Source organism: Agelaius tricolor, unplaced genomic scaffold, assembly GCF_023055355.1.
Source record: "Agelaius tricolor isolate 1412-34295 unplaced genomic scaffold, bAgeTri1.0.p SCAF_18, whole genome shotgun sequence".
Taxonomy (NCBI): Eukaryota; Metazoa; Chordata; class Aves; order Passeriformes; family Icteridae; genus Agelaius; species Agelaius tricolor.
Window position 1 is genome coordinate 2,646,760 of NW_027269278.1, and position 264,754 is coordinate 2,911,513.

At 53.4% G+C, this 264,754-nt stretch overlaps 14 protein-coding genes across 14 annotated transcripts; 3 read left to right on the forward strand and 11 right to left on the reverse strand.

Annotated features, from left to right (window-relative positions):
* Nucleotides 1-5,081: 5,081 nt before the first annotated feature.
* LOC139597947 (protocadherin gamma-A12-like) lies at nt 5,082-160,291 on the reverse strand. Its single transcript, XM_071443772.1, has 6 exons — nt 157,603-160,291; nt 155,750-155,870; nt 153,145-155,654; nt 27,457-27,515; nt 12,305-12,393; nt 5,082-7,480 (listed from the first exon to the last, which is right to left on the reverse strand). The coding sequence occupies exons 1-6, from the start codon at nt 160,069-160,071 to the stop codon at nt 7,254-7,256; spliced, it is 5,475 nt and encodes a 1,824-aa protein (XP_071299873.1). The 5' UTR covers nt 160,072-160,291; the 3' UTR covers nt 5,082-7,253.
* Nucleotides 49,014-52,447, forward strand: LOC139597902 (uncharacterized). Its single transcript, XM_071443724.1, has 3 exons — nt 49,014-49,025; nt 49,061-51,345; nt 51,419-52,447. Exons 1-2 carry the CDS (start codon nt 49,014-49,016, stop codon nt 50,381-50,383), a joined length of 1,335 nt encoding a protein of 444 aa, XP_071299825.1. The 3' UTR covers nt 50,384-51,345; nt 51,419-52,447.
* On the forward strand, nt 53,504-54,897 carry LOC139597938 (uncharacterized). The gene is made up of 3 exons (XM_071443763.1): nt 53,504-53,645; nt 53,677-54,718; nt 54,792-54,897. The coding sequence occupies exons 1-3, from the start codon at nt 53,504-53,506 to the stop codon at nt 54,895-54,897; spliced, it is 1,290 nt and encodes a 429-aa protein (XP_071299864.1).
* Nucleotides 84,118-97,038, reverse strand: LOC139597939 (uncharacterized). The gene is made up of 4 exons (XM_071443764.1): nt 94,314-97,038; nt 92,612-92,711; nt 89,819-92,526; nt 84,118-84,399 (listed from the first exon to the last, which is right to left on the reverse strand). Exons 1-4 carry the CDS (start codon nt 96,801-96,803, stop codon nt 84,118-84,120), a joined length of 5,580 nt encoding a protein of 1,859 aa, XP_071299865.1. The 5' UTR covers nt 96,804-97,038.
* On the reverse strand, nt 103,210-106,240 carry LOC139597576 (protocadherin gamma-A10-like). The gene has a single exon (XM_071443021.1). It carries the CDS (start codon nt 105,802-105,804, stop codon nt 103,225-103,227), a length of 2,580 nt encoding a protein of 859 aa, XP_071299122.1. The 5' UTR covers nt 105,805-106,240; the 3' UTR covers nt 103,210-103,224.
* A 6,187-nt stretch (nt 160,292-166,478) lies between the features above and the next one.
* LOC139597577 (protocadherin gamma-A12-like) lies at nt 166,479-169,270 on the reverse strand. The gene has a single exon (XM_071443023.1). It carries the CDS (start codon nt 169,035-169,037, stop codon nt 166,494-166,496), a length of 2,544 nt encoding a protein of 847 aa, XP_071299124.1. The 5' UTR covers nt 169,038-169,270; the 3' UTR covers nt 166,479-166,493.
* A 1,615-nt stretch (nt 169,271-170,885) lies between these two features.
* Nucleotides 170,886-173,390, reverse strand: LOC139597948 (protocadherin gamma-B5-like). The gene has a single exon (XM_071443773.1). It carries the CDS (start codon nt 173,388-173,390, stop codon nt 170,886-170,888), a length of 2,505 nt encoding a protein of 834 aa, XP_071299874.1.
* An 89-nt stretch (nt 173,391-173,479) lies between these two features.
* Nucleotides 173,480-182,521, reverse strand: LOC139597949 (protocadherin gamma-A10-like). The gene is made up of 2 exons (XM_071443774.1): nt 179,185-182,521; nt 173,480-173,764 (listed from the first exon to the last, which is right to left on the reverse strand). Exons 1-2 carry the CDS (start codon nt 181,639-181,641, stop codon nt 173,480-173,482), a joined length of 2,742 nt encoding a protein of 913 aa, XP_071299875.1. The 5' UTR covers nt 181,642-182,521.
* A 1,096-nt stretch (nt 182,522-183,617) lies between these two features.
* On the reverse strand, nt 183,618-186,375 carry LOC139597950 (protocadherin gamma-B5-like). Its single transcript, XM_071443775.1, has one exon. It carries the CDS (start codon nt 186,120-186,122, stop codon nt 183,618-183,620), a length of 2,505 nt encoding a protein of 834 aa, XP_071299876.1. The 5' UTR covers nt 186,123-186,375.
* An 80-nt stretch (nt 186,376-186,455) lies between these two features.
* On the reverse strand, nt 186,456-193,644 carry LOC139597952 (protocadherin gamma-A10-like). Its single transcript, XM_071443776.1, has 2 exons — nt 190,981-193,644; nt 186,456-186,518 (listed from the first exon to the last, which is right to left on the reverse strand). The coding sequence occupies exons 1-2, from the start codon at nt 193,435-193,437 to the stop codon at nt 186,456-186,458; spliced, it is 2,520 nt and encodes an 839-aa protein (XP_071299877.1). The 5' UTR covers nt 193,438-193,644.
* A 1,327-nt stretch (nt 193,645-194,971) lies between these two features.
* Nucleotides 194,972-196,880, forward strand: LOC139597953 (uncharacterized). The gene is made up of 3 exons (XM_071443777.1): nt 194,972-195,150; nt 195,901-196,681; nt 196,782-196,880. Exons 1-3 carry the CDS (start codon nt 194,972-194,974, stop codon nt 196,878-196,880), a joined length of 1,059 nt encoding a protein of 352 aa, XP_071299878.1.
* Nucleotides 196,881-205,940: 9,060 nt separating this feature from the next.
* LOC139597578 (protocadherin beta-15-like) lies at nt 205,941-210,244 on the reverse strand. Its single transcript, XM_071443024.1, has one exon. It carries the CDS (start codon nt 209,647-209,649, stop codon nt 207,205-207,207), a length of 2,445 nt encoding a protein of 814 aa, XP_071299125.1. The 5' UTR covers nt 209,650-210,244; the 3' UTR covers nt 205,941-207,204.
* Nucleotides 210,245-210,400: 156 nt separating this feature from the next.
* Nucleotides 210,401-223,722, reverse strand: LOC139597954 (uncharacterized). Its single transcript, XM_071443778.1, has 2 exons — nt 220,943-223,722; nt 210,401-214,838 (listed from the first exon to the last, which is right to left on the reverse strand). The coding sequence occupies exons 1-2, from the start codon at nt 223,376-223,378 to the stop codon at nt 211,656-211,658; spliced, it is 5,619 nt and encodes a 1,872-aa protein (XP_071299879.1). The 5' UTR covers nt 223,379-223,722; the 3' UTR covers nt 210,401-211,655.
* LOC139597579 (protocadherin beta-16-like) lies at nt 214,828-219,113 on the reverse strand. The gene has a single exon (XM_071443025.1). The coding sequence runs from the start codon at nt 217,415-217,417 to the stop codon at nt 214,961-214,963; it is 2,457 nt and encodes an 818-aa protein (XP_071299126.1). The 5' UTR covers nt 217,418-219,113; the 3' UTR covers nt 214,828-214,960.
* Nucleotides 223,723-264,754: the final 41,032 nt, after the last annotated feature.

A 264,754-nucleotide genomic window follows, 5' to 3' on the forward strand; every position in this document is an offset into this window, starting at 1 on the left:
GCGCCTGTCCCATCTCTCACCCTGCAGCACAAGGACCTTCCTCCTCCTCCTCCTCCTCCCTTTATGTGGGGGAGTCCCAGCCCCACAGTGCAGCTCACAGAGCCCCTCCAGTCTGGAGGGGATGGGGAGGGTGGCAGGGTCCCCCCTCCCATTGTCCCTGGCAGCTCTCAGGGTGATGGGGAGGGTGGCAGGGTCCCACCCCAGCCCTGGCAGCACCCACATGCTGGGGCCAGGGGTGCAGGTGGCACTGAGTGAGGGTGGGCACTGCTCCCCAAAGCCCCCTGTGCTGGGGTGCCTTTGGGGGCTCTTTTCCTCCTGCATCCCTTGGTTTAAGTGGCTGCTCTCCCTCCCCTGTGGAGCTCACCCAGGAGGGCTCCTCTCAAATCCCAAATCCCAAACCCAGCCCCACTGTCTGAGCCCTGTGGGATCCCAGGATGTGTCTCTGCTCCCCAGCCCCAAACTGGCAGTGGCTCCCAAAGCTTGGCCAGCAGGGTGTGCTGGGCTCTGTGTCACCAAATCCCTGTGCCCACGGAGGAACACACCCCAGCACAGCTGCATCTGCTCCCTTTCCTGCTCCCAGAGGCCCCAGAAAAGCTTGGGGTGGTTTGGTTCAGCATTGCTGCCTGTTCATAGGGAGAGGGGCCCAAAACCCCCTCCCCAAACCGGGCCTGGCTGCTTTTGTCATGTGCCAAAGGGAGAAGGGGCAGGCAGGCAGCACTGGGCACGGGCAGCCCCTGCACCTTCCCAGAGCAGCATTTGGGCTTTTCTTGACTTTTTTGGGTGGGGATTTGCAAGGCTCTGCCTTTGCAAAGCTCCCTGTGGTTAATGGGGGCTGCAGGAATGCCCGAGGGAATTAACACAGCCCGGTTTGGGGGGCAGCCCTGGGCTCGGGGGGAGCAGAGGGATGTTCCTGCCTGCAGGGGCAGCAGCAGACCCTGGGACCAGGCACAAGGGCTGGCTCGGTGACAGTGACCTTGGCAAGTGCCACCCACAGCCCTGCAGGGGCCACAGCGAGTTCCAGCAGGGTGTGGGGGCTCGGGAGAGGGGAAACCCGCAGGGGCATCCCCTTGGAGCTGAGCCCTGCCAGCCGCTCTGTGCCCGAACAGCAGTGCCCAGAATCCTTGTCTGCTTTGCCCTCATCCCTCCTGGCACTGCCCTCATCCCTCCTGGCGCTGCTCTCCTGCCCTCCTCTCTCCCAGCCCCATGGCCTCAGGCTCTGGCTGCTTCCCTAGCACTGATCTCCTCGGGCACCCGGCCACCAGCACGGCGGGGACAAGGGCTCTGTCCCACAGGGAGGACAGACAGACAGACAGAGTGTTCTCGCAGCAGCTCACGGGGAGGCCACCAGCAGGTGACACAGGCTGCAAAAGGGCAAAATCCCACCACATCCCATTTTCCCCGGAGAGCGGCCGAGGGCTGCTCCTGCCCCTTGCCGTGATGGATGAGCCTTTGGCAGCCCCGAGTCCCAAAGGGGGCGGCCAAGGGCCAGCAGGGCCCTCCCTCCCCCCTCTCCTTCCCCGCGGTCACGAGGTCTCAGTCAGCAAAAGGAAAATTTTATTCCATCTACGCACGCTTTATTATTGTTAAAAATAATAATAAATCCCAGCGGCAGGAAGTGAATTTAGGAAGCAGAAAGGGATGTGGAGGATGGTGAAACTCCTCTCGCTTCCCCCTCGGGGGGGATGTGAGGTGTGAGAGGAGCCGGCTGTGTCAGGGGCAATAAAACCCCAGGGCAGTCATGGGCAGGGGGGCTGGGGGGCATTTCCCACCACACCCCCTGCTATGGATATCCCCTCTCCTCACCCGGCCTTTTGCACCTACTGCCCCCATGGATCCCTTCTGGACGTCTTTTATCCCAAATACTTGGATTTCCAAGTGCTTTTGGATGGCATTGGCTGCCCTCCCTTCTGAGGTGTTTATGGCAGGAGAAGCCCCAGGGGTGTCTTCTGCTCTGAGCAGCCTCCAGCTCCCAGTGTCTGTGTCACACCCAGGGTGACCTCCCCAGTGCCTTTTGGGACCCCAAAGGAAGGGGTGAGGGAGACCTGCATGAAAACTCAGCTTTTTGGGTGATTTCCACCCCCCTGCTTTGCTGGGTGAAGTCATGACTGGAGGAGCTGCTGATGGGACTCAGCCCATGACCACAGCCTGATGGAGATTCCAGCTCCCCACCCAGCCCTCCCTGGGGCCCAGTGACAGGTCAGCTCAGCTCACATCCAATGGAAAACTGGCTTGGCTCTATTATTTTCTTCTTTTTTTTTTTTTTTTTTTTTTTAATTTTAATTTTCTGTTGTGTTTCGGTTTCAAGGTCAGCTGGAAAAAAACCCACAAAACAAAACAAAACTGCTGCAAACAAGGGCTCCACTGGTTGGTGACATGGGACCAGCACTACCTGTGGCACCTGGATGCTCCAGCTCTGCCAGGAGCAGGGAGTGAGCTGGGGACAATCCCCAGAGGGGGAACAAAGGGGGCTCCAGCACTGTGTGAGCTGTTCCTGCACCACCGAGAGCCTCCAGCCCTGCTGCCTGTGGGGTGTGGAGGCTCCCTGGTCCCACACCAGGGCTGTACCTGGGAGGGGGGGAGAGTGCTGAGCTAATCCCAGTGGTGGGGAAAGGAGATGGAGAAGGGGGAGAAACAGCAGCAGGAGGGCTGGAAGGAAGGTGGGGGTGCCTTCACCAGGGTGGAGGAAGATCTGAGCCCCTCCTGGCAGTGGAAGGATACTCAGAGAACCCAGCATGGACACCCTGACCAGGCACAGGACCCCATCTGGAACTGGCTGGGCACCTCAGAGTTTGCTCTCACCCCCACACAGCCCCTCACCCCCACAGCCAGCAGCAGGCACAGAGGCTGGGACCCCCAGCCCCAGCCCAGCAGAGCCCCTGGGTCCCCAGCAGGGCTGCAGTGAAACACCTCCCGCAGCCAGGAGCTCCTTCCCGGGAGCAATGGCAGCACCCCCGCCGTGTCCCAGCAATGCCAGCACCCCTGCCATGTCCCAGCAATGCCAGCATCCCCACGATGTCCCAGCAATGCCAGCATCCCCTCAATGCCCGAGCAATGCCACCATCCCCTCAATGCCCGAGCAATGCCAGCATCCCCACCATGTCCCAGCAATGCCACCATACCCATGATGCCCGAGCAATGCCACCATCCCCGCCATGTCCCTCACATCCAATGGAAAACTAGCTTGGCTCTATTATTTTCTTTTTTAATCACTAATCACTCATCACCCCCCGCCTCCGGGGGCTCTGTCCTGCCTCTCTCTTTGTGTCCCTTTTGTCATGACCGTGACTCCAGCTCTGTTCCCGTTGTCTCCCCCGTGTCACCCCCGAGCTCGGGAATTCCCACAGCTCCCCACGCTGCTCTGAGCACGTTCCCGCTCCCGCCTGTCCCCGCTAATTAGCGCGGCTGACCGAGTTTCCTTCATCAGCGCTAATTGGCCAGGCCTGTGTTCACGGCTTCCCCTTCCTGGCTCTCGCCGTGCCCTGCGGTGATTTCAGCTAGAGAGAAGGGAAATGAAATGGAACTCGAGGTGCCCCCTCAGTGCACACACCAACACCCGCAGCTGGGACACGGGGACCCCGCGGGGCTCGGGGCACCGGGAGCCTCCTCAAGCCAAACCCAGCCCTGAAGCTCTGCAAAGCCTCTTTGTTCCCTGCCAGTGGTGGCTGTCACCCCCCTGGGGACCCACTCGTGTGACCATCCCCGGTTCCTTCACCACCAGCCCTCAGACACCCGGTGGCATCACCAGCCAAGCGGGCAGTGGTACCCGGTGCCCTGGGATGAAGCCACCCAGCTGTGCCAGGTGCTGGGGACAGCCCGTGGGTGGCACCTGGGAGTGCTCAGCCCTGCTCCCCATTAGCTGCAGCTCGATGGGATTGATCCCCCTGGAGCTGTCCCTGATGCAGCCCAGGTGACCCAGCATGGGAGGGAGCGCAGCTCGGCGCTGGGGACAGAGGACACGGTGACACCGGGGCCCCAGAGCAGCAAATCCCTGCCCTGGCACTGCCCTGACTCCCACGGCCTCCCCTGTGGTCTGGGACCACCTGTCCCAAAGGAGGCCACCCCTCATGTGTGTGTGTGTGTGACCAGGGCTGTCCTCGTGGGCACAGGGGAGGCAGGAGAGCTGGGTCTGTGGGGTGCAAGGGAATTTGGGGTGAGGGATGTCCCTCTGAGAGGTGCATGGGGATTCTCAGGGGTCTGTGTGCAGCTGGAGGGGGGTTTGGTGTCTCTATGGGGCACTGGGGGATTTGGGGAGTGTCTGTCAGTCTGCCAGGGGGGCTCAGGGGGTGCTCGCTGTGGGAAAGGGCAGAACTGGGGAGGTTTGGGGGGCAGAGCGTGGAGGGCACAGAGCTGCACCTGGACAGAGACACTGGGTGGGGATGGATGGGATCCAGGAACGGGGAATACACCCTGCACACCTCCTGTGCTCTGCTAACAGAGGGGAGCAGCCCCAATCCCCAATCCTGCGCTCTGTCTGTCTCCTGGGACTGCTCTGCCCCCGCCTCCTCCACCCTCCCCCTCACATCTGGCCAGCAGCAGCTTATTTTTTCCTCCAGGGTTGCGACATCCTGAGCCACGGGATGTTTTTCCTGAGCCTGTGTTGGACCCCTGGAAGGGGAGGGTGGGAGGATTGTCTTGGCCAGGGAGCTCCAGTGACAATATCTGAGTGCCCTCCCACCCACTGTCCCCAAGGGCAGAGAGGGGGAAAAGCAAATCAGACCAGGGCTGGAGAAAGGAGAGTGGATTCCTGCTGGTGATGGGGAAGGGTGATGGAATTCCAGCTGGGTCTGGTTCTCCAGATCCTCCAGGACTGGGCAACAGTGACCAGATCCCTGCAGTGATGGAGAGGGGCAGCTGGAGCCTCTGGGGGCTGCAGCTACCGACCCCATCATGTCCTCAGTCATGATCCACAGCCAGGCCACCCTCCACTCAAAGGCCTGGGTGACCAGAGGATGGGGGTGCCACCAAGACTGGGGGTGGCCCTAGAGCATCCCCACTGCTGGAGCCAGGCAGGGGCTGAACCACCCCCTGTCAGCCAGACCCCACCTGTACCTCCCTTTTCCCACCAGAATAAACTCCATTCATTCAGAAGAAACCATTTTATTATTTTTTTTTCCCAAAGAAAAAAAGCAATATAAATATTAGAGTATAAAACTTGCGTGTAACACATCGACATTGGTCTATATGGGTATAAGAAGGATATAAGCATATATATAATATATAAGTATAATTCAATATTAGACACATTGAAAGGGCAAACGTGTTTCATTTCACACACACTCGGAGCACAGACCACATGGAAAGAAGATACAGAGAAAATTGAAAATACTGATGTCCACAAGTTAGTTACTGCAATTAAAAATAACACGCCACTAAATACACGACACTCACTACGCTACCTCAGATTGCAGATTAAAAAGAAAATATAAAGACTACGATTCAGCTACAGCATTTCTAGAGGGGGGCAGGTGGCAGCTGCAGGGGACAGGGTGGGAACCGCTCCCAGTGCAGCCAGCGCCGGAGGAGGCTGGATCTGGATGGAACATGGAGGATGCTCCTGCTGCCCTGGTTTGGGGAGGGGGCAGGGGTGGGGAGAGCCTGGCTGAAAGGGCTGGGTCTGCTTGGGTGAGTTACGTGTTAGTGATTAAAAAAGGAAAAAAACAACACAAACCCCCCTGGGAAACTCGGTGTGGCCCCTTCCGGGCCACCCCACAGCTCCTCCCCTGGCTCTGGCTACACAAAGCCCCCATCTGCCTCTCCTGGGGGCTCAGAGCTGCTTTGCTACGGGAAGCTGGCCTGGTGCTTTGGTGATGGGCACATGGAGAAACTCTAATCCTCATCCTTCCATTCTCCTTGCAGGATACGAAGCCCAAAGCCAGCGGGAGCATCACCTCCTCCTCTGGGCTGGCCCCGCGTGCCACTCCCCAGTCACTGCCCCCGTTTTGCAGCATCACCCCCTGCTCTTGGGTCCCTTGTCTGGATCTGGTCCCCAAACACCACCAAAACAACCATCACTTACTCAGCCACCAACTCTGCACCAAAGCCATGCACCGGCAGCTCCGCGGATCCCACCCTTTGGGCGAGACCCCAAGAACCGCCCGACCACCCCAAAGAACCTTTGGGGCCCGAACTAGAAGCAATATTGAGTTTCCCCACCCCGCCTGAGCCATCCCACCCCCTCCCACCCCTTCCCCAGGGCAGCCCGGGCGGCTGCCGGCGCGTTCACACCACGTGGGCATGCGAGGACTGTGCGGGTCCGTGGAGCTACGGCGCTAGTGCAGGTGTGAGGAGAGGGACGTGCATGCAGACACCGTGTGCAGACAGTGAAACCTCGTCCCCGTGTCCCTGGGGGACCTGGCCAGGCCTGGCCGCGGGGGAGCGAGGCTCTCTTAGCCTTAATTCCATAAGAACATCGACTGTACATATAAATATTTACTGCAAAGAAGGTTTGAGATGTGTCTGCTCTTCGGAGACCCCTAGAACCGCCGGGGCAGCTGCCGCACACCTCGGCATGCTCCTCATGAATTCCCTGACTCTCACACAGCTGGAGGGCTTTTTCCTTATCATATTTCAGGCCATTAGTGGTTACACTTTAAAAAAAAAAAAAATTAAAAAATGCTTAGGATGCAGCTTTGCCATATTCCCTTTGACTCATGCAATATAAACACTTTTTTTTTTTTTTTTTCAGATGACAGGTAAGCAGGAACTGAAGCACTCCCTACCAACTTCCAAATTCCAAAAGCCATCGCTATTCATTGACTGGGGGTGAATTTTACAAATGGAAAATTTAACAGCAAAGAACTGGAGCGTGGGCTCTAAGCTAAGAACTTCTTTTTCCTTTCCAAAAAATAGCTGAAGGGCTATAAATTAAAAGATCCACATTAAAATTATTTACACTGGGCAAAGCCGAGCACAAGCCTTGTGCCTTTCTTGGACTACCTGGGAGCAAATTGGATCCAAAGACATGGCAAAAGACCTTCCGCCCTTGCATATTCTAATACCCGAGGGATTGTACAAAACATTATTCACAGGGCACTTGTTTGTGTTGGGTTTAGATTCCGGATTGGTTTTCATCATGAGACCTGAGAGCAGCGAGCCCCTGCTTTCAGCCCTGATGATGACGAGATACATTCGCAGCATTTCCTACTTTTGCACCACAAAAAAAATTCACATTCGTCCTCCGGCCTGGGCTGTGGTTTTGGGGGAGTGCTGGAGCCGGCTGCCCTGTAGCTCTAAGGTCTCCTTTTTCTTCTTCACTACTTCTTCTCCTTCTTCCCGGATTTCTTCTTGTTGCCTCCGGCGGGGGCGGCGTTCTTGGCGTCGCGCTTGCCGGCGGCGTTGGTGAGGGTGGCGTTGCTGCCCGGGATGTACACGTTCTGCCGGTAGTCGGGGACGTGCTGCAGGGTGAACTGCGGGCCGTAGCGGGCGCTCAGCCCCATCGTGCCATTGCCGCCGCCCAGGGTCGAGTTACCGTCAGCAGCTTCTGTAGGGAACGCCGGGCAAGGGGGGAAAGACAAGGGCAGGATGTTAAAGGCAGCTGGAGACCCCCAACCCAAACCCCAACAGCCCCACAGGGTGTCAAACCCAAAGCAACATCACCTTTCAGCTCCCCACGGGGCAGCCTGGCACAGACCCCCAACCCAAACCCCAACAGCCCTACAGGGTGTCAAACCCAAAGCAACATCACCTTTCAGCTCCCCACGGGGCAGCCTGGCACAGACCCCCAACCCAAACCCCAACAGCCCTACAGGGTGTCAAACCCAAAGCAACATCACCTTTCAGCTCCCCACGGGGCAGCCTGGCACAGACCCCCAACCCAAACCCCAACAGCCCCACAGGGTGTCAAACCCAAAGCAACATCACCTTGCAGCTCCCCACGGGGCATCTGGCACAGAACCCCCCCCCGAAACTGCCCATTACAAACATATTGTGCAGTCACACCATTAGTGATGCATTAAAGGAAATCCAATATTTATTTATTTTTCCGCCGCATTTAAAACCCTGCCCGAGGTATTTTTCTGCACACAGGTTTATTCAGGGAGCAGGACACGGGAGAGGAGAAAGAGAAAACCCCTCCCCTGCAATACCACAAAATGGCTCTAGGAAGCCGAGCACGGAGGAAATCAATGCCAGAGCGTGTCTGATGGTCCAGATCGGGGAGCAGGGGGAGGGGAAGGCGAGTTCATTCCTGTCGCTATGCAAAGCTCCAGCACGGAGCGAGCAGCGGGGAGGGGCACAGGGCCCCCCGGGATGCTGGAGAGCAGATGGAGACGGGGGATGCACGGGGGCAGGGGGAGAAGGAGCACGGGGGGATGGCAGGAATGAGCGATGCTGTTGCCATGAGCTGCTGCACGATCTGCTCCAGGGCAGCTGCCTGTGCACGGCTCAGGGTGGGATCCTTCTGAAACGCTTTGCTGAAATTCAGCCTTTGACTGAGACTGTGGCTCCCAACTCAGCCTTTGACTGCCTCGTGCTCATGGCTGGGGCCAGGCTCTCCTGAAGGATGGGGACACCCAGCCAGGGCACCCAAAGGGTCCAAGGCAGAGCCCAGGGGTGCTGCTCCCTCCTTCCAGAGGCAGAGGGATTGTGAGAACAAAGAAAAACAACGAGCAGAGGGGTGGGCTGGGTCCCCTTGCATTTCTCCTCACTCCAGACCAGCTCTGTGTGCTGCCTCTGCTTTCCCCTAAGCAGATGGAGGCAGATGAGCCAGCCAGAAAGCTGGACAAAAAGCTGGAGCACATCCCACCATCCCTGAAATATGGCTGTGTACACATTCCCTTTGCAGGGGTCGGAAGGATGAAGCAACTGCAGTTTGAGAAGCTGCAGCTGCTCTGTTGGAGCAGGCAGGGAGGAAAACACAGCGAGGCTGAAAACAAGAGGGATATTGTGCACTGGGGCAGGGCTGTGGGGTGCAAACAGGGAAATGCCTTTCACTTCCTGCTCTGGAAGCATTCCCCACAGCAGAATTCTTCCACAGTCCCCATGAAATGTGTTCCAGACCCTACAGGGCTTGCAGGACATTGTGCTGGGGAGATGTGTCTGTAATTAGTGACATTTATTGCTAATCCTCCCTCACCTTAGCAGCACAATATTTCATTAGCAACCACCTCAAGCCCACACCCATGGAGGTGTTAGAAATGACCCCCGTGGGGTGGGATAACTGGAGATGTGCAGGGACCATCTCACAGGTGGACGGCTGTGAAGAGGTTTTACAACAACTTCTGTGACCCAGAGAGAAGTTTGACAAGAGGATCCACGTTTACCCCTGAAAGAATTTCCTACCAAGGTCATTGTCACAGAAACCAAGAAAGAAGGAAGGAGAAATAAGAGAAACCTGCAACTGCCTGTTCCAGTGAGCACTTTGTCTCTTGTGACCAATGAGTAAAGTGCAAACTTAGGAGTTTTGTAAGAATGTATAAAAAGAAAAAGCATGCAGGCTAGAATAAAAACAGGGCTGAAGGCTTCTGAAAATGGAGTGTGTTGCTTTGCATTGTCTCCATCTCAACTCTGACAGACTACAGCCTCCAGCCATGGAAGAATTGTTTTTTCTGGGCTGTCCCAGCTGGAGCCAGCCCAGCCAGAGGCTGGGTGCACTCGGGCACCTTCTCCTCCCTGGGGATTCCTGCCCTGTGTCCCTCCGGGCCACCCCAGGGCTCTGAGCAGTGAAGGGCTGGGGGTGCCAGCACCACCCAAGTCCCCATGAATTAATTTGCAGTCTCAACACAGCTTCCAGCAGGGAGAAAAAGGCACTGGTGAAGTTGCCAGCCTGCCATGGGTCCCGGGTAAGGACGACCGGCTGTTTCTAGGTAACCCTGACATTAAGGCTGAAAAGAAGAGAGAACAGGAACAATGGAAGGTTATAAATGGGCACCGAGGTGCTCTTGCCAAGCAAAGCACTTGAGCTCTTGTTGCTGGAAAGGTCATGCTCAGCCTCTACCAGCAGCCTGTCATTATCCCAAACGGTCCTGAGGAGGAAAACAAGAATTTGGGCTCTGGCAAAAATAACCAGGAGTGGCTCCATCGCCCCCGGGGCAGCCCCGGAGCAGGTGTTGCTGCAGCTGCTGGTGGGGCTTTCAGGGCACCCAATATAGGGTGTCTGCCCCTGCCTGGGGGCACAAGGACCTCCCCTTTCTGCTCTCCCACCATCCCATGGCACCTCTCTAAATTCTCCCTGGTGCCAGAGTATTTTAAGGACAGGATGTCTGTCCTTGAGAGTCTGGGGTCCTGGAGCATCTGTGCTCCTTGGGCTGTCCCAGCAGCTGCCTCTGCCCATTCAGATCACTCCAAACGCTGTTTTTTCATTCTGTTCCTGGCTGCAAGGCAGGAAGGTCCAGAGGAAGGAGAGAGACAGAGCCCTACAGCAAGGTCACAGCCCTGGGGGGAAAATCAGGTCCCCAGCTACTCTGTCATGGCAATTTAACCATTGGGGAAGGGATTTAATCCTCAAAGGACTGGATGGTGCAGGCCTGGCCTGGCAGGCCAGCAATGCCCCCCTGCTGAAGCCAAGGAAAACACCTGGGCCAGGGTGAGGATGCATCCAAGGCATCGCTGTGACCCACGTGTCACCCCGGAGCTCAAACTGAGCTCAGTGGGTGACAGTGAAACATAAGGATTATTTAAATGGCCAGGAAATCACACCCAGGGATGGGTAGCACAAAGCTTAATGGGCAATTAGCGCTGCCCCTAATCAAAGCCTGCTCCAATCAACACTATTGGCTCAAAGAGAGAGCAGAAAGGGGACAGAGAGCAAGGGTGACACGAAAACGCTGTGCTGGAGGGAAAACTGCTGCTGGGTGCCCATGCACACATCCAGCACAGAAAGGGCCCGAGCAGGATGGATGAGGCACAGCCATTATCTGCAGGAGGGATTTGATTTCCATCAGCCTCTGGGCAGACCCGAGCCGTGGGACAGGCTGGGACAGTGGATTGGGGAGATTTGCTGCAAATGGGCCCGGGGCTCCATCAAAGTCGGTGCTTAACCTGGAAGGGACCCGCTTAGCTCTGATCCTGGGGATTGCTGGAGCAGCAGCCAGAAAAACAGCTTTATTTACCAGCAAGGAAACCGGATCTGGAGCCACTGGGTGATGATAACCACATGCAAGCCCAAGGGCTGTTTTTCCATGGTCGTTTTGCAGAGCAAAGACACATTTTCACATTGTTCCTTTCTCTGGAGTGTAAACAACTGCCTTGCCCCAGACCTTGTCCCCCTCCCCAGCCACGGCAGCTGTGTCCTGGTGTCTGCAGAGCAGCAAAGCTCAGCTGCAGCAGCTTTCCAAGAAAGCAACACCAAAACCATTCCTCCTCCCTCAGATTCCTTCCCTCCCAACAGCTCAAAGGAAACATCCTAAGCATTTTGCACAGGGTTTTATGGCTGTGCTTCTATTTTTAAATCAAGGGGGGGAAAGACTTGAAGGTATTTATAAATAAAGGCTCTATGAAAAGCAGGCTCTTTATCCATAGTGCTGCACAGAATGATAATTGTCCTGGTTTCACACAAAGCCATGGAGGCTGTGGCTGCGTGGGAACATCCCTCCCTGCCCAAGGCTTCTGCACAGCCATAAACCAGAACAAACCAACCCCAAACGACCCCAAACCACCCTCCTGTGAATACAACTGCAAGGAGGAAGCAGCAGCCAGGGGAGGAAACCTTGGTGAGCCCATGGCTGAGCAGAGGGGTTCAGGGAGCTCCTCTGCACACAAGGTTTGTTGGGAATACTGAGTCAGGCACTCCCTGTTTCCCTTGGTCCAGCCACACACAAACTTCCAGCCTTCCCTCCTCCTCACCTCACAGAAAGTTTAATTTATTGTGACTTTCTGGAACCAAGCAGTCCATAAAACATCATCTCCAGGCTGGTTCTTCCATGTAACACAACCCCAGCACAGCCAGGTGGTGTTGTTTCAGTACAAAGCAAACAGAGTTTGGGTGGAAGAAGTGTCCCTGTGTACAGGAACCAGGTGTCTCCTCTGCCTGGATCCCTCCTGACCCCTCTCTCTGCAGGGATATCAGTGCTTTTCCTTCTGGATCCCTCCTGACCCCTCTCTCTGCAGGGACATCAGTGCTTTTCCACCTAGATCTTTCCTGACCCCTCTCTCTGCAGGGACATCAGTGCTTTTCCCCTTTCATCCCTCCTGACCCCTCTCTCTGCAGGGATATCAGTGCTTTTCCACCAGCTTTGGGATCTGTTGCAGCAGAACCTTTGCAGGCTAACCCAGATCAATCAGTCCCACGGCATCTCCTCTATCAGTGTGACCCCAGGTGCCCCCCAGAGCAGGAGTCAGGGTTTTCCCAGGAGTGATGGACACCAACCATTGGCTGAAGCCAGGATCATGGCTTGGAGCATCTCTGTGTCAAACTGGTTGTTGGGCCAGGCTCCAGCTTCCTCTCCATTCTGGGAGCTGTGGGAAAAGAAAACAAACAGCAAGTTACTCCAGTTCAGTCAGGAGGAGTGGGCTGGACCAGTGCAGGCTTTAAATCCTCCCATAAACAGCACTCAGGGTCCATCCAGGGCCCACTTTCAGAGTGTCCATCCCTCACCAGGCTCTTGAAGAATAACCACCAAAAGCACTTGGGGACTCCATGGTGCATCCAGCAACACCTTCCTAACTCCTGCGGCCTTCAGAGGCCACAGCCAAGCATCTCATCTCCTCCAAACCCCCCCAGTGTGGAATCACAGAATGGTTTGGGTCAGAAACATGAAGATGATCTATTTCCACCCCCCTGCCATGGGATATAATGTCATCCATTGCCAAAATTACAGTGTCATATCACAAAAACTGCAGTCCCAAAGCCCCATAAGTGCATATCCACCCCTGTTTGCCCAGGTCCTCTGCCCTTCTGCAGGCTGTGAGTGGATGCACCTCTCTGTGACCACGTTCACAGGGGTTTTGGCTGAGGGAAGAGATGAGGATCTGACTCCATGTTTCAGAAGGCTTGATTTATTATTTTATGATATATATATATTATATTAAAACTGTACTAAAAGAATAGAAGAAAGGATTTCATCAGAAGGCTGGCTAAGAATAGAAAAAGAAGGAATGAATAACAAAGGCTTGTGGCTCAGGCAGAAACTCTGAGCCAGCTGACTGTGATTGGCCATTAATTAGAAACAACCACATGGGCCAATCCCAGATGCACCTGTTGCATTCCACAGCAGCAGATAACCATTGGTTACATTTTGTTCCTGAGGCCTCTCAGCTTCTCAGGAAGAAAAATCCTAAAGAAAGGATTTTCCATAAAAGATGTCCATGACACCTCTCAAGCTCTTTCAGGTTACAACTCCATTCATGTGATGGAGGGTGAGAAAACCCCACAGTGTGGTGGGAATTTGGGTCATCACAGAGCAGCTGCCTGGCACCACAGAACCTGCTCTGAACAGAGTCCAAGCTCAGTGCTGGGGAGGCTGGAGCAGCAGGGAGAGGAGAGCAGGGAGCATCTGAGCATCTGCCTTGGCTCTCCTTGGCTGCTGGGGGTGCTGAGCACCACAGATCAGCCTGGGAGAGCTCAGGGGATGCTGAGAGACTTTGGCTGAGGAGGTTTTGTGGCTGAGGCTACAATCAGCACTCTGTGCAGGCTAACAAGCCTGGCTTTCATGTCTGCCAGGTGTCAGCTGTGCTCAGCCACTGCTCACTGCTCAGGGCTGTGCTCCCAGAGCCCCTCCAGAGCCCCCACACTTCCTCAGCATCTCACCAGCTTCCTGGGGTCCCCTCTGCTCTGTCCCTGAATGACCCCACCACTCAGATCAGCATTGTCTCCTCTCCCAGCCCCTGCTCTGACCACCCACAGCCCTTCCATCCATTGGAATGCCAGGATTTACCCCTTGGAATGCCAGGATTTACCCCTTGGCTGTGTACTGGCTTCCTTGGGATGAGGGCTGCCCTGGGAGCTCTCCTGAAGTGAGGTAGGGGAGGATGTGGGGTTGGAAAGCCCTTCCCATGAAAGGACCTTACCCCATTGCCCAGGAAAGTGTTCAAACCACCAGGATACAAGGCATGGAGGTGCCTCCTCCACCCCTGTGGTCCCAGCCCTTATACCCAGGGCTGCCAGACCCCAATGCCCTGCTCAGACCCCAATGCCCTGCTCAGACCCCAACACTGCTCAGACCCCAATGCCCTGCTCAGACCCCAATGCCCTGCTCAGACCCCAACGCCCTGTTCAGACCCCAATGCCCTGCTCAGACCCCAATGCCCTGCTCAGACCCCAATGCACTGCTCAGACCCCAATGCCCTGTTCAGACCCCAACACTGATCAGACCCCAATACCCTGCTCAGACCCCAATGCCCTGTTCAGACCCCAAAACCCTGCTCAGACCCCAGTGCACTGCTCAGACCCCAAAACCCTGCTCAGACCCCAATGCACTGCTCAGACCCCAATGCCCTGTTCAGACCCCAACACTGATCAGACCCCAATACCCTGCTCAGACCCCAATGCCCTGTTCAGACCCCAAAACCCTGCTCAGACCCCAGTGCACTGCTCAGACCCCAAAACCCTGCTCAGACCCCAAAACCCTGATCAGACCCCAACACTGATCAGACCCCAAAACCCTGCTCAGACCCCAATGCCCTGCTCAGACCCCAATGCCCTGTTCAGACCCCAAATCCCTCCTGAGACCCCAACACTGCTGAGATCCTGAAGCCCTGCTGAGATCTCAGCATCCTGTTCAGCCCCAGATCCCTGCTCAGCCCCTGAATCTCTGCCCAGCCCTGCCCTGGGGTGTCCCTGTGCCCGAGCTCTCAGCTCCCTGCACGCTGCCCCTGCCAGCGCGGGCACGGCCGGTGCCAGCTCAGTGCCAGTGCTGGGCACCAGATGGGCTCCTCACGCCCTGCTGAGCATCCCCTGCCTGAGTGCCCCCTCCACCTGTGCCCTCACACACGGAACAGCCTCAATATGGGCATTTTGGAATGGGGATGGACCCGCAGGCGCTGTTCTTGAAGGTTGTTCCTGCCACAGTGACCTTGGAGCTGCACCAAAGCCCTGCAAGGAGAGAAGCCTTGAATGCTCATGAGCTTTCAGCATCCCTGTGAAATCCTGCCCCATGCACAGGGTGCCCAGAGCAGCTGGGGCTGCCCCTGGGTCCCTGGCAGTGTCCAAGGCCAGGCTGGATGGGGCTTGGAGCAGCCTGGGATGGTGGGAGGTGTTCCTGCCATGGCAGGGGTAGAATGAGATGGGCTGTGAGGTCCTTTCCAACCCAAACCATTCTGGAATTCTGAATGTAAGTTCAAACTGCCTTTGAAACACAATATCTGACTGTAAGGATGCTGTGCAGACACTCCCAGGTGCTCTGCACCAAATCTGGTCTTAAGCAACTCATCCAAAGATGTGCAGGACCCGAGCCAGGACCACAGGACCGTCCCTCCTGTAGGAGCATTGGGGGGTAGCACGGTCAGGAGAGATGGGGACGAGAGATCTCTGCAGCCAGGTCAGGAACTTGGGGTTTATTGCAAAGGGCCTGGGGGCAGGGCCCTGCTGGGAGCTGCCAGGCACAGCTCAGAGCAGGCCTGAGAGAAGAGAGGGGCAGAGAGGATGAGAGGGTGAGAGAGTAAAAGGGTAAGAGAGTAAAAGGGGGTAGGAGAATAAATGGGGTAAGAGCTAAGAGGCAAGAGGGGCAAGAGCTAAGAGAGCAAAGTTCCCATTACAATACAATAAATCTTCTTCTGTGTTGAATATTCTGATTCTCACTAACCAATCTAGTACAAGATACAAATCCTATAACATTTCCATACAGCCTATAAGAATCATTACATTACCACACCGTGTTACATTTTAAACCCTAAAAACTCCTCTTTGGGCCCCTCTGCCAAGCTGTAGGGTCTGCTCTGCCCCTTGGAGCTGTCTGCAAGCAGAGGGTGTTGTTCCATCCAAAGGAGATCACCTTCAGTGGCCACACCATTGTTTTCCAGCTGTTCAGTAACTGAGGGATCTCAAATCTTGCTTTTATTTCAATCTCGCTTATAGTTTCTATATTCTCAAAATCTTTTGCCAGACAATCACATTTTTAAGGCTTCCCTGTTTCACCTTCCCCAACACCTCCCCTTCTGGATCCCGTGCCTGAGCCGTCCCCAGCCGGGCACAGGGCGCTGCTCTCACACCAGTTCATCTTTAGGGGATGCAAATGAGCACTAATGGAGCAGAGGCTGCCCCGGCAGGACCCTGCAGGCAGCATCCTGAAATCCCTGCACATCCCGGGGCACCCCGGGCACCATTTCCAGCCCTCCTGCACACCAGGGGCGGTGGCACAGTTTGAAAACACCAGAAGTGAGGCGTGCTCCCCTCCCAGATTGATTCCTCCGTGCTGGGTGTGCAGCCATCACCCCCCCATGCCAGGACAAGGTGGGGACAGCCCTGGGGCTGCAGTGACCTGTTAATGGCACAAACAGGCTGGGAATAGAGCCCCGGGCTAGATCCAATAAAGGACTTGGGAACCTGAACTCCACTGCAAACCAGAGCCCATTCAGGCTCCCGTTAACCCCAGCAGCTCCTGCCCCTCACCCAGATGCAAGATGAGGTTGCCAGGTTTTTCAGGGCTTCAGGAAAGCTGCTCAGAAACATCCCTGAGCCTCCCAGCCGCTGATCCTGCCTCTGGGAGCTGCCCTGATGTGTGGGTGGTACCCAGAGATGGGGGGAGAGAAAGCACAATAAATATCAAATACATTTTGGGTTTTTTTTTTTTTAAGTGTAGTATTCCAGTTTGAACTCTGCTGTGAAATCAGAGGCTCAGGTTCAACTCCTTCTTTGATGTGGCAGTGCCAGCATCACATTTCCCACCTCCCAAAATACTCTCCCCTCCTCTTGCACCCCTCCTTCAGGCTCCCCTGTACAGACATTCCTCCAGTCAAAGCCTCTGTGTCCTACAGCACTGGGAATGCAGGGAGGAAAGGCTCACCCCGAGGTCAGGAGATTCCCCTGCACCAGGACCCCCTGAGCTCCCCAGCCCTTGGCCCCAGGGCTGCAGGAAGGCACAGGCAGCAGAGCTGGCACCCCTGGGCACCAGACCCGGCCAGGAATGGCTTGGAAAGGGAGGCCTGAGGGGTCGGGGTGGTCCCTGCAGGCTGGGAGGGGTCTGAGTGGCACAGCCCAACCCTCCCGAGGGGGGTGGCTGCACCAGGAGCTGTGGATCTTGCTCAGCTGTTCTAAGCTCCTGGTTTGGAGCTGAGTGTCCCAGGAAGGAGGGCTGTGCATCACCAGCCAGCTCAGCATGGGCAGCACTTCAGACCCTTCTCCTTCCTTGTGGCCTCACTGGGGGATGAGCATGTGAACTCCTGCCATGAGCCTCACCAGCCCCTCCACTTTGGGGGGCACCCAAAGCCCTACCTGCCCTTAATTCCCTGTGGGATCACAAAATCAGACTGGAAGAGGGGCACAAATCATAGAATCCTGCAGTGGTGTGGGTTGGCAGGGTCCTTAAGGGTGCTGCAGTGCTCCTAGGTGCCGCCTTCCAGGCACAAGGAGCTCCCCCAGCCTCTCCCACCCTGCCCTGGGCTCCAGTGCTCAGATCATTTTGGTGGCCCTGCTTTTGTTGCAGTGAGGAGCCCAGAATTGGGCACGGTGCTCCAGGTGTGGATCTGTGGGTGCTACGGGGGAATTGAGAGCAACTTCTTGTCCTGCTGGCTACAACCTGACCAGTAAAAGCAGTAAAAGCAGTCAGTCTCCACCACAGCAAGGGTGCACTGGTGATTCATGTTCAACCTGGCACCCTATGTCCCTTTTTTCACCCTTACTGCAGCCAGTGTTCCCAAATTTTGCACGAAGAGCCCCAAAGCTGTGTGCCTGCTCCTCATGACGCCACGTAGAAAAGCTATTTTAGAAATGCCTTAGCATTGCAAAAAGAAAAAAAAAAAAAAGGAAAAAACAAAAAAGGGCATTGAACTCACTTCTCTAAGCAGGAAATTCAAGTGTCTCAATTACTTGCAGCGCAATCATCCAGAATTCAGAGGCACAGAAAAAAAAAACCCAAGGGCTGTAATCTAAAAACACCCAAAAATAACTTCTCACAGTGGAGAATGCACACAGCTGATGGCCAGACCTGGCTGCCTTCCACGGCTATAGGATGGGGCTGTGAGTCACAGCTGTGAATCACTGACTCCACAATGAGCAGCCCTCCCTGCCCTGCTGCCCTGCCCGGGTGGGCACACCCAGAGCCCCCCTGGCACTGCCACCACCCCTCCACAGCCTGGGATGCTGCTGCAGGGAGCCTGCCCAGACTGGGAGGGCTGGTTCCTATGGAAATACTCCAGGGACTGGCTGGTTTTAATACAAATGCTGTTGATTCAATAGGGTGTTTTTCTAAAAACCCATCCCCCATAGGATAGATTTTTCCTTTTTTCTTCTCTGTTCAGTTCTACTCCACACTTCAAAGCTCAGAAAAGAGCTGGCTTTCATTTTCAGGAATGCTTCCAGCATAGCTAGAACTGAGAGAAGGAATCAAAGCCACATTTGAGACAAAGCCAGGGTGCAGCCTCTGCAGGGGCTCAGGGTGTGGTGGACACGGAGCACAGGCCAGGTGCTGTGTCAGGAGAGGCAGGCACAGCCTCTGCACCACCGGGGGCTGCCTTCAATAAACCTGGATACACGGAAACCAGGGAATAACCACACAAAGGGCTTTCCATTTTCATGGAATAACCAGACAAAAGGCTTTCCATTTTCATGGAATAACCAAACAAAAGGCTTTCCATTTTCATGGAATAACCAGACAAAAGGCTTTCCATTTTCATGGAATAACCACACAAAAGGCTTTCCATTTTCATGGAATAACAGACAAAAGGCTTTCCATTTTCATGGAATAACAGACAAAAGGCTTTTTTGGCAGCCCTGCCACAGCCCCACTGCATCCCAGCACTGCCCCACTACCGAGAGCTTCCACAAGCACCCACACCAGGGGGGCACTTGGGTGCTTTGCTCATCAGCTAATTTGCAGCACCCTCAGCCATCAGGTCCCTTTTTATCTTCCACTTCCAGCACAAAATTATTCCATTTCGAGCACAGAATTATTCATTTCCTTGCGGGGTTGCCATGGAGCTCATCACTATGGCAGCCAAAGGCCTGGCAAACATTTATTTGCACAATCGCCCGATGGATTCCTGAAAAATTGTTTTCCTTGCTCTGCAGCTGGAAACACGAGTCACAGCAGCGCCACAACAAACTGGGAGAGTTTATTCGTGCCAGAGCAGTGCTGTCAGAGCCCCGGGGGATGGAGAGGGCAGCTCAGTGCCCCAGGGCACTGCGAGGTGCCTGGCAGGGCTGTGGGCAGGGCTGTGGGCAGTGCTCAGGCTGGGGATTTTCCCGGGACACCTTCAGCATCCTCTCTCCTCTCTTTCTGGGGCTTTCTGGCTCCTATGGCCGTGCCCTCTCCCAGCCAGGACCTCTCCCAGCCCATGCTCCTGGCTATTCCCAGGCCAGGGGCTGTGACTGGGATTTGCTTCTCCTCCCGGCCTCTTCTCCTTTCATTCCCATTTACACGCCAGCCCCGGATGCTGCTCCCCCTTCCCCTGGGGCAGCATCCAGCCCTCCCCTCCCCACACAGCTCCCAGAGCTCCCAGGGGTACCTCCAAGCCCATTCCTCCAGCCCCATGCCAGAGGAGACTCTGCTCGCTGCAGGCTGTCCCCCTGCCCCATCCCCCTGTGCTTCTCTTCCTCTATCCCAGCTTCCTCCCCATCCCCCTGTGCTCCTCTTCCTCTATCCCAGCTTCCTCCCCATCCCCCTGTGCTCCTCTTCCTCTATCCCAGCTTCCTCCCCATCCCCCTGTGCTTCTCTTCCTCCTCCCCATCCCCCTCTGCCTCCCACACGCGGCTCCAGCCGGAGGCAGCAGCGGCAGGAAAATCTCAGCCTGAACATTCCCCGGCTGGCAAAGTGACAAGTGACAGGGAGCAGAGCCGGTGCTGAGCCTCCGCTGTGCTCCAGGCGTGTGGGGACACAGCCCCGAGCATGGGGACACTGCCCTGAGCCTGGGGACACTCCCTGTGCCTGGGGACACTGCCTGAGCATGGGGACACTGCCCCAAGCATGGGGACACAGCCCCGAGCATGGGGACACAGCCCCAAGTATGGGGACACTGCCCCATGCCTGGGGACACTGCCCCATCCTGGGGACACTGCCCCATCCTGGGGACACTCCCTGTGCCTGGGGACACTGCCCCATGCCTGGGGACACAGCCCCGAGCATGGGGACACAGCCCCGAGCATGGGGACACTGCCTGAGCCTGGGGACACTCCCTGTGCCTGGGGACACTGCCCTGAGCCTGGGGACACTGCCCAAGCCTGGGGACACTCCCTGTGCCTGGGGACACTCCCTGAGCTTGGGGACACAGCCCCGAGCCTGGGGACACTGCCCAAGCCTGGGGACACAGCCCCGAGCATGGGGACACTGCCCAAGCCTGGGGACACTGCCCCGAGCATGGGGACACAGCTCAGGGCGAGCATCCCTCTGTCCCACTCCCCACGCCCGTATCCCACAGCCCCCCACCCTCCCCAGCCCCAAAAGCGGGATCAGCTCCAGAAGTGCCACCATTCCCTGTCCCCTGTCCCTGCTGGCCCTTCCTCCCCAGCCCCTTGGCTCATCCCAGCAGCTCCAGGGCCTGAGGGAGCCTGGGTGAAGCCCAGCTTTAGGATCATGACTTTGCAAAGATGCCACTGAAAATGTTAGCGAGGAACTGTGAGTGGGGGGAGCATTTCCAGCCCCCCAAAGCTGGGGAGCCTCTACATCCCAACCTGTGGAGCTGCTGGGATGCTGCTCTGCTGGATGAAGGCAGAACAAAAGCCAAAAATGTTCCTAAAATGGGGCCAAGGCATCGATCCCTCTCCCTGGAACTCCTGTAACCCTCCTGAAGGAGACAGAGCCCAGACCAGTAATTATTTCCCCCAGGCCATCCTGCCACCATCCATGTCCCAGACATGCCAGGAAGGATATTTTGGGAAATTCTTTGGAAAGGTTGCTGTCCCTGTTTTTCAGCCATCTCTGCAGCCCGCCATGGCATGTGCTCAGCTGTGCAGGAAGCAGATGGAGGGAGAAAAATTAAACTAATACACATAGCACCTGTTAAATCACCTAAAATAGCTTTTCTATACATAAAACTGGTGATGAAACCCCTGATATTCTGGGGGCTCTCCACAGTGTGAACCACATCCCATCACCTGGATATTTCCTTTTCTCTACAAAAGACTTTACTTTTGTCCCACTTGGCAGGATCTGGAGGGTTCAGACTTTGCCATGACAAATGCAGATAAAGGGATTATTGGCCCAGAATGGTGCATAAGGGAAGGAAATACTCAGTTTAAAAGGGCTGTGTGATGTTGAAAGAAGCCCAAATACTGAATCTGCTGAGATTTGGGTTGTTTGTAGCCAAAAGGGTGGCCCCTGCAAGCAGGAGTGCTCACAGGTGGCAGAGAGGACAGCTCTGTGGTCTCCTGATTGTGGAAGGGGAGGTGGGGTGGGACAGGACACATCTACAAAAACCTTCAGCTTCCAATCCCAAAATCACATCAGCTCTGCAGGAAGAGGGGCAGGGAGAGGAGGAGTTATCCAGAGAAAAGTCCTGGTCCCAGCATCAAAACAGCTCCTGCCTGCCCTGCAACCCAAATCCACTCCAAACTTGCACCCCAAGTCTGCAGCCCATGCACAGAGCAAAGCCAGGCTCTGAGCAGCCTCACAGTCATTTAAAAGCAGTGCTTTGTCTGTAGGGTTGATAGGAAACCCCAGTAGTTAAATCACAGCATTGCTAGGATGGAAAAGTGCTCTGAGATCATCGGGTCCAGCCATGAACCCAGCACTGACAACTCCAGCACTAACCCAGGCCCCAGGTGCTGCATCTGCACAACTTTCACATCCCCTCAGGGACAGAGACTCCAGCACTGCCCTGGTATCTGTTCCTACTCCTGACCACCCTTTCAGAGAAGAAATTTTCCCAATATCCAATCTTAACCTTCCCTGGTGCAAATTGAGACCTTTTCCTGCCCCTGTCCCTGTTCCCTGGAGCACAGCCCGGCCCCCCCGGCTGTGCCCTCCTGGCAGGAGCTGGGCAGAGCCACAAGGGCCCCCTGAGCCTCCTTTGCTCCAGGCTGAGCCCCTGCCCAGCTCCCTCAGCCTCTCCTGGGGCTCCAGCCCCTTCCCAGCTCCGTTCCCTGCCCTGGACATGCTCCAGCCCCTCCAAGCCATGAAGTTCTCAGTTGTCTTCAATCTTTTCTGTTCCACAACCCACCAGGTCAAACCTAGCAGATAAAACAGTCTGGTCCTTCCTGGGCTTCTGTGGTTCCCTTCAAGGTGTTTGCTGAGCAAAAGCCACAGGAGCAGGCTGGGGACTGGTGTGGGCTTCATCACTGGACACAAACAACCACCCCAAATACTCCCCAGAAAGACTTCACTCCCAGGCTCCCCAGGATGTGGCAGAAGTTGGGTGATTTGAGCTGTTCAGCCCCAAGGATTTGTTTGACAGGGGGGAATCCCCTTCAGAGCAGAGCTCCTTCACTGGCACAGCTCCTCCTGCACTCAGAGTCACAGCCCACATTAAACACAGCAGCTCTCACTCTTAGGAGAACACTGTCACTTAGATTAGGGCTGTTCCTTCAAAGCAATGCCCTCAAATAGAATTCCAGAGGCTGCTGTGATTTTTCAGGCTGCAGGGCTTCACTCACACCTTCCCCATGCCTTGGGGAGGCAGCTGACAGCAGCTCCACACTGCACATGCTGCAGGAGTTGTGGAGGAATCACTACTCAACACTGAACAGGCAAACAAACACAACCCAGTCAGAAAAAGCTGGAATTTTAGCCCAGAGACTGTTACAACTTTATAATTCACCCAGAATGTGAATGGGTGAATTGCAGAATGTGTGGAACCACACCTGGCAAAGCAAATACCACTGCTGGCTTAACCCTGGGGTGTGTTTGGGATGGCAATGTGAGGATTGTAATTATTTCCTAAACTTCTCACAGGGGCACTTCCTTCTGCTGCTCCTCTTGCTGCTGTCAGTGAGAAGCTGCAGCCTGTCCAGCAGCCCTGCCTGTGCCCATTTCCACGTTTTCCATCAATGAGCAGAAGGCAAATCCACCAGTGTTTATCTGCACAGCCCCACTGGTGCCCTGTGCTTGTAGCACCTGCTGTTGCATCCACTACAACACCACACAAACTCCCAGAGTAAATTCCTCAGTGTTTACAACACCCCCAGACACCCCTGGGGCTCCTGGGTCTGCCTTGATTTATTTTTAGGAAGGATGTGGGCAAAGCCTGCAGCTGTGGCCGGTTGTCCTTCAGCTGGGTAAGCCCAGGAATGTCCATGGTTCCCTCTCTGGCCCCAGCTGCTCTGGGATGTCCCCCCCAGGCACACATGTGGGGTCAGTGTCCTGCTACACTGTCATGCACCCCAAAAACACACCCCAAGCCCCCCCTTGGCTACACCTGCATGCTTTGAGCTACAAGAACACCCCTGAGAGCTTAAAGGACTTTTCTTCATTCCTCTCCCCAGCCCCAGCACACACAGGCAGCCTGTTGATAGTCCTGCAAGCCCAACTCTTGAAGTTCTTGCACGAAAACAAAACAAAGAATGAAAAAAAAAATAAATCCCTCTTTTCCTTCCTGGCTCTCTGTTGCTGCAGCATCTCCATGTGAGCCCCAAGCCCCTGGTTTGTGGTGGGGGATGATGGCTGGGGGCAGCCAGGGCAGCTGTGGTGCTGCTTGATAAACAAGGGAAGGCAAGTGAACACCACCATTGGCTGTGCTCAGCCAGGGAGGGGAAGCCTGGCTAGCAACAGCTTTGGGAAGCATTAACAAAGGGGGATTTAGGATTGGAGCAGACACATGGAAGGGGGCTGTGAAATGGCAACTCTGCATCTCCTCCACACGCTCTGCTCCTCCCTCCCCTGGAGTTGCCATGGATTCTCACACTGCTCCCACCTCCCTGTGAGTCCCTGCCGCTGTCTCTGGGGTGGCTCCTGCCTGCCATCTCCTCCCAGCCTGCCCACACAGCCCAGAATTGTCCTCAGCCCTGCCACAGGATGCCAGACCTGCTCATGTCCACCTGTGAGAAACACAGAGCCCTCCCCATCCTCCAGGCAGGAAATCCTGCCTCCAGCCCGGTGTTTTCCTGAACAAATCATCACACACAGCCCCAAACAAAGAGCAGCCAGGGGCAGGCAGCACCATGAATGTACAGGGCACAACAATGAAAACAAACCACAACAACAGGATGGGTCCTTTGTAGCAGCCCCAGTCCCTGCACTAACCACCAGCCTCCTCCCACAGGGAAACCCCACAGTGATGATCCCACAGGGATCTCCTGAGATGCTGCTGGACCATTCATTTACTGCACTTTGGCCAATTCATCACTGTAATCTCTGCTAGAGCCACTGATCTGATTTACTCAGGAATGGCATCTGCTGCTTGGAATCAGTCTGGATTCGTTTCCATTTGCCCAGCGACAGCATGGGTGTGGTTTTTTTAAGAAAAACAAACCACAAACATCATTCAATTAATCATCCTATCCTCCTATTTCTGCCAAACAAGATTAATTCTGTTGTGCTCAGGTCTGCCTCACTACCACATTTTCAGAGCATATTGTCTGAGCTCCTCTCTCCTGAGCATGTGCACCAGAGCTCTCCCGTGCTTCAGAACAAAGAGCAGATTCCCTTTGTTGTCCTGGAGTAGCAGCAATGTAGGAGATCAAGAGCTGGTCCCTGCCTCCTTGAGCTTCCCCTGTTCTGCCTGGTTCCAGGTGCCCAGAGACAAGGGGGATTTGCTGTGATGGGCAGGGCTATGTGGACAAGGGACAGGATTGTTTCTTCCCCAGCTCCCATGGAGACAGCAAGGCAGAAATCCCAACACGGGTTTGAGCTCGTTTCTGGCTTAGGGTCAGTGCCAGGCTCCCCCCAAACCCCTGGCCTAAGCTGCTGTGTCTTTATTGTTATTAAATGTGGGTCAAATAGAGTTAAGAGCACATCCCTTTTTTTGATTTTCAGCTGAAGGTCGAGCTGTGCTCCCCTAGCACCAGGCAGAGCCCTGCACTTCAGAGAGCTCGTGGTGCTACAGAGCTTCACCTGTCAGCAGGAGACACATTTGTACAGGGTTTAACAGCAGAGAGAGAGAACAGCAAGCCAGGCTCAGGCAGCTGCTCTTGCCCCCTCTTTAATGCCTGTACTACCAAGCAGTGCCTGGGGAATTCACACACAGGCATCAAAACTCTGGGAAGAGCACGGGAACAGCACAATGGGGAGTGGGCTGCTTTCCAGGATCTGCCTGTTTGATCACCAGGGAGATGTCAGGGCTGGGCACTGAACAGATGAGAGCACTTTCTGTTTCCATCCTTTAACAGTGTCACACAGGTTTGGATTAAAAACATCCCCCTTCCTTTAACCTAAAATAGGATGAAAGAAACAGGGGGGAAAAAATCTGCAAGAGCAGTTTTGTTGCAAATATGGGCACAGGCAAATGGGGAAAATGAGCAGGAATTAAAATGCACTGAGTTTTCCCAGTTATTTCAACAGCAGCCTGTGCTTCAACAAAATCTCTTCCCAAAGTCAGGGTTCAGCCCATGCTGTGGGACCCCCCTGCCACAACATGGGGCTCAGTGCAACCTGGTCCAGAGGAAAGTGTCCCTACCCATGGCAGGGGGTGGAAAAGGACGAGCTTGAAGGTCCCTTCCAACCCAAACCATTCTGTGATTGAACAGCAGCTGTTCAGGGGCTGTCCTGGACACCCAGGTCACAGATCCTCAGCAGTGACATCGTGGCTCGTGCACCAGAATTGACATGTCCCACTCCTTCAGCTCCCCACACACCCTCTGAGGCTGCCTTTCCTCTTGCCCTCTCTCTTCCCACACCACAGCTTGTGAAGAGACCCAGGCAGGGGCTGGGAGCTGGGCTGAGTGTCACTGTCCCATGACCTGAGGGAAGTCCCTGTCACTGAGCTGAGGGGGTCTGGGCTGCATCAGCTCTGCCCTGAAGAGCCCAGCATGGTGCTGGAAGAGGAGCAGCAGAGCCTGCTCTGATGGGGCTCATTTACTGCCTCCTCACAGCAGAACAATTACAGCAGCTGTGGTGCACTTCTGCATTAGCAGGGCTTTGTTAATTGTCATTTCAACTGGAGCGGAAATGCTAAGGAAGATTTTCCTTGATTAAAATGTTGTCAGTGATAGGGAGCTCAACAGACCCCTGAGAAAACCATTCCAGCTATAGCTTTGCATTAAAGTCCAAGGCCAGCTTCTACTATGAACACTTAATCTAATTACATCAAACCCTCACTCCATTTCAGCTTTATCAGCTGGAATAGCAAAGTTTAATCACTTCAACAAGTTGGCTCTAGCAATCTCCTAATTTTCTGATAAGATAAATTATTGAGCCAGACCCAGGGAAAGAGTCAGGCACAAGCAGCTGCTGCAGATGTTTAACTGCAAGCTCTGACACCAAAATCCATCCAGCACCCACTACTCCCATGTCACCATTTTAAACCTCCACAGGAGCTGCCCAAGTGGCCAAGGAATGGCAAAACACAGAGATACAGTGCCTGAGCCAGCCAGATGAGCAAGGACATCACCCACATTTACTCCTGATTATTCAGAGTATAACCCTCAGCTATGTCCCAAAAGATATAACCCTTTCACATATAAATTATCCTGGAGCCAGTCTCCTCAAACACAGTAACCTCTGGTTGGGTATTCACAGAGAAAGGTGCAATTCAGTTAAAGCTCTCTCTTTCAAGGGAGTTCACCCTCTGAGGAGGATCCCTGTTCATGAACCAGGAGAAAAGATGGGAGAGGCAAAGAACAACATTTTGTTGTCAGTGGTCTCTCACTGTGCACCAAGACAAGCCAAACATTGGTGGGTCAGAGGCAAGAGAGCCCCAGTCAGGAGCAGGGCACTCACCCAGGAGGTCTCTGCTCTGCTGCTGGGGCCCCTCTGCTGACCCCACACACAGAGAGAGGTGCTGGAATCTCCCTCACTGGGGATATTCCAGAAGTGTCTGGACACAATCCTGTGCTGAGAGCCCTGGGATGAGCCTGCTGAGCAGGGAGGTGGGAGCAGGTGAAGCTCTGATGCTCCTGACCCATCCTGTGGCTCTGTGAGCACCTCAGCAGCACAGAGCTCAAGGCTCCATGGCTGGTACAGGGAGTGATTTCCAGTGGCCTCCATGAAGGGAGAGGCATTAAGATTTTTGACTCAGGAAGGAATTTACATGCTCAGAAGCTGCTTTAGCAAAGAGCCCTTTCTCTGTGAAACCCATTGTCCAGTCCTCCAGCCATCTCCCAACTTCACCTGGAGCTCCTTCCAGTTTCTGAGGAGCAGACACCAAACCCAGACACACCACTGCCAACAGCAGCTATCAACAAACACAGCTGACACAGAAGTAACCCTATTTCTGACTCCATCAATGACAGGGACAGCCTCTCTCAGAGCTGCCACTCATGGACTGCCCAGCATTGAAAGTGGCACACCAAGAAAAGAAATCTTCATCCCACAGAAAAATGAAGAAAGAGCCACTTACCCACTTGTTCCAGGTCTCTGGGTCTGAGAGAAGCGCCAGTCTGTGTTAGGCTGAGCTTGCTGCAAAGAAAAAGAAGAGTTTTAATACCTCCATTCTTGCCTTTGAAAATGAAAGTGAACTGATCCTGGATTATTTCAGTCTGGAATATCAGCATATTCTGTCCAAGTGAAGCAAATCAATTAGAACAAAGAGAAAGCTCCCCCTCCCCTTTTTCTTGAGTATTTCTGAAGCAGCATGAATACCAAAAAGCATGACAAAAACTGTTCAGAGAATAATCTTCCAAAGCAGCTCAGGAAACCAGGCTGTGAAAGAAATGAAGCATGAAATAAACTGATAAGGGCATGAATTCAGCAGGAGCAGTGGTACCACAGCTTGGAGGAGCTTGGAGGAGAAAGGGGGTGTGAGGGGGTGGCAGAGTTAATTGATACTGAGAAAGATGCTCTTAATACTCTAAGGTGAAATGGTAACAGACCCTCCTAATCTCTCCTTCTTCTGTCCTTAAAAAGGCCTGCCTGAGATCTTGTTTTTATGCATGGTATTTGAATGACTTTTCCTAGCTGTTGTGGCCTTGGAGCACTACAATATTTTTCTGTCCACAGAAAAAAGAATAAACTTCCGACAGCAAGAGGAAAAAGCATTATTTGTTTAGGAGACACAATAACCTTCAGACACAGCAGCACACTTTGTAACCTCATTAATAAACCCCCATATCACTCTCTGCCCGTGTTATTTTACAACCAGACAATGAACATTTTGTAAATAAGGAAGGACATGGAGCAAGCTTGTATATTCCTGTTTGAATCATGCCTTTGTGGAAAGCACTAAATAGCACAACTGTTTCTGTCAGGAAAACACACACACTTCCGAAAATCATGATCATCTTAATGAACTCCAGAGTGATGACACACTACCTGGAAAGGACAATGCTTCCCTCAGCTATTTTAGGAAGGAGCAGTTCATAGTCCATACATAGTGGAACATCAGTTTTATAGGATTATTCTGCTTGTACATGCAATTACTAAGGAAAAGTGAAGACGAGTAGAGCTGACCTAGATTTTTATTTAGGAGATGTGCTCTCACTAATTTCTCTGCAGCTTTGATGATACTCATGAAAGAAGATATTAGAATAAATTACTCCCCTAAAATAGATGCCCCACTGGTCCCCATGCTGCATGCAAATGAAGCTGTTGAAAGACTTGCCCTCCAGTTTTCAGATACACATTTTTGCACACGCTGGCACACAATACTGCACTAGATAAGCCCTTCCCACTATTTTGAGTAGCCCTTCCATATTTTGAATTCCTGTTGTAATTACCATTTTCAAATTTAGGGCAGGCATTTGTGACACAAAATTACTTTACTTTTTATATCCCAAAGTTATAAAAGCTCCAGCTAAACACAGTCACCTACATCTATATTTAGGCATCTGAGTACAAACAGCTCAAGTTTTCAAAGCTTGCCGCTCCTCAGCCTCTGCAAGCCAAGGGCACATAAGGTCACCAGGATCTTTGTGAATAATGTCACTCCTGACATTTCAGTATTTTAGTGCTGAATGCTGAATTCAGCTCCTCACTCAACATGACCAAGCTGGAAAATGATCCCTGGCTGAGGCACAGTCAGTAATTAATAACACTTGGGGTTTGAGAAATGAGAAATTTCCACAAGGCACTCTCTAAAACTGAGCAAAAGAAATACAGGCAGACTTTCCTTTCAGATAACCGCCTCCGCACCACAGCTCATGTGCCATATAGGAAAAATGGGTTAAACAGAACCAAGAAGTTAAACCCCCAGAAAACCTGTTCCTGACCACACTAAGAATCACTTCAAATAGAAACAACTACAAGCAGAGCTAAGGGGAAACTCTCCACTGCTACAAACACGGAGTCTTTGATTCTATAACGCTGCTCAGCCCCTTCCCCCACCTCCACCAAGCCGAGCCAAAACTTTCACCTGTCCCCTCCCAGGAGATGACAGTGACACGTGTTCCCTGAGGCCACCATCTCAGGAGGAAGGACAGACCGAGAAGAGCCGAGTGGCCTGGATATGACAAACTGTTGCACTGAGCAGAGAGGACAGTAAGGAACAGCCATCTCTTACCCCGTCGCAGGGACTCGCTAAGGTGCTGGTCACCTGCTCATAGGCAGCCATGGTCTCCGCAGTGCTAGAATGGCTGAAGGGCTTTACAAAGAGGAAATCGCTCTGCTCGGACATGGGTGAGAAACAAGAGGTGTAATTCTGTGCCTGGGAGGTCAAGCCCGCTCCTCCCACGTCCAGGTACTTGATGAAGCCATCTGGCTTCATCTGCCCTCGGAAATGGGAGGCGGGCTTGCGGCCAGTCCCTCGGCAGCAACCCGCAAAGGTCCAGCTGGCACTGCCAGCTTTGAGACACCGGGCAGCCACCAGCCCAAACATCACACAGGACACGAGGGAGATGGACACCAAGGAGATGATGAGGTAAAGAGTTAGGTTGGTATCCTCGGAAGAAGGCTGGGGGAGGTCCAAGGACTTGGAGAAGTCCTGCACACTGTTTTCCTCCGGAGAAATGACTATTACCACGGAGGCTGAGAGGGACGGTGTGCCATTGTCCCTCACTTCAACCACCAGCCTGTGGGAATCTTCTGACTCCCTGAGAGCCTGTGCAACCCTTATCTCTCCAGAGCGGCGTTCCACTTGGAAAGGCAAAGCCTCAGCAGACTCCTGCAGCTGGTAGGACAGCCAGGCATTATGGCCACTGTCAGCATCAACTGCTACAATTTTAGTTACCAGATAGCCGGGCTCTGCCAAGGCAGGGATGGCTTGGTGGAAGGCAGAGCCCTTGGGGACAGACGGGTAGACAATGTTGGGAGCATTGTCATTCTCATCCAGGACAAACACATGGACCACAGCAGTGCTACTCAGAGCAGGAGACCCAGCATCCTTCACCTCCACAGGCACCTGGAACACCTTGTCCTGCTCGTAATCCAGAGCTCGCACGGTGTAGATGGTGCCATTGTCCTGATCGATTCGGAAGTAGGTTGAGATAGGTGCATCCTGCATCCCATTGTCCAGGATGGAGTAAGACAGCTTGGCATTGCTACCCTCATCAGGATCTGATGCTGACACTGAAAAGACAGAAGTTCCAGGGAGGGAGTTTTCCTGAACGTGAGCTGTATCAAAAGGGCTGGAGAAATTCGGTGCGTTATCATTCACGTCAGCAATGCGGAGATAAAAGGTTTTTTGTGTGGCCCTCTGGGGGGACCCTGAATCCACAGCCCTCACTGTGATGTTGTATCCACTGGCCTTCTCCCGATCAAGGGGACCACTGGTGACCAGCGAGAAATGCTCTTTAAAAGATGACACCAGTTTAAACGGGAGCTCTTTTGCTATCTGCAGACGGACCTGCCCGTTGTCACCTGAATCGCTGTCCTTCACACCAATGAGGGCGATCACCGTGCCTGGGGCTGCATCCTCCTGCACTGGGCTGGAGACAGAGGTCAGCACGATCTCTGGGCTGTTATCATTGATATCAATTAATTCCACTCGCAGGTGACAGTGGCCTTCCATGGCTGGGGATCCCTTGTCCCTGGCTCGAATCGCAATCTCGTAAGCACTGGATTCCTCATAATCCAGAGGGGCTTTGGTTCTGATCTCCCCTGTACGGGCATCTAAGGAGAACAGTTTGGTGAATTTACCAGGTGCATTATTGCTGGTTTTAAAAGAATATTCCACATCCCCGTTGGGACCTTCATCCAGGTCGGTGACATTCAGCTTGGTGACCAGAGTGCCCACAGGCACATTCTCCTCCAGAAGTACCTTGGATATGGGTGGGTCACAGACAGGAGGGTTGTCATTTGCATCCAAAACATGGATGGTAACCCTGGCAGTGCCAGATTTCACAGGATTCCCTCCATCCAGGGCTGTCAGTGTTAGATGATGAACAGGCACTTTCTCTCTATCCAGTGCTTTTTCAAGTACGATCTCGGGCATTTTAACACCATCTCCTCTCACGTTGATGCTCAGGGCAAAATGCTTGCTGGGGCTGAGCTCGTAGGTGGAGATGGAGTTGGAGCCCATATCTGGGTCTTCTGCTACTTCCAAGGGCAGCCGAGTCCCAGGGTTGGCTACCTCAGTGATCTCCAGCACCACCTCTGGCTTGGGGAACTGGGGCGCGTTGTCGTTCACGTCGAGGACATCCACCTCAACACGGTGGAGCTGGAGGGGATTCTCCATGACGAGTTGGAGGTGCAGAGAGCACGTGGGGCTCTGCCCACACAGTGCCTCCCGGTCCAGCCTGCTGTCCAGGAGAAGCACACCTGCCGCCAGGTCCACCTGGAAGTGCCGCTGCCCACCCTCGCTCACCAGGCGCAAGTTGCGGGCGGCCAGGCTCCGCACCTCCACCCCCAAGTCCTTGGCCAGGTCGCCCACAGAGAAGCCCGGCTCGCGATCCTCGGGCACGGAGTAGTGGAGCTGGGCGCAGCTGGGAGCCGGCAGGCAGGAGAGGGCTGCGAGCAGCAGCGGGAGCTGCCATGGCAAACTCTGTCCCGCGAGCATCCCGGGCCGGCTGTGCGAACGGAGCAGCGCGGAGAGGAGCGGCGGTGGCTCCGCGCAGCCTCCCCCTCCTCCCCGCCCCCGCAGCCGGCCCCGGCAGCCGGAACCCCTGCGCCCCGAGGGGGTCCGAGCCGCTTGTGCAGGGAGGAAGCCGCCGCCGGAGCCGCCGGAGCCGGACAGGGAGGGATGGAGGAGGCGGGGGAGGGGGCGAGCGCAGCCCGGCCGGCTGAACCGCTTCTCGACACGCAAAGACACACAAAGTCGGAGAGCGGAGGGGATGGACCGAGTGACAGTTTTACGTCTCTCCACAGCCCCCTCCTCCTCCGCCTCCTCCTTTTTCTCTCCCTCCTCCTCCCCTTCTCCATCTCACCGCCTTCCCCAAAATACGCACGGCGTAGCCCTCCCCTTCCCCCGCTGCCGCCACTCCGCCCCCGCAGCGCCGGGAGGGCGCCGGGGACTCCCGGCAGCGGGGGGGAACCCGCTCCGCCCCGCCCGGCTGCTGGCACCGGGCATCGGCGGACACCCCCTCCCCAAAGCCGGCCGGGCTCGGTGCCGAGCCCCGCCAACACCGGGCTTGTGTTCAGGCTGGAGACCACACCCCCGAGCTCACCTCGCTGCACAGGGTGGGATCCGCGGAGGGTTTCACAAACATGAACTCGCTGATATCCGAGACCGGCGAAAAGCAGGAGCGGTAACGAGGGGCGGGGGGTGCCGTGGCTGTCACCGGCACGCCCATCACAGTGTCCCCTTTCTTAGGCTCATAGTGCAAGTGCCCAAAGATGTGGCTGGGAGGAGGCTGAAGCGTGTTCACGCTCTCCACGCAGCCGCCCTGGCTGGCAGGTGCAGAGCCCCGCCGGAGGCACCGAGTGCCCAGCGCTGCCAGTGCCACCAGCGAGACGGTGGAGATGAGCACCAGGGACACAATCAGATAAAGCGTAATACTGGGCAAGCCCCCACCATCAGCGGCCTGAGCCTCGGAGCCCTGCAGGGCCTCCGGACCCTTCTCCTCCACCAGCACCACCAGTGTGACAGCTGTGGAGAGCGGGGGCTCCCCGGCATCCCGCACCACCACCAACAGTTCGTGCTCAGAGGCGTCCGTCTCCTGCAGAGCCCGCATGATCCGGACCTCCCCGGAACGCAGGGCCACGCTGAAAAGCCCCAGGTCTGTGGCTTCCACGAGGTGGTAGGACAGCCAGGCATTGCGTCCCGAGTCCGCATCTATTGCCACCACCTTGGTGATGAGGGCAGGAGGGACGATGGAGGGGGAAATTCGGAGCTGAGTAGCAGAGTCCTCCCCAGCCCTGGGGAAATGCACCCGTGGGGCGTTGTCGTTCTGGTCCACTACAAAAACATGAACCAGTGTTCTGTTCCTCAGGGCCGGGGAGCCACCATCAGAGACCTCCACGTGGAACTGGAGATAGGTGGTTTGCTCATAGTCAAAAGGGAATTTGGCGGTGACCTGCCCATTCGTGGGATGTATCGAGAGGTAGCGAGCAGGATCCAGGCCTGGATCTGTCCCACCAGCTCGCAGGATGGAGTAGGACAGGCGGGAATTCTGCTCCGAGTCGGGGTCGGCAGCAGAGACTGTAACCAGCACGCTGCCCACTGGATTGTTCTCTGCCACCAGCACTTCATAGGACGCTTGCTCAAACTGGGGAGCGTTGTCATTGACATCTATCAGGGTGATTGGCAAGATGGTGTGGCGGGAGAGGGGCGGATTGCCCAGGTCCGAGGCAGAGACGGTGACGTTGTAGTAGGCAACATGCTCCCGGTCCAGACGGGTGCTGGTGAGCAGCGAGTACTGGTGCTCGTAGTCCTTGCGCAGCTGGAAGGGAAGGTCTGGAGACACGTGACACAGGACCTTGCCCTGCTCGCCAGAGTCCCTGTCTCTGACGTGTATCACGGCCACCACTGTGCCCGGCAGAGCATCCTCGCTCAGGGTGCTTGAGAAGGAGGTGAGAATGACCTCAGGGGCGTTGTCATTGACATCAGTGATTTCCACCACCACGCTGCAGTGCTCCTCCATCGTGGGCGAGCCCATGTCCTTGGCCTCCACTTCGATCTCATACACTGTCGCCTCCTCAAAGTCCAGGTTGCCCTGGACACGAATCTCCCCAGTTTGCTCATCGATGGCAAAGATCTGGCGTAAGGCAGCTGAGTTGTGGCTACTGAGGGAGTAGCGGATGTCTCCGTTGGGTCCTTCATCCACATCCGTGGCATTTAACTTCACCACGAGGGTGCCCAGCGGCGAGTTCTCCACCAAGCGTGCTCCATACGATGGTCTGTCAAAGACCGGGTGGTTGTCATTGGCATCCAGGACCTGAATAGTGATGCGTATCTTGCTGGACTGTGGGGGAGAGCCCCCATCTTCAGCAGTCAGGACCAGGTAGTGGAAAGCTCTGAATTCCCGGTCTAGGGCCCGCTCCAGCACCAGCTCAGGGAACTTCCCACCATCAGTGCGGGCCTTCACGTTGAGGTTGAAGTTGTCATTGGCACTCAGGTGATAGGTCTGCAAGGTGTTGGTGCCCACGTCGGGGTCCTGGGCTGGCTGGATGGGGAAGCGGGCACCCAGAGACGCCAGCTCGTAGATGCGCAAGGACACCTCATCGCTGGGGAACTCCGGGGGGTTGTCATTGATGTCCAGGATCTCCACCTCGATACGGTAAAACTCCACCGGGTTCTCGATGGCAAGTTTCAAGTGGAGGAAGCAGCGTGGGTTCTGCCCGCAGAGCTGCTCCCTGTCTATCCTCTCGCTGACCATAATAACACCGGTGTTCACATTGACAGAGAAGTACTGGGAATCCGAATCCGACAGTACCTGCAGATTAGCTGCCGCCAGTTTAGCCACATCGGTGCCCAGGTCCTTGGCGATATTGCCCACAAAGGCACCCCGTGTGAGCTCCTCCGGGATGCTGTATCGGATCTGAGCAGATGAGCTGTGCAAGAACAAACAGAAGGAGAATACACGCGGCAGCCCCAGGGACCGGCGCGCCTGCCCTGCCCTCGGCATCCTTGCCGGGTGGCCGGCCGGGGAGCGATGCCCTCGGCGCCGGGGGCCGCGCTCAGCGCTCGCCGCTCCCATTCATTGTTTGGGGCGGACGCGGCTCGACGGGGCGGGGGGAGCGCGGCCGCGCAGCCGCCCCGCCATTGGCTGCGGGCGCGGCGGCGCCGCTCCAATCGCCGCGCTCCTTCCCCAGGACAGCAACACCGGCGCCAATCACGGCCCGCGCGCCGCCGCCGCGCGCCGCGAACCGGCGCGGCCGCTCCGCGCCCCCCGCGGGGACCGCGCCGTCGGAGCGCCCGGCAGCGCCGGACCCGCCCCGGCATCGCCGCTCACCTGGCCGCGGTCCCGCAGCGTGCCGGCGGCGGGCAGGAAAGCCCCGCTTGCCCTCGGCAGGGTGGCGGGGGTTGGGCAGGGCCGCAGGAAGGTGAAGTCGCTCCGCTCGGAGCCGGGGGAGAAGCAGGTGCTGTAGCACTGCGATGGGGAGTCGGTGGGTCGCAGCGTGACCTCCATGTACTTAAGGGTGCCGTCGGAGCTGAGCTGGAGCTTGGGGCTGGAGTGCTTGCAGAAGTCCCGGGAGGGCGACTCGCTGAGCCAGCAGCAGCAGTAGGGTGAGACGGCGGCACGGCCCCTGCGCCGGAGGCACCGGGCGGCCAGGAGGGTGACGGTGGCCAGTGCCACCGTGCTAATGGCTCCCAGAGCGATGATCAGGTAGAAGGTCAGGTCCGGCTTCTCCTTGGCACCAGCCAGGAAATCCTGAGGCTTGAAGCTCTCCTCCAGGGCTGCCTCCTCCAGGGCCACAGTGATGGTGGCAGTGGTGGAGAGCGGAGGGTCACCGTTGTCCGTCACCAGGACCAGGAGCTGCTGCACTGCCATGTCGCTGTCCTGGAAGGCACGCGCGGTCCGCACCTCCCCCGTGTACAGCGACACGTGGAACAAGGAGGGGTCGGTGGACTGTGGCAACAGTCGGTACGAGAGCCAGGCATTGTGCCCAGCATCTGCATCCACTGCTGTCACCTTGGCCACCAGGTAGCCCGGTGGGGCAGACAGTGGGACTCTCTGGGGTGCCGGCACATCGCTGTCACTGGCAGGGTACAGGATGGTGGGGGGATGGTCGTTCTGGTCCAGCACAAAGATGTAGACGGTAACATTGGCATAGAGAGGGGGGGACCCCGAGTCCCTCACAACCACAGACACTGGCAGAACCTGCAGCAGCTCGAAGTCGAAGGTGCGCTGAGCATAGAGATTACCATTGTCAGGGTTGATGTGGACAAAGGAAGAGATGGGGGCATCCTGCACTTGGCCGCTCTCTATGGAGTAAACAAGCCGGGAATTATCCCCGTCGTCAGGATCTGAGGCAGAGACGGTGCACAGCAGGAAGCCAGGCGGGTTGTTCTCCTGGAGAAAGGCATCGTAGGAGGGCTGCGAGAAGCGTGGGGGGTTGTCATTTACATCAGATATATTGAGGAGCAGCGTGAGTGTGGTGGTGAGGGCAGGAGAGCCACCATCCTGGGCGATCAGCTCCACTGCGTACTGTGAGGTAGATTCCCGGTCCAGGCTCTTCTGGGTGACCAAGGAGAAGTGGTTCTGAAGGGACCTGATGGCAAAAGGCACATTGGGGGAGATCTCCAAACTCACATCCCCGTTGGCCCCCGAGTCTCGGTCCCGTACATTGAAGAGCCCCACGACAGTCTCTGGTGGGGTGTCTTCTGGCACCGGATTCAACAAGGAAGTGAGCAGCACCTCCGGGGGGTTGTCATTGGCATCCTCCACTTGTACCTGCAGCACACAATTGCCCTCCATCTCCGGGACCCCTCCATCATGGGCTCGCACATAGATCTCATAGAAACGGGATTCCTCAAAGTCCAGGGCCCCGCTCACCCGGACCTCACCGGAGTGGGGATCCAGGGTAAAGAGCCTCCGCACCGAGTCGGAGGTGTGAACCCCGAAGGAGTACTGTGTCTCCCCATTGGGACCCTCATCGGGGTCAGACGCATTGACCCGGAGGAGCACAGCCCCCACAGGTGTGTTCTCCGGGACCTTCACCTTGTACGTGGTGTGGTCAAAGGTGGGAGCGTTGTCATTGACATCCAGGACCTGGACCGTTATCTGCGCCGTGCCCGAGCGCGCTGGGCTTCCCCCATCCACAGCCGTCAGCACCAGCTGCACCTCGGGCTGCTCCTCCCGGTCCAGAGCATGCTCCAGCACCAGCTCCGGGAAGAGTTTGCCATCCGGCTGCTGCTTGACGTCCAGGGAGAAGTGGGAGTTGGGGCTCAGCCGGTAGGAGCTCACAGCATTGGTGCCCACGTCGGGGTCCTGCGCGCTCTCCAGGGGGAAGCGCGCGGCCACTGTGGCAGACTCGGCGATGCGCAGGGTGCGGTGAGCGGTGGGGAAGCTCGGGGAGTTGTCATTCAGATCCAGGATCTCCACTTCCAGGCGGAAGAGCTGCAGGGGGTTCTCTGTCACCACCTGCACCGACAGCACGCAGCTGGCAGCTGCTCCACACAGCCGCTCGCGGTCCAGCCGCTGGCTCACCACCAGCGCGCCGCTGTCCAGGCGCACGGCGAAGTAGCGCAAGCTCTCCTCTGAGCCCAGGCGCAGCCTGCGACCCGGCAGCTCCTCCACCTTCAAGCCCAGGTCCCGGGCCACGTTCCCCACCACGGTTCCCAACTCTGACTCCTCAACCACCGAGTAGTGGATCTGCCCGGAGCCCCAGCCCCAGCCGCAGAGCAAAAACAAACTCAGTACTTGCCATTTCCAGGCGGGTCGCTGGAGGCTGGCACTCTCCATGTCCGTGCGCATCCGGCCCGGGACACGGCAGGCACTGAGGAACTGCGAATAAATCCCTGGGTCTCTCTTGCACGGCTTAGAAAACAGCTCCGGGGCTCCGGCAGGCTGCGGCTCCAACTGTCAGCCTCCAAGCAGAGGGGGTGGGCTGGGGGAGGGGAACTGAATCACAGCCCCAGCGCGGAGGTGGGAGGGGGGGTGGGGGAGAAGCAGATTTTCCCCCCCTCGCTTCAGATCAGCGCCCAATTGGCCGAGAGCTCCATCCCCTCTCGGCCAGCAGTGGCTCCGGAGGTGCGGGAAGCAGGGGCCTGAGCCGGCAACAGCGGGGCTGCCACCCCCGGCCTCCCCTCTGCCAGCCTGACTCACTTGCTCCGACAGCTCGCTCTGCGTTCACAGGGAAACTGCACGTCCTGGCAGCCTGGAAGCAAGGTACAAGCCCTCCCTGTGTGCTCCCCCTCCACAATGGTGGCTTCACATCATGCCCACAGACAAAGGGCAGCTGTCATGAACGCAGGCCAAAGGACTTTTCATGCCCGATGAAAAGGTGCTTGTTAGAGCCCCGAGGTGCCAGGGGCTCTTCTCTCACCCCTCTTCTCCCCCTCAGCTACTGCTTTGGCTGCTGCCTGCACCCCATGATTGCCTCTCTGAGTGAGGCATCGCTGCCACCAGTATCACCACCGGCCAGGAGACCTTGCACTGGGAGTGGGACGCCCACCCCTGCCAGCCCACCGTGGGAGTGGCTGGCTGAAGGTGCAAAAGCAAAGGCAGGTGAGCCATTCAAAGCCAAAATACAATTGCTCCAAATGCATATCTGACTGCAAACCACTTCCTCACCCTGGGGCAAGGAAGGGGTCAGTCTTCACAGTACCCAAATCACTGCCAACACACAGAGCCAGACAATAAGGCCACTAGATCACCACAGGATCACACCACCAGGTCAGGATCTCAGACTGGGAAGGAAGCCCAAGCCTCCCACCTGCACTGATACTCTGTGGCAGGTACATGCAGCCAGTCTCCTGAGGGCAGAAGCAGGGGTCATAGCCTCCCCAGGGGGGAGCGCAGTAATTTCCTTCTCTCCTTGTCACAGATGATATTGGCAAGCTGCATACTTTTAGCTCCATTCACATCCCTGCAGAAGCCTTGTGCAGTCAGAGTCACAGAATAGCCTGGGTTGGGAGGGACCTTACAAATCATCTCATTCTGACCTCCTGCCGTGGGCAGGGACACTTTCCCCTAGACCAGGGTGCTCAGAGTTCAATCCAACCCAGCCTTGAACACCTCCAGGGATGCGGCAGCCACAGCTTCTCTGGGCAGCCTGTACCAGTGCCTCACCACCCTCACAGGGAGGAATTTTTATACCTGTTATCTAATCTAAACCTTCTGTCAGTTTAAAACCATTCCCTCTTATCCTGTCACTGCATGCTTTTGTAAGAAGTCCCTGTCCGTCTTCCATCCTTGGTGCACTGAAGGCCACCCTGCCCCTCCCCTGGGTGCACACAGACCCTGGGGGCTGCAGTGCTGTGGCAGAGAGGGGACCCAGCACCTGCCTGGGATCCTGCCTGTCCCCACCACCTGGGCACCAGAGGGACCTGGGGAACAGCTGGGAGAGGCTGAAGGCTGCCGTGCCCAGCACAGGGGACAGCGACGGGGACAGCTACAGGGACAGCATCCTTCTGCCGACAGCAGGGACCGTGAAGGTGCTGCAGTCCAGGGTCCTCCCTCCTGTCTGCAGCACCTCCCTGCCTATTCTGAGCCGTGAGGCGGGACCGCCCTGCTGCCAGTCAGGAGAGACACCGGGAGGAACCTTAGGAATGGTGAGAACACTGCCCAGGTCCCACCTACCGCCGGCTCCGGAGGAGGGGGGGAAGGCGTCCTTAAAGAGACAATGCAGAAAAACACCGGACAAGGGATTCCCCAGCACACAGAGACCAATTCCTTCTGGTACACATTCATTCCCCCAGGGCGGTACCACCAGCAGGAAGCTGTCACGGTAACCTTGGCTCTGGAATATGCCCTGTCCCCATCCCAGGCTGAGCCCCAGACTGTACAGCTGGGTGACAGAGCTTTCCATGGCAATACAGGGTCTGCACCCCTGGGAATGGGTTTGGTGCTGCTGCAATGCCTCAGCAGAAGCCCCTGCAAAGCCCACATAGCCTGGGAGAAACCCCTCAGTGCCCTGAGATGGCTCCAAGGACCTGGAGCAAGGGCTTTACACGGGGATCCTGCTGCTGTTTGGGCCTGTCAAAGCTTAGGATGGGGACAGTGGGACAAGGCAGGAAGGGTATGGGGTGTCTGGGATGGAGAAGGAGATTCCACAGAGTCAGAGCTCACTCTGTGGAAAGGCACCAAAAGCCAGACAACCCAGGGATCACTGGAGATCCTGCAGGTAGGATCCCTCATGGTAGAACACACCACCTGCTAGAGACAGGGCCAGCACCCTTCCCCCTGCATCCCTTTTGGGGGCTGCCTGTGCCCTGCAGAGCAAGGAGGTGTAAAGCCTTTGCAGGCTTGACACAGTCTGTTGTCACCACAAAGACTGAAAATCCAGGGCCCAGAGCCAGCCCAGCTGATTTCTCACTGCCAGTGCCCTTCCAGTGCAGTACTGGGGGGTAGGAGGGAGTAATGGCTGGGGCTTGCTGCCCTCCTTCCACCCCCAATCTCAAATCATTTATTGCCCTCACCCCCAAAGGCATCTTGTCAGGACATTTAGGTGGAGGGGACATCCTTGTCCCCAGCCATAGCACAGCCCACACAATGCAGAGGAACACTTGCTCCTGCAGCTGCTGCAGCCATTCTCACCTGCCACAAATCAGAAGTGCTGAGTCTGAGCAGTGACGCAAGCAGGGGAAAAAAATAAAAAGGCATAAAATAATTCTGAGAGGTTTCTGCCTCCGTCTGTGATTTGGCCACACTGAGCAGGCAGCACACGCAGCCTCACCCCCATGAACAGCTTCCGCTGCACCTCACTTCCTTCTGCTCTGAGGAACCAGTCACTCCTACCCACTGCCTCCCAGGAAGGACAAATTACCAGCACCAACGACCTTGGAAGTCCACCAGATCCACACTCCCCCTCCACTGGATCCACTACCTGGCCTCACCTCTGAAGACTGAAGCATTCCTGTAATTGAAAGCTTTCAAATTAAGCAGCACAATTCTCAACGGGGGAGAAGCACAGAAGCTGCTGCCATGCGCAAATTCCTTCCAGCCTGCAGTCAGGACACCAGACATCACCCAGAGACAGCATATTAAGAATCATGCAGAGCTCATAATAGGGCATTTGAACAACATCTCAGTGGAGGACTCAGCACCCTGCTCAGAGCCAAAGTCCAGCTCAGCAGAACCCTGCAAGCAATGGGGGGCAGTCTGCAATCCCACCCCCTCCCCCAGAGTGAACATCAGCACAGAACTTCCATGGAAATAAAACCGGAACCATTCAGGAGACAAACGTGAGGAACGGCACAGATGGAAGGACTGCTCTATGACCACAGTCAGAGGAGCCAGCATCACCCTTCAGTTCTGCATGCTGCTCTCTGAGAGGCGACACGCCGATCCCCAGCTCCCAGCCCCCACCAAGTCACGACACACAGAGATTAAAATGTTCCCCCGCAGTGCAAGTGCTCCCCTTGGCTCTCCTTTTGCAAAGGGAAGGAAATACCATTAACAGCAAACTTTGTGCCAAGGATTAACCAGCGGTTTCAAGCTGACCTCAGCCTCCACTGCTTACTCATGCAGGGTGCACCCAAAACTGCCTCCAAAAGACGTATGATTGCCAACATGAGGAAACTGACTCACTTGATCCTGCTCATCACAGTGCAAAAGTCATCAGCCCTCAGGATGGCTCATTTGACTCCAAAGAACACCTGCTCAGCTGTAGCTGAACTCTTTAGGGGCGTGGCACGACTGGATGTCCCTCCCAACCCCAACACGCAACCACAAGCGTATGGCACAAAGGAACCGTGGCTCTGCCCAGCGCTGGGGCACGCCAAGGAAGGAGCTACGTTACCTCAGCAGGTGTGGGGAGCCGGCTGGCAGTGCCCACAATCTGGTGGTACAGCCCTGGCTCACCATTCCTTATGGTGCCCTGGCGGCTCCCCAAGGGGCTGGAAGTGAAGGGCTTTTTACACAGGAGATCACTCTGGCGAGAGTCTGTGGTGAGATAGACCTGGTGGTAGAAGCTGGGTGGCGTGAAGCCACCCCTCACAGCATCAATGTGGTTGAAGGGCCCTGGTGTCCTGTACGTGGTGCTCCTGGAGCTGTTGTACAGCTCCCTTGACTGCCTCCACTTGTAGCACTTGAAGATGCCCACGGACAACATGGTGATGAAGAAGGCTGCTGACACCAAAATCACAGCCAGGATGAGATAGAAAGTCACATGTCTCCTGGGATCACTGGCAGGTGCCACATCAGTGAGGTCAGTGAGCACCTCCTTGACCGTCTCGGCCACAGAGATGGAGATGGTGGCACTGGTGGACAGCACGGGCTCCCCATGGTCTTTCAGCAGGATGACTAAGGTGTGCTCGGGAGGATCATCCTCGCGGAGCTGGCGGGCCGTGAAGATCTCCCCGTTGTGCAGCCCAACCGAGAAGAGGCTGGGGTCAGTGGCCTGCAGCAGGGTATAGGAGATCCAGGCATTGTACCCTGCATCCGCATCCACCGCCACCACCTTGGTGACCATGTGGCCGGCGGGAGTGCCTGGTGCCACCACATCGGTGTAGGTGGCGGTGGTGTTGGGTTGAGGGTACAGCACCGTTGGGGCATTGTCATTGAGGTCAGTGACAAACACACTGACTGAGACATTAGTGGCCAGAGGCGAAAAGCCACCATCCTGGACCTGCACCATCATGTTGAACTCCACCTGGTCCTCATGGTCCAGGGAGGTGAGCAGGTAGAGGGTGCCATTATCCCGGTTGATGGAGAAGAGATGGCCAAAAGTGGTGTCACCCAAAAGGGTATAGGAGAGGTGGGCATTGTGCCCGAGGTCCGGATCCGTGGCACTCACATTAAGGATGGGGATGCCAGGCATGTTGTTCTCAGGAACATAGACATCATAGGAGTCCTGGGACGACCTGGGAGCATTGTCATTGACATCTGACACCTGCACCAGGATGTGTTTTACTGCAGACAAGGGTGGTGAGCCTGAATCCTTGGCTGTGATAGTGATGTTATACTCTGCTGCCTTTTCCCGATCCAGAGCTCCTTCTGTTTTCAATGTGTAGTAATTTTTAAGGGAGGAGCTGAGCATGAACGGGATCCCAGGGGAAATAAAACAGTTCACCAGGCCATTGTCATGGGAGTCCAAGTCTGTTACACTCAGCAGAGCTACGACCGTCCCTGGGGCTGCATCTTCAGGCACAGGGCTGTAGACAGAAGTCACTGTCACCTCTGGAGCATTGTCATTCACATCCACGACTTCCACCAGCACTTTGCAATGAGCCACACCAGGAACGGCTCCCTTGTCTTTAGCCTGTAAGTAAATCTCGTACAACTTTGTTTCCTCATAGTCCAGCTGTCCCTTGACCCTCAACTCCCCTGTGGCTGAGTCCAGAGCAAAGAGTTCTCGTACCTTGGCGGGGGTGTGGCTGCTGAAGGAGTAGATGATGTCTCCATTGGCCCCATCATCCAGGTCGTACGCACTGATCCTGGCGACCAGGGTACCGCTGGGCGTGTTCTCCCTCACACTCGCCTTATAGGTGGACTGGTTGAAGACGGGGGCATTATCGTTGGCATCTACAACGTCAATGTGGATCTGCACGTGGGCCGAGCGTGGCGGGGTGCCTCCATCCAGCGCAGTCAAGACCAAATTCAGCTCCCTTTGCTCCTCCCTGTCCAGCTCCTTCTCTAACACCAGTTCCGCATACTTGCTGCCATCCACCCTCGTCTGCACGTCGAGCGCAAAGTTCGGGTTGGCGCTGAGCTGGTAGGTCTGCAAAGAGTTAATTCCCACATCGGGATCTTGCGCGCTCTCTAGCGGGAAGCGCGCTCCGGCAGCCACCGACTCACTGATTTCCAGCCTCGCCTGGCTGCTGGGAAAAACCGGGTCGTTGTCATTGATGTCCTGGATCTCTACGGTGCCGCTGTACAGCTCGAGCGGGTTTTCCACCACGATCTCAAAGCTGAGGGAGCAGGGAGAGAGCGCGCCGCAAAGCTCCTCCCGATCTATCCTCTCGTTCACCAGCAGCGCCCCGCTCGTCAGATCCACCCCGAAGTACTTCTTGTTGCCGCCGGACACCACCCGCAATCGGCGCCCCGGCAGCCGCCCGAGGTCCAGCGCCAGGTCGGCTACCACGTTCCCCACCGCGGAGCCTCTCCGCGCCTCCTCGGGGATCGCATAGCGAATCGCGGCGGAAACCCAGTCGGAAGCGCCGAACAAAAGCAAGAGGCTCAGTACCTGCCCCGTCGTCACCCCGCGGCTTCTCACAGCAACGCCGTTCATCGCACAGGACGGCCGCGCTCTCCGCTTCGCCCCCCGCCCCGGCTAGAAACTCTCAGCTCGCCGCCTCATGCCGCTGCCCAGCGGCCCCGGGAAGCGGCGGCGGGGAGCCGGGCATTGCTCGGCGGGCTCGGCGGTGACTCACTCGCAGAGTCTCTCTGAGACCGTCTGCGCCTCATCCCGGCTCGGAGCGGGGCCGGGCCGCCAGTTCCCCCCCGCTCCATCATTGGCCGACAGCGGCACACAGAGTCCCGGCCAATAACTGCACAGAGCGCGGCGCGCCCGAGCCGCCCCGAGCGCCGCCGGAGCGAGCGCGGCGACCCCGGCCCTGGGACAGGAGCGGGCAGGAGCTGAAGGGAGGGCACAGCCCTGCGAGAAATCCCCTACGGAAACAGCCAGGCGGGGGGAGCGCTGGCAGAGGCAGGGTAGATGGGGCACGGGGACTGCGTGTGTGGGCAAGAAGCTGTACAAGTCGGCAGAGTGACGCCAAAAAGGGCGATACGGACACGTGGGGTGTTTGGGGTGTGTGCGTCCCGGGAACACCTCCCTGGAATGAGGCATTAGGAGTAAGAAAGGGAGGTGGAGAGGGCGGGAGGATGAGTGAGGAGGGTTCTCCCGGGTACGCAGGGTGCCAGGGAGAGCCAGCACGGGCACGACGCGCCAGCTCCCAGTTTTTCTCAGGACCTTCCCACCCAAATGCCGGTCCTCCCACCCAAATGCCTGGCCAGCCCCTTCCAGGGAGGAAGCCCCTTTCGAGGCGTCGGGACGTCGCTGCTCAGTATGCCACCAAAGCGGCGTGGCCGGCAAAGCGACAGTGATTTCGTGCTGCCGTGTTTATGAGCAGCTCCTCCGGCCGCAACACCGAGCCTCGCCGCAGGGCGGCTCCCGCCGCTGGATTTTCAGGAGCATCACCCCTCCTGCGGGATCCTCACTGCCACCGCTATCCCAGCAGGCGTCTTCCCCGACAAACCGCAGAAATCTCGGTTTAATATGCCCTCCTACTCTCGCAATCTCCCAGGTTGCTCCCCGGTATTTTTTTGCACCAGCCAGACTCAGGGCAATCACGCTGTGTGACCTGCGGTGCGGGTCCCGTTCCCGCGCAGCAGCAGCAGCCTGGCAGCTCACAGCGCCGGCAGTGCCTGGTCAAAAACCTGCCTTAGGGCTGTTGTTGCTGTCATCAACAACTCGTGCTACGTGGGCTTTTCCGACTTTTCCCAATTTTTACGCACACATAAGGATAAAATAACCGGAATTCCGGCATTCGTCATCTGTCACCCGCAGAACCGCTCAGCTCTCACGGGGTAATGAAAACGGACGAGGATGCTTGATAAGGGAGCGTCAGGCACCCTGTGAAAACCCAGCTGTGACACAGCGCCCAAGTGTCATCCCACAAACGACACTGATAAGGCAAAAACCGGACTGGAAACCAGCCCCGCGTTCATTCGCTTATGGAGGCTCCCAAAGCCTTGCAGAAGTGGCTCGGAAACTTGCAGCGGGTTTTTTGTTACCCCGCTAATTGTGGGGGCTGAGCGCGTAGGGGCTGCAAGCCACCTGCACCAGCGCTGACAGCGACATTCGACAGAGCGAGAGGGATCTCAGCTCTGCCTGCGTGTCCTCGCCCCGCACAATCCCAAAAGCGGCCGTGAGCACAGGGGATCCACCCAGAGACGCAGCAGTTCGGCGCTTACATGAAGAGTCGGCAGTATCGAAAGAGTCGGCACAATCTGTCCTATCTACATGCTCAGCTATTTCCTTTTCTCCTGATTAATCGTTGTCAAAAGATAAAGTTTATCAGCAATGTTTATCATTCTTATCACCTGACCTCAGAATGTGATAAAAGTTCACATAGCGTTCACATGTGATAGGTTTTCACGCAAATAAAATCCAATGTGAATCATCTAACGTTCCCAAAGCACTTCTTTTCTCATAGAAAACCAAATCCCAATTGTCTTTGTTTCTTACATATAATCTAAAACCAAGAAAATCCACAACTCTCTTTGACCCAAATCTTGAAATAGTCTTCAGCAACTTTTTTCTCTGAAATAAACTCTGAATCTTTTTCCCAACCACTGTAAGTTGTGAATCATTTTTCCAATCACTGCCCATTTTAGGTTTTTCCTACACACGATTTCTCAGCGTGGGGACCACATTCTGGAGCAATTTCCCTCCCTATGTATGAGTGCACACACCACCCGTACCAGAGAACCTTCTCCGTTTAATCCCAGCAGCAGTGGGATGGCCAAGCAGTGAAGAGATGAGTAGAAAAGAGATTTTAGGAAAGGCATGAAAGACAGAACATTTCCATCTACTGTATTTCAATTAATCTGCAGACATTACATCTCCTCCACCTTGATGGGAAGCCTGAATATTGCAGACAACGCTTCAGAGCACCTGAAAGCGCCATTTTGAAGGAGAGAAGTGAAAAAGTACAACAGCAAAGGGGGAAGACGCCTTCCCCTGCACCAGGAATTCCTCCGGGGACTGGTTCAGGCCAAATCCCTCCCTGAACCGCTCGGCATTTTCCTTGACTCCACTCCAGGGAAGCCGATGGCAGCGGGCAACAAAAAGCTCCTTCTGCTCGATGCCAGTCTTGGAGCTACACTGAAGCACCAGCTCCGACTCTACAGATGGAGGGGAAAAGTTGAGTTACGGGTGTACACAACACGTTCTGTTAAAGGGGTTCAGAGCGCTAAAGAACCGAGCTTGACAGAAAAGGAGAGAACTCCAGCGTAGCTGCCCCACTGGGTAAACACTCCGGGATAGATCACACATCATTATCACATGAAAGAGCCCAAATGTGGCTGAGACAATTAGTGGTCACTAGACCCAGGCGAAAGGGTTGTCTCAGCTTCAGTCTCTGCTACACTTTTGTTCCTGCTCCACCCCGAGTCCACCTCACCACTCCAGTTCGGTGAAACTCGAAGCTGTCTGTCGTTCTCCAGGACAGACAGAAATACTGACAACATTTGCGTCGCTCCTTAGAGAAAATGGGCAATTTGCGGATAAGACTTGGCAGGTCAAAAGGATGAGTCAAGACCTGAAGTACACCCCCCCTCACTCACACCCCCAGGTCCCTGAGCTAGTGAGCAGGGTCCCGGCACGTTCAGATCTGTCGGTTCCCCGCTGATCACCCACAGCAGAACAGAGGGAAAAAAGATTCACAAAAACTCATTGAGAGGGAGCGTAGGACAGAAGCTCACCTGTGCCGAGCTCCCAGGGGCAGGAGGGTCCTTCCCAGAATGAGTGCCTGAGCCGGGACCAGCGGACAGGAGATCGGCAGACAAGGCTGCCGCCCCTGGTCTCAGGAACGTGAAGTCCTTCTGCCCCGACTCGGAGGCTAAACACACCTCGTAGGAATAGGGCAAGGGCAGCGTGCTGCTGCAGTAGTTGTACGGTGCTTTTGAGCCCAAGGTGGAATACAGTTCCCTATCAGAAGTTATAAAAATGGGAGGGCTCCTCGACTGTCGACATTTAAAGAAAAAAACAAAAATGACCGTGGAAAAGAATAATAAGGACACGACGGAGAGCGACACAACAAGAATGAGGTTCAGATCCGACGTCAGGAGAGATACAGCGTCTCTATCGCTCAGCTCCGGCAGCGCCTCCTGCAAGCTCTCGGCCAGCACCACGTGCAGCGTGGCCGTGGCCGACAGCGCCGGCTGCCCGTGGTCCTTCACCACGGCCACCAGCCGCTGCTTGGCCGCGTCCCGCTCGCCCACGGCGCGCGCCGTGCGCACCTCGCCGCTGTGCAGCCCCACGCGGAACAGCGCCGGCTCCGACGCCTGCACCAGCTCGTAGGACAGCCACGCGTTGCGCCCCGCGTCCGCGTCCACCGCCACCACCTTGGCCACCAGGTAGCCGGCCTCGGCCGAGCGCGGAACCACCTCGAAAGGCGCCGCCGCCGCCGCCCCTCCCGGACCCTCTCCCGCCGCCGCCGCCGCCGCCGCGGGCCAGAGCACCCTGGGCGCGTTGTCGTTGCGGTCCAGCACGAAGACGCGCACCGTGGCCGTGGAGCTGCGCGCCGGCGAGCCGCCGTCCTGCGCCCGCACGGCCACCGTGAACTCGCGGCACTGCTCGTAGTCCAAGGAGCGCTGCGCGTACAGCGCGCCGCTCCGCGCCTCCACCGACACCAGCGGCGCCGCGCCCGCCGCGCCCGCGCTGCCGCCCGCCAGCCAGTAGCTCACGCGCCCGTTGGCGCCCGCGTCCGCGTCCCGCGCCTGCACGCGCAGCACCAGCGCGCCCGCCGCGTTGTTCTCCGCCACGTACGCGCTGTACGCCGCCTCCTCGAACACCGGCGCGTTGTCGTTCACGTCCGACACCTCCAGCACCAGCTCCCTGCTGCTCCACAGCGCCGGCCTGCCCCGGTCCCGGGCCACCACCGTCACGCGCTGCTCCGACGCCTGCTCGCGGTCCAGCGCGCCCGATGTCACCACCTTGTACGAGCCGCCCGACGACGCCACGATCGACAGCGGCGCTTCTCCCGACAGCGAGCACGTCACCTGACCGTTCTCCCCCGAATCCGGGTCCTTTACGTTCAAGAGAGCCACCACGGTGCCGGCAGGCACGTCCTCAGGCACCGGGCTCGAGAGCGACAGAATGGTGATCTCAGGGGGGTTGTCATTCACATCCAGCACCTCCACCTGCACCTTGCAGTGAGCCACCAAACCCCCTCCATCCGTCGCCTCCACCAGCAACATGTAACCTCGCGTGTCCTCAAAATCCAGCCCCTCCTGCAGACTTATCGTCCCGCTCTCTGCATCCACCACAAACTTCTGAAGCACCCTGGCCGGCATTTTCCCGAAGCCGTAGGTGATGCGAGCATTGGTGCCGGCATCGGCATCAGAGGCTGTCACATTCAGCACCGTCGTTCCCGGGGGCGTGTTCTCGCGCAGGCTGACGCGGTACCGGTCCTGCGCGAACATGGGTGGGTTGTCATTGGCGTCGGTGACGTTGATCCACAGCTGGGCGGTGCCAGTCCGGGGCGGGTCTCCGCCATCCAGCGCAGTCAGCAGCAGACGCAGGCTCGGCTCGCTCTCTCGATCCAGTGCACGGCGCAGCACCAGCTCCGCGAGCCTGCTGCCGTCCTGGCTCTCCTTCACCTCCACTGCGAAGAACCCGTTGGCCTCCAGCTCATAGCCCTGCAGCGAGTTACTGCCCACGTCCGCGTCCTCGGCAACACCCACAGCAAATCGGGCACCAGGCGGTGTAGACTCAATGATTTCGTAGTGGATATTTTCCTTAAGAAAGCCCGGCGCGTTGTCGTTCACGTCTTGGATATCCACTTCCACGTGGAAAATGTTCAGCGGGTTGTGCACCAGCACCTCGAAGCTGACAGAGCAGGTCGCCGACTCGCCGCACATCTCCTCCCGGTCCAGCCTCTCGTTCACGTACAGGTTCCCGTTCTCCTCATTCACCGTGAAGTATTGCTTCTCCTCGCTCAGCCGCAGCTTGCGCGCCGGCAGCTCGTCCGCGCTGAGCCCCAGGTCCCGCGCCAGCGGCCCCACGAGCGAGCCTCTGCCCAGCTCCTCGGGGATGGCGTAGCGGAGCCGCTCGCCCGCCGCCCGGCACCACACGCACAGCAGCAGCAGCAGCAGCGCGGCCAGCAGCGCTCGCCCGCCGCCCGGCCCGCGCCTCTGCCTCACCGCCATTCTCTGCCCACTGCGCTCGCCGCGCTCCTGCCGACTGCCGCTGCCCTGCCTCCCTTCCAGCCGCTCTCGCCGCCCAAAACAGACACCGCTCAAACACACCCAGCTCGCCGCGCCGCCTCTCGCCGCCTCTCGCTGCTGCTGCTGCTGGCGGTGCCGCTGCCGCTGTGGCCGGCGCCGGCCGAGCGAGCAGCCTGCGGGGGCAGGACGCTGCGGCGGCGGCGGCGGCGGCGGCTCCAGCGCCGCTCGGCGCCGGACAACAGCGACACCCGGAGGCGCCGCCGCGACACTGCAGCCGCCGCATGCCCGCGCTCAGCGGGGCCTCGGCCCGGGCCGCACCGTTCGCTGCTCACCTCCATCAGCTACCCAAAAACGCGAGTCGAAGTTCAGTTTGGAGAATTTTTTAATACCCGCGGAAAGGGGAATCGAGGAGCTCTGTTCGGAAGCAAAACTGCAGAGCCTGGCTGGGGAACGTGTAGTGGCGGAGTGGAGGATCACGCAGACTTCGTACAAGGGGGCACAGGTGAGTACAGGTAAGTACAAGCGGGTGCACTGTGCATCAAATGTCTCGCAGATTCCTATCCCTTCTGTTACTGCTGTGGGCTCTCTTTACCCAGCTCTTTTATTTCATTTCTACCATCTCTGTGAAGCAACGTCAACAAAATACTTGGGAAGAGAAGCCCTTGTATAAAAGAAGCGCCAGGAGCAACATCTTCTTTCTGGAGATTCTTGTTTATATTCCTTTTATTTTATATCCCTCTCACAGTAACTGTGACTGGGAGGAAATGGCAAGTCTTATTCTCTATTACAGCATTATCCTTACATGTTCCCAGTTTTACAAATCATGGAGATTACCACATCTTCTTGTCCTAGAACTGGGAAGAATGACCTGTTAAAGCACTTCTTCAAAAAGCTTTTATCAGTGAACGGCTTAATTAAGTAGATCTAAGAATGGGGACAGACTGAAAAAGGTATCCATGCTCCCAGGATACTTCTGTTAGCAGCGTGCTGAATTTTTTACTCTGAGAATTGTAAAAATGAGGGTTAATACTCCTCTGTGGTGATGCCTGAGGCATACATGACATGTCAGCTACCTTCCCCAGGACAGAGACTTCGAGATAAAAAGACAACAAAAAAAATTCAGAAAAATTAATCTTAGAAGGCCACAACTAGAGAAGGCAATTTGCCCACGGCTCAAACACCCTGACCTGTCTTTTGCCACAATAAAATGATGAAACACTGAATGCTCCTGGCGTGGGATGGTCTGAAAACAGAAATGATAGAACATTCTTCAGAGTACACCTGTGAAAAAACACTTGCTCCACCTCAGTGCCTGTTTGTGCTGACTCCACCTCTCTGCAACAACCAAAGGAAATCACGAAATACAAACTCTCCACAAACCAACAGCTCTTGTTTCATGACCTTATAGAGACCAGGGCATGTTATGATCAGCTGAACCATTCCAAGCACTACCCAAACCAGGCTTTGGGAAATTACAGGTACAGCAGGTTTTACCAGCACTCCCATTGCTGAACAAAAACCTCCATTAATTCTTACTGTGCTCATTCACAGGGTCCTGGTCATAACTCAGTTCCCACTTAAGCCACTCTTGCCACTGTCTCGAAAAAAACAAAGACAGAAACTACAAGGCTCCGTTTTTATCTCTTCTTCTGCTGCAGCAGTTATTAGGAAATGATTGCTCAGCCTCAACATTGCTGTGAGAACAGGCTTTTCCTCCACAACAAGAAGCAGCCACACTCTGGCTTCAGAGAGAGAATGCTGAGAAAGTAGTAAAGTAAAATCTCACCCTTCCTTACCCTTTGTTGTATTTAATAAATTCGACACTGCTTTCAAATACTCAACATTAATTGAACACTCTGTGTTGTACAACAACTGTGATAAATACAAAAACAGATGACTGACTTTTGGAAAAACCTTCAACCAATAAACAGTTCATGATAAAAATACCTGTGTATGTCTAAGAGTCCAAACCTGTAAGCAGTACTGTGATCAAGAAATGAGCATTGGTAAATGAACTTTGGCACATTAGGACCTACTGTCACTCCACCCTCGGCTACAGCACCATCTCTCTGATAAAGGCACAATGGAGAAGAGTAAAATAGACAAAAATTGCCCATAGAACAGCAACAATCCTTTGGAAATCTACTTTTGTTTGGCACAACAGGCTTCTCGTGGACAATCACGTTATTCTCACAAAATCCCTCCAGGTGCAGTGACTCTGGATTCTGCTCACTGGCTGCTAAGGAGCACAGAAGGAAAAAACAACATTTCTAACCAGTGATGCATTAACAATGTACATAACACTCTTCCTCCTACATTGCATTGATTTTAAACTCTCAGCATGGAAAGATTGAGCTCTGCTACACGAGAGAACAACACAAAACAAGATTTAAGGCGCTGTAAAAAGCACAGACAAACAACCCTTACACGAGCATATCTCATACCTCAACATTTTTTGCAGTGCCCAGCCACCTGTAACGCATCTCAGCAGAAATCTCAACAATGCATTCTAATTTCTAGATATTCACCCATAATTTGAAGGCATAAAAAGAGGCCTATGGTCTCTAATCTGAACCTTCTGTCTGGGAACATCCAGTTCTTCAACTCCATCTTTGCAGGAGAACAGTGATGATGCATCACCAAGGTGACAAACCAGTGCTAACATATATAATTTAGATTTAACAACATTAGCAAAAAGCAATTCTGCTACTCTTCCACCATCTCTACTCACTCCCGAGTGTGAAGCTCACTTTTTACTCCACCACAGAAATTCCCAGAAGCAAACTCAAAAAATGCCTGGGAAGGGTCTCCTGGAAAAAAGAGACTGCTACAAAAAGTTGACAGTGCTGCAACTACTGGATGGGGAACACTCAATGAGACCCTTTCAAAAGTCAGAAATGCAACAAACCCAAAACAAAGCAGTCAAACACGGGTCCACGTTCAATTTCAAACAACGGCTTACATTTATCCTAAATACTATTTACTGAAAAGGAATACAGGGAGAGTGATAATTAAGTATACCAAAGACAGACTTGAGAAGTATGCCGCTGTTAAAAATGCATACTACAGTGTAGTTCACACTCTGTTTTAAACGGAAATACAAATAAAAAAATATAAGGCGAGGGGCTACTATATCCACGAGCAAATAATGATGCAGGGGGGCAGGGAAAAAAGGAAAAAAAAAGCCATAAGATTCCATACAACACTAAAAATACTATCGCGAACTTAACATTTCTAGACGGGAACAAAAAGTTCTCTCACGCTACCTCAAGCACATGTGCTGTCGGGAAAACAGCTGATACTGACAACAACAAACTTCCACTTCTTTACCATGCAATACAGTACAATAGCAGACTGAATACTGGCGAGACGACCAGAATTAAACAACCTGCACTCACAAAAACAAAAGGGCTCAATCACAGATTCTCCAGCAGAGAGGGGCTCGAATTCTCCTAAAAAGCTCACCAACCATAACACAGAGATCCGACTCTTACGTCCACCACCCCGCAGCAAGAGGCACCAGCGCATCTCTCACCGACGCTATGCCTAACATGTCAGAGTATTGCCCTACTCAGGACAGAGACACCAGGGGGATAAGAGGACAGGGAAGCACCAGGAGGAAGCGTCATAGCCAGAATGCGATCCGAGAAACTCACCGAGGGAGGGGCGGGGTCCGAGGGGAGGGCGCCGGCCGGGTCCCCGTCCCCGAGCAGCGGCGCGGGCTCGTCGGGCGGCGGCCGGGCCGGGAGGGTGTCGCAGCAGCTGGCGGCCGAGAAGCGCAGGTGGCTCTTGCGCGAGTCGGCCGTGAGCGACACGTCGTGCGAGTAGGACTGCAGGAAGGCGCGCACGCCGTCGATGCCCACGAAGTGCGAGACGGGCACGCCGCGCAAGGCGCCGCTGTCCGGCGGCAGCAGCTGCTGGCGGTGGCAGCGGCGCAGGCGCAGCGCCAGCAGCAGCAGCAGGAAGGCCACGAAGAGGCACGAGACGGCGGCCACGGCCAGCACGAGCCAGCGCGTCAGGCTGGCGGCCGGCTCGCCCGGCGCCGCCGCCTCGTGGGCCGCGCTGCCCAGCTCGGCCAGCAGCTCGGCCACGCTCTCGGCCAGCACCACGCTCAGCGTGGCCGTGGCCGACAGCGCCGGCCGCCCGTGGTCCCGCACCAGCACCAGCAGCACGTGGCGCGCCGCGTCGCGGGCCAGCGGCGAGCGCGCCGTGCGCACCTCGCCGCTGTGCAGCCCCACGCGGAACAGCCCCGGCTCCGTGGCCTTGGCCAGCTCGTAGGACAGCCACGCGTTCTGCCCCGCGTCCGCGTCCACCGCCACCACCTTGGCCACCAGCGCGCCGGCCTCGGCCCAGCGCGGCGCCAGCTCCACGCCCGACCACGCCGCAGCAGCGCCCGAGCCCGCCGCTGCGGCCGGCGCCGGGTACAGCACCTGCGGCGCGTTGTCGTTCTCGTCCACGATCAGCAGCCGCACCGACACGTTGCTGCTCAGCGCCGGCGCGCCGCCGTCCTCCGCCCGCACGCACAGCTGCAGCTCGCGCAGCTGCTCGTAGTCCAAGGAGCGCAGCGCGTACAGCGCGCCCGTCTCCGCCTGCACCGACACGTACGACGACAGCGGCGCGCCCCGCACCCGCCCCTCCGCCAGCCGGTAGCGCACGCGCGCGTTCTGCCCCCAGTCCGCGTCCGTGGCGCGCACCGTCAGCACCAGCGCGCCCGCCGCGTTGTTCTCCGCCAGCCGCGCGCTGTAGCGCTCCTCCAAGAACACCGGCGCGTTGTCGTTCACGTCCAGCACCCGCAGCGCCAGCACCGCGCTGCTCTGCAGCGCCGGCGACCCGCCGTCGGCCGCTCGCACCGTCACGTTGTACTCCGACACCTGCTCCCGGTCCAGCTCCTTCGCTGTCACCACACGGTAATATTCGTCAAAAGACTTGTCCAGCCGGAACGGGACGCTCCCTTCGAGCGAACAGCGCACCTCGCCGTTGGCCCCCGAGTCCCGGTCCTGCACGTGGAGCAGGGCGACCACCGTCCCTGACGGAGCGTCCTCGGAAATCTCACTTAGTGCCGATCTCACCGAAATCACCGGCGCATTATCGTTTATGTCTCTGACAGCGATCGTTACTTTGGCAGTGTCGAAATTGTCTCCTCCATCCCGTGCCTGCACCTCCAGTTCGTAAGAGTCGCCTTCCTCAAAGTCCAGGCTTCTCACCAGAGTGATCGCTCCACTCTGAGTGTCAAGATGGAAAATATTCGATGCCAAGTCGGACACTTTTTTCAACGAGTATTTCACGTGACCATTCGGCCCCTCGTCGGCATCCGTAGCCGTGACAGTGACAAGGGTGGAGCCCACGGGCACGTCCTCGGGCACACGCACCGTGTACTCCGCCTGGCTGAACACGGGCGCGTTGTCGTTCGCGTCCACCACGGTCACACGGATCCGAGCCGTGCCCGTCCGTGCCGGATCGCCGCCGTCGCTCGCCCTCAGCACCAGCTCGTGAAACGCCGCCTCCTCCCGGTCCAGCGCCTTGGCCAGCACCAGCTCGGGACGCTGATCGCCGCCGGGGCCCGCCTGCACGGCCAGCGAGAAGTGCTCGTCACCGCTCAGCTCGTAGCTCTGCAGCGAATTCAGGCCCGAGTCCGGGTCGTGAGCCTCGGGTAAGGGAAATCGCGACCCCGGGGATGTCGTCTCACCTATTCTCTCTTCCAGCTCAACTTCCTTGAAGGTGGGGGCGTTGTCGTTAATGTCCGTGATTTCCACTTCGATTCGGTAAACCTGCATTTCCCCCTCCACTATCAGCTCACAGCGCAGCACGCATTTCTCCACCAGCCGGCACAGCTGCTCTCTGTCGATCCTCTCGGCCGTCACTAAATGTCCCGTCTTCCCGTGCAAAGCGAAATACTGCGTCCTACCTTCGGAGACCACTTGGACGCCGCTGTCTCGGATCTCCGTCAGCTGCAGCCCCAGGTCCTTGGCCACGTCGCCCACGAACGAGCCCTTGGGCATCTCCTCGGGCACCGAGTAGCGCAGCTGCCCCCACGCCGCCTCCCACGCCGCCAGCAGCACGGCCCAGAGCAGAGCTCGCTGCCGCCGGCCCCAGCGCCTCCCCGCCGCGCACATCTCGCCCGCGGCACCGCTCCTTCGCTTGCAGCTCCTCGCCGCCCACCCAGACAGCTCCGGCTCCGACTCTGCTCCAAGCTTCTGCACGGTATTTCAGCCACCAGCTCCTCCGTCTTGCTATAGAATGGCTCCGCACCGCGGACACGCTCGCAGACCCGCCCGCCGCCGAGCCGGACCCCGAGCGAGCGAGCGATCGAGCGGGTCCGCAGCGGGCGGGGCTGCCGGTAGCGCTCCGAGCTTCCTCTCGCTCCTCTCGGTCAACAGCGGCGCCCGCAGCCTCCTCCCGGCACTGCAGGCACCGAGCGCTGCCCAGCGCTGCCCGCCCTGCCTCGCCCACCGAGAAGCTCGTGCGGGTGGGACATGAGCGCTAAGAACACGGCGCTTTTCGTCCAGCGCGGAATTCCAGCTTGGGCTTTTGATCCTGGTTTCATCCTCCTCCCCAGAAGACGTGACAAAAGTAACACGCCTCCTGTGATTATGCGATTCCTACCGCCCGGGAAAATGTCTTTGTATAACATGGATGAAACTATCTCTGAATGTGATGTCTGGGCTATCACGAGTTTTACTGCATACGATCAAAAGCGCCAACTCCCACACCAATTCCTGGTTTTATATGAGTCGTGCTTAAAGAACAGCCTTTTAGCGATACACATAGTGTTAAGGAATAGGAGAGCAACGCGTGAACAGTCACTGTGTTCACAATGGTCACCGAATCCAGCACTGCAGGGAAGGTCGTTGCTATTTTGCGCCTGCACATCACACACTACTCCTAATAAATCTGCGTTACTCCCCCTTCTTCAGTCACAACCTCGTAATTTTTCATTACAATTTTTCTCAATATAGACAATGCTCACTCTGATGACTTAATACTTGGGCATTAAGTCAAGTATCGGCATCATCTAGATGATAATGGCACTAAGGTCAGGGACAGAGTTCGGCTACTTAGCAGGTAATAAATACAAAGTTGGCCCCACCCACAGAGAGCTTTTTTGAAATCCTAAATTAACCTGACTGTGTAAGCATTCCTACAGCAGCCTTCCCTCAAAATAAGGGGTTTGTTCCACGTATCAGAAGGTCCAAATACATAGCTTTGACAAAAAGCTGTCGGGAAGGAAAACTCTCCAAGCCAAGCCCGTCATGTACATCTCATTCTACACAATAAAGATGCACCTTCCTCCTTAATACAAGTAGCAATTAGGAAAACAGAATTTTCCTAAATAAAATCCTTCAGCTGAATCAGAATGTGTCACGAATTAAAATGCGATTCAAAACTCCTGAACGGTAAGAACCTCCCACTGACGCGACCAAGCTTGCAGCAGATGAGGGAGCAGTTGCCCGTTCGCAACACTTGATGCAAAAAGAAACACGAGAATGGATTATTTCACGGCATCGATGAATAAAATAGAACCACTAAGAGACTCAAGGAAGAAAAAAACCAGAAGACCTCGCTGCCACCAGTACGCCGTTCTTTAAACGCGCAGAAGGAAGGAATTCGCTTTACAGACCTGAGGTGCCTCCGGTAAGGCCGGCGGCTCTCCCGTCACGGCGGTGCTGCTCGGGCTCGGTTTGTTGCAGGAATCGCCGCCCAGAAGCTCCTCCGCCGACAGGATGGGCACCGGCGGCGGCGGCGGCGGCCAAGCGGCCTCGGGCAAGGCGCGGGCGGGCGGCGGCACGCACAGGTTGTAGGAGTAGGGCAAGGTGCCCTCGCAGAAGTCGGCCGGGAAGGCGGCGCCGGCCAGCGAGAAGCGCTGCGCGCCCAGGCAGCGCAGCACGGCGGGCGGCCCGGCCCGGCGCAGCCGCGCCAGCACGGCCAGCGCCACGCTCAGCACCAAGAGCGCCGAGAGCAGCGCCAGCGCCAGCACCAGGTAGAACTGCAGCTCGGCCGCCGCCGCCGCCGCCTCGGCGCCCGCCGGCCGCTCGCTCAGCTCCGGCAGCGCCTCCTGCAAGCTCTCGGCCAGCACCACGTGCAGCGTGGCCGTGGCCGACAGCGCCGGCTGCCCGTGGTCCTTCACCACGGCCACCAGCCGCTGCTTGGCCGCGTCCCGCTCGCCCACGGCGCGCGCCGTGCGCACCTCGCCGCTGTGCAGCCCCACGCGGAACAGCGCCGGCTCCGACGCCTGCACCAGCTCGTAGGACAGCCACGCGTTGCGCCCCGCGTCCGCGTCCACCGCCACCACCTTGGCCACCAGGTAGCCGGCCTCGGCCGAGCGCGGAACCACCTCGAAAGGCGCCGCCGCCGCCGCCCCTCCCGGACCCTCTCCCGCCGCCGCCGCCGCGGGCCAGAGCACCCTGGGCGCGTTGTCGTTGCGGTCCAACACGAAGACGCGCACCGTGGCCGTGGAGCTGCGCGCCGGCGAGCCGCCGTCCTGCGCCCGCACGGCCACCGTGAACTCGCGGCACTGCTCGTAGTCCAAGGAGCGCTGCGCGTACAGCGCGCCGCTCCGCGCCTCCACCGACACCAGCGGCGCCGCGCCCGCCGCGCCCGCGCTGCCGCCCGCCAGCCAGTAGCTCACGCGCCCGTTGGCGCCCGCGTCCGCGTCCCGCGCCTGCACGCGCAGCACCAGCGCGCCCGCCGCGTTGTTCTCCGCCACGTACGCGCTGTACGCCGCCTCCTCGAACACCGGCGCGTTGTCGTTCACGTCCGACACCTCCAGCACCAGCTCCCTGCTGCTCCACAGCGCCGGCCTGCCCCGGTCCCGGGCCACCACCGTCACGCGCTGCTCCGACGCCTGCTCGCGGTCCAGCGCGCCCGATGTCACCACCTTGTACGAGCCGCCCGACGACGCCACGATCGACAGCGGCGCCTCTCCCGACAGCGAGCACGACACCTCACCATTCTCGCCCGAATCAGGATCGTTCACGTTCAGCACGGCCACCACGGTACCGGCCGGTGCGTCCTCGGGCACTGGGTTCGAGAGGGACAGAATGGTGATCTCGGGCGCGTTGTCGTTCTCGTCCGTGATGTCGATCTGCACTTCGCAGTGATCAGTGAGCCCCCCGCCGTCCGTCGCCTCCAAGCCAAAAACATATTTATTTTTCTCCTCGAAATCGAGTGGACCTACCGTCCTGATCTCTCCACTCTCGCTATCGATAGCGAACAATGAGAGCACGTCGTCTGGGACGTTGCCAAGGGAGTAGGAGACTTGCCCATTTGAGCCAGCGTCTGCATCCGTGGCCTGCACCCGCAGCACCAGAGACCCCGCGGGCAAATTCTCCGCCACTCGTGCTTCGTAGACGCTTTTGCTGAACATGGGCGGGTTGTCATTTGCGTCTGTCACGTTGATCAGAACCAGAACAGTCCCAGACCTTGCAGGTTCCCCGCCGTCCACTGCTGTCAGCACCAACTCAAAGGAATTCTGCTTCTCCCGGTCCAGCGGTCTCTCTAGTACTAATTCCGGCTGCTTCTTTCCACCCGTCTTTTCTTTCAGTGTTAGGGAGAAGGACGGGTGGCTTGTGAGGTGGTAAGTCACCAACGAGTTTCTACCCACATCCGCATCCAGGGCCATTTCCAACGGAAAACGAGCACCCGGAAGCGTCCATTCACCAATCTCGAGATCCAGAGCAGCCTTCCTGAAGGCCGGGGAGTTGTCATTCACGTCTTCAATGGATACCTCCACATGGAAAACGTTCAGCGGGTTGTGCACCAGCACCTCGAAGCTGACAGAACACGTCACAGATGCGCCGCACATCTCCTCCCGGTCCAACCTCTCATTCACGTACAGGTTCCCGTTCTCCTCATTCACCGTGAAATATTTCAGCTGCTTCTTGCCGGCAGACGCCACCTGCAGCTTGCGCGCCGGCAGCTCGTCCGCGCTGAGCCCCAGGTCCCGCGCCAGCGGCCCCACGAGCGAGCCTCTGCCCAGCTCCTCGGGGATGGCGTAGCGGAGCCGCTCGCCCGCCGCCCGGCACCACACGCACAGCAGCAGCAGCAGCAGCGCGGCCAGCAGCGCTCGCCCGCCGCCCGGCCCGCGCCTCTGCCGCCTCTGCCTCACCGCCATTCTCTGCCCACTGCGCTCGCCGCGCTCCTGCCGACTGCCGCTGCCCTGCCTCCCTTCCAGCCGCTCTCGCCGCCCAAAACAGACACCGCTCAAACACACCCAGCTCGCCGCGCCGCCTCTCGCCGCCTCTCGCCGCCGCTGCTGCTGCTGGCGGTGCCGCTGCCGCTGTGGCCGGCGCCGGCCGAGCGAGCAGCCTGCGGGGGCAGGACGCTGCGGCGGCGGCGGCGGCTCCAGCGCCGCTCGGCGCCGGACAACAGCGACACCCGGAGGCGCCGCCGCGACACTGCAGCCGCCGCATGCCCGCGCTCAACGGGGCCCGGCTTTGGCCGGGGCTCAGCGCCTGCACCGGCCCCGGGGGCTCTCCCCGACTGCAAACACCCACAGCAGCAGCTCTGGCTCGGTGTGACTCCAGAGGCGGCTTTTTGTCAGATGCGCTTTTTTGCATTCTTTCAGTTCATGCTATTTAGTCCCATTGAAACCTCAGATGGAAGGAAGTATTCATGGCAGAGCAATACAGAAAGGAACTAAGCTGCTCTTAAAAAATTCGTAGTTAACCTATAAGAGCAAGGAATGATATTATAGTAAGGGATGACATTGGGAACCTTTCAACTCTCCCTCATGCATCTTGAATTCTACTTCCCTTTCATGGGACACATTAACTTGAGAAACAGATCAGCCTAAAACAAAGTGTAGAGCTCTATGATAAGAACGAACAACCCTAATTATTTTTTTCTGAATCGTGAAATATCTTCTTTTGTGTTTCCATACTCGAGAACTTCAGAGTGAATAAGTGCAAAGCCATTCCTGAGTCTTTCATAGAACCAAATAAAAGATGTTTTACATCGGAATTATAAGCCATTCCATCCAAGCAACATGGTTCCTTATTGCTGGATGCCTGTCATTCACTTTCAGCAAGGGGATCACAGGGAAAAAATTACACAGGCCTAGACCCCAGAGATGAAACCTAACTATTTTCCAAAATAAAACCCCTTTGGCACAACAGTTTCCTCGATCAAAACCACCCACTCAGCCTACTCGAACTGCATTCCAAGTCTTCAGACACAACCAACATGGCTCTGGCTATTTAGACAACACTCGTGAAACCACCACAATGTAGAAATTCATATTTCTTCTTTTGTCATTTGTGTTAGCTACACAACACAAATGCTTGTCTTGTACCAAGCACACAGGACCTCAAACCACACAGCCTAGTCACAGTTATTTCCTTGGACCATGAAAAAAGAAAAAGAACTTGGAACAACAGGTGAAGGCCTCATCAAACTACAAGGACAAATGGAACTTTACACATTTCTTTTATCCATTTCAAACCATACCACAGTAAACTCCTACACTGGCCCTGTCTCTGGACAGACAGACTTTTCTCTGCCATCACACAAAACAAATCAAGTTTTGAGGACAGACACTATTAAAAGTCGCTCTCACATCTTTTCAAATCCCAAGAATCACAACACCAATGCATGCACAGCAGTTTTTCTGCTCATCGCAATAATTTCGACAATTCTGAAATGTTGTAAAGGCTATAAGACATCAGCATCTCAATTTGTGATCCAGTCATCAAAGTATCACTCAAAGGTAACACCTTCTTTGTCCAGCACATGGGTTTTCTGGAGGATGGCTGACTCTCCTACTCTGAATGCAAGGTTTCCCTCTGCACCCAAAAATTACCATTCCCAGAAAACACTACGAAACTGAAAATTGAAATGGTGAACACACAACCTGGCCCTTTAAGTACAAATGATGGAGTATCAAAAAATGAAGACACCTTTAGACAATTTTCAGAAAGTCGTGAATAGATACACGAATCAAAAATACACATGCCTTGTCTCCAAAATTACATTCTCACAAACAAATCTCTCCTCAACCCCTTTTGATGGAGAGGCGCCATCAAAAGAAAAGTTCCTCCCATTGCTTCTCATTGCGGTGGATAAAATTTCACTTCTCAACCTGAGTACGAGACAAGCATGACTATTTATTTCTTCCAGTAAATCTTTAAGAAAACACCTCTATTAAAACAAGCAAGGCAAGTGGTTTACATCTGCAGAAAGAAGGGGATCAAGAAAGACTCTCGGTGATGATGGCACCAAGGTCAGGCAGGGAGTTCAGGTACTTAGCAGGTAATGAATACAGAGTTGGCTCCACACAAAATTCCCTTTATAGCACTTGCCATAAGAACCTAATTAAACCGTTTATTAAAAAACCATTACAACCTGTGAACACAGAGGAAGAACCTCCCAAGGCTCCCCACACAGCTGAAGTAAGATCTGTTCGGGCAAATTTACCAGGGAAGAAGAAAATCACATTGCACAAAAGTAGGGCTGAACACTGAACAAGGACAAGAGCAAACGATGTCTCTCCTGTTTAAAGGATCTCCACACTCAGGTCACAGAACTCTCGTCTCCAGCCCTGACCAACATCCAGGGTATTCTCTGACCCTCATAATCTGCAATATTATGTAATCAAACCCCAGCTAAAACATCTTTAACATCCACCACCATCAGACCATCCCCATTTACCAGGAAGGGCAGTTGGATTTCTCTGCAAGGTTCAATAGCCTGACATTTCAGATTATCTCAACAGTAGTAGGTACAGGAGAAGAGTGTCTAGGAAATGAAACATCCAAAAAAACATTCACACAGGAGCTCACACCAAAGGCCATGCCCACAGGTCCTCAATGTCATTTTTGTACAGTAAAAAAAGGAAAAATGCAAGGAACCAAACAGCAGGTCTCCTATAAAAACTAGGACAAATTGAATTTCTACACATTTTACACCTTTAAGAATTCAGAAAAAAAAAAAAAAAACCACCCAAAAAAAAAAAAAAAAAAAACCAACCCAATCACAGCAAACTTTTAATCTGCCCTGTACCTACAAAAAGAGATTTTTTCACCCTGGCCTAACATTATGCCACAGGGCAGCTACAAACGCAGTCAGCCTCCTTTGAAAGAAAAGTGGTGGTACACAAAACCTCTCACTGTCTGAGAATAATCCCAGATACCCAAAGAAAATGTGCGCTACTAACTAAAATTAAATACTCTCAAGAACATAAACGATACTCAGCTCTAACAAGCACCCAGTCATCACAACAACTGCTCATCCTCCTTCAGCACAGGGCTAACTTGGAAGGCACACGATTCTCCAAGTTTAAAGTGATGTTACACAATGAGCGACTAAGTGTTGTTCCAAAACAATGTCTATCTCCTCAGGAACCTGTGTCATCGAGAAAACACCTGAACCTCCAAACAATGTAAATTCCACTTGCGTTTGATGCAACACATCCACTGAGAATATAGAATGCTGAGAGGAATTACACTTGTCGGGAGAAGAAATGAAGAAATAAACGCAACTCTGTAAAAACACAAAGAACAAACTTCCAGCCAAGAGCAACCTCCCTTTTCCGATCGTGCCCACCAAATTTAAGTCTAAACACCGACTCCACGTCAACCTGCTCGCGGCAAAAAGCACCAGGCAGGCCTCAGAGTGCCGATGAAAGGGGCCTTGCCTTCCTTCTCTGCAAATCTTCCTACACCGTACACAGTACACGGGAAGAAAGGAGAAGGGAGCAGTGCAGGGAAGCGTCGCACAAAGAATTTGGTTCCAGAAACTCACCGAGGGAGGGGTGGGATCCGTGGGGAGGGCGCCGGCCGGGTCCCCGTCCCCGAGCAGCGGCGCGGGCTCGTCGGGCGGCGGCCGGGCCGGGAGGGTGTCGCAGCAGCTGGCGGCCGAGAAGCGCAGGTGGCTCTTGCGCGAGTCGGCCGTGAGCGACACGTCGTGCGAGTAGGACTGCAGGAAGGCGCGCACGCCGTCGATGCCCACGAAGTGCGAGACGGGCACGCCGCGCAAGGCGCCGCTGTCCGGCGGCAGCAGCTGCTGGCGGTGGCAGCGGCGCAGGCGCAGCGCCAGCAGCAGCAGCAGGAAGGCCACGAAGAGGCACGAGACGGCGGCCACGGCCAGCACGAGCCAGCGCGTCAGGCTGGCGGCCGGCTCGCCCGGCGCCGCCGCCTCGTGGGCCGCGCTGCCCAGCTCGGCCAGCAGCTCGGCCACGCTCTCGGCCAGCACCACGCTCAGCGTGGCCGTGGCCGACAGCGCCGGCCGCCCGTGGTCCCGCACCAGCACCAGCAGCACGTGGCGCGCCGCGTCGCGGGCCAGCGGCGAGCGCGCCGTGCGCACCTCGCCGCTGTGCAGCCCCACGCGGAACAGCCCCGGCTCCGTGGCCTTGGCCAGCTCGTAGGACAGCCACGCGTTCTGCCCCGCGTCCGCGTCCACCGCCACCACCTTGGCCACCAGCGCGCCGGCCTCGGCCCAGCGCGGCGCCAGCTCCACGCCCGACCACGCCGCAGCAGCGCCCGAGCCCGCCGCTGCGGCCGGCGCCGGGTACAGCACCTGCGGCGCGTTGTCGTTCTCGTCCACGATCAGCAGCCGCACCGACACGTTGCTGCTCAGCGCCGGCGCGCCGCCGTCCTCCGCCCGCACGCACAGCTGCAGCTCGCGCAGCTGCTCGTAGTCCAAGGAGCGCAGCGCGTACAGCGCGCCCGTCTCCGCCTGCACCGACACGTACGACGACAGCGGCGCGCCCCGCACCCGCCCCTCCGCCAGCCGGTAGCGCACGCGCGCGTTCTGCCCCCAGTCCGCGTCCGTGGCGCGCACCGTCAGCACCAGCGCGCCCGCCGCGTTGTTCTCCGCCAGCCGCGCGCTGTAGCGCTCCTCCAAGAACACCGGCGCGTTGTCGTTCACGTCCAGCACCCGCAGCGCCAGCACCGCGCTGCTCTGCAGCGCCGGCGACCCGCCGTCGGCCGCCCGCACCGTCACGTTGTACTCCGACACCTGCTCCCGGTCCAGCTCTCTCGCCGTCACCACGCTGTAGTAGCTGCCGTGAGAGCTCTGCAGCCGGAACGGGACATCCCCGTCGAGCGAACAGCGCACCTCGCCATTAGCCCCGGAGTCCCGGTCCTGCACGTGCAGCAGGGCGACCACCGTCCCCGAAGGGGCGTCCTCAGAAATCTCACTTAGCGCTGACCGCACGGAAATCACTGGAGTGTTATCATTTATGTCTGTGACGGTAATCGCGACTTTGGCAGTGTCGAAAAGCTGTCCTTCGTCCCGTGCCTGCACCTCCAGTTCATAAAAGTCGCCTTCCTCAAAGTCCAGGCTTCTCAGCAGAGTGATCCCACCCGTCTCAGAGTCCAGATGGAATATCTTCGAGGCTTTTTCTGTGATTTTCTTTAACGAGTATTTCACGTGTCCATTCAGCCCGTCGTCGGCGTCCGTGGCCATGACAGTGACGAGAAGAGAGCCCACGGGCACGTCCTCGGGCACACGCACCGTGTACTCCGCCTGGCTGAACACGGGCGCGTTGTCGTTCGCGTCCAGCACCATCACGCGGATCCGAGCCGTGCCCGTCCGTGCCGGATCGCCGCCGTCGCTCGCCCTCAGCACCAGCTCGTGAAACGCCGCCTCCTCCCGGTCCAGCGCCTTGGCCAGCACCAGCTCGGGACGCTGATCGCCGCCGGGGCCCGCCTGCACGGCCAGCGAGAAGTGCTCGTCACCGCTCAGCTCGTAGCTCTGCAGGGAATTCCGGCCAGAGTCCGGGTCATGAGCGTCTGGTAGGGGAAACCGCGACCCCGGGGCCGTTGTCTCGCTCATTCTCTCTTCCAGCTCAACTTCCTTGAAGGTGGGGGCATTGTCGTTAATGTCCGTGATCTCCACTTCTATTTCATAAAGCTTCATTTCCCCTTCCACTATCAGCTCACAGCGCAGCACGCATTGCTGCACACGCTCGCACAGCTGCTCTCTGTCGATCCTCTCCGCCGTCACTAAATGTCCCGTCTTCCCGTGCAGAGCGAAATACTGCGTCCTACCTTCCGAGACAATTTGAAACCCGCGGTCGCTCTGCTCCGTTAGCTGCAGCCCCAGGTCCTTGGCCACGTCGCCCACGAAGGAGCCCTTGGGCATCTCCTCGGGCACCGAGTAGCGCAGCTGCCCCCACGCCGCCTCCCACGCCGCCAGCAGCACGGCCCAGAGCAGAGCTCGCTGCCGCCGGCCCCAGCGCCTCCCCGCCGCGCACATCTCCGCCGGCATCGCAGCACAGCGTACCACTCACGCTCCGACTCGCCGCTCCCGGGTGCTGGTGCCAGCTTTTCTGCCTCCCTGCAGAACGGCTCTGCACCACAGGGACGATCGCAGGCCGCCCGCCGCCGAGCCTAATACCGAGCGAGTGATGGAGTTGGTCCGCAGCGGGCGGGGCTGCCGGTAGCGCTCCGAGCTTCCTCTCGCTCCTCTCGGTCAACAGCGGCGCCCGCAGCCTCCTCCCGGCACTGCAGGCACCGAGCGCTGCCCAGCGCTGCCCGCCCTGCCTTGCTCCATACAGGCCACGGTCGCCACCGAGATGGCGCTTTTCGTCCAGCGCCGATCTCCTGCCCCCGCATTTCTCCAGCCCATCTCTGCTTTCATCCTCCAGGGTATCACCATCGGGAGGAAGGCAGAGGCATTCCGTGGGCGGGGTTATTAAACCGCAGGGGAAACCCATCATTTATTCATGTCATTATGGAAATAATGTCCATATGTAAATTAAAAATAAGTTTTCGTCTTTCACCCTGTAGCTTATTCTTAAGATTATCCTTTTTGTTCAAAAACATCTTCAACAACAGCCTCGCAGAGAGAAAACGGGAAGATACCACATCCCGAAGAAACAGCTAACAGGTTCTTTAACACAAGTGGGACGAGAGCAATTCCATACTCTTGAAGTCAGGGAGCCTATTGTTACAGGATTCAATTAAAAGTACAAATAAACATGCAGCTGAAAATATCAGGGGAATCTTTCAGGACTGGAAATACTTGATTTTCATAAGATATGCCCAGTGTTTCCTTAGTTTATACAGGTTTACAGTTATTCAAGTCATTCTAGCTTTCCTTTTTTTTTTTCTAAATCAATGTGTGAAGCACTGAAGCTCGTTAGTAAACTAATCATCAAAATATTTCCTAATGACGTTTTCTTGATGTGCTCAAGAAAACAATCATGGAACCGTAGAACAAAAGTACAAGTCTTGAAACTGCTGACCACTAATCAAATGGGCTTGATTCAAGTGCCTAAACCCTCCTCTGGCCAATCTCCCTCATATGGGATCCCTTAATATCTCAGATGTTTATCCTAATAAACAGAATTGCAAAGTTTTGCTGTTCTCGAGATATTTGAGACCTGCTAACACCCCCAACATCGTTGTGAGATAGAAAAATAACATTCTCTGAAACAGAAATCTTTCAGCACTCTCACCAGTGTATGAAATAAAGATCAGGAAGAGCAAAACAGAGCGAACTGCCAGCCAGGACGCATGAACGAAGCCATCAAGCCTCTCTACTGCATTCCTGCCAAAACGAGCGTCAGTCTCTACCTTCACTCAGAAAAAAGAGTGAAAGGAACTTTCCACGTTCCTTTCCTTTCTAAATCTAACCGGGAAAAAAAAAATAACGAACGGGTTTGGGTCAAGCTATACACGAGTTCCAAGCACCCCTTTTGTGAACAAATGAGTCAGGAAAGAAATATCTCCAGCACCAGATATCGGTGCTCTCTTTTTTTTACCCTCAACCCCGTCATGCAGAATCAGCCATTCTCGTTCCATAGAATACGAATCTGCTTTCAATGTTGCTAATAGATTCTAATTTATGGAGCACGAGTGTTGAAGACAAAACCTCGAGCCTAAAGCTGAACCTGTGACCAAGGAAGAACCAAGTGCTACCTGCTCGCCATGAACGGGGGACAGCCAATTCCTTCACTCAGTCCGTCACGGAGACAGGACTGTGCAAATCACATAAACACAACTCCGAGAAACAAGGAGAAACACAGAGAAACGCTGCTACTAGCCGAAAGGAGAGCTATCAGCAAAGCCTGTCAGCTGAAGCTGTTACAGAGAAAAAAGGAAAAACTACCGACGTTCCATGGAGATACAGATGACGAATACCCACTGACACCACGCAGAGAACACTCGGGAAACAACGATGACATTTCGGGAACTTTTAGAAACAGAAGAAGTTCACGCTTTACGGACCTGTGGTGCATCGGGATTGGCGGGCTGCTCTCCCACGACGAGGTCAGTGCTCGGGCTCGGCTTGTCGCAGGAATCGCCGCCCAGAAGTTCCTCCGCCGACAGGATGGGCACCGGCGGCGGCGGCGGCCAAGCGGCCTCGGGCAGGGCGCGGGCGGGCGGCGGCACGCACAGGTTGTAGGAGTAGGGCAAGGTGCCCTCGCAGAAGTCGGCCGGGAAGGCGGCGCCGGCCAGCGAGAAGCGCTGCGCGCCCAGGCAGCGCAGCACGGCGGGCGGCCCGGCCCGGCGCAGCCGCGCCAGCACGGCCAGCGCCACGCTCAGCACCAAGAGCGCCGAGAGCAGCGCCAGCGCCAGCACCAGGTAGAACTGCAGCTCGGCCGCCGCCGCCGCCGCCGCCTCGGCGCCCGCCGGCCGCTCGCTCAGCTCCGGCAGCGCCTCCTGCAAGCTCTCGGCCAGCACCACGTGCAGCGTGGCCGTGGCCGACAGCGCCGGCTGCCCGTGGTCCTTCACCACGGCCACCAGCCGCTGCTTGGCCGCGTCCCGCTCGCCCACGGCGCGCGCCGTGCGCACCTCGCCGCTGTGCAGCCCCACGCGGAACAGCGCCGGCTCCGACGCCTGCACCAGCTCGTACGACAGCCACGCGTTGCGCCCCGCGTCCGCGTCCACCGCCACCACCTTGGCCACCAGGTAGCCGGCCTCGGCCGAGCGCGGAACCACCTCGAAAGGCGCCGCCGCCGCCGCCCCTCCCGGACCCTCTCCCGCCGCCGCCGCCGCGGGCCAGAGCACCCTGGGCGCGTTGTCGTTGCGGTCCAGCACGAAGACGCGCACCGTGGCCGTGGAGCTGCGCGCCGGCGAGCCGCCGTCCTGCGCCCGCACGGCCACCGTGAACTCGCGGCACTGCTCGTAGTCCAAGGAGCGCTGCGCGTACAGCGCGCCGCTCCGCGCCTCCACCGACACCAGCGGCGCCGCGCCCGCCGCGCCCGCGCTGCCGCCCGCCAGCCAGTAGCTCACGCGCCCGTTGGCGCCCGCGTCCGCGTCCCGCGCCTGCACGCGCAGCACCAGCGCGCCCGCCGCGTTGTTCTCCGCCACGTACGCGCTGTACGCCGCCTCCTCGAACACCGGCGCGTTGTCGTTCACGTCCGACACCTCCAGCACCAGCTCCCTGCTGCTCCACAGCGCCGGCCTGCCCCGGTCCCGGGCCACCACCGTCACGCGCTGCTCCGACGCCTGCTCGCGGTCCAGCGCGCCCGATGTCACCACCTTGTACGAGCCGCCCGACGACGCCACGATCGACAGCGGCGCCTCTCCCGACAGCGAGCACGTCACTTGACCGTTCTCGCCGGAATCTCTGTCCCGAACTTTCAGCACGGCCACTACGGTGCCCGCTGGCGCGTCCTCGGGCACGGGACTCGAGAGGGACAAAATCGTGATCTCGGGCGCGTTGTCGTTCTCGTCCGTGATGTCGATCTGCACTTCGCAGTCATCGCTGAGCCCGCCTCCGTCCGTCGCCTCAACGGTGAAGACGTATTTTTTCTTCTCCTCGAAATCGAGAGCCCCCGCTGTCCTCACTTCTCCACTCTCGCTGTCGATAGTGAACAACGCCCTGACGGAGTCCGGGACGCTGCCAAAGGAGTAGGACACTCGCCCGTTCGAGCCTGCATCGGCATCCGTCGCCCGTACCCGCAGCACCACCGACTCCACTGGCAAATTCTCCGCCACTCGCGCCTCGTAGACTCTTTTGATGAACACGGGTGAGTTGTCATTTAAATCCGTCACGTTGATGCGAACCTGGACAGTCCCGGTTCTCGCGGGTTCCCCACCATCTACCGCCATCAGTACCAACTCAAAGGAACTCTGCTTCTCCCGATCCAACACTCTCTCCAGGACTAATTCCGGCTGCTTCTTTCCACCCGGCTTTTCCTTCATTGACATAGAGAACGACGGGTTGCTGGTGAGTTGATAAGTCAGAATTGAGTTGCTTCCTGCGTCTACATCTCGCGCCATCTCGAGAGGAAAACGAGCACCGGGAGGGATCCATTCACCGATCTCGAGGTCCAGAGCAGCCTTGCTGAACACCGGGCTGTTGTCATTCACGTCCTCGATCGCCACCTCGACGTGGAAAACGTTCAGCGGGTTGTGCACCAGCACCTCGAAGCTGACGGAGCAGGTCGCCGACTCGCCGCACATCTCCTCCCGGTCCAGCCTCTCGTTCACGTACAGGTTCCCGTTCTCCTCATTCACCGTGAAGTATTGCTTCTCCTCGCTCAGCCGCAGCTTGCGCGCCGGCAGCTCGTCCGCGCTGAGCCCCAGGTCCCGCGCCAGCGGCCCCACGAGCGAGCCTCTGCCCAGCTCCTCGGGGATGGCGTAGCGGAGCCGCTCGCCCGCCGCCCGGCACCACACGCACAGCAGCAGCAGCAGCAGCGCGGCCAGCAGCGCTCGCCCGCCGCCCGGCCCGCGCCTCTGCCGCCTCTGCCTCACCGCCATTCTCTGCCCACTGCGCTCGCCGCGCTCCTGCCGACTGCCGCTGCCCTGCCTCCCTTCCAGCCGCTCTCGCCGCCCAAAACAGACACCGCTCAAACACACCCAGCTCGCCGCGCCGCCTCTCGCCGCTGCTGCTGCTGCTGCTGCTGGCGGTGCCGCTGCCGCTGTGGCCGGCGCCGGCCGAGCGAGCAGCCTGCGGGGGCAGGACGCTGCGGCGGCGGCGGCGGCGGCGGCTCCAGCGCCGCTCGGCGCCGGACAACAGCGACACCCGGAGGCGCCGCCGCGACGCTGCAGCCGCCGCATGCCCGCGCTCAACGGGGCCCGGCTTTGGCCGGGGCTCAGCGCCTGCACCGGCCCCGGGGGCTCTCCCCGACTGCAAACACCCACAGCAGCAGCTCTGCCTTAATTCCACTCCAAGGCCTTTCTATCTGACATGTGCTGCCGGATGCTTTCAGGGCATTCTTTTCAGTCACATTGAACAGTAAGAAGCAAGTACTCATTGCAGTGGAGTAAAGAATGGAATTCAACTGCTCTTAATAAAATGACGGCCCATCTGCAGTAGCAATAAAGGATAATATAGGGAAGACTTCAAGAGCTTTTTCTCACTTTGTCACATGAATTGTTATTCATTATATTCTTCATTTATTGAGATGAATTAGTTGGAGATATAGATCAGCCTAAAGCAAGGTAAGCATACCCTATCCCAAAATAGCAGAATTACATTTACTCCTTTCCTTCTGACTCATTAAACTTGCTTCATTTCCATCTCCATATCTGTGTGCCTGACAATGGAAACTGCAAAGCAACGCTGAGTCCTTCATAGAGTCAAACAATATTTTCAGTTCCCAAGTTAAACTTTCTCTAAAGGCCAATTAATCCACATAACCGACATGAAAAGTAACACTTTCTGCTAGACTTGAATGTTGGAGGCATGTCCAAAACTTCTATAGGCAATATCTTCTCTTTTGTCACAACTCACACTGAAAAGCTTCCTCCTAATCAAAACCTCCCTTCTCTTAGTTAAAAACACTGGTTGGCAGTTCTACAACAGCTGGCCCAGGTAAACAGAGCTCTGTCCATATTTCCTATAAACTTATTCATACATGAAAGAGCACAAACAAACTTTGAATAGTCTACACAGATCTATCATTTCTCTGTGTTTGAAGACACAAACTACTGCAGTCCTTCATCATAACAGAAATGTTCCAACCCTCAGGCCACTTCCATGATCCTTCTGGGAACTCTGGCATGTCCATTGGGATATTGGCCCAAGATCCCCATGCAGTCCATGCTCTCATATAAAGAGTTCAGAGGGGAGGAGGGACCACCCTCGACCTGCCAGGCAGAGAGCTTGTCATGCAGTGCAGGACACAATTCCAGCAGCAGGTGCCCATGGGCAGCTCATGTCCCATCTCATCACCCACCAATACCCCAAAGCACTTCTCTGCAAAGCTCTTCCCTATCCCCCACTCCCTCTTTCAACTGGGGATTGCTCCACCCCAGCTGCAGGACCTTGCACTTTGATCCATTCCATGATGGCTGCACGGGGCCACTTCTCCAGCCCATCCCTGGCTGCCATCTCTGCCCTGCACTGAATCAACTCCAGTTGGTGTCAGCTGCAAATTGCCTGAAGGTGCCTCAATACCATTGGCCATGCAGGTGCTGAACAGAACTGGGCCCAGTCAGGGCCCTTGAGGGACAGCACAAGTCCCTGCTTTGCACCTGGACATGGAGCCACTGCCTGTAACTCTCTGCAGGTGACTCTCCAGCCTGTTCCTCAGCCATTTGACAGCCTCCAGCTGATTGCCCAGCATGTTCCTCTGGGGGATGGCCTGGGGGACACTGCACACCTTCTCCCACTGGGCCCTGCTCTGTCCATGGAAACCTTGCCTGGGCTGCCTGCTCACTCTGCCCTTGGACAGCTGCAGCACAGATGATCCTGCATGATTACACTACAGACAAAAGGTTCCTGGCTGAGCACACCAGGAGTGCTTGTCAAACCCTTCCTCTGTGCAGCTGGAAACATCACAGCTGGGTGTGGCAACTGCACCTGCACTGGGGCAGCTGGCACACAGGAGACCTTCCACATGAGATCAGACACCCTGAGGCTGAGCTCATGACCACAAGCAATGCAAGACTCAGAAACACATGGAAATGGACAGATGCAATGACATTTTGTGGGTCTGCCTTGCTCTACAGAACCAACTCAGATCCCACTGCACTCCAGCAGGCACAGCCTGGTGTTATCTGTGACATGTGACCAGCAAGGCAATGACCCAGTTCTTCTCTAGCCTCACACACAGAGCTCCCCTCTCTGCCTTTTCTTCCATGCCAGGCCACTGTGAGGTTTTGCTTGTGGCCATCTCCTCACTGCTCAAATCTCTCATGAGATGATAATGCACTGCAGCCACACCCTGAAGGGAGCTACAATTGTCTGCTCACCACCATTATGATAAGGAACTGAAGGATTCTAGAGCACACAAATGATAAACAATCATACTAAAAGATCAGCAGTCATCCAAAGCAGAATAGCTCATCACACCATTGGCCTAGGGGGAATCTCCTCCACACCTTTATCACATGCTCTGTTCCACAGAGAGGCAAAGTCTACTAAAGTCATATTTACATCTATTTCTCCCAACAGGAACAGAACACAAAATCACTCTCATATTACCTGCCTTCCACTCCCACTGCAACAAGAGCAGGGGACATTGGCACATGATATGTTATGAAACAAAGACGGATTGTTGATAATAGTATGTATACCCCAATACTGAGTAAATCAAGTGAAAACAAAACAAAGCAAAAAACCAGCAGAAAACCTGTAAACATGAATCAGATAAGGCAGGGAAGCATTAGAAGAAAACAAAGAGAAAGAGATACTCACAGTGAAGTCTTCCAGGCCTTGTTTGCAGGCCTTTAAATTCATACCTGAGAGCACCTGGAAGTTACTGAGGTCTCAAGGGGCAAGTGTGGCTCTCAAGACTCACACAGCACAAGAGGATAGGGGGGTTCATTTGAAGAATGAGTCCTCTCCTCAGCAACTCTTTCTATTGCATGGCCTGCTCACCTGGCACAGGTAGGAAACCACCATTTTAAACAACTTCCCATTGGCCTCTTTCTCAAGGTAAATCTTCTACAAATCACAACAGATTCTCTTATTGCTTCTGCTTCCTATGCCCCACACACACTCTTTAGTTCTAAGTGGCTGAAAAAAGGACATCCTGAAAAACATCAGACACTGTTTCATATTTCAAAGTAATGACCAGAACTGGGGAAATGAGCTGCAGCCTTCAGGGAAACAAAGGCCTGAGTGGAAGTGTAATTACAATTCTGAAGAAACTCTATATCACAATGTGGCCTAGAGATAGAGATGATGGAGGTTTTACACAGAATTAATTACCTCTTCCAGCCAACAATTATGGTTCTACATAAACAGTTACTGTGCAAAATGTTATTGTTAGAAGACTGTAATTATCTTTCATGACAGAGAAACCAGGATCAGAATAGCAAGGGCACTGCCTTTGGCACCAAGCATGAACTCAAACCATTTCTCTGCCAAACCCACACTGACTCCCCCATTTGCCCAGCAGGGAACTGAGCTCTCACCCTCCTCACTCTGCATTCACAGCCTTTACTTTCACCATCAACACAAACCACAATTTTAATTCCATGTAGGCCACAGAGAAAGCAACAGCTTGGGGAAACATCCATTCATGAAGTTGTATTTCTTGAATGAAATATTCAAGGTCAGGCTGGCTGGGGCTCTGAGCCACCTGCTCTGGTGGAAGATGTCCCTGCCCATGGCAGAGGACCTGGAACAAGAGGATCTTTAAGGTCCTTTGCAACACAAACCATTCTATGATTCTCTGTTTCTAGGATTCTTTGACTATATGTACAGCTTCAAGGGATGCATGAGAGATACTCTCCCTACTCGAGGATCATATGTTGTGGAGTTTTCAGGATTTCCAGGCACAATGAGAATCAAATTTACCCCTTAATAAAAATACAAGCAAATCAACAAACAGCCCAACACAAACCAAAGCAAACAAATCATCAAAAAAAAAAAAAAAAACAAAAAAACCCAAAACAACAAACAAACCAACCCTGAAATCAACCCAGCCAAGAATGGGAAACACCACAAGAGTATCAATCATGGCCTCACATTGCAGATTGGCTCAACTGCAGTATATACACAACCCAGGAAACTGGACTGGAACCAATACACAGGGGCCTCACACAGGAGTCACTCCACAGGCCCCACACTGTCATTGCCTTGGACACAAAGAGAGAGGAAAAGCTTGGAACCACACCTGGGGGCATCATCTAAATACCAGGACAAACAGAGCTGGACACAATTCATTCATTCATTTTGAACTGCATCACACTGAACTCCAGCACCAGCCCTGTCTCTGCATACACAGACTTCTTCTCGCCGGCCAAAAATAATATAACAGCAAGTTTTCCATACAGACATCATTAGAAGAAAACTCATGTGCACAGCTTCTCAGAGCCCAAGCATCACAACTAACATTATTCTGCTCCTCCATATTACTTCAACAAGTGGGAAATGTCATACAGGCCACAAATTATTTCCAGCTCTGTCAAAGACCCACACACCCAAGTATCACCTCAAAGGCAACATCACCATTCTTCAGCACATGGACTCCTCAAAGCACGTGTGACTACCACTCTTGATGCAAAGGGATATGGAACCCAAACTGGGTCATTTCAGTCCAAACCACACAACTCAAAATCATAAGACTCCTCCTGACTCATTCTCAGAAGACCAGCAATAGCCCTTGGGATCCACAAAACTCTTCACAAACCACACACCCAACACTCCCACATAAACCCGTCACACCTCCCATGCTTAGCAGAGACATGCAGAATTTAGAGAGACTCCACCAAGAGGAAAGTTGATCAGACAGTATCTCCTTACCATGGATAATATTTGATTTCACATCCCAGACATGGCACAAGAAAAAGCATTTATTAAAGAGACAATTTCAAGACACATCTCCAAGGAAGTCCCTCCCTTTTCACCTCTAACCATGAAAGAACCATCTTCAGATCATCAGAAGAATGAAACAGAATGTTAACACCTGCAGAAATGAAGAGCTCACAATATTTTTCTGGGTTATATAACTCAGAGTAGATGACTGATGATGTTGTTTATAGGCACTAAATACACAGCTTGCAATTCCCATACCCCATCTGTCAAAAGTACAAAATTAAGCTTTGAAGTGACACCATTATGATGACAAACAAATACATATTAAGAACCTGTCAAGGTTCTCCATGAAGCAGGAATACAGATCTTCTAAACAATTACTTTGCTGCAAAGAACTCCACATTCCTTCATGCTAGAGATAGAAAATGGACAGGAAATGGAGGAAAACATTTCCTTGAGTCTTTCAGCAGACATTCACACACAGCTCACAGCACTCAGATTCCCAACCCTTCACACCATCCATGGTGTCCTTTCACCCATATACCTTACAAACATGGGACAGTGGAGGCCCAGTTCCCCAGACCATTCCTCTTCCCAGCACCAATTGCACACAGCTCTCTGTACATCTCTGTGCTGTGCAAGCTACATTTGCTGCTCACTGCAGTTCTGGGAAGAGACTTCACAGGTCTCAAAGGAAAAGCCAAGCAGTCTTCCAAGAGACACTGAGGCAGTGAATATCTGCTCACAGGGAATTATGCCCACCTTGTATCTCCCACTGCACCTTGAATCTCTCCTTCCCATCCAGACAATTCTCTTGACATGCTAAATATTTTATAGGTAAGGCTCATCCAGCTCCATTTGACAGAGCTCTACCTTAAAAAACAAGAAAACAACCAAAGCAGTTCTGTCATTTCCTCCTGCATTTCCTCCTCGACATGCAGCCACCCACAGACTTTTCAAAGAATCACAACTTCAAGAGGATTCTTCATCTTCAAAGCAGGTAGACAGGCATCACCAAGGACCTCTTGTTGCCTGGTCCAATCCTCTCTTGGGGACAAAGAACAAAGCATGGATGATACAAACACTTTTCCGGCTGACCTTCTCTATGTATCATGGAGATCGATAAAGGCTGATAACAACATACAGAGAGGTTCCACACAAAGCCATCAGCATTTTGTTCAAGACACATTCAAGCTATTCAAGCACACGTGCTCTTGGGAAGACACACGAGCCTGCTAAAATGTTGTATTTCTTAATAACGTGATCCATCCCTTCAGAAGAGCAAATACTATCAGGAACACAGATTCTACACAGCACAGCTGAGAGAGGGGAACAATACCTGGAACCTGGTCGATACCCAAACCTCCGACCGAATAAACAGCCTGCCAGCAGCAGCCTTCTCCCTCCTTCCTTCTTCACGAACTGGAAGGCTGAGGACCCACCCCATGTTCACATAGTGACAGCAATGGGCACGAGTCTTCAAAACTTCACCAAAGGAAACCTTACCATGCTGTTGGACAAAGTCTCCTAGGCAAGCAAGAGAACACGGCGGGGAAAGGGCAGGGCTGTATCACAAGAAAGCGTCGCGGAGACAATTTGGACAGAGAAACTCACCGAGGAAGGGGCGGAGTCCGAGGGGAGGGCGCCGGCCGGGTCCCCGTCCCCGAGCAGCGGCGCGGGCTCGTCGGGCGGCGGCCGGGCCGGGAGGGTGTCGCAGCAGCTGGCGGCCGAGAAGCGCAGGTGGCTCTTGCGCGAGTCGGCCGTGAGCGACACGTCGTGCGAGTAGGACTGCAGGAAGGCGCGCACGCCGTCGATGCCCACGAAGTGCGAGACGGGCACGCCGCGCAAGGCGCCGCTGTCCGGCGGCAGCAGCTGCTGGCGGTGGCAGCGGCGCAGGCGCAGCGCCAGCAGCAGCAGCAGGAAGGCCACGAAGAGGCACGAGACGGCGGCCACGGCCAGCACGAGCCAGCGCGTCAGGCTGGCGGCCGGCTCGCCCGGCGCCGCCGCCTCGTGGGCCGCGCTGCCCAGCTCGGCCAGCAGCTCGGCCACGCTCTCGGCCAGCACCACGCTCAGCGTGGCCGTGGCCGACAGCGCCGGCCGCCCGTGGTCCCGCACCAGCACCAGCAGCACGTGGCGCGCCGCGTCGCGGGCCAGCGGCGAGCGCGCCGTGCGCACCTCGCCGCTGTGCAGCCCCACGCGGAACAGCCCCGGCTCCGTGGCCTTGGCCAGCTCGTAGGACAGCCACGCGTTCTGCCCCGCGTCCGCGTCCACCGCCACCACCTTGGCCACCAGCGCGCCGGCCTCGGCCCAGCGCGGCGCCAGCTCCACGCCCGACCACGCCGCAGCAGCGCCCGAGCCCGCCGCTGCGGCCGGCGCCGGGTACAGCACCTGCGGCGCGTTGTCGTTCTCGTCCACGATCAGCAGCCGCACCGACACGTTGCTGCTCAGCGCCGGCGCGCCGCCGTCCTCCGCCCGCACGCACAGCTGCAGCTCGCGCAGCTGCTCGTAGTCCAAGGAGCGCAGCGCGTACAGCGCGCCCGTCTCCGCCTGCACCGACACGTACGACGACAGCGGCGCGCCCCGCACCCGCCCCTCCGCCAGCCGGTAGCGCACGCGCGCGTTCTGCCCCCAGTCCGCGTCCGTGGCGCGCACCGTCAGCACCAGCGCGCCCGCCGCGTTGTTCTCCGCCAGCCGCGCGCTGTAGCGCTCCTCCAAGAACACCGGCGCGTTGTCGTTCACGTCCAGCACCCGCAGCGCCAGCACCGCGCTGCTCTGCAGCGCCGGCGACCCGCCGTCGGCCGCCCGCACCGTCACGTTGTACTCCGACACCTGCTCTCGGTCCAGCTCTCTCGCTGTCACCACGCTGTAGTAGCTGCCGTGAGAGCTCTGCAGCCGGAACGGGAGATCCCCGTCAAGCGAGCAGCGCACCTCGCCGTTCTTCCCCGAGTCTTTATCATGTACGTGCAGCAGGGCGACCACCGTTCCCGAAGGGGCGTCCTCAGAAATCTCACTTAGCGCTGACCGCATAGAAATCACCGGCACGTTGTCGTTTATGTCTGTGACAGTGATCGTGACTTCGGCAGTGTCCGAAAGGCCGCCGTCATCCTGTGCCTGCACCTCAAGCTTATATGAGTCACCTTCCTCGAAGTCCAGGCTCCGCGATAGCGTGACAGCTCCAGTCTCAGAGTCAAGATGGAATGTCTTCGATGCTTTCTCGGTTACTTTCTTAAACGAGTATTTCACGTTACCAAAACCCCCCTCGTCGTTGTCCTTGGCTGTGACAGTGATGAGGGTGGAACCCACGGGCACGTCCTCGGGCACACGCACCGTGTACTCCGCCTGGCTGAACACGGGTGCGTTGTCGTTCGCGTCCAGCACCGTCACGCGGATCTGAGCCGTGCCCGTCCGTGCCGGATCGCCGCCGTCGCTCGCCCTCAGCACCAGCTCGTGAAACGCCGCCTCCTCCCGGTCCAGCGCCTTGGCCAGCACCAGCTCGGGACGCTGATCGCCGCCGGGGCCCGCCTGCACGGCCAGCGAGAAGTGCTCGTCACCGCTCAGCTCGTAGCTCTGCAGCGAATTCCGGCCAGAGTCCGGATCGTGAGCCTCGGAGAGGGGAAATCGCGACCCCACTGGTGATGTCTCGCTCATTCTCTGTTCTAGCTCTGTTTCCTTGAAGCTGGGCGCGTTGTCGTTAATATCAGTGATTTCCACTTCTATTTCATAGAATTTCATTTCCCCCTCCACTATCAGTTCACAGCGCAGCACGCATTGCTGCACACTCTCGCACAGCTGCTCTCTGTCGATCCTCTCTGCTGTCACTAAATGTCCCGTCTTCCCATGCAGAGCGAAATACTGCACGGTACGTTGGGAGACAATGCGGACGCCCGGCTCGTTGATCTCTGCCAGCTGCAGCCCCAGGTCCTTGGCCACGTCGCCCACGAACGAGCCCTTGGGCATCTCCTCGGGCACCGAGTAGCGCAGCTGCCCCCACGCCGCCTCCCACGCCGCCAGCAGCACGGCCCAGAGCAGAGCTCGCTGCTGCCGGCCCCAGCGCCTCCCCGCCGCGCACATCTCGCCCGCGGAACCGCCGGCACCGCAGCACCGCCGATCCAATCCCGCTGCCACTCAATGCTCGCACCTCCTGCACCGTGCGCAGCTGACGCTGCCTCCGCCTGGCTCCACAATGGACCAGCACCGCGGGGACGATCGGGGACCGCACGTTCGGACACGGAGCGAACAACCCACTGAGGCGATCCGCAGCGGGCGGGGCTGCCGGTAGCGCTCCGAGCTTCCTCTCGCTCCTCTCGGTCAACAGCGGCGCCCGCAGCCTCCTCCCGGCACTGCAGGCACCGAGCGCTGCCCAGCGCTGCGCTTCTGCCTTCCCACGGACAGCTCGGGAGGACCCGATATTTGCCACCGAGACAATTTTCTCGTGCAGCGGTGACCTCCTGCACCGCCTTTTCTCCAGCCGACCTCGGCTTTGATCCTTCAGGGGATCACGGTCAGGATGAATGTGGGGGTGGTGTTTCTACCGCAGGAGGTACTAATAACTTACTAAAGGCAATATATGTAAATTAAAGCATGTTTTTCACATGTCAAGCTCTAGATTACCATCAGTCCAACCCTGTTTGTTCAAAAACCTCTTCAGCAACGGGGTCCGAGATTGAAAACATTAGATACACACCCACACACACCGATAACCGGAGCTGTCAGGCTCATTAACACAAGCGGGATGAGAACAATTGCATGCTTCTTGAATTCAGGAAGCTAACTTTTATATGATTATTAGAGGTAGAAATAAAGATGCAGCCAATAGTCTGAAAGGGAAACTTGAAGGGACGAAGATTCAAATGTTTCAATCTCGCTATCCTCAGTTAATTTTCTTGTTTCCTTACTTTTTACACATATACACCTCATCAAGTAATTCTACAGCCACAAGAAAAAGAATTTATCAGGAATCAACTTGTAAAGCATTGAAGTGTATTAAGAAACTATCAGAGGAATAATTTCTTAATCAGGTTGGTACAACAATTCAAGGAAAAGAATTGTAGAACAGTAGGGGAAAAGTACAGTTTCCCCGCTCGAAACTCTGATTACCCGTGAAAAATGTACAAACGAGTTGGATTCAAGTGCCTGAACTGTCATTTAGCTAATCTCCTTGATACTGTCACACATTCCTATCTCAGATGCTTATCCTTGTGAAGAGTCAGAATTTTAAAATCTCGCTGTTGTCCAGAAAACCGACATCTCCATAAATCTCAAACCCTTAGGGTAAAGACGAAAGGAAAAAGAAAAACATCTGAAGCAAACCTTTCTGCACTTTCACCTCTGTATGAAATAAATATAATGAAGAGTAAAACAAGGAACTGCCAGTCAGGATGAAAAAATGAACCCAAGCCCACTACTGCATTACCCCCTAAAAGAAGCGACATTCTTTTCTTTCACTCAGAATGCAGAACACAACATTCCAGAAACGTTTCCTTTGAGTCCAATAGGACACCCCCCTCAAAACCATTAATAAACGAATTTGTCTAAAGCTATAAACAAGTTTCAAATGCACTTTCTGAATAAACACAGGAAGGGAAAAAAGCTACAACATCATTATCAGTGATTTTTTTCCTGTCCAACTACATCACACAGAATCAGCAATGGAAACGCATTTTAATTTATAGAGCAGGAGTTTTGAAGACAAAACCTCTTCCATTGAACTTGACTCTGTTCCCAAGGAAGAGCCAGGTGCTACTGCTAGCGTCCTGCTCTCCATGGAAGGGGCATAGCCCTTTCCTTAATTCAGTTTGTTAAATAATTTCCTAAATTCATGGAGATAAGTGTGTGCCTCCCACAAAAAAAATAACCCCGGAAAACAAGTGACCACTACTCCAAGTTAAAAAGAGAATTATACTCAAAGCATCTCATCCGAAACAGAAGCAGATACCAAGAAAAGATGAAGACTTTCTGCAGCTACATGGAGACACAAAAGGGGACTTGTCATGGAAACCATGCCGAGAGAAAGAGGGGGGAAAGGACCATGATAGGAAAGTCTCAATAACAGAACCAGCGCCCGACATTACAGACCTGCGGTGCATCGGGTTCGGCCAGTGGTTCTCCCGTCACGGCGGTGCTGCTCGGGCTCGGCTTGTCGCAGGAATCGCCGCCCAGAAGCTCCTCCGCCGACAGGATGGGCACCGGCGGCGGCGGCCAAGCGGCCTCGGGCAGGGCGCGGGCGGGCGGCGGCACGCACAGGTTGTAGGAGTAGGGCAAGGTGCCCTCGCAGAAGTCGGCCGGGAAGGCGGCGCCGGCCAGCGAGAAGCGCTGCGCGCCCAGGCAGCGCAGCACGGCGGGCGGCCCGGCCCGGCGCAGCCGCGCCAGCACGGCCAGCGCCACGCTCAGCACCAAGAGCGCCGAGAGCAGCGCCAGCGCCAGCACCAGGTAGAACTGCAGCTCGGCCGCCGCCGCCGCCGCCGCCTCGGCGCCCGCCGGCCGCTCGCTCAGCTCCGGCAGCGCCTCCTGCAAGCTCTCGGCCAGCACCACGTGCAGCGTGGCCGTGGCCGACAGCGCCGGCTGCCCGTGGTCCTTCACCACGGCCACCAGCCGCTGCTTGGCCGCGTCCCGCTCGCCCACGGCGCGCGCCGTGCGCACCTCGCCGCTGTGCAGCCCCACGCGGAACAGCGCCGGCTCCGACGCCTGCACCAGCTCGTACGACAGCCACGCGTTGCGCCCCGCGTCCGCGTCCACCGCCACCACCTTGGCCACCAGGTAGCCGGCCTCGGCCGAGCGCGGAACCACCTCGAAAGGCGCCGCCGCCGCCGCCCCTCCCGGACCCTCTCCCGCCGCCGCCGCCGCCGCCGCGGGCCAGAGCACCCTGGGCGCGTTGTCGTTGCGGTCCAGCACGAAGACGCGCACCGTGGCCGTGGAGCTGCGCGCCGGCGAGCCGCCGTCCTGCGCCCGCACGGCCACCGTGAACTCGCGGCACTGCTCGTAGTCCAAGGAGCGCTGCGCGTACAGCGCGCCGCTCCGCGCCTCCACCGACACCAGCGGCGCCGCGCCCGCCGCGCCCGCGCTGCCGCCCGCCAGCCAGTAGCTCACGCGCCCGTTGGCGCCCGCGTCCGCGTCCCGCGCCTGCACGCGCAGCACCAGCGCGCCCGCCGCGTTGTTCTCCGCCACGTACGCGCTGTACGCCGCCTCCTCGAACACCGGCGCGTTGTCGTTCACGTCCGACACCTCCAGCACCAGCTCCCTGCTGCTCCGCAGCGCCGGCCTGCCCCGGTCCCGGGCCACCACCGTCACGCGCTGCTCCGACGCCTGCTCGCGGTCCAGCGCGCCCGATGTCACCACCTTGTACGAGCCGCCCGGCGACGCCACGATCGACAGCGGCGCCTCTCCCGACAGCGAGCACGACACCTCACCGTTCTCGCCCGAGTCCGGGTCCTTTACGTTCAGAACGGAAACCACCGTGCCGACTGGCGAGTCTTCAGGCACTGGGCTCGACAGTGACAGAATCGTGATCTCGGGTGCGTTGTCGTTCTCGTCTATGACGTCTATTTGCACCTTGCAGTGTGATACCAAACCCCCACCATCCCTCGCCTGCAGGCCGAATGTGTATTTACTCTTCTCCTCGAAATCGAGGGCACCCGCCGTCCTGACCTCCCCAGTTTCCCTATCGACAGCAAACAATGCACTGATAGCGTCAGGGACGTTGCCAAACGAGTAGGACACCTGCCCGTTGGTGCCTGCGTCTGCATCCGTCGCCTGTACCTGAAGTACCAGTGACCCCGCTGGCAAATTCTCTGACACTCCCGCTTCGTAGAGGCTTTTGCTAAATACGGGCGGGTTGTCGTTGGCGTCTGTCACGTTGATAAGAACTTGGACAGTCCCAGACCTCGCGGGGTCCCCGCCATCGACTGCCATCAACACGAGATCAAAAGAGCTCTCCTTCTCCCGGTCCAGCGCTCTGTCCAGCACCAATTCTGGCTGATTACTTCCGTCGGGGCTCTCTTTTAAGGCTAGAGAGAAGGACGGGTTGCTGCTGAGCTGGTAAGTCATCTGGGAGTTACTTCCCACATCAGCGTCTCGTGCCGTCTCCAAAGGAAACCGAGAACCGGGAAGAGTCCATTCACCAATTTCGACATCCAGAACAGCCTTGCTGAAGGCCGGGGAATTGTCATTAACATCCTCGATCGCTACCTCGACGTGGAAAACGTTCAGCGGGTTGTGCACCAGCACCTCGAAGCTGACGGAGCAGGTCGCCGACTCGCCGCACATCTCCTCCCGGTCCAGCCTCTCGTTCACGTACAGGTTCCCGTTCTCCTCATTCACAGTGAAGTATTGCTTCTCCTCGCTCAGCCGCAGCTCGCGCGCCGGCAGCTCGTCCGCGCTGAGCCCCAGGTCCCGCGCCAGCGGCCCCACGAGCGAGCCTCTGCCCAGCTCCTCGGGGATGGCGTAGCGGAGCCGCTCGCCCGCCGCCCGGCACCACACGCACAGCAGCAGCAGCAGCAGCGCGGCCAGCAGCGCTCGCCCGCCGCCCGGCCCGCGCCTCTGCCGCCTCTGCCTCACCGCCATTCTCTGCCCACTGCGCTCGCCGCGCTCCTGCCGACTGCCGCTGCCCTGCCTCCCTTCCAGCCGCTCTCGCCACCCAAAACAGACACCGCTCAAACACACCCAGCTCGCCGCGCCGCCTCTCGCCGCCTCTCGCCGCTGCTGCTGCTGCTGCTGGCGGTGCCGCTGCCGCTGTGGCCGGCGCCGGCCGAGCGAGCAGCCTGCGGGGGCAGGACGCTGCGGCGGCGGCGGCGGCTCCAGCGCCGCTCGGCGCCGGACAACAGCGACACCCGGAGGCGCCGCCGCGACACTGCAGCCGCCGCATGCCCGCGCTCAACGGGGCCCGGCTTTGGCCGGGGCTCAGCGCCTGCACCGGCCCCGGGGGCTCTCCCCGACTGCAAACACCCACAGCAGCAGCTCTGGCTTAATTCCACTCCAAGGCCTTTCTATCTGATATGTGCTGGCCGGTGCTTTCAGGGCATTCTTTTCAGTCACATTCTACAGTCAGAAAGAAATAATTATTGCAGGGCAGTAAAGAATGGAATTCAGCTTTTCTTACTAAAATCACGTTTCATTTATACCAGCAATAACCTAAAATATAGGGAGACTTCCAGAGCTTTTTCAAACTTGTCTTGAATTGTTCTTTTATTATCTGGGATCAATTAGTTGGAGATATAGATCCCCCTAAAGCAAAATAAGCATCCCCTATGACAAGGTAGCAAAATAACATTTACTCTTTTCTTTCTGATTCATAAAACTTGCTTCATCTGCATCTCAACATCTGAGTGCCTGACAATAGAAAGTGTAAAGCAACTCTGAGCCCCCTTGATAGGCAAGCAATCAATATTTTCAGTTTCCAAGTTATACTTTTCTCTAAAGGCCATATAATCCACAGCTCAGACACCAGCAGGAACACTTCCTGATAGACTTGGATGTTGGAGGCACATCCAAAATTTCTCGGGGCAATATCTTCCTTTTTGACACAACTCACACTGAAAAGCTTTCTCCTAATCAAAAACACCTTTCTTTTAGTGGAAAACAACAACATGGTGTACAATGAACCCTAGACCTCATAAAAAGCGCTTGCCCCATCTTTCCTAACAACGGTTTATAAAAAAATTCAAAAGTCAACACTGACATATAATTTATCTCTGTTTGAAGACACAAGCTACTTCAGTTCTTCATCATAAAAGAAATGTTCCAACTCTCAGGCCACCTCCATCATCCTTCTGGGAACTCTGGCATGTCCAGTGAGATATTGGCCCAAGATCTGCATGCAGTCCATGCTCTCACAAAAAGAGTTCAGAGGGAGTGAAGGACCTCGCTCGACCTGCCAGGCAGAGAGCTTGTCATGCAGTGCAGGACACAATTCCAGCAGCAGGTGCCCATGGGCAGCTCATGTCCCACCTCATCACCCACCAATAACTCAAAGCACTTCTCTGCAAAGCTCTTCCCTATCCCCCACTCTCTGTTTCAACTGGGGATTGCTCCATCCCAGCTGCAGGACCTTGCACTTTGATCCATTCCATGATGGCTGCACGGGGCCACTTCTCCAGCCCATCCCTGGAGATCCACACCAGGCCACTGTGGGGTTTTGCTTGTGGCCATCTCCTCACTGCTCAAATCTCTCATGAGATGATAATGCACTGCAGCCACACCCAGAAGGGAGCTACAATTGTCTGCTCACCACCATTATGATAAGGAACTGAAGGATTCTAGAGCACATAAATGATAATCATACTAAAAGATCAGCAGTCATCCAGCTGAGAATGGCTCATCACACCATTGGCTTAGGGAGAATCTCCTGCCCATCTTTATCACATGCTCTGTTCCACAGAGAGGCAAAGTCTACTAAAGTCATATTTACATCTATTTCTCCCAACAGGAACAGAACACAAAGTCACTCTCATATCTCCTGCCTTCCACTCCAACTGCAACAAGAGCAGGGGACATTAACACACCATACATTGCTCAAAACAGATGGATTGTTGATAATAGAAAGTCTAGCCACACACGGAGTAAATCAAGGGAAAACAAAATGAAACAAAAAAAAAACTCTACAAAAAACAACAACAACAGCAACAAGAAGACCTGCAGAAAACCCCAAAACATGAATCAGATAAGGATAGGAAGCACTATTGAATAACAAGTAGTCATTGATGCTCACTGTGAAGTCTTCCAGGCCTTGTTTGCAGGCTTTAAAATTCACACCTGAGAGCACCTGGAAGTTACTGAGGTCTCAAGGGGCAAGTGTGGCTCTCAAGACTCACACAGCACAGCAGGATAGGGGGGTTCATTTGAACAATGAGTCCTCTCCTCAGCAACTCTTTCTATTGCATGGCCTGCTCACCTGGCACAGGTAGGAAACCACCATTTTAAACAACTTCTCATTGGCCTCTTTCTCAAGGTAAATCTTCTACAAATCACAACAGATTCTCTTATTGCTTCTGCTTCCTATTCCCCACACACACTCTTTAGTTCTAAGTGGCTGAAAAAAGGACATCCTGAAAAACATCAGTCACTGTTTCATATTTCAAAGTAATGACCAGAACTGGGGAAATGAGCTGCAACCTTCCTGGAAACAAAGGCATGAATGAAAGTGTAATTATAATTCTGAAGAAACTCTATATCACAATGTGGCCTAGAGATAGAGATGATGGAGGTTTTACACAGGATTAATTGCCTCTTCCAGCCAACAATCATGGTTCTACATGAACAGTTACTGTGCAAAATGTTATTGTTAGAAGACTGTAATTATCTTTCATGACAGAGACACCAGGATCAGAATAGCAAGGGCACTGCCTTTGGCACCAAGCATGAAATCAAACCATTTCTCTGCCAAACCCACACTGAGTCCCCCATTTGCCTGGCACAGAACTGAGCTCTCACCCTCCTCACTCTGCATTCACAGCCTTCAGTTTCACCATCAATGCAAACCAAAATTTTGGTTCCACGTTGGCCCCAGAGAAAGCAACACCTTGGGGAAACATCCATTCATGAAGTTGTATTTCTTGAATGACATATTCAAGGTAGGCTGGCTGGGGCTCTGAGCCACCTGCTCTGGTGGAAGATGTCCCTGCCCATGACACAGGACCTGGAACAAGAGGATCCTTAAGGTGCTTTGCAACACAAACCTTTCTATGATTCTGTGTGTCTAGGATAAGATGATTACAAGTACAGCTTCAAGGGATGGATGAGAGACACTCTCCCCACTGGATAATTATATTTTGGAGTTTGCAGGATTTCCAGGCAAAATGAGGATCAACTTTACTCCTTGACACAAATACAAGCACACCAACAAAAAAACAACCCAACCCAATTATCCAAAGAAACCTTAATCAACCCAGTTAGGAATGGGAAACACCAGAAGAGTATCAATCATGGCCTCACATTGCAGATTGGCTCAACTGCAGGATATACACAACCCAGGAAACTGAACTGGAACCAATACACAGAGGCCTCACACAGGATTCACTCCACAGGCCCCACACTGTCATTGCCTTGGACACAAAGAGAAAGGAAAAGCTTGGAACCACAGCTGGGGGCATCATCTAAATACCAGGACAAACAGAGCTGGACACAATTCATTCATTCATTTTGAACTGTATCACACTGAACTCCAGCACCAGCCCTGTCTCTGCACACACAGACTTCTTCTCTCTGCCAAAACATAACATGACAGCAAATTTTCCATACAGACATCATTAGAAGAAAAGTTGTGTGCACAGCTTCTCAGAGCACAAACATCACAACTAACATTATTCTGCTCCTCCATATTACTTCAACAAGTGGGAAATGTCATACAGGCCACAAATTATTTCCAGCTCTGCCAAAGACCCACACATCCAAGTATCACCTCAAAGGCAACATCACCATTCTTCAGCACATGAACTCCTCAAAGCATGTGTGACTACCACTCTTGATGCAAAGGGATATGGAACCTAAACTAGGCCACGTCAGTCCAAACCACACAAGTGGAAATCATAAGACTCCTCCTGACTAATTTCCAGAAGACCAGCAATAGCCCTTGGGATCAACAAAACACCTGCCATGTCTCCACCAGGACCTCCTCACACACCACAAAAGCAACAGTCCCACGTAAACCTGTCACAGCTCCCATGGATTGCAGAGACCTTCAGAATTTAGAGAGGCTTCATCAAAAGGAAAGTTCCTCAACTGTATCTCCTTACTACTGATAATATTCGACATCTCACCCTAGCCATGGGACAAGAAAAAGCATTTATTACTGAGATATTCTCAAGAAACATCTCTAAGGAAGTCTCTCTCTTTTCACCTATAAACATGAAAGAACCATCTTCAGATGATCAGAAGAATGAGACAGAAAGTTGACATCTGCAGAACTGAAGAGTTCCCAACACTCTTCTGGGTTATATAAGTCAAAGTAGACGATTGATGTTGTTGTATATAAGCACTGAATACACAGCTCGCAATTCCCATACCCCATCTGTCAAAAGTACAAAATTAAGCTGTGAAGTGACACCATTATGATGACGCTGAAATACTCAGCAAGATCCTTCCAGAATTCTTCTCCAGGCAGCTGGAATACAGATCTTCTAGACAATTACTTGGGGAAGAAAAACCTCACATTGCTTCATCCCTGAAGTAGGAACTGGAAAGGGAATGGAGGAAAACATTTCCTTGAGTCTTTCAGCAGACATTCACACACAGCTCACAGCACTCAGATTTCCAACCCTTCACACCATCCATGGTGTCCTTTCACCCATATACCTTACAAACATGGGACAGTGGAGGCCCAGTTCCCCAGACCATTCCTCTTCCCAGCACCAATTGCACACAGCTCTCTGTACATCTCTGTGCTGTGCAAGCTACATTTGCTGCTCACTGCAGTTCTGGGAAGAGACTTCATAGGTCTCTCAGAGCAGCCTTCCAAGAGACACTGACACAGTGAATATCTGCTCACAGGGAATTATGCCCACCTTGTATCTCCCACTGCACCTTGAATCTCTCCTTCCCATCCAGGCAATTCTCTTGCCATGCTAAATATTTTATAACTAAAGCTCATCCAGCTCCATCTGACATAGCCCTACCTGGAAAAACAAGACAAAACAAAGCAGTTCTGCCATTTCCTCCTGAATTTCATGCTCCACATGCAGCCACACACAGGTTTTTCAAAGAATCAAAACTTCAAAAGGATCTTTCGTCTTCAAAACAGGTAGACAGACAGCACCAAAGACCATTTGTTGCATGGTCCAATCCCCTCTTCCCAAAAAAGACCAAAGCGTGAATGACACAAATACTTCCTGCTGACCTTCATTATGTATCATGGAGAACAAGAAAGGCCGAGAAGAACATGCAAAGAGGTTCAACACAAATCCATCAGCTTTGTGTTCAAGACACATTCAAAATATTCATGCACGTGTCTTCCCAATGCTCTTGGGAAGACACGTGAACCTCCCAAAAAGCTGAATTTCTTAGTAATGAGATCCATCCCATCAGGAGAGCCAATGCTATCAAGAACACAGATTCTACACAGCACAGCTGATATAGGAGAACAATACCTGGAACGTAATCAATACCCAAACATTCGACCTAAGCAAGAGCCTGCCAGCAGCAGCCTTTTCCCTCTTCCTTCTTCACGAACTGGAAGGCTGAGGACCCAACCCATGTTTACATACCGACACCAATGGACCCCAGCCGTCAAACTTTCATCGAAGGAAACTTTACCATGCTTCTAGACAAACTTTCCTAGGCAAGCCAAAGAACACGGCGGGGAAAGGGCAGGGCTGTATCACAAGAAAGCGTCGCGGAGACAATTTGGACAGAGAAACTCACCGAGGAAGGGGCGGAGTCCGAGGGGAGGGCGCCGGCCGGGTCCCCGTCCCCGAGCAGCGGCGCGGGCTCGTCGGGCGGCGGCCGGGCCGGGAGGGTGTCGCAGCAGCTGGCGGCCGAGAAGCGCAGGTGGCTCTTGCGCGAGTCGGCCGTGAGCGACACGTCGTGCGAGTAGGACTGCAGGAAGGCGCGCACGCCGTCGATGCCCACGAAGTGCGAGACGGGCACGCCGCGCAAGGCGCCGCTGTCCGGCGGCAGCAGCTGCTGGCGGTGGCAGCGGCGCAGGCGCAGCGCCAGCAGCAGCAGCAGGAAGGCCACGAAGAGGCACGAGACGGCGGCCACGGCCAGCACGAGCCAGCGCGTCAGGCTGGCGGCCGGCTCGCCCGGCGCCGCCGCCTCGTGGGCCGCGCTGCCCAGCTCGGCCAGCAGCTCGGCCACGCTCTCGGCCAGCACCACGCTCAGCGTGGCCGTGGCCGACAGCGCCGGCCGCCCGTGGTCCCGCACCAGCACCAGCAGCACGTGGCGCGCCGCGTCGCGGGCCAGCGGCGAGCGCGCCGTGCGCACCTCGCCGCTGTGCAGCCCCACGCGGAACAGCCCCGGCTCCGTGGCCTTGGCCAGCTCGTAGGACAGCCACGCGTTCTGCCCCGCGTCCGCGTCCACCGCCACCACCTTGGCCACCAGCGCGCCGGCCTCGGCCCAGCGCGGCGCCAGCTCCACGCCCGACCACGCCGCAGCAGCGCCCGAGCCCGCCGCTGCGGCCGGCGCCGGGTACAGCACCTGCGGCGCGTTGTCGTTCTCGTCCACGATCAGCAGCCGCACCGACACGTTGCTGCTCAGCGCCGGCGCGCCGCCGTCCTCCGCCCGCACGCACAGCTGCAGCTCGCGCAGCTGCTCGTAGTCCAAGGAGCGCAGCGCGTACAGCGCGCCCGTCTCCGCCTGCACCGACACGTACGACGACAGCGGCGCGCCCCGCACCCGCCCCTCCGCCAGCCGGTAGCGCACGCGCGCGTTCTGCCCCCAGTCCGCGTCCGTGGCGCGCACCGTCAGCACCAGCGCGCCCGCCGCGTTGTTCTCCGCCAGCCGCGCGCTGTAGCGCTCCTCCAAGAACACCGGCGCGTTGTCGTTCACGTCCAGCACCCGCAGCGCCAGCACCGCGCTGCTCTGCAGCGCCGGCGACCCGCCGTCGGCCGCTCGCACCGTCACGTTGTACTCCGACACCTGCTCCCGGTCCAGCTCTCTCGCTGTCACCACGCTGTAGTAGCTGCCGTGAGAGCTCTGCAGCCGGAACGGGACATCCTTGTCAATCGAGCAGCGCACCTCGCCGTTGGCCCCCGAGTCCCGGTCCTGCACGTGCAGCAGGGCTACCACTGTCCCGGATGGGGCGTCTTCCGAAATCTCAGTCAATGCAGATGATATTGTCAGCTCAGGGGCATTGTCGTTGACGTCTGTCACGGAGATTGTGACTTTGGCTGCATCGAATAGTGCTCCCCCGTCCCGTGCCTGCACCTCCATTTCAAAAGTAGAGATTTCCTCGAAATCCAAGTTCTCCTTAAGGATTATTTCTCCTGTATTTGATTCCAGGTGAAAAAGTTTGGATGCCCTTTCTGAAATTCTATGAAAACTGTATTTAACGTGTCCGTACAGCCCCTCGTCAGCGTCAGTGGCCGTGACGGTGGCGAGGACAGAGCCCACAGGCACGTCCTCGGGCACACGCACCGTGTACTCCGCCTGGCTGAACACGGGCGCGTTGTCGTTCACATCCACCACGGTCACGCGGATCCGAGCCGTGCCCGTCCGTGCCGGATCGCCGCCGTCGCTCGCCCTCAGCACCAGCTCGTGAAACGCCGCCTCCTCCCGGTCCAGCGCCTTGGCCAGCACCAGCTCGGGACGCTGATCGCCGCCGGGGCCCGCCTGCACGGCCAGCGAGAAGTGCTCGTCACCGCTCAGCTCGTAGCTCTGCAGCGAATTCCGGCCCGAGTCCGGGTCATGAGCGTCTGGTAGGGGAAACCGCGACCCCGGGGCTGTCGTCTCGCTCACGCTCTGTTCCAGCTCAATTTCCTTGAAGCTGGGGGCGTTGTCGTTAATGTCCGTGATTTCCACTTCGATTTCATAAAACTTCATTTCCCCCTCCACTATCAGCTCACAGCGCAGCACGCATTGCTGCACACGCTCGCACAGCTGCTCTCTGTCGATCCTCTCCACCGTCACTAAATGTCCCGTCTTCCCGTGCAGAGCGAAATACTGCGTCCGACCTCTTTCTATAATACGGGCACCGCGATCGCTGAGCGCCGTCAGCTGCAGCCCCAGGTCCTTGGCCACGTCGCCCACGAACGAGCCCTTGGGCATCTCCTCGGGCACCGAGTAGCGCAGCTGCCCCCACGCCGCCTCCCACGCCGCCAGCAGCACGGCCCAGAGCAGAGCTCGCTGCCGCCGGCCCCAGCGCCTCCCCGCCGCGCACATCTCGCCCGCGGAACCGCAACACCGAGAGCAGTTCCCCACCGCCGATCGGCCTCTCCGATCTGTCCTTCTCCGGCCCTTAACTCCCAGCCGCTCTTCCTCCGGCACTCCCTCCGCTTCGCTGCAGATCGGTTCCGAACCACGGGGACGATCGTAGATCGTCCGCCTGCCGGGCCAGGGATCCGGCGATCTTGCGATCGAGCGGGTCCGCAGCGGGCGGGGCTGCCGGTAGCGCTCCGAGCTTCCTCTCGCTCCTCTCGGTCAACAGCGGCGCCCGCAGCCTCCTCCCGGCACTGCAGGCACCGAGCGCTGCCCAGCGCTGCGCTTCTGCCTTCCCACGGACAGCTCGGGAGGACCCGATATTTGCCACCGAGACAATTTTCTCGTGCAGCGGTGACCTCTTGCACCGCCTTTTCTCCAGCCGACCTCGGCTTTGATCCTTCACGGGATCACCGTCGGGATGAATGTAGACGTATTCCGTGGGGGTGGTGCTTCTACCGCAGGAGGTACTAATAACTTACTAAAGGCAATATATGTAAATTAAAGCATGTTTTTCACATGTCAAGCTCTACATTACCATCAGTCTCACTCTGTTCGTTCAAAAACCTCTTCAGCAACCGGGTCCGAGATTGAAAACATTAGATACACACCCACACACGCCGATAACCTGAGCTATCAGGCTCATGAACACAAGCGGGATGAGAACAATTGCATGCTTCTTGAATTCAGTGAGCTAACTTTTATATGATTATTACAGATAGAAATAAAGATGCAGCCAACAGTCTCAAAGGGAAACTTGAAGGGACCAAGAGTCGAATGTTTGAATCTCGCTATTCTCAGTTAAATTTAGTATTTCCTTACTTTTTACACATTTACACCTTCACCAAGTAATTCTAAAGCCACAAGGAAAAGAATTTATCAGGAATCAACTTGTAAAGCATTGAAGTGTATTAAGAAAGTATCACAGGAATACTTTCTTGATCAGGTTGGTACAACAACTCAATGAAAAGAATTGTAGAATAGTAGAAAAAAAAGTACAGTTTCCCACTCGAAACTCTGATTAGCCATGAAAAATGTACAAATGAGTTTGATTAACGTGCCCGAACTGTCCTTTGGCTAATCTCCTTGATACTGTCATATATTCCTATCTCAGATGTCTATCCATGTGAATAGTCCGAATTTTAAAATCTCGCTGTTGTCCAAGAAATCAACATCTCCATAAATCTCAAACCCTTAGGGTAAAGACGAGAGGAAAAAGAAAAACATCTGAAGCAAACCTTTCTGCACCTTGACCTCTGGATGAAATAAATATAATGAAGAGTAAAAACAGGAACTGTCAGTCAGGATGCAAAAACGAAGCCAAGCCCACTACTGCATTACCCCCTAAAAGGAGCGACATTCTTTTCTTTCACTCAGAATGCAGAACACAACATTCCAGAAACGTTTCCTTTGAGTCCAACAGGCAACCCCCCTCAAAACCATTAATAAACGAATTTCTCTAAAGCTATAAACAAATCTCAAATGCACTTTCTGAATCAAAAAAGGAACGAAAAAAAGCTACAACATCATTGTCAGTGATTTTTTTCCTGTGCAACTACATCACACAGAATCAGCAATGGAAACGCATTTTAATTTATAGAGCAGGAGTTTTGAAGACAAAACCTCTTCTATTGAACTTGACTCTCTTCCCAAGGAAGAGCCAGGTGCTACTGCTAGCGTCCTGCTCTCCATGGAAGGGGCATAGCCCTTTCCTTAATTCAGTTTGTTAAATAATTTCCTAAATTCATGGAGATAAGTGTGTGCCTCCCACAAAAAAATAACCCCGGAAAACAAGTGACCACTACTCCAAGTTAACAAGAGAATTACAGTCAAAGCATCTCATCCGAAACAGAAGCAGATACCAAGAAAAGATGAAGACTTTCTGCAGCTACATGGAGACACAAAAGGGGACTTGTCATGGACACCATGCCGAGAAAAAGAGGGGGGAAAGGACCATGATAGGAAACTCTCAATAACAGAACGAGCGCCCGACATTACAGACCTGTGGTGCATCGGGTTCGGTCAGTGGTTCTCCCGTCACGGCGGTACTGCTCGGGCTCGGCTTGTCGCAGGAATCGCCGCCCAGAAGCTCCTCCGCCGACAGGATGGGCACCGGCGGCGGCGGCCAAGCGGCCTCGGGCAGGGCGCGGGCGGGCGGCGGCACGCACAGGTTGTAGGAGTAGGGCAAGGTGCCCTCGCAGAAGTCGGCCGGGAAGGCGGCGCCGGCCAGCGAGAAGCGCTGCGCGCCCAGGCAGCGCAGCACGGCGGGCGGCCCGGCCCGGCGCAGCCGCGCCAGCACGGCCAGCGCCACGCTCAGCACCAAGAGCGCCGAGAGCAGCGCCAGCGCCAGCACCAGGTAGAACTGCAGCTCGGCCGCCGCCGCCGCCGCCGCCTCGGCGCCCGCCGGCCGCTCGCTCAGCTCCGGCAGCGCCTCCTGCAAGCTCTCGGCCAGCACCACGTGCAGCGTGGCCGTGGCCGACAGCGCCGGCTGCCCGTGGTCCTTCACCACGGCCACCAGCCGCTGCTTGGCCGCGTCCCGCTCGCCCACGGCGCGCGCCGTGCGCACCTCGCCGCTGTGCAGCCCCACGCGGAACAGCGCCGGCTCCGACGCCTGCACCAGCTCGTAGGACAGCCACGCGTTGCGCCCCGCGTCCGCGTCCACCGCCACCACCTTGGCCACCAGGTAGCCGGCCTCGGCCGAGCGCGGAACCACCTCGAAAGGCGCCGCCGCCGCCGCCCCTCCCGGACCCTCTCCCGCCGCCGCCGCCGCCGCCGCGGGCCAGAGCACCCTGGGCGCGTTGTCGTTGCGGTCCAGCACGAAGACGCGCACCGTGGCCGTGGAGCTGCGCGCCGGCGAGCCGCCGTCCTGCGCCCGCACGGCCACCGTGAACTCGCGGCACTGCTCGTAGTCCAAGGAGCGCTGCGCGTACAGCGCGCCGCTCCGCGCCTCCACCGACACCAGCGGCGCCGCGCCCGCCGCGCCCGCGCTGCCGCCCGCCAGCCAGTAGCTCACGCGCCCGTTGGCGCCCGCGTCCGCGTCCCGCGCCTGCACGCGCAGCACCAGCGCGCCCGCCGCGTTGTTCTCCGCCACGTACGCGCTGTACGCCGCCTCCTCGAACACCGGCGCGTTGTCGTTCACGTCCGACACCTCCAGCACCAGCTCCCTGCTGCTCCGCAGCGCCGGCCTGCCCCGGTCCCGGGCTACCACCGTCACGCGCTGCTCCGACGCCTGCTCGCGGTCCAGCGCGCCCGATGTCACCACCTTGTACGAGCCGCCCGGCGACGCCACGATCGACAGCGGCGCCTCTCCCGACAGCGAGCACGACACCTCACCGTTCTCGCCGGAGTCCGGGTCGTTCACGTTCAGCACGGCCACCACGGTGCCCGCCGGCGTGTCCTCTGGCACCGGGCTCGAGAGGGACAGAATGGTGATCTCAGGGGGGTTGTCGTTCACGTCCAGCACCTCCACCACCACCTTGCACTGTGACACCAGACCTCCACCGTCCCTCGCCTCCACCAGTAATGTGTAGCCTCTCGTATCCTCGAAGTCCAAAGCGTCTTTCAGCGTGATCATTCCCCTCTCCGCGTCCATCATGAACTTCTGAAGTACCTTGGCAGGCATTTTCCCAAAGCCGTAAGTGATTCGAGCATTGTTGCCGGTATCGGCGTCGGAGGCAGAGACGTTTAACACTCTCGACCCCGGTGCTGCGTCTTCGCGCAATCTCGCACGGTACTGGTCCTGCGCGAACACGGGTGGATTGTCGTTGGCGTCAGTCACATTGATCCGAATCCTGATAGTTCCGGATCTAACTGGATCCCCAGCATCCACCGCCGCTAGCACCAGCTCATAAGAGCTTTCCTTCTCCCTGTCCAACGTTCTCTCCAGCACCAATTCCGGCTGCTTGCTTCCGTCAGGACTCTCCTTCACGACCAGAGAGAAAGATGGGTTGCTGGTAAGCTCGTAAGTCAGCAACGAGTTACTTCCGGAGTCAGCATCCTGGGCCATCTCCAGGGGAAAACGAGAACCGGGAATACTCCATTCCCCTATATCAAGTTCCAGAGCAGCATTGCTGAAGGTCGGGGAGTTGTCGTTCACGTCCTCGATGGACACCTCGACGCGGAAAACGTTCAGCGGGTTGTGCACCAGCACCTCGAAGCTGACGGAGCAGGTCGCCGACTCGCCGCACATCTCCTCCCGGTCCAGCCTCTCGTTCACGTACAGGTTCCCGTTCTGCTCATTCACAGTGAAGTATTTCAGCTGCTTCTTGCCGGCAGACGCCACCTGCAGCCTGCGCGCCGGCAGCTCGTCCGCGCTGAGCCCCAGGTCCCGCGCCAGCGGCCCCACGAGCGAGCCTCTGCCCAGCTCCTCGGGGATGGCGTAGCGGAGCCGCTCGCCCGCCGCCCGGCACCACACGCACAGCAGCAGCAGCGCGGCCAGCAGCGCTCGCCCGCCGCCCGGCCCGCGCCTCTGCCGCCTCTGCCTCACCGCCATTCTCTGCCCACTGCGCTCGCCGCGCTCCTGCCGACTGCCGCTGCCCTGCCTCCCTTCCAGCCGCTCTCGCCGCCCAAAACAGACACCGCTCAAACACACCCAGCTCGCCGCGCCGCCTCTCGCCGCCTCTCGCCGCCGCTGCTGCTGCTGGCGGTGCCGCTGCCGCTGTGGCCGGCGCCGGCCGAGCGAGCAGCCTGCGGGGGCAGGACGCTGCGGCGGCGGCGGCTCCAGCGCCGCTCGGCGCCGGACAACAGCGACACCCGGAGGCGCCGCCGCGACACTGCAGCCGCCGCATGCCCGCGCTCAACGGGGCCCGGCTTTGGCCGGGGCTCAGCGCCTGCACCGGCCCCGGGGGCTCTCCCCGACTGCAAACACCCACAGCTGCAGCTCTGCCTTAATTCCACTCCAAGCCCTTTCTATCTGACATGTGCTGGCCGGTGCTTTCAGGCCATTCTTTTCAGTCACATTGAACACTCAGAAGCAAATATTCATTGCAGGGCAGTAAAGAATGGAATTCAGCTGCTCTTAATAAAAAGACAGCCCATCTACAGCAGCAATAAAGGATAATATAGGGAAGACTTCAAGAGCTTTTTCTCACTTTGTCACATGAATTGTTATTCATTATATTCTTCATTTATTGAGATTAATTATTTGGAGATAAAGATCAGCCTAAAGCAATGTCAGCAAACCCTATCCCAACATAGCAGAATTACATTTACTCCTTTCCTTCTGACTCATTAAAGTTACTTCATTTATATCTGCATATCTGTGTGCCTGACAACTGAAAGCACAAAGCAACGCTGAGTCCTTCAAAGAGTCAAACAATATTTTCAGTTCCCAAGTTAAACTTTCTCTAAAGGCCAATTAATCCACACAACCGACATGAAAAGTAACACTTTCTGCTAGACTTGAATGTTGGAGGCACGTCCAAAACTTCTTCGGTTAATGCCTTCTCTTTTATCACAACCCACAGTGAAAAGCTTTCTCCTAATCAAATCCTCCCTTCTCTTAGTTAAAAACACTTGTTGGCAATTGTACAACAGCTGGCCCAGGTAAACAGAGCTCTGTCCATAATTCCTATTAACTTATTCATAAACTGACACAGCAAAAACAAATGTTGAAAGGTCTACACAGACCTATGATTTCTCTATGTTTGAAGACACAAACTACTGCAGTCCTTCATCATAACAGAAATGTTCCAACCCTCAGACCACTTCCATGATCCTTCTGGGAACTCTGGCATGTCCAGTGGGATATTGGCCCAAGATCCCCATGCAGTCCATGCTCTCATATAAAGAGTTCAGAGGGGAGGAGGGACCACCCTCGACCTGCCAGGCAGAGAGCTTGTCATGCAGTGCAGGACACAATTCCAGCAGCAGGTGCCCATGGGCAGCTCATGTCCCACCTAATCACCCACCAATACCCCAAAGCACTTCTCTGCAAAGCTCTTCCCTATCCCCCACTCTCTCTTTCAACTGGGGATTGCTCCACCCCAGCTGCAGGACCTTGCACTTTCATCCATTCCATGATGGCCGCACGGGGCCACTTCTCCAGCCCATCCCTGGCTGCCATCTCTGCCCTGCACTGAATCAACTCCAATTGTGTCAGCTGCAAATTGCCTGAAGGTGCCTCAATCCCCTTGGCCATGCAGGTGCTGAACAGAACTGGGCCCAGTCAGGGCCCTTGAGGGACAGCACAAGTCCCTGCTTTGCACCTGGACATGGAGCCACTGCCTGTAACTCTCTGCAGGTGACTCTCCAGCCTGTTCCTCAGCCATTTGACAGCCTCCAGCTGATTGCCCAGCATGTTCCTCTGGGGGATGGCCTGGGGGACACTGCACACCTTCTCCCACTGGGCCCTGCTCTGTCCATGGAAACCTTGCCTGGGCTGCCTGCTCACTCTGCCCTTGGACAGCTGCAGCACAGATGATCCTGCATGATTACACTACAGACAAAAGGTTCCTGGCTGAGCACACCAGGAGTGCTTGTCAAACCCTTCCTCTGTGCAGCTGGAAACATCACAGCTGGGTGTGGCAACTGCACCTGCACTGGGGCAGCTGGCACACAGGAGACCTTCCACATGAGATCAGACACCCTGAGGCTGAGCTCATGACCACAAGCAATGCAAGACTCAGAAACACATGGAAATGGACAGATGCAATGACATTTTGTGGGTCTGCCTTGCTCTACAGAACCAACTCAGATCCCACTGCACTCCAGCAGGCACAGCCTGGTGTTATCTGTGACATGTGACCAGCAAGGCAATGACCCAGTTCTTCTCTAGCCTCACACACAGAGCTCCCCTCTGCTTTTTCTTCCATGCCAGGCCACTGTGAGGTTTTGCTTGTGGCCATCTCCTCACTGCTCAAATCTCTCATGAGATGATAATGCACCGCAGCCACACCCAGAAGGGAGCTACAATTGTCTGCTCACCACCATTATGATAAGGAACTGAAGGATTCTAGAGCACACAAATGATAAACAATCATACTAAAAGAGCAGCAGGCATCCAACTGAGAATGGCTCATCACACCATTGGCTTTGAGGGCATCTCCTCCCCATCCTTATCACATGCTCTGTTCCACAGAGAAGCAAAGTCAACTAAAGTCATATTTATATCTATTTCTCCCAACAGGAACTGGAAGAAAAGTCACTCTCATATCTCCTGCCTTCCACTCCCACTGCATCAAGAGCAGCGGACATTAACACATCATACATTGCTCAAAACAGATGGATTGTTGACAATAGTAAGGATACCCACCTACTGAGTAAATCAAGGAAGAACTAAACAAAGCAAAAATACCGCAGAAACCCCAAAAATATGGATCAGACAGGACAAAGAAACATTAGAAGACAACAAGGAGTCAGAGCTGCTCACTGTGAAGTCTTCTAGGCCTTTATTCCAGGCCTTAAAATTCATACCTGAGAGGATGTAGAAGTCATTGAGAATCTGCAAGTGTTTGGCCCTGAGGACTTAGATGGGACAAGAGACTGGTGGGTTCATTTCAAGAATGAGTCCTCTCATCAGCAACTTTTTCTATTGCATGGCCTGCTCACCTTGCCCAGTCATGAAACCATCATTTTAAACAGCTTCTCATCAGCCTCTTTCTCAAGGTACATCATCTGACAATTTACAGCAGATGCCCTTATCACTTCTGCCCCATAATCCCCACACACTGTTCAGTCTTGAGTGACGGAATTAAGGATGTGCTGAAAAACCACAGTCACTGTTTCCTATTTAAAAATACTGACCAAAATTGTGGAAAATGACCTGCGGCCTTTTTGGAAACAAAGGCTTGAATGAAAGTGAAATTATAATTCTGAAGAAACTCTGTATGACAATGTGGCATAGAGATACAGGTGGATAATGGAGGTTTCACAGGGGATTAATTAGCTCTTCCAGCCAACAATTATGGTTCAACATGAACAGTTACTGTGCAAAATGTTACAGTTGCAGGACTGACATTGTCTTTCATGACAGAGACACCAGGATCAGAACAGCAAGGGCACTGCCTGTGGCACCAAGCATGAACTCAAACCATTTCTCTGCCAAACCCACACTGAGTCCCCCATTTGCCCAGCACAGAACTGAGCTCTCACCCTCCTCACTCTGCATTCACAGCCTTTACTTTCACCATCAACACAACCTCAATTTTAATTCCATGTTGGCCCCAGAGAAAGCAAGAGCTTGGGGAAACATCCATTCATGAAGTTCTATTTCTTGAATGAAATATTCAAGGTCAGGCTGGCTGGGGCTCTGAGCCACCTGCTCTGGTGGAAGATGTCCTTGCCCATGGCAGAGGAGCTGGAACAAGAGGATCCTTAAGGTGCTTTGCAGCACCAACCACTCTCTGATTCTCTGTTTCTAGGATAATATGACTACATGTACAGCTTCAAGGGATGCATGAGAGACACTCTCCCTACTGGAGAATTATGTTTTGGAGTTTGCAGAATTGCCAGGCACAACGAGGATCAACTCTACTCCTTGACAAAAATACAAGCAAACAAACAAACACACAACAGAACAAAAAACCAAAGCAAACAAATCATCAAAAAAAAAAAAACCCAACCCTGAAATCAACCCAGTTAAGAATGGGAAACACCAGAAGAGTATCAATCATGGCCTCACATTGCAGATTGGCTCAACTGCAGGATATACACAACCCAGGAAACTGGACTGGAACCAATACACAGGGGCCTCACTCAGGAGTCACTCCACAGGCCCCACACTGTCATTGCCTTGGACACAAAGAGAAAGGAAAAGCTTGGAACCACAGCTGGGGACCTCATCTAAATACCAGGACAAACAGAGCTGGACACAATTCATTCATTCATTTTGAACTGCATCACACTGAACTCCAGCACCAGCCCTGTCTCTGCACACACAGACTTCTTCTCTCTGCCAAAACATAACATGACAGCAAATTTTCCATACAGACATCATTAGAAGAAAAGTTGTGTGCACAGCTTCTCAGAGCACAAACATCACAACTAACATTATTCTGCTCCTCCATATTACTTCAACAAGTGGGAAATGTCATACAGGCCACAAATTATTTCCAGCTCTGTCAAAGACCCACACATCCAAGTATCACCTCAAAGGCAACATCACCATTCTTCAGCACATGGACTCCTCAAAGCATGTGTGACTACCACTCTTGATGCAAAGGGATATGGAACCCAAACTTGGCCATTTCAGTCCAAACCAAACCACACAAGTGAAAATCATAAGACTCCTCCTGACTCATTTTCAGAAGGCCAGCAATAGCCCTGGGGATCAACAAAACACCTGCCATGTCTCCACCAGGACCTTATCACAAACCACACACCCAACACTAGCTCCTAACCCTTCCGACCTCCCATGGATAGCATGGATCATAAGAATTTAGAGACTCCACCAAAAGGAAAGTTACTCAACCATATCTCCTTACCATGCATAATATTGGACATATGAGACAGCGGACAAGAAAAAACATTTATTACAGAGACATTTGAAGAAACTTGTCCATGGAAATGTCTCTGTCTTTTCATCTATAAACATAAAAGAACCATTTCCAGATCATCAGAAGAATGAGACAGAAAGTTAAAGCCTGCAGATTTGAACAGCTCCCAACACTCTTCCGGGTTATATAACTCAGAGTAGATGATTGATGATGTTGTTTAGAGGCACTGAATACAGAGCTTGCAATTCCCATAGCCCATCTGTCAAAAGTACAAAATTAAGCTTTTGCGACACCAATATGGTGACAAACAAATACATATTAAGAACCTGTCCAGGTTCTCCATGCAGCTGGAATACAGATCTTCTAAACAATTACTTTGCGGCAAAGAACTCCACATTCCTTCATGCTAGAGATAGAAAATGGACAGGGAATGGAGGAAAACGTTCCCTTGAGTCTTTCAGCAGATATTCACACACAGCTCACAGCACTCAGATTTCCAACCCTTCACACCATCCATGGTGTCCTTTCACCCATATACCTTACAAACATGGGACAGTGGAGGCCCAGTTCCCCAGACCATTGCTCTTCCCAGCACCAATTGCACACAGCTCTCTGTACATCTCTGTGCTGTGCAAGCTACATTTGCTGCTCACTGCAGTTCTGGGAAGAGACTTCACAGGTCTCAAAGGAAAAGCCGAGCAGTCTTCCAAGAGACACTGAGGCAATGAATATCTGCTCACAGGGAATTATGCCCACCTTGCATCTCCCACTGCACCTTGAATCTCTCCTTCCCATCCAGGCAATTCTCTTGCCATGCTAAATATTTTATAACCAAAGCTCATCCAGCTCCATCTGACATAGCCCTACCTGGAAAAACAAGACAAAACAAAGCAGTTCTGCCATTTCCTCCTGCATTTCATGCTCCATATGCAGCCACACACAGGTTTTTCAAAGAGACGCAACTTCAAGAAGATCTTTCGTCTTCAAAGCAGCTAGACAGACAGCACCAAGGACCACTTGTAGCCTGGTCCAATCCCCTCTTCACAAAAAACACGAAAGCGTGAATGACACAAACAGTTCCGGCTGACGTTCACTATGTATCATGGAGAACAAGAAAGGCCAATAAGAACGTGCAGAAATTCCCACACAAAGCCATCAGCCTTGTGTTCAAGACACATTCAAAATATTTATGCATGTGTGCTATTGGGAAGACACGTGAACCTCCAAAAAAGCTGAATTTCTTAGTAAGGAGATCCATCCCTTCAGGAGAGCCAAAGCTATCAGGAACACAGATTCTACACAGCACAGCTGATATAGGGGAACGTTATCAATACCCAAACATTCGACCTAAACAACAGCCTGCCAGCAGCAGCCTTTCCCCTCCTTCCTTCTTCACATACTGGAAGGCTGAGGACCCACCCCATGTTTACATACGGACACCAATGGACCCCAGCCGTCAAAACTTCATCGGAAGAAACTTTACCATGCTTCTAGACAAAGTTTCCTAGGCAAGCCAAAGAACACGGCGGGGAAAGGGCAGGGGAAGGGCAGGGCTGCATTACAAGAAAGCGTCGTGGAGAAAATGTGACCAGAGGAACTCACCGAGGAAGGGGCGGAGTCCGAGGGGAGGGCGCCGGCCGGGTCCCCGTCCCCGAGCAGCGGCGCGGGCTCGTCGGGCGGCGGCCGGGCCGGGAGGGTGTCGCAGCAGCTGGCGGCCGAGAAGCGCAGGTGGCTCTTGCGCGAGTCGGCCGTGAGCGACACGTCGTGCGAGTAGGACTGCAGGAAGGCGCGCACGCCGTCGATGCCCACGAAGTGCGAGACGGGCACGCCGCGCAAGGCGCCGCTGTCCGGCGGCAGCAGCTGCTGGCGGTGGCAGCGGCGCAGGCGCAGCGCCAGCAGCAGCAGCAGGAAGGCCACGAAGAGGCACGAGACGGCGGCCACGGCCAGCACGAGCCAGCGCGTCAGGCTGGCGGCCGGCTCGCCCGGCGCCGCCGCCTCGTGGGCCGCGCTGCCCAGCTCGGCCAGCAGCTCGGCCACGCTCTCGGCCAGCACCACGCTCAGCGTGGCCGTGGCCGACAGCGCCGGCCGCCCGTGGTCCCGCACCAGCACCAGCAGCACGTGGCGCGCCGCGTCGCGGGCCAGCGGCGAGCGCGCCGTGCGCACCTCGCCGCTGTGCAGCCCCACGCGGAACAGCCCCGGCTCCGTGGCCTTGGCCAGCTCGTAGGACAGCCACGCGTTCTGCCCCGCGTCCGCGTCCACCGCCACCACCTTGGCCACCAGCGCGCCGGCCTCGGCCCAGCGCGGCGCCAGCTCCACGCCCGACCACGCCGCAGCAGCGCCCGAGCCCGCCGCTGCGGCCGGCGCCGGGTACAGCACCTGCGGCGCGTTGTCGTTCTCGTCCACGATCAGCAGCCGCACCGACACGTTGCTGCTCAGCGCCGGCGCGCCGCCGTCCTCCGCCCGCACGCACAGCTGCAGCTCGCGCAGCTGCTCGTAGTCCAAGGAGCGCAGCGCGTACAGCGCGCCCGTCTCCGCCTGCACCGACACGTACGACGACAGCGGCGCGCCCCGCACCCGCCCCTCCGCCAGCCGGTAGCGCACGCGCGCGTTCTGCCCCCAGTCCGCGTCCGTGGCGCGCACCGTCAGCACCAGCGCGCCCGCCGCGTTGTTCTCCGCCAGCCGCGCGCTGTAGCGCTCCTCCAAGAACACCGGCGCGTTGTCGTTCACGTCCAGCACCCGCAGCGCCAGCACCGCGCTGCTCTGCAGCGCCGGCGACCCGCCGTCGGCCGCCCGCACCGTCACGTTGTACTCCGACACCTGCTCCCGGTCCAGCTCTCTCGCTGTCACCACACGGTAGTAGTCTTCGTAGGATTTCTCCAGGCGGAACGGGACATCCCCGTCCAGCCAGCAGCGCACCTCGCCGTTGGCCCCCGAGTCCCGGTCCTGCACATGCAGCAGGGCTACGACGGTCCCGGCCGGGGCATCTTCAGAGATCTCGCCCAGCGCCGACGACACTGTGAGTTCGGGGGCATTGTCGTTCACGTCTCTCACAGTGATGACGACTTTTGCTATATCAGAAAGGTCGCCACCATCTCGAACCTGTATCTCCAGTTCGTAGGATTTGAGGTCCTCGAAGTCTAGGTTACGAGTCAATGTAATCGCTCCAGTGTCGGCATCTAGCTGAAAAATCTGCGAGGCTTTCTCTGTGATTTTTTGAATCAAGTATTTCAGGAGACCATTCGGCCCCTCGTCGGCGTCCGTGGCCGTGACGGTGACGAGGGTGGAGCCCACGGGCACGTCCTCGGGCACACGCACCGTGTACTCCGCCTGGCTGAACACGGGCGCGTTGTCGTTCGCGTCCACCACGGTCACGCGGATCCGAGCCGTGCCCGTCCGTGCCGGATCGCCGCCGTCGCTCGCCCTCAGCACCAGCTCGTGAAACGCCGCCTCCTCCCGGTCCAGCGCCTTGGCCAGCACCAGCTCGGGACGCTGATCGCCGCCGGGGCCCGCCTGCACGGCCAGCGAGAAGTGCTCGTCACCGCTCAGCTCGTAGCTCTGCAGCGAATTCCGGCCCCAGTCAGGATCGTGAGCCTCGGCCAGGGGAAACCGCGATCCTGGGGCCGTTGTCTCGCTCACTCTCAATTCTTTTTCTCCCTGTCGAAAGCTGGGTGCGTTGTCGTTAATGTCCGTGATCTCCACTAGGATCCCATAAACCTGCATCTGTCCCTCCACTATCAGCTCACAGCGCAGCACGCATTGCTGCACACTCTCGCACAGCTGCTCTCTGTCGATCCTCTCCGCCGTCACTAAATGTCCCGTCTTCCCGTGAAGAGCGAAATACTGCGTCCTACCTTTAGAGACAATGCGGACGCCGCGATCGCTGAGCGCGGGCAGCTGCAGCCCCAGATCCTTGGCCACGTCGCCCACGAACGAGCCCTTGGGCATCTCCTCGGGCACCGAGTAGCGCAGCTGCCCCCACGCCGCCTCCCACGCCGCCAGCAGCACGGCCCAGAGCAGAGCTCGCTGCCGCCGGCCCCAGCGCCTCCCCGCCGCGCACATCTCGCCCGCGGAACCGCCGGCACCGCAGCACCGCCGATCCAATCCCGCTGCCACTCAATGCTCGCAGCTCCTGCACCGTGCGCAGCTGCCGCTGCCTCCGCCTGGCTCCACAATGGACCAGCACCGCGGGGACGATCGGGGACCGCACGTTCGGACACGGAGCGAACAACCGAGCGAGCCGATCCGCAGCGGGCGGGGCTGCCGGTAGCGCTCCGAGCTTCCTCTCGCTCCTCTCGGTCAACAGCGGCGCCCGCAGCCTCCTCCCGGCACTGCAGGCACCGAGCGCTGCCCAGCGCTGCCCGCCCTGCCTTGCTCCATACAGGCCACGGTCGCCACCGAGATGGCGCTTTTCGTCCAGCGCCGATCTCCTGCCTCCGCATTTCTCCAGCCCATCTCTGCTTTCATCCTCCAGGCTATCACCATCGGGAGGAAGGCAGAGGCATTCTGTGGCCGGCTTCTTTAACCGTACGGGAAACTCATCACATACTAGTGTAAATTAAAAAAATATTTTTTGTATTTTACCCTGGAGCTTATCGTTACTCTTATCCTTTTTGTTCAAAAACATTGAACAACAGGCTCCGAAAGAGAAAACGGGAAAATATCATATCCCGAACACACAGATCTATCAGGTTCTTTAACACAAGTGAGACGAGAGCAATTGCATGATTCTTGAAATATGGGAGCTAATTGTTACACGATTGAAGTATAAGTAGAAATAAAGATGCAGCTAAAACTCTCAAAGGAAATTTTCTGAACAAAATATATTTTCTGAACATAAAATATTTGTCATCTCTTCCTAAGATACACCTGGTGTTTCCTTAGTTTATTCACATTAAAATTCATTCGAGTCATTCAATGTTTCCTTTTTTTCTGAAATCCATGTGTAAGTAGTTCGTTAGTAAACCATTCATCTAAAACCCTCCTCTGCCAATCTCCCTGATATGGGATCCCTTCGTATCTCATATGTCTGTCCTACTAAACAGAATTGCATAAGGTTGCTGTTCTCGATATATTTGAGACTACTAAAAGCCCCAACATCGTTGTGAGAAGAGGATAGAAAAATAACAATCTCTGAAACAGAAATCTTTCAGCATTCTCACCAGTGTATGGAATCAAAATGTTACAGACCAAAACAGAGTGAACTGACAGCCAGGATGCATAAACGAAGCCATCTAGCCTCACTACTGCATTCCCCCCAAAACCGGTGACAAACTCTTTTTTCACTCATAATGGAACTTTCCCCGGTCGTTTCCATTCTAAATCTAACCGGGACAAAAGAAAGTTTAAAGAACATGTAAAGCTATACACGAGTTCCAAGCACAGCCATTCTGAACAAATCTGTCAAGAAGAACAAAAGCTCCAACACCAGGGGAGAGGGATCTCGGTTTTTTGCTCGACTCCATCATTCAGAATAAAACGTTCTCCTTCCACAGAAGACAAAACTGCTTTCAATGTTGCTAACACTCTATCCAAATTGATAGAGCTCAAGTGTTGAAGACAAAATCTCGTGGCGGAACCTGAACCTGTGACCAAGGAAGAAGCAAGGGCTCCGTGCTTGCTATGACAGGGAGCTAGCCCGTTCCTTACCTCAGTCCGTCAGGGCGACAGGATTGTGCAACTCACATAAACACAACTCCGGGAAACAAAGAGAAACACTGAGAAACGCTGCTACTAGCCGAAAGGAGAGCTACAGTCAGAGCCTGTCATCTAAAGCTGCTACCGAGAAAAAAATGACAAACTTCCGCTGCTACGTGAGGATACAGATGACGAATACCCACTGACACCAGACAAAAAAAAACACGTGGGAAAAAAAGATGACGTTTCGGGAACTTCTAAAAACAGAAGAAGCTCACGATTTACAGACCTGTGGTGCATCGGGATTGGCAGGCGGCTCTCCCTCGATGAGGTCACAATTCGGGCTCGGCTTCCCGCAGGAATCGCCGCCCAGAAGCTCCTCCGCCGACAGGATGGGCACCGGCGGCGGCGGCGGCCAAGCGGCCTCGGTCAGGGCGCGGGCGGGCGGCGGCACGCACAGGTTGTAGGAGTAGGGCAAGGTGCCCTCGCAGAAGTCGGCCGGGAAGGCGGCGCCGGCCAGCGAGAAGCGCTGCGCGCCCAGGCAGCGCAGCACGGCGGGCGGCCCGGCCCGGCGCAGCCGCGCCAGCACGGCCAGCGCCACGCTCAGCACCAAGAGCGCCGAGAGCAGCGCCAGCGCCAGCACCAGGTAGAACTGCAGCTCGGCCGCCGCCGCCGCCGCCTCGGCGCCCGCCGGCCGCTCGCTCAGCTCCGGCAGCGCCTCCTGCAAGCTCTCGGCCAGCACCACGTGCAGCGTGGCCGTGGCCGACAGCGCCGGCTGCCCGTGGTCCTTCACCACGGCCACCAGCCGCTGCTTGGCCGCGTCCCGCTCGCCCACGGCGCGCGCCGTGCGCACCTCGCCGCTGTGCAGCCCCACGCGGAACAGCGCCGGCTCCGACGCCTGCACCAGCTCGTAGGACAGCCACGCGTTGCGCCCCGCGTCCGCGTCCACCGCCACCACCTTGGCCACCAGGTAGCCGGCCTCGGCCGAGCGCGGAACCACCTCGAAAGGCGCCGCCGCCGCCGCCCCTCCCGGACCCTCTCCCGCCGCCGCCGCCGCCGCCGCGGGCCAGAGCACCCTGGGCGCGTTGTCGTTGCGGTCCAGCACGAAGACGCGCACCGTGGCCGTGGAGCTGCGCGCCGGCGAGCCGCCGTCCTGCGCCCGCACGGCCACCGTGAACTCGCGGCACTGCTCGTAGTCCAAGGAGCGCTGCGCGTACAGCGCGCCGCTCCGCGCCTCCACCGACACCAGCGGCGCCGCGCCCGCCGCGCCCGCGCTGCCGCCCGCCAGCCAGTAGCTCACGCGCCCGTTGGCGCCCGCGTCCGCGTCCCGCGCCTGCACGCGCAGCACCAGCGCGCCCGCCGCGTTGTTCTCCGCCACGTACGCGCTGTACGCCGCCTCCTCGAACACCGGCGCGTTGTCGTTCACGTCCGACACCTCCAGCACCAGCTCCCTGCTGCTCCGCAGCGCCGGCCTGCCCCGGTCCCGGGCCACCACCGTCACGCGCTGCTCCGACGCCTGCTCGCGGTCCAGCGCGCCCGATGTCACCACCTTGTACGAGCCGCCCGGCGACGCCACGATCGACAGCGGCGCCTCTCCCGACAGCGAGCACGACACCTGACCGTTCTCGCCAGAGTCTCTGTCCCGCACTTTCAGGACGGCCACCACCGTACCCACCGGAGCATCCTCAGGCACCGGGCTCGAAAGCGACAGAATGGTGATCTCAGGGGGGTTGTCATTCACGTCCAACACCTCCACCTCCACCATGGAGTGTGCCACCAAACCCCCTCCATCCTTCGCCTCCACAGGCAGGCTGAACGCGCGCGTGTCCTCAAAGTCCAGTGCCTCCTGCAGTATGATAGACCCGCTCTCTGCATTGAACATAAACTTCTGAAGTGCCTTGATCGGCATTTTCCCAAAGCCGTAAGTGATGCGGGCGTTGGTCCCGGCGTCAGCGTCTGAGGCTGACACGTTCAGTACTGCTGAACCTGGTGGCGCGTCTTCTCGTAGGCTTATGCGGTACCGGTCCTGTGCGAACACGGGTGGGTTGTCATTGGCGTCCGTCACGTTAACCCAAATCTGGACAGTCCCAGACCTCACAGGATCCCCGCCATCTACCGCCGTCAGCACCAGCTCAAAGGAGCTCTGCTTCTCTCGGTCCAAGGCTCTCTCCAATACTAATTCCGGTTTGCTTCCTTCCGGACTGTTCTTCATGGTGAGCGAAAAGGACGGGTTGCTGGTTAGTTGGTAAGTCAGCAGCGAATTGCTGCCCACGTCTGCATCATGGGCCATCTCCAGCGGAAAATGAGTTCCGGGAACCGTCCATTCACCAATCTCCAGGTCCAGAGCAGATTTGCTGAATGTCGGCGAGTTGTCGTTCATGTCTTTGATGTCCACCTCGACGTAGAAAACGTTCAGCGGGTTGTGCACCAGCACCTCGAAGCTGACGGAGCAGGTCGCCGAATCGCCGCACATCTCCTCCCGGTCCAGCCTCTCGTTCACGTACAGGTTCCCGTTCTCCTCATTCACAGTGAAGTATTGCTTCTCCTCGCTCAGCCGCAGCTTGCGCGCCGGCAGCTCGTCCGCGCTGAGCCCCAGGTCCCGCGCCAGCGGCCCCACGAGCGAGCCTCTGCCCAGCTCCTCGGGGATGGCGTAGCGGAGCCGCTCGCCCGCCGCCCGGCACCACACGCACAGCAGCAGCAGCAGCAGCGCGGCCAGCAGCGCTCGCCCGCCGCCCGGCCCGCGCCTCTGCCGCCTCTGCCTCACCGCCATTCTCTGCCCACTGCGCTCGCCGCGCTCCTGCCGACTGCCGCTGCCCTGCCTCCCTTCCAGCCGCTCTCGCCGCCCAAAACAGACACCGCTCAAACACACCCAGCTCGCCGCGCCGCCTCTCGCCGCCTCTCGCCGCCGCCGCTGCTGCTGGCGGTGCCGCTGCCGCTGTGGCCGGCGCCGGCCGAGCGAGCAGCCTGCGGGGGCAGGACGCTGCGGCGGCGGCGGCTCCAGCGCCGCTCGGCGCCGGCCAACAGCGACACCCGGAGGCGCCGCCGCGACACTGCAGCCGCCTTGTTAAAATTCATTTCCAGTGCGTGCAAGGCACCTTCCCCCTTATGGGTACCATATCGTGTGCAGGTTGCAACAAGAGACAGGCAAAATATAAATTTGCACAATCCAGTTGCATTTCTTTTCCAAACCCTGCCTATCTCTTCATGCCCAACTTGCAAATCTTTTCAATCTTTCCTGATATTTCACCTTCCTGCCCTCAGTTGACACTGAAGTACACACAAATGAGTTCGCATTACTCTGAAATGCTGAGGTCTGGTTCTGATTCTGGACAACAATTAACACCGAGGGAGAGATGTTAAGTTCTAAGGTACTGTGCATGCACTCAGGCCTGTGTCATTGTACACACTTCCCAAAAGTATGGAAAAGAAAGTACAGGGCTCTGCAGGCTCTGCACTATGCACATGCTGGCACCCACTACTCTTCAATGTAGATAAACCCTCAGTGGTCTTGGTGGACGCTTGAAACATCAAGGTCTTTCATAAGAATTGTTACAATATTTCCTCTGCTTTGATTTGGAAAGCTTCTAGACAAAGGCCCTATCACCTGGTCAGCCCATCTAATATGATCAACTGAAAATTTTACAGTGATTTTTCACGATTCATACACAAATCAAAAACTCCATATGACTTTATTGAGGAAAGTATCTTCGGTCTATAATTTTCACTTGCATTGCCATGACTCTCCCTTAAAAACTCACACCCAGAGAACCTGGAAATTCACTGAAGCCAAGGGGCCTAAGGTTACACTGAGTTCAGAGGGTTGCTAGGTGTCTTTTAACTGCACTGGGTGACTTTACCAAGCTCCAGATATTGCTTTTTTCAGAACAACAATGCTTCCTGGCACTTAATAACCCTAATAACCCAAAGAAGCCAACCCAAAAACCTCCCACTGACCCACATGGGGCTGATTCTTCCTTACTGTGAGAAATCCAGGTCTGCACAGTGTAGGAAATCACACAGAGGAGAATGTAGTCCTGCAGTCCCCAAGAAATAAGAACAATCTCCAGGTTGGTGGGACTGGCCATCTGTGCTCTACAATCTGTACTGTGCTCTGGAGCTTGGCAGAAGGGGTCCAGAGGTGACTGCTGCTATGGAATAAGGCTCCTTGATCTTTTTTATGCTTGTTAGCCACTAGGAATCAACAATGGGTGGGGCTGTGTTCCAGTGCTCTTCACCAGGTCTTTTTTGCAAAGCAGAAGCTCAAATCACTCCCTCATTTCTGAGTATTTAGAAACAAAACCAAAATCTGTGACTGGCCTCTCTGAGGGAAATAGTGGACTCCTGGAATACACAGCTGCATTCTCATATCTCTGCCTTAAAAGATGTTTTACAAGGCACCTGAAAGTCACCAGTGTCTGAACGAGCAGGTGAGACTGTGAAGTCTTACTTTGGACAATGTAGTAGTGGGTTCTGGTTTTGGAAATGCACCAGTGCTTCCATAGGAATTATGAACCATTCTACCCATTTATAAATCATTCTACCCGTATGCCATCATTCTCATTTCTCTCAAACCCTATTCAAATTTCAGGTTTGTTTATGACCTCATCATTAACAAAAATACCTCATGAGAAGATAATGCATATGATCATGCACGTAAAGGAGATAGAGCTGTCTGATCACCACCATTCTAAGAATTATAATTATTCAAAAGCACAGCAATGATGAATGGACAACTAAAAGAGGAGTGGTTATCCAACAGTGACATGGTCATCAAATTATTCACTATGGGGAATCTCTTCCACTCTTCTATCACACGCACTGTTCCACAAAATTGTGACTTACTCCCAAGGCCATGATTACATCTGTTCACTCAGAACTCGAACTCAAGGGTCAGCCACTCTCCTGCCTTCCTCACCAGCTACAATGTGACTAAACAGACACTAAAGAACAAGGCCTTGGCACATGAAGTTTTGCCACTACTTCTAATTAAACACACATATAGAGAGGAAAAAGAAAAAACAATTGTATGAGCAAGGCAAGGATGCATTAAGTATGTTTGCAGAGAAATCCACCAGGAGGACAGCTCAGTTTTCACTTTGACCATAGAAATTCATTTCTGAGAGTATCTGGAAGTCTTTGAAGTCTCCAGCTGCAAGTGGTACCCTGAGATCTTACTCTGGACCACAGGGTAAGAAGACCTGACTTTAAAGGCTTTATAGTGGGCCTCTTTCTCATGGTAAGTTTTGTGAGAAAATTGAACAGGCTCTCTTTTACACTATGTTTCTTCATCCTCAAACATAGAATTTTGTCTTAGGTAACCAAAGTAAGTATTTCCTGAAAAAAACATGGCTTCTAATGCAAAAGCACAGTCCAAAACCAGGGAAACAGAAGCATGACCTTCCAGGGACAAAATGCCTAAAAGGAAGTGTTAATACAACTTGGAACAAACTCTCCATTGACACATCCAAGGAGATATAATTTAGATAAAGAGGTTTCATACAGGAATTAGAAACTTGTCAAAACTGTGGAGCAACTCCTCTAGGAAAGCCTCCAAGGAGCAGAGTGATGTGCAAGGATTTTCCCAGGCTCCTCTATCAAACCAAGAAAGTTGTGAGTACGAGTCTCATTCAGACCTTTCCTGGTTTATGCCATTTGACTCTGAGCCACACTATTTATCCCATAAAGCCAATGGGAGCTGCCATATTTATTTGCTGAAATCTCCCTGCTAGGCAGCATGGCTGTGTGGTGATGATCTCCCATTATGGGGGACACCTCTCATGCTTGCTCCTCAAGGCAGGGAGATCTTTTACCAAGAAGAGATCTTTGGACAGGTCCAATTTGAGACCTATCTGAAATGCAGCTGGACATGCATCAAACTTTGTTAAAGACACACTTGCACAACATCACATTAAGCCACTTTTCATAATACTTCTGACAGAGATTCTTTAGACAATCCAAATCATTCATTAATTACATCTAACCAGGCATCAACCTTCAAAAATGCAGAGCTATTGGACAAATGCTCTCTTACCAGAGGCCTGCCATTGCCTTTCAACCAGGGAAACCAGGATCATAGACAAAAATGGCTTACCATGAAATCAAACAAATCCTCAGTCAAAACCACATTAATCCCCCTAATTTCCTAGTAGGAATTCAACCTCTTGCTCTGCATTCACGGTATTCAGTTGCACCATGGACAAATTCAACTATTTGAATTATTGTTGTCTTATGTGAACTGCAAGTCAAAAAGAAATGAACATTAAAGGTTCAGCAGTATTTTATGAAGCCTGAAGTATATCAAAGTCTTTGTCTTGGCAGCTAAACGCCCTGAAAGTGTGAATAGAAACTGCTCCCCCAGCCCCTTAATTTCAACAGCTCTCCTTTTCCAGGTCTGTCAGCCAAACTGAGACCCAGTTTTAGAACATGAAAAGCAACAAGGAAGGAATGACAAGAGCACAGAAGTGAAGAAATTATAGCTTAACATTTCAGGCTGTGTCAAATGCAGCAGGTACACAGGGAGGAGTAATTAGTTTCAACAAGCACAGATCTCCAAGTAATTTCTTTGGAGAAGAAGAAATGGAAAATGAAGAGGAGCACAATAATAGGATTAATACAGCAAATAGGGGAAACTGAATGTTCCCACCACACTTTTAGGCATTTCAAACCACAGCCAAGCAAACTTTCTGGTCTCCCTGAGGACAGAATGCTTTGGCATGCTCAAATATCATGCAGGAGGGGAGCTACCTTTGAAGACAGACATCATTGAAAGACATGTTTCCCACATGACCTCTGTTATGGAGAATGAAGATCATAATACAGACAGATGCATCAGAACATAAAATGTTCCAGTGGGTATAAGCTACATGTGGCTCAGTTAAAGTCTCAGTCTTCAAAGTCAACTCAAATACAACATCATTCCTTCTCAGCACACAGGCATTTCAGAAGATACCGGACTTTGCAAAAATTAATGCATATTTATGTCTACATCCTAGGACCAGCACTCTCAGGAAGAGCCCTATAGACATAAGAGAGGATTAAATGAGTAAGTTTCTTGCAAATACTTCAAATGAAAAGTGAATTTCCAGCCGAAGTACCCTCTCATCCTTTACATTCCTAGCATTCTACAAAAGCCTATTAAAACCACTTCTGCCATCTCTGATGGTGATTTTCTAAGCAATGTAAATCCCTCATTCACAGCACATACCCATGCATCATGTCTCTAAATGCAGAGTTATTGGACAAATGCTCTGTGATCAGAGAACTATCACTGCCTTTAAAAACAGAGAAACCAGGATTGCAGAAAAGGTGCCACAGGCCTTGGTACTGTATCAAACCATTGCTCAGGTAAAACTGCTTTGATTCACCTTTTTCCCTAGTAATATGACAGACTCTGTCCACCTTGTTCTGCATTCACAGCCTTTATTCACGCAATAAATAACACCAACAGTTACTTCATAAAAAAAAAAAAAGCCATTAATAACATCTGAAGGTTGATCAAGGCCGTGAAAAGCATAATTCAAACATGATGAAATTCTACATCCAGACACAGAAGGACATATAGATGGAAAAATGATGCTTCATGCAGCAGTTCTTACACACAGAATTTCTGAAGGAAATTTGCACTTCCCTGGGTATTGTTTGCAGATAAATTCATCAGAGGATTGACCTCCCCTTTCTGGATGCAGGAGAAGGGCACCTGGTGTAAGTGGCAAGGCCTTGGCAATCACCACGACATGAAGAGACACCCAGCCAGGTGGAACATCCAACTCTCTCTTGTCCTGCTTTAGGCCACTCTCTGGCTGATTGTGCACTGACTGCTCTCCATGAATGTGTGACAAGCAAGAGCATTGATGCTGCTGACATGTCCAGACACGTTATCAGACACACAACACGCCCACCTTTAGCTCATAGTAAGAATCAAGGCAGAATTCAACCAGCAGTCACTGGGAAGAACATGAGAATTGGGAAAGCAAACTGAGGAACCCACTTGTCCATATATCACCCTGCCCAAACACCACACAACGTCAAAACTGCCTTTGCAAACACACATCTCTGAAATAGTTGTGTGACCATCTTCTCGTTATGTAAGGACAAAGGTCAAAACATTAACACATGAAAGACATTTCTTCCCTTTTCACACTGCTCAAAGAAACGTAAAATATTCTCAATTTCATAAGAGATGTACAGATCTGATAAAAACCCAGACAAAAAAAGGATCAGCTCAAAGACACCTACAGCACGAGGGTAATTAGGCAACAATGTCAACAGATCTGATCAGATATTACCATATATAATGGTTTACAGTTGGAACATGCCAAGAAACAATGCAGGAGATTAGCACCCGCAGAAAGATACGAATCACTACATACTCTTCAAGATTATGGCACCGGCATTGAGTAGGGAACTAACAATCCTTTTCCTCCTAAAGCTGACATTGTGATATTTACAAGCTTATAATTAACCTGTCATTGAAATACATCCCATCATGCTGCAAATAAATACGAAGACAAAGCTAATGCACTCAATACTTGCTTGCCTCGGTAAAGAAGAGACTCACATTGCATAATAACACAGGTGGACAACTCCTTCAAAATGTGCAGTTGTTTTTTTCAACCCTCGTAATATGCAAGCACACTGACCACATGCACTTCAAAGAAGAAATATCAAGATTGTCAAGGCAAAGGGGAAGGTGCACTCCAGGACAGACAGGCGCAGTAACCGGCCTGAAACACAGAGATGAATAGGAAACCGCACATATGAACGTCCAGTCAGCAACAGATTTACTGATCTTGCTCCATATCCCCGCCAGGTGTAAGCGTGCGGAGTGAAACAAGGTCCACCTCCTCTTATTTAGAACACAGACTATGGGATGAAAGAGCGTGGAACTGGGAAAGGAAAGCATCAGGGAAACAGTGTGGTTCAAAGGAACTCACCGGTGCTGCGGCTGGGTCCAGGGGGGGAGCACCGGCAAAATCCTGGTCCCCGAGCAGCGGCGCGGGCTCGTCGGGCGGCGGCCGGGCCGGGAGGGTGTCGCAGCAGCTGGCGGCCGAGAAGCGCAGGTGGCTCTTGCGCGAGTCGGCCGTGAGCGACACGTCGTGCGAGTAGGACTGCAGGAAGGCGCGCACGCCGTCGATGCCCACGAAGTGCGAGACGGGCACGCCGCGCAAGGCGCCGCTGTCCGGCGGCAACAGCTGCTGGCGGTGGCAGCGGCGCAGGCGCAGCGCCAGCAGCAGCAGCAGGAAGGCCACGAAGAGGCACGAGACGGCGGCCACGGCCAGCACGAGCCAGCGCGTCAGGCTGGCGGCCGGCTCGCCCGGCGCCGCCGCCTCGTGGGCCGCGCTGCCCAGCTCGGCCAGCAGCTCGGCCACGCTCTCGGCCAGCACCACGCTCAGCGTGGCCGTGGCCGACAGCGCCGGCCGCCCGTGGTCCCGCACCAGCACCAGCAGCACGTGGCGCGCCGCGTCGCGGGCCAGCGGCGAGCGCGCCGTGCGCACCTCGCCGCTGTGCAGCCCCACGCGGAACAGCCCCGGCTCCGTGGCCTTGGCCAGCTCGTAGGACAGCCACGCGTTCTGCCCCGCGTCCGCGTCCACCGCCACCACCTTGGCCACCAGCGCGCCGGCCTCGGCCCAGCGCGGCGCCAGCTCCACGCCCGACCACGCCGCAGCAGCGCCCGAGCCCGCCGCTGCGGCCGGCGCCGGGTACAGCACCTGCGGCGCGTTGTCGTTCTCGTCCACGATCAGCAGCCGCACCGACACGTTGCTGCTCAGCGCCGGCGCGCCGCCGTCCTCCGCCCGCACGCACAGCTGCAGCTCGCGCAGCTGCTCGTAGTCCAAGGAGCGCAGCGCGTACAGCGCGCCCGTCTCCGCCTGCACCGACACGTACGACGACAGCGGCGCGCCCCGCACCCGCCCCTCCGCCAGCCGGTAGCGCACGCGCGCGTTCTGCCCCCAGTCCGCGTCCGTGGCGCGCACCGTCAGCACCAGCGCGCCCGCCGCGTTGTTCTCCGCCAGCCGCGCGCTGTAGCGCTCCTCCAAGAACACCGGCGCGTTGTCGTTCACGTCCAGCACCCGCAGCGCCAGCACCGCGCTGCTCTGCAGCGCCGGCGACCCGCCGTCGGCCGCTCGCACCGTCACGTTGTACTCCGACACCTGCTCCCGGTCCAGCTCTCTCGCTGTCACCACGCTGTAGTAGCTGCCGTGAGAGCTCTGCAGCCGGAAAGGAACGTCCTTGTCGATCGAGCAGCGCACCTCGCCGTTGGCTCCCGAGTCCCGGTCCTGCACGTGCAGCAGGGCTACCACTGTCCCGGATGGGGCATCTTCCGAAATCTCAGTCAATGCAGATGATATTGTCAGCTCAGGGGCATTGTCGTTGACGTCTGTCACGGAGATTGTGACTTTGGCTGCATCGAATAGTGCTCCCCCGTCCCGTGCCTGCACCTCCATTTCAAAAGTAGAGATTTCCTCGAAATCCAAGTTGTCCTTAAGGATTATTTCTCCTGTGTTTGATTCCAAGTGAAAAAGTTTGGATGCCCTTTCTGAAATTCTATGAAAACTGTATTTAACGTGTCCGTACAGCCCCTCGTCAGCGTCGGTGGCCGTGACGGTGACGAGGGTGGAGCCCACGGGCACGTCCTCGGGCACACGCACCGTGTACTCCGCCTGGCTGAACACGGGCGCGTTGTCGTTCGCATCCAGCACCGTCACGCGGATCCGAGCCGTGCCCGTCCGTGCCGGATCGCCGCCGTCGCTCGCCCTCAGCACCAGCTCGTGAAACGCCGCCTCCTCCCGGTCCAGCGCCTTGGCCAGCACCAGCTCGGGACGCTGATCGCCGCCGGGGCCCGCCTGCACGGCCAGCGAGAAGTGCTCGTCACCGCTCAGCTCGTAGCTCTGCAGCGAATTCCGGCCCGAGTCCGGGTCATGAGCGTCTGGTAGGGGAAACCGCGACCCCGGGGCTGTCGTCTCGCTCATGCTCTGTTCCAGCTCAACTTCCTTGAAGGTGGGGGCGTTGTCGTTAATGTCCGTGATTTCCACTTCGATTTCATAAAACTTCATTTCCCCCTCCACTATCAGCTCACAGCGCAGCACGCATTGCTGCACTCGCTCGCACAGCTGCTCTCTGTCGATCCTCTCTGCCGTCACTAAATGTCCCGTCTTCCCGTGCAGAGCGAAATACTGCGTCCGACCTCTTTCTATAATACGGGCACCGCGATCGCGGATCTCCGTCAGCTGCAGCCCCAGGTCCTTGGCCACGTCGCCCACGAACGAGCCCTTGGGCATCTCCTCGGGCACCGAGTAGCGCAGCTGCCCCCACGCCGCCTCCCACGCCGCCAGCAGCACGGCCCAGAGCAGAGCTCGCTGCCGCCGGCCCCAGCGCCTCCCGGTCGCGCACATCTCGCCCGCGGAACCGCAACACCGAGAGCAGTTCCCCACCGCCGATCGGCCTCTCCGATCTGTCTTTCTCCGGCCCTTAACTCCCAGCCGCTCTTCCTCCGGCACTCCCTCCGCTTCGCTGCAGATCGGTTCCGAACCACGGGGACGATCGTAGATCGTCCGCCTGCCGGGCCAGGGATCCGGCGATCTTGCGATCGAGCGGGTCCGCAGCGGGCGGGGCTGCCGGTAGCGCTCCGAGCTTCCTCTCGCTCCTCTCGGTCAACAGCGGCGCCCGCAGCCTCCTCCCGGCACTGCAGGCACCGAGCGCTGCGCTTCTGCCTTCCCACGGACAGCTCGGGAGGACCGATATTTGCCACCGAGACAATTTTCTCGTGCAGCGGTGACCTCTTGCACCGCCTTTTCTCCAGCCGACCTCGGCTTTGATCCTTCAGGGGATCACGGTCGGGATGAATGTAGACGTATTCCGTGGGGGTGGTGCTTCTACCGCAGGAGGTACTAGTAACTTACTAAAGGCAATATATGTAAATTAAAGCATGTTTTTCACATGTCAAGCTCTACATTACCATCAGTCTAACCCTGTTTGTTCAAAAACCTCTTCAGCAACGGGGTCTGAGATTGAAAACATTAGATACATACCCACACCCACCGATAACCTGAGCTATCAGGCTCAAGCTCAAGCGGGATGAGAACAATTGCATGCTTCTTGAATTCAGGGAGCTAACTTTTATATGATTATTACAGATAGAAATAAAGATGCAGCCAACAGTCTCAAAGGGAAACTTGAAGGGACCAAGAGTCGAATGTTTGAATCTCGCTATTCTCAGTTAAATTTAGTATTTCCTTACTTTTTACACATTTACACCTTCACCAAGTAATTCTAAAGCCACAAGGAAAAGAATTTATCAGGAATCAACTTGCAAAGCATTGAAGTGTATTAAGAAAGTATCACAGGAATACTCTCTTAATCAGGTTGGTACAACAACTCAATGAAAAGAATTGTAGAATAGTAGGAAAAACGTACAGTTTCCCGCTCAAAACTCTGATTAGCCATGAAAAATGTACAAATGAGTTTGATTAACGTGCCCGAAGTTTCCTTTGGCTAATCTCCTTGATACTGTCATATATTCCTATCTCAGATGTCTATGCATGTGAATAGTCAGAATTTTAAAATCTCGCTGTTGTCCAAAAAATCGACATCTCCATAAATCTCAAACCCTTAGGGTAAAGACCAGAGGAAAAAGAAAAACATCGGATGCAAACCTTTCTGCACCTTGACCTCTGTAGGAAATAAATATCTTTAAGAGTAAAACAGGGAACTGTCAGCTAGGATGCAAAAACGAAGCCAAGCCCACTCCTGCATAACCCCCTAAAAGAAGCGACATTCTTTTCTTTCACTCAGAATGCAGAACACAACATTCCAGAAACGTTTCCTTTGAGTCCAACAGGCAACCCCCCTAAAAACCAGTAATAAACGAATTTGTCTAAAGCTATAAACAAATCTCAAATGCAATTTCTGAATCAAAACAGGAACGAAAAAAGATACAACATCATTGTCAGTGATTTTTTTCCTGTCCAACTACATCACACAGAATCAGCAATGGAAACGCATTTTAATTAATAGAGCAGGAGTTTTGAAGACAAAACCTCTTCTATTGAACTTGACTCTGTTCCCAAGGAAGAGCCAGGTGCTACTGCTAGCGTCCTGCTCTCCATGGAAGGGGCATAGCCCTTTCCTTAATTCAGTTTGTTAAATAATTTCCTAAATTCATGGAGATCGGTGTGTGCCTCCCACAAAAAAATAACCCCGGAAAACAGGTGACCACTACTCCAAGTTAAAAAGAGAATTATACTCAAAGCATCTCATCCGAAACAGAAGCCGACACCAAGAAAAGATCAAGACTTTCTGCAGCTACATGGAGACACAAAAGGGGACTTGTCATGGAAACCATGCCGAGAAAAAGAGGGGGGAAAGGACCATGATAGGAAAGTCGCAATAATAGAACGAGCGCTCGACATTACAGACCTCAGGTGCATCGGGATTGGCCGGCGACTCTCCCGTCACGGCGGTGCTGCTCGGGCTCGGCTTGTCGCAGGAATCGCCGCCAAGAAGCTCCTCCGCCGACAGGATGGGCACCGGCGGCGGCGGCCAAGCGGCCTCGGGCAGGGCGCGGGCGGGCGGCGGCACGCACAGGTTGTAGGAGTAGGGCAAGGTGCCCTCGCAGAAGTCGGCCGGGAAGGCGGCGCCGGCCAGCGAGAAGCGCTGCGCGCCCAGGCAGCGCAGCACGGCGGGCGGCCCGGCCCGGCGCAGCCGCGCCAGCACGGCCAGCGCCACGCTCAGCACCAAGAGCGCCGAGAGCAGCGCCAGCGCCAGCACCAGGTAGAACTGCAGCTCGGCCGCCGCCGCCGCCGCCTCGGCGCCCGCCGGCCGCTCGCTCAGCTCCGGCAGCGCCTCCTGCAAGCTCTCGGCCAGCACCACGTGCAGCGTGGCCGTGGCCGACAGCGCCGGCTGCCCGTGGTCCTTCACCACGGCCACCAGCCGCTGCTTGGCCGCGTCCCGCTCGCCCACGGCGCGCGCCGTGCGCACCTCGCCGCTGTGCAGCCCCACGCGGAACAGCGCCGGCTCCGACGCCTGCACCAGCTCGTAGGACAGCCACGCGTTGCGCCCCGCGTCCGCGTCCACCGCCACCACCTTGGCCACCAGGTAGCCGGCCTCGGCCGAGCGCGGAACCACCTCGAAAGGCGCCGCCGCCGCCGCCCCTCCCGGACCCTCTCCCGCCGCCGCCGCCGCCGCCGCGGGCCAGAGCACCCTGGGCGCGTTGTCGTTGCGGTCCAGCACGAAGACGCGCACCGTGGCCGTGGAGCTGCGCGCCGGCGAGCCGCCGTCCTGCGCCCGCACGGCCACCGTGAACTCGCGGCACTGCTCGTAGTCCAAGGAGCGCTGCGCGTACAGCGCGCCGCTCCGCGCCTCCACCGACACCAGCGGCGCCGCGCCCGCCGCGCCCGCGCTGCCGCCCGCCAGCCAGTAGCTCACGCGCCCGTTGGCGCCCGCGTCCGCGTCCCGCGCCTGCACGCGCAGCACCAGCGCGCCCGCCGCGTTGTTCTCCGCCACGTACGCGCTGTACGCCGCCTCCTCGAACACCGGCGCGTTGTCGTTCACGTCCGACACCTCCAGCACCAGCTCCCTGCTGCTCCACAGCGCCGGCCTGCCCCGGTCCCGGGCCACCACCGTCACGCGCTGCTCCGACGCCTGCTCGCGGTCCAGCGCGCCCGATGTCACCACCTTGTACGAGCCGCCCGACGACGCCACGATCGACAGCGGCGCCTCTCCCGACAGCGAGCACGACACCTGACCGTTCTCGCCGGAGTCTCTGTCCCGCACTTTCAGCAGAGCCACCACAGTGCCGGATGGTGCGTCCTCAGGCACTGGGCTCGACAGTGACAGAATCGTGATCTCGGGTGCGTTGTCGTTCTCGTCCGTGACGTCTGTCTGCACTTCACAGTGACCGGTGAGCCCGCCGCCGTCCCTCGCCTCCAAGCCGAAGATGTATTTATTCTTCTCCTCGAAATCGAGCGGACCCACCAACCTGATCTCTCCACTATCACTGTCGACAGTGAACAATCTGCGAATTGCATCCGGGACGTTGCCGAAGGAGTAGAACACCCGCCCATTGGAGCCTGCGTCCGCATCCGTGGCCACCACCTGCAACACCAGGGACCCCGCCGGCAGATTTTCCGCTGCTCGTATCTCATATACTCTTTGACTGAACACGGGCTGGTTATCATTTGCATCCGTCACGTTGATGCGAACCTCTACAGTCCCGGAACTCGCAGGGTCCCCGCCATCTATCGCTGTCAGCACCAACTCAAACGAGCTCTGCTTCTCCCGGTCCAATGCTTTCTCCAGCACTAATTCGGGTTGCTTCTTTCCACCGGGGTTTTCGTCACAGATGAGAGAGAAGGACGGATTGCTGGATAGCTGGTAAGTCAGCAGCGAGTTACTTCCTGCGTCCGCATCTCGGGCCATCTCTAGAGGAAAACGAGCTCCGGGAACCGTCCATTCACCAATCTCCAGGTCCAGAACAGACTTGCTGAAGACTGGGGAGTGGTCATTCACATCCTCGATCGCCACCTCGACGTGGAAAATGTTCAGCGGGTTGTGCACCAGCACCTCGAAGCTGACGGAGCAGGTCGCCGAATCGCCGCACATCTCCTCCCGGTCCAGTCTCTCGTTCACGTACAGGTTCCCGTTCTCCTCATTCACCGTGAAGTATTGCTTCTCCTCGCTCAGCCGCAGCTTGCGCGCCGGCAGCTCGTCCGCGCTGAGCCCCAGGTCCCGCGCCAGCGGCCCCACGAGCGAGCCTCTGCCCAGCTCCTCGGGGATGGCGTAGCGGAGCCGCTCGCCCGCCGCCCGGCACCACACGCACAGCAGCAGCAGCAGCAGCGCGGCCAGCAGCGCTCGCCCGCCGCCCGGCCCGCGCCTCTGCCGCCTCTGCCTCACCGCCATTCTCTGCCCACTGCGCTCGCCGAGCTCCTGCCGACTGCCGCTGCCCTGCCTCCCTTCCAGCCGCTCTCGCCGCCCAAAACAGACACCGCTCAAACACACCCAGCTCGCCGCGCCGCCTCTCGCCGCCTCTCGCCGCCGCTGCTGCTGCTGCCGCTGTGGCCGGTGCCGCTGCCGCTGTGGCCGGCGCCGGCCGAGCGAGCAGCCTGCGGGGGCAGGACGCTGCGGCGGCGGCGGCGGCTCCAGCGCCGCTCGGCGCCGGACAACAGCGACACCCGGAGGCGCCGCCGCGACACTGCAGCCGCCGCATGCCCGCGCTCAACGGGGCCCGGCTTTGGCCGGGGCTCAGCGCCTGCACCGGCCCCGGGGGCTCTCCCCGACTGCAAACACCCACAGCAGCAGCTCTGGCTTAACCACAAGTAGAAACCCTTATGATTACAGCAGCAATATCCGTGTGAGAACGATCTATTTATTTCTAGCTGCAATAGACACGGAAACAAATATTCCTCCTTATCAAAGATTTTCTGCACTCTCTGGTTTGAGATGGTATGAAAATCAGAAACCAAATATGTGTTCCCAAAGTACAAATTGGTTGTCTCAGGCACAGTCAAGGAACTGAAGTCAAAATCTGAAAAGATGATTGCTGAGATATTTTACAATTTAATTGTTCCAGTGGTACCTGAGATATTCTTTGCCCATCATCTGTGCAAAACCAGTACAAATCAAGAGGACATTTTTCCAGTGAATAACACTTGCAGAGAAATGTGAAGCTCAGAAGCAGTGGATCTGCACTCAGATAAATGCCAGTGTACATACATACCTGGCAGAGAATAACAAAGTGCAAAGCACTGCAGACTCTGCCTTACACTGACTCCCCTTCCATCCAGAAAACCTTCTGTGCTTTTGGTGGAAACTCAAAAATTTGGCCTGCTACAATTACTGATTTATTATTTCCATTATTTTGATTTTCCTAACCTCTAGGCAAAAGTCTCAACATCTCCCCAATCCGTTTTAGGACTGCAAAATCAGCTGAATGGTTTTCAATGAATTCTGAAGATTCATATACAAACCCCAAACTTCCATCTGACCCCATCAGAGTGGGGGAGATATTTCAGTGCTGTGATTTTCTGGTGCTTTACCACAACACAGCCTTAAAATTCTTTCCTAGAACACCTGGAAACTCACTTAGGCCTAAAGGCATAAGCTAGGCAAGCTGCAGGAATTTTAAAGGACTATGAGGTCTCTCTGACTGGACTAAATGACTTTACTAAGCAGCAGAACAACAGAAATCCTTGGCACTTATTAAATCAAAGAAGCCAAGCCAAATATCTCCCACTGCCATACATGGGGCCAATCATTGGCCACTGTGACACAGCAGGGCCTGTGCAGTGCAGGAACCCACAGAGAGCAGCTCCTACCTGTGTGGACCTCAGAGACACAAGAAGAATCCCCAGGTAAGTGGAATTGGACAGCAGCATTTTACAGCTACCCACTTGAGTTAAGCAGCTTTTTCATTTTCCTCACACACAACATTCTGTCTTCATTTGGTTCTCAAGGGAAGTTACTGTTTCCTGCAAAGCAGCACTCACAAGTGGGAAGGAAACATGAACCATGGCCTTCCAGGAAACAGAGCCTGAATTGAGATCCAAGGTGGAAAATGTAACTGCCACTTTCATGAACTCTCTATCAAACTATGCACTTCCCCTCTTTTATCACATGCACAGATCCACAAAGAAGTGACATTTTTACATCTCTTAACATATGACAAAATTAGAAGACAGATGTACCCCCCTCACATGTCCTCATTCTACATCAGCTGTAATAACATGTCAAGAAAAGAAAACCACTCCAGCAATGCAGGGATGCATTAGGAGTGCATTCAGAGAAACTCACCCAGAGGAAATCTCAGGCCTCTCTGTGGGCAAGGAAATTCATTCCCGACAGCACTTGGAGCCCACTGAGGTGTCAGGCTGGAAGTGAGACCTTGAAATCTTGTTCTGGACTGCCAGTGTGACTTCATTTCATTAAACACTCCAGAGCTCTCATCAGCTTTTCTACTATGTGGCCTGCTCATACCCCACAGAATTGAAGGCCTAAGTTTGAAGGCCTAAGGTTAGAGGCCGATGTTTGAAGGCCTATGCTTAAAGGCCTGATTTTAAACACCCAACTTTAAAGGCCTATGTTTAAAAGCCTATGTTTGAAGGCCGATGTTTAAAGGCCTATATTTGAAGGCTTATGTTTAAAGGTGTAAGTTTGAAGGCCTAACTTGTGTCAGCTTTAACAAGTACATAAGACACATATCGAATATCTAGAAGTAAGGCACTGCAAGAAATTCCTTTGGAGAAAAAGCACAGAAAAATGCACACAACCATAACTATGTGATCCATATAACAGCTAGGGAAAACTGAATATTTATACCAACCCTTTAGATATTTCAGCAACTCTTCCACCAGCCCTCTCTCTGCACTGGCACAATGCTCAGACATCACCCAACAGGGACCCTTTGCAGACAGACACCACTGGAAGAAGTTTTCCACACAACTTCTCCTTGTGGGGAGCAGGGATCACAACACAGGTCCACACATATGGACTCTGCTCATCACTGATATTTGAAGAAATGTAAAATGTCTAAACAGTCATAACCAATATGCAGCTCAGTTAAAGACTCAGATCAGGATCAATACATAGATGTCATCATTCTTCCTAAACACATGGACAGTTTTGGATATATGCCACTTTGGAACCATTCATGTGAAGTCTATGTCCACATCCCAGAGCTACCACTCACAGGGAAGAGCTGTATCAGACATGGCAGAGGATAAAATGAGTGACTTTCTGGCACGTGCTTCAAATAAAAACTCCAAACCTGGACTTTGCTGGAAAATTAGACTCTCCCATCCCTACAATCCTACCAATTTCAATTAAAAAAAAAAAAAAACAAAAAACCAAAAAACATCAGCAGTAACATCAACAAGTAGGAGCCATTAATAACGTCTGAAGATTTGCTCAAAGCTTGGAAAAACTTAGTACAAACACAGTGAAACTCTACATCACAACTGTAACAAGGACACATAGCTGGTCAAATGACATTTCCCAGAGCATTTCTTAGACACAGAAGCACTGAAGCATGCACTGCCCTGGGCATTGCTTGCAGACAAATTCATTGGAGGATTGCCATCCTTTTCTGGACACAGGAAAAGGGCACTGGGTGTAAGTGGCACAGGCCTTGGCACACCCAAATCATAGAACCCCACTCTGCCTGCTGAGGGGCCAGTCTCTCCCTGGGAGCAATCTCTCCCTGACTGTTCACCATGAGGATGTTACAAGTAAGATCAGTGACTCCAGAGACATTTTCAGATAGAGTTTCAGACACACACAGGCCCATCTCTACCTGCTCATGACAAACAAGTCAACAGTTAAACTATCATTCACAGAGAGCACACCATTATAGAAAAGCAAGCTTATGAATCCACAGCTGGGCCATTTATAATCTGAACATATTCACTTTATGTAGTCCAGCAATGGACCATGGAAGTTAAAAACACACCTGCTTTCTCTCCAACAGTGCTTCCTCACATGCTGCACCTGCAAGGAACTGAAACTCGCAGAGGTACTTTACTGCAAGAACAGTTGCAGAGACAACTAACCATGGCTAACATTTAACTAAACGTGTGCAAGTGAGAAATAAGCCAATTTCTCCCATTAAAAATTTAAGGAAACTAATCTATAAATATCTTTTCCTGTCGAGTTGTAAAAATGAAAGACATGAATAGGACAACGAGGCAAATGTAAGAGATGTGATCAGATACTACCAGATACAAAGGCCCATCTTAAGATCAGAGCAAAGAACAGGACAAGAAGATAACATCTCCAGAAATGAAAGGATCAAGCTCATCTAGATTAGGGCTGTTGGAGAAAATATATAATCTAGGTATTAAAAGTAGGGATGTAATGAATTTCCTTATTGCAAAGCTCCCATTGTGACATTCCAGATTAGAATATATAAGGCTATTCATTAAATACATTGGCTAGACATTAAATACATTACAATACCCTACAAACACACCTGTTCTCAGTTGAACTGAATTAATATCTGTTAAGCAAGACATATTTGGGAAGGAGAAAATTGCATTACTTTATACTACAAATCAACACTAAAAACTCATCTTACCTTACCTCCTAAGAGTTTTTCACACACAGAGCCCACTATTTTCATCTCCTGCCTCTAAGATCTTGCATGCTCTGTCTCGACCTTGATCCTTTGAAAGCAGTTTCCATCAAAATACCAGATATTCAGAGGGTTTCCCTTCAACATGCACCAGGATGACATATAGCCTTAACAGGTATCTTTACAGTGCTCTACTAAGAGGGAAGAAATATTTTCCTGTCAAATACATCTCAGAAAAGAAGCGGGAAGGAGGTGAAACACTACTTGTCCATCAAAAGATACTGAGGCAGCGAGGATCATACGATACAGAAACAACTTCCTTTAAAAAACTCTCCAGCCAAGAGAAGTCTCCCTTATCATGCATCCCTCAAACACAGGAAAGCCAAGATCCGACCCCATGTCCACCGTGGTGTAGCAATAAGCCACGCGATTAGCACGTCCCTAAAAGATACTTTGCCTTCCATGTCAGCAAACAGGACTCCGAAAAGAGTAGAGAAGCTATATAAGAAGGAAGAGCGGACAGAAATTGGTATGGGAACTCACCGGGACGGAGGCGGGATCCGCGGGGAGGGCGCCGGCCGGGTCCCCGTCCCCGAGCAGCGGCGCGGGCTCGTCGGGCGGCGGCCGGGCCGGGAGGGTGTCGCAGCAGCTGGCGGCCGAGAAGCGCAGGTGGCTCTTGCGCGAGTCGGCCGTGAGCGACACGTCGTGCGAGTAGGACTGCAGGAAGGCGCGCACGCCGTCGATGCCCACGAAGTGCGAGACGGGCACGCCGCGCAAGGCGCCGCTGTCCGGCGGCAGCAGCTGCTGGCGGTGGCAGCGGCGCAGGCGCAGCGCCAGCAGCAGCAGCAGGAAGGCCACGAAGAGGCACGAGACGGCGGCCACGGCCAGCACGAGCCAGCGCGTCAGGCTGGCGGCCGGCTCGCCCGGCGCCGCCGCCTCGTGGGCCGCGCTGCCCAGCTCGGCCAGCAGCTCGGCCACGCTCTCGGCCAGCACCACGCTCAGCGTGGCCGTGGCCGACAGCGCCGGCCGCCCGTGGTCCCGCACCAGCACCAGCAGCACGTGGCGCGCCGCGTCGCGGGCCAGCGGCGAGCGCGCCGTGCGCACCTCGCCGCTGTGCAGCCCCACGCGGAACAGCCCCGGCTCCGTGGCCTTGGCCAGCTCGTAGGACAGCCACGCGTTCTGCCCCGCGTCCGCGTCCACCGCCACCACCTTGGCCACCAGCGCGCCGGCCTCGGCCCAGCGCGGCGCCAGCTCCACGCCCGACCACGCCGCAGCAGCGCCCGAGCCCGCCGCTGCGGCCGGCGCCGGGTACAGCACCTGCGGCGCGTTGTCGTTCTCGTCCACGATCAGCAGCCGCACCGACACGTTGCTGCTCAGCGCCGGCGCGCCGCCGTCCTCCGCCCGCACGCACAGCTGCAGCTCGCGCAGCTGCTCGTAGTCCAAGGAGCGCAGCGCGTACAGCGCGCCCGTCTCCGCCTGCACCGACACGTACGACGACAGCGGCGCGCCCCGCACCCGCCCCTCCGCCAGCCGGTAGCGCACGCGCGCGTTCTGCCCCCAGTCCGCGTCCGTGGCGCGCACCGTCAGCACCAGCGCGCCCGCCGCGTTGTTCTCCGCCAGCCGCGCGCTGTAGCGCTCCTCCAAGAACACCGGCGCGTTGTCGTTCACGTCCAGCACCCGCAGCGCCAGCACCGCGCTGCTCTCCAGCGCCGGCGACCCGCCGTCGGCCGCCCGCACCGTCACGTTGTACTCCGACACCTGCTCCCGGTCCAGCTCTCTCGCTGTCACCACGCTGTAGTAGCTGCCGTGAGAGCTCTGCAGCCGGAACGGGAGATCCCCGTCAAGCGAGCAGCGCACCTCGCCGTTCTTCCCCGAGTCTTTATCATGTACGTGCAGCAGGGCGACCACCGTTCCCGAAGGGGCGTCCTCAGAAATCTCACTTAGCGCTGACCGCACGGAAATCACGGGCACGTTGTCGTTTATATCCGTCACGGCGATCGTGACTTTGGCAGTGTCGAAAAGTCCGGCGCCATCCTGTACCTGCACCTCCAGTTCGTAGGAGTCGCCTTCCTCAAAGTCCAAGCTCCGCAAAAGCGTGATCTCTCCAGTCTCAGAGTGCAAGTAGAACATCTTCGAGGCTTTCTCTGTGATTTTTTTAAACGAGTATTTCACCTGCCCGTTAAGCCCCTCGTCCCTGTCCGTGGCCGTGACAGTTAGGACGACGGAGCCCGCGGACACGTCCTCGGGCACACGCACCGTGTACTCCGCCTGGCTGAACACGGGCGCGTTGTCGTTCGCGTCCACCACGGTCACGCGGATCCGAGCCGTGCCCGTCCGTGCCGGATCGCCGCCGTCGCTCGCCCTCAGCACCAGCTCGTGAAACGCCGCCTCCTCCCGGTCCAGCGCCTTGGCCAGCACCAGCTCGGGACGCTGATCGCCGCCGGGGCCCGCCTGCACGGCCAGCGAGAAGTGCTCGTCACCGCTCAGCTCGTAGCTCTGCAGCGAATTCCGGCCCGAGTCCGGGTCGTGAGCCTCGGGTAAGGGATACCGAGACCCTGGAGCTGTAGTCTCGCTCATTTTCTGTTCTAGCTCAATTTCCTTGAAGGTGGGGGAGTTGTCGTTAATGTCCGTAATTTCCACTTCTATTTCATAAACTTTCATTTCCCACTCCACTATCAGCTCACAGCGCAGCACGCATTGCTGCACACGCTCGCACAGCTGCTCTCTGTCGATCCTCTCTGCCGTCACTAAATGTCCCGTCTTCCCGTGAAGAGCGAAATACTGTGTACTACCTTCAGAGACAATGCGGACGCCGCGATCTCGGATCTCCGTCAGCTGCAGCCCCAGATCCTTGGCCACGTCGCCCACGAAGGAGCCCTTGGGCATCTCCTCGGGCACCGAGTAGCGCAGCTGCCCCCACGCCGCCTCCCACGCCGCCAGCAGCACGGCCCAGAGCAGAGCTCGCTGCCGCCGGCCCCAGCGCCTCCCCGCCGCGCACATCTCGGCCGCGGCAGCTCCTCGCTGCCTCTTGCTGCTCTGGTACCCGCGCTTCCTGACGTTTCCTGCAGGACTCTCCGCTCACCGGCCCCCGTCGTAGCCTCTTTCTCCTTCCCTCCTGCACGGATTCGCACTGTGAGGACGATCGCAGATCGCCGGGCTTCCGAACCAGAAATCCGGCGAGCGAGTGATCGAGCGGGTCCACAGCGGGCGGGGCTGCCGGTAGCGCTCCGAGCTTCCTCTCGCTCCTCTCGGTCAACAGCGGCGCCCGCAGCCTCCTCCCGGCACTGCAGGCACCGAGCGCTGCCCAGCGCTGCCCGCCCTGCCTTGCTCCATACAGGCCACGGTCGCCACCGAGATGGCGCTTTTCGTCCAGCGCCGATCTCCTGCCTCCGCATTTCTCCAGCCCATCTCTGCTTTCATCCTCCAGGCTATCACCATCGGGAGGAAGGCAGACGCATTCTGTGGCCGGCTTCTTTAATCGCACGGGAAACTCATTACTTTCTAATGTCATTATACGTAAATTGAAATAGATATTTTACCCTGTAGCTTATTCTTAATCCTCTCGTTTTTGTTCAGAAGCACCTTCAACAACAGCCTCCCATATAGATAACGGGAAGATAGCATATCCCGAAGAAACAAAGCTATCCGGTTTATTAACACAAGGGGGACAAGTGCAATTGCATGCTTCTTGAAGTCAGGTGTTACAGGATTCAATTATGGGTGCAAATAAAATGCAGCTGAAACTCTCAAAGAAAAGTTTCAGGACTTTATATATTTTAAATCCTTTCCTAGTGGTTGCGCCTAGTGTTTCCTTACTTTCTACAGATTTACGTTTAATCAAATCATTACAGCTTTCCTTTTTTTCAGAAATCAATGTATGAAGCACTAAAGCTCGTAAGTAAACTATTCCTCTAAGTATCTGTAAATTACGTTCTTGGCTATGTGTTCAAGAAAATAATTATGGGACCCTAGAACAAAAGTACAACAAGTGAAACTGTGCTGACCACTAATCAATGTGCAAATGGGCTTGACTCAAGTGCCTAAACCCTCCTCTGGCCAATCTCCCTGATATGGGATCCCTTACTATCTCAGATGTTTATCCTAATAAACAGAATTGCAAAGTTTTGCTGTTCTCGAGATATTTCAGACCTGCTAACAACCCCAACATCATTGTGAGATAGAAAATAACAATCTCTGAAACAGAAATCTTTCAGCACTCTCACCAGTGTATGAAATAAAGATCATGAAGAGCAAAACAGAGCGAACTGCCAGCCAGGACGCATAAACGAAGCCATCTAGCCTCACTACTGCATTCCTGCCAAAACGAGCGACAATCTCTTCCTTCACTCAGAAAAAAAAGAGTGAAAGGAACTTTCCACATTCCTTTCCTTTCTAAACCTAACGGGGAAAAAAAATTAACGAACGGGTTTGGGTAAAGCTATACACGAGTTCCAAGCACCCCTTTTGTGAACAAATCAGTCAGGAAAGAAATATCTCCAGCACCAGATATCGGTGTTCTCCTTTTTTTATCCTCAACCCCGTCATGCAGAATCAGCCATTCTCGTTCCACAGAATACGAATCTGCTTTCAATGTTGCTAATAGATTCTAATTTATGGAGCACGAGTGTTGAAGACAAAATCGAGAGCCTAAAGCTGAACCAGTGACGAAGGAAGAACCAAGATCTGCCTGCTCGCCATGAATGGGGGATAGCCCGTTCCTTAACTCAGACCGTCACGGAGACAGGACTGTGCAACTCACATAAACACGACCCCGGGAAACATGGAGAAACACTGAGAAACGCTGCTACTAGCCGAAACGAGAGCTATCAACAAAGTCTGTCAGCTGAAGCAGTTACAGAGAAAAAACTGAAAAAGTTCCGCTGCTACGTGGAGATAGAGATGAAGAATACCCACTGACACCACGCAGAGAACACGCGGGAAACAACGATGACATTTCGGGAACTTAGAAACAGAAGAAGCTCACGCTTTACAGACCTGTGGTGCATCGGGATTGGCAGGCGGCTCTCCCTCGACGAGGTCAGTGCTCGGGCTCGGCTTCCCGCGGGAATCGCCGCCCAGAAGCTCCTCCGCCGACAGGATGGGCACCGGCGGCGGCGGCCAAGCGGCCTCGGGCAGGGCGCGGGCGGGCGGCGGCACGCACAGGTTGTAGGAGTAGGGCAAGGTGCCCTCGCAGAAGTCGGCCGGGAAGGCGGCGCCGGCCAGCGAGAAGCGCTGCGCGCCCAGGCAGCGCAGCACGGCGGGCGGCCCGGCCCGGCGCAGCCGCGCCAGCACGGCCAGCGCCACGCTCAGCACCAAGAGCGCCGAGAGCAGCGCCAGCGCCAGCACCAGGTAGAACTGCAGCTCGGCCGCCGCCGCCGCCGCCGCCTCGGCGCCCGCCGGCCGCTCGCTCAGCTCCGGCAGCGCCTCCTGCAAGCTCTCGGCCAGCACCACGTGCAGCGTGGCCGTGGCCGACAGCGCCGGCTGCCCGTGGTCCTTCACCACGGCCACCAGCCGCTGCTTGGCCGCGTCCCGCTCGCCCACGGCGCGCGCCGTGCGCACCTCGCCGCTGTGCAGCCCCACGCGGAACAGCGCCGGCTCCGACGCCTGCACCAGCTCGTACGACAGCCACGCGTTGCGCCCCGCGTCCGCGTCCACCGCCACCACCTTGGCCACCAGGTAGCCGGCCTCGGCCGAGCGCGGAACCACCTCGAAAGGCGCCGCCGCCGCTGCCCCTCCCGGAGCCTCTCCCGCCGCCGCCGCCACTGCGGGCCAGAGCACCCTGGGCGCGTTGTCGTTGCGGTCCAGCACGAAGACGCGCACCGTGGCCGTGGAGCTGCGCGCCGGCGAGCCGCCGTCCTGCGCCCGCACGGCCACCGTGAACTCGCGGCACTGCTCGTAGTCCAAGGAGCGCTGCGCGTACAGCGCGCCGCTCCGCGCCTCCACCGACACCAGCGGCGCCGCGCCCGCCGCGCCCGCGCTGCCGCCCGCCAGCCAGTAGCTCACGCGCCCGTTGGCGCCCGCGTCCGCGTCCCGCGCCTGCACGCGCAGCACCAGCGCGCCCGCCGCGTTGTTCTCCGCCACGTACGCGCTGTACGCCGCCTCCTCGAACACCGGCGCGTTGTCGTTCACGTCCGACACCTCCAGCACCAGCTCCCTGCTGCTCCGCAGCGCCGGCCTGCCCCGGTCCCGGGCCACCACCGTCACGCGCTGCTCCGACGCCTGCTCGCGGTCCAGCGCGCCCGATGTCACCACCTTGTACGAACCGCCCGACGACGCCACGATCGACACCGGCGCCTCTCCCGACAGCGAGCACGACACCTGACCGTTCTCGCCGGAGTCTGGGTCCTTTACATTCAGCAGGGCTACGACGGTGCCGACTGGTGCGTCTTCAGGCACTGGGCTCGACAGTGACAGAATCGTGATCTCGGGTGCGTTGTCGTTCTCGTCTATGACGTCTATTTGCACCTTGCAGTGTGATACCAAACCCCCACCATCCCTCGCCTCCACGCCGAATGTGTATTTACTCTTCTCCTCGAAATCGAGGGCACCCGCCGTCCTGACCTCCCCAGTTTCCCTATCGACAGCAAACAATGCACTGATAGCGTCAGGGACGTTGCCAAACGAGTAGGACACCTGCCCGTTGGTGCCCGCGTCTGCATCCGTCGCCTGTACCTGAAGTACCAGTGACCCCGCTGGCAAATTCTCTGACACTCCCGCTTCGTAGAGGCTTTTGCTAAATACGGGCGGGTTGTCGTTGGCGTCTATCACGTTGATAAGAACTTGGACAGTCCCAGACCTCGCGGGGTCCCCGCCATCGACCGCCATCAACACGAGATCAAAAGAGCTCTGCTTCTCCCGGTCCAACGCTCTCTCCAGCACCAATTCTGGCTGCGTGCTTCCGTCGGGGCTCTCCTTTAAGGCTAGAGAGAAGGACGGGTTGCTGGTGAGCTGGTAAGTCATCTGGGAGTTACTTCCTGCGTCCGCATCTCGAGCCGTCTCCAAAGGAAAACGAGCACCGGCAAGAGTCCATTCATCAATTTCGAGATCCAGAGCAGCCTTCCTGAAGGCCGGGGAATTGTCATTCACATCCTCGATCGCCACCTCGACACTGAAAATGTTCAGCGGGTTGTGCACCAGCACCTCGAAGCTGACGGAGCAGGTCGCCGACTCGCCGCACATCTCCTCCCGGTCCAACCTCTCGTTCACGTACAGGTTCCCGTTCTCCTCATTCACAGTGAAGTATTTCAGCTGCTTCTTGCCGGCAGACGCCACCTGCAGCTTGCGCGCCGGCAGCTCGTCCGCGCTGAGCCCCAGGTCCCGCGCCAGCGGCCCCACGAGCGAGCCTCTGCCCAGCTCCTCGGGGATGGCGTAGCGGAGCCGCTCGGCCGCCGCCCGGCACCACACGCACAGCAGCAGCAGCAGCAGCGCGGCCAGCAGCGCTCGCCCGCCGCCCGGCCCGCGCCTCTGCCGCCTCTGCCTCACCGCCATTCTCTGCCCACTGCGCTCGCCGCGCTCCTGCCGACTGCCGCTGCCCTGCCTCCCTTCCAGCCGCTCTCGCCGCCCAAAACAGACACCGCTCAAACACACCCAGCTCGCCGCGCCGCCTCTCGCCGCTGCTGCTGCTGCTGGCGGTGCCGCTGCCGCTGTGGCCGGCGCCGGCCGAGCGAGCAGCCTGCGGGGGCAGGACGCTGCGGCGGCGGCGGCGGCGGCGGCTCCAGCGCCGCTCGGCGCCGGACAACAGCGACACCCGGAGGCGCCGCCGCGACACTGCAGCCGCCGCATGCCCGCGCTCAACGGGGCCCGGCTTTGGCCGGGGCTCAGCGCCTGCACCGGCCCCGGGGGCTCTCCCCGACTGCAAACACCCACAGCAGCAGCTCTGGCTTAATTCCACTCCAAGGCCTTTCTATCTCAGATGTAGTGCCAGGTGCTTTTAGGGCATTCTTTTCAGTCACATTCTACAGAAAGAAGCAAATATTCATTGCAGGGCAGTAAAGAATGGAATTCAACTGCTCTTAATAAAATGGCGGCCCATCTACAGCAGTAAAAAAGGATAATATAGGGAAGACTTCAAGAGCTTTTCCGCACTTTTTCACATGTCTTGAAGTGTTATTCATTACTTGAGAAATATTTAATATGAGATAGAGATCACCCTAAAGCCATGTGAGGGTACCCTATGCCAAGATAGCAGAATAACATTTACTCTTTCGTTTCTGACTCATTAAAGTTGCTAACTCTGAGTTGTTTCATTCATCCATATCTGAGCACCTGACAACGGAAAGCAAAGCAACACTGAGTCCCTCATAAACCCAAACAATATTTTTAGTTTCCATTGTTCTAAAGGCCATTTAATCCACAGCTCTGACATGAACAGGAACACTTTCCGCTAGACTTGAACGTTGGAGGCATGTTAAAAACTTCTCTGAACAATATCTACCATTTTAAAACAACTCACACACAAAAAATTACTCCTAATCAAAATCTCCCTTAGTTTAGTGGAAAAGAATAGTCTGCTGTCCTAAGATCACTGGACCTCATAAAAAAGAGCTTGCCCCATCTTTCCTAAAAGCTCATTTATAAATAAATTAAAAAGCCTATGCAGCGGTATAATTTCTTTGTGCTGGAAGACCTACAACACCTTCAGCCCATCTGCACTGCAGACAACCCTCAGGCCACTTCCATGATCCTTCTGGGAACTCTGGCCTGTCCAGTGGGATATTGGCCCAAGATCCCCATGCAGTCCATACTCTCACAAAAAGAGTTCAGAGGGGAGGAGGGACCACCCTCGACCTGCCAGGCAGAGAGCTTGTCATGCAGTGCAGGACACAATTCCAGCAGCAGGTGCCCATGGGCAGCTCATGTCCCACCTCATCACCCACCAATACCCCAAAGCACTTCTCTGCAAAGCTCTTCCCTATCCCCCACTCTCTCTTTCAACTGGGGATTGCCCCACCCCAGCTGCAGGACCTTGCACTTTGATCCATTCCATGATGGCTGCACGGGGCCACTTCTCCAGCCCATCCCTGGCTGCCATCTCTGCCCTGCACTGAATCAACTCCAATTGTGTCAGCTGCAAATTGCCTGAAGGTGCCTCAATCCCATTGGCCATGCAGGTGCTGAACAGAACTGGGCCCAGTCAGGGCCCTTGAGGGACAGCACAAGTCCCTGCTTTGCACCTGGACATGGAGCCACTGCCTGTAACTCTCTGCAGGTGACTCTCCAGCCTGTTCCTCAGCCATTTGACAGCCTCCAGCTGATTGCCCAGCATGTTCCTCTGGGGGATGGCCTGGGGGACACTGCACACCTTCTCCCACTGGGCCCTGCTCTGTCCATGGAAACCTTGCCTGGGCTGCCTGCTCACTCTGCACTTGGACAGCTGCAGCACAGATGATCCTGCATGATTACACTACAGACAAAAGGTTCCTGGCTGAGCACACCAGGAGTGCTTGTCAAACCCTTCCTCTGTGCAGCTGGAAACATCACAGCTGGGTGTGGCAACTGCACCTGCACTGGGGCAGCTGGCACACAGGAGACCTTCCACATGAGATCAGACACCCTGAGGCTGAGCTCATGACCACAAGCAATGCAAGACTCAGAGACACATGGAAATGGACAGATGCAATGACATTTTGTGGGTTTGCCTTGCTCTACAGAACCAACTCAGATCCCACTGCACTCCAGCAGGCACAGCCTGGTGTTATCTGTGACATGTGACCAGCAAGGCAATGACCCAGTTCTTCTCTAGCCTCACACACAGAGCTCCCCTCTCTGCTTTTTCTTCCACGCCAGGCCACTGTGGGGTTTTGCTTGTGGCCATCTCCTCACTGCTCACATCTCTCATGAGATGATAATGCACTGCAGCCACACCCAGAAGGGAGCTACAATTGTCTGCTCACCACCATTATGATAAGGAACTGAAGGATTCTAGAGCACACAAATGATAAACAATCATACTAAAAGATCAGCAGGCATCCAACTGAGAATGATTCATCAAACCATTGGCTGAGAAGGAATCTTCTCCCCATCTTTATCACATGCTCTGTTCCACAGAGAGGCAAAGTCTACTAAAGTCATATTTACATCTATTTCTCCCAACAGGAACAGAACACAAAATCACTCTCATATCTCCTGCCTTCCACTCCCACTGCAACAAGAGCAGGGGACATTAACACATCATACATTGCTCAAAACAGATGGATTGTTGACAATAGTAAGGATACCCACCTACTGAGTAAATCAAGGAAGAACAAAACAAAGCAAAAAAAACCACAGAAACCCCAAAAATATGGATCAGACAGGACAAAGAAACATTAGAAGACAACAAGGAGTCAGAGCTGCTCACTGTGAAGTCTTCTAGGCCTTTATTCCAGGCCTTAAAATTCATACCTGAGAGGATGTAGAAGTCATTGAGAATCTGCAAGTGTTTGGCCCTGAGGACTTAGATGGGACAAGAGACTGGTGGGTTCATTTCAAGAATGAGTCCTCTCATCAGCAACTTTTTCTATTGCATGGCCTGCTCACCTTGCCCAGTCATGAAACCATCATTTTAAACAGCTTCTCATCAGCCTCTTTCTCAAGGTACATCATCTGACAATTTACAGCAGATGCCCTTATCACTTCTGCCCCATAGTCCCCACACACTGTTCAGTCTTGAGTGAGAGACTTCAGGATGTGCTGAAAAACCACAGTCTCTGTTTCCTATTTAAAATAGTGACCAAAATTTTGGAAATGAGCTGCAACCTTCCTGGAAACAAAGGCCTGAATGAAAGTGAAATTATAATTCTGAAGAAACGCAGTATCGCAATGTGGCCTCGAGATACAGGTGGATAATGGAGGTTTCACAGGGGATTAATTACCTCTTCCAGCCAACAATTATGGTTCTACATGAACAGTCACTGTGCAAAATGTTACAGTTGCAGGACTGACATTGTTGTTCATGACAGAGACACCAGGATCAAAACAGCAAGGGCACTGCCTGTGGCACCAAGCATGAACTCAAACCATTTCTCTGCCAAACCCACACTGAGTCCCCCATTTGCCAGCACAGAACTGAGCTCTCACCCTCCTCCCTCTGCATTCACAGCCTTCAGTTTCACCATCAACACAAACCAAAACTTTCATTCCATGTTGGCCACAGAAAAAGCAAGAGCTTGGGGAAACATCCATTCATGAAGTTCTATTTCTTCAATGAAATATTCAAGGTCAGGCTGGCTGGGGCTCTGAGCCACCTGCTCTGGTGGAAGATGTCCCTGCCCATGGCAGAGGAGGGTGAATGAGAGGATCTTTAAGGTGGTTTTCAACACAAACCTCTCTATGATTCTGTGTGTCTAGGATAAAATGATTACATGTACAGCTCCAAGGGATGGATGAGAGATACTCTCCCTACTGGAGAATTATATGTTTTGGAGTTTGCAGAATTGCCAGGATCAATGAGGATAACTTTACTCCAAAAAATACAGAAGAAGAAAAATACAAGCAAAACAGCAAACCATCCAAACAAAACCAATTATGCAAAGAAACTAACATCAACCCAGCCAAGAATGGGAAAACACCAGAAGAGTATCAATCATGGCCTCACATTGCAGATTGGCTCAACTGCAGGATATACACAACCCAGGGAACTGGACTGGAACCAATACACAGGGGCCTCACACAGGAGTCACTCCACAGGCCCCACACTGTCATTGCCTTGGACACAAAGAGAAAGGAAAAGCTTGGAACCACAGCTGGGGGCCTCATCTAAATACCGGGACAAACAGAGCTGGACACAATTCATTCATTCAGTTTGAACTGTATCACACTGAACTCCAGCACCAGCCCTGTCTCTGCATACACAGACTTCTTCTCTCTGCCAAAACATAACATGACAGCAAATTTTGCATACAGACATCATTAGAAGAAAAGTTGTGTGCACAGCTTCTCAGAGCCCAAACATCACAACTAACATTATTCTGCTCCTCCATATTACTTCAACAAGTGGGAAATGTCATACAGGCCACAAATTCTTTCCAGCTCTGTCAAAGACCCACACATCCAAGTATCACCTCAAAGGCAACATCACCATTCTTCAGCACATGGACTCGTCAAAGCATGTGTGACTACCACTCTTGATGCAAAGGGATATGGAACCCAAACTGGGTCATTTCAGTCCAAACCACACAAGGGAATATCATACGACTCCTCCTGACTCATTTTCAGAAGGCCAGCAATAGCCCTGGGGATCAACAAAACACCTGCCATGTCTCCACCAGGGCCTCCTCACACACCACACACCCAACACTCCCTTCTAACCCTTCCCACCTCCCATGGATAGCACAGATCATCAGAATTTAGAGAGACTCCACCAAAAGGAAAGTTACTCGACCGTATCTTCTTACCAGGGATAATATTGGACTTCACATACGAGACAGCGGACAAGAAAAAACATTTATTACAGAGACATTTGAAGAAATTTGTCCATGGAAATGTCTCTGTCTTTTCATCTATAAACATAAAGAACCATTTTCAGATCATCAGAAGAATGAGACAGAAAGTAAACGCTTGCAGATTTGAAGAGCTCCCAACACTCTTCCGGGTTTTATAACTCAGAGTAGATGATAGATGATGTTGTTTATAGGCACTGAATACACAGCTTGCAATTCCCATACCCCAGCTGTCATAAGTACAAAATTAAGCTTTGAAGTGACACCATTATGATGACAAACAAATACATATTAAGAACCTGTCAAGGTTCTCCATGCAGCTGGAATACAGATCTTCTAAACAATTACTTTGCGGCAAAGAACTCCACATTCCTTCATGCTAGAGATAGAAAATGGACAGGAAACGGAGGAAAACATTCCCTTGAGTCTTTCAGCAGACATTCACACACAGCTCACAGCACTCAGATTCCCAACCCTTCACACCATCCATGGTGTCCTTTCACCCATATACCTTACAAACATGGGACAGTGGAGGCCCAGTTCCCCAGACCATTGCTCTTCCCAGCACCAATTGCACACAGTTCTCTGTACATCTCTGTGCTGTGCAAGCTACATTTGCTGCTCACTGCAGTTCTGGGAAGAGACTTCATAGGTCTCAAAGGAAAAGCCAAGCAGTCTTCCAAGAGACACTGAGGCAGTGAATATCTGCTCACAGGGAATTATGCCCACCTTGTATCTCCCACTGCACCTTGAATCTCTCCTTCCCATCCAGGCAATTCCCCACGCTAAATAATTTCGAGCCAAGGCTCATCCAGCTCCATCTGACAGAGCTCTACCTTAAAGTACAATTACAAAACAATCCCGTTCTGCCATTTCCTCCTCCACACTCAGCCACCCAAAGGCTTTTCAACGAATCTCAACTTCAAGAGGATGTTTCATCCTCATAACAGACAGACAGACATCATCAAGGACCACTTGTTGCCTGGTCCAGTCCTTTCTTGGGGACAAAGAACAAAGCATGGATGATACAAACACTTTTCCGGCTGACCTTCACTATGTATCATGGAGATCGATAAAGGCTGATAACAACATACAGAGAGGTTCCACACAAAGCCATCAGCATTTCGCTCAAGACACATTCTACCTTTTAAAGCACGTGTGCTCTTGGGAAGACACACGAGCCTGCTAAAAAGTTGTATTTCTTAATAACATTATCCATCTCTTGAGAAGAGCCAAGGCTATCAGGAACACAGATTCTACACAGCACAGCTGAGAGAGGGGAACAACACCTGGAACCTGGTCGATACCCAAACCTCCGACTTAATCAACAGCCTGCCAGGAGCAGCCTTCTCCCTCTTTCCTTCTTCACGAACTGGAAGGCTGAAGACCCACGCAAGGTTCACACAATGACAGCAATGGGCAGCAGCCTTCAGAACTTCAATGAAGGAAACTTGACCATGCTTTTAGACAAAGTCTCCTAGGCAAGCAAGAGAACACGGCGGGGAAAGGGCAGGGCTGCATTACAAGAAACCGTCGTGGAGAAAATGTGACCAGAGAAACTCACCGAGGAAGGGGCGGGGTCCGAGGGGAGGGCGCCGGCCGGGTCCCCGTCCCCGAGCAGCGGCGCGGGCTCGTCGGGCGGCGGCCGGGCCGGGAGGGTGTCGCAGCAGCTGGCGGCCGAGAAGCGCAGGTGGCTCTTGCGCGAGTCGGCCGTGAGCGACACGTCGTGCGAGTAGGACTGCAGGAAGGCGCGCACGCCGTCGATGCCCACGAAGTGCGAGACGGGCACGCCGCGCAAGGCGCCGCTGTCCGGCGGCAGCAGCTGCTGGCGGTGGCAGCGGCGCAGGCGCAGCGCCAGCAGCAGCAGCAGGAAGGCCACGAAGAGGCACGAGACGGCGGCCACGGCCAGCACGAGCCAGCGCGTCAGGCTGGCGGCCGGCTCGCCCGGCGCCGCCGCCTCGTGGGCCGCGCTGCCCAGCTCGGCCAGCAGCTCGGCCACGCTCTCGGCCAGCACCACGCTCAGCGTGGCCGTGGCCGACAGCGCCGGCCGCCCGTGGTCCCGCACCAGCACCAGCAGCACGTGGCGCGCCGCGTCGCGGGCCAGCGGCGAGCGCGCCGTGCGCACCTCGCCGCTGTGCAGCCCCACGCGGAACAGCCCCGGCTCCGTGGCCTTGGCCAGCTCGTAGGACAGCCACGCGTTCTGCCCCGCGTCCGCGTCCACCGCCACCACCTTGGCCACCAGCGCGCCGGCCTCGGCCCAGCGCGGCGCCAGCTCCACGCCCGACCACGCCGCAGCAGCGCCCGAGCCCGCCGCTGCGGCCGGCGCCGGGTACAGCACCTGCGGCGCGTTGTCGTTCTCGTCCACGATCAGCAGCCGCACCGACACGTTGCTGCTCAGCGCCGGCGCGCCGCCGTCCTCCGCCCGCACGCACAGCTGCAGCTCGCGCAGCTGCTCGTAGTCCAAGGAGCGCAGCGCGTACAGCGCGCCCGTCTCCGCCTGCACCGACACGTACGACGACAGCGGCGCGCCCCGCACCCGCCCCTCCGCCAGCCGGTAGCGCACGCGCGCGTTCTGCCCCCAGTCCGCGTCCGTGGCGCGCACCGTCAGCACCAGCGCGCCCGCCGCGTTGTTCTCCGCCAGCCGCGCGCTGTAGCGCTCCTCCAAGAACACCGGCGCGTTGTCGTTCACGTCCAGCACCCGCAGCGCCAGCACCGCGCTGCTCTGCAGCGCCGGCGACCCGCCGTCGGCCGCCCGCACAGTCACGTTGTACTCCGACACCTGCTCCCGGTCCAGCTCTCTCGCTGTCACCACACGGTAGTAATCCTCAAAAGATTTCTCCAGCCGGAACGGGACGTCCTTGTCGATTGAGCAACGCACCTCGCCGTTAGGCCCGGAGTCCCTGTCCCTCACGTACAGCAGGGCTACCACAGTTCCCGGAGGAGCATCTTCCGAGATCTCACTTAGTGCCGAGCGCACCGAAATCTCCGGCACATTGTCATTGACATCTATCAGAGTGACCAAGACTTTTGTCGTATCAAAAAGGCCTCCCCCATCATGTGCCTGTACCTCCAGCTCGTAGGAATCCCCTTCCTCGAAGTCCAGGCTCTGCAACAGCGTGATCGCAGCCATGTCGCTATCCAGCTGGAAAGTCTGAGAGGATTTCTCTGTGATTTTCTTAAACGAGTATTTAATTTCCCCATTCAGCCCCTCGTCTGCATCTGTGGCCGGAATGGTCAAGAGGGTGGAGCCCACGGGCACGTCCTCGGGCACACGCACCGTGTACTCCGCCTGGCTGAACACGGGTGCGTTGTCGTTCGCATCCACCACGGTCACGCGGATCCGAGCCGTGCCCGTCCGTGCCGGATCGCCGCCGTCGCTCGCCCTCAGCACCAGCTCGTGAAACGCCGCCTCCTCCCGGTCCAGCGCCTTGGCCAGCACCAGCTCGGGACGCTGATCGCCGCCGGGGCCCGCCTGCACGGCCAGCGAGAAGTGCTCGTCACCGCTCAGCTCGTAGCTCTGCAGGGAATTCCGGCCAGAATCCCGATCATGAGCGTCTGGTAGGGGAATCCGCGACCCCGGAGCTGTTGTTTCTATCATTTTTAGCTCTGTTTCTGCCTCTCGGAAGCTTGGAGCGTTGTCGTTAATGTCTGTGATCGCTACTTGTATTCCGTAAACCTGCATCTGTCCCTCCACTATCAGCTCACAGCGCAGCACGCATTGCTGCACACGCTCGCACAGCTGCTCTCTGTCGATCCTCTCTGCCGTCACTAAATGTCCCGTCTTCCCGTGCAAAGCGAAATACTGTGTCCTACCTTCGGAGACCACTTGGACGCCGCGATCTCGGATCTCCGTCAGCTGCAGCCCCAGGTCCTTGGCCACGTCGCCCACGAAGGAGCCCTTGGGCATCTCCTCGGGCACCGAGTAGCGCAGCTGCCCCCACGCCGCCTCCCACGCCGCCAGCAGCACGGCCCAGAGCAGAGCTCGCTGCCGCCGGCCCCAGCGCCTCCCCGCCGCGCACATCTCGCCCGCGGAACCGCCGGCACCGCAGCACCGCCGATCCAATCCCGCTGCCACTCAATGCTCGCACCTCCTGCACCGTGCGCAGCTGACGCTGCCTCCGCCTGGCTCCACAATGGACCAGCACCGCGGGGACGATCGGGGACCGCACGTTCGGACACGGAGCGAGCAACCCAGTGAGCCGATCCGCAGCGGGCGGGGCTGCCGGTAGCGCTCCGAGCTTCCTCTCGCTCCTCTCGGTCAACAGCGGCGCCCGCAGCCTCCTCCCGGCACTGCAGGCACCGAGCGCTGCCCAGCGCTGCCCGCCCTGCCTTGCTCCATACAGGCCACGGTCGCCACCGAGATGGCGCTTTTCGTCCAGCGCCGATCTCCTGCCTCCGCATTTCTCCAGCCCATCTCTGCTTTCATCCTCCAGGCTATCACCATCGGGAGGAAGGCAGACGCATTCTGTGGCCGGAGTTCTTTAACCGCACAGGAAACCCATCCCTTATTCATGTCATTATGGAAATAATGTCCATATGTAAATTAAAACTAAGTTTTCGTATTTCACCCTGTAGCTTATTCTTAAGATTATCCTTTTTGTTCAAAGACATCTTCAACAACAGCCTCGCAGAGAGAAAACGGGAAGATATTACATCCCGAACACACAGACCTATTCGGTTCTTTAACACAAGTGGGACGAGAGCAATTGCATACTTCTTGAAGTCAGGGAGCCTATTGGTACAGGATTCAATTAAAAGAACAAATAAAGATACTGCATGAACTCTCAGGTGAATCTTTCAGGACTGGAAATACTTGATGTCCTTTCATAAGATAGGCCCAGTGTTTCCTTAGTTTATACAGGTTTGCAGTTATTCAAGTCATTCTAGCTTTCCTTTTTTTCCCCCAAAATCAATGTGTGAAGCACTGAAGCTCGTTAGTAAACTAATCATCTAAATATTTCCTAATGACGTTGATATGATATGTGCTCAAGGAAACAATCATGGAACCGGAGAACAAAAGTACAAGTCATGAAACTGCTGACCACTAATCAATGTGCGAATGGGCTTGATTCAAGTGCCTAAACCCTCCTCTGGCCAATCTCCCTGATATGGGATCCCTTAATATCTCAGATGTTTATCCTAATAAACAGAATTGCAAAGTTTTGCTGTTCTCGAGATATTTCAGACCTGCTAACACCCCCAACATCCTTTTGAGATAGAAAAATAACAATCTCTGAAACAGAAATCTTTCAGCACTCTCACCAGTGTATGAAATAAAGATCATGAAGAGCAAAACAGAGCGAACGGCCAGCCAGGACGCATGAACGAAGCCATCTGGCCTCACTACTACATTCCTGCCAAAACGAGCGACAATCTCTTCCTTCAGTCAGAAGAAAGACTGAAAGGAACTTTCCACATTCCTTTCCTTTCTAAATCTAACCGTGAAAAAAAAAATTAACGAATGGGTTTGGGTAATGCTATACACGACTTCCAAGCACACCCTTTCTGAACAATTCAGTCAGGAAAGAAATATCTCCAGCACCAGATGTCAGTGCTCTCTCTTTTTTTCCTCGACCCCGTCATGCAGAATCAGCCATTCTCGTTCCACAGAATACGAATCTGCTTTCAATGTTGCTAATAGATTCTAATTTATGGATCTCAAGTGTTAAAGACAAAACCTCGAGCCTAAAGCTGAACCTGTGACCAAGGAAGAACCAAGTGCTACCTGCTCGCCATGAATGGGGGATAGCCCGTTCCTTAACTCAGTCCGTCACGGAGAAAGGACTGTGCAACTCACATAAACACAGCTCCGAGAAACATGGAGAAACACTGAGAAACACCGCTACTAGCCGAAAGGAGACCTATAATCAAAACCTGTCAGCTGAAGCGCTTACCGAGGGAAAATTAAAACCTTCCGCTGCTGCATGAGGATACAGATGAAGAATCCCCACTGAAAGCACACCGAGAATACCCGGGGAAAAAAAGATGACGTTTCGGGAACTTGTAGAAACAGAAGAAGCTCAGGCTTTACAGACCTGCGATGCGTCGGGTTCGGCCAGTTGTTCTCCCGTCACGGCGGTGCTGTTCGGGCTCGGCTTGTCGCAGGAATCGCCGCCCAGAAGCTCCTCCGCCGACAGGATGGGCACCGGCGGCGGCGGCGGCGGCCAAGCGGCCTCGGGCAGGGCGCGGGCGGGCGGCGGCACGCACAGGTTGTAGGAGTAGGGCAAGGTGCCCTCGCAGAAGTCGGCCGGGAAGGCGGCGCCGGCCAGCGAGAAGCGCTGCGCGCCCAGGCAGCGCAGCACGGCGGGCGGCCCGGCCCGGCGCAGCCGCGCCAGCACGGCCAGCGCCACGCTCAGCACCAAGAGCGCCGAGAGCAGCGCCAGCGCCAGCACCAGGTAGAACTGCAGCTCGGCCGCCGCCGCCGCCGCCGCCTCGGCGCCCGCCGGCCGCTCGCTCAGCTCCGGCAGCGCCTCCTGCAAGCTCTCGGCCAGCACCACGTGCAGCGTGGCCGTGGCCGACAGCGCCGGCTGCCCGTGGTCCTTCACCACGGCCACCAGCCGCTGCTTGGCCGCGTCCCGCTCGCCCACGGCGCGCGCCGTGCGCACCTCGCCGCTGTGCAGCCCCACGCGGAACAGCGCCGGCTCCGACGCCTGCACCAGCTCGTAGGACAGCCACGCGTTGCGCCCCGCGTCCGCGTCCACCGCCACCACCTTGGCCACCAGGTAGCCGGCCTCGGCCGAGCGCGGAACCACCTCGAAAGGCGCCGCCGCCCCTCCCGGAGCCTCTCCCGCCGCCGCCGCCGCGGGCCAGAGCACCCTGGGCGCGTTGTCGTTGCGGTCCAGCACGAAGACGCGCACCGTGGCCGTGGAGCTGCGCGCCGGCGAGCCGCCGTCCTGCGCCCGCACGGCCACCGTGAACTCGCGGCACTGCTCGTAGTCCAAGGAGCGCTGCGCGTACAGCGCGCCGCTCCGCGCCTCCACCGACACCAGCGGCGCCGCGCCCGCCGCGCCCGCGCTGCCGCCCGCCAGCCAGTAGCTCACGCGCCCGTTGGCGCCCGCGTCCGCGTCCCGCGCCTGCACGCGCAGCACCAGCGCGCCCGCCGCGTTGTTCTCCGCCACGTACGCGCTGTACGCCGCCTCCTCGAACACCGGCGCGTTGTCGTTCACGTCCGACACCTCCAGCACCAGCTCCCTGCTGCTCCACAGCGCCGGCCTGCCCCGGTCCCGGGCCACCACCGTCACGCGCTGCTCCGACGCCTGCTCGCGGTCCAGCGCGCCCGATGTCACCACCTTGTACGAGCCGCCCGACGACGCCACGATCGACAGCGGCGCTTCTCCCGACAGCGAGCACGTCACCTGACCGTTCTCGCCAGAGTCTCTGTCCCGCACTTTCAGGACGGCCACCACCGTACCCACCGGAGCATCCTCAGGCACCGGGCTCGAAAGCGACAGAATGGTGATTTCCGGGGCGTTGTCATTCTCGTCCGTGATATCTATTTGAGCCGTGCAGTGAGTCGTCAACCCGCCTCCGTCCGTCGCCTCCAGCCTGAAGATGTATTTATTCTTCTCCTCGAAATCGAGGGCACTCACTGTCCTGACCTCACCGGTATTGCTGTCAACAGTGAACAAAGCACGGATGGTGTCCGGGACGTTGCCGAAGGAGTAGAACACCTGCCCATTGGAGCCTGTGTCCGCATCCGTGGCCACCACCTGCAACACCAGCGACCCTGCCGGCAGATTTTCTGCCACTCGCGCCTCGTAGAGGCTTTTGCTGAACACGGGTGGGTTGTCGTTGGCGTCAGTAACGTTTATGTGAACCTGGACAGTCCCAGATCTCGCGGGCTCCCCGCCATCCACTGCTGTCAGCACCAGCTCAAAGGAACTCTGCTTCTCCCGGTCCAACGCTCTCTCCAGCCCCAATTCCGGCTGCTTTCTTCCGTCAGGGCTCTCCTTCATGACCAGAGAGAAGGACGGGTCGCTGGTGAGCTGGTAAGTCAGCAGCGAATTGCTTCCTGCGTCCTCATCTCGGGCCATCTCCAGCGGAAAACGAGCACCGGGAAGCGTCCATTCACCGACCTCGAGATCCAGAAAAGCTTTCCTGAAGACCGGGCTGTTGTCATTCACGTCCTCGATCGCCACTTCGACATGGAAAACGTTCAGCGGGTTGTGCACCAGCACCTCGAAGCTGACGGAGCAGGTCGCCGACTCGCCGCACATCTCCTCCCGGTCCAGCCTCTCATTCACGTACAGGTTCCCGTTCTCCTCATTCACCGTGAAGTATTGCTTCTCCTCGCTCAGCCGCAGCTTGCGCGCCGGCAGCTCGTCCGCGCTGAGCCCCAGGTCCCGCGCCAGCGGCCCCACGAGCGAGCCTCTGCCCAGCTCCTCGGGGATGGCGTAGCGGAGCCGCTCGCCCGCCGCCCGGCACCACACGCACAGCAGCAGCAGCAGCAGCGCGGCCAGCAGCGCTCGCCCGCCGCCCGGCCCGCGCCTCTGCCGCCTCTGCCTCACCGCCATTCTCTGCCCACTGCGCTCGCCGCGCTCCTGCCGACTGCCGCTGCCCTGCCTCCCTTCCAGCCGCTCTCGCCGCCCAAAACAGACACCGCTCAAACACACCCAGCTCGCCGCGCCGCCTCTCGCCGCCGCTGCTGCTGCCGGCGGTGCCGCTGCCGCTGTGGCCGGCGCCGGCCGAGCGAGCAGCCTGCGGGGGCAGGACGCTGCGGCAGCGGCGGCGGCGGCTCCAGCGCCGCTCGGCGCCGGCCAACAGCGACACCCGGAGGCGCCGCCGCGACACTGCAGCCGCCGCATGCCCGCGCTCAACGGGGCCCGGCTTTGGCCGGGGCTCAGCGCCTGCACCGGCCCCGGGGGCTCTCCCCGACTGCAAACACCCACAGCAGCAGCTCTGGCTTAACCACAACTAGCAACCCTTATGATTACAGCAGCAATATCCGTGTGAGAACGATCTATTTATTTCTAGCTGCAATAGACACGGAAACAAATATTCCTCCTTATCAAAGATTTTCTGCACTCTCTGGTTTGAGATGGCATGAAAATCAGAAACCAAATATGTGTTCCAAAAATCGAGATCGGTTGTCTCATGCACAGTCAAAGACCTGAAGCAAAAATCTGAAAAGATGATTGCTGAGATGATTTAGAATTTAATTGTTCCAGTTATACCCAAGATATTGTTTGCCCATCATCTGTGAAAAACTCATGCAAATCAAAAGGACATTTTTACAGTGAATAACACTTGCAGAGAAATGTGAAGCCCAGAAGCAGTGGATGTGCTCTCAGATAAATGCCAGTGTACATACATAACTGGCAGAGAATAAGAAAGTGCAAAACACTGCAGACTCTGCCTTACACTGACTCCCCTTCCATTCTGAAAACCTTCTGTGCTTTTGGTGGAAACTCAAAAATTTGGCCTGCTACAATTACTGATTTAATATTTCCATTGTTTTGATTTTCCTAACCTCTAGGCAAAAGTCTCAACATCTCCCCAATCCGTTTTAGGACTGCAAAATCAGCTGAATGGTTTTCAATGAATTCTGAAGATTCATATACAAACCCCAAACTTCCATCTGACCCCATCAGAATGGGGGAGATATTTCAGTGTTGTGATTTTCTGGTGCTTTACCACAACACAGCCTTAAAATTCTTTCCTAGAATACCTAGAAACTCACATAGGCCTAAAGGCACAAGCTAGGCAAGCTGCAGGAATTTTAAAGGACTATGAGGTCTCTCTGACTGGACTAAATGACTTTACTAAGCAGCAGAGCAACAGAAATCCTTGGCACTTATTAAATCAAAGAAGCCAAGCCAAATATCTCCCATTGCCATACATGGGGCCAATCATTGGCCACTGTGACACAGCAGGGCCTGTGCAGTGCAGGAACCCACAGAGAGCAGCTCCTACCTGTGTAGACCTCAGAGACACAAGAAGAATCCCCAGGTAAGTGGAATTGGACAGCAGCATTTTACAGCTACCCACTTGAGTTAAGCAGCTTTTTCATTTTCCTCACACACACTGTTCTGTCTTCATTTGGTTCTCAAGGGAAGTTACTGTTTCCTGCAAAGCAGCACTCACAAGTGGGAAGGAAACAGGAACCATGGCCTTCCAGGAAACAGAGCCTGAATTGAGATCCAAGGTGGAAAATATAATTGCCACTTTCATGAACTCTCTATCAAACTATGCACTTCCCCTCTTTTATCACATGCACAGATCCACACAGATGTGACATTTTTACATCTCTTAACATATGACAAAATTAGAAGACAGATGTACCCCCCTCACATGTCCTCATTCTACATCAGCTGTAATAACATGTCAAGAAAAGAAAACCACTCCAGCAATGCAGGGATGCATTAGGAGTGCATTCAGAGAAACTCACCCAGAGGAAATCTCAGGCCTCTCTGTGGGCAAGGAAATTCATTCCCGACAGCACTTGGAGCCCACTGAGGTGTCAGGCTGGAAGTGAGACCTTGAAATCTTGTTCTAGACTGCCAGTGTGACTTCATTTCATTAAACACTCCAGAGCTCTCATCAGCTTTTCTACTATGTGGCCTGCTCATACCCCACAGATTTGAAGGCCTAAGTTTGAAGGCCTAAGGTTAGAGGCCTATGTTTGAAGGCCTATGCTTAAAGGCCTGATTTTAAAGACCCAAGTTTAATGGCCAGTGTTTAAAAGCCTATGTTTGAAGGCCGATGTTTGAAGGCCTGTGTTTGAAGGCCTATGTTTGAAGGCCTATGTTTGAAGGCCTGTGTTTGAAGGCCTATGTTTAAAGGCCTATATTTGAAGGCTTATGTTTAAAGGTGTAAGTTTGAAGGCCTAACTTGTGTCAGCTTTAACAAGTACATAAGACACATATCGAATATCTAGAAGTAAGGCACTGCAAGAAATTCCTTTGGAGAAAAAGCACAGAAAAATGCACACAACCATAACTATGTGATCCATATAACAGCTAGGGAAAACTGAATATTTATACCAACCCTTTAGATATTTCAGCAACTCTTCCACCAGCCCTGTCTCTGCACTGGCACAATGCTCAGACAGCACCCAACAGGGACCCCTTTGCAGACAGACACCACTGGAAGAAGTTTTCCACACAACTTCTCCTTATGGAGAGCAGGGATCACAACACAGGTCCACACATATGGACTCTGCTCATCACTGATATTTGAAGAAATGTAAAATGTCTAAACAGTCATAACCAATATGCAGCTCAGTTAAAGACTCAGATCAGGATCAATACATAGATGTCATCATTCTTCCTAAACACTTGGACAGTTTTGGATATATGCCACTTTGGAACCATTCATGTGAAGTCTATGTCCACATCCCAGAGCTACCACTCACAGGGAAGAGCTGTGTCAGACATGGCAGAGGATAAAATGAGTGACTTTCTGGCATGTGCTTCAAATAAAAACTCCAAACCTGGACTTTGCTGGTAAATTAGACTCTCCCATCCCTACAATCCTACCAATTTCAATTAAAAAAAAAAAAAAACAAAAAAACAAAAAACATCAGCAGTAACATCAACAAGCAAGAGCCATTAATAACGTCTGAAGATTTGCTCAAAGCTTGGAAAAACTTAGTACAAACACAGTGAAACTCTACATCACAACTGTAACAAGGACACATAGCTGGACAAATGACATTTCCCACAGCATTTCTTAGACACAGAAGCACTGAAGCATGCACTGCCCTGGGCATTGCTTGCAGACAAATTCACTGGAGGATTGCCATCCTTTTCTGGACACAGGAAAAGGGCACTGGGTGTAAGTGGCACAGGCCTTGGCACACCCAAATCATAGAACCCCGCTCTGCCTGCTGAGGGGCCAGTCTCTCCCTGGGAGCAATCTCTCCCTGACTGTTCACCATGAGGATGTTACAAGTAAGATCAGTGACTCCAGAGATGTTTACAGATAGAGTTTCAGACACACACAGGCCCATCTCTACCTGGTCATGACAAACAAGTCAACAGTTAAACTATCATTCACAGAGAGCACACCATTATATAAAAGCAAGCTTATGAATCCACAGCTGGGCCATTTATAATCTGAGCATATTTACTTTATGTAGTCCAGCAATGGACCATGGAAGTTAAAAACACACCTGCTTTCTCTCCAACAGGGCTTCCTCACATGCTGCACCTGCAAGGAACTGAAACTCGCAGAGGTACTTTACTGCAAGAACAGTTGCAGAGACAACTTACCATGGCTAACATTTAACTTAACGTCTGCAAGTGGAAACATGACAATTTCTCCCATTAAAAATTTAAGGAAACTAATCTATAAATATCTTTTCCTGTCGAGTTGTAAAAATGAAAGTCATGTATAGGACAACGAGGCAAATGTAAGAGATGTGATCAGATACTACCAGATACAAAGGCCCATCTTAAGATCAGAGCAAAGAACAGGACAAGAAGATAACATCTCCAGAAATGAAAGGATCAAGCTCATCTAGATTAGGGCTGTTGGAGAAAATATATAATCTAGGTATTAAAAGTAGGGATGTAATGAATTTCCTTATTGCAAAGCTCCCATTGTGACATTCCAGATTAGAATATATAAGGCTATTCATTAAATACATTGGCTAGACATTAAATACATTACAATACCCTACAAACACACCTGTTCTCAGTTGAACTGAATTAATATCTGTTAAGCAAGACATATTTGGGAAGGAGAAAATTGCATTACTTTATACTACAAATCAACACTAAAAACTCATCTTACCTTACCTCCTAAGAGTTTTTCACACACAGAGCCCACTATTTTCATCTCCTGCCTCTAAGATCTTGCATGCTCTGTCTCGACCTTGATCCTTTGAAAGCAGTTTCCATCAAAATACCAGATATTCAGAGGGTTTCCCTTCAACATGCACCAGGATGACATATAGCCTTAACAGGTATCTTTACAGTGCTCTACTAAGAGGGAAGAAATATTTTCCTGTCAAATACATCTCAGAGAAGAAGTGGAAAGGAGGTGAAATGCTACTTGTCCATCAAAAGATACTGAGGCAGCGAGAATCACATGATACAGAAAAAACTTCATTTAGAAAAACTCTCCAGCCAAGATCAGTCTCCCTTATCATGCATCCCTCACAAACTGGAAAGCCAAGACCCGACCCCATCTCCACCGTGGTGTAGCAATAAGCCACGAGATCAGCACGTACCTAAAAGATACTTTGCCTTCCATGTCTGCAAGCATGAGTCTGCAGGACATGGAAAAGAGTAGAGAAGCAAAAGAAGAAAGAATGGCCGAGCAAAACTCGTACGGGGAACTCACCGGGAGGGGGGCAGAATCCGCGGGGAGGGCGCCGGCCGGGTCCCCGTCCCCGAGCAGCGGCGCGGGCTCGTCGGGCGGCGGCCGGGCCGGGAGGGTGTCGCAGCAGCTGGCGGCCGAGAAGCGCAGGTGGCTCTTGCGCGAGTCGGCCGTGAGCGACACGTCGTGCGAGTAGGACTGCAGGAAGGCGCGCACGCCGTCGATGCCCACGAAGTGCGAGACGGGCACGCCGCGCAAGGCGCCGCTGTCCGGCGGCAGCAGCTGCTGGCGGTGGCAGCGGCGCAGGCGCAGCGCCAGCAGCAGCAGCAGGAAGGCCACGAAGAGGCACGAGACGGCGGCCACGGCCAGCACGAGCCAGCGCGTCAGGCTGGCGGCCGGCTCGCCCGGCGCCGCCGCCTCGTGGGCCGCGCTGCCCAGCTCGGCCAGCAGCTCGGCCACGCTCTCGGCCAGCACCACGCTCAGCGTGGCCGTGGCCGACAGCGCCGGCCGCCCGTGGTCCCGCACCAGCACCAGCAGCACGTGGCGCGCCGCGTCGCGGGCCAGCGGCGAGCGCGCCGTGCGCACCTCGCCGCTGTGCAGCCCCACGCGGAACAGCCCCGGCTCCGTGGCCTTGGCCAGCTCGTAGGACAGCCACGCGTTCTGCCCCGCGTCCGCGTCCACCGCCACCACCTTGGCCACCAGCGCGCCGGCCTCGGCCCAGCGCGGCGCCAGCTCCACGCCCGACCACGCCGCAGCAGCGCCCGAGCCCGCCGCTGCGGCCGGCGCCGGGTACAGCACCTGCGGCGCGTTGTCGTTCTCGTCCACGATCAGCAGCCGCACCGACACGTTGCTGCTCAGCGCCGGCGCGCCGCCGTCCTCCGCCCGCACGCACAGCTGCAGCTCGCGCAGCTGCTCGTAGTCCAAGGAGCGCAGCGCGTACAGCGCGCCCGTCTCCGCCTGCACCGACACGTACGACGACAGCGGCGCGCCCCGCACCCGCCCCTCCGCCAGCCGGTAGCGCACGCGCGCGTTCTGCCCCCAGTCCGCGTCCGTGGCGCGCACCGTCAGCACCAGCGCGCCCGCCGCGTTGTTCTCCGCCAGCCGCGCGCTGTAGCGCTCCTCCAAGAACACCGGCGCGTTGTCGTTCACGTCCAGCACCTGCAGCGCCAGCACCGCGCTGCTCTGCAGCGCCGGCGACCCGCCGTCGGCCGCCCGCACCGTCACGTTGTACTCCGACACCTGCTCCCGGTCCAGCTCTCTCGCTGTCACCACGCTGTAGTAGCTGCCGTGAGAGCTCTGCAGCCGGAACGGGAGATCCCCGTCAAGCGAGCAGCGCACCTCGCCGTTCTTCCCCGAGTCTTTATCATGTACGTGCAGCAGGGCGACCACCGTTCCCGAAGGGGCGTCCTCAGAAATCTCACTTAGCGCTGACCGCATAGAAATCACCGGCACGTTGTCGTTTATGTCTGTGACAGTGATCGTGACTTCGGCAGTGTCCGAAAGGCCGCCGTCATCCTGTGCCTGCACCTCAAGCTTATATGAGTCACCTTCCTCGAAGTCCAGGCTCCGCGATAGCGTGACAGCTCCAGTCTCAGAGTCAAGATGGAATGTCTTCGATGCTTTCTCGGTTACTTTCTTAAACGAGTATTTCACGTTACCAAAACCCCCCTCGTCGTTGTCCTTGGCTGTGACAGTGATGAGGGTGGAACCCACGGGCACGTCCTCGGGCACACGCACCGTGTACTCAGCCTGGCTGAACACGGGCGCGTTGTCGTTCGCGTCCAGCACCGTCACGCGGATCTGAGCCGTGCCCGTCCGTGCCGGATCGCCGCCGTCGCTCGCCCTCAGCACCAGCTCGTGAAACGCCGCCTCCTCCCGGTCCAGCGCCTTGGCCAGCACCAGCTCGGGACGCTGATCGCCGCCGGGGCCCGCCTGCACGGCCAGCGAGAAGTGCTCGTCACCGCTCAGCTCGTAGCTCTGCAGCGAATTCCGGCCAGAGTCCGGATCGTGAGCCTCGGAGAGGGGAAATCGCGACCCCACTGGTGATGTCTCGCTCATTCTCTGTTCTAGCTCTGTTTCCTTGAAGCTGGGCGCGTTGTCGTTAATATCAGTGATTTCCACTTCTATTTCATAGAATTTCATTTCCCCCTCCACTATCAGTTCACAGCGCAGCACGCATTGCTGCACACTCTCGCACAGCTGCTCTCTGTCGATCCTCTCTGCTGTCACTAAATGTCCCGTCTTCCCATGCAGAGCGAAATACTGCACAGTACGTTGGGAGACAATGCGGACGCCCGGCTCGTTGATCTCTGCCAGCTGCAGCCCCAGGTCCTTGGCCACGTCGCCCACGAAGGAGCCCTTGGGCATCTCCTCGGGCACCGAGTAGCGCAGCTGCCCCCACGCCGCCTCCCACGCCGCCAGCAGCACGGCCCAGAGCAGAGCTCGCTGCCGCCGGCCCCAGCGCCTCCCCGCCGCGCACATCTCGCCCGCGGAACCGCCGGCACCGCAGCACCGCCGATCCAATCCCGCTGCCACTCAATGCTCGCACCTCCTGCACCGTGCGCAGCTGACGCTGCCTCCGCCTGGCTCCACAATGGACCAGCACCGCGGGGACGATCGGGGACCGCACGTTCGGACACGGAGCGAACAACCGAGCGAGCCGATCCGCAGCGGGCGGGGCTGCCGGTAGCGCTCCGAGCTTCCTCTCGCTCCTCTCGGTCAACAGCGGCGCCCGCAGCCTCCTCCCGGCACTGCAGGCACCGAGCGCTGCCCAGCGCTGCGCTTCTGCCTTCCCACGGACAGCTCGGGAGGACCCGATATTTGCCACCGAGACAATTTTCTCGTGCAGCGGTGACCTCCTGCACCGCCTTTTCTCCAGCCGACCTCGGCTTTGATCCTTCACGGGATCACGGTCAGGATGAATGTGGGGGTGGTGTTTCTACCGCAGGAGGTACTAATAACTTACTAAAGGCAATATATGTAAATTAAAGCATGTTTTTCACATTACAAGCTCTAGATTACCATCAGTCCAACCGTGTTTGTTCAAAAACCTCTTCAGCAACGGGGTCTGAGATTGAAAACATTAGATACACACCCACACACGCCGATAACCGGAGCTGTCAGGCTCATTAACACAAGCGGGATGAGAACAATTGCATGCTTCTTGAAGTCAGGAAGCTAACTTTTATATGATTATTAGAGGTAGAAATAAAGATGCAGCCAATAGTCTGAAAGGGAAACTTGAAGGGACGAAGATTCAAATGTTTCAATCTCGCTATCCTCAGTTAATTTTCTTGTTTCCTTACTTTTTACACATATACACCTCATCAAGTAATTCTACAGCCACAAGAAAAAGAATTTATCAGGAATCAACTTGTAAAGCATTGAAGTGTATTAAGAAACTATCAGAGGAATAATTTCTTAATCAGGTTGGTACAACAATTCAAGGAAAAGAATTGTAGAACAGTAGGGGAAAAGTACAGTTTCCCGCTGGAAACTCTGATTACCCGTGAAAAATGTACAAACGAGTTGGATTCAAGTGCCTGAACTGTCATTTAGCTAATCTCCTTGATACTGTCACACATTCCTATCTCAGATGCTTATCCTTGTGAAGAGTCAGAATTTTAAAATCTCGCTGATGTCCAGAAAACCGACATCTCCATAAATCTCAAACCCTTAGGGTAAAGACGAAAGGAAAAAGAAAAACATCTGAAGCAAACCTTTCTGCACTTTCACCTCTGTATGAAATAAATATAATTAAGAGTAAAACAAGGAACTGCCAGTCAGGATGAAAAAATGAACCCAAGCCCACTACTGCATTACCCCTAAAAGAAGCGACATTCTTTTCTTTCACTCAGAATGCAGAACACAACATTCCAGAAACGTTTCCTTTGAGTCCAATAGGACACCCCCCTCAAAACCATTAATAAACGAATTTGTCTAAAGCTATAAACAAGTTTCAAATGCACTTTCTGAATAAACACAGGAAGGGAAAAAAGCTACAACATCATTATCAGTGATTTTTTTCCTGTCCAACTACATCACACAGAATCAGCAATGGAAACGCATTTTAATTTATAGAGCACGAGTTTTGAAGACAAAACCTCTTCCATTGAACTTGACTCTGTTCCCAAGGAAGAGCCAGGTGCTACTGCTAGCGTCCTGCTCTCCATGGAAGGGGCATAGCCCTTTCCTTAATTCAGTTTGTTAAATAATTTCCTAAATTTATGGAGATAAGTGTGTGCCTCCCACAAAAAAATAACCCCGGAAAACAGGTGACCACTACTCCAAGTTAAAAAGAGAATTATACTCAAAGCATCTCATCCGAAACAGAAGCCGATACCAAGAAAAGATGAAGACTTTCTGCAGCTACATGGAGACACAAACGGGGACTTGTCATGGACCCTATGCCGAGAGAAAGAGGGGGGAAAGGACCATGATAGGAAAGTCTCAATAACAGAACGAGCGCCCGAAATTACAGACCTGCGGTGCGTCGGGATTGGCCGGCGACTCTCCCGTCACGGCGGTGCTGTTCGGGCTCGGCTTGTCGAGGGAATCGCCGCCCAGAAGCTCCTCCGCCGACAGGATGGGCACCGGCGGCGGCGGCCAAGCGGCCTCGGGCAGGGCGCGGGCGGGCGGCGGCACGCACAGGTTGTAGGAGTAGGGCAAGGTGCCCTCGCAGAAGTCGGCCGGGAAGGCGGCGCCGGCCAGCGAGAAGCGCTGCGCGCCCAGGCAGCGCAGCACGGCGGGCGGCCCGGCCCGGCGCAGCCGCGCCAGCACGGCCAGCGCCACGCTCAGCACCAAGAGCGCCGAGAGCAGCGCCAGCGCCAGCACCAGGTAGAACTGCAGCTCGGCCGCCGCCGCCGCCTCGGCGCCCGCCGGCCGCTCGCTCAGCTCCGGCAGCGCCTCCTGCAAGCTCTCGGCCAGCACCACGTGCAGCGTGGCCGTGGCCGACAGCGCCGGCTGCCCGTGGTCCTTCACCACGGCCACCAGCCGCTGCTTGGCCGCGTCCCGCTCGCCCACGGCGCGCGCCGTGCGCACCTCGCCGCTGTGCAGCCCCACGCGGAACAGCGCCGGCTCCGACGCCTGCACCAGCTCGTAGGACAGCCACGCGTTGCGCCCCGCGTCCGCGTCCACCGCCACCACCTTGGCCACCAGGTAGCCGGCCTCGGCCGAGCGCGGAACCACCTCGAAAGGCGCCGCCGCCCCTCCCGGAGCCTCTCCCGCCGCCGCCGCCACTGCGGGCCAGAGCACCCTGGGCGCGTTGTCGTTGCGGTCCAGCACGAAGACGCGCACCGTGGCCGTGGAGCTGCGCGCCGGCGAGCCGCCGTCCTGCGCCCGCACGGCCACCGTGAACTCGCGGCACTGCTCGTAGTCCAAGGAGCGCTGCGCGTACAGCGCGCCGCTCCGCGCCTCCACCGACACCAGCGGCGCCGCGCCCGCCGCGCCCGCGCTGCCGCCCGCCAGCCAGTAGCTCACGCGCCCGTTGGCGCCCGCGTCCGCGTCCCGCGCCTGCACGCGCAGCACCAGCGCGCCCGCCGCGTTGTTCTCCGCCACGTACGCGCTGTACGCCGCCTCCTCGAACACCGGCGCGTTGTCGTTCACGTCCGACACCTCCAGCACCAGCTCCCTGCTGCTCCACAGCGCCGGCCTGCCCCGGTCCCGGGCCACCACCGTCACGCGCTGCTCCGACGCCTGCTCGCGGTCCAGCGCGCCCGATGTCACCACCTTGTACGAGCCGCCCGACGACGCCACGATCGACAGCGGCGCCTCTCCCGACAGCGAGCACGACACCTCACCGTTCTCGTCGGAGTCCCGATCCCGAACTTTCAGCACGGCCACTACGGTGCCAGTCGGGGCATCCTCGGACACGGGACTCGAGAGGGACAGAATGATGATCTCAGGTGCGTTGTCGTTCTCGTCCGTGACGTCTATCTGCACTTCACAGTGACCGGTGAGCCCGCCACCGTCCCTCGCCTCCAAGCCGAAGATGTATTTATTCTTCTCCTCGAAATCGAGGGGACCCACCAACCTGATCTCTCCACTATCACTGTCGACAGTGAACAATCTGCGAATTGCATCCGGGACGTTGCCGAAGGAGTAGGACACCCGCCCATTGGAGCCTGCGTCCGCATCCGTGGCCACCACCTGCAACACCAGCGACCCCGCCGGCAGATTCTCCGCTGCTCGCGCCTCGTATAGTCTTTGACTGAATACGGGCTGGTTATCATTTGCATCCGTCACGTTGATGCGAATCTCTACAGTCCCGGACCTCGCAGGGTCGCCGCCATCTACCGCTGTCAACACGAACTCAAATGAGCTCTGCTTCTCCCGGTCCAATGCTTTCTCCAGCACTAATTCGGGTTGCTTCTTTCCACCCAGGTTTTCATCCAAGATGAGAGAGAAGGATGGATTGCTGGATAGCTGGTAAGTCAGCTGGGAGTTACTTCCTGCGTCCGCATCTCGGGCCATCTCTAGAGGAAAACGAGTCCCGGGCACTGTCAATTCGGTAATTTCTAGTTCCAGAGCAGCCTTGCTGAAGACCGGGGAATTGTCATTAACGTCCTCAATGCCCACTTCTACGCGGAAAATGTTCAGCGGGTTGTGCACCAGCACCTCGAAGCTGACGGAGCAGGTCGCCGACTCGCCGCACATCTCCTCCCGGTCCAACCTCTCGTTCACGTACAGGTTCCCGTTCTCCTCATTCACCGTGAAGTATTGCTTCTCCTCGCTCAGCCGCAGCTTGCGCGCCGGCAGCTCGTCCGCGCTGAGCCCCAGGTCCCGCGCCAGCGGCCCCACGAGCGAGCCTCTGCCCAGCTCCTCGGGGATGGCGTAGCGGAGCCGCTCGCCCGCCGCCCGGCACCACACGCACAGCAGCAGCAGCAGCAGCGCGGCCAGCAGCGCTCGCCCGCCGCCCGGCCCGCGCCTCTGCCGCCTCTGCCTCACCGCCATTCTCTGCTCACTGCGCTCGCCGAGCTCCTGCCGACTGCCGCTGCCCTGCCTCCCTTCCAGCCGCTCTCGCCGCCCAAAACAGACACCGCTCAAACACACCCAGCTCGCCGCGCCGCCTCTCGCCGCCTCTCGCCGCTGCTGCTGCTGCTGGCGGTGCCGCTGCCGCTGTGGCCGGCGCCGGCCGAGCGAGCAGCCTGCGGGGGCAGGACGCTGCGGCGGCGGCGGCGGCGGCGGCTCCAGCGCCGCTCGGCGCCGGACAACAGCGACACCCGGAGGCGCCGCCGCGACACTGCAGCCGCCGCATGCCCGCGCTCAACGGGGCCCGGCTTTGGCCGGGGCTCAGCGCCTGCACCGGCCCCGGGGGCTCTCCCCGACTGCAAACACCCACAGCAGCAGCTCTGGCTTAATTCCACTCCAAGGCCTTTCTATCTCAGATGTGCTGACGGGTGCTTTCAGGGCATTCTTTTCAGTCACACTGAACAGTCAGAAGCAAATTTTCATGGCAGGGCAGAAAACAAATGAACTAAGCTGCTCTTAATAAAATCATGGGCCATTAACACCAGCAATAACCGATAATATGGGGAAGACTTCAAGAGCTTTCACGCACTTTGTCACATGTCTTAAATGGTTATGCATTATGTTATTCATTACTTGAAACAAATTAATTTGAGATATAGATCACCCTAAGCAATCTGAGCAAACCCTACCCCAAGACAGCAGAATAACATAGACTCTTCTTTCTGACTCATTAAACTTGCTTCAAGTGCATCTCCATATCTGAGCACCTCACAATGGAAAGTACAAAGCAATGCTGAGTCCTTCATACAGCCAAAGAATGTTTGCAGTATGAAGGATTCTTCAGAGGTCATTTAATCCACACCACTGACATGAACAGGAACACTTGCTGCTAGACTTGAACATTGGAGGCATATCCAAAATTTCTCTGGGCAATATCTTCCCCTTTCTCACAACCCACACTGAAAGGCTTTTTCCTAATCAAAACGTCCCTTCTCTTAGTTAAAAACACTTGTCAGCTGTACTATGATCACTGACCCTTCTTAAAGGAACTCTGTCCATATTTCCAAAAGGCTAATTCATAAACTGATACACTAAAAAAACTGGAAAGTCTACACAGAGGGATCATTTCTCTCTATGACTGAAGACCTAAAATTCCTTCAGCCCATCTGCACTGCAGACAACCCTCAGTCCACTTCCATGATCCTTCTGGGAACTCTGGCATGTCCAGTGGGATATTGGCCCAAGATCCCCATGCAGTCCATGCTCTCACAAAAAGAGTTCAGAAGGGAGGAGGGACCTCTCTCGAACTGCCAGGCAGAGAGCTTGTCATGCAGTGCAGGACACAATTCCAGCAGCAGGTGCCCATGGGCAGCTCATGTCCCACCTCATCACCCACCAATAACCCAAAGCACTTCTCTGCAAAGCTCTTCCCTATCCCCCACTCTCTCTTTCAACTGGGGATTGCCCCACCCCAGCTGCAGGACCTTGCACTTTGATCCATTCCATGATGGCTGCACGGGGCCACTTCTCCAGCCCATCCCTGGCTGCCATCTCTGCCCTGCACTGAATCAACTCCAGTTGGTGTCAGCTGCAAATTGCCTGAAGGTGCCTCAATACCATTGGCCATGCAGGTGCTGAACAGAACTGGGCCCAGTCAGGGCCCTTGAGGGACAGCACAAGTCCCTGCTTTGCACCTGGACATGGAGCCACTGCCTGTAACTCTCTGCAGGTGACTCTCCAGCCTGTTCCTCAGCCATTTGACAGCCTCCAGCTGATTGCCCAGCATGTTCCTCTGGGGGATGGCCTGGGGGACACTGCACACCTTCTCCCACTGGGCCCTGCTCTGTCCATGGAAACCTTGCCCGGGCTGCCTGCTCACTCTGCACTTGGACAGCTGCAGCACAGATGATCCTGCATGATTACACTACAGACAAAAGGTTCCTGGCTGAGCACACCAGGAGTGCTTGTCAAACCCTTCCTCTGTGCAGCTGGAAACATCACAGCTGGGTGTGGCAACTGCACCTGCACTGGGGCAGCTGGCACACAGGAGACCTTCCACATGAGATCAGACACCCTGAGGCTGAGCTCATGACCACAAGCAATGCAAGACTCAGAAACACATGGAAATGGACGGATGCAATGACATTTTGTGGGTTTGCCTTGCTCTACAGAACCAACTCAGATCCCACTGCACTCCAGCAGGCACAGCCTGGTGTTATCTGTGACATGTGACCAGTAAGGCAATGACCCAGTTCTTCTCTAGCCTCACACACAGAGCTCCCCTCTCTGCCTTTTCTTCCATGCCAGGCCACTGTGAGGTTTTGCTGGTGGCCATCTCCTCACTGCTCAAATCTCTCATGAGATGATAATGCCCTGCAGCCACACCCTGAAGGGAGCTACAATTGTCTGCTCACCACCATTATGATAAGGAACTGAAAGATTCTAGAGCACACAAATGATAAACAATCATACTAAAAGATCAGCAGGCATCCAACTGAGAATGGCTCATCAAACCGTTGACTTTGAGGGAATCTCCTCTCCATCCTTATCACATGCTCTGTTCCACAGAGAGGCAAAGTCTACTAAAGTCATATTCATATCTATTTCAGCCAACAGGAACAGGAAGAAAAGTCACTCTCATATCTCCTGCCTTCCACTCCCACTGCAACAAGAGCAGGGGACATTGGCATATCATATGTTACTAAAAAAAGATGGATTGTTTGCAATAGTAAGTATACTCACCTACTGAGTAAATCAAGGAAGAACAAAACAAAGCAAGAAAACCACAGAAACCCCAAAAATATGGATCAGACAGGACAAAGAAACATTAGAAGACAACAAGGAGTCAGAGCTGCTCACTGTGAAGTATTCTAGGCCTTTATTCGAGGCCTTAAAATTCATACCTGAGAGGATGTAGAAGTCATTGGCAGGACTTAGATGGGACAAGAGACTGGTGGGTTCATTTCAAGAATGAATCCTCTCATCAGCAACTTTTTCTATTGCATGGCCTGCTCACCTTGCAGTTATGAAACCAACATTTTAATCAGCTACTCATCAGCCTCTTTCTCAAGATAAATCGACTGAAAAATTACAACAGATTCCCTTATCAGTTCTGCCCAATAGTCCCCACACACTGTTCAGTCTTGAGTGACAGACTTAAGGATGTGATGAAAAAATCAGTCACTGTTTCATATTTTAAAATAGTGACCAGAATTGTGGAAATGAGCTGCTGCCTTTTTGGAAACAAAGACCTGAATGAAAGTGAAATTATAATTCTGAAGAAATTCAATATCGCAATGTGGCCTCGAGATACAGGTGGATAATGGAGGTTTCACATGGGATTAATTAGCTCTTCCAGCCAACAATTATGGTTCTACATGAACAGTTACTGTGCAAAATGTTACTTTTGAAGGACTGACATTGTCTTTCATGACAGAGACACCAGGATCAGAACAGCAAGGGTACTGCCTGTGGCACCAAGCATGAACTCAAACCATTTCTCTGCCAAACCCACACTGAGTCCCCCATTTGCCCAGCACAGAACTGAGCTCTCACTCTCCTCACTCTGCATTCACAGCCTTTGCTTTCACCATCATCACAACCTCAATTTTAATTCCATGTTGGCCCCAGAGAAAGCAACAGCTTGGGGAAACATCCATTCATGAAGTTGTATTTCTTGAATGAAATATTCAAGGTCAGGCTGGCTGGGGCTCTGAGCCACCTGCTCTGGTGGAAGATGTCCCTGCCCATGGCAGAGGAGCTGGAACAAGAGGATCCTTAAGGTGCTTTGCAGCACCAACCACTCTCTGATTCTCCGTTTCTAGGATAATATGACTACACGTACAGCTTCAAGGGATGCATGAGACATACTCTCCCTACTGGGTAATTATGTTTTGGAGTTTGCAGAATTGCAAGGCACAACGAGGATCAACTCTACTCCTTGACAAAAATACAAGCAAACAAAAAAACACACAACCGAACAAAAAACCAAAGCAAACAAATCATCAAAAAAAAAAAAACAACCCTGAAATCAACCCAGTTAAGAATGGGAAACACCAGAAGAGTATCAATCATGGCCTCACATTGCAGATTGGCTCAACTGCAGGATATACAAAATCCAGGAAACTGGACTGGAACCAATACACAGGGGCCTCACTCAGGAGTCACTCCACAGGCCCCACACTGTCATTGCCTTGGATACAAAGAGAAAGGAAAAGCTTGGAACCACAGCTGGGGGCCTCATCTAAATACCAGGACAAACAGAACTGGACACAATTCATTCATTCATTTTGATCTGTATCACACTGAACTCCAGCACCAGCCCTGTCTCTGCATACACAGACTTCTTCTCGCTGGCCAAAAATAATATAACAGCAAGTTTTCCATACAGACATCATTAGAAGAAAACTCATGTGCACAGCTTCTCAGAGCCCAAACATCACAACTAACATTATTCTGCTCCTCCATATTACTTCTACAAGTGGGAAATGTTATATAGGCCCTAAATTATTTCCAGCTCTGCCAAAGACCCACACATCCAAGTATCACCTCAAAGGCAACATCACCATTCTTCAGCACATGGACTCCTCAAAGCATGTGTGACTACCACTCTTGATGCAAAGGGATATGGAACCCAAACTGGGCCATTTCAGTCCAAACCACACAAGGGAATATCATAAAACTCCTCCTGACTCATTTTCAGAAGGCCAGCAATAGCCCTTGGGATCAACAAAACACCTGCCATGTCTCCACCAGGGCCGCCTCACACACCACACAACGAACACTCCCACATAAACCCGTCACAGCTCCCATGGATTGCAGAGACCTGCAGAATTTAGAGAGACTCCACCAAGAGGAACGTTGATCAGACAATATCTCCTTACTACTGATAATATTCGACATCTCACCCTAGCCATGGGACAAGAAAAAGCATTAATTAAAGAGATATTCTCAAGAAACATCGCTAAGGAAGTCTCTCTCTTTTCACCTATAAACATGAAAGAACCATCTTCAGATGATCAGAAGAATGAGACAGAAAGTTAACATCTGCAGAACTGAAGTGCTCCCAACACTCTTCTGGGTTATATAAGTCACAGTAGACGATTGATGTTGATGTTTATAGGCACTGAATACACAGCTTGCAATTCCCATACCCCATCTTTCAAAAGTACAAAATTAAGCTTTGAAGTGACACCATTGTGATGATGCTGAAATACTTAGCAACATCCTTCCAGGGTTCTTCTCCATGCAGCTGGAATAGAGATCTTCTAGACAATTACTTGGGGAAGAAGAACCTCACATGGCTTCATCCCAGAAGTAGGAAATGGAAAGGGAATGGAGGAAAACATTCCGTTGAGTCTTTCAGCAGATATTCACACACAGCTCACAGCACTCAGATTCCCAACCCTTCACACCATCCATGGTGTCCTTTCACCCATATACCTTAAAAACATGGGACAGTGGAGGCCCAGTTCCCCAGACCATTGCTCTTCCCAGCACCAATTGCACACAGCTCTCTCTGTACATCTCTGTGTTCTGGAAGCTACATTTGCTGCTCACTGCAGTTCTGGGAAGAGACTTCACAGGTCTCAAAGGAAAAGCCAAGAAGTCTTCCAAGAGACACTGAGGCAGTGAATATCTGCTCACAGGGAATTATGCCCACCTTGTATCTCCCACTGCACCTTGAATCTCTCCTTCCCATCCAGGCAATTCTCTTGACATGCTAAAAATTTTATAACCAAGGCTCCATTTGACAGAGCTCTATCTTAAAATACAATTACAAAACAATCCAGTTCTGCCATTTCCTCCTCTGCACACAGCCACCCAAAGGCTTTTCAAAGAATCACAACTTCAAGAGGATCCTTCATCCTCATAACAGACAGACAGACATCATCAAGGACCACTTGTTGCCTGGTCCAATCCTCTCTTGGGGACTACGACCAAAGCATGGCTGATGCAAACACTTTTCCTGCTGATCTCCACTATGTGTCATGGGGAACAATAAAGTCTGATAACAAGATACAGAAATGTTGAACGCAAAGCCATCAGCATTTTGTTCAAGACACATTCTACTTTTAAAGCACTTGTGCTCTTGGGAAGACACACGAGCCTGCTAAAAAGTTGTATTTCTTAATAACGTGATCCATCCCTTCAGAAGATCTACTACTAAGAGCAAGACAGATTCTTCACAGCACAGCTGATACAGGAGAACAATGCCTGGAACCAGATCAACAGCCAAACATCCAACCTAACCAACACTCTGCCAGCAGCAGCCTTCTCCCTCCTTCCTTCTTCACGAAGTGGAAGACTGAAGACCCGCGCAAGGTTCACACAAAGACAGCAATGGGCACCAGCCTTCAGAACTTCAATGAAGGAAACTTGACAATGCTTTTAAACAAAGTCTCCTATGAAACACAGAGAACACGGCGGGGAAAGGGCAGGGCTGCATCGCAAGAAAGGGTCGCGGAGAAAATCTGACCAGAGGAACTCACCGAGGAAGGGGCGGAGTCCAAGGGGAGGGCGCCGGCCGGGTCCCCGTCCCCGAGCAGCGGCGCGGGCTCGTCGGGCGGCGGCCGGGCCGGGAGGGTGTCGCAGCAGCTGGCGGCCGAGAAGCGCAGGTGGCTCTTGCGCGAGTCGGCCGTGAGCGACACGTCGTGCGAGTAGGACTGCAGGAAGGCGCGCACGCCGTCGATGCCCACGAAGTGCGAGACGGGCACGCCGCGCAAGGCGCCGCTGTCCGGCGGCAGCAGCTGCTGGCGGTGGCAGCGGCGCAGGCGCAGCGCCAGCAGCAGCAGCAGGAAGGCCACGAAGAGGCACGAGACGGCGGCCACGGCCAGCACGAGCCAGCGCGTCAGGCTGGCGGCCGGCTCGCCCGGCGCCGCCGCCTCGTGGGCCGCGCTGCCCAGCTCGGCCAGCAGCTCGGCCACGCTCTCGGCCAGCACCACGCTCAGCGTGGCCGTGGCCGACAGCGCCGGCCGCCCGTGGTCCCGCACCAGCACCAGCAGCACGTGGCGCGCCGCGTCGCGGGCCAGCGGCGAGCGCGCCGTGCGCACCTCGCCGCTGTGCAGCCCCACGCGGAACAGCCCCGGCTCCGTGGCCTTGGCCAGCTCGTAGGACAGCCACGCGTTCTGCCCCGCGTCCGCGTCCACCGCCACCACCTTGGCCACCAGCGCGCCGGCCTCGGCCCAGCGCGGCGCCAGCTCCACGCCCGACCACGCCGCAGCAGCGCCCGAGCCCGCCGCTGCGGCCGGCGCCGGGTACAGCACCTGCGGCGCGTTGTCGTTCTCGTCCACGATCAGCAGCCGCACCGACACGTTGCTGCTCAGCGCCGGCGCGCCGCCGTCCTCCGCCCGCACGCACAGCTGCAGCTCGCGCAGCTGCTCGTAGTCCAAGGAGCGCAGCGCGTACAGCGCGCCCGTCTCCGCCTGCACCGACACGTACGACGACAGCGGCGCGCCCCGCACCCGCCCCTCCGCCAGCCGGTAGCGCACGCGCGCGTTCTGCCCCCAGTCCGCGTCCGTGGCGCGCACCGTCAGCACCAGCGCGCCCGCCGCGTTGTTCTCCGCCAGCCGCGCGCTGTAGCGCTCCTCCAAGAACACCGGCGCGTTGTCGTTCACGTCCAGCACCCGCAGCGCCAGCACCGCGCTGCTCTGCAGCGCCGGCGACCCGCCGTCGGCCGCCCGCACCGTCACGTTGTACTCCGACACCTGCTCCCTGTCCAGTTCTCTCGCTGTCACCACACGGTAGTAATCTTCATAGGATTTCTCTAGCCGGAACGGGGCGTCCCCATCGAGTGAGCAGCGAACCTCGCCGTTGGCCCCTGAGTCATGGTCCTCCACGTGGAGTAGGGCGACCACCGTCCCTGACGGCGCATCCTCAGAGATCTCGCTTAGCGCCGACGACACTGTGAGTACAGGGGCGTTGTCGTTCACATCCGTTACGGTAACTATAACTTTGGCAGTGTCGGAAAGAGCTCCGCCATCATGTGCCTGCACCTCCAGTTCGTAGGAATTGCCCTCCTCGTAGTCCAGGCTCCCTAACAGAGTGACCGCTCCTATCTCAGCATCGAGCTGGAAAATCTGCGAGGCTTTCCCTGTGATTTTCTTCAGCAAATATTTCACATGACCATTCGGCCCCTCGTCGGCGTCCGTGGCCGTGACGGTGACGAGAACAGAGCCCACAGGCACGTCCTCGGGCACACGCACCGTGTACTCCGCCTGGCTGAACACGGGCGCGTTGTCGTTCGCGTCCACCACGGTCACGCGGATCCGAGCCGTGCCCGTCCGTGCCGGATCGCCGCCGTCGCTCGCCCTCAGCACCAGCTCGTGAAACGCCGCCTCCTCCCGGTCCAGCGCCTTGGCCAGCACCAGCTCGGGACGCTGATCGCCGCCGGGGTCCGCCTGCACGGCCAGCGAGAAGTGCTCGTCACCGCTCAGCTCGTAGCTCTGCAGGGAATTCCGGCCCGAGTCCGGGTCGTGAGCCTCGGCCAGGGCAAACCGCGATCCGGGGGCTGTCATCTCGCTCATTCTCAGCTCTGTCTCAGCCTCTCTGAAGCTGGGCGCGTTGTCATTAATGTCCGTGATTTCCACTTGGATCCCATAAACCTGCATCTCTCCCTCCACTATCAGTTCACAGCGCAGCACGCATTGCTGCACTCGCTCGCACAGCTGCTCTCTGTCGATCCTCTCTGCTGTCACTAAATGTCCCGTCTTCCCGTGAAGAGCGAAATACTGCGTCCTACCTTTGTCCAAGATATGAACGCCGCGATCTCGGATCTCCGTCAGCTGCAGCCCCAGGTCCTTGGCCACGTCGCCCACGAACGAGCCCTTGGGCATCTCCTCGGGCACCGAGTAGCGCAGCTGCCCCCACGCCGCCTCCCACGCCGCCAGCAGCACGGCCCAGAGCAGAGCTCGCTGCCGCCGGCCCCAGCGCCTCCCCGCCGCGCACATCTCGCCCGCGGCGGCTCCTCGCTGCCTCTTGCTGCTCTGGTACCCGCGCTTGCTGTGGTTTCCTACAGGACTCTCCGCTCACCGGCCCCTGTCGTAGTCTCTTTCTCCTCCCCTCCTGCACGGATTCGCACTGTGAGGACGATCGCAGATCGCCGGGCTTCCGAACCAGAAATCCGGCGAGCGAGTGATCGAGCGGGTCCGCAGCGGGCGGGGCTGCCGGTAGCGCTCCGAGCTTCCTCTCGCTCCTCTCGGTCAACAGCGGCGCCCGCAGCCTCCTCCCGGCACTGCAGGCACCAAGCGCTGCCCAGCGCTGCCCGCCCTGCCTTGCTCCATACAGGCCACGGTCGCCACCGAGATGGCGCCTTTCGTCCAGCGCCGATCTCCTGTCTCCGCATTTCCCCAGCCCATCTCTGCTTTCATCCTCCCCGCTATCACCATCGGGAGGAAGGCAGAGGCATTCTGTGGCCGGAGTTCTCTAACAGCACGGGTAACTCATCACTTACTAGTGTAAATTTAAAAAATATTTTTTGTATTTTACCCTGGAGCTTATTGTTACTCTTATCCTTTTTTTTTCAAAAACATATTGAACAACAGCCTCCCATACAGATAACGGGAAAATATCATATCCCAAACACACAGATCTATCAGGTTCTTTAACACAAGTGAGACGAGAGCAATTGCATGCTTCTTGAAATATGAGAGCTAATTGTAACAGGACTGAATTACAAGTACAAATAAAGATGCAGCTAAAACTCTCAAAGGAAATTTCCTGAACATAAAATATTTGTCATCCCTTCCTAAGATACACCTACTGTTTCTTTAGTTTATTCACATTAAATTCATTCAAGTCATTCAATGTTTCCTTTTTTTCTGAAATCCACGTGTAAGTAGTTCGTTAGTAAACCATTCATCTAAAACCCTCCTCTGCCAATCTCCCTGATATGGGATCCCTTCGTATCTCATATGTCTGCCCTACCAAACAGAATTGCAAAAGTTTGCTGTTCTCGATATATTTGAGATATACTAAAAGCCCCAACATCGTTTTGAGAAGAGGATAGAAAAATAACAATCTCTAAACAGAAATCTTTCAGCATTCTCACCAGTGTACGGAATCAAAAAGTTGCAGAGCAAAAGAGAGTGAACTGCCAGCCAGGATGCATAAACGAAGCCATCTAGCCTCACTACTGCATTCCCCCCAAAACCGGTGACAAACTCTTTTTCACTCATAATGGAACTTTCCCCGTTCGTTTCCTTTCTAAATCTAACCGGGACAAAACAAAGTTGAACGAACGTGTAAAGCTATACACGAGTTCCAAGCACACCCATTCTGAACAAATCTGTCAGGAAGGATAAAAGCTCCAACACCAGGGGAGAGGGATCTCGGTTTTTTGCTCGACTCCATCCTTCAGAACCAAACGTTCTCCTTCCACAGAATACAAAACTGCTTTCAATGTTACTAACACATTCTAATTTAGCGAGCTCGAGTGTTGAAGACAAAATCTCGTGGCGGAACCTGAACCTGTGACCAAGGAAGAACCAAGGGCTCCGTGCTTGCTATGACAGGGAGGTAGCCCGTTCCTTACCTCAGTCCATCACGGAGACAGGACTGTGCAACTCACATAAACACAACTCCGGGAAACAAAGAGAAACACTGAAAAGTGCTACTACTAGCCGAAAGAAGAGCTACAGTCAGAGCCTGTCATCTAAAGCTGCTACCGAGAAAAAAATTACAAATTTCCGCTGCTACATGAGATGACAGATGACGAATACCCACTGACACCAGACAAAAAAAAAAACACGTGGGGAAAAAAAGATGACGTTTCGGGAAATTCTAAAAAAAGAAGAAGCTCAGGCTTTACAGACCTGCGGTGCGTCGGGTTCGGCCAGTGGCTGTCCCGTCACGGCAGTACTGCTCAGGCTCGGCTTGTCGCAGGAATCGCCGCCCAGAAGCTCCTCCGCCGACAGGATGGGCACCGGCGGCGGCGGCGACGGCCAAGCGGCCTCGGGCAGGGCGCGGGCGGGCGGCGGCACGCACAGGTTGTAGGAGTAGGGCAAGGTGCCCTCGCAGAAGTCGGCCGGGAAGGCGGCGCCGGCCAGCGAGAAGCGCTGCGCGCCCAGGCAGCGCAGCACGGCGGGCGGCCCGGCCCGGCGCAGCCGCGCCAGCACGGCCAGCGCCACGCTCAGCACCAAGAGCGCCGAGAGCAGCGCCAGCGCCAGCACCAGGTAGAACTGCAGCTCGGCCGCCGCCGCCGCCTCGGCGCCCGCCGGCCGCTCGCTCAGCTCCGGCAGCGCCTCCTGCAAGCTCTCGGCCAGCACCACGTGCAGCGTGGCCGTGGCCGACAGCGCCGGCTGCCCGTGGTCCTTCACCACGGCCACCAGCCGCTGCTTGGCCGCGTCCCGCTCGCCCACGGCGCGCGCCGTGCGCACCTCGCCGCTGTGCAGCCCCACGCGGAACAGCGCCGGCTCCGACGCCTGCACCAGCTCGTAGGACAGCCACGCGTTGCGCCCCGCGTCCGCGTCCACCGCCACCACCTTGGCCACCAGGTAGCCGGCCTCGGCCGAGCGCGGAACCACCTCGAAAGGCGCCGCCGCCGCTGCCCCTCCCGGAGCCTCTCCCGCCGCCGCCGCCGCCGCGGGCCAGAGCACCCTGGGCGCGTTGTCGTTGCGGTCCAGCACGAAGACGCGCACCGTGGCCGTGGAGCTGCGCGCCGGCGAGCCGCCGTCCTGCGCCCGCACGGCCACCGTGAACTCGCGGCACTGCTCGTAGTCCAAGGAGCGCTGCGCGTACAGCGCGCCGCTCCGCGCCTCCACCGACACCAGCGGCGCCGCGCCCGCCGCGCCCGCGCTGCCGCCCGCCAGCCAGTAGCTCACGCGCCCGTTGGCGCCCGCGTCCGCGTCCCGCGCCTGCACGCGCAGCACCAGCGCGCCCGCCGCGTTGTTCTCCGCCACGTACGCGCTGTACGCCGCCTCCTCGAACACCGGCGCGTTGTCGTTCACGTCCGACACCTCCAGCACCAGCTCCCTGCTGCTCCACAGCGCCGGCCTGCCCCGGTCCCGGGCCACCACCGTCACGCGCTGCTCCGACGCCTGCTCGCGGTCCAGCGCGCCCGATGTCACCACCTTGTACGAGCCGCCCGACGACGCCACGATCGACAGCGGCGCCTCTCCCGACAGCGAGCACGACACCTCACCGTTCTCGCCGGAGTCTGGGTCGTTTACATTCAGCAGGGCTACCACCGTGCCGACTGGCGAGTCTTCAGGCACTGGGCTCGACAGTGACAGAATCGTGATCTCGGGTGCGTTGTCGTTCTCGTCTATGACGTCTATTTGCACCTTGCAGTGTGATACCAAACCCCCACCATCCCTCGCCTGCAGGCCGAATGTGTATTTACTCTTCTCCTCGAAATCGAGGGGACCCACTGTCCTGACCTCCCCAGTTTCCCTATCGACAGCAAACAATGCACGGATAGCGTCAGGGACGTTGGCAAACGAGTAGGACACCTGCCCGTTGGTGCCCGCGTCTGCATCCGTCGCCTGTACCTGAAGTACCAGTGACCCCGCTGGCAAATTCTCTGACACTCCCGCTTCGTAGAGGCTTTTGCTAAATACGGGCGGGTTGTCGTTGGCGTCTGTCACGTTGATAAGAACTTGGACAGTCCCAGACCTCGCGGGGTCCCCGCCATCGACCGCCATCAACACGAGATCAAAAGAGCTCTGCTTCTCCCGGTCCAACGCTCTCTCCAGCACCAATTCTGGCTGCGTGCTTCCGTCGGGATTCTCCTTTAAGGCTAGAGAGAAGGACGGGTTGCTGGTGAGCTGGTAAGTCATCTGGGAGTTACTTCCTGCGTCCGCATCTCGAGCCGTCTCCAAAGGAAAACTAGCACCGGCAAGAGTCCATTCATCAATTTCGAGATCCAGAACAGCCTTGCTGAAGGTCGGGGAATTGTCATTCACATCCTCGATCGCTACTTCGACGTGGAAAATGTTCAGTGGGTTGTGCACCAGCACCTCGAAGCTGACGGAGCAGGTCGCCGACTCGCCGCACATCTCCTCCCGGTCCAGCCTCTCGTTCACATACAGGTTCCCGTTCTCCTCATTCACAGTGAAGTATTTCAGCTGCTTCTTGCCGGCAGACGCCACCTGCAGCTTGCGCGCCGGCAGCTCGTCCGCGCTGAGCCCCAGGTCCCGCGCCAGCGGCCCCACGAGCGAGCCTCTGCCCAGCTCCTCGGGGATGGCGTAGCGGAGCCGCTCGCCCGCCGCCCGGCACCTCACGCACAGCAGCAGCAGCAGCGCGGCCAGCAGCGCTCGCCCGCCGCCCGGCCCGCGCCTCTGCCGCCTCTGCCTCACCGCCATTCTCTGCCCACTGCGCTCGCCGCGCTCCTGCCGACTGCCGCTGCCCTGCCTCCCTTCCAGCCGCTCTCGCCGCCCAAAACAGACACCGCTCAAACACACCCAGCTCGCCGCGCCGCCTCTCGCCGCCTCTCGCCGCCGCTGCTGCTGCTGGCGGTGCCGCTGCCGCTGTGGCCGGCGCCGGCCGAGCGAGCAGCCTGCGGGGGCAGGACGCTGCGGCGGCGGCGGCGGCGGCGGCTCCAGCGCCGCTCGGCGCCGGCCAACAGCGACACCCGGAGGCGCCGCCGCGACACCGCAGCCGCCGCATGCCCGCGCTCAACGGGGCCCGGCTTTGGCCGGGGCTCAGCGCCTGCACCGGCCCCGGGGGCTCTCCCCGACTGCAAACACCCACAGCAGCAGCTCTGCCTTAATTCCACTCCAAGCCCTTTCTATCTGACATGTGCTGGCCGGTGCTTTCAGGGTATTCTTTTCAGTCACATTGAACAGTCAGAAAGAAACATTCATTGCAGGGCAGTAAAGAATGGAATTCAGCTTCTCGTAATAGAATCACGTTTCATTTATACCAGCATTAACCTATAATATAGGGAGACATCCAGAGCTTTTTCAAACTTGTCTTGAATTCTTCTTTTACTGTCTGGGATCAATTAGTTGGAGATATAGATCCACCTAAAGTAAAATAAGCATCCCCTATGACAAGGTAGGAGAATAACATTTACTCTTTTCTTTCTGATTCATAAAACTTGCTTCATCTGCATCTCAACATCTGAGTGCCTGACAACAGAAAGTGTAAAGCAACTCTGAGCCCCCTTGATAGGCAAGCAATCAATATTTTCAGTTTCCAATTTATACTTTTCTCTAAAGGCCATATAATCCACAGCTCAGACACCAGCAGGAACACTTCCTGATAGACTTGGATGTTGGAGGCACATCCAAAATTTCTCGGGGCAATATCTTCCTTTTTGACACAACTCACACTGAAAAGCTTTCTCCTAATCAAAAACACCTTTCTTTTAGTGGAAAACAACAACATGGTATACAATGAACCCTAGACCTCATAAAAAGCGCTTGCCCCATCTTTCCTAACAACGGTTTATAAAAAAATTCAAAAGTCAACACAGACCTATCATTTCTCTGTGTTGGAAGACACAAACTACTGCAGTTCTTCATCATAAAAGAAATGTTCCAACTCTCAGGCCACCTCCATCATCCTTCTGGGAACTCTGGCATGTCCAGTGAGATATTGGCCCAAGATCTGCATGCAGTCCATGCTCTCACAAAAAGAGTTCAGAGGGAGTGAAGGACCTCGCTCAACCTGCCAGGCAGAGAGCTTGTCATGCAGTGCAGGACACAATTCCAGCAGCAGGTGCCCATGGGCAGCTCATGTCCCACCTCATCACCCACCAATAACCCAAAGCACTTCTCTGCAAAGCTCTTCCCTATCCCCCACTCTCTCTTTCAACTGGGGATTGCCCCACCCCAGCTGCAGGACCTTGCACTTTGATCCATTCCATGATGGCTGCACGGGGCCACTTCTCCAGCCCATCCCTGGAGATCCACACCAGGCCACTGTGGGGTTTTGCTTGTGGCCATCTCCTCACTGCTCAAATCTCTCATGAGATGATAATGCACTGCAGCCACACCCAGAAGGGAGCTACAATTGTCTGCTCACCACCATTATGATAAGGAACTGAAGGATTCTAGAGCACATAAATGATAATCATACTAAAAGATCAGCAGTCATCCAGCTGAGAATGGCTCATCACACCATTGGCTTAGGGGGAATCTCCTCCACACCTTTATCACATGCTCTGTTCCACAGAGAGGCAAAGTCTACTAAAGTCATATTTACATCTATTTCTCCCAACAGGAACAGAACACAAAGTCACTCTCATATCTCCTGCCTTCCACTCCAACTGCAACAAGAGCAGGGGACATTAACACACCATACATTGCTCAAAACAGATGGATTGTTGATAATAGAAAGTCTAGCCACACACGGAGTAAATCAAGGGAAAACAAAATGAAACAAAAAAAAAACTCTACAAAAAACAACAACAACAGCAACAAGAAGACCTGCAGAAAACCCCAAAACATGAATCAGATAAGGATAGGAAGCACTATTGAATAACAAGTAGTCATTGATGCTCACTGTGAAGTCTTCCAGGCCTTGTTTGCAGGCTTTAAAATTCACACCTGAGAGCACCTGGAAGTTACTGAGGTCTCAAGGGGCAAGTGTGGCTCTCAAGACTCACACAGCACAGCAGGATAGGGGGGTTCATTTGAACAATGAGTCCTCTCCTCAGCAACTCTTTCTATTGCATGGCCTGCTCACCTGGCACAGGTAGGAAACCACCACTTTAAACAACTTCTCATTGGCCTCTTTCTCAAGGTAAATCTTCTACAAATCACAACAGATTCTCTTATTGCTTCTGCTTCCTATTCCCCACACACACTCTTTAGTTCTAAGTGGCTGAAAAAAGGACATCCTGAAAAACATCAGTCACTGTTTCATATTTCAAAGTAATGACCAGAACTGGGGAAATGAGCTGCAACCTTCCTGGAAACAAAGGCATGAATGAAAGTGTAATTATAATTCTGAAGAAACTCCATATCACAATGTGGCCTAGAGATAGAGATGATGGAGGTTTTACACAGGATTAATTGCCTCTTCCAGCCAACAATCATGGTTCTACATGAACAGTTACTGTGCAAAATGTTATTGTTAGAAGACTGTAATTATCTTTCATGACAGAGACACCAGGATCAGAATAGCAAGGGCACTGCCTTTGGCACCAAGCATGAAATCAAACCATTTCTCTGCCAAACCCACACTGAGTCCCCCATTTGCCTGGCACAGAACTGAGCTCTCACCCTCCTCACTCTGCATTCACAGCCTTCAGTTTCACCATCAATGCAAACCAAAATTTTGGTTCCACTTTGGCCACAGAGAAAGCAACAGCTTGGGGAAACATCCATTCATGAAGTTGTATTTCTTGAATGACATATGCAAGGTCAGGCTGGCTGGGGCTCTGAGCCACCTGCTCTGGTGGAAGATGTCCCTGCCCATGACACAGGACCTGGAACAAGAGGATCCTTAAGGTGCTTTGCAACACAAACCTTTCTATGATTCTGTGTGTCTAGGATAAGATGATTACAAGTACAGCTTCAAGGGATGGATGAGAGACACTCTCCCCACTGGATAATTATATTTTGGAGTTTGCAGGATTTCCAGGCAAAATGAGGATCAACTTTACTCCTTGACACAAATACAAGCACACCAACAAAAAAACAACCCAACCCAATTATCCAAAGAAACCTTAATCAACCCAGTTAGGAATGGGAAACACCAGAAGAGTATCAATCATGGCCTCACATTGCAGATTGGCTCAACTGCAGGATATACACAACCCAGGAAACTGAACTGGAACCAATACACAGGGGCCTCACTCAGGAGTCACTCCACAGGCCCCACACTGTCATTGCCTTGGACACAAAGAGAAAGGAAAAGCTTGGAACCACAGCTGGGGGCATCATCTAAATACCAGGACAAACAGAGCTGGACACAATTCATTCATTCATTTTGAACTGTATCACACTGAACTCCAGCACCAGCCCTGTCTCTGCACACACAGACTTCTTCTCTCTGCCAAAACATTACATGACAGCAAATTTTCCATACAGACATCATTAGAAGAAAAGTTGTGTGCACAGCTTCTCAGAGCACAAACATCACAACTAACATTATTCTGCTCCTCCATATTACTTCAACAAGTGGGAAATGTCATACAGGCCACAAATTATTTCCAGCTCTGCCAAAGACCCACACATCCAAGTATCACCTCAAAGGCAACATCACCATTCTTCAGCACATGAACTCCTCAAAGCATGTGTGACTACCACTCTTGATGCAAAGGGATATGGAACCCAAACTAGGCCACGTCAGTCCAAACCACACAAGTGAAAATCATAAGACTCCTCCTGACTAATTTCCAGAAGACCAGCAATAGCCCTTGGGATCAACAAAACACCTGCCATGTCTCCACCAGGACCTCCTCACACACCACAAAAGCAACAGTCCCACGTAAACCTGTCACAGCTCCCATGGATTGCAGAGACCTTCAGAATTTAGAGAGGCTTCATCAAAAGGAAAGTTCCTCAACTGTATCTCCTTACTACTGATAATATTCGACATCTCACCCTAGCCATGGGACAAGAAAAAGCATTAATTAAAGAGATATTCTCAAGAAACATCTCTAAGGAAGTCTCTCTCTTTTCACCTATAAACATGAAAGAACCATCTTCAGATGATCAGAAGAATGAGACAGAAAGTTAACATCTGCAGAACTGAAGAGTTCCCAACACTCTTCTGGGTTATATAAGTCAAAGTAGACGATTGATGTTGTTGTATATAAGCACTGAATACACAGCTCGCAATTCCCATACCCCATCTGTCAAAAGTACAAAATTAAGCTGTGAAGTGACACCATTATGATGACGCTGAAATACTCAGCAAGATCCTTCCAGAGTTCTTCTCCAGGCAGCTGGAATACAGATCTTCTAGACAATTACTTGGGGAAGAAAAACCTCACATTGCTTCATCCCTGAAGTAGGAACTGGAAAGGGAATGGAGGAAAACAATCCATTGAGTCTTTCAGCAGACATTCACACACAGCTCACAGCACTCAGATTCCCAACCCTTCACACCATCCATGGTGTCCTTTCACCCATATACCTTACAAACATGGGACAGTGGAGGCCCAGTTCCCCAGACCATTGCTCTTCCCAGCACCAATTGCACACAGCTCTCTGTACATCTCTGTGCTGTGCAAGCTACATTTGCTGCTCACTGCAGTTCTGGGAAGAGACTTCATAGGTCTCTCAGAGCAGCCTTCCAAGAGACACTGACACAGTGAATATCTGCTCACAGGGAATTATGCCCACCTTGTATCTCCCACTGCACCTTGAATCTCTCCTTCCCATCCAGGCAATTCTCTTGCCATGCTAAATATTTTATAACTAAAGCTCATCCAGCTCCATCTGACATAGCCCTACCTGGAAAAACAAGACAAAACAAAGCAGTTCTGCCATTTCCTCCTGAATTTCATGCTCCACATGCAGCCACACACAGGTTTTTCAAAGAATCAAAACTTCAAAAGGATCTTTCGTCTTCAAAACAGGTAGACAGACAGCACCAAAGACCATTTGTTGCCTGGTCCAATCCCCTCTTCCCAAAAAAGACCAAAGCGTGAATGACACAAATACTTCCTGCTGACCTTCATTATGTATCATGGAGAACAAGAAAGGCCGAGAAGAACATGCAAAGAGGTTCAACACAAATCCATCAGCTTTGTGTTCAAGACACATTCAAAATATTCATGCACGTGTCTTCCCAATGCTCTTGGGAAGACACGTGAACCTCCCAAAAAGCTGAATTTCTTAGCAATGAGATCCATCCCATCAGGAGAGCCAATGCTATCAAGAACACAGATTCTACACAGCACAGCTGATATAGGAGAACAATACCTGGAACGTAATCAATACCCAAACATTCGACCTAAGCAAGAGCCTGCCAGCAGCAGCCTTTTCCCTCTTCCTTCTTCACGAACTGGAAGGCTGAGGACCCAACCCAAGTTTACATACCGACACCAATGGACCCCAGCCGTCAAACTTTCATCGAAGGAAACTTTACCATGCTTCTAGACAAACTTTCCTAGGCAAGCCAAAGAACACGGCGGGGAAAGGGCAGGGCTGCATCGCAAGAAAGGGTCGCGGAGAAAATCTGACCAGAGGAACTCACCGAGGAAGGGGCGGAGTCCGAGGGGAGGGCGCCGGCCGGGTCCCCGTCCCCGAGCAGCGGCGCGGGCTCGTCGGGCGGCGGCCGGGCCGGGAGGGTGTCGCAGCAGCTGGCGGCCGAGAAGCGCAGGTGGCTCTTGCGCGAGTCGGCCGTGAGCGACACGTCGTGCGAGTAGGACTGCAGGAAGGCGCGCACGCCGTCGATGCCCACGAAGTGCGAGACGGGCACGCCGCGCAAGGCGCCGCTGTCCGGCGGCAGCAGCTGCTGGCGGTGGCAGCGGCGCAGGCGCAGCGCCAGCAGCAGCAGCAGGAAGGCCACGAAGAGGCACGAGACGGCGGCCACGGCCAGCACGAGCCAGCGCGTCAGGCTGGCGGCCGGCTCGCCCGGCGCCGCCGCCTCGTGGGCCGCGCTGCCCAGCTCGGCCAGCAGCTCGGCCACGCTCTCGGCCAGCACCACGCTCAGCGTGGCCGTGGCCGACAGCGCCGGCCGCCCGTGGTCCCGCACCAGCACCAGCAGCACGTGGCGCGCCGCGTCGCGGGCCAGCGGCGAGCGCGCCGTGCGCACCTCGCCGCTGTGCAGCCCCACGCGGAACAGCCCCGGCTCCGTGGCCTTGGCCAGCTCGTAGGACAGCCACGCGTTCTGCCCCGCGTCCGCGTCCACCGCCACCACCTTGGCCACCAGCGCGCCGGCCTCGGCCCAGCGCGGCGCCAGCTCCACGCCCGACCACGCCGCAGCAGCGCCCGAGCCCGCCGCTGCGGCCGGCGCCGGGTACAGCACCTGCGGCGCGTTGTCGTTCTCGTCCACGATCAGCAGCCGCACCGACACGTTGCTGCTCAGCGCCGGCGCGCCGCCGTCCTCCGCCCGCACGCACAGCTGCAGCTCGCGCAGCTGCTCGTAGTCCAAGGAGCGCAGCGCGTACAGCGCGCCCGTCTCCGCCTGCACCGACACGTACGACGACAGCGGCGCGCCCCGCACCCGCCCCTCCGCCAGCCGGTAGCGCACGCGCGCGTTCTGCCCCCAGTCCGCGTCCGTGGCGCGCACCGTCAGCACCAGCGCGCCCGCCGCGTTGTTCTCCGCCAGCCGCGCGCTGTAGCGCTCCTCCAAGAACACCGGCGCGTTGTCGTTCACGTCCAGCACCCGCAGCGCCAGCACCGCGCTGCTCTGCAGCGCCGGCGACCCGCCGTCGGCCGCCCGCACCGTCACGTTGTACTCCGACACCTGCTCCCGGTCCAGCTCTCTCGCCGTCACCACGCTGTAGTAGCTGCCGTGAGCGCTCTGCAGCCGGAAAGGAACGTCCTTGTCGATCGAGCAGTGCACCTCGCCGTTGGCCGCCGAGTCTCGATCCTGGACATGCAACAGGGCCACCACGGTCCCCGTCGGGGCGTCTTCGGAAATCTCGCTCAGTGCTGATCGTACCGAAATCTTGGGCGCATTGTCGTTGACGTCTGTAACTGTAATAATAACGTTCGCAGTGTCAAAAAGCTCTCCCCCGTCATGCGCCTGAACCTCAAGTTCATGGGAGGAGATTTCCTCGAAATCCAAATAATTTTTCACTGTTACCTTTCCTGACTCAGAGTCCAGGTCAAAAAGTTCCGACGCCCGGTCTGAAATTTTATGGAAGCTGTATTTCACCTGCCCGTTCAGCCCCTCGTCGGCGTCCGTGGCCGTGACGGTGACGAGGACATAGCCCACGGGCACGTCCTCGGGCACACGCACCGTGTACTCCGCCTGGCTGAACACGGGCGCGTTGTCGTTCGCGTCCACCACGGTCACGCGGATCCGAGCCGTGCCCGTCCGTGCCGGATCGCCGCCGTCGCTCGCCCTCAGCACCAGCTCGTGAAACGCCGCCGCCTCCCGGTCCAGCGCCTTGGCCAGCACCAGCTCGGGACGCTGATCGCCGCCGGGGCCCGCCTGCACGGCCAGTGAGAAGTGCTCGTCACCGCTCAGCTCGTAGCTCTGCAGCGAATTCCGGCCAGAATCTGGATCTTGTGCTTCTCGGAGGGGAAACCGCGACCCTGGGGCTGTCATCTCACTCACTCTTAATTCTTTTTCCGTCTCTCGGAAAATGGGCTCGTTATCATTAATGTCCGTGATCTCCACTTCCATTTCATAGAACTTCATTTCCCCCTCCACTATCAGCTCACAGCGCAGCACGCATTGCTGCACACTCTCGCACAGCTGCTCTCTGTCGATCCTCTCTGCCGTCACTAAATGTCCCGTCTTCCCGTGCAAAGCGAAATACTGTGTCCTACCTTCGGAGACCACTTGGACGCCGCGATCTCGGATCTCCGGCAGCTGCAGCCCCAGGTCCTTGGCCACGTCGCCCACGAACGAGCCCTTGGGCATCTCCTCGGGCACCGAGTAGCGCAGCTGCCCCCACACCGCCTCCCACGCCGCCAGCAGCACGGCCCAGAGCAGAGCTCGCTGCCGCCGGCCCCAGCGCCTCCCCGCCGCGCACATCTCGCCCGCGGAACCGCCGGCACCGCAGCACCGCCGATCCAATCCCGCTGCCACTCAATGCTCGCACCTCCTGCACCGTGCGCAGCTGACGCTGCCTCCGCCTGGCTCCACAATGGACCAGCACCGCGGGGACGATCGGGGACCGCACGTTCGGACACGGAGCGAACAACCGAGCGAGCCGATCCGCAGCGGGCGGGGCTGCCGGTAGCGCTCCGAGCTTCCTCTCGCTCCTCTCGGTCAACAGCGGCGCCCGCAGCCTCCTCCCGGCACTGCAGGCACCGAGCGCTGCCCAGCGCTGCCCGCCCTGCCTTGCTCCATACAGGCCACGGTCGCCACCGAGATGGCGCTTTTCGTCCAGCGCCGATCTCCTGCCTCCGCATTTCTCCAGCCCATCTCTGCTTTCATCCTCCAGGCTATCACCATCGGGAGGAAGGCAGAGGCATTCTGTGGCCGGCGTTCTTTAATCGCGCGGGAAACTCATTACTTTCTAATGTCATTATACGTAAGTTAAAATAGATATTTTGCCCTGTAGCTTATTCTTAAGCTTATCGTTTTTGTTCAGAAGCACCTTCAACAACAGCCTCCCATACAGAAAACGGGAAGATAGCATATCCCGAAGAAACAAAGCTATCCGGGTTATTAACACAAGTGGGACGAGAGCAATTGCATACTTCTTGAAGTCAGGGAGCTTATTGTTACAGAATTCAATTATGGGTACAAATAAAAATGCAGCTGAAACTCTCAAAGTAAAGTTTCAGGACTTTAAATATTTGACATCCTTTCCTAGGGGATGAGCCTAGTGTTTCCTTAGTTTATACAGATTTACGTTTAATCGAATCATTGTAGTTTTCCTTTTTTCAGAAATCAATGTCTGAAGCACTAAAGCTCGTGAGTAAAATATTCGTCTAAGTATCTCTAAATGACGTTCTTGGCTATGTGTTTAAGAAAATAATTATGGGACCGTAGAATAAAAGTACAACACGTGAAACTGTGCTGACCACTAATCAATGTGCAAATGGGCTTGATTAAACTGCCTAAACCCTCCTCTGGCCAATCTCCCTCATATGGGATCCCTTCATTTCTCAGATGGTTATCCTAATAAACAGAATTGCAAAGTTTTTCTGTTCCCGATATATTTGAGATTCATAACACCCCCAACATCGTTGTGAGATAGAAAAATAACAATCTCTGAAACAGAAATCTTTCAGCACTCTCACCAGTGTACGAAATAAAGATCATGAAGAGCAAAACAGAGAGAACTGCCAGCCAGGACGCATAAACGAAGCCATCTGGCCTCACTACTGCATTCCTGTCAAAACGGGTGACAATCTCTTCCTTAACTCAGAAGAAAGACTGAAAGGAACTTTCCACATTCCTTTCCTTTCTAAATCGAACGGTGAAAAAAAAATATTAACGAATGGGTTTGGGTAATGCTATACACGACTTCCAAGCACACCCTTTCTGAACAATTCAGTCAGGAAAGAAATATCTCCAGCACCAGATGTCAGTGCTGTCTCTTTTTTTCCTCGACCCCGCCATGCAGAATCCGCCATTCTCGTTCCACAGAAAACGAACCTGCTTTCAATGTTGCTAATAGATTCTAATTTATGGATCTCAAGTGTTAAAGATAAAACCGTGAGCCTGAAGATGAACCAGAGACCAAGGAAGAATCAAGGGCTTCCTGCTCGCCATGAATGGGGGATAGCCCGTTCCTTAACTCAGTCCGTCACGGAGACAGGACTGTGCAACTCACATAAACACAACTCCGAGAAACAAGGAGAAACACTGAGAAACACCGCTACTAGCCGAAAGGAGAGCTATCATCAAAGCCTGTCAGCTGAAGCGCTTACCTAGGGAAAATTAAAAACTTACGCCGCTGCGTGGGGATACAGATGAAGAATTCCCACTGAAAGCACACCGAGAATACCCGGGGAAAAAAAGATGACGTTTTGGGAACTTGTAGAAACAGAAGAAGCTCAGGCTTTACTGACCTGCGATGCGTCGGGTTCGGCCAGTGGTTCTCCCGTCACGGCGGTGCTGTTCATGCTCGGCTTGTCGCAGGAATCGCCGCCCAGAAGCTCCTCCGCCGACAGGATGGGCACCGGCGGCGGCGGCGGCGGCCAAGCGGCCTCGGGCAGGGCGCGGGCGGGCGGCGGCACGCACAGGTTGTAGGAGTAGGGCAAGGTGCCCTCGCAGAAGTCGGCCGGGAAGGCGGCGCCGGCCAGCGAGAAGCGCTGCGCGCCCAGGCAGCGCAGCACGGCGGGCGGCCCGGCCCGGCGCAGCCGCGCCAGCACGGCCAGCGCCACGCTCAGCACCAAGAGCGCCGAGAGCAGCGCCAGCGCCAGCACCAGGTAGAACTGCAGCTCGGCCGCCGCCGCCGCCGCCGCCTCGGCGCCCGCCGGCCGCTCGCTCAGCTCCGGCAGCGCCTCCTGCAAGCTCTCGGCCAGCACCACGTGCAGCGTGGCCGTGGCCGACAGCGCCGGCTGCCCGTGGTCCTTCACCACGGCCACCAGCCGCTGCTTGGCCGCGTCCCGCTCGCCCACGGCGCGCGCCGTGCGCACCTCGCCGCTGTGCAGCCCCACGCGGAACAGCGCCGGCTCCGACGCCTGCACCAGCTCGTAGGACAGCCACGCGTTGCGCCCCGCGTCCGCGTCCACCGCCACCACCTTGGCCACCAGGTAGCCGGCCTCGGCCGAGCGCGGAACCACCTCGAAAGGCGCCGCCGCCGCCGCCCCTCCCGGACCCTCTCCCGCCGCCGCGGGCCAGAGCACCCTGGGCGCGTTGTCGTTGCGGTCCAGCACGAAGACGCGCACCGTGGCCGTGGAGCTGCGCGCCGGCGAGCCGCCGTCCTGCGCCCGCACGGCCACCGTGAACTCGCGGCACTGCTCGTAGTCCAAGGAGCGCTGCGCGTACAGCGCGCCGCTCCGCGCCTCCACCGACACCAGCGGCGCCGCGCCCGCCGCGCCCGCGCTGCCGCCCGCCAGCCAGTAGCTCACGCGCCCGTTGGCGCCCGCGTCCGCGTCCCGCGCCTGCACGCGCAGCACCAGCGCGCCCGCCGCGTTGTTCTCCGCCACGTACGCGCTGTACGCCGCCTCCTCGAACACCGGCGCGTTGTCGTTCACGTCCGACACCTCCAGCACCAGCTCCCTGCTGCTCCGCAGCGCCGGCCTGCCCCGGTCCCGGGCCACCACCGTCACGCGCTGCTCCGACGCCTGCTCGCGGTCCAGCGCGCCCGATGTCACCACCTTGTACGAGCCGCCCGACGACGCCACGATCGACAGCGGCGCCTCTCCCGACAGCGAGCACGACACCTCACCGTTCTCGCCGGAGTCTGGGTCGTTTACGTTCAGCAGGGCTACCACCGTGCCGACTGGCGAGTCTTCAGGCACTGGGCTCGACAGTGACAGAATCGTGATCACGGGTGCGTTGTCGTTCTCGTCTATGATGTCTATTTGCACCTTGCAGTGTGATACCAATCCCCCACCATCCCCCGCCTCCAGGCCGAATATGTATTTGCTCTTCTCCTCGAAATCGAGGGCACCCGCCGTCCTGACCTCCCCAGTTTCCCTATCGACAGCAAACATTGCACTGATAGCATCAGGGACGTTGCCAAAGGAGTAGGACACCTGCCCGTTGGTGCCTGCGTCTGCATCCGTCGCCTGAACCTGCAGTACCAGTGACCCCGCTGGCAAATTCTCTGACACTCGTGCTTCGTAGAGGCTTTTGCTAAATACGGGCGGGTTGTCGTTGGCATCTGTCACGTTGATAAGAACCTGGACAGTCCCAGACCTCGCGATGTCCCCGCCATCGACCGCCATCAACACGAGATCAAAAGAGTTCTGCTTCTCCCGGTCCAACGCTCTGTCCAGCACCAATTCTGGCTGCGTGCTTCCGTCGGGGCTCTCCTTTAAGGCTAGAGAGAAGGACGGGTTGCTGCTGAGCTGGTAAGTCAGCTGGGAGTTACTTCCCACATCAGCGTCTCGTGCCGTCTCCAAAGGAAACCGAGCACCGGGAAAAGTCCATTCACCAATTTCGAGACGCAGAACAGCCTTCCTGAAGGCCGGGGAATTGTCATTCACATCCTCGATCGCCACCTCGACGTGGAAAATGTTCAGCGGGTTGTGCACCAGCACCTCGAAGCTGACGGAGCAGGTCGCCGACTCGCCGCACATCTCCTCCCGGTCCAGCCTCTCGTTCACGTACAGGTTCCCGTTCTCCTCATTCACCGTGAAGTATTTCAGCTGCTTCTTGCCGGCAGACGCCACCTGCAGCTTGCGCGCCGGCAGCTCGTCCGCGCTGAGCCCCAGGTCCCGCGCCAGCGGCCCCACGAGCGAGCCTCTGCCCAGCTCCTCGGGGATGGCGTAGCGGAGCCGCTCGGCCGCCGCCCGGCACCACACGCACAGCAGCAGCAGCAGCAGCGCGGCCAGCAGCGCTCGCCCGCCGCCCGGCCCGCGCCTCTGCCGCCTCTGCCTCACCGCCATTCTCTGCCCACTGCGCTCGCCGCGCTCCTGCCGACTGCCGCTGCCCTGCCTCCCTTCCAGCCGCTCTCGCCGCCCAAAACAGACACCGCTCAAACACACCCAGCTCGCCGCGCCGCCTCTCGCCGCCTCTCGCCGCTGCTGCTGCCGGCGGTGCCGCTGCCGCTGTGGCCGGCGCCGGCCGAGCGAGCAGCCTGCGGGGGCAGGACGCTGCGGCAGCGGCGGCGGCGGCTCCAGCGCCGCTCGGCGCCGGCCAACAGCGACACCCGGAGGCGCCGCCGCGACACTGCAGCCGCCGCATGCCCGCGCTCAACGGGGCCCGGCTTTGGCCGGGGCTCAGCGCCTGCACCGGCCCCGGGGGCTCTCCCCGACTGCAAACACCCACAGCAGCAGCTCTGGCTTAACCACAAGTAGAAACCCTTATGATTACAGCAGCAATATCCGTGTGAGAACGATCTATTTATTTCTAGCTGCAATAGACACGGAAACAAGTATTCCTCCTTATCATAGATTTTCTGCACTCTCTGGTTTGAGATGGTATGAAAATCAGAAACCAAATATGTGTTCCAAAAATCGAGATCGGTTTTCTCATGCACAGTCAAAGACCTGAAGGGAAAATCTTAAAAGATGATTGCTAAGATGATTTAGAATTTAATTGTTCCAGTTATACCCAAGATATTCTTTGCCCATCATCTGTGAAAAACTCATGCAAATCAAAAGGACATTTTTACAGTGAATAACACTTGCAGAGAAATGTGAAGCCCAGAAGCAGTGGATGTGCTCTCAAAAAATGCCAGTGTACATACATACCTGGCAGAGAATAACAAAGTGCAAAGCACTGCAGACTCTGCCTTACACTGACTCCCCTTCCATTCTGAAAACCTTCTGTGCTTTTGGTGGAAACTCAAAAATTTGGCCTGCTACAATTACTGATTTAATATTTCCATTATTTTGATTTTCCTAACCTCTAGGCAAAAGTCTCAACATCTCCCCAATCCGTTTTAGGACTGCAAAATCAGCTGAATGGTTTTCAATGAATTCTGAAGATTCATATACAAACCCCAAACTTCCATCTGACCCCATCAGAGTGGGGGAGATATTTCAGTGCTGTGATTTTCTGCATCTTTACCACAACACAGCCTTAAAATTCTTTCCTAGAATACCTAGAAACTCACATAGGCCTAAAGGCACAAGCTAGGCAAGCTGCAGGAATTTTAAAGGACTATGAGGTCTCTCTGACTGGACTAAATGACTTTACTAAGCAGCAGAACAACAGAAATCCTTGGCACTTATTAAATCAAAGAAGCCAAGCCAAATATCTCCCACTGCCATACATGGGGCCAATCATTGGCCACTGTGACACAGCAGGGCCTGTGCAGTGCAGGAACCCACAGAGAACAGCTCCTACCTGTGTAGACCTCAGAGACACAAGAAGAATCCCCAGGTAAGTGGAATTGGACAGCAGCATTTTACAGCTACCCACTTGAGTTAAGCAGCTTTTTCATTTTCCTCACACACAACATTCTGTCTTCATTTGGTTCTCAAGGGAAGTTACTGTTTCCTGCAAAGCAGCACTCACAAGTGGGAAGGAAACAGGAACCATGGCCTTCCAGGAAACAGAGCCTGAATTGAGATCCAAGGTGGAAAATATAATTGCCACTTTCATGAACTCTCTATCAAACTATGCACTTCCCCTCTTTTATCACATGCACGGATCCACAAAGATGTGACATTTTTACATCTCTTAACATATGACAAAATTAGAAGACAGATGTACCCCCCTCACATGTCCTCATTCTACATCAGCTGTAATAACATGTCAAGAAAAGAAAACCACTCCAGCAATGCAGGGATGCATTAGGAGTGCATTCAGAGAAACTCACCCAGAGGAAATCTCAGGCCTCTCTGTGGGCAAGGAAATTCATTCCCGACAGCACTTGGAGCCCACTGAGGTGTTAGGCTGGAAGTGAGACCTTGAAATCTTGTTCTAGACTGCCAGTGTGACTTCATTTCATTAAATCTCCAGAGCTCTCATCAGCTTTTCTACTATGTGGCCTGCTCATACCCCACAGATTTGAAGGCCTAAGTTTAAAGGCCTAAGCTTGAAGGCCTAAGGTTAGAGGCCTATGTATGAAGGTCTATGCTTAAAGGCCTGATTTTAAACACCCAAGTTTAATGGCCAGTGTTTAAAAGCCTATGTTTGAAGGCCTATGTTTGAAGGCCTGTGTTTGAAGGCCTGTGTTTGAAGGCCTATATTAAAGCTTATGTTTAAAGGCGTAAGTTTGAAGGCCTAACTTGTGTCACCTTTAACAAGTACATAAGACACATATCGAATATCTAGAAGTAAGGCACTGCAAGAAATTCATTTGGAGAAAAAGCAAAGAAAAATGCACACAACCACAACTATGTGATCCATATAACAGCTAGGGAAAACTGCATATTTATACCAACCCTTTAGATATTTCAGCAACTCTTCCACCAGCCCTCTCTCTGCACTGGCACAATGCTCAGACATCACCCAACAGGGACCCCTTTGCAGACAGACACCACTGGAAGAAATTTTCCACACAACTTCTCCTTATGGAGAGCAGGGATCACAACACAGGTCCACACATATGGACTCTGCTCATCACTGATATTTGAAGAAATGTAAAATGTCTAAACAGTCATAACCAATATGCAGCTCAGTTAAAGACTCAGATCAGGATCAATACAAAGACGTCATCATTCTTCCTAAACACATGGACAGTTTTGGATATATGCCACTTTGGAACCATTCATGTGAAGTCTATGTCCACATCCCAGAGCTACCACTCACAGGGAAGAGTTGTATCAGACATGGCAGAGGATAAAATGAGTGACTTTCTGGCACGTGCTTCAAATAAAAACTCCAAACCTGGACTTTGCTGGAAAATTAGACTCTCCCATCCCTACAATCCTACCAATTTCAATTAAAAAAAAACAAAAAAACAAAAAACCAAAAAACATCAGCAGTAACATCAACAAGCAAGAGCCATTAATAACATCTGAAGGTTTTCTCAAAGTTTGGAAAAGCTTAGTACAAACACAGTGAAACTCTACATCACAACTGTAACAAGGACACATAGCTGGACAAATGACATTTCCCGCAGCATTTCTTAGACACAGAAGCACTGAAGCATGCACTGCCCTGGGCATTGCTTGCAGACAAATTCATTGGAGGATTGCCATCCTTTTCTGGACACAGGAAAAGGGCACTGGGTGTAAGTGGCACAGGCCTTGGCATTAGGCATCATTTGAAGGCACACTCACATTAGTGGATCACAGACCCCCCCTTTGCCTGCTTAAGGGCCAGTCTCTCCCTGAGGCCAATCTCTCCCTGACTGTTCACCATGAGGATGTTACAAATAAGGTTAGAAACATAAGTAAGATTCTAGAGATATTTTCAGATAGAGTTACAGGCACACCCAGGCCCACCTCTACCTGGTCAGGACAAACAAGTCAACAGATTAATCATCCCTTACAGAGAGCACACCATTGTAGAAAAGCAAGCTTATGAATCCACAGCTTGGCCATTTATAATCTGAGCATACTCACTTTATGTAGTCCAGCAATGGACCATGGAAGTTAAAAAAAACACACCTGCTCTCTCTCCAACAGGGCTTCCCCACACACTGCACCTGCAAGAGTCTCCTGAATCTCGTTACAGATTGTTTGGTTCTCTCTGATCTTTACCATTAGCAGAGGAACTCCACTGCAAAAAAAGTTGCAGAGACAACTTACCATCACTAGTATTTGACTTCGTAATGTGTGCAAGTGAGAAATAAGACAATTGCTCCCATTAAAAATTTAAGGAAACACATCTATGAATGTCTTTCCCTGACGAGTTGTAAAAATGAAAGGCATGTATGAGACAAATGTAAGAGATGTGATCAGATACTACCAGATACAAAGGCCCATTTAAGATCAGTACAAAGAAGAAGACAAGAAGATAACATCTGCAGAAATGTAGTGTTCAAACTAATGTAGATTACAGCTTTTGGAGAAAATACATAATCTAGGTATTAAAAGTAGGGATGTAATTAATTTCCTTATTGCAAAGCCCCCATTGCTACATTTCAGATTGGAATATATAGGGCTATTAATTAAATATATTGGCTATACATTAAATATATTACAATACATTATTTACATTACAATAACCTGTAAACACACCTATTCTCAATAGAACTACATTATTCTCTGTTAACCCACACATATTTGGGATAGAGAAAATTGCATTACATTATACTACAGATCAACACTGAAAACTTATCTTTCATCTTATCATCTCATCTTATCTTTTCTCTTAACAGTCTTTCACACACAGAGCCCACTATTTGCATCTCCTGCCTCTAAGATCTTGCATGCTCTGTCTCGACCTTGAACCTTTGAAAGCAGTTTCCATCAAAATACCAGATATTCAGAGGGTTTCCCTTACACATGCACCAGGATAACATATAGCCTTCAAACAGGTATCTTTACACCTCTTTACTACGAGTGGAGAAATATTGGTCTGCCAAATGCATCTCAGAGGAAAAGCAGGAAGGAGGTGGAACAGTACCTGTCTGTCAAAAGATACTGAGGCAGCGAGGATCATACGATACAGAAACAACTTCCTTTAAAAAACTCTCCAGCCAAGAGAAGTCTCCTTTATCATGCATCCCTCAAACACAGGAAAGCCAACACCCGACCCCATGTCCATCGTGGTGTAGCAATAAGACACGCGATTAGCACGTCCCTAAAAGATACTTTGCCTTCCATGTCAGCAAACAGGACTCCGAAAAGAGTAGAGAAGCAATATAAGAAGGAATAGCGGATAGAAATTGGTATGGGAACTCACCGGGACGGAGGCGGGATCCGTGGGGAGGGCGCCGGCCGGGTCCCCGTCCCCGAGCAGCGGCGCGGGCTCGTCGGGCGGCGGCCGGGCCGGGAGGGTGTCGCAGCAGCTGGCGGCCGAGAAGCGCAGGTGGCTCTTGCGCGAGTCGGCCGTGAGCGACACGTCGTGCGAGTAGGACTGCAGGAAGGCGCACACGCCGTCGATGCCCACGAAGTGCGAGACGGGCACGCCGCGCAAGGCGCCGCTGTCCGGCGGCAACAGCTGCTGGCGGTGGCAGCGGCGCAGGCGCAGCGCCAGCAGCAGCAGCAGGAAGGCCACGAAGAGGCACGAGACGGCGGCCACGGCCAGCACGAGCCAGCGCGTCAGGCTGGCGGCCGGCTCGCCCGGCGCCGCCGCCTCGTGGGCCGCGCTGCCCAGCTCGGCCAGCAGCTCGGCCACGCTCTCGGCCAGCACCACGCTCAGCGTGGCCGTGGCCGACAGCGCCGGCCGCCCGTGGTCCCGCACCAGCACCAGCAGCACGTGGCGCGCCGCGTCGCGGGCCAGCGGCGAGCGCGCCGTGCGCACCTCGCCGCTGTGCAGCCCCACGCGGAACAGCCCCGGCTCCGTGGCCTTGGCCAGCTCGTAGGACAGCCACGCGTTCTGCCCCGCGTCCGCGTCCACCGCCACCACCTTGGCCACCAGCGCGCCGGCCTCGGCCCAGCGCGGCGCCAGCTCCACGCCCGACCAGGCCGCAGCAGCGCCCGAGCCCGCCGCTGCGGCCGGCGCCGGGTACAGCACCTGCGGCGCGTTGTCGTTCTCGTCCACGATCAGCAGCCGCACCGACACGTTGCTGCTCAGCGCCGGCGCGCCGCCGTCCTCCGCCCGCACGCACAGCTGCAGCTCGCGCAGCTGCTCGTAGTCCAAGGAGCGCAGCGCGTACAGCGCGCCCGTCTCCGCCTGCACCGACACGTACGACGACAGCGGCGCGCCCCGCACCCGCCCCTCCGCCAGCCGGTAGCGCACGCGCGCGTTCTGCCCCCAGTCCGCGTCCGTGGCGCGCACCGTCAGCACCAGCGCGCCCGCCGCGTTGTTCTCCGCCAGCCGCGCACTGTAGCGCTCCTCCAAGAACACCGGCGCGTTGTCGTTCACGTCCAGCACCCGCAGCGCCAGCACCGCGCTGCTCTGCAGCGCCGGCGACCCGCCGTCGGCCGCCCGCACCGTCACGTTGTACTCCGACACCTGCTCCCGGTCCAGCTCCTTCGCTGTCAGCACGCGATAGTAATCCTCAAAAGATTTCTCCAGCCGGAACGGGACGTCCTTGTCGATCGAGCAGCGCACCTCGCCGTTAGCACCCGAGTCCCGGTCCTGCACATGCAAGAGTGCGACAACAGTTTCCAGAGGGGCATCCTCCGAGATCTCGTTAAGAGCCGACCTCACCGAAATCTTGGGAACGTTGTCATTGACATCTGTCACGGTGATCACCACTTTTGCAGTATCAGAGAGCTCTCCTCCGTCATGTGCTTGAACCTCAAATTCGTGGGAGGAGATTTCCTCGAAATCCAAGTCGTCCTTAACAGTTATTTCTCCTGTCTCAGAGTCGAGATTAAAATGTTCTGAGGTTCGGTCTGAAATTTTATGGAAGCTGTATTTCACCTGCCCGTTCAGACCCTCGTCGGCGTCCGTAGCTGTGATAGTGACGAGGGTGGAGCCCACGGGCACGTCCTCGGGCACACGCACCATGTACTCCGCCTGGCTGAACACGGGCGCGTTGTCGTTCGCGTCCACCACGGTCACGCGGATCCGAGCCGTGCCCGTCCGTGCCGGATCGCCGCCGTCGCTCGCCCTCAGCACCAGCTCGTGAAACGCCGCCTCCTCCCGGTCCAGCGCCTTGGCCAGCACCAGCTCGGGACGCTGATCGCCGCCGGGGCCCGCCTGCACGGCCAGCGAGAAGTGCTCGTCACCGCTCAGCTCGTAGCTCTGCAGGGAATTCAGGCCCGAGTCCGGGTCGTGAGCCTCGGCCAGGGGAAATCGCGACCCCAGGGCTGTCATCTCACTAAGTCTCAGTTCTTTTTCTGCCTGTCGAAAGCTGGGCGCATTGTCGTTAACATCCGTTATCTCGACTTCGATTCCGTAAACCTGCATCTGTCCCTCCACTATCAGCTCACAGCGCAGCACGCATTTCTCCACCAGTCGGCACAGCTGCTCTCTGTCGATCCTCTCTGCCGTCACTAAATGTCCCGTCTTCCCGTGCAAAGCGAAATACTGCGTCGTACTTTCGGAGACAACACGGACGGCATTATCGCGGATCTCCGGCAGCTGCAGCCCCAGGTCCTTGGCCACGTCGCCCACGAAGGAGCCCTTGGGCATCTCCTCGGGCACCGAGTAGCGCAGCTGCCCCCACGCCGCCTCCCACGCCGCCAGCAGCACGGCCCAGAGCAGAGCTCGCTGCCGCCGGCCCCAGCGCCTCCCCGCCGCGCACATCTCCGCAGCGGCACCGCAGCACCCTCGGGAGCTCTCCTCCGCCGCTCACCGATCTGGTTCACGGTATCGCTCCGGCGCTCTGCCCCGGCCGCTCCTGTCAGGCCCTTCTGAGCCCCTTCAGCACCGATCCGCACCGCGGGGATGATCCCAGACTGCTCCGCCGCCGACTCACACACCGGGACCGCGAGAGAGCCGGGCCGCAGCGGGCGGGGCTGCAGAGCACCGAGCTTCCTCTCGCTCCTCTCGGTCAACAGCGGCGCCCGCAGCCTCCTCCCGGCACTGCACGCAGTGAAATGCAATGTATTTATTTTAATACGACGGACGGAGGATTACGAGTCCTAACACAGTAATCAAAAGCAGAACTTTCATCACAAATATTTGTAGAAGACATGATGAAATGACCCGCGCAAGGGTAGCGAAAGAAATCCGTCTCTGATATACAGCTGTAGGTTACTTTATCACTCTGTGCCAACTCTATTTTCAGCTACCCAGGATGCAGGAAAACTCCTGTAATGAACCTATCCAGTTTATACGTAATTATATTCAATCAAGTTATTCTATGATCACAGGAAGAAGTTTTTATTTTCTCAGAAGTTAAGATGTAAAGGGTTGATGCTCATTAGCAAAACCTTGTTCTAATTATTGCGTATTCATGTAGCTATGGCACATTTTCAACAAAATACTTTCAGGCACAGCTGCACACCTTAGACTCTGATGGCCTTTGATAAATTTTCAAGTATACCCGATTTAAGTGTCTAAAGTGTCAATTGGCGAATCCCCTACACATTTGATATCTATATTTGGATCTTAGAGCCTTATTATCCTTTTACACAGACATTTGTAAGAAATACTGGGGAGGGAGGGGTGGAAGGGCGACCCACCTAAAAAACAAACAACCAAATTTAAAAAAACCCCTAAGAGAACGAATTCTCTATACAGAGTCCAAACACCTCTCTTTTTATAAAATGGTAAGAAAATAGGCTCGGAAAAAAAATTACGATTTTTTCCCGTTTGAGACCTCAGTCTTCTTTTACACCTGTGTATGAAAGAAATATTAGGAATGGTTAAAAAAAAAAAAAGGGGAACTACGAGCCAGAATGAAAAAAGGAAACTAGCAAAAATAACTCGCCTCACTAATGGTACCACTCCTGCCATTTCTGCAACAGTGTTCACGCAAAAGATCAGTGACTGTCTCTTCTTGTACTCTGGATGGAGAAGCTGTCACTTTTCTATCCATGAGAAACGAGTCTTTATGGAGTCCAAGACCAAAAAACGTTAAACAAGGAAGTATGTGGCCAGCTTTTAACCAGGTCCCAGAATACACTTTCAGGATAAACAGATCATTAAGGAAGAATCTGCAGCAGGCTAGTATCTGCATTATTTCCCTGATTCCTTCACGAAGAACCACGAATCTCCTGCACAGTTATGATTCCCCATCACAGTTATTAATTAATACGATTTTAGTCAGCTCAAAAGATGTAGACAAAACCTCTTAGATGAATCGGAAGCTGTGGCCACGGCAGAATCAAGTGCTATGGCTAATTGTCTTTTCTTAGAAAAAGAAATCACCCCGATTTTCATTTCTTCTGGGAGACATGGACCAGCCATTCCCACCTACACCACCCGGGGAAACCCAAGGAAAAGAGAGCAACGGTTCGGAAAGATCCAAGGGGAACAGCAGGAACAGAACAGAAGAAGAGAAGAGAGGAACACGTGGCTCTGCAGAAAGAAGTGCAGAGATAAATAATGACGTGAATAATTAAGCAACCTCGCCTACCATTCCTGAAGAAAACTTATCCCCAAATACACTCGACACTCTTCCAGAAGGGAGGAACAACCTGTAATTTCTTCTTTCGTGTTGAAAATGCACACATCTCAGGAAAAACCCCAAATAACAAGCAAACACATGCCCCATCCTACCAACAAACCAAAAGTGATAGTTCCCTTTACTGAATTCTGTCACGCAGAATCAGCAGATCTCTTTCTGCAGAGCAAGAATCTGCGTTCTCCATTGAACTGACAAATAATTGTTTAAAAACCTTTTAAAAATCACGACTGGGAAGTATATATCCGTCCCATAAATGCTGCCTTTTCTGCAGCAGCATTTCGTCAAAACATGGTACACTTGATGGCAATTTTAGAAACAGCATTAAAACACAGTTTGCATCAAGCAAAGAATAACAGGGGGAAAAATAGTCAACCTCACTAGACCGACAACATGTGAAGCAGTCTTCTCCCAAAAAACGGGAGGGCAAGCAGAAAGTTAGAACAACATATAACTTCTCAACCATTAGAGCCAGATGCGTGTTCCCTTTTGGAATAAATACTAAATAGTATTGACCAACAGGTAATGTCTAGATCCTGACAAAGGTATCAATGCGGGAAAAAAGATAAAACCTGTTAAGAAAGGCTCAAGAAAACAGGTTACGGTTTTACAGACCTGCGGTGCGTCGGGATTGGTAGGTACCCCTCCCTCGGCGGCGCTGCTGCTCAGGCTCGGCTTCCCCAAGGGCTCCCCATTCAGAAGCTCCTCCGCCGACAGGATGGGCACCGGCGGCGGCGGCGGCCAAGCGGCCTCGGGCAGGGCGCGGGCGGGCGGCGGCACGCACAGGTTGTAGGAGTAGGGCAAGGTGCCCTCGCAGAAGTCGGCCGGGAAGGCGGCGCCGGCCAGCGAGAAGCGCTGCGCGCCCAGGCAGCGCAGCACGGCGGGCGGCCCGGCCCGGCGCAGCCGCGCCAGCACGGCCAGCGCCACGCTCAGCACCAAGAGCGCCGAGAGCAGCGCCAGCGCCAGCACCAGGTAGAACTGCAGCTCGGCCGCCGCCGCCGCCGCCTCGGCGCCCGCCGGCCGCTCGCTCAGCTCCGGCAGCGCCTCCTGCAAGCTCTCGGCCAGCACCACGTGCAGCGTGGCCGTGGCCGACAGCGCCGGCTGCCCGTGGTCCTTCACCACGGCCACCAGCCGCTGCTTGGCCGCGTCCCGCTCGCCCACGGCGCGCGCCGTGCGCACCTCGCCGCTGTGCAGCCCCACGCGGAACAGCGCCGGCTCCGACGCCTGCACCAGCTCGTAGGACAGCCACGCGTTGCGCCCCGCGTCCGCGTCCACCGCCACCACCTTGGCCACCAGGTAGCCGGCCTCGGCCGAGCGCGGAACCACCTCGAAAGGCGCCGCCGCCGCCGCCCCTCCCGGACCCTCTCCCGCCGCCGCCGCCGCCGCGGGCCAGAGCACCCTGGGCGCGTTGTCGTTGCGGTCCAGCACGAAGACGCGCACCGTGGCCGTGGAGCTGCGCGCCGGCGAGCCGCCGTCCTGCGCCCGCACGGCCACCGTGAACTCGCGGCACTGCTCGTAGTCCAAGGAGCGCTGCGCGTACAGCGCGCCGCTCCGCGCCTCCACCGACACCAGCGGCGCCGCGCCCGCCGCGCCCGCGCTGCCGCCCGCCAGCCAGTAGCTCACGCGCCCGTTGGCGCCCGCGTCCGCGTCCCGCGCCTGCACGCGCAGCACCAGCGCGCCCGCCGCGTTGTTCTCCGCCACGTACGCGCTGTACGCCGCCTCCTCGAACACCGGCGCGTTGTCGTTCACGTCCGACACCTCCAGCACCAGCTCCGCTCTGCTCGACAGTGGCGGACTGCCCCGGTCTGTGGCAGTGATGGTGATATTGTAAGCAGAGACGTTTTCTCTATCCAGGGCACTGGCTATTATTAGTTTGTATGTATTCTCTGATGAAGTTTCTAATCTGAAAGGCAAATTTCCGTCCATTTTACAGCTCACCTCTCCGTTTTCTCCCGAATCTCTATCCCGGACATTGATCACAGCAACAACTGTGCTCGGGACTGAGTCTTCGGGTATGGGGTTCAAGATAGGCAGGAGGGAAAGTGTTGGGGCATGGTCGTTTACGTCTATAATGTCTATGTGCACTTTGGCATGTGCTGTCAACCCGCCCCCATCCTTGCCTTCAACACTCACTTCATAGTATTTCCTTTGTTCATAATCTAAGGGTCCTGTAACCTTCACCTCCCCTGTCCTAGGGTCCAGAGTGAAGAGCTGGCGGATACTTTTTGCTATGTCACTGAAAGAGTAGGTAATTTCTGCATTTGTACCTTCGTCATTGTCAGTAGCTTTCACCTGAAAAGCTAAGGAGCCCTCTGGCAGGTTTTCCATCAGTCGAACAGTGTAGATTTCTTTGGTGAATACTGGTGGGTTGTCGTTTGCGTCGGTCACGTTAATCTTAATCTGGGCGGTCCCAGATCGGACTGGATTCCCACCATCCACTGCTGTCAGTATCAAATGGTGGTTTCTCTGTTTTTCTCTATCCAAGATTTTCTCCAGTACCAGTTCCGCGTGTTTTGTCCCATCAGGGCTCTCCTTCACTAAGAGGGAGAAGAGTGGGCTGGGGGTAAGTTCGTAGTTTTGTAAGGAATTCACTCCAATGTCGGGGTCTCTGCCACTGCCCAGAGGGAACCTGGTCCCAGGAGGCGTCGACTCGATAATTTCTATGGTAACAAATTCTCTGTCAAACTGCGGCGCATTGTCATTGATATCCTGGATAGTGACACTCACATGAAATATGTCAAAAGGGTTTTCCACGACCGCCTCCAAACTGAGGACACAGGGCGACACGGCTCCGCAGATGCTCTCTCGGTCTATCCTGCCATTTACACGCAGATTTGTGTTATCTTCCTCCAGAGTGAAGAACTGCTTTTCGTCACCAGTGACGATCCGCAGCCTGCGCGCCGGCAGCTCGTCCGCGCTGAGCCCCAGGTCCCGCGCCAGCGGCCCCACGAGCGAGCCTCTGCCCAGCTCCTCGGGGATGGCGTAGCGGAGCCGCTCGCCCGCCGCCCGGCACCACACGCACAGCAGCAGCAGCAGCAGCGCGGCCAGCAGAGAGACCCGGCCAGCGCCTGCCCAGCCCTGCGCTGCCGATCTGACCTCCATTCCCTGCTTTCCTGAAGGGTATTCTGTGGACGAGTAAAAATTAGCCTTTCCGGGTAGCTGAAGCAGTATTCGAGAGAAATAAATAGAAGAAATCCCTGTTGCCGGTCGGAGGACGGGCTGGGAGGACAGAGTCGAGCGGTTCCTGCTCTTCTCTCTGCTCTGCGCAGTGCGGAGCAGCGCTGCGCGGGCGCCGGGGAGGAGCCGACGGCTGAGCCGCTTCTCCGCCTTGGCCAACAGTGACACCCTGAGTCCGTGCCTGAGAACCGCAGAGTTCAAGGAAAAAAAACCGGCCCGAAGATCCTGCCCTGCATTCCCTTGCATCGGGAAGGATTGGAAAGTACAGATATTGTCAGGAGCGAGAAACAGAAAATCTATCAGTACTGAAACTGTGCATCTAGGAATTACAGCTGTCTGAATTGCTTACGCTTGCAAGCCTTCCGTCGGACAGATCCTCTCCTTTTTCTTGAGGGATGTAGGCAGGATCTTGGTCTCTGCACCCACTGTCAGCTTCCTGATCTCTAGGGTGGGGTGCTCGGTGTCCCCGCTGCCATCGTGCCGTCTCCGTGAGGGACAAGGCAAGGCGGATGGAACACTGAAACGTTGCTTTGGGTAGTGGGTTTATTTACGATGGCTGAGATTCCCAGCTAACGCTAAGCTTACCAGCTTTGAACAGTGGTCGTTGATGGACAAGCAGAGCCGGGAATCCCAGGCTCGGAGAACATCACAGATGTCACATCACACCTGATCCCATCTTTTTCGACATTCAAAGCTCAGCATCATCTTATCAGTACCCATACAACCCAGCCCCGAATTACTTTTGTGTGTGTATCCCACAAACCACTCCCTGATACCCTAAACAGGCACATAGTAGCTGATCTCAGGCGTTAAAGAACATTTCCTGAGAAATGTCGGTGGCAGCTATGTTTTTTTTGAACTACCAAGAGTTAACAGACAGATGCCTTGCAAAAAGCCGTTTTATTTTACCTGTAAATTAGATCCTTATCTCTTTTACAGTAAAATAAAATCGCCAAAGCCACAAACAAAAAAATAACAACAGAAAATCCTGAAGGAAGGCTGTGTATCATCACAGCCCCTTATGGAGAAGACAAGGAGAGGTTAGAAAACTCTCCACACTGTCTGCTCCATGGAGTTGCTCTGACAGGTTCTCCAGTCCTGGGTCTCTGAGGTGCCAATGTCAAGCTATACTCACTGGACCAGTAATGTCTCGTTAGAAAATATATTTTCCTGCTAACTGTGGTAGTTCATAAAGTGAAGGATAATTCCTTGCCGTCCAGCTGTATATACACAACTTCTGGTAAGAAATTAACACTCTGTCAGAACAAGACGTGAATTTGAATTTGTAATGTTTAAGAAGCACGCAAGGCTGTGAGCATCTCCACAAGATATTGAGAGATGAATGTGGTTGCTTACATGGGAGCAGGAGAATTCTGTTGAAATATTTAGCAGTCAATTCACTGCCTCCTATATGGCGAGAATTGCCTGTAACAATCCAGACTCACATTTTCATGCATCACGGAAACTGTCCAAATCCGTGTTTTCAAGATTGACTCACATTCCAAAATTAGCTTTACAATAAATAGATAGCGATGAATTGTACTTTGCATTCAAGTACTTTTTCATCTATATGCCAGTAAATATACTTTATTTCCAAGACTATGCCTGCACAGTAATCGACCATTTGTATCGAATCCAAAGGTTAAGTCACGAAACCCAGCTGTGGGGAAAAAAAACCACTCAAGCAGAGGAATTCTTCACCAATTGATACGAGTCTCTTCAAATGCCCTTAAGAAGGATTGAATAATTCGTTTGTTGAAGGTGGATATGGAAGAAATCTGGGACTTCAATGTGTCGGCTTTCAAGCTACAAGATTCCCGAATTCAACCGGAATTTGAGAGCTGATACAGGGAATTAAACTGAATTGCTTGGAACCGGGCGCTAGCAAGTACTTAAACAATTTGAAAGAACGGTCAGTAGAGGACCAAGAGAATGAGATTTCCTTAAGAAGTTACACATGGAACAGAACCTTCCAGCCTTGGAGAAAGTTAGGCAAAAAGAGCTCTTGCAAGCGGTAAAGAACACGACACGTAATACACAAGGCAGACTCAGCACGCATTCATTCAGATGACATTCATGAGTGGGTGACTGTCTTAAAACAAGGTTTCTAAGCCTGTGAATCATCTGTGCCTAGCCTAAAAATCCTAAACACCGCATCTACTAAATACAGTTTAAAAAATTAACGTACCTGAGAGGCAACTTGCCCACTGCTTTCGGTAACTTGATCTCCTGAAGGGACGAGATCGGCCGAAACCTCATCTGGTGGTCGGGCCGGGAGGGTGTCGCAGCAGCTGGCGGCCGAGAAGCGCAGGTGGCTCTTGCGCGAGTCGGCCGTGAGCGACACGTCGTGCGAGTAGGACTGCAGGAAGGCGCGCACGCCGTCGATGCCCACGAAGTGCGAGACGGGCACGCCGCGCAAGGCGCCGCTGTCCGGCGGCAGCAGCTGCTGGCGGTGGCAGCGGCGCAGGCGCAGCGCCAGCAGCAGCAGCAGGAAGGCCACGAAGAGGCACGAGACGGCGGCCACGGCCAGCACGAGCCAGCGCGTCAGGCTGGCGGCCGGCTCGCCCGGCGCCGCCGCCTCGTGGGCCGCGCTGCCCAGCTCGGCCAGCAGCTCGGCCACGCTCTCGGCCAGCACCACGCTCAGCGTGGCCGTGGCCGACAGCGCCGGCCGCCCGTGGTCCCGCACCAGCACCAGCAGCACGTGGCGCGCCGCGTCGCGGGCCAGCGGCGAGCGCGCCGTGCGCACCTCGCCGCTGTGCAGCCCCACGCGGAACAGCCCCGGCTCCGTGGCCTTGGCCAGCTCGTAGGACAGCCACGCGTTCTGCCCCGCGTCCGCGTCCACCGCCACCACCTTGGCCACCAGCGCGCCGGCCTCGGCCCAGCGCGGCGCCAGCTCCACGCCCGACCAGGCCGCAGCAGCGCCCGAGCCCGCCGCTGCGGCCGGCGCCGGGTACAGCACCTGCGGCGCGTTGTCGTTCTCGTCCACGATCAGCAGCCGCACCGACACGTTGCTGCTCAGCGCCGGCGCGCCGCCGTCCTCCGCCCGCACGCACAGCTGCAGCTCGCGCAGCTGCTCGTAGTCCAAGGAGCGCAGCGCGTACAGCGCGCCCGTCTCCGCCTGCACCGACACGTACGACGACAGCGGCGCGCCCCGCACCCGCCCCTCCGCCAGCCGGTAGCGCACGCGCGCGTTCTGCCCCCAGTCCGCGTCCGTGGCGCGCACCGTCAGCACCAGCGCGCCCGCCGCGTTGTTCTCCGCCAGCCGCGCGCTGTAGCGCTCCTCCAAGAACACCGGCGCGTTGTCGTTCACGTCCAGCACCCGCAGCGCCAGCACCGCGCTGCTCTGCAGCGCCGGCGACCCGCCGTCGGCCGCCCGCACCGTCACATTGTACTCCGACACCTGCTCTCGGTCCAGTAGTTCTGCAGTCACCACACGGTAGTAGTTATCAAATGATTTCTCTAGGCGGAACGGGTGGCTGTCGCTGATGCTGCACTGCACCTCTCCGTTCGCTCCAGAATCTCTGTCTTGGACGCTGAAAATTGCTATCACTGTCCCCAGCGGTGTATCTTCTGGAACCGGAGTGAACACGGACATAATGACAATCTCAGGAACGTAGTTGTTTACATCAACGACTTTGATGAGTACCTTGCTGTGGGAAGAGAGTCCACCCGCATCCCGAGCTTGCACAACCAATTCATAAAACTCGTGCTCTTCGAAATTCAAGTTCTCTATTATGACAATTTCTCCACTTTCTGGATCCATCTTAAAAGTCTTGTCGAACTTCTCTGGTATCTGAAAGAAGGAGTATTTTACCTCGGCATTTGGCCCTTCGTCTCTGTCAGTTGCTGTCACCTGTAACACCCGACTCCCTACAGCCACGTCTTCTTTCACGGTCACCTTGTACGCAGACTGAGTAAATTCAGGGGCATTGTCATTTCCGTCTATCACAATTATTTCGATTGTTGTCGATCCTGATTTCACTGGACTTCCATTGTCTGTGGCTGTCAGGATCAAATGATGAGCATCCTTCTGTTCCCGATCCAAAGATTTCACCAATAATAATTCCGGATATTTCACACCATCACCTCCAGTTTTCACCTCCAAGGTAAAATAGCTGCTCTCACTACATTCGTAATTCTGTAAAGAATTCGCTCCTATGTCGGGATCGTGAGCTCTCTCTAATGGGAAGCGAGCACCTGGTGCAGTATTCTCGCTGATTTCTAAGACATTTCTTCTTTCTGGAAAACTGGGAGGGTTATCGTTAATATCCAGTATTTCTACTTCCCCTTTGTAAATGTTCATTGGACGCTTTACAAGAATTTCGAAGTTTAGAACACATTTAGCAACAGCTGCGCATATCTCCTCTCTGTCCACCTGCTCCATCATAGATAAGTGGCCGTTCTGCAAGTCTAAAAAGAAGTACCGTGTCCTACCTGTGTCAAAAACGTGGGCGTCGCGGTCTTTGAGTGTCGTCAGCTGCAGCCCCAGGTCCTTGGCCACGTCGCCCACGAAGGAGCCCTTGGGCATCTCCTCGGGCACCGAGTAGCGCAGCTGCCCCCACACCGCCTCCCACGCCGCCAGCAGCACGGCCCAGAGCAGAGCTCGCTGCCGCCGGCCCCAGCGCCTCCCCGCCGCGCACATCTCGCCCGCGGAACCGCAAACACAGCGAGGAGTTCGCCCCGCCGATCTGCAACCCGCTCCGGCTCCCGCTGCTGCTCTAATTTCTTCTCCGGCTCACCGCTCCCGGCCGCTGCCTCTGGCTCCTCCGCCTCGCTGCGGCACCGATCCGCACTGCGGGGACGATCCTAACCCGGCGTCTGCCGAGTCAGAGAGGGAGCGGGCAAGGGAGCCTGCCGCAGCGGGCGGGGCTGCCGGTAGCGCTCCGAGCTTCCTCTCGCTCCTCTCGGTCAACAGCGGCGCTCGCAGCCTCCTCCCGGCACTGCAGGCACCGAGCGCTGCCCAGCGCTGCCCGCCCTGCCTCGCCCACGGGCAGCTCGCGGGGACAGCACAGAGCCACGGAGATATCGGGTCCCAGAGGGGACCTCCTGCCTCTACTCTTCTCCAGCCCATCTCTTCTTTGAGAAGCTGATCAAGACCGGTAAGAAGGCAGAGGCGTTCTTGTGCTGTTTCCGCACAGGAAAATGTTTTTGTAATGGTGATACAATATTGATATGAAGCTCTCTTAACAAGCAAAAGTATTACTAGTCACAGTCCATTAGTTTAAAACCACAATTTCCCCCACTAATGACCCAGCTTTTTCAGCAGTCATGGTTGGATAATCTTTTTATTCCCCTCACCTTTTCTGCCAATGTATCCTAATTTTGGAATGCCATTAGCAACCTCAGATTTCCAAACCCCATGTGCTAGCACAAGCCAGCAGCCGACTTTTCTGTGTTCAAGTTCCTCAGCAGCTCTTGAACCTGATCTTCTCTTACAGTGGCAGAGACTTTTTTCCCCCCAGTCCCTGCCCTGAGCTCCATCCACTTGACAGGTGTGGGAAGAGACCTTGTCAGTAATGACTGAGACAAAGATATGGCTGAGTACCTCAGCCTTCTCGTGGTCTGTTTTTATCAGATTGTCAGTTGTGTTCATCAGGAGACATACAATAGGAGACATAAATTTTTAGTTTGTTCCTCAGGAGACAAAATACATTTTCTTCACTCTGACTTACCTGTAGAAGCCCTTCTTGCTATTCTTTGCATTCCTTGTAGAGTTCAGCTCCAGCCATGCCTTGGCTGACCTGACCCTATCCCAACACAACCGGCCAGCAACAGAACAACCCTATCCCAACACCAACACAACCGGCCAGCATCCCTATAATCTTCCCTGGACACCTGTCCCTGATCCCACCGCTGCTCGTTTCTTTCTTTCCCCTTTATTTAGACCAGCAAATGTTCCCTCAGCCATGCTGGTCTGTCCCCTTCTTTTCCTGTTTTCCTACACATGGGTTCTAGAGGGCACACATTGTATGGAAAGCATCCCTAAAGATCTGCCAGGTCTGTTCTGCTCCCTTGTCCTTCAGGGCACTTTCCCCTGAGGGGCCCCATTGACTAAATCCTTTAAGAGCTGGAACTTTGCTTTCCTAAAATTCACGGTCCTGGCTTTACTCTTTGCCTGATCCGTATCCCTCAGGACTATGAACTTGACCAGTGAATGATCATGGCAGCTCAGGCTGCCTCCAGTCTTGGTATCTCTGATTAGCTCATCTGTGTTGATGACCAAACAAGTCTAGAAAAACATTTCTTTTGGTAAGGAGGGCAGGACTAAGGTCTTAATCCTTCCTAAAAGGCACCTCCAGTGAGCTTCTTGGGAGAACTCAGCAGTGTGTTCAGGCCTTTCAAGACAGGACACTGCCTCCCCCTCTCACAGGGTAAAAGTCATAATAAACCATCTGTTTATGAACTGCCTCAGACACTTGAAGCCTCAAACTGGAATGACTGAAACCCCAGAAGTTTAACCACAGAAGATGATGGTTGCTAGTGATCTCAGTAAGAGGCACACACCAATTCTCTTTTATAAACCCACACCAGTGGAAGAGATTTGCACAGGTAATCTTGCATCCCTTTAGATGTGGAGAACATTGAGTAAAAGTAACTTCACACAGGAATTCAGCCACACACAGAATGCCAAGCAGATCCTGGTCCCAGGAAAGGAGGTGTGCCCCTGTTCCATTCAGTCAAGACACTACAGGACTTTCACACAGTAAACCAGTTTTATTCATAATTTTTAGAGTTCCAGTAAAAGAAGTTTGCATGCAGACTTCTTGTTTGCAGGTGGCTTTCTCACCAGTGGGAAAGGGGACCTGCCTGCAGGTTCCTTGGTTAAAATGAGATGAATCTAACCCTCCACCAATGTATTTGTGGAGCAGAACACAGCACAGCAGAACACACAGAGGCCTGTGTCTTCCCAGATTAACTGGATTATGGATCACTTCATCCTTGGTGTTCATCAGGCTTCTGGTCATCATCACTGCACCATTTCCTCCCCAGGACTTACCTTTTCATCTGGGCCTTGTGGAAGTAGTCCTGCTGTAGTCCTCTGCATTTCTTGATACCAAAGATTCTCCCTGGTAGCAGTTTTTATTCTTTTATTGAATTGTCAAATTCCCACTTCCAGGCACTCCCTAAAAATACTTCCCAAGGGAAGTACTCCCTGGTTTTCTGCCATTATTTCCCAAAATTCCTGCACCTGAAGTGTTACAAACACCCTGTAATTGCCATCTGCAGATGCAGCTGTCAGGAGATGTGAGAAGGTCACTCCCCTGCATCACAGCTTTGCAGAGACAGAGCACACCTAGGGCCTGTGTGGAGCTAGGGCCCAGTTTCCCCTGACCTGCCTGGGCTCCATCTCAGCCTAAAGGTGAATTCTCAAAAGAACCAGGGAGGCCTGATAGCAATTCCATTGTCCTCCCAACTTTCCTGAATGCTTTATTAGCTGCATCTTGAACTGAAAAGATATGCCCACTCACCCACTAGCTAGGCCAAAGGAAAATACAAAGACTGTCTCCACACAAGGCATTCAGGTGTTCTCTTTATTTCAGTTTTACACTCAGGGGTGTCCAATTTCACAATATTAAACTTTATAACTTCAACAAAACACAGCGTGAGGCTTTCTGAATATTCTGTGCATCACAGACATCATTCAAGTAATCAATTATTATACATGGGAGGCAGTCCTTAAGCAGAAAAAGACAGACAATGCTCAAACTCAGTTCAGAGAGTAGCAGGAGAAAGGGAAAAAAGGAGAATACAAATGCTCTAACACAAATGGGGGAAATAATGTGGGGACAGCTTTCTACTCCCAACAAGAAACCACTGTATATGGGAACAATAAGAAGACCAGCATCAATCTTCTTTTTACCATTTCATGTTGATTCTACCCTTCAGAAAATGGTCTCTGAAGAACTTACGGAGTTTTCATCAAATATAGCCAAAGGAAATGAACATTTTTTAAAAACTTTGAACAGTTATAGTAAACCAAAGACTATTTGTGCTGTTATATTTCTGTATTTCAAGGAGACAGAACACCAAGCACTGCTTTATAGGGCAAAAAGAATATTTTTTGATACATTTTACTGCTCTTCTCTGCCCTGCAGAGGATGAGACTCCTGTACTCAGAGGGTCAGAATACTCTTCTTGGCAGCTGAGCTGCAGTTGCCTGCATTGCAGAGGTTGGATGGGAGCAACTCCACTGGGCAGCACGGGTGAATGATAGGCAGACACACAGTGGCTGTACTGACTGACCGGAAACCAAAGCACATAGAACCCACTCATCTCAGAAAGAGGCATCCAGAACCCAGGGAAGAAAGAGCCCAGTCCTCACACAACACTGTGACACTGTACTCAACATATTTGCTTTCCTGAGCTGGGAAGGGGGTTTTCTAAATTTTATGAAGGAGAAGATCTGGCATAGTCTACCAAAGTGTGCCCTTGTGTCAAAGGACAGAAGAAAAGCTTGACGGTCTAGTTGGACAGAAGGAGAAAACAGCATAGCTGGAGTGCTAATCCCACTCTTAAACCCTCCCAGAAATTACCATAACAGCTGAAACACACTATTGCCTCAGTGAGAGAACCTGAGTAACTTTTCTTTCTTATTTGTGATTTGGAGGGGCAGAAAATGTTTATTCTGAATGACATTTGGAAGGAGGTTGATTACACCAAATGAAGATACAAATATTAGTCTAGAGGTACCACTGCCACATGCTGTGCCCTGGATATCTTCCCCCCCACATGGGCCATGAAGCCTCAGTCTGTGCAGAGCCCAGCTAGTCAAAGGAAAGAGCGTTGAACTGTCCTGCAGAGAGAGTGCCAGCACTGTCTGGGGCCATGTCCTCGCTGCTGACAGGGCCAGCAGGGAAATCCTGTTCCTCATGGGGGCCCTGGCCCACGGCGCAGTGCTGTGGGGGCAGGCTGGGCAGGATGGGCTTGAGGAATCTGAACTCGCTGTTGCCCGAGCCCGTGGTGAGGCTGATCTCGTAGCAATAGGGGCGGGGCAGGGTCCCTGCAGCAGCGGCTGCATCGGCCAGGCCGCTCTGCAAGGTGTCGGCAGCATAGAGCACGTGGCCAGCCTTCAGCTCCTTCCTCCTGCACAGCCTGCGAGCCACCAGCGCTGCGGTGGTGATGAGGAAGAGGAGGGAGACAAAGACCAAGGCAATGATTAAATAGGTGGTGAGGGAGGCGGCCTGATCCTCGGTGGCCGGGCTGCTGTGCGGGAGGCGCACGTCGGAGAAGTCCTTGAGCAGGAGAGCGCTGAGAGCTGCCGTGGCTGAGAGCGGGGGCTTGCCGTTGTCTCTGACCAGCACAAGGAGCTTCTGCTTGACGCTGTCTCTCTCTGTCACCGGCCTCCTGAGACGCACCTCGCCGCTTTGGAGGCCCACGGAAAACAGGCCTGGGTCGGTGGCCCTCAGCAGGTGGTAGGAGAGCCAGGAGTTCTGTCCCGAGTCGGCATCGACGGCCACCACTTTGCTGATGAGGTAGCCCGCCTCAGCCGACACGGGCACCAGCTCACTGGAGGCCGGGCTGCTCTCGGGGGCCGGGTAGAGCACGAGCGGGGCGTTGTCGTTCTCGTCCAGCACCACAAGGCGGACGCTGACGTTGGCTCGGAGGGGAGGAGAGCCCGCGTCAGAGGCACTGACCGTCACCTCGGTCTGCCTCAAGTGCTCGTAGTCCAGGGGCCGCAGCACAAACACGTGTCCCGTCTCCGAGTTCACCGAGATGCAGGAGCACCAGGGCCGCTCTGGCCCTTGCTCTGCTGCCAGGGAATAGGTCACCTTGGCATTGAGCCCCACGTCAGCATCTGCAGCGCTCACGGCCCCAACAAACACCGTGGGGACGTTGTTCTCCCGCACGTACATGGTGTAGGAGGTCTGGTTGAAGACGGGGGCGTTGTCGTTGACGTCGGAGATGTCCACGGTGAAGGTCTGCGTGGTGCTGAGAGGAGGCGAGCCCGCATCTGCTGCCGTGACACTCAGGACGTACTGAGGCGTCTCCTCGCGGTCCAGCGCGCTCACTGTCACCAGCTCATAGTAATTCTTATAGGCCGGCCGCAGGGAGAAGAAGAGCTGATCCTGCAGGCCACAGGAGATCTTCCCGTTGGCACCAGAGTCCCGGTCCCTGACCGTAAACAGGGCAACCACCGTGCCGGGCACTGTGTTCTCGGGGAGGGGACTGCTGAAGGAACTGACCACCAGCTCTGGGGCATTGTCATTCACATCCACCACCTCCACCAACACCTTGCAGATGGCTGAGAGGCCCCCACCATCTCTGGCCCTTACAGTAAGCTCATGAGTGTGTGCTGCCTCAAAGTCCAGAGATTTTGTGAGTGTAATTTCACCAGTTTTAGGATCAATCACAAATGCTGAGTCGCTCTGTCCCACTGCTTCGCTAAGTTGATAGGAAATGTCACCATTGACTCCTTCATCTGGATCTGTTGCCAGCACAGTCAGAACTAAAGAGCCTTCTGGCATGTTCTCCAGAACCTTCCCGACATAACGCTCTTGTGTGAATATGGGAGTATTATCATTTACATCCAGAATGATAATAGAGATCTCGATGGTCCCACTTCTGGGAGGAGAGCCCCCATCCACAGCAATAATACTGAAACCCATCTCAGCGTGCTCCTCTCTGTCTAGTGGCTTTTCCAAAACAAGTTCAAGATATTTGTCACCATTAGCCCGGCTTCCCTGGGAGACACTGAAATACTCGTTCACGGGAACAATGCTGTACTCCTGGATTGTGTTTCTGCCAATGTCGAGGTCCCGAGCCACCTCCAGTGCGAAATGTGATCCTGGCTCGCTCGTTTCCAGGATCTTAAAACTAACTCGATCTTCTCGGAAAACTGGTGAATGGTCATTGATATCCTGGAGAGTGACCTCGACCCGAAAGAACTGCAGGGGGTTGGAGAGCAGCAGCTCGAAGGGGAGCATGCAGGTGTCGGACTGGGCGCACAGCTCCTCCCGGTCGAGCCTCCCCGCCACGACGAGGCGGCCGGAGGCGCGCTCGAGGCGAAAATGCTGCCGGCCGTCCTCCGAGACCAGGCGGGCGCGGCGAGCCGAGAGCTGCGCCGGCGTCAGCCCCGCGTCCTCCGCCAGCTCGCCCACCAGGGAGCCGCTTTCCGCCTCCTCGGCTACGGAGTAGCGGATGGGCTCGGCGCGAGCGAGCGGCAGCCCCAGCAAAGCACACACACAAAGCACTTGCCTTGCGAGCGCCATGGCGCGGCGGCGGCGGCGGCGGCCGGTGTCGGTGTCGGTGTCGCGGCGGGTGTCCCGGGCGATTCCGGGCGGCGAGCGGCGAAGTGCGGGGCGGGCGCCTTCCCTCGCTGTCTGAGATTGCGGCCGGCGGCCCGTAAGGCAGCCGGGGTGTGCCGGCAGCGGGTGACACGGGGCAGCGCTCGCTGCCGCAGCCGCTGCCACCTCCGCCCGGCTGCGCTGGGCTGGTCTAAGCTGAACTGAGCTGAGCTGAGCTGAGCTGAACTGAGCTGAACTGAGCTGAGCTGAGCTGGGCTGGGCTGAGCTCGCTCGGGCTGTGGCGCTCCAGGCTCGGCCGCCTCCGCTGCCGCAGCCGCTCGGCGCCGCCTTGGCCGAGGGCACCACCCAGCGGTGCGCGCTGGGACTGCAGCCGCCGCCGCCCGCAGCCCGCGCTGCCGCTCGGCCCGGCCCGCGATCCCGAAGGCAGCGAGAAACCCGGGGCCGGCACCGCAACGCGGCCTTAACCAGGGCAGCCCAAAGACCAGGCTCAGCCCAGAAGCACAGATCCCTCAGCAGGGGAAACAGCACACTGATAGGGCGAGGCTGACAGCATCGGCCTCCCAATGAACACTCCCGGCTGCATCTCCATGCTCAGGAGCTCTACCCACCCAACGTTCCTGCTGACGAGGGGACACAGTGAGAAGGTAAGTTGCACAATTCAAAAAATTCCTGAAAGGGCTTTACCAGAAATAATGTGTCTCCAAACACTTCTGTCTCCACAAAAGGGGGTTCACTTTATTTCAGTCTAACACATTTTTCAGTTTCTCATTTCAGAGATATATTTTACCAATTTACAATGTTAAACGGTATACTGTCAGCACATCACAGCATGAGGGAGGCTTTCTCATTATTTCATGCATCACAGACATCATTCAAACAACCAGTTCCTCTAGGTGGGGTGGCAGTCCTTCTCTAGATCAGCAGGCTCAGTACAGTGCTCATTCCATTTCAGAGGAGAAAGTGTGCGCAGGGGAATGCAAATGCTCTGACGCAAACACAGAAAATCATGTGGGAACAGCTTTCTAGTGCCATGAAGAAGCCTTGGGATTCAGGAAGAACAATAAAAAGACTAAACTCAATATCATTTTTTTTGATATCTTCTTGAATCTATCTTACAAAAATTGTGTTGTACTAGATATAGATTTTTTTCTTCAATGCATTCAATGACAATGAAAATGTTTCTACAGCTCTGTACAGCTGCAGTCTACCTGCAGAAGTTTGCAGTGTTTGTGCTCCTGTGTTTCCAAGCCAATTCTGAGGTGACAGAACACCCAAGCCCTTCTGGTAAGCCAAAGGAAAATTTTGTTTTGCATTTTGCAGCTCTGCTCAGGCTAGATAAGGATGATGAGAGTGCTGTTGTGAAAGGGTCCAAATCACCTCCTTCCCTGCTGAGCTGGCATTGCCTGTTGTAATGGCAGAGTGGGAGAAACCCCCTGCTTCACCAGGCAGTAATTATGAAGCCTCTGGAGATATTCAATGTCCGCACACAGAGCTCAAGTCACAGAAAGAGGCATCCAGAATGCAGGGAAAAAATCGCCTAGTTCTCACGTGGCCTTGTGACTCAGTAGTCAAAGCTTCCTTGCTTTCCAGAGTTGAGAAAATCCTTTTTGCATTTCAGTGAGGATATGATTAGTTTGGCTAACAGTTGTATTGTCTTGAAGATCAGAATAAAAAGATCCTCTGTCTAGTCAGACAGCAGGAGAAAGCAAATCATAGATTGAGGGCTAAACACATACATAAAGCCTTTCAGAAAAGGTGAAACCTATTACACACTAAGTGAGAGCACCTTGGGTTCTTTTATTTCCTCCATTGTTTTCTGGAGTGGCAGACATTGATTTCAAAGAGAATTTGCAGGAAGCAGGTTAAACCAATACAAAATACAAATTCCTATAGCGGATCCATTGCCACATGCTGCAGCCTGGATATCTTCCTCCCAAGACCCATGAAGCCTCCGTCTGCGCAGAGCCCAGCTAGTCAAAGGAAAGAGCGTTGAACTGTCCTGCAGAGAGAGTGCCAGCACTGTCTGGGGCCGTGTCCTCACTGCTGACAGGGACAGCGGGGAAATCCTGTTCCTCATGGGGGCCCTGGCCCACGGCGCAGTGCTGTGGGGGCAGGCTGGGCAGGATGGGCTTGAGGAATCTGAACTCGCTGTTGCCCGAGCCCGTGGTGAGGCTGATCTCGTAGCAATAGGGGCGGGGCAGGGTCCCTGCAGCAGCGGCTGCATCGGCCAGGCCGCTCTGCAAGGTGTCGGCAGCATAGAGCACGTGGCCAGCCTTCAGCTCCTTCCTCCTGCACAGCCTGCGAGCCACCAGCGCTGCGGTGGTGATGAGGAAGAGGAGGGAGACAAAGACCAAGGCAATGATTAAATAGGTGGTGAGGGAGGCGGCCTGATCCTCGGTGGCCGGGCTGCTGTGCGGGAGGCGCGCGTCGGAGAAGTCCTTGAGCAGGAGAGCGCTGAGAGCTGCCGTGGCTGAGAGCGGGGGCTTGCCGTTGTCTCTGACCAGCACAAGGAGCTTCTGCTTGACGCTGTCTCTCTCTGTCACCGGCCTCCTGAGACGCACCTCGCCGCTTTGGAGGCCCACGGAAAACAGGCCTGGGTCGGTGGCCCTCAGCAGGTGGTAGGAGAGCCAGGAGTTCTGTCCCGAGTCGGCATCGACGGCCACCACTTTGCTGATGAGGTAGCCCGCCTCAGCCGACACGGGCACCAGCTCACTGGAGGCCGGGCTGCTCTCGGGGGCCGGGTAGAGCACGAGCGGGGCGTTGTCGTTCTCGTCCAGCACCACAAGGCGGACGCTGACGTTGGCTCGGAGGGGAGGAGAGCCCGCGTCAGAGGCACTGACCGTCACCTCGGTCTGCCTCAAGTGCTCGTAGTCCAGGGGCCGCAGCACAAACACGTGTCCCGTCTCCGAGTTCACCGAGATGCAGGAGCACCAGGGCCGCTCTGGCCCTTGCTCTGCTGCCAGGGAATAGGTCACCTTGGCATTGAGCCCCACGTCAGCATCTGCAGCGCTCACGGCCCCAACAAACACCGTGGGGACGTTGTTCTCCCGCACGTACATGGTGTAGGAGGTCTGGTTGAAGACGGGGGCGTTGTCGTTGACGTCGGAGATGTCCACGGTGAAGGTCTGCGTGGTGCTGAGAGGAGGCGAGCCCGCATCTGCTGCCGTGACACTCAGGACGTACTGAGGCGTCTCTTCGCGGTCCAGCGCGCTCACTGTCACCAGCTCATAGTAATTCTTATAGGCCGGCCGCAGGGAGAAGAAGAGCTGATCCTGCAGGCCACAGGAGATCTTCCCGTTGGCACCAGAGTCCCGGTCCCTGACCGTAAACAGGGCAACCACCGTGCCGGGCACTGTGTTCTCGGGGAGGGGACTGCTGAAGGAACTGACCACCAGCTCTGGGGCATTGTCATTCACATCCACCACCTCCACCAACACCTTGCAGATGGCTGAGAGGCCCCCACCATCTGTCGCCCTTACACGGAGTTCATGATTCTCTGCTTCCTCGAAGTCCAGAGGTTTTGTGAGTTTAATTTCCCCAGTTATGGGATCAATGACAAATGAGGACTCACTCTGTTCCACTGCCTGGCTGAGCTGATAGGAAATGTCTCCATTGTCTCCTGCATCTGGATCAGTTGCCAGCACAGTCAGAACTACAGAGCCTTCTGGCATGTTCTCTAAAACCTTTCCAATGTACACCTCTTGTGTGAAGATGGGAGCATTGTCATTTACATCTAGAATGACAATTTTCACTACTGTTGTCCCAGTTCTCGGGGGAGAGCCACCATCTACAGCAATAACGTGGAACCTCATCTCTTCCTGTTCCTCTCTATCTAGTGGATTTTCCAAGACCAGTTCAAGATATTTGTCATCCTCCTTCCGACTTCCATAGGAGACACTAAAGTACTCATTCTCGGGAGAGATGCTGTACACCTGGATGTTATTGCTGCCAATATCAAGGTCCCGAGCTCCTTCCAGTGGGAAACGAGAACCCGGCTCGCTCGTTTCAGGGATCTTAAAACTGACTCGATCTTCAGGGAAGACAGGGGAATGGTCATTGATATCCTCCAGATCTACCTCGACCCGAAAGAACTGCAGGGGGTTGGAGAGCAGCAGCTCGAAGGGGAGCATGCAGGTGTGGGACTGGGCGCAGAGCTCCTCCCGGTCGAGCCTCCCCGCCACGACGAGGCGGCCGGAGGCGCGCTCGAAGCGAAAATGCTGCCGGCCGTCCTCCGAGACCAGGCGGGCGCGGCGAGCCGAGAGCTGCGCCGGCGTCAGCCCCGCGTCCTCCGCCAGCTCGCCCACCAGGGAGCCGCTTTCCGCCTCCTCGGCTACGGAGTAGCGGATGGGCTCGGCGCGAGCGAGCGGCAGCCCCAGCAAAGCACACACACAAAGCACTTGCCTTGCGAGCGCCATGGCGCGGCGGCGGCGGCGGCGGCCGGTGTCGGTGTCGGTGTCGCGGCGGGTGTCCCGGGCGATTCCGGGCGGAGAGCGGCGAAGTGCGGGGCGGGCGCCTTCCCTCGCTGTCTGAGATTGCGGCCGGCGGCCCGTAAGGCAGCCGGGGTGTGCCGGCAGCGGGTGACACGGGGCAGCGCTCGCTGCCGCAGCCGCTGCCACCTCCTCCCGGCTGCGCTGGGCTGAGCTGAGCTGAGCTGAACTGGGCTGGGCTGAGCTCGCTCGGGCTGTTGCGCTCCGGGCTCGGCCGCCTCCGCTGCCGCAGCCGCTCGGCGCCGCCTTGGCCGAGGGCACCACCCAGCGGTGCGCGCTGGGACTGCAGCCGCCGCCGCCCGCAGCCCGCGCTGCCGCTCGGCCCGGCCCGCGATCCCGAAGCCGCAGCGGGGGCTCCTGCGGCAGGGTGCGCTCACATTCTCTGCAGAGAGAAGTTCCCGGGCGGATGGGCAGTATCCCTGGGAGAGTTCCGGCGCCGGAGCATCGTCGGCAGCTCCTCCGCTTCCAGTCTTCTCGCCTCGCTAGTCCGAACTCTTGGCCTGCTGTGCTCCTGTCTACCCATTGTCGCGTCCGTGGCTTTCGAGAAACGCGGCGGCAAGAGAGGCTCAACGATTTTCCAGGGCACCATGAGGCAGAGGCTGATCTCGGAGGGACTGACCCGCGTTCCACGGCAGGAGAAACCGGCATGAAGCCTATGCAGGGAAATTATGCCTATAACAGCCGGGAAAGGCACTACAAGTACTGGGTAATCTCTGAGGACGGGGAAGGGAGGTGCGTCTCAGCACGGCTCAGGCATGGACGCGCACGCCTACTGGCCAGTCTCGCTGCTAAAAGGGAGGAGTGGCTGTGCTCCCCGCCTGGGTGTCCCGGTCGCAGGCGGGCTGCGAGCGGCGTAGCTGCTCCTCGCTCTTGTCCAGCCCCGCCTCTGCGTTGCTATGAAGGCTGGGCAGGATTGGCCTCACGAACTGGAATTCGCTCCTCCCCGAGCCGCTGGTCAGACACATTTCGTAGCGGTAAGCTGGCGACAGAGTGCCCGTGCTGCCCACGCCCACGCCGTCGCTGGCGAAGTCTCCGTCCGCGTAGCAGCTGGGAGAGGGAGGAGGAAGTTCTGCCCGGACGCGAGCTTTGCAGAGCGTGTTCGCTGTTAAGGCGAGGACGGACAAGAGGAAAAGGGACGAGACGCAGCACAGGGAGGCGATGAGGTAAGTAGTGAGCATTTCCTCCTCGGCCACCTGCGCCTGCTGTCCGCCTGCGGGATCGTGGCCAAGGTGGTGGAAAGCATCGGAGAAATCGTCCACCAGTGCCACGGCGAGAGTGGCGGTGGCAGAGCGCGGAGGCCGCCCGCGGTCCCGCACCAGCACGATGAGCCTCTGCCGGGCCGCGTCCCGCTCGGTCACGGCCCGCGCCGTGCGCACCTCGCCGCTGTGCAGCCCCACGCGGAACAGCCCCGGCTCCGTGGCCTTGGCCAGCTCGTAGTTCAGCCACGCGTTCTGCCCCGCGTCCGCGTCCACCGCCACCACCTTGGCCACCAGGTAGCCGGACGGTGCCCAGCGCGGCACCAGCTCTCCGGCCGCGCTGCTGTCGGGGCCCGGGTGCAGCAGCACGGGCGCGTTGTCGTTCTCGTCGCGCACGACGATGCGCAGCACGGCCTGGGCGCTGAGCGGCGGGGAGCCGCCGTCGGCTGCGCTCACTGTCACCTCGAAGGCAGGAACCTTCTCGTAGTCCAGCGGGCGCAAAGTCCGGACGGTTCCACTCTCCGCGTCCACTGACACGAAGGATGCGGCGGCGAGGGTGCCCGTCGGTGGCGGCACTAGCGAGTATCTCACGCGGGCGTTCTCTCCCGCGTCAGGGTCCGTGGCACTGAGGCGGCCCAGGCTCCTCCCCGCGGGCTCGTTTTCGCTCATCACCATGGTGTAAATGGCCTGGGTGAAGGTGGGTGCATTGTCGTTCACATCCAAGAGCCGCACGAGCAGGGTTTTGGATGCCGAGAGGGCCGGGGAGCCCTCGTCTCGAGCTCGCACCGTCACGTTGTATTCCTCCACCTGCTCCCGGTCCAGCGTCTCTGATGTCACCAGCGCGTACGCGTCGGCTGCCAGCAGAGTGATCCTGAAGGGTTGCTCTCCTGTCAGCTCGCAGCTCGTCCTGCCATTGTCCCCCGAGTCCCGGTCTCTCACGTTGAAGAGGGCCACCACGGTGTCCGGCGGGGCGGCTTCGGAGAGGGTGCTGGTGAGCGAGGTGATGATCACCTCGGGGGCATTATCGTTCACGTCCTTGACCTGCACCTCCACCTTGCAATGCGTGGACAGGCCCCCTCCATCTGTGGCTTGGACGTCTATCTCATAGCTCTTTTTTTCTTCATAATCCAAAGGCTTTTTGAGTCGAATCTGGCCTGTCTCTGGGTTTATTTTAAACGTTTGGAGATTTTCTTCTGAATTTTGAAATATGGAATACACTATTTCCCCATTCGTTCCTTCGTCTAAATCGCTAGCAGACACTACCACCACTATGGTGTCCTCTGAGCTATTTTCCATTACAGAGACTTTATACAGAGTCTGGGTAAATACCGGGCTGTTGTCGTTTGTATCCAGGACTACCACGCGGATTAAAGCTGTGCCAGACCGCGGTGGATTCCCACCATCCACAGCCGTGATGATGAAAGCAACTTCTGCCTGCTGCTCCCGGTCCAGAGCTCGATCCAACACCAGCTCGGCGTACCTCCCGCCGTCATTTCGCCGCTGGGTGTACACATGGAAATACTCGTTCGAGCTGATACTATAATGCTGAAGGCTGTTGTTCCCCACGTCTGGATCGTGAGCACTTTCCAACAAAAACCGAGTCCCGGGCATTGCAGATTCCGGGATCGTTAAAACAATCTCTCTGTTTAAGAACACAGGAGCATGATCATTTATGTCGGTGAGTCTCACCTCAGCTCGGAAGGACTGCAGTGGGCTCTCCAGCAGCACCTCGAAACGCACCAAGCAGGGCTCGCTCTGTCCACACAGCTCTTCCCGATCCATTTGCTCTCTCACCACCAAATCCCCGGTGTGCTGGTTCAGCTGTAAATACTGCTTTTCTCCTTCAGGAACGACTCGAGCCTGACGAGCCAATAATTCCTCACCGGTTAGTCCCAAATCCTTAGCGATATTCGCTACAAAAGAGCCTCTCTCCGCCTCTTCGGGCACAGAGTACCGAGCGGTTTCTGCTCTCATCCCCGAGACGCAGAGGACAAGGAGCAGAGCCGCCGCTCGCCCCGGGAGCGGTTCCTCGCTCTTCCTCGGCTTCATTCTCTTCCAGAGACCCGATCTCGTCCTCTGTAAGCTGGATGGAGCTGCCGATACAGCCTGCCGACCCCCGAGCGGAGCAGCCCGGGATGGTGCAGCCCCGCCCGCCCGAATCGCGGGGGCAGCGGAGCTCTGGAGCTGCGCGGAGCTTCCGCGGTCAGCAGCGGCACCAGGCGGCCGAGCTGTAGAAGGATTCGAAGATTTCCCAGCGCAAAGCCTGGAAAGCAGAGATTAACGGCTCGTTTTCTCCCTTCCTAGGTCAAAGCATAGAGACTGCAATGTCCATACAACCGTATTCAAAGTATGGCCACTGGCTGGATGAGCAATGCCTCTGTTTACCTTCTACTTCAAAACAAAGTTTATATAAAGCTGGGTCGTTCCTTTTGTTTTGGTTCCCCCCCACTTCCCGCAGTGTGAACTCTTTGAATAAAGGACTTTCCGGCTGCTCAGCTGGAACAGCTGTGTATTGTTACAGGGGTCCAGCCTCCAGGTGAGGTGGTCTTTTAACCACGGCAGCAAGCGCCAGGGTCGTTCTCGGAATGGACAGAGATTGTTCCCGCGGTTCATGACTTCTCCTGCTGGGAGCTTTTGGGAATGGGCTGGAGGCAGCATCTCAGACCTCAGCTCCACTCAGAAAAAAACTCTTCCGCCTTGCTCCGACTTCTGAGACCGTCCTATTTCCCAGATCGTTCTGATTTTCCCCGGCATTAATTCCATTCCAGATGCACGGATTTATTCCCGAAATGCTGCTCTTGAGTTGGCTTTTTCCTCGGCCATGACTGTGGCAAGTGATCTCGAGACAGCACACTCACCCGAGGGAGTTCCAAGCAGATTTTATTGTTTTCTGACATCACTCATTTGACTCTTTAAAATGGTTCAACGACAGGAATTATCACATTACTTTATAGTTTAATACCGGCTGACGAAAGAAAACCAGAAAGCTTCTTGACACCCTATATTCTACAGTGTCCTAAGCTAATTGTAAATAGTTTCGTCTATTTTACTGAAAACCCACAAACAACACTTTTAATTATCTTGGTTTTTAAAAAAAGTCAAATAGTATTTTCAACTTTATGGGAAAAAAAAAGAAAGGAAGAAAGAATACACTGCTCAAAGCCCACTCTTTATAATTAGGAGAGCCTGTAAACTCCTGGCCAAATATATCGTGTGCCAATGCCAGCAGTTCAAAATGTAAACAGCTTCTGCCTATTTTGTAAGAAATTCCTTTGCAAGCACCACTTAATTTTACATAATATCTGTTTTGCCTGGTGTTGAATACACGGCAGAAAATTAAGATATTTTTATATAAAGCTCTCTCCATAAAAAGAAAGAAACAAACAAAGCACGAAAGGAAATCCCCCAGAGAAGGTGGTGTAACAAGAAGTTAAAGATCTGCTGCCAGTTTTCTGTATTTCTTGAAGTATGTAAAAGCAGTAGCACTCTCACAATCATACATTATTATGTATGATAATTATTGATTATTATGATCATAATTGACTATTATGTAATCAACATGGAGCACGGTTCTCCTTCTCCATCAACAGCACAGTTACAAAATATTTACATGAATAAAGTACTGCTCAAGGGGAAAGTACTCTCACAGAGAAGGTTTCATCTCCCTGGTACTTTTTAGGGAGGTGTTTGGTCTCTTTGTTCCCTTTTCCCTGTGAGGACAAACTTGACTTTCTCTTCGCTTATTGATGGGAGAGCCAAGGGTTTTGCTCAGAACTGACATTTAGCTCCAGCTCCCTGTTTGCAGGGCAAACTGCACCTGCAGCTCTGGGCCCCGTATCTTCAGAGAGGGGAGCATTGCCCTGCAAAGAACAAAGAGAGCAGCTGTTATTTGGAGTTGAAGGAAAGCAAGCCTCACCGAGAAGCTCAGAGGATGTCTTACACCACTGCCTGTGTCACACCCCTCCTCTCTACTGGGAGCCAAAGAGCAAGCAAGACTTGGCGGACCTCTGACCTGAATGAAGAACACCCGAAGTCAGAAACCTCCTCCAAAAAGATACTATTGCAAAATCTTAATGAATCTCTATAAAACTTTTATGAGTTTTGAGTAATTTGAAATGGTGAGAGCCCCAAACAGAAACCACTTTCTCACAAACAGTAAATGTGGTTTAATGTTGATATATCAAGAAGGGTCCTTGTCTTCCCTGAGGCTACTGTGATTCTGACACTCTGCAGTAAAGTTAGTCCAAGTGGTGGTTATGAAATATGAAAATATTAACTGACCCTGATGGTGTTTGTGTTTCTCCAACCTCATCCATGTTCATCATCCTTCCTACTGTGAAATGCCAGATGGATCCTTCAACACTCTCCATGGAGTCCCTACAGAATCCCATACTAAGAGGTGGCTGACTGATAACCACACTTTTCTGGCCAACGCTACCTATGCAAGTCACAAAAACATAAGGGAATTTAATGGCAGTGGTTCCCACCTCCACAGGCTCCAGCAGTTTGTAAGACAGCTTGAGTTCAGCACTGCCACCACCCTGGTGAATGGCACAGGGCAGCACCGAGCACCAGCTCCCAACAGCAGTGCAGGGGACATAGCTGGGGTCACCCTTTGCACAGCTGTCCCTGCAGTCCCATCTGACGCTGGACAGGCCACTACATTCCTGTTACTGCCACCTCCGGGAGGATGTATCCTTAGGAATGGTGTCATTCCTGCTCCAGGTCTCTACATAGTGTGTGGGCAGGACGCACATGTCTGTGGGCACACGGGTTGTGGTAATTGGGGGTGGGGCTGCGGCCCAGCCTCATCCCCAATGGGTTACAGCTGTGCAGGACAGGTGATCAGTATTGAAAGTGATGAGACCTGGCACGCCCAAGTGCACTGATCAATCGCAAAATGTAGAGAGGACACACAGGTGCAATGCATGAACATGAAGGGTATAAAAGGCTGGGCTAAAGAGCAAGAAGGTCACACTCTTGGAGCCTTTTGGAGGGGTATGGTGTTAGTCTGTATGGGCTAATGCTTGATGCCTTCTGACATTGTATGGTGATACTCTGTGTATTGTGGCCAGATCTGCTGTGACACATCTCTACCTGTACTTTTCACCTTCTCACAGCCTAAATCCTCCCCTTTGGAGAGACACCAAAGACTTGATCTATCACAAATACTCAGCATGGATATGGGCCCAGCTGCCCAGAGAGGTGGTGGGTGCCCTGCCCTTGAAATATCCAAGGTCTGCTTGGCTGGAGCTCTGAGCAACCTGGTCTAGTTGAAGGTATCTGTGCTCAGGGCATGAGGGTTTGGACTTAACAGCTTTTAAAGGTTCATTCCAACCCAAAATATTCTATCCTTCTATGATGCGGAGAGGCATGGTTAGTCATCATTTGGGGAGCAGCTGAGCTCTGCTGGATCCTCCTGGGAGGCCTCTCCAGCAGTTCTGAGATACTTTCTATCATCTCCTCCCACCCTAGGGACTCCTCCACTGGCAGTTCTGCAGCTTCAATAGTCCTTGCTCCCAGGGCTTGTCACACCTCCCTCCCGCCTGCCCGATGGCCCTGTCAGTCCCTCACCTGCGCAGTCCAGTCGCCCTCGGCCCCGAGGTTGGCGGCGTCCTGCGAGCACACCGAGCTCCGCTGCTCGCCGGGCCCGGGGGGCAGCCCGGCAGGGAAACAGGGGAAGAGCGGCCTGAGGAAACGGAACTCGCTGTTGACGGTGCCGGCGGCGAAGCAGACGTCGTACACGTAGCTGCGGGGCAGGGAGCCCGCGCTGCTCTCCGTGGCTGTGGTCGGGAACGTGGGCAAAGTCTCCGTCTCGCTCCGCCTGGCCCGCCGCACCTTCACTACCAGGGCGGCCACCGCGGTGACGAGGAACAGCGCCGACACGCAGACCAGGGAGGCGATGAGGTAAAGAGTAAGCGGCCCGTCGGGCTCGGCGGCCGGTGCCTCCTTGCTCACCCGTAAATGGGCTTCGGAGAAGCCGTCCACCAATGCCACGGCGAGAGTGGCGGTGGCAGAGCGTGAGGGCTGCCCGCGGTCCCGCACCAGCACGATGAGCCTCTGCCGGGCCGCGTCCCGCTCGGTCACGGCCCGCGCCGTGCGCACCTCGCCGCTGTGCAGCCCCACGCGGAACAGCCCCGGCTCCGTGGCCTTGGCCAGCTCGTAGTTCAGCCACGCGTTCTGCCCCGCGTCCGCGTCCACCGCCACCACCTTGGCCACCAGGTAGCCGGACGGTGCCCAGCGCGGCACCAGCTCTCCGGCCGCGCTGCTGTCGGGGCCCGGGTGCAGCAGCACGGGCGCGTTGTCGTTCTCGTCGCGCACGACGATGCGCAGCACGGCCTGGGCGCTGAGCGGCGGGGAGCCGCCGTCGGCTGCGCTCACTGTCACCTCGAAGGAGCGCACCTTCTCATAGTCCAGCGGGCGGAGGATATAAACATCCCCGTTTTCAGCGTTGACTGACACTTCGGGCTGCTCTTTGCCCTCCTGCCGCACCAGTGCGTAATTCACACGGGCATTTATTCCTGCGTCGGCGTCCGTGGCCTTCACGCTGCCGATGCGGAGCATGGGGCTGTTGTTCTCCGTGACAGACATGGTGTAAATCTCCTGGGTGAACTCTGGGGGGTTGTCGTTCACATCTGATATCTGCACGAAGATGCTTTCCTGAGAGCTCAGCCGCTTCCTACCCCAGTCTGTGGCTGTGATGGTGATGTTATACTCCGCCGTCCTCTCCCTGTCCAGAGCCGCGTTTGTTCTCAGTTCGTAGTAATTATCCAAAGTGGGGGCGAGGCTGAACGGCAAGTCCCCGTCGATGGAGCACTCCGTCCTGCCGTTGTCCCCGGAGTCCCGGTCCCGCACACTGAACAGAGCCACCACGGTGCGTGGCGGGGCGTCCTCGGGAATGGAGGCGCTGAGGGAGGTGAGCGCTATCTCCGGGGCGTTGTCATTCTCGTCCAGGACCTCCACCTGCACTTTGCAGTGCGCAGACAGCCCTCCGCCGTCCGTGGCTTTCACCACCATAGTGTGGGATTTTGCTTCCTCAAAATCCAGTTTTCCTGCGACTCGGATTTCACCGGTGGTAGGGTTCAGCTGGAAGAGCTGCCGGGATCGCTCCGATGTCTGGGTAAAGGCATAACGCACTTTCCCGTAGGACCCTTCGTCGGGATCCGTGGCAGCGACTCTGACCACCAGCTGCTCCAGGGGGCTGTTCTCAGCCAGGCGCACCTCGTAGCTCTCCCTTTCGAAGACAGGAATGTTATCATTGGCATCCACAACCACGATCCGGACCTGAGCCGTGCCCGACCTGGGTGGTGACCCCCCGTCGGTGGCGGTCAGAAGTAAATTCAGCTCTCCCTGCTCTTCACGGTCGAGCTGACGCTGTAGGACGAGCTCCACATATTTTACGCCATTTTTTCCTGTTCCCAGAGAGAGGGAGAAATGAGGATTGGGCGCAAGGCTGTAGTTCTGCAAACCATTAATGCCCACGTCCTTGTCCTGGGCGCTTTCCAGGGGGAAACGGGAGCCAGGAGATGCTGTTTCCAGAATCTCTAAAACCATCTCCTTCTCCGGGAACACGGGCGAGTTGTCGTTTACGTCACGAACTTCCACCTCCCCTCGGATAAGCTGCAACGGATTTTCAAAGAATATCTTAAAGACGAGCGTGCAGGTATCGCTCTGCGGACAGATCTCCTCTCGGTCCAGCGACTCCTTTGCCGTCAGGATTCCGGTGTTTTGATTGAGTCGGAAAAGCTGCTCGTTCCCCTCGGACACAACGCGGGCTTTGCGAGCCGCAAGCTGGCTCAGAGGAACCCCCAGGTCCTTGGCGATATTGGCGACGAAGAAGTCGCTCTCCATTTCCTCCGGCAGGGAGTAGCGGAGGGTTTCAGCCCCACTCTGACACACGCAAATACACAGAATAAACAAGATCACTTGCCTCTTTCTGTCTCCGCTCGGTCTCCCACAGGCCATCACTCTCCAAAAAAGCCATCCGCAGTCCTCGGCGGCTGTCAGCATTTTTTAGCAGCGTCCGAAAAAGAGCGGTGTGGGCCAGCAATCCTGGGGTGAAGGAATCTGGAAGCCCCCGAGTGCTCTGACTCCTTTGCGAGCAGCTCAGCTCACACGGTTTTTTTGTCTCCCTGTGTCTGCAAAGCCGGGGCGGACCGAGGAACGCTCCGGTCCGCGGCCAACATCCCCACCCAGCGTCGGAAGGGGGAATATTTGCTCTCCATCGGGGCAGCGCTGCTGGCTCGGGGTTTGCTGCTTGAACCCGCGCTCTTTGTGCCAAAGAGATAAAAAAGGTGCGGTGTAAAAGCTCTTCTCTCTCAGAAGTGGGATCCCCGCTCACACACAGAGCGCTGCTCCGGGTATCACATCCCAGCTCGCAACCACGAACTCTTCATACGCAGCTTTTGGTTTCCCTTGTGTAGATACGGCAAGTTCCACTTCCACAGAAGAGATTTGCCTTTTCTTCTCCACTTGTTAATCAGCACAGGACGATTAGTAGGCGTGGCGAGTCAGAGAAGCTATTGAAAGCGAGAGCTGGTGCCAGAGAGCTGACAAAGAATTGCCCTTGAGTAAAAGTTTCATTATCACCACAGGTCGCCATCACAGCAGGATGATAAAGCTGTCCTAGGACACATCATCCTAATGCTATTTTTTTCTTTCTGAGTATCACACCTCGCCTGACTTTGACACTTTTCTATGTGAAAAAGATGCTAAACTCGAAGTCCCGTATCTGCCTAGGGATGTATGGCCAAGAGCCGGTTAATACGAAAGGCAAGGAAACAAACAGGGAGCCCCTAAATTAAACTCCGCGATACACAAACGCTAACGAGGAGCTAACGGAGACAATGGCAAAGATAAAGCTGTCATCACACTAACAGACGGGCCATTAAAAGAATAATCTGTTGAACTCAGAGGTTCAACAAAAACTCTGTAAAAGATAAAGAAAAAAGTTCTAAAGATTCTCACGGATTATCAGGAAAAAAATGTCATGGAAGAGAACGAATTGGTTATGAGGCGTTTCAGGGGGGCTTCAGGAATTTGTAAGACTTATTGTGAGATGATGAGAGGCAGAATCAAACTCGCTAAGAAGGAGATGTCTACAGCAGACCTGTTAGGAACAGCCACGGGAAAACGGAGGTGGAGGGGATATCGAGGGGTTCTGAGCACAGTCGGGTACTGTGAAGCAGAATTTGCGCCGGAAATCGGATGAAAACCTCAGAGTCACACAGGCCCCGAAGACAGATTTACACCTCGACTGCTTCTGCAACGAATGCACTAAGGATGTGCACAGCTGCCTGCGAGCCCAGCCCAGCCTTTCTCTTAGAGAATTAAAAAATGAAGGAGGGACCAAAATACTTCTTGCATTATTTACCTGTGTCTCGAGCATTTTTAGTTCGGATTTTACTATAAAAGAAACTACGCTATTCAAAATTTTTCTAATAAAGTATCATAACCCTCTTGGGTTTGGTAACTTTTCTTTAATTTCCTAGATGTTTTCCCCTTATTTTTGTTTGCTAAAAGGAGTGACGCTGTCAAACAATACTCAAGAGATCAAGTCCTGGAAATTCTCTGATGTCTTCATTTGTTTTAAAGTAAAAACTTCGTACCTGTATAGGAGAAAGTAACAATTAGGGTTGACTTCAGGATTCCCGGAAATTTTTAACTACTAAGATCTTGCACGAACGAAGTGATTTCCGGAGACTTCCTCTTTTCACCCCTTGACTTGGAAGCGTGATAAGATCTAAACCACTGACATAACTCAAAGGGCAGCTCCTCCTGTCTTCCCTTCGAGTGCCACGTCCACCTCTCGAGCTGCGGTCATTATCACCAACAGAGAACTCAAACCGTAGGCCAAGCACAGCAGCAGATGTGCTGCGAAAGTGCCTTCTCTTTTTTTTTCTTGCCACACAAAAACAACTGTGACACCTGTAATCCACTTGCTTTGTGCCCATTTTTTCACCTCCGAGGGGGAAATGTGTATTTCCTTCTACTTATCCTAATCTTTGGCATCGCTGCGCAGCAGGGGGAAAGACTCAGGCCGAGAAAAGCCTCCACAGACATTTCCTACCCTGAGGGCAGGAGCTCAATTATTGCTGCTGCCATCATTTCAGCAAGGAAATGGTGTCCTTCGGCTTCAGGTGTAAGAACAGTGATCCCTAACGGAGCTCTTGGCTGTAACAATATCTTTGCTCATCAGAAGATGATGCTCTTCCACCGTTTATATTCCTTCGGAGTATATTCAGAATTCTTTTGGAGACATGAAAGAGGGTCACTTACCGTGCAGCACTAGAGAGACAATGCTGGTGTTTTCCTTTGGGTCACAACAGTGAAATGGATGGGTATTAATTTAAAAAAAAAAGAAGTTCGAATACTGCTAGACGGAGGCACACTGTATTTTAGGACAAACAAAGGAACTATACCCATAACAAGAAAGACTTGCATAAATGTGCCAAAGAATTCGCTTATCTCCTCGGGCATACAGTGATATTGAAGGCTTCCTCATCTTTTGTTTTACTGATGACATCTTTATCCTTAGAAGAACCAAAAAACCAGTTGTCTTCATTCTGTCATTTAAAACTATGCTAGAAAAGCATTACAGCAGCAAATCCTGCTCAGTTCCTGGTATGGCTTCGTGTTTCAGGACACAGCTCGGCTAAAAGAAAATTCTGCCCGCACTTGAAGCCTGAGCGATTTCAATTTCCAAAATCCTTCCTGGTCTTTCATCTGGGAATTCAGATCCTCTGAATAAAATCTCAGTGGTCCCATGCCCGGTTCTGTGGTCCCCTCGGATAAAGGTTCCTTCTCCATCCCTGGAGCCACCGTCTGCTCCCCTCCAGCACACCCTGAGGATGGGATGGCTCGGGAGGAGCCTGCAGAGCAGGAGAACAGACGCTTCCCTGAGTCACAGCGTTTTCCACATCTGAGTGCAAGGACGGACCAACACTCCCGACTCTCCTTCCCGGCCAGCTCCCACGATGGATTTTTTCTTCCATCTCTGTAACAATCAGGCTGCACCCCGAATTCCCGTCTATCCCGCGGAACAGGGGCCGGAGCTCTCAGCGGGCTGCAAACGTGAGCAAAGCTGGGAGAATCCTTCCTAACCTTCCGGCTCTCGGTTGTGTTGTAAACACCACGGGTACCTGTTCTGAGGCTCATTTTCCGAGACACACAGCAGCCTCCTCCCTCTGTCTGCCCTCGGTACAGCGATGCTTTCCCCGTCAGTCTGTTAAAACCAAACATTTACTTCTCCCGTCAGCAACTCTGTGCTTACCGACCAACCGACCCGGAGCTACCCCAGACCTCCGGTGAAATCCTCCCACATCCCGCAGGGATGGCCCTGGGAGGCGATCTCCGTCCTTCACATCCCCTGTTTCACTTTGTGCTCTCGGCTTTTCCAGGCGCGTCTCGATGCGGCGATTCCCAGCTCATCCTTTGGAAAGGCTTTAAACCGGGGCGTTTCTGCGGGCTCTCAGCCGGTGCCAGCCCCGCAGGGTCCGTCTGCTGTGACCCTGGTGTCTCCCCAGTGTCCCCCCCCTCTCCCCGCAGCACCAATGCGCGCCCAGCACGGGCCGAGAGCGCCGCTGGGCGGCCAGAGCAGGAACTGCAGCGGAGCGTCTGCCCCGAGCCTCGGCTGGAATCTCCTCTCTCGCCTGCCGGCTACTGCAAGGACGAATTCTGAAATGTATTTCCCACCCGGACTCTTTGGCACGTAAATGCGCCCCCTTAGTATTTGTTGAGACGTTTGGGTTGGCATTAATAATCCAGGCAAACGTGAAACGTTCTACACAAACCTTCCAACGAGTGTGCTTAACAAAGTCACAGGAAAACGTAGCAAACGCTGCTCATGTGCTGTGCACTACATTTTCCAGGAAATAAAGGCGTTTTCAAGCACAGGCTGTTTGTGAGAGGCTGAGTTTTGAATACTTTCTATTTCAGGAGATCTCCAACTGCTGTCTGTCCTCTCCTAAAGTTAAGAACCAATTCAGTGTTAACAGCAGCACCAACCTCCACTGCCTCTTGGATCAGCTGCAATAGATTTCCAAAGAATACCTTAAAGATGAGCCTGCAGATATTGCTCTGTGGACAGATCTCCCCTTGTTCCAGTGACTCCTTTAAAGTCAGGGCTTCAGTGTTTTGATTTAGGCAGAAATTCTGCTGCTGCTCCTCAGACAAAATGGAGAACATATTTCTTCCTAGGCATCAGTATTTCCTTTCAAATGACACCAGTTCATGAGTCCATCTGCTCTAAAACCTTCCTGTGTAGCTTCCAGCTTCAAAGAATAAAGGAAAATCTCCTGCTTCAAAAGTCTAAGTTCATGGAATTCCTCAGAGACATTCTGCATTCTCCAGTCTCCAAAGACTCTTTTGAGTTCTAGACAGAAGATACCTGCCAGATTGACAGAGAGCAGGTTTAGATGAGACATTAACAAGAAATTCCTTACTGTGAGGATGGTGAGGCTCTGAGGTTGCCCAGAGAAGCTGTGGCTGCCCTGTCCTTGGCCAAGTTGGACCTGGGATAGTGGAAGGTGTCCCTGCCCATGGCAAGGGGTTGGAACAAGATGATCTTGAAGGTCCTTTCCAATCCAAACCATTCTGTGATTCTATGTGTGCTGATTTTTCCAGCTGTAAAAGGCAAAAAATTCTCTCCTTCCTCTCTATCCATGACTATCTCAGTACTTCTCACTTGGAAATGAATCCTCTCAACTGCAACACTTTTCTACCATGAATGCCTTTTGAAGGCAAGTAAGTATTTTCATCTTTGTAAACTTTGTGCTTAGTGGGATCAAAATTTTCCACCTTTTATCTCATGCCTAGATCAAATATGCAGAAATTTTCTTCACAAATTCCTACATCCAGGTGGGGTTTTTGTGTCCTGAAGTCTCAAATGGTCAACAAATAATATTTCAATTTCTAGAAGTTATGGGGCAAGTGTCATCTACTGAGATTTTTTCCCCATGTTCTTCTGTTCAATTTCTTTATGACTCCTTGCACAGTTTCCTGCAGTGGCTGTTTCAGTTGACTCAGAGGAGAAATTCAAATGGAAACTCATGTGGTCGACAGCCAAGCAGCACAAGGCTTTCAGGTAATTCAAGTTCACTGGGTAAATAACCTTGGTTTTCTCTGTGCTTTTCACAAAACAACAAAGAACAGGATGATTTTCTCAGCAACATTTGGAAAGCCTTGAAAAAGACATTTCAGGGATAGAAGTACCACACAGGCATTCATGAACGAGGGCAAGAATCCTCAGGCTTGTGGAGAAATCTTTCTATGATTGGCTAGCCAAAGATAGGAATTAGAAGTGTTTGAGCATTATAGTAAGAACCAGACAGACCATGTGCTGTCCAGGGCAGAGAAATAGCACATTTTGTCTTAAAAGGACATGTCAGGAAGGAATGGATATGGGAAGAGATTGGCTTTGGACAGGCTAATTTTGGAAATCTGTCTGGTCATCTGAGCAAGAAAACAGGGATTCAGCTGAGAAGCAAATTTGAGAGTGAAGGAGAGAGTGGGAGAGCAGAAGAAAGGGACAGCCAGCAATGATTAGAGGAGGGAAAGATGCTGTGCAAGAGGGACCAAGAGAGGACCAGCATGAAGCTGTTTGGTTGACAAGGCTGACCAAGCAGGGTAAGGACAAAGAAACACGGGTAGGATCCATCCTAAGAACAGCTTAGGAAGGGCTGGTTGATGTGACATCTGTAAGAAAGGAATCACAAAAGGCATTAAAAGGAAAGTGGGGTCCAATCGACCAAGTAAAAGGGTATTGGGAATTCTGTGGAGCAGCAGGAAGGGCAGTAAATGCAGTTTGAAGTCAAAGTAGGTGCATGGATCAGAAAGGAGCCAACATGGACACAAAGGATGAAGAAATAAATGAGTTAGGTAGGAGGAAGAAAGTGTATATATGATCCTGTTGTTGGGGAAGATGAAACAGGAAAGCTTTATAAATATGATTGCTTGGCAAAAGATTTTGAGAATATGGAAACTATAAGTGAGATTGAAATGAAAGCAAGCTTTGAGATCCCTCAGTTACTGAACAAGTGGAAAACAATGGTGTGGCTGCTGAAGGTGATCCCCTTTTGATGGAACAACACCCTCTGCTTGCAGACAGGCCCAAGGGTCAGAGCAGACCCTGCCAGCTTGGCAGAGGGGCCCAAAGAGGAGTTTTTAGGGTTTAAAATGTAACACAGTATGGTAATGTAATGACTCTTACAGGCTGTATGTAAATGCTATAGGATTTGTATCTTGTACTGGATTGGTTAGTGAGAATCAGAATATTCAACACAGAAGAAGATTTATTGTATTGTAACGGGAACCTCGCTCTCTTACCCCTTTTACTCTCTTACACTTTTACTCTCTCACCCTCTCATCCTCTCTGCCCCTCTCTTCTCTTGGGCCTGCTCTGAGCTGTGCCTGGCAGCTCCCAGCAGGGCCCTGCCCCCAGGCCCTTTGCAATAAACCCCAAGTTCCTGACCTGGCTGCAGAGATCTCTGCTCTCCATCCATCCTGACCGTGCTACCCCCTGATGCTCCTACACCTGTAAGCTTGCACTGGTCTTTCTCCGGTTCTCAATGTCTGTCTTAAGACTTAGATTTCCTCACTTCCACTTCCTCAGAATGCCTTTCTTTCCAATGGGAGAGCAAAAAATTATCAGAAGGTATCAGCAAACCAAAAGGAACCCTTCTATCTCAGCCAGTGTAACAGGAAGTGTCCAGTACCCAACTTTCTGTCTCCTGATGCCAGGTTTGGCCCTTCTGTAAGCCAGGTTCTGAATGCTGTACCCCTTGGATGGCATGAACATACTGAGATGAGCTCTGGAAACCAGGGCCCAGTGGTACCTGAAGGGAAGGTCAGTGGAGAAGGGATTCAAGCACAGCTTCATGGACAGCCTGGCCACTGCCTGGAAGGAAAGCAGGAGTTCTGAACTGAGAACTTTTCAAATGATGCATGTGTTGGTGTGGGTTTTTTTCCTTTTCACAAACAGGATGGGACTGCTGGGATCTGTTCCTGGAGCTTTATTTGCAGCATCAGCTTCATGACACAGTTGAGACAGTAGGAAGATGGCAAAGCTCATGTACAGCCAGCAGCAGCCAAAGATTTCTTTTACAGAACATTTAAAAAACTTTTTAGCCAATGGCATATTGCTAAACTTACAGACAGTTAGTTTAGCCAATTATTAAAAGCACACACCTGCTTCACACAAAGCTTGCTTGTCTGCTTTCTATTAACAATACACAATACTCCAGTATTAAGCTTAAAACCTTCTACTACCTTGCTAACCCTATTTTTTTCTGCAGTCTTAAGGTCTATCTTAGCCAAGCCTAAGACTCAAGCTATTGTTCAATGTCCTTGCTTGCTCTACCATTGTAACTTTTTGTGCTTTCAGGTTTTGCAGCTGCAGCTAGCTCTAATTTTTCTGTTTTTTTCTGTTTCTAAGGCCTGATTTCCCAGCTTTCAGAAAATCTTCTTACCTTTACTAATTCCCACAATGTTAGCGTTCAGGAACACACAGTCACAGAATGATTCCATGCAGGTGCCTTTATTGAAGAGCTCTGGGTGTTCTCAGGGTCTCTAGCTGCTCACAGTGACCCTGAGATGTGTTAGAAAGTCTCTTTTCCCTGCCTGGTGCTTGAAGAAGGAGTCAGAGCTCTTCAGTTCTCGGTCTCCAGGTTGTTTATTGTTTCTTATCTGTAAAATTCTTTCTCCTGTCCAGCTGAGGTCCTCTCAGCAGGTCAGACAGAGGCACTCTGCCTGCCCCCGGGGCAGTGTTATCTTTTTATACTAAAAACTACCTGTACAATATTTACAATTCCTTTCCAATACCTATCACCTATGTTAGACAGTGAGCTTCTACTCTAAACCAATCTAAAAGTGCCAACATCACAGCAGAAGATGGAGGCCAAGGAGAAGAAGGAGAAAGGCTGGACATGCCCAGATTCCTCCATCTTGTCCCCTGAACCCCCATTCTAAAAACCCCAAAAATTGATTTTTCACCTTGTATTAAGTTCACTGTCATTCTACTTAAACTGTCGTGGCTTGCAGATCTTCATCTAAGCTTGGCCATTTGCTCCCCAGGTTGTAATCAAAACCACACAGGCATCTTGGGCTCTGTGCCAGGGTCTCTGAGCCCCCTGGCAGGGGTCCTGGCACTCCAGGGCAGCCAGAGGGATGTCCTGGGTTCTGACAGGTGTCAGGGGCACAGACCCAGATCTGACTCTGACATGGGTTTGGGATGAACACGTTTTTGTACCCTTGTCATTACAAAAGTACATATTAATTATTAAACTTACATTGTTCTATTGCATGCATTGATTTCATCCAAGTATAGTTTTTGTAATTTCCATCAAAGCCCTCAAACATTGTTTCTCATGATTCTTGTTACAATTAAACAATAATTATATCCAATTACCAAACAACCATTGCATCTAACAATCGTATAATTTATCATAGTCATCAAATGATGATGTGATTATACAAATGCAGCCTAACATTCTCCTAGGGCCTACCTTAACATTTTCTCATGGCCTACCAGGCCTACCCTTCCTTTCTAACTCCCCTGAATATTCCATGATTTTAGAAACATTTTATCCCTATACTATGAACAAGACAGAGATCAAGGGAGTGATGGTGTTTGCTCATGGCACAGGTGAACACAGATGCACCAACACGAGGGGCTCACCCCTCAATTCATGTCTTGTGCTTCTGAAGACACTGGGACCAGTTCAGCAGTTAAATAAGTGGCCAACACTATTTCTAAACCACATCCAGCTGAGTGGTAAGAGCTGTGTAACCCCAGCATAAGGGAAATCTGGTTTATGTTTAACTGAAACAGCGGAGATGTCCTTTTTTGGGAGGATATGTGGGAAAGCAAAGGGGTTTGGGGCCCTCAGTTTAACTTCCTTTGGCCTCAGCTGCAGGTCACTTTCTCCCACATGATTCCAGCAGCAACTGCACACCAGGCACTGTCTGGGATCACAGGATGGACCTTGGGCCTCTGACACAGCTAAACCATCCCCCAGAATACAGAGTGACCACTGAACTACCCAGGTCATCCTTCACACAAAGCAGTGAAGTTTAGACTCTTGTTATCCCACTTGTATCTTGTCTTTTATTTTATATTTAAATACTTTTCTATTTTGACAAAGCTGGGCAGTGAATACCCATCTTTCTTTTGGATGATCCTTTGACATGCTCAGTGTTTTTGACAACAACATGTAGATACTCTGAAAGAAAAGAGACTCACAGAAAAGAAAAAAATCCATTTTGTAGGCAGAAATCCAGAGTTTATTCACTGTTTAGGCAACAGACAGGTACTCATACCTGTATCACATTTTCTAAAGGAGGGGACACACTGGTAAAGGCACACTGAAAACCAATTTCAGATTTGACAGATGCACAAACTGTTCCTAGTGAAAAATAAGGTAAACAGATACAAACCCAGCACATTTAGCAAGTACCACTGAAAGTGCATGACAACTAATTTATTCTCCAAAGAGTTTATATCTGGATAGATGAAACACAATCCTGATGTCATAATATTCCTACTTCCAGGTTCATACACTTGGGAGGGGGAAAAAAAGTATTTTTATATTAAAACCCCTAGATTGCATCAATGATGGAGAAGGCTAATAGAAAACAGCCGGTAGTCCCTGTAGATCTGTCATATATAAAACTATTACCACTTTTTTTTGGTCAGGCTTGACCAGATGAGACTTGGACGCTCCTTGGGATCACTTAAATGCAGTTTATTGACCAGCAGCAAGTGGCTCCTTGCCCTGGGAGCGGCGGAGGCGGCGGGGTCCAATCCGGCTGCTGCAATTCTCCCATTTTTCCACCAGATAGCAGCCGCCACAAAGGAAAAACCCAGCGGAAAAGATGCAAGTCACGGGGAGGAGCGGCGGGGCTGGACCGGGAACAGCCGGGCTCGGCAGCATCGCGGGGCCAGCTGGGAAGGGACAATCCCCCGGGAGAGGCAGGTCTCTGTATTGTCTATCATCTGTCTGTCTATCTATCTATCTATCTATCTATCTATCATCTTTCTATCATCTTTCTATCTATATCTATCTATCATTTCCATCTATATCTATCTGTCTGTCTATCTATCATTTCTATATCTATCTATCATCTTTCTATCATCTTTCTATCTATATCTATCTATCTATCATTTCTATTTCTATCTATCTATCTATCTATCTATCTATCTATATCTATCTATCATCTATCTAATTTTCTTCATTTATAGATCTACCTATCAATTTATCCATCCATTCCTCCATTTATTTATCTACCTACCCATCCATTCATCTGTTATCCACCCACTCATCCAGCAGCATCCCCGTCCACAGGATCTGGGTTCTGTTCCTGCCCTGGGGAAAGGAGCACACACTCACATCCAGGGAAACCATTTCAGATCACACTCAGACTCAGAGCAAGAGGCTGGGGAGAAGGGGGAGCTGTGAGGTCATGAGTGAAGCAGTGAGATTGAGAGGGGGGATCCAGAACACTGGACTGAGCAGGGTTTGAGGGGGGATGTAGGTCATGGAGCAGCCACAGGGATCAGTTTATCCCTTGGGGTCCCCAGTGCTGCTTTCTGTCCTTGCCACTGAACAGAAATGCAATTGCAGCAGTATTGAGCAGTGTGCTGGTTTCCCCCAGCACTGGGGCTGCAGGGCAAGTGAGGACAGCAGCCAGCTTAAACCCTGGGAATCTGGGATTGGTGTGGAGACACCAGCAGCTCAATAATCTCCTAACTTCCTTCCCTGTCAAGCCAGAGTCTCTAATGCAGAAAGTACTTGTACCTTTTAAAACATGCTTAAAGAATTGTGCCACATTCATTACTACATGCTTGTCTTCTGTTTAATCTTTACAGAAGACAAAGAAATGGTCAGAGGCACCTCTTCAGAGAGGCTGTTGTCAGGAATACATGTATATAAAATATTTCTCATCACATGCCTTAAAGTAAAATTCCCAGATATGTCCAGGACTGATTCAGTGATTTAAAATACATTTTGAGAAGCAAGCATACCCTGCACTACTGTAAATCTCCCATTTATACCTTAGGGATTTAACAAAATAGTTTGTGTCCTTTTTCTTCTTCTAAAAGTGATACCTAAAGAAGGTATGTATATATACACATATATATCCTCTGGATATCTGATGACAGGAACTTCAGCACAGGACTGGAGTGATTCTTAGCCTTCCACTCAAAACATGCATTACATTCATTAGGAAGTGGCACTTAACAACTGAATAAGTGTCTCTTTTCTTCCTCATTTTTTTCTTTCATCTACCTCATTCTATTTCTTGATGTATTAATCAAGGTAGCTAAAGAAAGAAATACCAAAGAAAAAGCCCCCAAATCCAGTACAAAGTCACAGGTGATTCTAAGAGAGGTTAGGAATTACTCCTAATGGGCTGCCTGGGTGAATAAATTCCTTAAATTGAACTTTTTAATCCCAAACTCAAGTGAGTATTCTTTGGAACATATGGGGAAAAAAGCTCTGCCATTCTGCCACAAACATCTGCCATTCTGAGGGAAAAACTGGGGTACTGAATACAGGGACAGGAACAGGCAAATGTTCTCTACAGCATTGCTCACTAGATGGAGCACGAGTTATTTACATTAAAATGCTAAACCAAGTAACTCCCACTTCCTACTAAATGCTCGTAAAAAAGCATCACAGAATCTATTTGGCAAAACCTTTAAGATGAACAGAATAAACCTGTGTTCTTGCCTTACAAAATCTTTACTTATTTATGCTTGTGGTTCACAAGTAAAACATGAGAAAATCAAGACAGATATTGAACTGCACAGGTAATTGAGGTCCAGCATCACCAGACACAGCAAAAATTTTCTCAGGAGCAGTCTTGCCTAAAGGTGAACTGCAACAGCAACAAAAGCAAATATGATAATATTGTTTTCATTTATGTAGTATGCAGAATGATGGCCCAGAGGCTCAGCAGCTTTGGAACAGTGAGACACAGCTGGCTGGAAACACAGATTCCACAAGGAAATACCAAACTGGTCCAGGGTGTTGCAAGGGAGAAAAGCAGTGAGGCCTGGTACCAACAATAAGTGGTGGATTAAAGCAACAGCTCTAATGTGATATGACTGAGAATCTTACTTAATTTTAAACAACAACAAAAAAACAGGCTTGTTTGTAGTTGATGAGAGAAAAAATTCTGAAAGATAATCACACAAATCTAGTAATACTGACAGCCTTTGTTCAACAGCTTCTGATTTACACTGCCTTTAAGGATAGATAAATATTTTAGGAAAGAGATCCCATCTCCTGAAACACACTCCTGCTTTCTGCTCTCACACAGAAGCCATCCATCTGTTGTCAGCTCAGTAATTTGAAATCTAGTTTAACATTACCACAGTGCACATGCTGTGTATGGCACATGGGAGCAGCCACCTCCATGCTGGACACAAATTTTTGTCAGAGATCCATGACCCCACCCCAGGGGTCAATAGCAGTAAGCACAATCCACTTAAAGAATTCCTGAATGGAAGATGCATCATGTAATGCAGCCTCCTGCATGTGTTGCAGGGTATTTATAAAGCTTCTAAAGCTTTGCAGAGAGCTTTGTTTTGTACTAAGGTGATGATTAAGAGATATAATGAAGTTTTGTCCAGCAGAGAGAGCACTTTATCAATTCCAGGTAGATAATGGCCAGTGGGTGCTCAAGACAAATAAGAAGGAAATGCAAGTTATCATCAGAAGTGTTTTTTCAAAGGTGAACCAACCAAACCCTTAAAGCTTCCCCTGGGAATAAACTCTTCTGAGCTGACAGCAAATGATAAAATCAGAAAATCTCCCCCTGACTGCCCCTCCACCTGTACCTAACAAAAGCAACCCCCAAGCTGGTGTAGCTACCAATCCACCTGAATATCCAAATTAAAAAGACTCACTAAGAATGGCCAAATGCATTTCTTTCAAAAGCCAAAGCAGTGCTCCAACAAAAGTCTTCATGCATCATTTGAAGTTTCACATCGAATTAGAGGGAGGGAGAGATGAGAAGAAATCCTTCCTGCTGGACAGACATTTGCACTTGCCTCTGAAATACAAATGTGTGAGACCATACATAGTAAAATCTCTTGGAAAGGGATTCTCCTGTCAGCTAATGGAATGGTGAGAGACACTGAGGGCATTTCAGAGGGCTGCAGGTGCTGGTTTCTTGGCCCCTGGGAACAAATCCCTAAGTCTATTCTATTAATTTACATTGCAAATTTCTCTATATGTATATATATACTCTAATTACATATTCTTGAATCATAGCAGAATATATACAAATAAATTTGCATAAGATTTTTCTTCCATACTTGTTCAGAGAAACTGGAAATGGCTCCTTTTTTGGTTTTTTTTTTTAATGAGGTGTAAATTTCCTAAATTCTTAGAACCCTTTGGTTTCTTAGGACTCAATAAGAAAGAAAAAGTAGATAAAGTTTCTTGTTACTTGTGTTATCTGAATGAGTAGAAAAGTTAAGACAGTAATAAATTGTTTTAAAATGTTACAAAAGCATGTCAGTTTAAACGTGATATTTTGGCGGTTGGGCCCAAAATTATCATCATACTTTGGAAAAATATGCATGAGAATAATAAGTAAGCTGTGCTGGCAAAGACTGCATACTTCAGAGGAAAAGCACCTCATATTGTGGGTTCTTTCCCTTTCTGCTCCATTGAATGTTTTCTATAATTTTTAATAATTCAGGGGGTGGCTGTATCAGTGCTGAGATCACCCTGACCTTGCCTCTACTGCTCTTGTCCTGCCAGTGCCTTGGAGATTTCCTGGCTCTTGTCATGGACCCCTACTCAGAGATCCACAAAAAATTCACCACTGCTCTGCTCCTGCCTTTCTACCAGTGCTGGAAGATCCCCTGTTCAAGTATTATGGAATTGCATCATTAGAATCAGATTTCTGAAGCAGATTCTACATAGAAACCTTCCAGTCCTCTGTGGATGTTCCAGTTACTGCTGTGTGTGGCACAGACTGTCAGCCAGTACACAAATAATAATAATTAAACAGATCAGGTTAATTTATCTGTTTATTTATTTATTATTTACCTGTTTGTTTAGTTATTACATGGATGCCCCATCCCTGAAAGTGTTTAAGGCCAGGTTGGGTGGAACTCTGAGCAACCTGCTCTGGTGGGAGGTGTCCCTCTCATGGCAGAGGGTTGGATGATCTCCCCTCAAACCCAGGACATTCTGTGATTTCCAAAACACAACTGTGGGACTTGCCCACAAAGGCAAATGTCACAAGCAAGGGGAAGGAAATGTTTCAGCCATCAGGAAGCAGAAGCAAACAGGCCAACCCCCAATTCCTACACTATCATATCTTATTTATTGCTTTGTTTTAGATATTCCTCTCATTGTGTGGCAACAGCTTAAACTCATCACAAGCCTAATGAGGAGAGTGCAGCTTAATGGAAAGCAGATTATGCCAAAGAGATTTGATATCTTTCTCTGACAAGATTAAAAATAGGAATCATAATGGAGACTGTATTGTTGATATAATATAATCAGACTTTTTAGACTTCTGGCTTTGTGCCTCTAACATTCAGATAAAAAACCTAAAAACAAGAGCATCATGGAAAATCAGAATGGCACATACTAAATCAAATTGAATGTGTCAAGCTGATAGGCTCACTGCAATTAATGTGAATGCATCAAATAATTGCAATGAGACTTGTCCTATAAATACTGTTCTATTGTATACATATAATCTTATTTTACAATGATACAGATACATAATGACAGTATAAACGTACATTTGTTCCTGGAAAGTTTTCAGATTACATAAACATTGAGATGTGATAGTCAAGAAAGCCTGTGAGCAGATCACAGAGCTGTGAAATATTTGGCATGGCACACCAAGGGGTTTTTAATACAATAAATCCCAGTGTTCTTCCTACAGGAACAAAGAATCACATGCAGAGACCTGGCTCTGGACAGGCTGGAAATTTCTGTAGGCAACCTCTTGAACACCACTGGGATGGATGACAAAATGCATGATACCAGAAGAGCACTGAGGAGAAAATGAGCATTTCTTTGTAGCTGCTGTGACTCAGCTTCCACATGTGCCCTTCAAAACTATCTCTGGCTCACAGAGGAGGAGTCAGAGCAAAAACTGGTCTGGAACAGGACAGAGACCATAGGAACTACAGTCTCCAGCTTAACATTGGGAACTTACAGGTGGTTTGGTCAGAGTCTGATGAACAGAAATCTATCAGATGCCTCTTTAACCCAGCAAGGGCATTTGACACACCCCTGTTATTATCCAGCAGTTTAAAGAAATGGAAACAGGGAATAAATCACAATTTATTAACACCTAAAGGACATGGCCAAGGCATTTGCTGTGTCACCTCCCATCTGATCCCTTTAAATCAATAGGTGGGGTCTTTCTAAAGGTGGTTCACATTTTCCCATGAGTCAGTGATCTTGTTGCAGGGAGAAGTGCATGTGAATATGCACAGAGCAGGTTAGAGGATCACAAAATACATCCTGTATCTGTGAAATATAAACTTTGGATCTAATGTGTTCCAGGTCAAATATGGCTTCTGTATTTGACTCTCCACTATTAATTCCCAAATTCCAGATAACTGTTAGCTTTCAAAAATAATCTAATATGCTAATTAACGCTCAGAGTGCCCAGAAAATACATTTTTTTAGCAATAGCATAAATTAAATTCAGCTTTTACTCCACTTTGTGCCCCTAGTAGTGATAGAGAACTGGAGATTTTCTCACAAGTTACTGGAACAGCAAAGTTACAAAAAGGTTCAGATTTCATACCTTTGGAAACACACAGAAGTCCCTGTCCTTCTGCTCAAGACATATGTGAGCATCAGATGCTGCTTCCTGGGAATCCATTTCCCACAGGATTCTCTCAAATGACAGAATCTCTGTGTTCCCCCCCCAGGGACTGCACACATGGGTATAAAGTAGAATAAGCTGGTGTGGTTTTCTTTTTATTCTGTCATTTTGGAAATGTAACTTAACAATTCCAATTATCTTCTGAAATATAGATATAAATATAGGCTGATTCTTCAGCTGTTGCTTCTGCTGTTTGTTTATTTTCCCCTTTGAGATCTGCAGAGCCAGTTCTGCTCTGCCTTTCAGTATCTCAAATATGAACTGAAGTGTTAATGCAGATGCATCTGCAGTGCCAGATGTTGGCCTCAGCCATGGCTGGAGCCAGCTCCTTGCCTCTCTGCCATGCTATATTCTGAAATTATGATTTTTAAGAAGATGAAAATTGATGGGATGTGTTATATAATGTCTTCCTCTGGCATCTGCCCATCAGACAATGCAAAGAGTCTGACTTTAACCAGGAATGGTGTTTTCTGATGAGAGAAAACACGCTCCTTGCTGACATTAGGAACATGCTTGATCTGTGTTCTGACAGTAAACAAGGGATTCTTTAACCCTGCATTCACAGCCTGGAAGAGTCCATCTGCCAAACCCTCTGCTGTAAAAGTTCCTCTGTTTCTGAAAAGGCAAAAATACAACACAGTGACTGCTTCACTGTTCCAGCATGGCCTGATAGAATCTAATAACTTACATTAGTTCTATTTGCAGCTGAAATGGTCCAGAAGGTGTAAAAGAGCAGGCAATGAAGGTAGCAGAGCTTTGGATATGAAGCTGGAAAAGAGAATGTCTGAGACAGAAACCCTGTTTGAGGCACCCCCAGAGCAGCTCACAAGGACAATGTGAGGCAAAACCAGCATCCCTTGGGAAACACTTCATTGCATGAAGCTTTTGATGCCACATTTATTGGGCTAAAAGGCACTCTGAGATGTGATGACTCAGAATGGGGGAAATATCTCACTAAAGATGGACACACTTCAAATGTTGTTAGTAACTACTTGGAATTTCAGCTGTTTGTTCAAATTCTGTGTTTGTACCTATCTAGGTCTATAAGGCATGAGCTCCAGGATGTGATTTTTGGGTAAATTCTTCTACCATAACATAACTACCTCTGCAAATAATTATTGGTTTTTTTAGTCCAAGGGAAATGCAGATTATTAAGCCATTTTTCAGTGTAATATAAAATTAATATAATTGTTATTTTTAGTTAAGGCAACACAATTATTTATCGAGCCAGCTCTGTAAATATTGATTTTGGGAAGCATTTTTGATTATCTCTGAAATAATACATTAACATTACATAATATAATCATATAGTATAATTATATGACCTGCTTATCTCTGAAATATCCTGAAAAGCAGCATCTCCTCTGGGCTGTCAGCATGGTTTTAGCTGGTGTAATCTAAGGTAAAAGGCAATGTACTCTGCAAGTCACTTGTGCACTTTGGCCATTTTTACATCACTGCTTGCTGCTTTGTTTGGTTATTTCTTTAAACCATCTATTCTAAATTAAAAATACAAGGAGTTCAAATACACTCCTGCATCTCTGTACTCTGGCACAATGATTTTCCAGAAAGCTTCCTATTTTCTAAACAGCAGTCATGAAGCTTTTGTTGTACTTTTAATTAACTCCAGCTCCAGATCCATGTGCAATCCCAGCTGATTTGTATTCTCTCTGTTTCTCTAATATCCGGGTGGCCACATCACCCAGGAGAGCTCAAATGCAACACGTTCATAAACGAAGCCAGACCAAAGAAATATTATCAATTGATGAAAGTCTTGAAGGAAATTAAATGTGAGGCAAGAGAGTTTAAAATGTTTAGCTTAGGGAGAAAAAGATGAGAAAGTGAGATAGAAGTCTACAAAAATCAAAAGTGTGCCAAGACTGAAGCAAGAAGCAGCAGAGGCGCAGGGACACAGAACTAAGCATGTGCACAGACTTAGAGGAAAGTGTGAACTGAATGCTAAGGAGCTGTTGGGGTTTATTTACATATAGATCCCTGCAAGTCCAAACACTATCTCCATATAAAAGCACATTCTAAAATCGAAAATAGCATTTTTTGTTGAATATTCTGGAGTGAAATAGAGACCATGAAAGAAAACATTCAATCTTCTTGACCCACATGATCATTTGCCTTCTAATATCTTTTCTCCAGCTACATGTTATGTTAGAAAAATTTAAAATTTACAGGGAAGCACCTAAAATTTAAGAGGAATTGCTGCAATTCCTGAAACAAATAAACATACTTAATACAAAAATTCTAGGCTTAAATTTATCCAGCTGCACAAAGAGAAGGAAAGGCATGAATAAAAATGATGAAATTTTATCTCTGCCTTACAGCTGTGCTTTTTATATGTGTCTCTAATGAACTGATCAGCATAATGCAAAGGAAGTTTATGTGCTCACCTTGTTTTTATCACCAGCAAGCCCATAATAATTCTGAACAACTTTGTTTTTGACCAGTTGCATAAGGTTTTGACAAAGAGCACATGGCCTGTGACAGCTCAGAAGTAATCAAGATATCAGCAAAACTGGCAGCAGCATTTCAGCCACGTGAGAAACAAGAACACCCATGGGAATTACTGAAGAAATGGAGTCATTAAAACAAGCCACTTTTCCCAGGAACAGCTGGTATTATTTTAGAAAACAAAACTTGCTAAAGGGAACTGGAATCTTGCCAGATCTGGTACTTAAAAAGAAAGGCAAAAAGAAGATAATAAAGGAAAAAAAATTAGAGCATTTGAAGATTAGCAACTGTGCAAAAAGGAGAAAACCTCCTTTGCAGCATCCTGAGGCAAGCACCAAAAAATGGGCCAATATTAGCATATGCATTCAGCACACTTCTGGAAGCAAGGATGTGTTTAGAAAGATTCATGTGCAATACCTGTCTTTTGTACTAAGGAAAATACAAGACTGAAAAAATGCAGAAAGGGTAACAGAGGACACCACTAAGGCGAGATGGAGCAGGCCAGCTGGACTGTTATGATTTAATTAAGGAGAGTTTGACTCAGTGGGATTCACACATGGGAGATTATTCCTATCAAATCTGACAGAATTTTTCACAGTGGTAACATATCACAGAGGGAAGCTGTGGACGTAAAACCAATTTGACACTGTACTGCACACTGTTAAATTAGAAAGTTAATGATTTGGGGATATACAGCATGAAAAGCTTGCAAAAGGAAAGAGCTGACTTTGAAATCTAATACATGAACTAAAAAGATACAGTGTAGACCACATTTTAATTTATTCAGCTTCATCAAATTACATGTATCAGCCTACTCCTAATATCTTTTGGTCAACTAACCATAGAGGCATAATACTCCACTTCCAGCAAAACATGAATTCCCATCTTCTACCTAAAAATGCATAAATTGCATATTATCTAAATGTGATGAATTCTTTCTTGGATTCCAGTCTTGTCTTTTTGTCCCAGCAGCTCACTGTCAAGCACCTTTATTAAGTTCTTCCTACAATTTACAGAGCCAAAGAATTATTGAGGTTAGAATGGACCTTGTGGAGATTGTCACCACATCACACCCACTCCCTCCACCCCCCAAATCCTGGGGGCAGGAGCAGGTTGCTGAGGTTCTCAACCAATTGAATTTTGAATACATCCAGGAATGGAGATCAGTGACAGCAGGAAAGCTTTTTCCTTAATTTACCTGAATTTTGTGTGTTTCTATTCCTGTCTATTGTCCTGTCTGTTTGCTTTACTCCATCTTTACTACCCTCACAGCTATTTGACTGACTTTTAATTCCTCTCCTCTCCTCTCCTCTCCTCTCCTCTCCTCTCCTCTCCTCTCCTCTCCTCTCCTCTCCTCTCCTCTCCTCTCCTCTCCTCTCCTCTCCTCTCCTCTCCTCTCCTCTCCTCTCCTCTCCTCTCCTCTCCTCCTACCCCCTTATCTTGGCTGTAATCCATCCCTTTGTCTGTAGGAGTATTTCAGGAGTAAGGACTGAAAGCCTTTCTCACATCAGGGTAAACAAAATCCACCATTCCTCCCTCATCCAGTGATGTAACAATGATTGTGGAAAGACATCAGGTGGATCAAACATGATTTCCCCTTCATGAATTCATGGGTACAACTCACAAACACTTCCTTGTCCTTCATGTGGCTCAAAGGGCTTACAGGGTTATTTGCTCTGCATCCTCCCAGGGACTGAGGTGAATCTCATGAACTCTGGTTCTGTAGATTCCTCTTCTTACCACCTTGTTCTTTGTCACCACCTCCCTCATGTCATTCAGCAGTGGGCCTGTGGAAATCCAGGGCCCAGGGAATATTTCTGTGTCTGCTCTGGGGTGCCCTGACCCCCAAGGCAGCACTGACTCTGACCCTCATCCATGGAGAAAGTTTCCCAGACTTCAGGATAAACTGGAACCCACAAAAGTGTGAAATAGATTATAGAGAGTAGTGTAGGTGTATCACTTGGTGAGAAATTTAGTTTTGGGATTTTTAGTAGGTTGTGGATGGAAGCAAGATGGAGGGCACAGGGTATTGTCCTGGGTTTCTTCTTCATGCTTCTTCTTCCTTCTTCTCCATGGGTTTGTTTGGCTTTTTGTAATTGGGCAGAAAAGTCTGCATTGCAGCTCTTTGGGATCAGATATTGGGTTAAAAGGGAAAATAATCCAGGTGTCAGTTCTTAACTGGATAGTTTAAAGAACTCATAACAAGAGATTGTTGGCCCTTTTGTGCCTTCTAATGAAAAGCTGCCAAATCCACAGCAGTGAGACTGTTTTACTGATAAGGAATAATAAACACCTGAGTCTGAACAGGAATTAGTGTCTCAAGTGCCTTCAATCCAGACCCAGAGAAACCCACAGCTGGTACCCCCACATGGGCCCTCAGTTTATTCATCTTCCTCCTGCTGCCAGCACACCTTGCTTTTCCCACCCTTCATTACATTTAACTCCAGCTGAGCTTTGGCATCCTTATCCTACACCTGCCTGAATATTGAACAGCTTCTCTGTGTTCCTGTGGGGTCACTCATCCCTTCTTTCACCTTCTGTATGCTTATTTTTGATATTAGAGTTGAGCCAGGAGCTATGTGACCATCAATGCAGGCTTTCTGCCACTCTCATCTGATTTTCTGGATATTCTGGAGCTTGGAGAAGGTAAAAATGTGAAATCTCCAGAGCCATCTTCTACATGATTCTTATTTCAGCAGTTCCTGAACAGGCCAAAGCCCACTCTGCTGAAACCCAGGAGGCCACTCTGGGGTTCAGAGGCTGATTTCTGCCCAGTTCCCTCCTCACAAAATTTTTCCCTCCACTGCATGATCCCTAAATCCAAGGCTGACCCAGCCTTCACACTCCAGAGCAGTTTTTCTTGTCTATAAGCATCAAGTCCAGCAAAGAACTTCCTCTCCTTGATTCCTCAATCAGGGAGTTTCAATTGGGGCACTACAGAGCCTTCCTGGCTTGCTTGTGTCCCTTCTGTTGCTTTTTCAGCAAAAATCAGAGAATGGTTTGGTTTGGGAGGAACCATGGGCCACCTTACACCAGACCAGGAATCTCAGAGTCCCGTTCAATCTGGTCTGGAACATTCCAGGGATGAGGAGCCCACACCTCTCTGAACCCAGAAAGTAATTTTAGAGAAACTCCAGGACAATGCTTGTCGACAAAGTTTAGAGAATGTTCCTAAGCTCCCTGCTTGGCTAAGAATGAAAAGTTTGGTGATTTTGGCCCTGAAATTGTACTTGGCTAAGGCTGAAGTTATTTGTGCAAGTCCATAATGTTTCTGGATAAAAGTTTAGGGTTGAAGGCAGTCACTCTAGATATTATCACAAAAAATAACAAAGAACGGTAAAGTTTAAGAATGACTCATTTATTTTACCCAGTAATGTTTACAGCAATGTAATCTGTTACAAAGATCACTCCAAAATAGCCTAATATTTGGAAGGAAATTAAAAGCAGGCTCTGACAGTTATCTGTTTTGAAGATCAGAACTGAGGCCACACATAATGATTCTCTGTAATAACATTCAGACTCTCAGAACTCTCAGCTTGGCAGCAAGAAAGCAACATGTTTATCACTGTCAGGCTGATATTGTGGTTATTTCATAGACAAAAACAAAAAAGAAAATATAGTAAGCTTCTTAGCAATAAAATGTAATAGCATGCCTAAGTTAAGTAAATTCTGGAAAGTTGAGTCCTGTGTTTTCATACACATTGTAACACATTTTATAACCCACACTCTGATGTGGCATTTATGGGCAGATCTCACACATGTGTGAAAGCTGCATCACACCCTGCATCATGGGATCCCTGAGCTGGAAGGGGCACACAGGGATAACTGAAGTGCAGCTCTGGCTCTGTGCCTGAGATCAGTGTCCAAATGCTGCTGGAGCTCTGGGCAGCCCTGGGGCCCTGCCCATTCCCTGGGAGCCTGGGAGTGCCCCACTATAGCAACGCTGCAGGGACCCCGACGAAGGAGGAACGATGAGGGGGACTCCATGGATATCATCAGAAGGCTAATTAATTACTTCATTATACTATATTATTCTGTACATCTAAAACTGCATCTGCCAAGCACTCAACCCTGCACACAACTGCACACACTGCCCTGAATGACTCATGACTGTCACCTGACAGTCCCAACACACACACACACACACACACACGGCTCTGACAGGCCAAGGAAACAAAACACCAACACTTTGGGTAAACAATCTCCATATTGCATTCTGTTTTTGCACAAACACAGGCACAGCAAATGACAAGAATTGTGTTTTCTTTCTCTGAGGTTCAGAGAATGTGAATTCCAGAAATATTCTTGGGAAGAATTGTCCCTTGCTTTTCTCTGTGAAGAGAAATGTGGCTACACCCCACCACTCTGTGGGGAAAGAATCTTTTCCTGATATCCAGTCAAACCCTCCCCTGACACAGCTCCAGCCATTCCCTTGGGCCCTGCCCTGGTCACGAGAGCAGAGGTGGGAGCTGCCCCTCATGAGAAAGCTGCAGACCCTGGTGAGGTCTGACCTCAGCCTCCTCTCCTCCAGCTGAACCAGCCAAGTGTCCTGAGCTCCTGTGCTTCCCCCCCAGGCCCTTCACCAGCTTTGCACCCCCCCTCACAGTTTTAGAGGTCTCTAACAACTTTAGATCTCTCCTCTGCTGTGGGCCCCAAAACTGCCCCCAGGACTCGAGGCATAACCTCCACAAAGTGCCCTGAAACCTTGTGTCAGTATTATTCCTCAGGGAAGAAGATGTATAAATCATCCTTTTTGGAGTGATTTGCAAATGGAGGGAGAAAGTCAGAGGAGGAATTCTTGCATGCCACCATGTTGTGAAGCACTTCTACACCACAAATAGAAGGGGATATTTTGCATATAGACTCTAAGTATAAGGCAACTAGATTTTAAAATTATTTTTCTTATTATCATTCTTATTCTTCTGCAGGCTAAATCTCTAAGGAAAGCTTTATATTGTATGTGGATATTTTAGTAGCTCTCTGCTCTGCTGGTAAATCATCATCTATGTGAAATTTATATAAATCTGCTCCTCACAGCATCTCACTGCAGTATTTGTTGTTCTCACAACTTCCTGGAGCATGGACTCTGGAGTAGCTTTGTCAAGCCAGGCCAACCTCAGGCTTGTTGTTGGGAATGCCAAGAGTCAGCACTGCCCCATCCCAGAGCTGTGCCACTCTTCCTCTGCTCAGAATGACACAGCTCCTTCAAACCTTGCTGTTTCTGGGTCCTCCCCATTACTGCTCTCACAGCATCTGCATTGTGACAAAAGGCTGCAAAAATCTGCATTTTGGACTCTGGCCACACCATCTCTCCTTGATTAACTCCTCTTCTTCTCAAATCTCATTTACTTGATACCCCTCACAGTGGTCTCTACCATAGCCAGTGCCCAGAATAATACCAGGAAAAACTTCCCAGTTGTCCAAAATGTCTTGATGTCTCAGTGGGCCCCTTGTGACATTTATATAATCACTTCCTTATTTCCCTCTTCTTACAGAACCTTGTGTGCCCTTGTGTGTGTGTCTGAAGAGCACCTACCTTTCTTACAGCTACTTATTTATGCACAGAGTTTGTGCTGACTGGTGCCCCAGAAAGCAGAAAAGGACAACCTAAAGGTAGGGATCAGTGAGCTGAAATTCAGATCCAACTCTTTCAGCTCTCAAACACAGCTGAACTACAGCAAAGCATCAAAGGAAGGAGGATGTAGATTTCTTTAAGTAAAAACAAAAAGCCCTTGAGCAGCAAAGGGATGCAGAGTGAAGGAAGCATGAGCAGAACAGAATGATTCACACCTGAGAGAGGCTGTGCAGCAGCAAAAGGTGATTCTTGTGCCCAGGAGCATCCAATCACACGGGCACCAGTGGGCTTGGCTCACCCCTCTGTGCTCTCAGCCTGGGCTACACAGAATTCAAGTGACAGGAGATGTACAGGGAAATCCCAGACTGCTGTGACACAGAGAGATGGCACACAAAGGAGGGGTGTGCATCATGGGGAGGGGTTTGGTTCTTTACACATATATACAGCTTTAAATACCTCTGCTGACTGGGCTCTCCACAAAGAGGTAAATCAAATACAGCTTCTTCAAGGGTTAAACTCCTGAAAATCTCCATGGTTTAGCAAGATAGCTTTGAAAAACCCTCTGTGAGTTAAGCTTGCACTGTGCATAATCCATCTCAATTCCCATGTTTGCTATAGTGAGCACCATCTATTTTTGGAGAAGATAAACAAGTATTTATTATCTCTTACTGCTCTTTCCCTTCATCTGGTTGTTTACCTGCTGTCCACATTTTCAATCTCCTCTTAGAGTCCTCTCCTGCCCCATCCTTGAGGTTACTGCCCTGTTTTCTCTGCTCTCCTTCCATCCCAAAGGGAGTGGTATCCACAAGCAAGGCTTGGGGTCCACATCCCAAACACATTTCTGCTTTAGCTCATGATGTTTTCATTCTGCAATTCTGCAAGAATTTGTCTTTTGGTGATGTGATCTGTCTGCTTTCCAAATCAATTTTGTTCTTCAAATCTGGTCCACTCCTAGCTAAGGAAAATTGTGTCTCTGTTCACATTTTCTTCTCAACCTCCAGGATATCTGTTATCTGTCTGCTAATATTCCTCTGTTCCTCTTCTTCCAGAAGACCTTTGTGAATCCTTGTGCCTGGCCTCATCTTCTTTTTCTCCAGTACATTTTCATTTCTTCTCTTTTGTTGACCATGTAGGTCAACAGTCCTTTTAATGGCATTTTCCTCCAACTCTGACTTCTTCCTTCTCCTCTCCTCAAACTGAAACTTAAATTTTATGTACTTGAATTTGCAGATGGATTTCAAAAAGCAACCTGGTCATATCGTAGAAATAGTATGGATTAAATCACCACAATGCTGATAAACAATTGGATCTGAAAAAAAACCCAAAAACCCAAGACCATTGTTTAAACTATGGTTTCTGTCAATATGGGATGACATTTCAAGCATACTCCTGCAGGGATCTGTCATGCATCCAGCTCCACAAAATTATTTTACTAGCACCTTATATGCTACTGCCATGCACAAAAAATCCTGGCTGATGCCAAACCAGAACATGGAAATAGGGAAACTTTCTGGAATTCAAAAGAGCCTTGTCAGTTTGGGGGGAGAGTTTGAAATAGGACAAAATTTCCTAATGACACATTCAAAAAGGTACAGTCAGGAAGGGCAGAGCAAATAGAGCAAAATGAGGAATTAAATGAGTGAGCAGTACTGCAGAAAATATATGGGGTTATAGTGGTTCACAGGCCATAAGATGACACTTCCAAAAAACCAGAAAATCTCATTCTGGAGTATATTATCAGAAGTGCTGTGTGTAAGACAAGGGAGGTAATTATTCTGCTCTACTTGTTACTAGTGAGAGCTTGGTTCCTGCTGTGAGTACAGCATTTAAAGAAGCAAGAACACAGAGAATATCCAACAGAGAGCAAGAAAGATAAGGGTTGTATCCAAAATCACAGTCCTGAAAATTTGTTTAGATGATAAATAAGGAGACTGGGGAAAGGTGAGAAGAGTCTTCCAGTTTATTAAAGGTTATTGCAACAAAACCTGTGATCCATTGTTCTCTGTGTCCTCTGGAGGAGGGCAAGAAGTAATCTGCTTAATTTGCAGCAAAGAGGATTTACATTACACCCCAGAAACATTTGCCTCTCCAAGGATGGTTAAGCTCTGGAAGAGGCTAAATGGAGAGTTAGTGACATCCCTTAAGAACAGGTTTGACTGGTGTGTCAGGGATAGGATCTGCATGGATTTAAAGTTTCAAGTGAGGTAGAAAAACATTTGGTCATCTCTTGCATCTTCACTGCTCATTTTACACTACACCTACACAAACTCTGCATGTTTTGCCACTGGCCAGGCTGTGCCTCTGACCTCACTCACACTGATCAGCATTTTCACTGCAGAGCTCGCAGGAACTCCTGTGAGAGGCCTGCTGAAGTCTTTGCTAAATTACATCAAGATCTATTCCAACCATCTCTGATATAATTTGTTATTTACACACATGCTGACAAGTTTCATTAGCAGCATTATTTGATGACAACATTTTGTTATGAACCAGAACAGAAACAAAAGTAAATTATTACAGGACAGATCCTGCTAGAGCAGCCTGTGACTATCAGCAGGTTGCTACAGGATTTTTGACACTGGACTTCACTAATTTCTAAAATTCTTTTGTCAAGCAATACCCACAGAGTACACCATACCTGTATTTTGAAGTGCAATATTTCTCATTTGAAAACTCCAATATATTGCTTTTAATTTATAAAGCTTAATTTGTGGGTTTTTTTCCCTTGAAATCCTCTTTTTCCCCACGTGACACTGAGTGAATTCCTAGTTCCTGAGCTGCTCTGACACACAACAACCTTTCCAAATGGCAGAAACCCATTAGCCTGATATTTTCTTTTGTGACCTGCATGTAGAATTCACCTCCTTCCTAGATATGACAAGACACAATGTTAGTCTCTCAACATATAATGTGGTTAGTGGGATTAATTACACTGAGCCTAGGAGCTTTAGATTTGCAGAAGAATAAGGTATTTTTAAGGACAGAAAGTTTGCTGCAATTTTACATTTAATGAACTTATAAACCTGTCCGGTGGTCCAAGTTAAGTGCTTTGAGTAAATTAAATTTGAATAAACAGATAAACAATATGCTTATACTGAGCTGTGATCCTGACTTTGCAGTTTTAAATTTTCATAATCTTTCACTTGTCTGTTTCTGGGACTTGTATTTTTTCATGCCAGTATCAGGATCAGAATTGTTAGAGTTTCAAAATACATTATATGTTTTCTTTCTGAATGATCAATAATGTTTTCTTTCTGAAGGATCAAAAATTGCTTGAGTTCCTTTCAAAACCTCAGTTCTTGCTTTTGTGCATTATTTGAACAGGCAAGCAGTGACTGATGCACACTGCAAGGTGAGAGACTTGCACCTCCAATGAACACAAGATCCAGCAACCAAACCACAAAAGCTGGGAGAAAATAGGCAAGAATTAACATCCACCAATTATTATTACACTAGGATGGAGATGAAAGAAAATATTGTTAATGCAGACTTAAGACAGCTACTTAACATAAAACAGATCTATCAGGAAAAAAATCCAGCAAAACCGAAATGCCAAGAATCACAAAGTGAAGCAATCTGAACCAAAGGTGCCTAAAATATTCTAGAGCAACAGGCTGGCCCAAACATAAGCCAGTTAAATTGCTGCAGCAATTAATGACTGAGAAGCTCAGAATTTTACCTGTCTCCATTGCTTTAAGCTTGTGAGAAGTGCACCCCATCAAGTGCTTTCAAAGGTCTCAGATTTCCAGTAGGAACAAAGGAAATAAAAATGCTCTTTCCCTACTACTGTAAAAAACCAAACCAACAACAGCTAAAACCATCAAACAACCCAACAAAAACAACAAAAAACCCAACCACCAACAAAAAAACCCCAAAACCAACCAACCAACCAACCAACCAACCAACCAACCAACCAAAAAAACCCAAGGAAACCCCATTAACAATTTTGTCCTTTCCTCTGGGCCTAGGTAGGAAAGGATTGCTTTTCAATGCTGGACTAGCCAGATGCCAACTGTGAATCTTTTTATTACATTGAAGAACAACCACTTGGTTCCAACCCAATGTTTTCCACTTTCATCTGGTATTTAAAACTATTAATTCAGAAAAACCCAGCAGAATCTCAGGAATAAAAGTGGGACAGGTTGGGGTGTGTTCTCTTCACACTGACATAATAACAGAGCCAGTTCCATTGTATTTGCATGATAAGAGCAGAAGAAAAATCACCAAAATCAGCACAGGGCAGCACAGAGCAGAAGAAAAATCACCAAAATCAGCACAGGCCCCAGTGGATCTGCCTCAGGAGCCCTGGGAAAAGCACTCTGGAGTTGCTGGAATTGCTCAGGGAATCCAAAGGCACACTGATAGCCTCGTGACTGAGAAGAAAAGAGAAGGGGACAGAAGATGTTCTACACCATTTTTTGTCTTTTACTGCCTGAACCTTCATGTCATGCTTACCATACTTAAGACTTAAAGCAAATGGAGGCACCTTGAATCGTGTTCCTAATTTGTCCAGCAGATTAGGGAGATGGTGGTGGAGCTGGAACACATGAAAAAGGGAGACAACTTTTTTTTTTCCATTGAGTCAGCAACATGCAGCCAGTGTAAACCACTTGTGTTTGTTCCATGCCTTTAATCTGTCTGCAGTCTGTAGAAGAATACATCCCCAGAGTCTTTAGTAGACCTTGAATTCGAGCAGCTGTCACTTTAAATTTATTTCTTCCTGTCTGGGAGCTATTTTAGTGCAAATGCAAGCACACATGCTCTGAGCACAGCTCCCAGGAGCAGCCACCATGACAGGTACACTCCCACATATCTGTGTTATCTTCTTTCAACAGGCTTGAAGCTGGTGGCAAATATTTTTCCTTTTAGTGTATTTTTTGTCTTTTGTGTATTTTTTGGCCAGTTGTGGTGGTCCTTTCCCCCACTGTTTCCAAAATCATCTTCTGTGGCATAAAGCCTTGGGTGCAGCAGTTTTGTAGAGTCTGGGGAGGTGTTGGGCTCACAGCAGCCAAAAGATCCTGGGGAAGGAGGAGCACAAGGAGCTGTTCCAGGGCTCAGACCTGTTACAGATTTCTCCACTGCAATCCTCCATGTCTGCATCTCTTGAGGTCCAGCCTGCTCTGTCAGCAATTGCTTTTCAATCGTGAGAAAAGGAAATCTCAGGCTCAGGAGTCACACTGCCTCATTTCTGGCTTTTTCATTGTTCCCTGAATCCCTACAGCCAATTCTCCAGCTCTGCCTCTTTCTGTGCCTGTTTGTGCTGAATTATGAGATAGTGACCTCTAGAAGAGCCTGGATTCCATTCCATTTAGTCATCCCTCCCTTTACTCTGGATAAATTGTGTTGTCATCATCCCTTGCTCCCCAAAATATTTCTAGTTTTAGAATTAGGAAGCCAAAGAAAAAAGGGAAACTTTAAATTCTAAAAATCAACCCCACTTGATTTGCCTGATGTTAACAATAACCTTTAATCTTTTCATCAACCTAGAAACCTGCATTTCTCCCACACAAACAACAATCTGCTGGGATTCAAACTGGGGAGCAGAGCAGGGTGTGGCAAGGCTTAGGGAGAAGAGAGGCTGGGAGCAATTCAACCAGGGAAAAAAAAAACCAAGAAAAGATCATTTAACTTATTCACTCAGGACTTATTAATGACTAATCAATAACTACTTGACTCCAAAACCTGAACTGCTTGAAGAAGATTAGAAATAACAAAAAGTAATTTTGCTGGGCTTTCTTGCTCTGTCTAAATCAATATTTTAGTAGCTTTGCCCTGTGAAGAGACAGAAGAGGAACCTCTGGCTAGACAAGCTTCCAGAGGCAGACATCCCTAATAGCCAAAGGGTGAGATTCCCCTGTCAGAAGGAGATGTTGGTGGTGCACACTGTCACCTTGGAGTTCATTGTCTGGGCTGTCTTGACAAGGAGACAGAAATAGGCCTTTCAGGGATCACCTCACCTCACTCAGGGATAGACAAATGACTAGAATTTCAGAAGAATTTATTTCCCTCCAATGGATATGAAAGGAGACTTCAAGATTAGATCAGATGCAGATATCTGTGATGCAGACTTCTCAGATTAGTGAGATGAGTCTCACTAGACTTTGTAAATCTTGCCCACACACTTCTCATTTCTCCTATGTAACATGAAGTACATAAACACCAGATATAATATTAAATATTAGATATTTTATTCTTTCTCTAATGAGAATAGAATTCCTTAGCAGATCCCTTACCATGCTGTAACTGAGTACAACTGTACTGATTAGGGAAAAGGAGATTGCTGCCATAGGAACATTTAGGAGCCAGATAAAAGAAGACAGCTTCAAATTCTAAAAGATCTACCCCACTTGATTTGTTAGGTATTAACAATACACACAATGAATGTTTGTTGGTGCTTACTATTAATAACCATCACCAATTAGTCCCTCAGGTTATTTTAACAACCTTATTCCAATTTAGCTGTAAATGGCCAATGCCATGGAGAGGGTGTCATGTTAGCAGGGCCAAGAGCTGCAGTTCTTGATAATCTCTCATTCCATGAGGTGAGGGTGATCAGTTCTGAGAAATAATTCCCCCTTTCTTTACAACCCACAAATGCAATGTTTTCTCCTTTTATAAGTGTTTCATTTTCTGGACAGTTCTAAGCCATTCACTTGTTCACTGCAGGGTGCTGGGGGTGGGACTTCCCCAGGCTACTAAATGTGTCTTGGCCTGTGCTGTGTTTCTTGCTTGGTGCTAGCATTTATGTGTTTTTTTCTTTTTTAATCTCTTCATAAGCTGCTGGACTTGCTGCCCTGACCACCACCTCACAGCCACAGCAGTCCTTTCCCAGCTTTTCAGGGTTCTTTAATCACCAGTGGCTGATCAGCAATGATCAGTTCATTGCTGGGGGCTCTGCTTCAAAATGTGCCTGTATTTTCAAGGCCTTCACTGCCAGCCTGTGTTTAAATTGTGTATTTAGCTGAAGTTCACACAAGGTTCTTGGAGGAGGATTGCAACCTGGCACAATTAATATAAAGCCTGTGAGCTCTTGCTGGAAATGCCATTATTACTTTTACTGGAACACCAGGCACATAAATGCTTATCCACTGTTTGACATGAATGTTTGACTGTGGAGTTTTATCCACTGAAATAGGAATGTCCTTGTGTTTGAATTCAAAACAAAGTGGTATTAATAATATCCTGCCTATGGACTTCCTACTTCCAGGGCTGCAAAAGGTTTCCAATTTGGCTGCAGAATGTTTTGAAAGCTTCATCTTCTCTAGAAAGAGCTATCAGTCTCAAGTGCCTTGTCCAAAAGACAAGTACTCATCATACTAATGAAGAAACTGTAGCCTTATTTACAATTTAGAAAACTTCATTCTTCAAGCTGCTCTGTTTGAATTAGTGGCTCTTACTCCATTTATTTTTCAGTGAGATTTCTATGCTTGCTTTAAAAAGAAGCATAAAAAGTTCAGTGGAGATTAAACAAGACTGTTACAGAAAAAAATAGCCTCATCTGGAAAGTCTGCTAAGTCTTCAACAGCATAATTTCAAACTTGTGATTTAGAGTAAAACTATTTATGACAGTTTGCAACACTAGGGACTAAGAAAACATGGATAACATTTCACATATTTGAAAACAGGGGATTTTCTTTTAGACTGAATTTTCAAAAGCAGCTAAGATTTTCTTACCTGGTACTGTTCAGGAAAAAAAGAGCTTAAAAGGCAGCATTTAGACCAACATCCAGCTATGTGAGGTTTCATCTTAGAAATGCCTTCCTAAAAAATTTCACAGAGAAAGAAAACAACAGATTTCTTCAAGGAAATAAATTTTGTGTAATAAGGATCATAACTAACACCAAATACTACTTGATTTTTTTCTCCATCAGAGAGCTGATGATTTATTGGTAACAAGTTTCTGAGTCATTACTGGGGAAAAATAAATTAGAATAAAAAGGCATAAAGAAGAGAAAAGGCCAGCTCTCCTAACAAGTGAGAAAGCATCTCCTCCAATGCAACAAGGAAACTCTAAATACTTTTCCAGCTGTAAGGATATGGTTTCATCAGGCTCCACTCAGTCTTCTGGACTTCTTAAGCAGACAACTACCAAAATTTGCCAGTTCTGGACAATTTCTCTAACAGCAGTAACACCACTTCTTGTAGGATCTGGTGTGGTCACTGCCCAGGCAGGCACCCCCAAAGAACAGACACTTTTATTAACATTACTCAGGTGGAAAAGGAATAGTGCCTGTAAATGCCTGGAGTCTGCATGAGCCTTTTCTTACCCATATTCACAGATAATCTTTTATTAGCAGGGGAAAGGAGTGGTCACAGTGGCCTTGTTGGATGATGAGGCTATGAGGCTGCAGCAGAAAATGTCTTGTACTGACAGAAAAAAGAAGTGTATGCAATAATCCACTTTTACTAAAACATGCCAGCAAAGTCAAACTTGCCCCCAGCTTTTATTGTGGAATGCTACATTTCATTACTGTTAAAAACTAGAGGTTGATGAAAGACCTTGTGCCATTTGCCCACTGCATGATCAAATTCCTGTTTTATTTGTTATTTCCTGCTTGTCCTTGTCACACAGAAGATGAACTTGACAGGGTGTCTCCATTTTGAGAGGTTGTCCTAAGTTGCCAGTCAGCCAGAGAAATGTGAACTGCCACATCTCAAAGAGCTGAAAATGGTGAAATGAAACATTCATAGATCAAAAATCAATGCCTTTAACTCTTTCATTTTTACAGAAAAGCTCCTTTATCTACAACTCTCTTCCACATTTTTTCATGTGCTAAAAGCTCAAATTCTTTTCTAATAATTTTTGACACTTTCTCTGAGACTGTTTTCTGAGAATAGGACAATCAGGGCTCTGGAGAAAAAGAAGAGAAAGTGTGTCATGTATGCAATTTCATATTAAAGGAAACAGTTCAGAAGAACTTTACTGATTATGTGAGCAATTGAAAAAGAAACCACTGCAAAATTTCTCATCTTTTGCACCAGGGAACTGTGGAATGAGCTGATTGAAAGTAGGATTTAGGACTCTGTCTGCTGCAGCATGTACATGGCCTTGACAATTAGATTTGTGACATTTCCCTATCCTACACTAAACTGCAGCTGGCAGTGGCATTACTTTGATTATTACACATCACTGTGGCCCAAGTAAAAGATTTCATCAGAGTCCAAGCTTCAGTACACCCCACTGTTAATAAGAGGGTGACTTTCATGAGATAAGAATTAGGCCCTGAGAAGCTGTGAGAACATTGAAGGGAATGAGAAATTGCTAGATAAGTATCTGTCAAAAATGACTGCAAGAAATGAGAACATTTCTGGACAGGTTTCTTACGTGCTGTGCATGGATTTTCATTAGTGATTGTTATTTTATCACAGCATTGGCCCATGGGCTTTATCTAAAATGGCTGCTCTTCTTTGTTAAATATAAAATAGACCTTTGGTGTGATGACAGGCTGAGGAAGTTGGGGGGTTGTTCAGCCTGGAGAAGAGAAGGATGCATGGAAACCTTACAGCAGCTCTCCAGTGTCAGAAGGGGCCTACAAAGAATCCAGAGAGGGACTTTTCATCAGGACCTGACAAGATCCAGTGAGTTCAAAGTGAAAGTGGGGAAATTTAGGTCATTCATATGGGAGAAATTCCCCCCTGTGAGGGTGTCAGGCCCTGGCACAGGTGCCCAGAGCAGCTGTGGCTGCCCCTGGATCCCTGGGAGCGTCCAAGGCCAGGCTGGACAGGGCTTGGAGCAGCCTGGGATAGTGGAAAATGTCATGTCCATGGCAGGGATTTGGAACTGGATGGGCTTTAAGGTCCCTTCCTCTCAGAATCTCTGCTGCTCACAGTGACCCCAAGATACATTAGAAAGTCTCTTTTCCCAGCCCAGCGCTCGAAGAAGGAGTCAGAACTCTTCAGTTCTTGGTCTCAAGGTTGTTCATTGTATCTTATCTGTAAAATTCTTTCTCCTGTCCAGCCGAGGTCCTCTCAGCAGGACAGTCAGAGGCACTCTGCCTGCCCCTGGGGCAGTGTTATCTTTTTATACTAAAAACTACCTGTACAATATTTACAATTCCTTTCCAATACCTATCACCTATGTTAGACAGTGAGCTTCTACTCTAAACCAATCTAAAAGTGCCAACATCACAGCAGAAGATGGAGGCCAAGAAGAAGAAGGAGAAAGGCTGGACACACCCAGATTCCTCCATCTTGCCCCCGGAATCCCCATCCTAAAAACCCCAAAAAATTGATTTTTCATGCTGTGATAAGTTCACTATCATTCTACTTAAACTGTCGTGGCTTGTAATTCTTCATATAAGGTGGGTAATTGTTTTTTCCAAGGGCTAAATCAAAGGCACAGGGGTCTGGGGCTCTGTGCCAAGGTCTCTGAGCCCCCTGGGCTGGGGCTCGAGTCCTCCAGGGCAGCTAGAGGAATTTCCTGGGTTCCCACACCTTCCAACCCAAACCATTCAGTGATTTTGTTCTATGATTCTTTATCTTCATTCAAGTGCAATACAAGAATTGGCTCAGGCACCTTCAGTGACTGAGTATTTTTAACACCTCTTGGAACTCTGGAGAGAGACCTGTGAAAGAGACTGAGCCACTTTGCTAAATTAGTGGGCAAAGAGCCTGAAATTTGTGTCAGGAAAAAAAAAAAGAAAAGACTGGAATGGTAAGTAAACAGTAAAAAGCAAAACCATGGTTTTATGAAAAATGAGTCTCGTCAAATAAGTGCAATACAATTTTTAATCACTCATTGGCCTGATTTATATAGAAAAGTGTGTTAACAAAAAACCCAATCAATTTCTGTGCTTTAGTTTTCCACAACAGTGATGATATATAATAAAGCTGTAATTGAGTATCCTGAGTTGGATGGTACCCACAATGGCCATTGAAAGATTCTGGCTACAAAATATAACAGCTAGAACATGACCAGTGTGAATTTTTGGGATCTTCTGAACATCCTCAGGGGATTTCTTCTTCACCAAAGCCTTCTAAATGAATAATATATGAGAAGATACAAAATTATTTAAGGAAAAACATGCAGATGGCCCATAGTATCAAAATGAGACACTTAGGTCGGACTGAGCTCAACTGGTTTGGAAGGTGGAGAGCAACAGAGACACATCTCCTTTATGACATCTAAAGGCATTATCTTACAAGATGAAGAATGTAGGTCATGTGTCTGACTGGAGGAATCACATCCATAACAGCCAGGCCTGAAAAGGGCTTGGGAACAGTCACTGAATGAATCCAGGGGAGCTTATGCTGAGCATGTCAGGGACTGTCCTGGGTGTGTAGGGGTTGCTAGGGAAGGATTGGGACACTGCCTAGTGGACTTTGGGGATGTTTGACTTTGTGTCAGCCATTGGCCACTCAAATTTACAAATGGCTAAAAATCCATGAGCCCTCTGTAGCCATGAAGGAGGGACATGGCATTTCAAAGCATTTTTATGAGTTTTCTGGAGCAGAACTTGGGGTAGGTGGGAGGGTAGGACAGCAGAAGAGAAGCCAACATGATGGGCTTAGACAGGAAGTGTTTGGACAGTTTTTTCATTTTAAATGTGTGTCTAGACATGGGCAGAAATCCAGTCTTGCTGAATAGGCCCAGTTCTGCCCTTCAGGAGTGCTGGAGCAGGGGAGGAGAAGGAAGCACATAGAAAATACAGGAAGTTGTGGTTTCCTCCCTGCATTTAAAGGAAGCCAAAGGACTCATGGTTGAGCTAATTTACCAGAGCAGAGGAAATGGCCTCATCCAGCTGCACGGGCAGGAAGAAACTTGGGATCTTTCAGGATGGGATGAACCAAATCATTATTTGCCCTGTGGGTGGGTAAGCATCAGATCATCTATCCCATTTGCCACCACAATGCCATCATTGATTAGCTGCATCTATGGATTTTGGGGCCAGCCTTGTGCCTTTACACAGAGCTGGTACCAGCAGCCCAAAGCCCAGTGGCACCTACAGCCAACAACATAAACAGTATAAACACTCCTGGTGCAGTGTACACATGTCCTTCCTCACTGAGGCCAGGCAGCATGGCCAAATGCCCCTGGGGTGTAAGAGATTTTAGTGCAAAGCTCTGTGCAGGGGAAGGACAAGACCTGGCACTAAATCAATGACCCTGTGGGGTGTGCAGCCCTCCTGTGAGTGCTCACAGCATGTGGAACATCTGGGCTGCACACACACCTGCAGTCTGGCCTATTTCTCATCCCCCACAGCTGCACAGGTCTGGCAGCAGAGCTTCACCACAGAGCTCATTTACCAGAGGGGTTTTGCTCTGGAAATTAATCAATGCAGAACTAACTGCACCATCCATATTGATCAGGCTGTGGAGGCTTTGGCATTACAGCTCTGCAATATCCTGCTCCTTCCAGGCTGCTTTGCAGGAGCCTCTGTGCATATTAATGACTGAACCCACATGGCCTGGCAGGTTCACAGAGGAGCCCAGCAGGGCACAGAAAGGGCCTAGGCTAAAATGCTTCATAGGAATTTTAATGTTTTTCTTAGATACTAAAAAAATGGAGCAATACAACTCACAGGTCAGCAGTTCCTGCCACGAGCCCAACAGCATATTTGACAGCTTTAAAGATGCTATGGGCTGTGCATTTGTGAAAGCCTGCTTGACCCAGGGGGCCATTAACAAGCTCTGTAAGCAGACCAGCCACTCCCTGTGACTGAAAGTAAGTGCATTTAGTGACCTGGACTGACCTGTCACACTTCCAATCTCTGGTACCTTCTAATGTTGTGAAAGAATTCAGTCACACAACCCTTTTATCACTTTCTAGCTAATAAATATCTCTTTGCTGGTGCTGCTGCTGAAAATCTGACTCAATGTGGCCAGATGAGACCTACTCTTGTGCATATGAAGGGAGCCTGAGGATAAAATAAAACTGGTTTCACCTTTTCGTGTCATTTGTTCCTTGAGAACAGAAGGAGGTATTTGTGCCTGCCATTTTCAGTGCAGTCACCCTTCAGGGTAAGATGCAGCTCATCTTCAGGATTGTATTTATATTGTGGCTGCACTAAAGTAGATTAACATGAGATTGTTACATGTGGCTTTGGAAAGATTAAGGTGGCTTTTGTGATGCTTGGTGGCTGCTTATGTTTGTACAAAGAACTTCCAGAGTCTACAAGTAGCTGGACTAACACAATTTACACACCCTTGGGGTTTGGCAGATCCTCTTTATTGTGTAAACACCCATCAGGAGCTTTGTGGATCATTTCCTCCAATGTCAGTACCTAAGTGTTCATAATCCCCTTTTAAGCATGTAAGAAGACAAGCAGATTTTAGTCCAGATTTTTCATTATTTTAGGCTTGTCTTTTATCTAGCACACACCTCAGGAAACTTCTATCCTGAAGGTGAAAGGTGAGAGCAAGTTCAGCAAAGTTAAGCCCCTTATCCTGTGACCATGTGGTGCTGGATGAAACTGCTCACAGCTGGGGTTCAGAGCATCTGGGGAGAGCCAGGTTGAAAAAGCTGCTCTGGACAGGTCCTGAGCCTCTTGTGGCAGCCCATGGAACAAGATCCTGGGTCCTCACTGAGCCTAAGGCTGTTTGCACCACGGGTGATGATGAGGAAGTTGGACATCAGCCAGTAAAGGCTTGAACAGTGTGGATAATTTGGGGGTAGGAGTGGCAATGTATGGAAGGCCTTAAGTGCCAACTTACAGAGTTGATTTGGTTTGTAATTGCTCAGCACATCACTCCACTGAGAGACTTCAGGCAGGACTCTTTAAACACCCACAGAAGGAAGTTCTTCAAGGTAGGGAGTGAGTCATGCCTCCTCCCTTCATGGGGGCTAAGACACACCGGGGGCTTGCTTAGGATATTTTCAGTCTAGCTTCCCCCAAACCACACACATTGCTCCCACTGAGTCTGCACTAAATGGAATTTTAGCCACTGAACAGCTGAAGGATTTATTTAACAGGAAAACTATTACAGGATTGAAAGTCTAGGCTGGCTGTGATTGATGTGTTTCAACAATTATATATCATGTCAGCCTTGCTGTGCAGCACCATTCCTGTAATTAATGGGCAAGGACTTTCTAATTCTCCTCAGTGCAGCTCAAGTGGTGCCAAGACACTCGAGGTGTTCATAAAATATTGCCAAAGGAGCTGGAATGGGGCTGCCAGGGCCAGCTCTGCTCCCCCAGCTCAGTGCTGAAGCCTGAGATCACATCTGATGCCCCAGCAGGGATGCACCAGCCACTGCTGAGCTCCCAGGGAGCCCTTCAGGGTCTCACACTTGGTTCAGGCTCAGGCATGACTCCTGCTGGGATGGCACCTTGGTGACATGGTCACCCTTCACCTTCACTGTGCCCCCCAGGTGAGCCCACACCCCAGAATTTCTGTGCCTGCTGCCATGCTGTGCCTGGAGGGGAATATTTCCCACCTGGCAGCATAAATGGGATTTTCTCTTCAGGATTCCTGCTCCACCACAGTGAAGGAACAAGGGAGCTGAGGAGTGGCAGTGACACAGACTTAGGGCTGCTCCATTGGGTGTGAAGGCCAGCTTGGTATTTCTGACCCTCTGTCAAGGTTTTAAAATCTGGTTTTCAAGCCTAGCATGTCTGTTTTGTAATATGCTTCAGACATCAGTTCCTGAATGTGGATGAGTCACTTGCTGTCTCTTTGCAGACAAGAGTGACACAGCTCTGGGCACCACTGCCAAGCAAACATTTTTAACATTTTTAGTATTTTCAAGCTGTGTGGCGTTCTGAGAGATGTTTACTTCACCACATCTCTGTCATCTTTTGATGTTAATACCTGTGTCAGAGTGATTTCATGGAGGCTGTCCTGGGATATGAAAGGCAATCCATGGTGCAGTGTAAGATATGCTCTTTTCATGTGGCAGAGATAAATCTGTGGTACTTCATGCTGGAGGATTTCACTCATTAGTTCTCTAAGGCAGCCTAAGGCACCTGGACTACAAATACTCTAGAAGTAGGTGCCTAATGTCACCATATTAGATTCACTCTGAAAAATCAGATTTTCATGATACCTAAGCAGCATTATCACTGACAGTGGGTATTGAAGTGTTCTGTACAACAACATAACCATGCCCCAGATTTTTATATATACAATCATTGAATGGTTTGGGTTGGAAAGGACTTTAAATATGAACTACTTCCACCCCTCTGTTATGGGCAGGGACACATTCAACCAGACCAGATTGCTCCAGATCCCATCCAGCCTGTGCCAGGGCCTCCCCACCCTCACAGGGAAAGATTTTTCTCTAACATATAATCTAAACTGACAATCTCTTAGTTTGAAGCCATTTCCCTTGTCCTGTCACTCCAGGCCCTTGTCAATTGTCTCTCTCCAGGTTTCCTGGGGCTCCTTCAGGCCCTGCAAGGCCACCCTGAGGTCCCCCCAAAGCTTCTCCTGTGCAGGTGAACAATGGCAGCTGTGCCAGCCTTTCCTCCCAGCAGAGCTGCTCCATCCCTCTGCTCATCCTGGAGCCTCCTCTGGCCTGGCTCCAGCAGCTCCAGCTCCTGCCTGTGCTGGGCCAGGGCTGGGGCAGCTCTGCAGGTGGGAAATCACCTGAGCACAGGGACACAGGGACACAATCCCCTCCTTTGGTGGCCACACTCTGGGATGAGCCCAGGACAGGTTTGTCTCTGTAAGTGCTTGGATGCCCACACCTCCCTGCAAAGGCAGAGCAGCGACACTGGATCCTGCAGGGATCCCTCTGGGCATCCAGAGAGAGCAGAATGAACCCAGGAGAGCAGAGAGCACAGCATCCCCCATCCAGAGCTAATGGAAAATTAATGTATATGCCATCAATATTGATTCTATAGCATGCTGGTGAAAGCTGCACAAGGTCAGCCCAACGTGATAAAGCATTTATTCTGTCAGAGCTGTGCTCTGCACTCTCTGTCTGCTCAGTTTTGGTACAGCCAAGCCATCCAGGCATGTGTGAGCCTAATTCTGATTCCAGCCACCACAGGAAGCCCTTCCCATCCAGGATTTATTATGGCTGTGCTTGGAGCCCTCAGCTCTGCTTTCCAGAGCAGCTGTTTGCTTCATGCAGGTTCAGCTGTGTGTGATACCAAAACATTGTCAGCTGTTCACTCCTTTCTCCTTCAGAGACTTGTAGAGGAAGAAACCAAAGGACTTCAGGGTACACTCACTTACCAAAGCCAAACGTTTGATTAAAGTTTGCATATTTAAAGTTTCTGCATATTTACAGGAGCCTTAGCAGAACACAGGGCTCTTGGCACTGTCTCAAAAAGGTGTTTTTGTCAAGGAGCAGTCAATAGTTTCTAAGCAATCAAATAACAGCAAAACTGAGGACCCTGCTCATTTTTTTAGGACTCAAATTATAAAAATGGCTCAGCTCCTTCCTTAATATTTGTCTTACACCAGATCCACAAAACTGCTGGGAGGGGAGAATTGGATTTGGAAGGAAAACTGCACCTGGTTTATTTTACCCAGTTGTTGACACAAGCAGCTCTTGAATGAGTGAAGTAGAAGCAGAAATGAAAGAAGATTCTACAAGGTATCAAAACTACCTGCAATTAATTTTGACTGATCTTTATATATGAAGTTTGGGAATGGCATTTTGGGTTCTTTGGGTTCCCCTGATGTGAGATGATTGGAAAATTTTTAATCAGATCCCCTCATATGATGTGCAATGACCCATGGACTGAGCAGAAAGAAACTGCACAAGACCAAGTCTTAGAAGCCTAATGTAAAATGAGATTTTTTTTAATGACAGGATGTAATTAATACACAACATAGCTCAGGTTTATTGTTATAAAAGCCCAATAGTTTTCATCACTGATCTTGTATGCATAGAAACCAGACTTCCAAAGACAATATGCTCACAGAGGGTATATATGGATTCTGAAAGGCATAAATTGCTCAAGTGGCAAAAAGCCCCAAAACTGTAATTTCCTTGTTAGCAAACTCTGCAGTGTATTTTGTTGTGCTCATTTCATTGTCAGCAGGAGGATTAAAGAATTTTTTTTTCTTCATTTGTGCTGTTATTGGCCACCTCTGGTTCTCAATTTGCATTGTTGTGTGGTGTTAAAACAGTAACCCCTAAACTGTGGTAGAATGTGCAGATCCTGCCCCCACCTACCCCTGGTCCTCCAAACATATTTCTTGCCAGGGTTTCTCCTCCTGGACACCCAAAATAAGGATGTCAATGGTATAATTTGTATATTAGTTATGAAATAGCCAAATTTCACTGTAGACATCTCAGCATTCCAGTTGTCCCAGAGGGTCCAAATATGGAAAAATCTTTATAAAATCTGGTGAGGTGCCTGATTTAGTATTCAGACAACACAGTGAGTGTGTGGGATGTATATTCTCCCAGTGCATCCCAGCCTCTTTTGAAACAATTCCAGCAAGAGCTTCTCCTCTCCTCTGAGAGTTTTTTCTCTGTTCTATCAGCTCTCCAGACTGGAATGATTATCATCATTGATAATCATGCTGGATTATCTTCAGATTATGTTTTGTCTCTCCAGGCACTCAAGCATACAG

What these genes read in the sequence shown, in the direction of transcription:
- LOC139597938 (XM_071443763.1), top strand. Translation starts at nt 53,504, where the DNA reads ATGCGATCCGAGAAACTCACCGAGGGAGGGGCGGGGTCCGAGGGGAGG. An exon ending in GCAGCTGGCGGCCGAGAAGC is followed by an intron (nt 53,646 to 53,676) that starts GCAGGTGGCTCT and finishes GTCGGCCGTGAG; the next exon opens with CGACACGTCGTGCGAGTAGG. An exon ending in CGCCGTCGGCCGCTCGCACC is followed by an intron (nt 54,719 to 54,791) that starts GTCACGTTGTAC and finishes ATTCGTCAAAAG; the next exon opens with ACTTGTCCAGCCGGAACGGG.
- LOC139597939 (XM_071443764.1), bottom strand. Translation starts at nt 96,803, where the DNA reads ATGGCGGTGAGGCAGAGGCGGCAGAGGCGCGGGCCGGGCGGCGGGCGA. An exon ending in CCGAACCCGATGCACCACAG is followed by an intron (nt 92,712 to 94,313) that starts GTCTGTAATGTC and finishes GATCCCGTGAAG; the next exon opens with GATCAAAGCCGAGGTCGGCT. An exon ending in CGGACTCCGCCCCTTCCTCG is followed by an intron (nt 84,400 to 89,818) that starts GTGAGTTTCTCT and finishes GGGTGTTTGCAG; the next exon opens with TCGGGGAGAGCCCCCGGGGC.
- LOC139597576 (XM_071443021.1), bottom strand. Translation starts at nt 105,804, where the DNA reads ATGTGCGCGGCGGGGAGGCGCTGGGGCCGGCGGCAGCGAGCTCTGCTC.
- LOC139597947 (XM_071443772.1), bottom strand. Translation starts at nt 160,071, where the DNA reads ATGGCGGTGAGGCAGAGGCGGCAGAGGCGCGGGCCGGGCGGCGGGCGA. An exon ending in CCAATCCCGACGCACCGCAG is followed by an intron (nt 155,871 to 157,602) that starts GTCTGTAATTTC and finishes CGGTGCCTGCAG; the next exon opens with TGCCGGGAGGAGGCTGCGGG. An exon ending in TGTTCGCTCCGTGTCCGAAC is followed by an intron (nt 155,655 to 155,749) that starts GTGCGGTCCCCG and finishes GCGAGCATTGAG; the next exon opens with TGGCAGCGGGATTGGATCGG.
- LOC139597577 (XM_071443023.1), bottom strand. Translation starts at nt 169,037, where the DNA reads ATGTGCGCGGCGGGGAGGCGCTGGGGCCGGCGGCAGCGAGCTCTGCTC.
- LOC139597948 (XM_071443773.1), bottom strand. Translation starts at nt 173,390, where the DNA reads ATGGCGGTGAGGCAGAGGCGGCAGAGGCGCGGGCCGGGCGGCGGGCGA.
- LOC139597949 (XM_071443774.1), bottom strand. Translation starts at nt 181,641, where the DNA reads ATGTGCGCGGCGGGGAGGCGCTGGGGCCGGCGGCAGCGAGCTCTGCTC. An exon ending in CGGACTCCGCCCCTTCCTCG is followed by an intron (nt 173,765 to 179,184) that starts GTGAGTTCCTCT and finishes GGGTGTTTGCAG; the next exon opens with TCGGGGAGAGCCCCCGGGGC.
- LOC139597950 (XM_071443775.1), bottom strand. Translation starts at nt 186,122, where the DNA reads ATGGCGGTGAGGCAGAGGCGGCAGAGGCGCGGGCCGGGCGGCGGGCGA.
- LOC139597952 (XM_071443776.1), bottom strand. Translation starts at nt 193,437, where the DNA reads ATGTGCGCGGCGGGGAGGCGCTGGGGCCGGCGGCAGCGAGCTCTGCTC. An exon ending in CGGATCCCGCCTCCGTCCCG is followed by an intron (nt 186,519 to 190,980) that starts GTGAGTTCCCAT and finishes CTTGTGGTTAAG; the next exon opens with CCAGAGCTGCTGCTGTGGGT.
- LOC139597953 (XM_071443777.1), top strand. Translation starts at nt 194,972, where the DNA reads ATGGCTAATTGTCTTTTCTTAGAAAAAGAAATCACCCCGATTTTCATT. An exon ending in AGAAGAGAAGAGAGGAACAC is followed by an intron (nt 195,151 to 195,900) that starts GTGGCTCTGCAG and finishes CGGGATTGGTAG; the next exon opens with GTACCCCTCCCTCGGCGGCG. An exon ending in CTGGGCGCGTTGTCGTTGCG is followed by an intron (nt 196,682 to 196,781) that starts GTCCAGCACGAA and finishes CACTGCTCGTAG; the next exon opens with TCCAAGGAGCGCTGCGCGTA.
- LOC139597578 (XM_071443024.1), bottom strand. Translation starts at nt 209,649, where the DNA reads ATGGCGCTCGCAAGGCAAGTGCTTTGTGTGTGTGCTTTGCTGGGGCTG.
- LOC139597579 (XM_071443025.1), bottom strand. Translation starts at nt 217,417, where the DNA reads ATGAAGCCGAGGAAGAGCGAGGAACCGCTCCCGGGGCGAGCGGCGGCT.
- LOC139597954 (XM_071443778.1), bottom strand. Translation starts at nt 223,378, where the DNA reads ATGCTGACAGCCGCCGAGGACTGCGGATGGCTTTTTTGGAGAGTGATG. An exon ending in AGGGCGACTGGACTGCGCAG is followed by an intron (nt 214,839 to 220,942) that starts GTGAGGGACTGA and finishes TTATAGGCATAA; the next exon opens with TTTCCCTGCATAGGCTTCAT.